This window comes from Arvicola amphibius, chromosome 9 (assembly GCF_903992535.2).
Source record: "Arvicola amphibius chromosome 9, mArvAmp1.2, whole genome shotgun sequence".
Taxonomy (NCBI): domain Eukaryota; kingdom Metazoa; phylum Chordata; class Mammalia; order Rodentia; family Cricetidae; genus Arvicola; species Arvicola amphibius.
The window spans coordinates 19,986,816-20,273,760 of record NC_052055.2 but is presented as its reverse complement, the minus strand read 5'-3'; the positions used below and the strand labels follow the sequence as shown (position 1 = coordinate 20,273,760).

The 286,945-nt window shown below is 46.4% G+C and overlaps 5 protein-coding genes and 1 non-coding gene across 25 annotated transcripts; 3 read left to right on the top strand and 3 right to left on the bottom strand.

Annotated features, from left to right (window-relative positions):
- The first annotated feature begins 61,096 nt into the window (after positions 1 to 61,096).
- On the top strand, positions 61,097 to 199,261 carry Mtss1 (MTSS I-BAR domain containing 1). 14 transcript variants are annotated; one of them, XM_038342140.2, is made up of 16 exons: positions 61,100 to 61,539; positions 83,993 to 84,054; positions 87,664 to 87,737; positions 165,210 to 165,294; positions 166,690 to 166,781; positions 170,133 to 170,207; positions 174,729 to 174,740; positions 184,620 to 184,777; positions 186,085 to 186,192; positions 187,213 to 187,310; positions 189,193 to 189,403; positions 193,191 to 193,385; positions 194,472 to 194,645; positions 194,963 to 195,170; positions 196,416 to 196,769; positions 196,878 to 199,261. In XM_038342140.2, the coding sequence occupies exons 1-16, from the start codon at positions 61,468 to 61,470 to the stop codon at positions 197,114 to 197,116; spliced, it is 2,217 nt and encodes a 738-aa protein (XP_038198068.1). In that variant the 5' UTR covers positions 61,100 to 61,467; the 3' UTR covers positions 197,117 to 199,261. The 14 variants fall into 14 exon arrangements, with proteins under 14 accessions (XP_038198073.1, XP_038198075.1, XP_038198071.1 ...); XM_038342145.2 differs by lacking the exon at positions 193,191 to 193,385 and adding an exon at positions 192,284 to 192,403 and having other exon boundaries at positions 61,097 to 61,539; positions 189,196 to 189,403; positions 194,963 to 195,125; positions 196,416 to 199,261; XM_038342134.2 differs by having other exon boundaries at positions 61,098 to 61,539; positions 189,196 to 189,403; positions 196,416 to 199,261.
- Positions 199,262 to 200,620: 1,359 nt separating this feature from the next.
- On the bottom strand, positions 200,621 to 206,858 carry Ndufb9 (NADH:ubiquinone oxidoreductase subunit B9). Its single transcript, XM_038343289.2, has 4 exons — positions 206,699 to 206,858; positions 203,310 to 203,502; positions 202,311 to 202,424; positions 200,621 to 200,837 (listed from the first exon to the last, which is right to left on the bottom strand). The coding sequence occupies exons 1-4, from the start codon at positions 206,797 to 206,799 to the stop codon at positions 200,706 to 200,708; spliced, it is 540 nt and encodes a 179-aa protein (XP_038199217.1). The 5' UTR covers positions 206,800 to 206,858; the 3' UTR covers positions 200,621 to 200,705.
- A 44-nt stretch (positions 206,859 to 206,902) lies between these two features.
- Positions 206,903 to 240,076, top strand: Tatdn1 (TatD DNase domain containing 1). Of its 7 annotated transcripts, XM_038343285.1 has the most exons (13): positions 206,903 to 206,977; positions 214,553 to 214,618; positions 217,637 to 217,686; positions 220,888 to 220,951; positions 222,913 to 223,056; positions 223,147 to 223,189; positions 228,159 to 228,244; positions 228,333 to 228,373; positions 230,919 to 230,995; positions 234,773 to 234,843; positions 236,108 to 236,234; positions 236,483 to 236,602; positions 236,693 to 239,908. In XM_038343285.1, exons 1-13 carry the CDS (start codon positions 206,956 to 206,958, stop codon positions 236,715 to 236,717), a joined length of 936 nt encoding a protein of 311 aa, XP_038199213.1. In that variant the 5' UTR covers positions 206,903 to 206,955; the 3' UTR covers positions 236,718 to 239,908. The 7 variants fall into 7 exon arrangements, 5 of the variants coding, with proteins under 5 accessions (XP_038199213.1, XP_038199214.1, XP_038199211.1 ...); XR_005286934.1 differs by having other exon boundaries at positions 236,108 to 236,602; positions 236,693 to 236,721; XR_006020886.1 differs by lacking the exon at positions 236,693 to 239,908 and having other exon boundaries at positions 236,108 to 236,452; positions 236,513 to 236,651.
- LOC119824171 lies at positions 222,487 to 222,595 on the top strand. The gene has a single exon (XR_005287091.1). It is a non-coding gene; the product is annotated as a U6 spliceosomal RNA (small nuclear RNA).
- A 712-nt stretch (positions 240,077 to 240,788) lies between the features above and the next one.
- Rnf139 (ring finger protein 139) lies at positions 240,789 to 253,754 on the bottom strand. Its single transcript, XM_038343282.2, has 2 exons — positions 253,525 to 253,754; positions 240,789 to 242,782 (listed from the first exon to the last, which is right to left on the bottom strand). Exons 1-2 carry the CDS (start codon positions 253,703 to 253,705, stop codon positions 240,960 to 240,962), a joined length of 2,004 nt encoding a protein of 667 aa, XP_038199210.1. The 5' UTR covers positions 253,706 to 253,754; the 3' UTR covers positions 240,789 to 240,959.
- Positions 253,755 to 263,803: 10,049 nt separating this feature from the next.
- On the bottom strand, positions 263,804 to 265,546 carry Trmt12 (tRNA methyltransferase 12 homolog). The gene has a single exon (XM_038343094.1). It carries the CDS (start codon positions 265,444 to 265,446, stop codon positions 264,130 to 264,132), a length of 1,317 nt encoding a protein of 438 aa, XP_038199022.1. The 5' UTR covers positions 265,447 to 265,546; the 3' UTR covers positions 263,804 to 264,129.
- Between the last annotated feature and the right edge of the window lie 21,399 nt (positions 265,547 to 286,945).

Here is a 286,945-nt window from a genome sequence, read left to right as displayed (position 1 = left end):
CTATGTAGGTATTGGGAATTGAACCTGGGTCCTCTGGAAGAGCAGCCAGTGCTCTTAATCCACTGAGCCATCTCTCCAGTCCCCAAGAATGCAAACTCTTTATTCATTAAACTGAAAAGATACAGTTTCCAGCCTCTAACGCTAATCCCTCAAGGGACCAACTGTTGGCATTAAGGGCTGATCTCCAGAGTGGCCCTGTTTGGAGGTAGGGGAAACCTCCTAGATGTGAGACCTTTTAGGCAGTTCTTAGGTCATTGATGGGGTGGGGGGCACATGAGTTGTTCTCATACGACCTTCTGCTTATTATCATGTGACCCCCCCTCAGGAGAAGGCTATTATTAAAAAGTAAACCTGGCCTAACACGGGCCATTTCTTTTAACTCTGGTTCCAGAGAGACCTGCTTGCTACTGCATGCGTTCTGGCCGTGATGTGCCATCGCATGAGACTAGCAGGGCTAGTCTCACCAGATGCCACACCCATGGTGCTGACACCTGGGTTTTGAACCTGTAAACCAAGGAGATATTTCTCTTCACAGAGTTATCTGCCTCAGTACAGGGATGAAGTACCCACAAAGCTACCTGCACAAGGTACCGTAGAACAAGCAGCACACAGACAGTAGGATGTGGTTGTCCTCATCACATGCAGACCAAGAAACTCGGCACAGAGGGGTGGATGTTGTTTGTCCAAAATTATATAAAATGAATAAGGAGAAAGACAACACTTCCGGCCCCAGCACTCTTACCCTCGTTCAGATCTTCTTAGGAAGTGGAATAGCCAGTACAGAAACAGCATCATCTCCACTGTCTCCATTTGCCTCTCTCTCTCTCTCTCTCTCTCTCTCTCTCTCTCCACAGCATAGTTTAGCTCCTGTTCCCCCAAGGCTTCCTTGCTTTCCCTCTTTCTGCTTTGGTTTTGCTCACTTCCACCTCATAGTTCCCAAATTTACATGTCCTCAATGTAAGGACTTGCCCGGGCTGATAGAATGCCTGTGTTCCAGAGAGCGCCAGCTTCCCAGGAGATAGCATCTGCCTGGAACAGCTTGGGTTACTCAGCTGCTCTGGCTCAATGAACAAGTCCAGCAAGGTTGCTAGGCAGGTGCCCATGGGGACAAGACATGCGCTGAGGGTGTGTGGACTGCAATGCTCTGAATGGGCCTTCCTATTGGGCACCTTGCCTGTGGGACCCTGGGGTACAAGTACAGAATTAACCACTCCCTGGGTCTCAGAATGAACACCACATATAGTTACTCACTGAACAGAGTAACACTTCAAAGCACATTTCATCATCATCATCATCATCATCATCACCTTCCTTTACTGAGAGAGATCCAAGGCACAGAGAGGTTTAGAGACTTACCAATGATCAGCCGTCATTCCTCAGCATCCAGGGAGGATGAGTTCCAGTTCATCCTGAGATACCCAACCCCTGGATACTCAGGATCCTTGCACGAAATGCCATGATGCTTGCATATGACCTATGCCCGTCCACTAACCGTCTCCGAATTAGTTATCCTATTGGTTTGAATGCTGTGCAAATGGCCATCGTTCCATATTGTTTAGGGGATAATGACAAGGGGGGAAGAAAGTCTGTATAAGTTTAGCCCATACTTATTTTTCTCCAAATATTTTTGATCCACCGTTGATTGGGTCTTAGGTTTCTGAGGTCAAAGATAATACAGGGCAGACTGCATTTAGCAAGTGGCGTGGCCTGAAGTCCAGCCTTAGCTGGCTATCATCCATGTGGACATAGTCCACTCTGCTCTCTACCTGTGCCTGACCATCCAGATGAGGAGCTGCTATAAGGACCAAATCAGAGCTCTATAAACTCCTCTTAAAAATGAGTGTGTTCCATGTGTTTCTGTGTCGTCTTTTACGATGGAATTGGCACTGCACCTGCGTATAGAAGCAAACTGGAGACAGGCTGTAGGTCACCTTGCTGTTCTTGCCTTCTCCAATGTTCCTCCTGAGAGAGTCGCCAGTGGCCTTACACTGTCTTCCCAGGATCACCGTGTCATCTAGAAGAGGCAATCTTGGTTTTGGTTTTTTTTTTTTTTTTTTTTTTTTTTTTTGTTCTTGTTTATGCACATACCCACACAGACACACACACATAAACATAAAATAAAACTTCTCGCTGCTAGGATTGTAAATTCAAGGCCAGCCTGGGCTACACAGTGAGATTCCGTCTCACAAAAGCAACAAAACAAGCCAACAAAACCCCAGTCTCCTTCAAAGTCAAATGCAAGCATTTTTTTTGACAGTGCACACTAGGCTCTAACAGACCCGCATTGTTCTTTCAGCTTCAGAATACCAGCTCCCTGTGGGCCTCAGCCCATCACCTCACATCCTCACCCTCAGCCCCCTCTCTAGGGGCAAACCGTCCTGTCCCTTCTGTAAGCTCAGTCCAACTGTCATCCTGAAGCAGCATGCTGAGAGCTCATCTCCTCCCTGCTTCCGGATTTCCTCCATCCCTTCTTCATCTTTCCCTGAGGATTAAATCCTGCCCCCACGTATTTGCCTAACTCGAGCATCTGGGACAAAGTCCGGCACAGAGATCCTCATTGGAAGTTTGCTGAACTAATACATACACACTCACGCACACATATATACATATGTGTATATGTATACATATATATGTGTGTATATATACTATATATATATAATTTTGTGTGTGTGAGTGTGTCACACGTATGCCACAGTGAGCATATGGAGGTCAGAGGGCAACTTTCAGGAAGGCCAACTCTCTGCCTATCATGTGAGTCCAAGGGATCAAACCTAGGTCAACAGGTTTGGTAACATGCATTTTTAGCCATGAGCCACCTCATCAGCCTGTGAGTTTTATTTTCAATCACTAGTTATTTTTATTAAAACACCTCCTTGTAATAATTTTTAGAAACAAATTAATAAAACCAGAAAAATCTTAAGACGGCAAAAAAAGAAATCAAATTCTTCAAAACACATACATGTAGGTTTCTTCCCTGTTTTTCTATATACAAAAGCATATTAGGACTGTGGGGATGCAGTGTGCATGTGTTTATGTGTGTGTGTGTGGTGTGTGTGTATGTGTGTGTGGTGTGTATGTGTGGTGTGTGTGTGGTGTGGTGTGTGTGTGTGTGTGTGTGGTGTGTGTATGTGTTTGGTGTGCTTGTGTGTGTGGTGTGTGTGTGTTTATGTGTGTGTGTGGTGTGGTGTGTGTGTGTGTGTGGTGTGTGTGTATGTGTTTGGTGTGCTTGTGTGTGTGTGGTGTGTGTGTTTATGTGTGTGTGGTGTGTGTGGTGTGTGTGGTGTGTTTGTGTGTGTGGTGTGTGTGGTGTGTTTGTGTGTGTGGTGTGTGTGGTGTGTTTGTGTGTGTGGTGTGTGTGTGGTGTATGTGTGTATGTGTATGTGGTGTGTGTGTATGTGTGTGTGTGGTGTGTGTGGTGTGTGTGTATGTGTGTGTGTGGTATGTGTGGTGTGTGTGTTTGGTGTGTGTGGGGGTGTGGGTGTATGTGTGTGTGTGTGTGTGTGTCCCACTTCTCCACAACTCTGCTGGCTGGACGACCTACTGGATCTCACCTTTTTAATGCCAACAGCAGCACTCAATAGTGAAGCCCCCTCGTGCTCTCAAAATTAATTCTCTTACCCCTACCCCATTCTCTCGTTCACAGGAACATCAGCGCAGGGCTTCATACACATGTCAGGGAGCCTGCATTTAAGACCAACAAAAAGCTGACAATCTCCAATAAGCCTCCAGCAAAGGGTGTGCAGCGCCCTTCTTGGAAAAGGAAGTTCCCTTTTTCTTTTCTGGGGCAGTATTTAAGGAAGGCCCCCACAGCAGGGCGTTTACTGGTGACTGAGCCCAGCTATGAGTCAGGTGGAGCTGAGCCTAAGCAAGAACAGGGAACGTGCAGTGGGGTGCAGACTACCCTTCCAGCCAGACAACTGCCATCTTGGAAGGTTAACTGTGCCCACTTGCAACAGCTCAACCCATTTGGGTTTGTTTACTGTGTGCACCCACGGAGAGGGGTAGGGAGGGTCACAAGAGAATCCAGCCACTCCCTACCCCTTGTAGGCAGCTCTGCTCTAACTACACGCGGCCTAAGGAAGGGTTAGGTAGAGTGTACGGCCCTGGAAGACGAGGAGGAAAGAGCACAGGGACAAACAGCTAATGCTGGAGCCAAGCTTTTAAAACTACAGGTTTGTCTGACTCTGCCTCCCTCTTTTCACATCAGTGCTGTGCTCTCCCACGGGCCCTCATGAATCCATGCATTTATAACTGTGTCTCAGACCCCTGCTAACAAAAGCACGCGGCCAGTTCAGGAGTACTGACCATAAGCATAGTAAAATTTACACATGTGCCCTCTCTTCTCTCTCTTTCTTATGTGCGTACACACACACACACACACACACACACACACACACACACACACTGTTAAAAGAACAGGGGGATAATAGCTCTGCTTCCTACGTTCAAGCAGTTACAGGGTTTCCTTTTTTTTTTCTTTGATACAGGGTTTCTCTGTAGTTTTGGAGCCTGTTCTTGAACTAGCTCTTGTAGACCAGGCTGACCCCAAACTCACAGAGATTCACCTGTCTCTGCCTCCCGAGTGCTGGGATTAAAGGCGTGCGCCACCACCGCCCCACTTAATTTTTTTTTTTTTTTTTTTTTTTTTTTTTGACATACGATTTCTTTACGATGGCCTTTGAAGCCTCAGTTTGCTCTTTGGTTTCACCCTCTGTAGCTTCCCACATCCTGTGGACCACTTTCTCTTTCCCAAACATGTCATGGTTTCCCCAAACATGGGTCATGTCTCTTTGCTTCACCCTTCTCTGCGCTTCTTCTGTCTGGGACGTCCCTTCCTCCACTATGTCTCCAGAACCCAGAACAGCCTCAACTCAGATTAGAGGACGAATACGTATTTGCTGAACAGATAAATCCAAGTTTTTTGATTTTAGAATAAGATCTCTCTCACCCCCTCCTTCTCTCCACTCTCTTAGCTTGACCTCATAGCCCAGGCAGAAGAATGATTTGTCTCATTAAATTGCAAAAGTCTCATGTGGAGGCATGTGGAGGACAAGATCATGAGGTCAGTAAACAGTAGTAAAAGTGAGAAGCAAGCTGATCTGGGTTGGTATTACTGTCTTTGTTTTAATAATGCGTCTAAGACTCTAACAATTCCCGGAGGCCTTTCTGAGCCAGGCAAGAAGATTGAGCAACCTGGGGCTCAACTGCCCTAGGCCCAAGGCAGCCTCAATTCCTGCCCTGCACCCGATCTGGCAAACCAGAGCTCTCCTCGGCATTTCCAAACAGCATCTGTCCCACAGAGTCTAAATGCGTATTTTGAACATGTCGGAAAGTGGAGTACATTTTTCTTTCTTTGATGGCACAAAAAAAGCAATGTGACATATTTTATAACCACTATATCCTTAGATTTGAAGGAACACATCATCAGCCATAACTAGGAAAATAAACAAAAACACAAGTGGTCAAGTTCACCCTCGTTAATCATCAAAGGGATGCAAATCAGAGCTGTGAGGGAGAGAACGTGGGCTCCCGTGACATGCGACAGAGCAGATGATGAAATGAGATGTGATCAGAGACCCAAGGAAGGGGATGGAGGCTTCCTTACGAGATGAATGAGACACCGCTGTACACGTGGGGGGGGGGGGGAGAGGGAGGTGTTGGGAAACTTTGGACACATCAAATGGCCAAAAAAATTCTTGCCCTTTAACCTAATATTCCACTTCTAGGAATTTATCCTGGAACAAATTCCTGGGTGTACTTAGGTGTCCCTTAGCGAGCGTATTCTCAGAAGCCTGACGGATACTAACGGGAGTGCGAGCAGACCGCATTTGGCAGCTATTGATCAAACACATGAAGGTGACTAAAGAATACACAATACTGTTAATAGTTACAAGTCATGGTAAGTGTGCATCTGTGTGTGTGTGTGTGTGCAAGAATGGCCATTTGCAACACTTCACCTTAATGGCAAAACTCAGTCTCATCTGATTCCATTTTCATTTTAAAAACAATTCCAGGTTGAAAAGCACGTGGCGTTAATGAGGAAGACTGAGGTTAATACCGTTGCAGGTGTTCTGTTTTCACAGCTGAGTTAGCTTCTAAAAACAGGCCATCCCGATGTTATTGCTTCGTTCTTTAAATGAGATTAGTTTGAAATAATTTCTAATTATCTTAAGTTCTAAGTTTCAAAGGCAATCCAAACAACTCCGCATGTTCCCCAGATCTCCGAATCTCACTGCGTTTATCTGTTTACTTGTGGGTCTCGTGTGCACCACAGCGTGGTGTGGAGATCAGGGGACAATTTGGGGGTGGGTTCTCCACACGCACACACACCTGTGGGTCCTGAGACTGGACCCGGGCCGTCCAGCTTAGCAGCAAGCACATGCATCCACTGGACTGCCTCACTGGCCCTCGGTTCCTAGCTTTGTTTGTCATTCCTGTCTGCTGCACAGTCCTGACTCCTCTCTTTATCCCTCTGTGCCTGCCCGGCTTAGCTTCTGCGGCTATGCTATAACACTCTGACAGAAGCAACGTGCAGGAGAAAGGGCTTATTCCGGGTCACAGGTCAAGGAGGCCATTCATCAGTGAGAGGCAGCCAGGCAGCAGAAGCTTGAAGCAGCTGCTTTTATGTGACACCTACAATCAGGAACAGAGAATGACAAATGCCAGCCCTCAGCTCACCTTCTCCATGTCCAGGATCTCCAGCCTAGGGGATCAGTTAACGTAATCAAGATGCTCAGAGGCTCACCTTCCAGGCAATTCTAGATTCTGTCCAGTTAACTAACAATAGCAATTGCACAGTTATGTTCCTGAACCATTTGAGATTAAGTTACATAAAGCATGTCCTTTTAATCTTTATTGTTTCAAATGCACTTCCTTTTTTTAACTACTTTTTGCATGCACATGTGTGTGTGTGCGTGTGTGTATGTGTGTGTGTGTGAGAGAGAGAGAGAGAGAGAAAGAGAGAGAGAGAGAGAGAGAGAGAGAGAGAGAGAGAATGTGGGAGGTGGTCAGAGGACAGAGTATATAGTGAAATAGAAATTAAGTTTTATAGTAAAATATGATGTTAAGTAAGAGTAGAGTTGGTTCTCTCCTGCTGTGTGTCCCAAGGATCTCTTTATACCCTGAGTCATCGTGACAGCCCGGTATGCATTTCTTGCCTCTCTCTCTTTCTCCTCTCTCTCTCTCTCTCTCCTCTCTCTCTCTCTCTCTCTCTCTCTCTCTCTCTCTCTCTCTCTCTCTCTCTCTCTCTCTCTCTCTCTCTCTCTAACTAGCAGGCAGGCCTGGAACTCAGAGATCCGCCTGCCTCTGCCTCCCGAGTGCTGAGATTTAAAGGCGTCCAGCTCCAACACGCGTTTCTTAAGCACCACTAGCAAATCTGAGAATGTTAACGTTGATACACTACTCTCATCTAAGCCAAGATCCCTATTCTGAGGTGACTGTCCCGACGGAGCACGACATTCACCTGTCAGGTCCTTTGCTGTCTTACTCTGCGAAGTCAGCCTCTCTCGGCTATCGACTATCGATATCGATACGACTATCAAGGGTGAGGCCCGTTGTCCACAGACCACCTTCAGCTCTGACGGTGTGACGCTTTCTTCCCCGTCCATGTTAGCGCCTACATTTGGAGCTAATATCACCTAGGTAACCATGTGCCCTCCCCAGGGCATCACATTCAGAGCCACACAATGCCCGTTTGCTCCTCAGCAGCAACACTCTTAACTGGATACTCATTCGTGCTGCGCCTGTGTGTCTATGTGGGAAGCTCCTGCTAGAAGTCAACAATGAATCCAGCTTAGATCCAGTTGCACTATTTAACATAATGTATATTTACTACATAGTCTAATTTTTTGTTGTTTTTTGTTTGTTTGTTTTTGTTTGTTTGTTTTGTTTTTCGAGACAGGGTTTCTCGTGTGTAACAGCTCTCGCTGGCCTGAAGCTCACTTTGTAGACCAGGCTGGCCTCGAACTCACAGAGATCAGCCTGCTGGCATTAATTAAAGGCGTGCACCACCATTGCAAGCAGTAGTCTTATTTCTAATGGAATAATCTTTTCATTCCTTCTATGTTTATTAGTTGTAAGAAAAACCTCCACACATCTTGGTTTATTTCTAAAACAGACTCCAGAATTTTATTGTCACACAACAGGCCATAATTCATTGTCGTCTAAATTTATCTCCATGCTCAAAGTTGTTCTAGGCTTGGCTGTGGGGTTCCGCTCAAGCTGGCTTCTGTGCCCTTTCTGAAATGCCCCATCATCTTTCACCCTTCTGCTTCTCACATTTCTTTGGCATAGCTAGACATTCCAGACTTATCAACCATTTCTCCAAGGGGCCTGGTTGTCTTTACCGGATGAGGGCACTCAGAAGCTGAGCTCTGGGCCGCACGGGTATTTCATTTTTCTTCTCAGTTATCTGTGTCTTCTTTTTCAAAATAATCAAACATGCATGCCTTCACGATACACAAGGGTTCTTTTTGCCTTAGTCTTCAAGAGAAGAAAAACAGCTCGGGGAGGGTGAGCTGTCACAAATCCCCCAAGGAGCCAAAATTCCTTGGCCCTGGAAGAAAAAAAAATTCTTTTGCCAACTTTTGAAATGCCAGAGGAAGTGGCTCCCAAACAGAGGCTAGCCCAGGAAGTTCCTGAGGGGAGATGGGTAGGGGCAGGAGGGCGGGCTGTCCTTCATCCTCAGAGGGCAAGGAGGACTAAACAGCACCCATTTGCTGAGTAGGAACATCAGGCCCAGAGAGATAGCTTCATAGGGACGACAACAGGGCATGAACCCACTGCCAACCGGACAAGAGAGGGCAGGGGCCCCGGCCCACCCTGACTTTCTACTAAAACCTGACAAGCAGCTTGGCAACCCCCTTTCATCTTCCTGTCCTCCCAGAGTGTCCATCGAGCCGAGAACCAAGCTGACCTACAAGAAAGAAGGACTTATTGTCCAGGGCTGCAGACGCTCACGTCTCCTGAACTATTCTGATTAATTCTGATATTCCACTCACATGACCAACAAGAGCAACTGCTGGGGCCTTTGCCTTCGCTCCCCCAGGAGCCCTGCTTGACCTGTAGTGACCTCTCCACCAGGAGCCTCACTGGGGACCTGGGTGATGCTCCCCTTCAAAAGAGTCTGAGGCTGAAACCATGGGAGAACTGGGGGTGGGGGGAGGACTGCAGCATCTGTAGTCGCTGAGGAAGCCTGCCCTCCCCGCACCTTGCGGTAGCTGTCTTAAAATGAACAGTCAATTCCACACATCCTCATTGTCTTCCCCGCATCAGACTGTTTCTCAAGGGTTAGTGATTTAGCTCAGTGGTAGAATGCTAGCCTAGCAAGTACAAGGCCCTGGGTTCAGTCCTCAGCAAGGCAGCAGGAGCGGGGGAGGGGGTGTTTTCCTTATAGAAGCCTTATCCAAGGTGAAACCCATCTCTCTTCTTCTGAAAACTTCCACAGCAGAGCTCTGCAGGGGCTCCTCATGGGATCTGGTGTCCTAGTCCTGTCCCTTTGTTTCTGTGTGTGCTGAGGAAGAGACTCCTGTTGCTAAAACAGCCTTTCATGATGAAGGAGGAGGGAGGCAGAGGTGGGAGGGGAGGAGGGAATGGGTCAGGCAGATAGCTCAGTCAGTGTTTGCTGCAGAAGCATGAGGTCGAACCCTCAGTGAGCGAGTCCACCTGATAGCTCCAGCAAGTGAGAGACTGTCCGGGGTAGGGAGAGACGGACAGTCTCTGAGAAATGGCACTTGAGGTTGACCTCTGACCTCCACATGCACGTGTGCATATGAGCACTCTCTCCCTCTCTCTGTCTCTCTCTGTCTCTGTCTCTCTCCCCTCCTCCCACCACAGCTGTAACTGAGACTAAGGTCAGTGTCGGTAAAGAGGATCTTGAGACCCAGGGATTTGTTCTGAGGCAGAGCTCGGTCAATGGGGTGGAGCTCAGTGATAGACTGCTCCCTAGCATGACAGAAGGCCCTAGGCTCAATCCGAGACCTTTAGGAACTATCACACAGCCCAAGGGACCTCCTCAACGGCTGGCGCTCTGCCCACAGGCACTGCCAGCTGCCTTGTGTTTTCACTGTCTAGATGGCATGTATTTCTATACTTGCCTTCATTTTGGGTCTTCGACCTTGTTGCTTTGTTTCAGCTATCCCATAATAACACAGAGGAGCCCGTCTTCCTGCTTACAGCTGGACACAAGACCTAGTAGCATGAGACACAGAGTAGGCCCTGGCTGGGTCAGAGGAAGGGATGGAAGGAGGGGGGGAAGGATTCTTTTTCCTTCCTTGTTCATCATGAAGGCCTTGCTTTCAACCACCTTGTAGCTTGCATATTAGATTAAGGGCACCCCTCCCCCACCCCCACCTTAGGAGACTCTTGAAGAGAGTGACAACTTCCAGAGCATTCTCTCTTCCTCTTCTCTCAGCTGCTTGTCCATTGCTGTCCTTTTCCCACCTCACACAGAATGGTGAGTGTGCTCTAGATGGCATACGTCATTGTGGGCACTTGGGTACGGGGTTCCGATAACCCCCAAAGGAGAATCATGATTCAGCAAAGAGCTTCTCTCCATCTAAGCCCCTTCTGGCTTGACCGGGCATTGGGAAGCATGTCTACAAGAACACTTAGGAGCTAAGCACTATGTATGTGGTAGAATTATGTGACGGTTTCTAATCTAGAATGTTCTACTTGATATAGATATAACCGTAAATCATTGTAACAAAGACACTAAAGCTATGTTAGGTAAAAGAATGACATCTGCTACTCTGCCTATGAGATGTGAAAATGGATGGAAGGGAGGATCCCTCCTCTTCTGCAAGATGAAGTGTAAAACTACTGGGGGGAGAGGGGTCCAGGGGAGGGCGGAGGACAGGAAAAGACCGGTATTTCTCAGTTGGCACACTACAAGGATTTTTCTTCATAATTAAAAATGTTTCTCATAAGTGATGAATTAATTTTTCGGAATTATTCATAGTCTGATTCAAGGGAAAAACCACCAGACTAATAATGTGAGCTTTCTATGAACACATGGAAACATCTTTGTATGGATCTGCATAGACCGATTACAAGCAAAGTAGCCAGGAATTGGGTTAGGGGCGGAACTCAGGGTTAGAGTGCTTGTCTAACATGTCAGGGGCCTGGGTTTGATTACCAGACTTGCACACAAAACATAATGGGCTATCTCTGGGAAAACAGAAAAGAACATGACTGACATGGGAGAACAGTAAGGACGGCAGTGCTCAGAGAGGAGTTCTTAAGTATGAAGTCAGCGGTTGAACTTGATTTTAAGATTTAAACTTTATGAGCCAGGCAGTGGTGGCACACGCCTTTAATCCCAGCACTCAGGAGGCAGAGGCAGGTGGATCTCTGTGAGTTCGAGGCCAGCCTGGTCTACAAGAGCTAGTTCCAGAACAGGCTCCAAAGCTACAGAGAAACCCTATCTCAAAAAAAAAAAAAAAAAGAGAAAGATTTAAACTTTACTAAATTATAATTAGATATTCCTTAATATTACACCATTTGACCAATACCAATTTTCTCATCCTTACCTGCAGTGGGTAGAATCAATTTTTTTCCAAACTTGTAACTGGTCTAAATAATTCTGTAGTGATCTTCTCTACTACAAATCTCTGTGCTGGTCTTCGGTGATTTCTTCTAGTGGATTCCAACAGTTCTTGGACATCGTTCATCAGTTAACTCTCCTCTGAGCACTACTGCTTAGTGTCTGGGCTGCCCCACCCACACAGCCACCAGCTCCACCAGCTCTGCAAGTCACTTGATACAGAAACACTTAGTTTTAACGAGTATCTCTCTGTTATCAGCAGAGTTAAATTTATTCAATTGTGTGTATGTGCGCTTGCATGTGCGCACACACTTATGCATGTATGTGTACAAGCATGTCATGGAGGGCACTGTGGAGGTCAGAGGACAACTTACTGAAATGGATTCTCTCCTTCTGCCATGTGGGTCACAGAGATGGAACTTAGACAGTCAAGCTTGGTGACAGGTACCGTCCCTGGGTCATTTAAAGGAAGAAGTTCTTACAGAAGGAAGAACTAGAAAGACATGTTGAAAGTGGATCTCCCTCCCGCCCCCGCGCACACACCCGCCTTGAGGTTTTCTTTCTCCCACTGCTCAGGGCAAAAGGACACTTAGAAAAAAAAACTGGGGCCAGCAAGAAGCAGGCTGTATATGCAAACTGTTCCTGAGTCAACCCAAAGCTCAGAAAGTCATTCTTCCTTCCATGCAGGGCTTGCCACAGCACATGCATGCCCCACGCTCATACCGTCTGTCTCCCGTCAACTGTAAGACGGTTCTCTGCCATGGACACCTACCCCACCTTTGCAAGAATACCCCTACATCTTCTGTGCTCATCTCGTCTTCTACCCAACAGATTCTCTGTCACTCTGCAAACAGAGCTGAGTCCCGCCTCGGTCCCACCATTTCCATGCCCCTCTCTCTTCTTAATGATTTCATCTTCAGATACACAAGTGTGAGCTGCCAGAGCTGCCAGATGGAGGTGCTGAGGACCAAACTCTTGTCCTCTGGAAGAGGAGCAAGTGATTTTAACCACTAAGCCATCTCTCTAGCCCTAAATACATATATCTTTTTTTTTTTTTGCAATGGGGACTGAGCTCAGTGCCTTGGCACCTTTTAATACACTTCCTCATATTATGGTGACCCCCCCTCTACCATAAAACTGTTCTTGTTGTTACTTCATAGATGTAATTTTACTACTGTTATGAATCATAATGTAAATCTCTGATACGCAGGATATCTGATAGATGGCACCCAACGGGGTCCAGACCCACAGGTTTAGAACCACTGCTCGCTTGACCTAGTAGAATGTTAAAAACTGTTTCTTCTTCATTTTACTTTGCCTTATATTGTAGTGTGTATCCAATGTTCATCCAAAGTTCCAATCTGGACTACCTAAAGTCTTTTCTACTCTAGAAATTCCTGACTAGATGCTGGGAAGATAGCTTAGTTGGTAAAGCACTTACCTTACAACCACGAGGCCCTGAGCTCAAGCCCCAGAACAAAAATGCCAGACATAGTGGCACATGCTTGTAATCCCAGCACTGGGGAGGTAGAGGCAGGTAAATCCTAAGGGCTCACTACCCAACCAGTCTATCCTAGCTGTGAGTGTCAGCCCACTGAGCAGATAATGTCTTAAAAAGCAAGATAAACCTCTGACTGCCACTCATATGCACCTCCACATACATCTGCACCACTCCATACACACACACATACGCATATGCAAATAAAGAAAGTCCTAAAAGAAAGGACTCCAGTCTTTGCATACTATGCCTTCTACAATATTATATCTTGCACAGTGCTTTCCATATAATCAATATTTAATAAATATGCATTTGATTTGGATGAATTCAAAGGCAAAGCATTGAGAATTTACTCTTGACCTAAATTCAGTGAGTGAACGTACATAGGACTGAAGAGATGGTGCAGTGGTTAAGGGCACTTACTGCTCTTGCAGAGGACCCTGGTTCAGTCCCCAGCACCCACCTAGTGGCTCCCAACCACCTGCAACTATAGTACCCGGAGATCAATACCCTCTCCTGACCTCTGCAGGCACCAGGCACACATGTGTGCAACATACATGCATAGCACACATTCATACACATAAATACATCTAAAAAGAAAAGCCCCAGTTTCTGTCATAAACTAATGAAGGCCATAAAGAGAAATGATTGAGTGTGAGCTGAGACCGGATCTTCCATTCTCTGACTAGAAGGTTCTGAAAGAGACATTTGCTTCATGTCAAAACCTTGGGTCCTGTGTCATTGAGGGGAGCTATTAATAGATCTTACTTCAGAGTCCCTGGGGAAGAACAAATGAGCTCGTACAAGGCGTGGACAAGCCTTCATCATAACGATTTATCATTTTTGTGGTTGCAAGAGAAGACAATGATGATATAGTGTGAGAATTAAAGTTACCTAGGAAAGACCCAATGTGTGTCTAACTAGATCATATTTTTTATATTCCCTAAGAACGCGCTTTAATCATAGCATTTGTATAAGATATGGTTGTTTAATTGAAAGAGAAATGTTTTTAATGTAATAAATAGGACGAGAGATGCTGGGCTTTCTTTGAGCATCAGAATGCCTCATCTTAAGTTTTATAGCGAGTAATATCCTGCAGCTAGGATGCCAAGACTGGCCAAATCACTGTGTCGTCATTCAATTACTAAGTGTCTAGTATGCACCGCTTCACACAGCTCATGCCAAGTACAAGGCCATTTCTGAGGACCTCATAGCTATGATTTTGTGCCCTCAAAGTACAAATATAATAGATGAAAGAGATTCTAAATGATTTCTTTTTTGTATTAAAACTATAAAGCCAGGAAAAAAGACATGCATGCAGGTTTTTCTATTAGTCTGGTGATGGAAAACAGAGCATCAATTCTGGCACACCCTCGCTGGGAGCCGCAAGAAGAAAATCTGGATAGAAATAGTTCGAAAGCATTAGAAAAATGCAAAGCAGTGTTTTCACTTAATCGGTCTAGCAGTGAGCAGAGTTTGAATAAATGAGGTCCCAGACAGCTAGATTTTAATGGGCCTGGACTCAGGAATCAGAGGCATGTAAAGAAGGTTCGAGGCATTGAGCTTGACCCACCCGTGACTTGGACAAAAGGCCAAGAGCAATAATAAGGCCGTGTGGGGAACAAGAGGCTCCTGTGGATCTCCCCCTAATACTCTTATGTGTGTCTAGCCCCCTGGCAGCACTTGACTCTGGGAGGGAGGATTCCGGATTAAACAGTCTCTGCAGAACATCTGTTCGGGGCTGCAAATCCTCCTGGGTAGCGTAGCCCATCACAACAAGCTCTTGAGGCAGAGGAGCCAGGAAACTATCCTCATCTGGACTGAACTGTCTCTTGGTCCTGCCTGTGCACAAAAGGTGACTGTGCACCCTTTGCTGATCTGTGGGGTTTCCCAGTAGCTCACCACCCAGCCTACATTCTGATTCACCCAAGCTATCCCATGCCCGGTGGGGAGGGGAGAGTATAGGGAGGTGTGGGGGTGGTGGCAATAATCCATCGCTGTCAAGGGGCTGGGCAGCAAGAAAGGGCTCTGGCAGAAGGGTCTGCACCCCACATGTTCTCTCTTCCCTTTGGTCTTTATTTTGGTGGGATACATGCTTATTATTGAAAAAGCAAACTATGCAGATAAAATGGTACTATACTCCTCCCCTGTCTTCACCATCCAGAAACAATAGCCTGAATGTCGTGGTTTATTCCTCCTTTGGGAAGGAATAGTATGTGGAGAACAGGACAGGGAGGAGAGGGAGGTGAAGGCTAAGAATCCCAAGGGCCTTGTGGTTTCTGAGAGGGTTAAGGCTGTTTTATATGAAATTGTACTGTATATCTTTTAAATTTTGTGTGCATGAATGTGCGCTGTGTATATGGGCACACTCCTGCCATGGCCACATGTGTGGAAGACAGGGGACAATGTTCAAGCTGGTTCTCTCCTTCTACCCTGTGGGCCCCAGGAATCAAAATCAGGTCCTTAGGTTTGGAGGCAAGCACCTTTACCACTAAGCTATCTCACCAGCCTGGAAGTGTGCTCTATATTCAGAGTAATAAGGGGCTGGAGAGATACTTGCTGCTCCCGCAGAAGACCCGGTTTCAGTTACCAGCACCCACAGGGTGGCCCACATCTGTAATTCCAGCTCCAAGGGGATCCAACTATCTTCCCTGGCCTCCTCCAACCAGGTACGCACATGGGTACACACAGACATGCCATACGCAAAATGCTTATGTCCATAAAATAAATAAACAAAATCTTAAAAAAAAAGAGTAATAGGCCTTACATATGTATACCTATAAGGTAACTGCAGAAAACGTGGCTTAAAAGCAGCACCTATAACTACACACGGCGGGAAGACCGCTGAGTAAAGAAGAGCAAGTATTTACTAGAAGGCTCTAGGGCTCAGAAAATGGACGTACTGTGGCTCTCATGCTGGTTAGGGTTTCTGTTGCTGTGATGAAACTCCATGACCAAAGCAATGTGGAGAGGAAAGGTTTTATTTGGTTTGGCCCTTCAAATCACAGTTCATCATTGAAGGAAGTCAGGACAGGAACCCAGTCATGGAAAGAAGCTAGAGACAGGAGCTGATGCAAAGGCTGTGGAGGGGAGCTGCTTACTGGCTTGCTCCTCACGGTTTCCTCAGTCTGCTTTCTTATAGAACCCAGGATCACCAGCCCGGGGTGGCACCACCTACAATGGTCCGGGTCCTCCCCCCATCAGTCACTAATTAAGAAAATGCCCTACAGGCTTGACTACAACCCAGTCTTATGGAGGATGCCCTCGTTAGGCTTCTATTGCTGCGATTCAAAGCACCATGACCAAAAAACAAGAAGGGGAGGAAAGGGTTTATTCGACTGACACTTCCACAGTGCTGTTCATCACTGAAGGAAATCAGGATGGGAAGTCAAACAGGGCAGGAACCTGGAGGCAGTACTTGATCCAGAGACCATAAAGGTAAATGCGTACCGGCTTGCTTCCCCTGGCTTGCTCAACCTGCTTTCTTAGAGAATCCAGGACCACCAGCCCAGGGATGGCACCACGCACCACAGATCACTAAATGAGAAAATGCCTTACAGCTGGATGTAAGAGAGTGGCATGTTTCCTCAACTGAGTCTCCTCTGATGACTCAAGCTTGTGTCTAGTTGACGCACAAAACCAGCCAGTACAGACCAGCCAGTACAGAGGCTTTTTCTCAATTAAGGTTCCCGCCTCTCAGATGACGTCAGCCTGTGTCAGCTGACCTCAAAGTAGCTGGCACAACCATTTTGAATTCATAGGCTTTTTGGCCTGAAATTACTTCCCAATCTCTAACATCCATACAAGGCTTCTAAGTCGCTTAGATAACCTGCAGGGCTTGTGACTTAAATAATCAAAGACTAGAGTTCAGATAACCATAGCTTATGTACAGAGAAGGCTCCAAATAGCCCAGCTCCAATTAAAAGAAAGCTGAGCTGCTGCTGAGCACCTGGAGGACAGTTTTCAGGTAAGTCCAGCAGTCAAATGCCTGCTGTAAGGCGTTGGTTTCTATAGTACACTGTTCAAAATGCCCAGCCCACCAGCTGTAAACCTAAAGGCATTGATGGGGAAGATAGTCTACGAAGAGAGAACAATGCTGAAGTTAGCAGACAAAGATTTTTAAGGAAACTGTATCCAAAGACAAGAGAAACATATTTGCTAAGAATGAAGAGATAGGAGTTCTCAGATGAGAAATAAAAATATCAACAAGGACCAATTCTGCAAAAATAAAATATCCAACATTTAAAACGAATTGGATCGCTTGGAAATAGGTTGATAAAATTATCCAATCTAAAGAAGAGAAAAACTGCTGAAGAAATACAAAGAAGGGACAGAGATCTCTAACAGCCTCGTGTGTGTGTGTGTATGTGTGTGTGTGCGCGCATGCGCGGAGTGGATGTCCCAGAGAGAGGAACTAAGAGAGAAAAATAATACCTTACCTGAGGCCAGTACTCTGCAGTTTGCTAGAAGATGAATTTACAGATTCAAGGAGCTCTACAAACACCACCAAAGAAAACTGCGAAACAGTGGAAGCTGCCAGACTGCTGAAAACTTAAAACAAAAATCTTAAATTTTTATGGAAAATTTTCTAGTTAAAAAAACTGATAACTAAGCAACATTAATTTGAATAACTCCTGTGTTTTATTAAAAATAATAATAATAAAGTGTAAAGTAAAATAACATCGTGAAAGAGCTGAAAGGGGAGAAAGGAAATCCTGCCAATCCAGGATTCCACGTCCTGTCGAAAATTCCTTTGAAGTGAATTTGTTGTCAACAGACCCACATTACAATAAATAAAAGGTACGAAACAGGGGCTGGACAGATGGCTCAGTGGATTAAGAGCACTAACTGGCCGGGCAGTGGTGGCGCACGCCTTTAATCCCAGCACTCGGGAGGCAGAGGCAGACGGATCTCTGTGAGTTCCAGGCCAGCCTGGTCTACAAGAGCTAGTTCCAGGACAGGCTCCAAAGCCACAGAGAAACTCTGTCTCGAAAAACCAAAAAAAAAAAAAAAAAAAAAAAAAAAAAAGCACTAACTGTTCTTCCAGAGGACCTGGGTTCAATTCCCAGCAGCCACATTGCAGCTCACAACTGTCTGTAACTCCAGTTCCAGGGGATATGATACCTTCATACCAATGCACATAAAATAAAGTTAAATAAATTATTTTTAAAAAACGGAAAAAAATAGGTCCAGAAATTATAAATTGGTAAGTAAATAAAAATGGTTACAAGTGCTCACTTAATAAAATTTAATATTATAGACTTATCACTTGATACACTGTGAATGGCAGCAAAGAATGCATGAGTGGATGGGCTTTGTGTGAACAGGAAGTTCCTGCACTGTACATGAACGGCATGATTGCTGAATGCATCAGAACAAATCAAGGATGTCTGTTTTATCCTTAGGGCATCCACCAAGGCTCCAGGGAGAGGCAAGCTAAAATGCCCATATATAGATTTAAACTATGCTCTTGCAAAAGGATTTGAAAATAATCTGAATCCTTTCTCTCTTTTGAATGGTATTAGACTCTGAATGTGGTACATTCCCAGTGCTTCCTTTCTTTTCTTTTTTCTTTAATTTTGAGACGGTCTCTCAAAGTGGCTTACCTTGCCCTTGAACCCGCTGTGTGGTCCAAGCAGACTTGAACTTGCAATCCTCCATCCTTAGCCCCCTGCCCAGAAAACAGGACAGGACCGTCAGCTCCACTTCATGACAACTCCATGTATGAAGCACAGATTATACACAGTGTACAGACACATGTTCAGTATACCTGTCGCATGTCGCGGAAAACCTGCCACGAGTGTCGCGGTAACCCGCCAGGTGAAGCGGTGAACGGACGCTTAAAAGAAATCCCACACTGGCTCAGAATTGAGAAATAGATAGTTATTTATTTAGGGGTAAACGCACAAATCAGAATCCTCCATTTGACCGGTTGAATCACGAGATCCAAAAAGAGCAGCCAAGGGAAAGGAGCAAGGGGAAGGAGAAAAGGGACGGACCCAGATTTTTCATCCGTGTATATAGTATAAGAGGCCACGACCCAGTAGGTGGGTGCTCACAAGCTGCAGGTCTTCCTACAGCACCTCCCCCTTTTGTTTAAATAAGAGAGTTCTAAGCCTAATACAAAATTATATACAATAAGAACAAATATCCTATTCTAACTAGCTTAAGTCTTATATAATAAATAACTTGGCCAAGTCATGAGAGGAAAGTAACTACAATTATCTAGTCTTCAACCCCATTGAAGATCTGGAAAGGGAAACAATATTACTTGAGTAAGCAGGAAGTGCAATGAAGCAACTTCCAAAACGTGCAACAAATCACAGAGACAACTGAGCAATCACCCAAAGTCTCATTTGCAGCGTTGAAGCAACCAACTTTGGCTAAGGCCTAGAAAAACTGACAGACCATTTTCAAACGCAAGAAATTTTTCAAAACCGTCTTACCCTGTCTTGGCAAGATTTGACAGTCCTGCTTATCCATTTCCGGATACTATGTATCTTGTCAGTGGTTGAGGCATGGGCATTTCTTTGCCCGAAGGCCAGTTTTTGCCAAGAAAAAAACAAGCTCCAAGTGGAGTGTCTTGGGTGCTCAACATTCTCTCGGGTGCTTACAAGCTGCAGGTCTTCCCACAACAGTCACATTGAGACTTTAGATTGGGGGGAAATATCTAAATACCTCATTAGGAGGGATAATTGGTCATATTTTAGCTTTTGTATAAGATCAAGGGCAGGAGGTGGTAATGGGGTGGAGATGAGGAACATTGAATTTAGCCAAAAGAAAACAAAATAACAAGACCTAGAAACAATAAATTAATTAATTTAAAGAGGAAGAAGTACAGAAGACAATCACGCGTTGCTAAGTAACAGAGACATTCTGAGAAATGTGTGGTTAGGACATGTCTGAGCAACACGTCATCAGGCAATTTCACTGATACCTAAACATCAGAGTGCTTACACAAACTTGGACAGCTGTAGCATCGCTAGGCAACAGAATGTTATGGGACCATTTTGGTATATGTGGTCGGCCTTTGATCAACCCATCATTATGTATGATTGTGTTAAAACAGTAGGTCTCACTCCAAGCCTATCAACAATTATACTGCAGATTAATGGGCTGACTATAATGCTAAAAGAATCAACCTAGGACTGGGTAGACAGCTCCCAGAGTATTGTGCTCTGCACAAGTATGGCTCTCCAGAGCCCACAGAGAGCTGAACGCAACAAGGTGCACCTGAAATCCCAGGGTTCTTAAAGAGAGGTGGGAGGCAGAGACAAGAGAATCCTTGAATGTTCACAGGTCAGCCAGGCTGGTGTAAGCAGAGGCAAACAACAGCAGAAGAGCCCTGTCTCAAGGTAGAAGGCAGAGACCAACACCCAAGGTTGTCCCCCGGACTCCATACACATGCTGTGGCATAAGCATGTCTGCACTACACACATACATGCACACAGGCGTGTGTGCACACGTGCACATGCACACACACATGTTTTACCAACACACATGAAATAAAAGCAAATAAAGGTCTACTTACTTATGACAGAATGTGAAGTGGAGAGAGTTTGGGATTTAACATTAAGTCCAGCCTACCCTTGGTTGCCAGCTTGGTCATAAATGTTTTCTCAAGTGTACGGCAGAGATTTGGCAAATCCTTCCTTCACGGGACTAAATAATATTGCATGTGGAGTCCACAGGCAGCCTTGCATCTAGGCAGTACCTGATACGCGCTAATCCCTTCTCCTACAATCTAACTGAACACAGAGGAAACAGTGGGCAATTTCTTTATCACATACCAGTATTGGGAAATCGGGTTCATCTCGAACAGGGCCTGGAAAATTACAATCACCGGCCATACCTAAACTGCCATTAGTTTCCACGGATGTCTTCCTGGAACACAACCACACAGCTCTCTTATGGTCTTATATCAGAGAAGACTAGGTTTATGGGATTGAACAGTCACCTTCTGCCCGTCCCCCGCAAAGTGATGTTTGATCAGTTCTGACCCAGAACACAGTTATGAAATTTTATTTCCAAAAGTCCCACCTAGCTTGTTTTGTTTTGCTATGGATACTTGTACCTCCATTTACTTGGCACTAGATGAATCAACTTACAGCAGAAATACTACGAACTACTTAGCTGTCTGTTGGAAGTGATAATCTATGCTTTCTGTGTAATGGCGCAGGGCCAAGCCCTCTGCCTTCCTGAAGGAGCCTTTCATTGTGTCTCTAAAAATGCACTGAGAGAGCTAAGTCACTAAAATCTACGTTATTGCTCCATTCTTAGAAACCACAATCCCCTTTCTGTGTGTTAATGTTAAGACTCCCACTGGCGTGTCTCATTTAACTTTTCTTCCCATTTCTCAGATGAGAAAACTGAGGTTGAAAGAGGTGTGGCCACTGACTTAGTTACTTTTCTATTGCGGTGATAAGATGCCACAAGGTCAATTTATAGAAGAGTTTATTTGGGGATTATAATTTCAGAGGATTAGAGTATATGACTATCATGGTGTCATGGCAGCAGGCATGGTGTTGAAGCAGTAGCTGAGAGCTCATATCTTGGGACACTACCACAAGGCAGAGAGAGCTAACTGGGATTGGTGTGGGCTTTTGAGACCCCAGTGATGCCTCTCCTCCAGCAAGGCCACACCTCCTAATCCTTCCCAAAAGGTCAGCCAATTGGGGATCAAGTATTCAAATACATGAACCTATGGGAGGCATTCTCAATCAAACCACTGCGGTCATCTGTCAATCAGTGGGTAGCGGGAGAAAATCTACCAGTCATTCTCTGATAGTTCTAGTTTGTTGGAGGGAGACCCAAAACACTCCCGAGTGTAATGTCAGCCCAAACTCTTTACTTTTGTAGGTAAACGAAGCTGTAAGACGTAAAAACCCTGGAGCCTTTACAAGGAAGCCTTGAAGCCTTTAGTTAAGTAATTAAGGCGATTAGCTCTGGCTTGCTTGCTGTAAAACTTTACAAGAGCAGGGAGCATGTGATGTACCCTATCAAGTTAGCGCAATAAAAAACGCTTGAACAAACCTCCCTTGTCCACAGAAAATCCCCTGTGTAATGCTGGTGCTTTGCAAATGCAAACAGTCATTCTGTTGACTTGCGCAGTGCTGGGCTCGGCCCTCACAGGGTACGCAGTGCTGGGCTCAGGGTACCGGTGGAGGAGGGGGAGGCTAGCTGCTGGAGGTGATGGTGAGCACCCTGTCATCCAGCAGGGAGGTAGACAGTCATACAGATACTCAAACAGCCAGTAGAAAGGGGGACCGGAAGGAAATTTCTAGCGACTAGAGAGAACTCAAAATGTTTTATTCTGCCAGGCACCTTTAATCCCGGGAGGCACAGATAGGCAGATCATTGCGAGTTCCAGGCCAGCCAGGGCTACAAGGGAGACCCTGTGAAGAACGCTTTACTCAGAAAAGCAGTCTCCAGAGAAACGAAGCTTGAGCTCACCGCTCCGCTGGGCGTTGCCTGTTTGTACCTCGGGCGTCTTGTGCTGTCGTCTTGGTTTCATTTCTGGCCGCTGTGATAAAAGAGCTGGACCAAGGCAACTTAAGGGAGAAAGGGCTTATTTTGGTTCATGGCTCAAGGGACAGGCCGTCGTGATGGAGAGGTCCTAGCTGAAGAAGACCGAGGCGTCTGGCCGTGTGACGTGCACAGTCAGGAAGCAGAGAATGGTGAATGTCGGTGCCCCACTTGTTTTCTCCTTTCCATTCCTTTCAGAACATAAGCCCGCCAGAGTGCTGCCCACAGGGCAGGTACGAATGCCCGTTTGAGCTAAGCCTCTCTGGAAACACCCTCACAGACACGACACACCCAGGGGTGTCTCTAAGGCAATTCCAAATCCCATCAAAATGGCGATCAAGAGTAGCTGACATAGTCACGTAGGCAAAAAAAAAAAAAAAAAAGAGGAAGAGGAGCCGCACAGGAGAAGGTGGCACTCATTCTGGCTCCTGCAGGGAAGCAGAGGGGGCTGGCAGCACACAGAGGGCTGGCAGCACACCGCCCTGGTTTTAATTTGTCTCCTGTCTTACATTTGTTTTCTTTTCTGGCAGCTGAAATTGGCCTTTATTCCAACCACGGATTTATGGCCTATGTTCATGTGTCTATTCATTGGTCCATCCGTTCGCATTCATTATTTGCTCTTTCATTTTTCTTTCTAGCCATACATTTATTGATCCATTCTATTACCCACTCATGGTTCACCAACCTATTCAAGGATCCATCCATCTACTCATGAATGCATTCCTTCATTGAAATAGCATTCACGGAGTCTCTTCTCACCAGCGCAGGTCAGGTGCCGACCACCGCATCAGTCAGGTGCCGACCAGCTCCTATACGCACTCTGGCAGCAGCTCCATACCTAGAAAGGTAAGTAGGTTTTACCCAGGTGCAAACGAGGAATCAATAAGGAGGGAGCGTGATTTGAAAACGCAGCCTCATGCTTCTGTGGGCACCAGGTCGCCAACTCAATTTTCATCAGAACAGTTTTTGTTTTGTTTTCAGAAATGTGACCCTTCCCCAAAATGAGAGGCAAGGCTGGGAGACCAGAGGAAAGGTTCAGGCTGAACCACGGAGTGTTTGGGGAGTATTTCCGGGGAAGCTCTGTTAAACCATGTCTCTAAATCCCATCTCAATAAAAGGCGTTTTGCTAGAGAAACGGGTGTACCACGTGTGTTCCCTTCTCAGAGAGGGTGGAGGCCATTATCCACCCCGAGCAGCAGCTACTGCTCGTTCCCTCTGGCAGCGCGGACTAGCACGACTCCCTTGGGCCACAGCAGGGCCTCATCTGCAGCCCTGAGAGTAATGAAGCCCTGAGCTTGAAAAGCGCTCTCTCTCTTCAATCCTGATAGAATCTTTGAGACGCTCTCGTTTTACAAACAAGGATTGCTAAGTGAAACAAACCTCTTATGGTAAAGCCATTGTTCAAGGCCGCACAGCCTGGATGAGACAGAGCTGGGTACTGAGCCGGTGCCCACTGCCCTTAAGAGACCAGCGTCTCTGCAGCGTCATTAAATGTATGTTGGCAACTGTATACACAATAAAACCACACATGAGATACCAGTTGAAGATAGGGTATGCAAAGATTATTGCCATGTAAAAGCCATCTCTAGATAACATTCCTTTTATATTTTTAAGGTTTATTTAAGGACCTCAAACCAGAATACACACACACTTGGGGGGAGCACAAAAGAAGGTAATGTAAAATCCTTCCTGGTTAGGGGTGAGGGTATCTCATATAACTAAAACTATGTTTTTGGGTTTTTTTTCGACACAGGGTTTTCCTGTGAAACAGTCCCGACTGTCCTGGAACTCACTCTGTAGACCAGGCTGGCCTCAAACTCACAGAGATCCACCTGCCTCTGTCTCCTGAGTGCACCACGACCACCTAGCAATAGCATTTCTTATTCTGTGTGTTCGTCTCATTCTCTGGCTAATTTTGTGACAGCTTGACACTGCCTAGAGCCATCTGAGAGATGGGAACCCCAACTGAGAAAATGCCTTCATTATATCTAATATAATGATATTAGACAGCAGGCAGGCCGGTGTGGTATGGTCCTAATCAGTGATTGATGAGGGAGGCCTCAGTCCATTGTGGGCGGGGCCAGCTCTGGGCTCTTGGTCCTGGGTTTTCATTCTGGCTTCTATTAAAAAGCCGCCCGAGCAAGTCAGGAAGCCAGATCTGTGTCTTCTGCATCAGCTCCTACCTCCAGGGTCCTGTCCTAACTTCCTTCAATGATGAACTACAATGTGGAAGTATAAGTCAAATAAACCCTTTCCTCCCGACTTACTTGTGGTCATGGTATTTCATCACAGCTAGTAAGACTAATTAGTTCTTAACTAGTCCTTTCCAAGGCTTCCCAGGAGCCGACCCCTCAGACACCAGGAAGAAGAGTCCAAACTGGACCATACAACCCACATCATGATGTTTGCCCTGCATCCTAGTTCAGAAATTTTGAATTAATTTTCATCATTTAAAACCTAGAAAAGTGGGGACTGGAGAGATGTCTCAGTGGCTAAGGATGCTCATGACTCTTCCAGAGAATCTGAATTTGATCCTGGCGTCCATATCAGGTGGCTCACAAGCACCTGTAACTCCAGCCCCAGGGCTCTGACACTGATGGCCTCCTTGGGCACGTGCACTCAAATGCACACATGCACACACAGGTACAAAGGCCTGCGCATAATTAAAAATTAAAATAAGACCGGGCGGTGGTGGCGTACGCCTTTAATCCCAGCACTCAGGAGACAGAAGCAGGCAGATCTCTGTGAGTTTCGAGGCCAGCCTGGTCTACAGAGCAGATTCCAGGACAGGCTCCAAAGCTACACAGAGAAATCCTATCTCTCGAAAAACAAAAATAAATAAATAAAAATAAGAAAATTAAAAATGTCTTTAAATTTCTGGCTTCTCTTGAACATGGGAGGTTTGGCCAAGGAGGCCTGCAAGGCAAAGGCAGTAACGGGCCAGGGAATGCGCAGTTAGTTGACTGCAGCGCTCACTCCTGTCTTCACTCCCTCACATGCAACTTACCTGGGCCTGAGGCTCTGGGTTTGCAACCTTGAGACACCAGCTCTGCCCAAATCGGAGCAGCTGGAGCCCTCAGCATTCATCGGGAGCCAGACAGCTCACTGTGTGCACCTTTTCTTTTATGACTTGGCTGAAACACAAGTGAATCTGACTGATATTGACTGATAGCCATCCCTAAGTCATATTCTGTCTTAACGTTCCAGTATCCAGGGGCTGTGTTGTTTTCTGCTTTATGGGGCATAATTGACAGTAAAAGTGTCTAGCATGAGGTTTTGACTTGTGATTTCGTTGTGAAATGATTATTATAGTCAGCTTAATGAACGTGACATGTGGGTGGGAATTCTGCTAGCCAAATGGAGAACGTCCCCTTCAGGAGCCTTATGGGTGTCGTAGATGAGTAACAGCTGCAGTGTTGTGCTCCTGCTCAGTTAACGTGGTGTGAACACATGCAGGGTCTAGCCTTGACTCTCAGTTAACATGGTGTGAACACATGCAGGTTCTAGCCTTGGTTCTCAGTTAACGTGGTGTGAACACATGCAGGGTCTAGCCTTGGTTCTCATGTAACGTGGTGTGAACACATGCAGGGTCTAGCCTTGGTTCTCATGTAACGTGGTGTGAACACATGCAGGGTCTAGCCTTGGTTCTCATGTAATGTGGTGTGAGCACATGCAGGTTCTAGCCTTGGTTCTCATGTAATGTGGTGTGAGCACATGCAGGTTCTAGCCTTGGTTCTCAGTTAACGTGGTGTGAACACATGCAGGTTCTAGCCTTGGTTCAAAACAGTTGAAGAAATAGCAAATCAAGGAGCTATGTTTAGCTACAGGCTAAGATTGTATTTGTGGAAAAGGTCACCAGTGTTACAAGGCAGTGTACAAGTCACTCAGAGAACCCCAGGTTATAGTTAGCAGGAGACAAGGACAGAGTGGAAGACAGTCGGCCTGACTTAGATCATGGCGAGAGACTTCATTTGGCTTTAAGCATCCCCACTTGGGCAAGATACGGCCAAGCTGGAAAGTACTGGGAGAGCAGGGCTGATCCTAATCCTGCCCTGTGTATGACTACTGGTGGACCAAGAGTGACTGGTCCTAGAAAGGAGGCTGAGGGATTCGGTATGACTACAATGATCTTACTATACGGTTATCTGTGGACATAATTTGGTGATTCCCAAACTCTGAATAGACACAATGATGAAAACCACAGGTCAGATTTCAACCGCGTCTAAGAGAGAATTGCCCAGTGGTCAGAGCTCTTCATAAATGAGATAGAAGTTTCTCCAGCTATCTGAGAAGCATAGGGCAGTGGGAGTTGGGTCAGGGAGATTCACCATGGGAAATTACCCTTGAGTGTCATTTGGAGATATTTTTAAGCCACAAGTGTAAATTCCTTCTATTATGGAGGAACAAAACCAACTGGAATTGATGGGGTAAGATTTGGTGGCATCCCTGGTTAGTACAGAGAACAAATCATGGAGGATTTGTACAGAAGCATGTGGTTTTTCTCAGAACCGAAGAGAGGTTGAGCAAGGCCACAGGGGTCCCTGAACTGCCTGGTGGCCTAATCTGTTTTGCTACAACTTGGCTCTGCCTTTCCTATTCTGGGTCACTTGGCTCTCGATGTAGGTCCCCAAGAGACACAGACTAATTGAACAAATTTGGGATCATATCTAATTTTCTCACTGAAACAGGGACAGATGGATCCCCCAAGAAAACTTAGAATGCTGCTACCTAAAGAAAGAAGGACATTGGTCAGGCAAAATCTAGGTGTTTACACTTGTTCATAGTAAATGTCATAAGCCGTCTCAAATATACCTTACCTGTATGCCAGGGCAGGTGGGCACCTGGCGATGAGACAGTAAGGGGATTATTTATACCGTGTCAGGATCCCTCCCAGCCCTGACAGTTTATGGCTCTAGGGGGAAATGCCACCTTTTAGACAGGACAGTCCTGCTTCAGCAAGGACCACACTTTTATAAACAACACACTCTCCAATTCTCTATGTCCAGGACCAACAAAGACAAAATTACCTTCTCCCTAAGCTCTTGCTTCCCAATTTTTCTTTCTCCCCTGTGGTTCATTTTTTTTTTTTTTTTTTGCACTTCTGACCCTTCTCATTGGATGGATTTGAAGATCCAAAACAGAATAAATGGGCCTCCTCCTAGGTCAATCTCCAGGCCGGCACTAGCGTCAGCCTGGATCAGCAGCTTGACCCTGAGAAAAATTACTTTACCTCTCTGGACCTGTATTTTTGCATCCTGACATGGAGATGATAGTCCTCTGTGAGGTTGTGGAGGAATTAGATGATTCATCTAAAATGATCACTAGAGGACCTGCTGTGGAGAAAGGGCTTCCAAAGTTCATCTCCTCTCCGTCTCCTCAAACTCCCTTTCCATTCCAAAGCAGGGTTATCATTACTAAAGCAACAGCTTTGGAAATACCTGCCAAAAGCAACAGGGAAAGTATGCTCCGTGCTTCCCAAGGAGAGGACCCACATTCCAAGCGATTTTCCGTGTCCTAGTCCCCAGCAGAGACTGAAGAACGCGGGGTGACTCTGTTCTGGGGTTCTGACAAGGAAGGGAACCCCCAAGAGTATGGATGAAAACAACTGTTAGTCGGCGAGTGGCTCCTACACAGAAGAGGATGGTGGACAAGACCTTCTGCTCCTTGGTGGGGGAAACTTTGGGGACCAGCCAGTGGGGTGGCCCCTGAGGACTGTTTAGCCCTGATTTGGGCTGGAAGGGCATGATGGAAGTTTCTCGAGTGAGACGCTGAGGTGATCTATTTTGGAGAACTCTCTGGAGAAAACGAAATGAGAACTGCCGGGCACCTTTGCTTGTTCCTGTTATTCAGGGACGAGGTGATTCCGGGACAGCCTTCTAGCCTAGTTCTACAGGCCCTGTGCACGACAGGGTTGGTCCAAATGAATGTGGCAAGGTTAACAGTGTGTGTTACCCTGAGATAGACCAGCAATGGACAGGAGGCATTGCTAGCAAGCAGTCCACAGTCTCTGTTGGAGAGGACTTCTTAAAGGAACTTAAAATATAATAAATGTGCACTCAAGACTGAGGCAGGAGATTACTGTAAGTGTGAAGTCAGTCTGGGATAAACAGTGAGTTCAAGCCTAAGATATCCCAAATGAACAAATACATGAATCATAGAAAAAGAAATGCATGACTGGATTTTGAAAGGGCAAATACATCCCTTTAGCATTAGTCCCTAGACAGGGAAGTGAGTTGAGGTTTTTTGTTTTGTTTTGTTTGAGACAGAGTCTCCTGCTATAGTCCAAGCTGACCTCAAATCACGATCCTCTTGCCCTAGTCTCCTGAGTACTGGGATTACAGGAGTGCTCCATCAGATCCAGTTTAGAAGTGGGTTTTAAATGTGAGTATGCAGGACTGGGAGGGGGCTCAGTGGTTAAGAACACTTGCCGCTCTTGCAGAGGGTCCAACTTGAGTTCCCAGTACCCAGATGGTGTTTATAACCATGTGTAACTTTAGTTCTAAGGGATGTGATACCCTCCTCTGGTCTTCACAGGCAGCAGGCATGCATGTGGTACACATACTTACATGCAGGCAAACATTCATATGTGTAAAATAAATAAGTAAATCTTATTTTGTAATTGAGTATATTTAAGAGGTCCTGGGGCACCGAACAAAGGAGTATATTTCTGGTCTCAAAGTCAGAAATTCTGATTTAACAGATTTAATAATCTGCACCTTCTTATCGCATCCCCTGGTTCCAATGCAGGGCCTTCATGGACCACATTTGTGATGAGAATAAGCATCCATGGTGTATAGACATGGACTTGGATTCCTTCCTCCTTCTTATTCATTTGTGTGTGTGTGTGTGTGTGTGTGTGTGAGAGAGAGAGAGAGAGAGAGAGAGAGAGAGAGAGAGAGAGAGAGAGAGAGAGAGTGTGTGTTGCCTGTGCACATATGGATGTGTGATGTATGTGCCACATATGCATGGAGGCCAGGGGAGGAAGTCAAATTGCCCCCACTCTCTTGTTCTCCCCTTCGTTTCCTTCACTCCTGGAGCTAACCAGGTGGACCCTACTCTGCCTCTCAGAATGCCAGTGTTACGGCACCTGGGCCACGGCACCCAGCACTCTTTACACAGGTTCTAGGGATCCGAACTCAGGTCCTCATACCTGTACAGCAGACACTCAGCCACTGAGCCATCTCCCCAGACCTGCATCCCTAGCCTCTGGGATTTGGCCTTCTCTCAAAAACATTGAGACAAAGGGTTGACTTCCTCATGGGTTGATCTGAGGATGCAATGAGAAAACACATGAAAATCTAGGTAAACTCCAGAGCAAGGCGACCATGCAAAACCCTGCTCAAAAAATGTATGCTGTAGGTGCTCAGTAAATGCAGAAAAGCAAACACGAACCCGCAGAGACTTTCCACCCAGTGTGTGAAGAGTTCTTGCTCCGGCAACAATCGGCAAGCCTGTCCCATGAGATGTGTCTGTGCCTGAGCGCTCACTCTGACCGAATTATTTTGTTTATTTCTCTGAACCACCTTAGAAGGTGGGCATGGCGTGCATACATCATTCCTGGGGGTGCAAGAACAAGTTGTCTGTTGCCCTTACCCCTGAAAGGACACCAGCGACAAGCCAACCTCACTATCCAACCCGTCTAGCTTAGGGAACCAATGAACTTATTTGTCTTACCTATAGGAGTATGGGTGACTGCAAAGTGGGTGCATCCCCCCAAAAGCCTCAGCTCAGTATGGATGACAACCCCCAGAGCTGCACACGTCGCATCATCCCCTTTACCCCTTGAGTTTCTACTCTCTACATCAGTGGCTCTCAACCTTCCCAATGCTGTACCCTTTAATACAGTTCCTCATGTTCCAATCGTGGTTCCAATTGTATGGTTCCTCAACCATACAATTATTTCATCGCTACTTCCTAACTGCAATTTAGTTACTGTTGTGAATTGTTATGTAAACATAGGATATACAGAATATCTGATATGTGACCTCCAGAGGGGTCATGACCCACAGGTTGAGAACCAGTGCTCTAGGTGCTTTGGCACCACTGGGACTGTGTGTAGCTGGTGCAGAATTATAAACATCTGGGAGAGAAGTCTAGGAAATAGTTGATAGAACCTCAGGTGAAGGTCCACTGTCCTTCCACGCCCCTCCTTCTATGAGGAAATATCAATAAGCCATATCTAGAGCGTCTTCTGGGGGAGTCAGACGTTCTGATTAAGGTGCTGATGACTTTCCATGCTTAGAGGGCAGTGTTCCACATTAGTGGGGAATCATGTGACTTCCATTTTACAGAGGAGGAATTGGAGGTTTAGAGAGGTAAATCATTTGTTCAGGTCATGCCTAGTAGGGAAACTACAATTCAGATACTTGAAACCCTTTGTCCTCTGTGAGGATGCAAACACGATTGGACTGAAAAATGAGATCTGGGCTTAATGAAGCATACTGTAATCCTAGCACAGTACCCAAGGTGGAGTCAGGAAGATCAAGAGTTCAAGGCTGCCCTTGTCTACACAGCGAGTTCAAGGCCAGCCAGAGCTGTGTGAAACACTCTCAAAACAACAATTAGACAACAATTAGAGTCTCCCTAAATGTAAGACTACATTAATGGAAATTAAAGATACTAGATTTGCTCTGTGCCCTTGTTATCTAGGGAGAAAAATGGTTGCCAGACAAGCTATTGAAAGAGGAGCAACATGGCTGCTGATACACACGTGAGGAAAATCCTAAAGGAGACAATAGGGCTCTGATATCCAATGGAGAAAGCAAAAAGGTGTCCCTGGAAGGTGACATATACCTCGCTAATATTTAATATTATTTTGTTTTGCAGTGGGTCGTGAGGGAGCCTTCCAGCATGTTGTAACACACCTGCCCCCTGGGTCCCAGCTTGGAGCTCTGACTGTCACCGACCCAAGCCCAGGTCCGGCCTCTGGCTTTGGCTATGTGACAAGGAGATGCTCCTCTTTCCATGAGCACGTGACCTACACTGGCCTCGCCGCAGTGAAGGCCAGGGCTCCGGTGCAGTGGTTTCTGATTATCGTCCCTTGTGCCGCCTGTCCACGGGGCCTGAACTAAAGCAATGGGGACAGTGTGTCCAGAAGAGCTGCAGGGAGATAGGGCCAGAGCCTGGGCTTCAGGCCAAGAGACTTTGAGACATTCTCAAGAACAGCTGATGACCTTCCTCAACCCCTTTGCCATCTAGGAATGGATTTTCTGTTGTCATCTAAAGTCTCTCATAACCTAAAGTCCTTTTAAGAGTATATGTATATACTAATATTGTGTGTATATATAGATATACGTATATGTACTAATATAGTGTATATATTATATAATTATAATTGTATACATACTATATTGTGTATATATAGTATACTAGTATATGTGTGTATGCACTATATTAATATATATGTATATGACATGTCTATACTATATTAGTATGTAATATATATATGTTTATGTAGTATTTGATGTGTATGGGTTGCTTTTGCCTACATTTATGTTTGTTCATCACATGTGTGCAGTGCCCAGGAAGCTTTAGATACCCTAGAACTGGGGTTACAGATGATTGTGGGCCACTATGTGGTCAAACCTGGTTCCTCGGCAAGAGCAGCCAGCGCTCTTAAATGCCGAGCTAGCTCTCAAGCCCTTGTTTTGTTTTTTTTTTTTTTAATTTTTAATGTGTATTTAGTAGGGGTAGGAATTGCATGTCACATCATGCAAATGCAGGCCAGAAGACAACTCGTGGGAGTGGGGTCTGTTTTTCAACTGTGTGTGGGTCCTGCGGCTCCAGCTCAGGCCGTGAAGCTTGCCAGAAGTGCCTTTACCCAGTGAGTCATCTCACGGTCTCCCCAAGTCCGTTTCTAAAAGTCCATGAAGAGGGCCAGGGAGAAGGCTCAGAGAGAAAAGCGCTTTGCTGTGCCACACGGAGGCCTGAGTTGGGATCCCGAGAATGCACATAAAGCTACACAGGGAGACACGGCATCATGTAGCCCAGTTGACCTGGAAGCTGGCTATGTGACGGGGTATAGCTACAAATTCTTGATACTCTTGCTCTGTCTGCCAGGGATTGGGATTATAGGAATACTCCACTGTACTTAGCCAAGTATTTGACTCTTGATATAATTAGGATCAGGTGTATGGATTAGAGAGTGGTGGATGTTAGGGGTTTTTTTTAAAGCAAGCCTCTCCGCCGATGCAAATAATTCCAATCAGTCCAAATCAGACCGAATAAAAGATGTCCATGTTTAATGAAATGCTCCAGGGTGGCATCGGGAAAGCATAGTGAGAAAAGAGAGAAAAGGGGAAACCACCCAAACCCAGAGACCGTGTGTTCACTCTCTGAGGGGTAGTTTAAGTAGCCTGTGGGAGTGGTCTTGACCCTCCCTGGGGTAGGATCACTGTTTGGCAGGCTTTCACGAAGGTGGAGTTTGGACTAAGGCAACACCCAGGCAGGGGGGCTTGAAATGGAGTTTCCTGCCCAGTATTCCAAAGATGGATGCCTGGGGGCTGGGATGAGGCCCCCAACTATATTATTCCAGACACTTTATATAAAGGGGTGTTAGGGAGCTGGGGTGATGCTTTCAACCAAACAGTAGAATCTTCTGGTTTTGTAAAACAGAAAATCTAGGCCATACCCCACACTATGTAAGCAAGCAATGGTATTTATCATCTTAAAAACGGGATTAGTTGGAGACTAGGTTGAGCTTCAAGCCATAGCTGAAGGTCAGAGAAACCGTCAGAGTTCTCTTTCTATCTGGGCTCAGCTCTGTGGTCCATCCCACGCGGGCCTTATTCTCAGATCTGACCTCTCCTCTCAGCCCCATCTTATGACTTCTCACATTCAAATCTATAGGGATCAACAACTTCATCATGACATTAACCAAAGACAACCCGGAGTGGGGATTCTGGGTAGGCTCTGGCTCACGCCCTGTTGCCATTCCCTAGCTAGCCAGTGTCACCAGACACAAGGACTTCCCCGAGGTGACTCGGACCTTACACTTGGGATTCACCAGCAGAACTGACACAGAGGTCAGCACTGGGTGAAACACATGAGTGGAAGTAGGGTAGACAATTCCTCCAGAGCTAAATCGGGCACCAGGAAGTGGGCAACAAAACAACAGATGTCCCCCCACAGCTTGCTTGAGAATGCCCCAACCGACATTCCTAGCATTGCATGCATTCACAACAGGTGGGGACCCCAGAAGAGGTTGTTTATAGAGACTAAAAATTCCTTTGCTGTGTTTGCCAGGCTAAAACAGAAATAGTTTCCGCAAGGTCTTGTTCTTCTTCAAGGAGTCTACACACTCTTTCAGAGCATGAAGAAGATAGCGACAGTAATTACCACACTCACTAAACACTAGTGTGACAAGCATGGCACTTGCTTCATCTTTACCACTAACCAGCTCCTTGGTTCTTAAACAGAGGTGACTCGGTTCTCCATGAAACACGAAAAATTGTCAAGCCCTGGCGGTGCTGCTGGCATCTTCCAAGTAGAGGCCTCCGAGTCTGAATGCCCTGTGGTGCACAGAGGAGCCACCCCCACCCCAGAAAAAACATCACCCAGCCTGAAATGTTGATCCTTGAAAGATGTAAAACCCCTGACCAGGCAGGCTGGCGATGCTCTTCTCATTTTGATAAGGGACACCAAGAGAGCTCGCCAAAGAGATGCAATGTGACCAGGCTTCTGAGAGACAGGAAGGGGTGGGTGGGTTGGGGTGTTCATCCAAAGCCCCTGCTGGTATCTGTTGATGTAAAGCCTGGAATTAGACCTCAGTGCCATGCTACCCCGCTCCACCCACTCCATATCCTGCTTCTGTGGGCTGAGGGTCTCAGGAGTGGGTTTATCGGGAACACAGTTGGTGCTGATAGAAGCAGATAAGTCACGGCTGTTTGGACAGCCGACAGTCTTGAGACAAAGCTCCCACTCCCTCATTAGAGTGGGGTTTGAGCGAAGCCAAAGTGCCCCATCTTTGAGGGACACTCCTGGGTGACTGTGACATCAGGTGGATGAACACATAATAAACTCAAGTTTTGTTTTTTGTTGTTGTTTGTTTTGTTTCTTTCTTTTATTTTGCTTTTTTGGAGACAGACCTATTCTGCAGCGCAGCCTAGCCTGGCACCCCCTATGTAGCCCAGGCTGGCTTCAAGCATACAGCATTCGTCCCGTCTCAGTCTCTCAAATGCTATGAATACAGGGGTGAGGCTTCTCAGCCTTTAAGCTCATCTGGAAATTTCTCTCTCCACAGTCCGCCTATGTGATCTCATAGAACCATGAAGACCATACTCAGATCCTACTCATCACACAGTATGATAATTAGCAACTGCTTGACTGGCGGGTCCCCTGGACTATAGGCTGCTTGAGAACGGACTCACACTCAGAGCCCTGGTGTTAAGCTCAATTCCTGGTGGTAGGCTAGGCACACGAAGTATAATCAGCTGCTCATCTATTCCAGCCATGAGTATACCTTTGCTGTGTCAGATAATAAGTAAGCCGTTCAGGTTTCCTAGACCAAATGTCATTTGTTATAACAAAAAAAAAACAAAGTTCATAGAAGATATATAAATGAATGAGCTTAGCTTTATACCAACAAAACTTTCTTGACAAACCATCTAGCAGACCACATTTGGCCTACGGATCATAGTTTACTATTAGAATAATCATTCTTCCGTTAGTAGCCCCCATTTTTTAGGTGTACATTTTTAGATGTTTGCTGCCGGCAATCTCCTAAACACAGCTTTATTTCTTAACGTATTCGATCCTTTTGTGTTGTTGCGAGGAAATGCCGTGACCAAAAGCAACTTATAAAGGAAGAGTTCGTCTGGGATTATGGTTCCAGGAGAAGAATCTGTACTCTTGAGAGAGGCGTGGCCACAGGTGTCCAGAGCAGGAAGCTGAGTGATCGCATCCCCACCCACACACGAGAAGCCAAATGAAATGGAGGTGGGAGGAGGCTAGAAATCAATAGCCCCACAGTGAAGTATCCACATCCTAAACATTCCATAACCTCCCCCAAACAGTGCCAACAACTGGGGACCAAGTGCTCAAATATGTGCATCTATAGAGGGACGTTTCTTATTCAAACCACCCTTCCAGGAACCTCTGTAGCCCAATATGGATATAAGAATGAATGATAGCAAACCAAAAGCAGGTGGTAGAGCTAGCCAGGATACCTTAGAAGTTTGCATGAAAGAAGCAGCTGGGAAAGGCCCCTTTCCTCCTTCCAAGGCCTTTGGTAGTCATCCTAGACCACGAAGGACTTAAAGAAAACAAGCCAAGGCTAGAAGGAAGCAATCAGGAATCGGAGCGCCCGACGGCACCATGGAGCCAATATTCATCTCCCACATGTCCACCTATAAACCTTTACGTAAGAGAAAAGTGAAATTTTGTCTTTGCCCACGCGGTGTGTTTACATCATTCTGTGTGGATGAGCCTAATCTTAACTATCCATCTGCCCATGGAAACACCCAGCAAATATTTCAAAGGAATGCCCAGAGTATACAGTACCACAGAGGAAATGAACACTACCGGTGGGCGAGGAGCCATGGAAACAAACAAACACCAGGGCCTCCTCGGGCACTTGGTGGTTAAGCACCCAGGATGACTCATGTCTCCTGTCCCCTTTCTTCCTCACAGTGTGCCCACGGTCTGCTCTTCTTTCTTCTGAGGCTTTCTCCCTCATCAAGATCTACCATGGATTCTCCATATTTCCAGGGTGGATGCTACCTTGTCATTGGGAAGGGTTTTTAGGGACTAGGCACCAAGAGGTGGGAACTGAGAAAAATCCCAAAAGCCGCAAGCAACAGCAGCAGGCCAGGCAAATAGATGATGAAATGTAAGGGGTCTCCATTGCTTTGGTCACTGACCTGCATGCCTTGTCAACTCTCCGCAGGTAGATAGACCAAGAGGCCTGGCTCTCTGGCTAATAATCCTGGAACTGAATAATGCCACTTCGTGTGCCATTGGCCAAGTCATCTGGGTTCATGGGGTGTTGCTACAAATGTACAAAGTAAATCCGTAATAACTTTCTGTAGCCACATTCTGGACCACTGCTGTGGAACACTCTTCTCCGGGCTGACACAGCTGGTACCATCTTGAAGTGGAAAAGCCACGATTACACGTGTGAGACCCTCACAAGATCAGGCTTATTAACATTCCCTTGTAGAACGAACAGGGGAAAGATCCCTGCTCCTCAACCCCAAAATTTCAGCCACTCTCTCTTTCTTGCCCCAACTCAATTACACAGGATCCTAGGAGGTGTGGAGTCAGGGACTCTAGAAAGTAACCATCCATGAGCTTTTGGTGGGTCTGCTCTCAAGTCCCTCACAATCCTCCTAAGTAGCCCCCAACTTACTGGTTCAGCAAAGTTGATTTGAGTGGAAATTTTTTTGGTCTATTAATTGTTTCCCATCTGGGGTGTCCTGGTTAGTTTTTTGCCAGCTGGACACAATCCGCAGTTATCTGGGTAAAGAGAACTTCAGATGAAAAAATGCCTCTGTCAGATTTGTCTGTACGCAAGCCCATTGGGCATTTTCTTAATTAATGATTAGTGTGGAAGGACCCAGCCCACTGTCGACAGGGCCACCCCTGAGTGGGTGATCCCAGGTTGTATAAAAATAAAATTAGGTTGACTGGGCAGTGGTGGCGCAAACCTTTAATCCCAGCACTTGGGAGGCAGAGGCAAGTGGATCTCTGAGTTTGAGGCTAGTCTGGTTTATAGAGTGAATTCCAGGACAACCAGGGCTATACAGAGAAGCCCTCTCTTGAAAGACAAAAACACACACACACACACACACACACACACACAGAGAGAGAGAGAGAGAGAGAGAGAGAGAGAGAGAGAGAGAGAGAGAGAGAATCAGGTTAAACAAGCAGTGGAGAGCAGGACAGTAATCTGTGTTCTTCTATATTCTCTGCTTCAGTTTCTGTCTCCAGGTTCCTGCCCTGACTTCCATTAGTGATGAACTTTGACCTGGCACCTGTAAACTAAATAAACCCTTTCCTCCCTAGGTTGCTTTGGTCATGGTGGTTTGATTACAGCAATAGGAAGCAAGCTAGGACATAGGGTATAGAGAAATAAAGAGAAATAAACTCCCCAGAAAAAGAGTCTTGAGACAGAGATAAACAGCGGAAGAGTACCTGTTACAGAGTAGGAGCTCCAGTTATTCTTCTAGAAACTTCTCTCTGCCTGCATATACCGCCAATCAGGACCATGATGTGGCAGAATGACCACCTGGGTTTGGGTGGATGCCAGGCTTCTCCCCTTTAACCTAAACACTTCCTTTTCTCTTTTCTTAGTCTGTTGCCCTGCACGATTACATTTCCTTCTTATTAGTCCATCCTACTATATAATGATAGCAGACCAGTCCCTGGAATCAGTCCACACCGCGCCCCCCATATCATTTCGTAGTCAGTCCTGTGTGAATTTCCTGAGTCACAAGGACATTCTTAAGGTCACACACTTGGTCACACTATTGGTCACACTTTCCAACCTAGACCTAGACCTGGTCAGTTGTCTTAACAGGACAAGTGGTCACAGGGCACTTGGAACTTGATGGTCTTTTCTGGGAATATGGCTCACAAATACAAAATAGTCCGCATCCCAGGAGAGGTCTGCAAAAGCTATTAGTGCCAAGCAGGAGAATGAACGACCCAAAAAAACAACCGCCAGCAGTTAAGCCGGATCTCACAGCAGTCAGCATGTGAACTGGGTTCCCGAGAGCTGCTGTGTTGGGGGACCTTCCTGAAAAGCATGTCAGGGAGGCCAAAAGAAGGCCCAAACATGATGGCTGTTGGGAAGCCTTCATGGGGAGGAACTATCATGGGGGGATAATCAGTAACAGCAGCCCAAATGAAGTACAAGAAGAGCCCATCACACTTCTAAATCTGGGGGGGGGGGAGAAGCGAATAAGTCCTCTCTCTCTCTCTCTCTCTCTCTCTCTCTCTCTCTCTCTCTCTCTCTCTCTCTCTCTCTCTCTCTCTCTCTCTCCCAGTGAAACAAAAGCTTCCTTTTCACCCAACAGCACATCTAAACCCAATAAAAAGCCCTACTAGGCATGAGGCAAAAATGAACAAAAGCCAGGTGGAGCAGAGCAAACAATAGCCCTGGTGTTACATGTAGCCTTTCTAGACCATGACCCTGGATGAAAGCAGCCAGGGAGACTAAATGGAAGTAGCTTCTGAGGTGCTTGGGAGTTGAAAGCAGAGCCTGCGTGGGTTGGCAGACACTTCTCAGTTCACTCAGAGGATGGTGGCTGTGGAGCCTGTTGGCTGGTACTGTAACATAAGCCTCTAGGCAAGCTACAGGACTCACTGTGGCGAGGTGCCCATGCCTGTGTCCCCACACAAATGACACCATTGGCCCGAACCTGCAGCAGGTTCTCAAGCGAAAGGGCTGCTGGAGAGTCCTGAATCCATCACACGGTGATGAGGTTGGACAAGTGACTCACTATTTCAGGTCTCTCATCTACAGAAAATGGGGACTGATGGCATCTAACCTTGTGGGTGAGACCGAGGCACACAAGAACTACAGGGACACCCCATGACAGAGGTCAGCTGCTGAGTTTTGGTTATCACGATGGTGGTTTTGTTCTTAGTGTAGGCCAGCCTACACTATGACAAGAGCCCAGGGAACTGGGAAGGGAAGGACAGAGCTGCTAATGGAAACACTATGAAGGCCAGAGGTGCAGGCTTTGTCAAGACCCACACTCAGACCCAGGCTCCTAGGTTCTGATCTAGCCTCTTTCTGCACACCCGTTGGAATCTACCTGAAACAGTGCCGCTGGGGGCACAAACTCAGGTATGAAGCAAGGTGCCACTCAAACATATCAGCACCCTTTACTCAGTCAAGCAGAGCAGGGCTGGTAGAGCATCAGGCCACCAAGGTTTCCAGTGGGACACACAGGTTCTGCACCTCCCTCTGCCTTCACAGCTTCCTCACCTCCAGCAAATGACTTGGTGTCTCTTAACTTGTCAAGAGGAATTGAATAATAAAGACCCATTTTGGGCTTCATATGAAGACTGGATGTTCAAAAACATAGCCACTCTTGGGGTTATTCTTGCTTAAACCCATGCCCAACTTACTGTGGGCATTTACCAACTGTTATGGGTTAGGTATAAAGCATCCCTCGAAAAGGCTCCCATGTTAAGAGTTCCCAATGTCATGTTCAGAGATGGGATTTTGGGGGGACTGTTTTGATCATGAGGACTCTGACATCGATGGGTTATGCCATTGATAGGGTCACAATCTGATGGCATTGTTGGGAGGCAGCAGAAAGCTGGAGGCAGAACTTGTGACACATCCCAGACCTTAGCACAACTGACTCCATGATGGAGGTACCATTCAGGCCAGAAAACTCAGCAAGTAGACAGCACCACCTCCAAAACGATCTAATTTATCAAAGTCCATAGTTTTAAGAAAGCCTCTATATGTACTGACCTTTCTTTTTGACTTCTATAGCTCCACTTTTGCCTAGCTGTTCTTGCTAACTGAAGTATGTCAACCTAGGATATGGTTTTTGTGTTTAAAAGCTCACCCTGAGAAACATTTGGAGATACACTGGGATCCCAAACACCCATTGTAATCACCGGCCAGCTAATAAAGACTTTCTATTGACTTAAACCTGTGTCTGACTAGTCTTCTCTGGTGGGTACCCCACAACAACCTCGCTGGAGGCTGCACACCAGCGGTGTATAGTACTCTGAGGGCTGTGCTCAGTTCCTGGCTCCTCCCCTTGCGACACCATGAGATGATCAGTTCTCCTTTGACAGGCCCTTCTGCCATGACACAGTCCTACAGGAAATAGACTGAGATCTCTATGCCAAAGTCAATCTCTTTTCCTCTTCTTTTTTAATTTATTTTTATTTTGTGTGCATTGGTGTGAAGGCGTTGGATCTCCTGGAACTGGATTTACAGGCAGTTATGAGCCACCATATGGGTGCTGGGAATTGAACCCAGGTCCTCTGGAAGAGCAGCCAGGGCTCTTAACTGCTGAACCATCTCTCCAACCTTCAGTCTTTTTCCTTTTAAGTTGCTGCTTCAGCTGTACTGTGGTCAAAAATCTAACTCATATATCAATTCCTCAGTTCCAATTGTTTACTTTCTCATGGGCCTGGTCAGGGTTGATTGACTGAAGTAAGGCAAGGTTCACTGTGCTCTTACAGTCTGGCTCAGGTGAGGTGGCTGGGGTCCCCTTTCTTTTTCTGTGTCTCTTGTTTGCACCAATAATCTCCTCAGACACTTCTTAAAGTAAACTGAAGGCAGGGTGCTGCCTTCAAGGAACCAGACATGACCCCTCAACAAAAGGGCGGACCTCTTATAAAAGAAAACATTAATCACACATTTTATTTACAAAAGCAACATGACAACAGCATTAGGTAATGTTTAATAACCGCTTTACTGCCATGTAATTTACCACCATGAAATTCGCCCTTCTACAGGGGACAATTCAGGAGGTTGTAGTCACGACATCCTGCAACCATCTCCTTCAAACTTAGTATTTTCGTACTTCCCCAACAGTGCCCATCAGCGGCCATCCCTCCCCCTACTCTCCTGCGCCCAGCAATTACAAAGTTACTTTCTGTTTCTAGATTTGCTTTTTCTGGGCAATTTGTATAAAGGGAATGATAACCTACCTGGCATTTTGTGTTTGGCTCCTTTTCTGTAATAGATTATTTCCAAGGTTGATCTAGGTAGTAGCATGGACTAATACTTAGTCCTTTTAATGGCTGAATTATATCCTATTGTAGGCAACTATTTGTCAATATATGAACTTTTTGGCTATTTCAAATAACCCTGATTTAAACATTCATGTATGATTTTCTATGTGTCCAGTTCTTTTGGGGCAGAGATGAAACACTGGGTCTTCATATGCTGACTCTTGGAATAACCATCAGCGGTAATTGATTTTGTGAATTCTTCTGAATGATTTGATGCATATCTCACATTAATGGTGATGCGCTAGCTAATTCCACAACGAGCTGAGCCCAGACCACTTCCGTTTATCACGTAGTCATTCTGTGCTCAGCCCTTTGAGAAACTGCCAAGCTGTGTCCCAAAGACTGTGACGTTTTTGTTCCTACCTCCAACCCATGAGCGTTCAGGCTTTTAGATCCTTGGCAATATTTATTATTGCCTGTTTGGTTATAGTTATCCTGGTGGGTAGCCAGCAGGGCTTTAGAAAGAAAAACTAAGGCTGGGCGGTGGTGGCGCACGCCTTTAATCCCAGTCAGTACTCGGGAGGCAGAGGCAGGCAGATCTCTGTGAGTTCGAGGCCAGCCTGGTCTACAGAGTGAGTTCCAGGACAGCCAAAACTGTTACACAGGGAAACCCTGTCTTGAAAAAAAAAAATAAAATGAAACAAAAACCAAACCAAAACTAATCTCACTATTGTATCTTCACAGTGATCAGAACTGGGCTTGGCACACAGTAGGCATTCAGTTTGCCACTGTCACATAAACGAGCAAGCACTTTTATCTCATCTGTGTAGAGTCACCTTTAGCGCCCACGTTGCACCCAGTTAGAGCTGTGTTTACATAGACAGCCCCTCTCTCCATCATTAAAATTTAAAATACCCCAATGTTTCCACACAGCCTTCATAATTATTATTGACTTGGCTCACCTCATAAGCCCCAGAGTGGAAGCAGAATAATGTACCAAACTATCGGATGGTTGGCTTCCTCTACCATTGAATGTTGAATCTATATTTAGCAAGTTAGGGGGATGGAATGCTTATTTGGCAAGGTTTCTCAGAATCCCAGATGGAGACATGATTGGGTAGAGGGCAGACAGAAAAAAAAAATACCTATATTGAAATTATCCAGGGAAATGAAACCAATGGGATTTATTTCCTGAAAGGAATTGGTGCATGTAATTCTAGAAGCTAGAGGCTCCCATGTCTAAACCTGGTGTGTGGGAGGCAGGCTAGAGACCCAGGAGACTCGCCATCATGGACATGGTCATTTTGCTTCTCACCCAACAAACCATTAGTTTTTGTTCTAGTCAAGCCTTCCAAGGATCAGGTGAGGTCAACCCAGACTCTGGAGGAAAACCATTACCCAACATCAACATAACCCTTCAACTCTCTCTATAAAATCAACTATCCCAATACCTGAATGAATCCCAGGGTCTTGCTTTGGTTCATATCTATGGATAATAGATTTCCCCCGAGAGGCTGGCCTGCTTCTGAACAACACTTTCGATGCCTCGTTGCTTACAAACTAAAAGTGAAGAGGAAAAAGGGAGCTGTTCAACAAAGACCGCTACGTCCATCGATTTCACACGGTCAGGATTTGAGTGTCTGTGTTCCTCAGTGTCCACCATTACCTTTTCCAGAAGTTCCCACCTCAAGTCTAGATGCCCTTTGAGAGCAACGACTGGACCTGAGACTCTTGCAGCAACTGGACTCATGATTTGAGTGCCCAACAATCGGGTCCATAGTGTTTCTAAAGTCCCCACTGTCTATCTGCAGGAGCTTTTATGCACGACTTAGTATCTTACTGAAAACAGTAAGTATGTTCTCGTGTGTATAGCTGAGCAAGCCTAAGGACATGGGATTAAAAGAAATATTTAGCATGCCATTTAGGAATTCCCGGCTGCTTCTCTGTGTCAGCAGGAGGGGAGGGGAAGCAGGGAACAACTGTCCAAATATCATCTCTCTCCCTGGCAAGGCTCGCTTGAGGAACACATCCTCGCAGAGAAATGCAAGGCAGTGGGAATGGAATGAGGGGAGTGGAAGCCAGTGTGACAGCCTCTTATCTCCTGTGAGGTCTGCTTCTCAGAACTCCCGAGGACACAGGCTGAGGGGACTGGAGGGGCCGTAGAGATAAGAGAGGGAATGTTCTAGACAAAATGGAGCCTGTGTCCAGTTCCCTTGAAGAGCTGTTTTCGATCCATCATTCTCTGACATTTCTAGCTCAATTCCAACCAGATAGCCCCTTTTCTACAAATACCTTAGCCTGATTGACAGAATTCCTATCACCCAGACTGCCCTTTGCAATTTAACACTAGCAGTGCTCGCTGTGCTTTGAATATGGAAGGGCTCTTTCCCCACTTAAATTTTGTTTATCTGATATAACACTAACATAAACTTGTATAAATAATTGAATTAAGGTATGAATGTGTCACAGAGAAGGTGGCTTTTGTGAGGTCTCCTGGGTTGGTCTTTGTATATACGATAACGGTGGCTTCCCCAGTGTTAGCATCATTTAAGCCGTTTGCTTTCTTTATCGTATTATCTAATGTAATCAACACAGCAATCATGAGTAGGTTCTTAGATTCCTTTTGACAGCAGAGGAAACTGAGGCTCGATGAGCACTAGAGCAAACTTGCTCAAGATCCAAATCAACAGCAAGTGGTGGGACAGAGTTCAAATCTCAGCAGATGGTCCCCAGAGCTTACTTTCTCTGCCACCCCAATACTTACTATTATATCTGAAACCTGGCGGTAGTAATAAGCACACTGCTTTGCAGCTAGCTTTTAAATTCCATGTTTCCTTAAACTATCGCTTATGGGTGCACTTTGTGAAGGAGGTGGGGTTATTATTGCACACACGGCAAGAGAACCAAAAGTCCCACATAATGGGTATAGTACATTCTTTAATGTGTGTGTGTGTGTGCATTCATATGGCTGCAGGTGCATGTGTGTGCCCAGATATGTATGCATGTATGTGTGTACTCATGGGAATAGGAGCCAGAGGACAACCTCAGATGTTATTGCTCATATACTGTGTGTGTGTGTGTGTGTGTGTGTGTGTACTGTTAGGCATGTGCATGTGTGCAGGAGGGTTCATGTGCATTTGTGTGCACACATGGATGAGGCCAGCAACAGACTTCCAGTCTTTGCTCAGTTTGGCTTTTGTGGCAGGATCTCCTGAACCTGAAGCTCATAGATTTGACTAGGTTGGCTGGCCGAGGAGCTTCAGGGATCCACATAGTACTTGGGTGCTAGGTACATGCCATCATCCTCAGCTCTCTGGAGATAGGAACTCAGGTCCTCGTGTTTGCCCATCACAATAGTAGCTACCAATACTGAAAAGAGTAGTCAGTGTATAAATGACCTATAGGGTTTCTCTGATTTGTACCATAGAAATAAAGACCATCCAAATGAGAAAAAGGCAAAACCACTTTATTTTTTTTCCTTTGCCAGACCAAGAGAGTTGGCCGCCAATACTTGTCCTCTGGCAGAGTCTTAAATGAAGGCCAAGGAGAGGTTCATCATGACTAGAGAGGCCCCGGGGGTTCCCTAATTGGGAGCTGCTGGCTTTGGGAATTAGGTGGAAACCAAGCAGCTGGACACCAGCTTCTGACTGGGTACCTATCAGATTGGTAACGGTGTCTTTCTGGCTTTGTCTGTTTCGTGTTATATTGGAAGTGAGAACAAAAGCTAGAGGCTGTCAGTTATATTTTTTAATTTGCATGGTATTTTTTTCTGGAATGCATGTGCAAGGGTGTCAGATCTTGTAATTACAGACAGTTGTTAAGTGCCTTGTGGGTGCTGGGAATTGAACCCGGGTCCTCTGCATGAGCAACTAGTGCTCTTAACAACTGAGTGGCATTTCTCCAGCCTCGAGACCATCAGTTATTAAGTCCTGGCCACATGGGGCTGTTATTACAAATGCTATTGTTTCATTTCAGGGATTGTAATGAGAGAAGTCATTGGGCTCTCTGAAGGTGTGAATGACAGCAGACTGAATCTCCCAAAATGACAATTGTAGATAATGGCATGATGTCCCTGGGCTGGTTGCTGCAGGGGAGGGTGAAAAATCTATTTTACATGTGATCTGGCCATCATTATTTTTATACTGAATATAGAAAGGATCTTAAGCCATTTTTGTTGCCACGGGTGAACAAATATTTTAGGCTGGGTAATTTATAAAGAATAAAGGTTCATTCAGTGCACAGTTCTGGAGCTCCAAGGTCAGGGGGCTGCATCTGGCAAGTTTTTTTTTTTTTTTTTTTTTTTTTTTTTTTGGTTTTTTGAGACAGGGTTTCCCTGTGGTTTCTAGAGCCTGTCCTGGAACTAGCTCTTGTAGACCAGGCTGGCCTCGAACTCAGAGATCCGCCTGCCTCTGCCTCCCGAGTGCTGGGATTAAAGGCGTGCGCCACCACCGCCCGGCCTGGCGAGTCTTTCTTACCAATGAAGATGCTGCAGAGTCGCAGGTCCCAACGCGATACAGGACATCACACGCAAAAACAGGATGTCCTTGCTCAGATCTCTCCTCTTCCAAGAAACCCACAATTTCTCGAATCATGGCTCCCCTTTATGTCTACAATACATTGAACCCCAACTACTGCCAGAAGGTCCCACCATAAATAAATCCATAAATAATTGGATTAAGTGGCCATCTTCCTAAAGCCTCGTAGTGGGAAGAACGTTTCACAGGGCTTTGGTGACGTCACATAATTTTTCCTGAAGAGTCTGTTTTTATTCACCCCAGATATAGAAGGCAATAACAGACCCCACGCCACAAACGATTCCATCCTTGTATAGCTTGGTAAGGCAGTAAGTTTACTGGGGTCACTTCCAGCAGAGAGTGGCCCTTATAGCTGCTTCTTTGAAAAGTGTGGATAAGCCATGAAGTCTTCATTACTGGAATTCTCTATAACATGGTGGCATTGCCACCATACCTCCTGTCCTGAACCTGGAGATTTAGGTGTCTTTTGTAGTAGCAGTCCGTGTTGAAGTTGTTTGACCTTAATTTCACATATTTTGCCAAGTGGGAAAGAGTCCTCAGTTGGCGTACGCTTCTGTTTTGGGTAAAATGAAAGAGTCATAAAAGTGGCTTCAGTGTAGTGTTCTGGGGAGCTGGCATGGGTACTGTTAAGGAAGAGATTTGGGATTGGAGCTGTCACTCAGTTGGCAGAGTGCTTGCCTAATATGTACAAAACCCTGGGCTCCAGTCTGGGATGCGATATGCAGGTGTGTAGTTCTAGCGTTTGGAAGGGAGAGACAGGGCGATACCAAGTTCAAGCTCATCCTCTTCAGCTACAGAGTAAGTCTGGAACTAGCTAGGGCTACAGAAAAGAGGGAGAGAAAGAGAACAGAGTGGGGAGGGAAAGAGGGGGAAGAGACTTGAAACTAGAAGTCTAAAAGACGTGAGTTGGGATACTATTTCTGTCTCTGGCTCCCTGCTCTTGTGAGGGCAGCTGCTCTCCTGGAACACGAATCCAAGACAGCTCTTTCCCAGTCAACCTCACAGGTCACCATGGGACCTGCAGCAGCCTCTGTGAAAATTTTACTTCAGAAATGGCCCAGCATTATGCAAACGAGGGTGTTATCAGGAGTACAGACCTGTTATTGCCTGGAGTCCAGCATTTTTAGGACTTTAATTTAACCCCCTGCTGGCATTGTTCTCAGCCGGGCTACAGCAGGGGAGTCTTCCTGGATCAGCTACCAAGACTATAAAGAGGCACACGGTTTTCAAGTTATTCAATTAATCATCTCTGTCATAAGGACAATGTCCCTTTTGGATTGCACACTCATTGAAAGCCATCACCTGGAGAGGTTGCCCTGGGCACCCCCGTCACACACACACACAAACACACACACACACACACACACACAAACACACACACACACACAAACACACACACACACACACACACACACACACAGAGATCAAACAGCCTCAGGGCAGAGTGCAGAGTGTGATTAATGGTAAAATGAATTAGTAGCAAGTCAGGAGATGAGATTGCCAAATGGTTATCCAGCTACCCACCACTGCTCCCTCCCCTTACACAGGGAGGTGGGCCGGTCACACGGCTACATGGGCCTCCCACAAATTGAATCAAAACCGGGAGATGGCTTTTTAAAAGACCCTGGGGGAAATTACTTGATAAAAGATCTTTCCATTTTCATGAATGGGTCCCCTGATAGAGCTGCTCTTTCAAAATTTTAATTTTTTTTATAATTGAGTGTTTAACTTATTTTAAGGATAGCTTCTATGACACCAGCCATACAGACCCAGAAACCAAAAAGTCGTCTTACCTTGCTGTCTGGATGTGGATTCCTCAACAACCCTAAGGTTGTTCAAGCCTGCTGTAAAAAGAGCCCACTGTTTGCACGTAACCTACACACATGTTTCTGTAGACTTAAAGCACATATGGGCGGCTTACAATGTAAGTGCTATGGAAATAGGTAATCTGCTGTAATTAACTGAGGCGTAATGACAAGGGAAATATGGGCCGACTGGTTGGTTGTTGTTGATGTTTTATATGTATAGACATTTTTAGCCCAGGGTTGCATAGTGTAGGTCTGTCATAAAATTCACTTTAGCAAAGGAAGGAAGATTTCAACTCTGGATAGAGAGTGAACTTCAAGTATTCATCTCTGGCCAGGGAGGCCAATAAAGCCGTTGCCATGTGGAGTAATAGGCTCCCTTTCAGAATAATTTAGATTAGGAGCATACTTGTAGAAATACAATTTTATTCTCAAATCAGGTATGAGTTTATTCTAAAATACCCATCTGTCTATACGTGGTATGAACTCGGAGGAGACCTCTCCCCCTTCAAGAGGGCTAGGCTAAATTAGCTTTAGGAGTAAAATACATGTAACAAGTTTGGGGCTCAGAGAGGAAGTGTCCAGTAGGAACTGATGTTGGAAAAGATGAATGGATCAAGGTCGTTGTGATTTGTCCTGTGTTGGGGTATTCTAGGTTCTTTGTGTTTGCACAGACATCAAGGTCGGGTCTAGAACAGATGCTGTGCTGGGTGTCGTCTGAGAAGACGAGCTTGCTGCCTGGAGCAAGCAGCCTTATGCCTTCCCTAACTTCCATTCCCAGGTGCCTCTGGAACTCAGTTAATAAATACATACATACATATACACAGAGAGAGAGACAGAGAGAGAGACAGAGACAGACAGAGAGAGAGAGAGAGGGAGGAAGAAGGAGAGACAGACAGACAGACAGAGGCACAGAGACGCACAGAGAGAGACTGAGATAGACAGATGTGTACATCTGCATATCTGGCATAGACAGTGCAGAGAACCTGAAAACCTCCTGGAAGCCAGCAAAGTATAGAAGCTAATTGTGGCATCACCTGGAAGGGGCGGATCCTGTCACTGTCTCCCTTGTCACTACAGTGGGTGGCTCACTACTTCACCCAGGAGATAACTGGTTACCAGCGTTCCCTCCTGCTTTGGAGCCAGGGAGCCAGGGCCTAGTGTTCCCCTTAGTTGAGCCATGGTTGCCACTGCCTCTGAAGCTGCTGGGTAGAATTGCAGGCAGACATCATTACCCTCTGCAGATGAAATGGGTCCCACCCACACCTGTTTGCATTTGTTGCCCATAGCCAAGGGACGGTGCAAAGATTATTCAGCTCATAAGCATTAATTTGCACCCCCACCCCCACGCCCGGACCAAATTAGGAGAGCAGATCTGGTTCTACTTATTAAAAGCAAACAAGCCCATTATTAAAAGCAAACAGGGCGGGGTTGCTTTGAAACAATTAACAATCTCCCCTGGCCCAAAGTCCTAAATTTACCCTGCTATCCCAAACAACCGCACCACCCTAGATAAGAGATGCCTTCCCCCAGTAACCAAGCAGCGGCTTACTTCCCAATGACGTCATGGGGTGGGGGCAAGTCATTTACTCAGGGCCTGGGGTAAAACATTTACTCACCAGAATTTGAACTCAAGTCCATGTGACTGACTCCTAAGCCCATACTCATTCCACTCCGGCATGCGGCTGCCATTAACACTGGTCTCATGTGCCCTTATTTCTATTGTTAATTTCAAAGAAAAACTAAAGAGCTAAGGGAAAAAAAAAACCTGCCCATAGCCTTGGTAAAAACCTCTTGAAAGAGCAGTCATTTCGCTAGGGTTTAGGGCGTTAAGAAAAAGACCCCAAGCCACTCTGTTAACTTAAACGTGTAAAGAAGTTTACAACCAGAGACTGATGGGTTGTTGTAGCGTGAATGATTACAGCCAGACTTCTGAGTGATAAACAGTCAGTGCATAAACAACTACAGTCAGACTTCCGAGTGACAAACAGCCAGAGCATGGATGACCGTAGTCAGACTTCTAAGAGACTGATAAACAGTCAGAGCTGAACGACTACAGTCAGAGCATAAATGACTCCTGTAGAATTCTATTCATCTGGGAGTCTTAAAGCTAGAAATACCTTTCAGTGGCACATTCTAAATGAATTAAACCAATTTTTTTTTTTAAATGATGATGTGTACTGGGCCTTGTGGCATCTCTCTGTAGTCCAAGCTACACGGGAAGCTGAGGCCAGCTTCAGTGGCTGTGTGAGTTCAAGGCCAAACTGGTCAACTTAATGAGACTCTGTCCATAAATAAAAAGAAAACAAAAGTTAAAAGGAAGGCTTGGGATATAGCTAGTCCAGTGGCTAGCCTGGCACGTAAGAGGCCTCAGGTTCTTTCCCTACTACCAACCACCACAACAAAAATGCCAGGTTGTTGAATCGATTAACAATTTGATATGGGTGGAAGGCAACAGAATAGAGAGGTTACTGGCCTCCAATGACTAGCTGGGGCTCGCAGAGCAGAGAGATCTTTCGATAAGGTTGGTGTCAACTGCCACAAGTTGTTTGACAATGTCTCCCATAGTAATTTCATGGTGCCAAAGCCTTGTGAATTATGTGCAATAAAAAAAATTAGTAAAAAATAGCCTGGCCATTCTCCAAAAAGTTCCACATAGATTTTCTGTGTGACTCAACAACACCACTGCAGACATACATCCAGGAGAACTGAAAATACACATCCAAGTCCTGAGGAGATGGCTCAGCTGGTAAGGTGCCTGCCGTGCACCTTACCATGCAGGATCTGAGTTCATATACCAGCACTCACAGAAAAGTATAGGTGACTCTGTCTGTGTAATCTTAGCTCTGGGGTAGGCAGAGACTGCTAGGTTCTTAGCACTTGCTGGTCAGCCAGTCTAGCCAATTTGTGAGCACTGGGTTCAAAGAAGAAACTTAAAAACATAAGGTGGAAAGTCATTAAGAATGTCACCCAACATCAAACTGTGGCCTCCATATGTACATGCATGCATGTGTACACACACTCAAGTGCACATATATACTCTACACACACACACACTCATACGCAAAGTACATCTACACAAAAACTATGTGTGAGGGACCGGATTGATGACTGTGATTATGAGCACCTGCTGCTCATGCAGCGGACCCAGGGTTGGATTCTCAGCACACACATCATTACAGCTTCCGTTCTAGGGGTGCCAACATCCTCTTCTGGCCTCTGTGGGCACTTGCATGCATGTTGTACACAAACAGACAAGCAGGCAAACATACATACATACAAATAGGAATAAAGTATATATTCCTTACTATAACATGAACGAACTCCGGAAACATCACGCTAAGCGGAAGCAGCCACACGGTATGATTCATCGATACAGTGTCTGAATGGGAAATTAGAGTGACAGAAAGTAGGCTCATGGTTGCCTAGGTCTAGGGTCTGGGAGGTTGGCTGGGGTGTAATTACTAGTAGGCAGAGGATCAGGAGGAAAAATGACAGAAATAGTCTAAAGTTGGTTATGGTGTGGCTATTCAATGCTGTACATATGAAAAAGTAATTGAATTGTGGGACTTAAAGGGGTGAACTTTATAGGAGGTGAATTAAAAAGCTTATACAGGGCTGGAGAGATAGCTCAGTGGTTAAGAGTACTGCCTGCTTTTCTAAAAGTCCTGAATTCAATTCTCAGCAACCACATGATGGTTTACAACCATCTGTATTGAAATCTGGTGCTCCCTTCTTGCCTGTAAGCAAGCATGCAGGCAGAATACTATCTACACAATAAGTAAATCTTAAAAAAAAAAAGCTTATACAAAAGAAAAAAAATTTACCACAAAACAGGAGCTGCTCAGTGTGTTGTGTTGCTTTCCCAGCCCCCAGCTTACATTCTGTTTTCTTTGCATAACTTTACTTCTTAGGAAGTTCTTCCTTATGGACCACAGCATCAGATGCCCAAGTGGTTAAGCCATTTATTATCCAAACTGGAGTGTATTTGGGAGGGAGCGGTGGGGAGAAAGGTTGGGCAAATACCATAGGGGTGGCTGCTGTAGGACTTCGGGGTCAGTGGCATGGGGCTATGAAGGACTGCCCCCAGGTAGCTACCTTGGGGTTCCAAGCTTCCTGCCTCCTTGCTTCTCAGATCCAGCATGTGTTGGCTTATTATCCCAGATGGCCCCTGGGACAGCGTGGTCCCTTGGCTTCCTTAAACCTACTCATATTCTGCTAAGTAGTCTCTTCCTTAAGCTTCCTCCATGACCCTCTTTGAGTCAGCCATCTGTTTCCTGTTAGTAGCGTACTGACACCAGCTTCAAATAGCCCAAGAGATGCATTGGAAGAGAGGGTGCAGCCATGTAGTGTCTCAGGTAGATCGCTTCCAAAGAGCCATTGCACCAGCTCATCCTGGTGTCAGTTACACCAAGTCCTGACAACAAGGTACTCCACTGAGTCTCAGGGGACGTCTTTGCCGTAACCTCACGCCAAGAGCAAGACTGCTGAGCCCCGGTAGCACACACTTCCACCTTGCCATCGTAAGCGTTCTTTCTGGTCCTACTTTGAGCATGTAGAGCAATTTATAACTTTCAGTATGGGGAAATGTATTCGTTTGGTTTCCTTGTTTAGAATCTGCTGTGCTCCCAGAAACTGAACAGCCCTGTACTTCATCATCTCTGCAAAATTCTCAGTCACACTTTATTTTCCGAGACAGGGTTTCCCAGTAGGTATGGAGCTAGTCCTGGAACTCACTCTGTAGACCAGGCTGGCCTTGAACTTAGAGAGATCTGCCTGCCTCTGCCTCCCAAAGCTGGGATTAAAGGTATGTGCCTCCACGGCTCGGTCTCAGTCAAATTTTATTAGAATATTCACTCCCATGATGTCTGAAGGACTCTTAGGAGGACTTGAACAAGTGTGAATGCCTTTTGTCTTAGTTAGGGTTTCTATTGCTGGGAAGAGACACCATGACCATGGTAGGTAGCTCTTGTAAAGGAAAACATTTATTTGGGGCGGCTTACATCTCCAGAGGTTTAGTCCATTATCATCATGGTGCCACATGGTGGTGTGCAGGCAGACGTGGTGCTGAAGAAGTGTCCTACATCTTGACTTGATGGCAACAGGAAGTGGTCTGCTTCACTGGGTATAGTGTGAACATAGGAGACCTCAAAGCCCACCCCCACACTTCCTCCAACAGGCCACACCTCCCATTAGTGTCACTCTCTTTGGGGCCCATTTCTTTCAGATCACCACACCTTTCAAGTAGGTTTTTGTTGTTGTTGTTGTTGTTATTTTTTTCATTTTGTCTGGTTTTTTTCCTCTTATTTTTGGTGATAGAGTCTCAAGTATCTCCAGCTGGCCTTGATCCCACAATGTAGGTAAAGATGACCTTGAACTTTTGATCTTTCTGCCTTCCCGTTATGCCCAGTCTAGTGGCTCTTGAGGACTGAACCAAGGACCCTGTACTGCTAGGCAATCATTCTACCCACTGAGCTTTAGCCCAAGCCCCAGAGCTGTTTCTCATTTGTTTTTACAGCTGGCTGGAGCCTGGCAAACACGTCACTGACAGATTTTGCCTTTTACCCTTCTCCCTATTTCCTACCTTGCTAAAATTACTTTCCTAAAGCCACCAGGTCTATTCCCTTATTTGGCCACTTCCTCCTCCCAGGCTGACCACCAAGGTCCAGTAATCAAAGTACTGAAGTCCTGCAATCAAAAGTCCCCCTCTCCCCCCCCTCCCCACCCCCTCTTGGCTACCCTAATTAGCATGCCCAATTAAAATTAACCAACTAGTCTTACCGGGTTTTTCCCTTTCCTTTTATAAACAGCTATTTGCCTCTGTGCCACTTCTGCCTCCTTTGTCCTGAGGCAGTCCTTTGTCCCTGAGGGGAAACGTTCCTTCCTCCTCTCCCTCCCTCCTTTCCCCCTTCTCCCTCATCCCTTTTCTTCTGTCTTGTCTCTTATTCCCTGACCTCTGTCCCTCTGGAACAAATACATCTTAGTGCTGGGAACTTAGTCGTCGGGTGTCTTGTACTGACTCTGATCCTTTTAGTTTGCCTACAGTTACTTTAGGCCAGTAACACATTTTCACATTCATTTAAATCTTGGTTATTTTGGGTCCCTGCAAGATGAGGCAAGTTTAGAACTCAAACACAGCTGGAGTGAGGCTTCTGGCTACAGATTCTCATTCAGTGCTTTGTGTCTTGACTCATCAAACCATCAGGTGTCTGCATCAGCTTCCTGCTTTGGAGCCGCAGACTGGTGTGGTCCCCTGTCCTTGAAACTGTGTGGTTGTGGGGCTCTGGGTCAACGGCATGTCCCTACCTCTCATGGGAGCAAGATTCCTTTTCTGGTTCTTGGGTGGGTGAGCACCCAGACCATGGACTCTTTCCTGGGGCCCAGCTCTCATGGGGACATGTGCCTTAATCTACTTGTGGCGGTCAGGGAAACATTTTGTGGGGGTTGGTTCTCTCCTTCCATCATGTGGGCCCACAGGCTCACACTCCCAGCCTTGATGGCAGGTTTACTTGCTGAGCCTTCTGGCCCTGCGTGATTTTCCACTTTAAAATGAATGGAGTTACCGCTGATAGATTTGAAATAATTGCATGTTTCTCAGTATGTAAATATAATATTCCCAAAAGAATGTGCATGTCATGCCTTGTGGTCACTACTCTAGCAAGCTCCATGTCTCCCTCACAGTCATTACTTCTCAAGGAGCTAGTAGGGAGCATACAAGAGCCACACCCTGGAAGACTGCCAGTGAGAAGGGGTCAGTCTCCCTTCCTTATTTTGTAGCAGGAGTCTAGGCTCATTGAGAATGCCATTCTCAACCCCCAAGCAAGCAGCTAGATCAATAGTTATCATGAGAATATTCGGGTATGTCTAGACCAAAGGATAGCTATGAATGTGACCTATCACAAAATCAGAAATGTAGCTGGGCAGTGGTGGCGCACGCCTTTAATCCCAGCACTCCGGAGGCAGAGGCAGGCGGATCTCTGTGAGTTCGAGGCCAGCCTGGTCTACAAGAGCTAGCTAGTTCCAGGACAGGCACCAAAGCTACAGAGAAACCCTGTCTCAAAAAAAAAAAAAAAAAAAAAAAAAAAAAAACGGAAAAAAAAGACCCATCAGAAATGTACTTAAACATTATGAGGGTTTTTTTTTCTTTGTGTGTGTATGAGTCTTTTTTATAACTGGAGTGTAAGGTTCTCTTTCATGAACGCTGTATATAACAACATCATATTGCAGTGTCAAAGGGTTGGTCACGCCTGAAAGCAAACGAAGCTGATGCCCCCATGGGGGAAGATGTGGCTTGGCACACAGTAGGTGCTCAAGAAATATGAGAGGATACAAAGGGGATCTCTTCTCACCCCACCACAGCGGAGATGCACGTCCTAGGTACTGAGAACCTTCCAACGCTGCCTCTTTTCTTTGTCAAGTCCCAGAAAAGAGCCGATTCTTCCCATAGCTCCCTGTGAGCCAGCCCCACCCACTTTGCTCCCATGATGAGAACAAGCAAACTGGCTCGTAAGGGATGATCGTTTTCAAGTTGAGAAAGCTAAAAGAGATTCACGAATTGGAAAACGGGACACCAAGGTGCTAAGTTTTAGCCACTGTAAAATGACATTGGGAGCTCACATTTCTGCCTGTGTTTGGCTCTGGGGAGCTGACTCCAGAAACAGGCCTCCGCCCAATGCCTAAGCATGGGCTTGCGGGCCTGTGGATGTCCCAACGTTATTTCAGCCTGCCACTAATCTATCAGCCCCTTTCAGTTAGCTTCCCGCCTCAATGACACATGCTGCACTCATGTCTTAGACTGGGGCATTTCCTAGGCCGCCATCCCCAAAATACATGCAAAACATCTCTTAGGGTGAGTCATTATGGAAGATATTTTGAACAGGTTTTTGCTAATTTCATTTTCAACATGGGTCTGTTTCTAACTCAAACCTTTCATATACTGGGAACTCCCCTGTTATCTAAGGGATTTAGTGACTGCTGGCTCATAAAGAACTCTGTGTATAGGTCATCAGGGTAAGCTTAAACCAACTTATACGTGAGCTACAGTGACAATGTAATCTTTGGTTTTATTTATTTAGTGTATATGGATATGACATTGTCTAGGACTTGGTTCTCTCCCTCCACTGTGCTGGACCCCGGGATCAAACTCAGATCACCAGGCTTGGCAGCAAGTGACCTTATCCACTGAAACATTTTACCAGCCCAACAATCTAATCATTAGAGTGTAGCCAGTGTGCCAAGTACTAGTCTAAGGCATTCCATTCAATGCTGACCCAATATGTCTATTATCTCTATTTTATTTTTTACTTATTTTTTGTTGAGTCAGAGCTTTACTATATAGATAGGGCTGTCCTGGAACCCACTATGTAGACCAGGCTGGCTTCAAACTCACAGAGATCTGTCTGCCCCTCCCGATTGCTGGGACTAAAGGCGTGCACCACTCTGCCCAACCTATTATATTGATTTTAAAGATGTGGAAATGGAGTCACTGAAGGCTGAGAAGATAGCTTAGTAGGTAAAGTGCTTGCTTTGCAAGCCCGAGTGTGATTGTCAGAGTCCATGAGGAAAATCTCATGTGGCACATGCTTGTAACCCCAGCACTAGGAAGGCAGATACAGGTGGATGCCCGGGGCTTACTGGCCAGCTAGATGAGCCTACTTGGTGAGTATCAGGGCAGTGAAAGGCCCTGAGTCAAAAACAAGGCATGGGACTGAAGAGAGGGCTCAGTAGCTAAGAGCTCTTGCAGAGGACCCAAGTTTGGTTACCAGCACCCACATGGCAGTACGCAATTTCTGTAACTCCAGCTCCAGAAAGCCCCATGGCCTCTTCCTGCTATCAGGGGTACCTGGCATGCGCATGTGCCTGTGTCTGTGTGTGTGCACGCCTGCACACACACAGGGGCATCAGCATACACATACACAGAGGGGCGGTGCGCGCGCGCGCGCACGCACGCGCGCACACACACACACACACACACACACACACACTGCTGCTGTGTAACAGTTTCAGAGATTGAAACATTCCATCCTGAAGGGGGGGCTCCTTAAAATAGGTAGATAAATAAAATAACTCCAGGAAGTCCCTGAAACTGACTAGATTCACTAGGCCAGTTCTGCCAGAGGAAGCTGAGAGTAGTCTCAGGCCAAAAGAGCTAAGCTGTAAAGAAAACTCTCAGACTAGAGCAGCTGCCAGGAAGAAGCAGAAACCGGCCGAGCTGCCTGGAAGAGGCTCAGACCAACTGAGGCACGCAAGAAGACTCTCCAACCTGCTGAGCTGCCTGCAGGCTGTGCATCGTGCTCCAGTTTCCCAGCTTTGTGAGTTAGCACCCGTGCTGGAGTGGACTTTGGTGAGACAGCTGTCTTTGAGTCATTTCTGCTGTAAATAACCCTTCACCTATACTGTTATATGTAACCCCAATAAAACTCATTGGCTGACCAAACTGAACTTTAGTGGTATCTGTACTTTGGTTGTCGTGGGATCCTTATTTGGGGTGAGTAGACATGTGTGTACTCTGTCTCCCCTGGAAAAGTTTTGTCACACAGGCATGTATGCAGGCACTCATACTCTTAAAACAAAGCAATGTAAAACAAACAGAACAACTGAAGATGGATGGCACCTGAGGAAGCTCACCTGAGGTTACCTGTAGGCCTCCACAAGAATCTGCACAGATTGGCACCTACATACACACCACACATGTGAGGGGGTGGCGGCTGGCTAGTGCAAGAGCCAGCACAAGGGAGTGAGCTGTGAGGTGACAGGGCCCAAATCTAACCCAACTGTGTCACTTTCTGCCCACTTTCTTAACCAGCTTGCACACCTGCCTCTCATACAAAAACCCTTCACAGTGGTCAGGGCCTTGAGTCTCAATGCAACCTAAGAGGCCTCAAAAGACAGCAACTGGCAGAAGTTTAACCTTACTCTTGGGCTTTTCAAACCTCCCCAGGCATGAAGTAAGGTTCATAGAAGAGTAAGTAGCCTTAGGCAAATCTAATCAAGTGTAAACGAAATATCTTTTCACCATTTTTGAAGCATTTGTGTAAGCCTGAAATTAAGTCAAAATGAAAAATTAAAAGGACTGAGGATGGATCCCCAGCACAAGAAACAGCGCAGCAAAAAATAGATTAGAATATCAGTTGACCTACAAGGATTTCTGCAGAAATTAAACGTTAGTAGCAAGATTCAGAAAAAATGTGTTTAATGCTATCCTATTTTTGTGAAATAAACAAAGACAAAATCCAACCCCCTCTTGTATATCATAAGGAGGACAGAATGAAATGTTCATGGTGAGTTTAAAAAAAATCCGCAGGGCAGTGGTGGCGCACGCCTTTAATCCCAGCACTAGGGAGGAAGAGATAGGCAGATCTCTGAGTTAGAGGCCAGCCTGGTCTACAAGACCTAGTTCCAGGTCAGGCTCCAAAGCCACAGAGAAACCCTGTCTCAAAAAACCAAAAAAAAAAAAAAAAAATTCCAGAGCCTACTTCCTGAATTCCTAAGAAGTCATGGGTATCCGTACCTCCTTCTAAAGTCGTCCCCCCTCCCCTGGTCCCAAATCAGGTTTCTTAACTTTACCACATATTAAAATAGCCTGGGCTGGGCAATGTTGGCACAAGCCTTTAATCTCAACACTCTGGAGGCAAAGGCTGTCTGATCCCTGTGAGTTCAAGGACAGCCTGGTCTGTAGCGTGAGACCCAGGACAGCCAAAGCTGCCCAGCTGAACAGGGAAACCCTATCTCGGGGTGGGTGTGGGGTGGGTGGTGGGAGGGTGGTTGTGGCAGGGGAAGAATAGCTTTGGGGGTTTTGAAAAGTCCTAAGGGTCAGATCACAGCTCAGACCAATTAAATCAGAATTCTGTCTCGGGTGGCTTAAAATTCCCTCAGTAGCTTTCAGTATACAGTACAGTTTGAGGACCAGCTGGGTAGACCCTCCTGGAGGGCCAGTTCTGAGGGTCAAGGCTGGGATGCAAACTCTCATGTGTAGCAGTATTAAATATTAGTTATAGATGCCCATGCCAGTCCTTGGAATTGCCAGTGATTGGAGAACTCTGGGGAAACAGGCTGACTCCACAGATCAAATAGCCTATCGGCCAGAGGTCAAGAGTTAGAACAGAGAGTGCACATTCTGAGCCGTGTTTACTCTTGACCAGAAGGGTTGAAATTCCTCAGATTAGTTCCTTCTCTTACAGGTCATTACAAACTGTTACACCCTACAAGGGCCTGGGTTCAATTCCTAACACTGGGGGAAAAAAAGTGAGAGAAAGATAACAAAGAATTGTGCCTGGGAGACAGCTGTCAGGAAGGCCCTGCCCCTGTAGGCCAGGGGACCTGAGTTAGGTCCCAAGAACACACAGGAAAAGTGCTGAGTGTTATCTGATGCCTTTGGAATTCCAGCACGGAGGAGGGAGAGACAGGCAGATCTCTGGGGCTCACTGGCCTGGACAGCCTTGCTTACTTGGAGAATTTGAGGCCTATGAGACAGCATGTCTCAAGAAAAGAATATAGCCTGAAGAATACTTGAGGTTGCCCTCTGCTGACCATGTCTTTCCTATTCTCCAAATTCGCTTGTACACGCACCTGTGCACAGGCACACACACACACACACACACACACACACACACACTGCTAAGCTTAGCTTGGACCAAGGTGGGTGGGGGGCAGTTGAGGGGTATTTGGGTTAAGACAGGGACCCTTAATCACTGGGTTTTGGCAGAAAACTAGGTCAGACTTCTTCCATCAGTGAACTAAGGACCTTGAGTGAGAGGTATTGCCTATAACGCAGAATGCACAGGGCAGGCCTTCTGCAGTCACTGGGACAGCATGCCAACACTTTAGGCTTTCAATAGGTACTCCCGAGCCAGATTATATGTGAGCCTTGGCTGGGCTTCTACTTTTATTGAGGATTTCCTGAGTGTTCACTTCCCATATATCAGCTACTACTCTAAGTGTTTTCATTTATTAGCCCCTACAGTGCTTTGAACAGCTAATCAGGTAAGTGTCTGTCCAGTCACTTCAAACTGAGGCCCCAAGGGCTTAGGTAACACATTCAAGGCCACGGGACCCAGGTAGTTGGGCATTCCAGTCCTTGGGATCATTATAATACCGGTAACATTAACATCAAAATAATAATTCAGGAGAACAAACCACGTGTCAAGCACTAATACGGTGAGGATGAGACATTTGCAATTGAATGTCCTGGGGGTGGGGTGGGGGACCGGGAGCAGCAGGGTTGCCTAAGACTCCTGTGACTTTACAGAAGGTTAGGCCTCTCCTTCTGAATCAGGGAGATTGGGTAGGGCAGCTGAGTTGAGCAGCGTGACCTGACGGAAAACGAGAACATGAGTGTTTTTTGGTTGAGCTAGAGTGCTAAACCGAGTCAATGGAACTGCAGCATTTGATTCAAGATTCTTTCGGTCAAGCTCGACACGGGCTCCATTTACTCCTGTTCTTTCGGTCAAGCTCGACACGGGCTCCATTTACTCCTGTTCTTCAAACGCTTAAGGGTCAAAGTTCAGGTAGGTGCTTTAAGTTAGCTTACAAGTTGATCCCCTATATCAGACACTGGGGACGGCAGAATGTGTGCCCCTGAAGTGGATCTGGGGACACAATCGCCAGGCCCCAAGTCCACCTCAGTCTTTGGTGCCCCGTGGTAAACCTCTCAAGGTGCTTTCTGCAGTTATGGCAACATTGGCTTGAAAACCATCAACATTCAAGTCACACGCAGCCAGCGATCTCTACAGACAGATGAGGGGGCGACAGGAACACCCTGATGCACTTTACATTTACTCCGCTACAGCAGATCAATCCAGCATCCTGCAACTTTATCGAACTCAGCATCCCACTGCAGGATACTCTCCCCAACCCTCCTTAATCTCGTTGCTGGCTCTCTGCAATCGTGACTCGGCGTTGCAGTCCTGACATCACCGAAGAGGCCTCTCCTCCTCAGGCTGCAGCAGCAACAGCAGCAGCAGATTTCCCGCCCTACCGGGCGCTCACCAGGTGCGGGGCACTAGACTTGTCGTGCAGACCTTGCAGGTCTTCCGAGGGGCGGGGCCAGCTTCACCGCACGTTAGCGGCCATTGTGGGCGGCTGGGCGCAGAGTCGCCTTGCCTACGCTGAGACCCCCAAACACCAGGCGCTCGGAGCTTCCGGGAGACGCACACCGGGCTCGCCTACCCTCCCACCAGCTCCTCCCAGCAGCAGGCGCCCCACACCGCTCCCCGCTGGCGCGCGCTTCCAGCCCCGCCCTCGGGCGGCGCATGCACAGGCCGCGAGCGCGCGCCTCCCCCGCGCTCCCGCGCTAGACGCACGGCCGCGAGCGCGCGTGCGCCCCGCGAACGTCCCCGGGAGCTTCTCCAGAGCGAGCGCGGGGCCGGGCGCGCACGAGTGAAAAGGAGGCGGCGGCCGCGTCTGCGAGCAACAGATCCGGGCGCCGCGAGCTGACCTCGTCTGCCGCTGGCCCATTTCGTTCTCTCTTTATTTTTGAATTTCAGAAAAAAAATTACATTTGAAAAAAAAAACCCCAACAAACCTTTCTTTCTTTCTTTTCTTTTTTTTCTTTTTTTAAATGGCGCTGGCCCCGGGTCAGCGGGCGGATTTCTTTGCACCAAGATGGGCTTTGCGGTTTCCGTCGTGGGCACCCGTGGTGGCTTGATTGTCAGTCCTCTCCGGGCATTTTTGAGGCCAGGAACCGAGCGCTGCACGTAAGCGACTCGCCCTCCGGAGCGGCTGGGCGTTTCGGATTGTGACTTGGGGGGCAGAGCGCAGTGGATCGCGAGCACCGCGTGCTCTCTGCAAAACCGGCGGCGAGCCGGAGGCGGGTCGCTCCCAGGGTGAAACCGCTCCCGGACTGAGCGAGCCCGGCCCCGTGCGCAGTGCAGCGGCCCCGAGAGCTGGTCCTGTCCCCGCCGCGCCGGGAAAATGGAGGCGGTGATCGAGAAGGAATGCAGCGCGCTTGGAGGCCTCTTCCAGACCATCATCAGCGACATGAAGGTAGGACGCCGGGGGCGCGGCTGCCCTGACCTCCCCGCGGGGCTTCCCCTCCACCTCGGCCCGCCTGGCCTCTGCCTGCACCGTGGCTGCCGGCCACCTGCGGGAGCTCCGGCGGCCCGGGTGTCACCTGCTCACCCGCCGCGCTGCTCCGGCTATGCTGGGTCACCGGGCAGGCGACTTCCCGGGGTTGTGTGTGTTGGGGGGAGAGTCTGATGCCCCTTGCCAACCCCTGCGTTCCTTATCCCAGGGGGCGACACCATCTTGTTCCTTTGGGGGCTTAGGGCCCTAGTTCTAAGTTTTCCATTGTCTGTCCCTGGACTGAGTGTCTGCGACCCGTGGAAGCTGGACGCCCGGGCGGACACCTGACTCCCTGGGTTCGGGGTGGGGTGCTTGGCGCGGTGGTAGATCGGGAGTGGGGGCTCTGCCTGGCTGCGAGAAGGACTCTCTCGGCCTAGAAGATTGGGTGGCAGGCTTGTTGTAGGCTTGGCTTTCAGGTCTACCTGAAGTAGGGGAATCTGAACAAATTAGTTATTAATTAGTCTGTTCCAGAGCTGCTGAGGGTGTGCCGTGCCTTCCCCGCACCCTCCCCCGGGCCACGGTGCTTGAAGTTCCCAGGGTAGTCTTTGAGGGACCCCAAAGCTGAGAGTCTCACAGCGGGAAGACAAGGTTGAGGTTTCCCAAACAACTATACCCAGCTCCCTCAAACACACACCCATACCCCACTCTTCTCTCGGAAGAATTGTGTGTGCGTGTGTGTGTGCGTGCGTGTGTGTTGGGGGCGGGGAACAACACCCTGGCTTTTTCCTGCAAAGGGTGGGACTGGAGATAACCCGATCCTCGAATGTGGGTTTTCTGGTGCACCGAGCTACATACACCAGGACTTCTGTTACTCACACTAATAAAATAGAACCTGCTTAAGGAGCTGGCTGGAGGTGGGAATTGGGGGCGACAGGGGGATTTTTTTTTCCCAAGTGTATTTAGGGAGCTTCTCTTTGGCTCGAAGCCAGGCCCAGTCTGCCTCAACAGATCCGGGGAGGTGGTGTTTAATTAAAAGCTGGGCTTCCAAAAGAGTGGGCAGGTTTGGAAAGCTGTGTTGGAGAGTGGGTGTGGACAGCCCCTCTTCAGCCGCTGCCTGGCGCCTGGGCAAGCTTTTGTCTGCTGAACTGTAAGGTTCGGAGAGCCCTTGGGCCTCCAACATGGACTTTGGGGAGGAATGCTCAGCTCTCAAGCCTGCCTCCTCCTTTTAGAACCAACTGCCACCTCGCCCAGGGTGAACTTTGCCAAGGTGCCTCGTCCTGCTCACAGTCTGTTTGGCAGTCCTATCAAACTCGTGCCTTTTGTCAGAAATCCGTGTAGCCTAATCTGTAGCCAGAGCCTGCTCGTTTAGGAATGCCTCTAATCCAGTCGCTTGGAATTAGATGGATTAGTCTCTTCAAAGACAGCCCTTTCATTCCTTTGCCCTCGATCCACATTGAATTATCGAAGTGTTCTTTTGAACAAAGGTTGATGTCCACTCTTTGGACTCTGGTATTTATTGTTAACTTAAATTTCACCCACCTTAATACAGTCAAAACAGGATTTGGTTTGAGGCACACACTGTATGTTGTGTGCAGAAGAGGCCTTTGAGATGGGTCGGTAAAATCAGCCTATGTTTTGTTGGCGAAGATAATGATGTTTCCAGTCCCTGAATAGGAACAAGGAATCCAGGGATCTAAACTGATTACTGACTTCAGGCCCTGAGTAATCACACCTGGAGTTTTCTCTTTGTTTTTGTTTGTTTGTTTTTTGTTTTTTTAAAATCCAGAACCAGGGTTCAGTTCTTTTCAGGAGGTGGTTTGAACCTCAAGCCCTTCCTGCTCCAATGACTCTGCACCTTCCACCTGCCATCTGGCTGCCTTGTGTGGGCTCTGCCTAGACATTTGTAGGTGCTTAAGGTGGCTTCCCCAAGACCAGTTGTTGGAAAACCTCTTATGTACTGCTTGCTTCCTTGGTGTTGACTCTAGTTCCTTTCTCTCTGTCTTTGATAGGTTTGCTCACTATCCTGTGGGTAAACATTTTTCCCCCACAATATTTTCACATCAAGGTACGGTGGAAAATTATGTTGTGCTTTGGATTCTGAACAATTTGTAGACTTTGGGGAAGTAGAGGGGGTCAGTAATTATCCAAGGTTGTCTGATTTCTTCTTAAGATTGTTTATGCGTAGGGAACTGCCATATATTTTCATTGGGTTTTCTTTAGAAGATGTCTTTATGGGTTGGTCAGCAGTGACACTTCAAGAGTAACAAGATGAAACTGGACTCTGTTGGCTCAGCCGCGTAGGATATGTGGGCATGTGGCGTCAGCAAGAAAGTCAGCTTTTAATGTCAGCTGTCATTCTGATGACCTTGTCCTTCTTGTCTTTGAACTTATGACCAGCTCATTGTGTTTTTGGTCCCCTGTTTGTTTGCTTTGAGGGAGAAGACAGTTGGATTATCATCTTGGTACCGTTTTTAGACTTTTTTTTTAAAAAAAGTAATATTGAACTGGGGTGAGCAAAAGGCTAAGACTGTGGGTTTTTTTTTTAGTAACATTTGAGACTTCATAATGTACAGCAACGCAGGAAGGGCGTCAGTTTCCTTTTGGAGAAAATAAAAAGATAACGGAACGTGGAATAATTCTTATTCCACTGGCCTGGTGCCACCCATCTAAAAGTAAAGACCCTTAAGACACCAGAAAACTTGGGTGAATTCTTTGTTTTCTGCAAAGTCTCCATTGGGCTGAGTCCTGGGCTGTTGGGGCTGGGTGTTTATCCTTTTCAGAGGTGGGGGGGAGAAGAAATCCTCACTTCGCTTCCATTGGGGTAGAGCTCCAAGAAAAGCAGGCAGCAGCTGCTCAAAAACTTATTGATTCCTTGATGAGAGGAAATCTCTGTTTCTCCCCTTCCTTCCACCCTGCCATGGCGGTGGTCACTAATGAATGGCGGTGTGCGAAATCACTTACGGGCTGTCTTCCCTGAGATACACGTAAATCACCCTTGGAGCTGCCTGGTGGGAATTAGCCTGGAAAGGAAAGGGAACTCAGCTTTTTGTGTTGCTTCTTGGAGGGGCTGTGGTTGGTTTATCTTTGGGACAGTGGTCTGGAGGTGACTGCTGTCTTCAAGGAGGTCCTAGAATATCTTTTTATTTTTATTTATTTTTTTATTTCTACTCAAGTTCTGGGTAGAATTGGCCCTTGGTAAGGTAAACAGATTGGTGTTGTTTGTTTGAATCATTGAACAGAATTTGATCGTGTTCCGGTAGTTGCTAAGTCCCTAGTTGCTAAGTTGCTAGCCAAATTTGAGAGTATCTCATCTTCCGGGAATAAATAGCGGTCTTCTTTTAATAATTAACTTTTTTTTAAGTTGGATGCTAGAATCAAATATTTCCTTGTCCTTACTGCCCAAGCACCAGGATGCTAGGAGCCTAGTTGGACCCGCTGCAGGGGAGAACTTTGCCCTGGGTTCAGGTTTATATAATATGGCTAGGCTGAAAAATACCCAACTGCACCTGAATGCGCCCTTCCATGTGTCGCTTAAGACCCGGGTGTCCTGTTACAGGCACCTGTGCTGAGCAGAATAGGGGCCTTGTTCAATTTCTCCCGGCTGCCCCCACCTCTGCCTGCCACCAGGATTCTCTGTCTGAGGCTCTGTCTAAGATTAGAGATGCTCAAGGGACATCTTGAATTCCATGGGAATCTTCTGTGGTTCAGAGGCATGTGGGGACTATTTCCCCTCACTTACCATGAGGTGACAATGGGGTCTACTGCTGTGTGGTGACTTCAGGGCTGCCCCTTAAGCTGTTGTGGATTCCTGTAGGAAGAGGGATTGCTTCTTAGGTCTTGGTTGAGGCCTCCTGGGTAGAGGGGCTTTTGCTAGGCCCTGCCTTTGCTCCTTGTGCAGATAATAATATGGCTGAGATGGAAGGATGGGTTGCAGTTTGGTCAGGGGAAGGGCGTCTGTCTTTTTGGACTTCTTTTTTTACAATGCTTCAGAATGAAAGTTTTTCTGTAGTAAGATAATGAAAAAACACCCAGTCAAGCGACCAGGTCCTGGGAGGGAAGTGGGACACTCTGGGTAGAGGCTGGCAGCCACACAAAGGCAAGATGAGCAGAGCCCTGGGAAGGACAGATGGGCCCCATGTTGGCTTTCTCTTGGCAAATGGTGGTGTTTGGCCAGGGTTTTACAGCTTCCTCATTTTGGGCCTGTGGGAGAAGAAGGTAAAGATGTCATAAAATTGGCAGAAGGAGCTGTCTAGGGAGGGTGCCTCCTTCGGTCTCTTCTATGGGAGCAGTCCTTTAGGGGTTTGGGGGTGTGACTCTAGTCTTGATGTATTTTGGAAATATGTCATTTTGGGGCTTACCTTAGCATCGCTGTGGGAAAAACCCTTACATATTCTAGTAGATAAAATTGTTTAGAACTTGTTGCTTGAGTTCCTGAAACCTCGCTGCTTGGAATTCTATAATTCATAAAGGGCCCCAGTAGAGGAGGAGGCTGTTTGCAGGTCATAGCTCACATGGGAGGAAAGCTGAGTTGAGCTCTGCTCTAGTTCAGCCATCACCCGTCCAGAGTCGTGTGTTCTTTTCTGCGGTGTTTTATCATCAGCCGTATTGGAACACCATACTCTGCTACGGTGTCAGCCATACGCCATACGATGTCAGCAAGCCAGCTGCAGCCTCTCTAGCTCCATCCGCATCCCGCGTAAACAGTGAACACTCAATATAAGCATGGCCTGCCTTCCACAGGCCCTGTCTTCCCAGGCCTGCCTGCCTGCTTGTCCTTTGACCTCTTCTATCTTATCTTGGGTGGTAAGGAAATAAAGGAAAAAGGAAAAAAATAATACCCATCAGTTTGGCCAGCTCACTTGAGGTTTCTAAAATGCTCGGAGGGTGAAAAGGTTGAAACTATTGATCCATTAGCTGCTTTATCGTCTATATCTAAGCTGTTTGCATCTTCGCAAGGACGGGTGAGAGCTGGCAGGGTTCCTTCTGTGATGAGACCATTTAGAGGTTCCCACAGGGAAATGGAAAAATGAGATCATTTTGAGTTCCCCATTACTTTTTGAAATCGCCTTCAGGACACTTTCCCACCAAACCCACACACCTCGGCGAAAATAAAGAAACTCCTTACCCCAGACCGAACGGAAGCCAAAGGACAGATTTTGGATTTTGCCATTCAGAAGACTAGGAGGACATATTTGGGGCTCTTAACTGGAACTGGCTGCTGTCTTCAGCAGTTTAATTCAGATTTGCAGATTGTATGGCCGATACGGCCTTATTAAATAGTAGATGGAGAGACAAACAGTAAATTAATTGGCAGAGCGTTCAGGAAGCCTATTGTATTCGATTGCTGATGCTCTCCCTTAAATTAGATGCAGGCTGCAGCTTTCATCTGAGTGTCTGTCACAAAAGCAAAACAAGCCCCACGGTCCCCAGCCAGACCCAGTACAGAATCTGCCCTGAAGCTGTGTCCCCCACCTCTCAGCCCCCTTGGAAGACCTTGGGGTGACTCGTTCTCCCCCTCAGCCCAGTGTGATTAGACAAGGCTGTGTTTTCCCTGTTGTGCAGCTATGAGGTTTTTGATTGTATGTGATGCTGTGCCATGCCACCTGGCGCATAGTAGGTGCTCATGATTCATTGCATATGGTACATAGTGGGCAGGAGAAGGACAACAATGTGCCAGACTTGTACTAAGCGTCAGGTATGCATGAGTTTACGTTCATCCTCACACTTGCTGCACACACTCTGCAGATGAGGAAACCGAGGCTTGGGGAGCCCACAGTGAGATGGAATTAGTATTCAGATCTTGTCCTCTTGGGCCCAGAGCGGAGCTCTTTAAGAACTTTGGTATGGGGAGGGGCGTGGATATATTTCTAGAAGATAGCGCTTCATTTGCCGAAACCCACAGGAGGATCACAGACAGAACTAGGACCTTCTCTGAACTGGAGGAGTGGACTTGGACCAGGAGGCTGTGGGGTGGGTGTCTCTCACGCCACTGTTACCTTTGGGGTTTAGTTTATGGATCATGAGGAGATAGTGGCTGGCATCTTACTCTTGGGTGCCTCCCTGGGCACTTGTCCTTGTCCAGGCTCAGAGCTCCTGGGATCTCCACACTGGCCTGGGTCTGGAGTCAAGGTGTCTGAGGCTGGACTACACTCGTATAATCATATGGATTAGTCAGGTTCACCCAAAGTTCATATGACTCCTCGGAGCGAACGCCTTACTTCAAACTCATTTTGTGTCCAGCCCTGGAACACGCCTGTAAAAGAGCTTTCTGTGTTTAATTACGTCCTGGTAGCCCTCCAGTTTGGGCTATGTTGGTAGAGAGCCCTTGGAAACATGTTTTGATGGGGTCCCCAGAAAACCACCTTCCTGCTCTAATTCTTGGCATACATGGCCTTGGTCAGAGTCCTTAAGAGGCCTTTTCTTTTCCTGTCTTGTTTAAGTGGGAAAAAAAAAAAACAAAAAACAGTTGAGTACCTTTTGAGCTGTGTGTCTTTTTATTTGATTTCTTTGCCTCAAAGAACAGCCAGGAGTGGAAACACTGACTTACTTGCTCAGTGCTAAGAGCTCCTGGAAGCTGGAGGTCTGGAGCAGATACTGTCTGTGACTCTCTCCCTGCCAACCTGCCACATGACAGGGCTCTGCAGGGGCTGGAGAGTGGGTCTGACCAGAGTAGGAGGTCTGGGCATGTGTGCCCTTTGGGTTTGGGCTTGGTTACAGGAAAGGCCCCCTGAGTGCTCTGGGAGACTCAGTGCCCCAGCCCTGCTCCCCGAGTTTCTGAGTCAGGATTTAGGGCAGCACCTTAGCTGTTAGGATGTTGGAGGCACCAGGTAACCGGGTTTGAGCATCATTGAGCTGTTGGGCTTCCCCTCACAGTGCATTCTTGATCTCACCCGAGTGTAAGAAGAGCCCATTTAGATGCTTGCACTAGGATGTGAATAATCTTGATATCACCTAATTTAGTTCTCAAGATAGTCAAAATGGAGCTGGGCAGTGGTGGTGTATGCCTTTAATCCCAGCAATCAGGAGGCAGGCAGATCTGTGTGAATTTGAGGACAGCCTTGTAGACAGAGCTTGTTCTAGGACAGCTAGGGTTGTTGTACAAATAAACCCTGTCTTGAAAAGCAAAAACAAAAAAATTAAAAATACAGCGAAATGCTAAATAATTCCAATGAAAGTCAACAAGAGTATATCTTGAATTCTTGGCAGACTTTTACTGATCTGTAATATGCTTATCTAATATGCTCTGCTGCAGTATGAAAATTATTATATATTAGCTACCGGACACGTGTTTTTAGTGTGGCCAAGGAACTGAGTTTTTAATTTAGCCAAGTGGGGTGGCCCAGTACTGTTATCCTGGTATTTGAGAAATGGAGGAGGAGGACTGGAAGTTCAGGATGGGTCTCGACTACTTTGTGGTCTGTTTGAGTGGTTTGGGACTCAGTCTCCCAAAACAAAAACAAACCCCCACACCTAAAAGTAACAGTAACAAATGTATTCTTTTAGTTATTCAAATGGCAGTGGGTGCCTGGTGGGTGCCTTGCCTTACATACAGGGCGGCTTCCTGCCTGCCTTCTACCCCTTGCTGGTCAGCATATGACCCTTGTAGATGACATTCTGCAGATGGGGCACATGGGGAGCTGAAGGAAACCCTGCTGCCAAGCTTCCCTGTCTCTAGGAGTCTCTGTTTTCTTTTCTATAAAGTGGATATGGTAAGATGCCTGCCTTGGAGGTTCCTCATGCAGATTCTAAAATGAGGTGTTTCCCTGTGGAAGGCTCCCCTCTTGCCTGGTGCACTGGGCCCAGGTGGTAGGCGCTGTGTCCTGTAGATTGGGAAGGGAATTAAGATCTAGGAGTCATTGACTCTGCTGCTTCAGACAAACCCTGTCTCACCCTTTCAGGAGCCATGGTAGAGCCTGTGATGGAGCTTCTGGAAGTGAAGAAGGTCGGGGTTTTTGGGTTTTCGTTCTTTCCAAGTGAAGTAGCCCCGAGTTCATTCTAGCCCTCTGGTCTGCTTGTGTTCTGTTTTTCCACATAAGTGGAGGGTGGGCTGGGAGGAGAGAAGTCTTTCAAGAGATACTGGGGAGGGAAGGAAAGGGGAGGGGAAGGAGAACCTGTGTTGCTGGGCTATCTTTTGTGGCCCTCTCAGTTTTCTGAGGGAACACCACCTGTCTCTCATGGCCTCTGGCCCTGCCTGTGTCCAGTATTGAGTACACATGGAGCTTCCGCCCCCTCCCAAGACCTGGTCCTATTGGGCTTCTCCCTGCCTGTCTTCCCAAAGCTGCGCTCTGGCCTGAGCTTGGTTGACAACTAGGCTCACTACACTCGGCTCCAGCTGATTGGCCCGTGTGTGTCCTGGGCGCCTCACACCATGGCTCCTCACTTTCCTGCCCCATCCCTACCTGTTGAAATCATTCTCACACTTCTAGGTACCCCAGGGAAGGGTCCTCTTCTCAGGCCACTCCTCCTAAGAGGGGTTCTATAAGGATATCCTTTATAGTCTACCAAATAGTTACAATTTATATCATCAAAATCTTTGAACTTTAAAGCCAGGTTCTGCCATTTCTTAGCCTCATTATTTTGGGCAAATTATTTTACTTTTCCTGGGCCTTGATTTGTTTTTTTAATTTAATTTAGTTTTTTACTCTGTATAGTGGGGTGAGGGGACAATACTTTCCTCAAGGATTAAAAGAGGAAGTAGATGTAAATGGTTTGGTGTGAAATACCTGGCCAATGAATGCCCTTCTGTCTGTCCGAGCTCCCTTTGGCCATTTCAAGCATCTGCAGTCTCCAAGTCTAAAATCTGAAACTTTATTGGGCATCAGTGTAATGACACTCCCCAAATTCCAGATTTCAGGACAGTTTAGACTCGAGACTTTTAGATTTGGGAAGTCTATGCAAATTTAAATTAAAACTCTGACATTTGGAATCAAGCCTGGTCTCAAGCATGTGTATGTGCGTGCACACACACATACACACACACACACGCACACGCACATGCACACACGCACGCATGCACGCATGCATCAGAATTCCTTGCTGTTAGTAGTAGCACTCGTGTTTTGGAAAAGTAAAAGATTCACTCTTGATTTTGACGCTGCATGCCATGTTTGCTTGTCCACTTTCCACATACAAGTAACTTTCAAGAGCAGTATGTGTCTTCTGCAATCTGATGATGTGCGTGGGGCATGCTGGGGGCATGGCTGGCTGGGAGAGATGGACCGTGGCCGCCCTGGTCCGGGAGTTCTTTACAGGAGGCGCAGGTAAGACATCAGTCTTCACTGTTGCCACACTTCCAGAAGTCAACACAAGAGTTGGTGGGGGTGTCGAGGAGTGCCTCTGATTTCCACTCGGGGTGGGAAGACATTCCCAGAATGCCTTTGGTCTTGGTGACACCCAACTGACAACTGAGTTTCTCTTTACTTGTGCAGTAAATGTTTCTGTGGTCAGAACTACCGGGCAGTAAGTGTTTGACACTTGAAAACTGATTTAATTTCCCAACAACCCAGTTGGGTAGACACTGCTGTCATTCCCATTTTATAGATGGGGGAGCAGAGGCGCTCAGAGGCTTAGCCATCTGTGTAGCAGGTGAGAAGTGGAGCCCAGGCCGTGTGACATCAGCTCCAGGACTGTGCTCTGTGAGCCACTCTAGGTTGTCCCTCACAGTGTGACATTTCAGAATTTTCCATCATATTCTGTGGTGGGTGCATTTCATCCATCCCTTCGATGGTTTCAACTGTGCCCTCCGGATTCTGAATATATCACATGCAGAATCTAGATTTACCCCTGGGCTGCTTCAAGGGCCTTTATGGGGTAGGGTGTGGGGTGAGGAGATGGCTCATTAGGTCAGAGTGCTGGCTGTGCAAACATGAGGACCAGAGTTCAAATCCTAACACTTTACATAAGACACTGGGCGTGTCTGTGCACTCCTATAACCCCAGACTGTTGGAGGCAGAGAGAGCCCGGACACCCAGCACCCATCTCTGGCATGTTTGTGTTCATGAGCTTGTGTGCACACATGCATACATGCTTATCAGCCTACACACACTAGAAACTTCGAGGGGGTCTCAAGGGAGGGACAGGACCCAGTATTGGCCTGAAACTGGTGAAGTTGACCCATCTGTTGAGAGGTGTAGGTGGAGAGTGATGGCCACCTCAGGACACATCTCTGCTTGAACCTGCTCCAGAAGACTTGAGTGCCAGCCAGGAGTGGGGAGCCCCTTGCTGTTAGGGGCTGGCAATGTGGCGGATTAGTTTCCAGGGAGACCACGGTTGCATTTTGAAGCCAGGCTCCTTGCAGCTGAGCATGTGCCATTAAGGAAGTCTTTGAGTTGGGTTTAATGGTCCTCTTTTGTTTTGAAGTGACTGTTTACTGAACCTTCAAAGCCAATGCCACAGCAGGATGTGATATGGGGCCTGAATAATTGCATCAGACACCCCCCCCCACCACCATAGGAAGCAGGTAGTGAGGAGCCTAGCCAGGAGTAGCCCTGAGCCCCAGCCATTGCTGGAAAGGACTGTGGTCATTCGGCAACCAGAAAGAGACCTACGGTCCCATGGAACCTGGTTCCTGGGGAACTTGGCCGTTTGATGTTGTGCTGGCCCTAATTAGGGATACCCTAATTAAGTCAGAGGAGGCAGGTTTTTTTTTTTCCTTAAGAAAAAAAAAGGGAAATGTTTTGAGAACATTTCATGAGGGATTACTTCTGAAAGATTATATAAGTTATATAAAATTAGTGGAAGAAAACCTAGAAACTTCAATTAAGTGAAGTCACCCATAAACACCAATTACAAAGTGGGTTATATACTCGGGCTCACAAAAGCCCAGACAATTAAAGGACTGTGAAATTTCCTTTTCGTCCAGTCTTCCCTTCCCTGTGCGTGAAGTTATATAAGCTACGCCAGTTTCCGTGATGGCCATGGGACTCTGTTTTGTATGTCTATAGTAAATCCCACTGGGGACACGTATTTGAGGACCTACTATGTGCCAGGTCCAGTCTGAAGTGCTGGGGCTATAGAGTAGCAAACAAAATGGCACAAATTTCTGCCTTTGGAACCTAAGAGAATGATGACAGATAAGGGACAGATAAGTGGCGTCAATCAAGTCTTAAAACAAAACCTTTTTATTTTTTATTATTATTTATTTTTATTATTATTTATTTTATATATGTGGGTGTTTTGCATGCCTGGTGTCCTGCGCAGGTGCTGGAAATTGAAAATGGATCTTCTGTAAGGGTGGCGACAGTGCTTTTAACCATTAGACCACCTCTCTAGCCTCAATTCTCCTATATGCGAAAAGGGATCCATGCAGTGGCACAGTCAGTACAGTATGTCTTCAAGGGTGGTGAGGGAGAGTCTCATGGAAGGGGACCTTGAGTAACAGTGTGGAAGAATGGCTCAGTTTGTGCAGAGACCCTGAGGTGGGCAGCTAGTCTCCTACCTGTGTTTGGGCTAGGCCAGTTTCGCACTAGCTGAAGCAACACTGCAGTTAGTACAGTCTTGCAGCTTTATCCTTGAAGGATTTATCTGTGGCCTAAAGGAATGCATTTCTCAAAGCTTCTGGAACCTGAACGTCTCGCAGGGCACGTCTCTGCTTACATTCCTGTGTGTGAGCGCTCATCTTCTGGATTATTTCGAAAGATGTTGGATGTGGACATTAGTATCGAGAGGTTGCTGAGTTCCCAGTTTCCAAGGGCTTAGGGGGAGTCTTATCTCTTCCTGTGGTCCTCCAGTCTTGCTGTCCGCGTGGTTTTGAGAAAGCAAGAGTGTCTTCTCATGCAGATTCCTAGGCTCACCCTTAAATTCTTTGTTGATCTGGGTGGGGCTCAGGAATTTGCCCTCTTAGCAAACCCTTGCTTATTCTCTCTAGGTTTTGCCGGGATTGCAGTAGAGGTCAGTGTGTGTGGGGGGTGGGGTGGGGGGGGTATGTGCTTAGGCCACCATGAGCTGCCAGAGACTTCCTCTGTAGTTCATGAAACAAGAGGCTCCCTCTTTTTTATGTGTGTGTTTGTTTCATCCCACCATGGATATATCTGGAATATATTCCAGGTGGATGTATTGAGTCATGCTAACCATGACTTTGGGGAAATGCTTCTCATCTTACTGCTTTCTCTTCCTTCTTACTGGGGAAAGAAAAATTCTGTTTCCTCTTTGAGAGCCAGGTGAGGCATTACCCCATTTGGGGGACTCCCACCAGCTGCCTTTCAGTTTTTCCCAGTTGGAGAACGCTGCCCTCTGAGGCTTTGTGGCAATGGTTTCCACTTCAGCCTTCTTCCAAGACTGAGCTTTGTAGCACATTGAGCGCTTCTCTTCAAGGCTGTCCGCTCATGAAGTGCCTGTGCATGGCAGGCACTCATTTAGTGTCCTGTCCAGGAAGGGTGCCTTTGTATGCTGACTCACTAAAGCAGAGCCGAGCTCTTGTGCTGCTCACCCCCTCAAGCACTCCCTCTTTCATGTAGCTTCATAATCATCCTCTGGGGCAGGGACTAGCCATTAGCATCTTTTACTGATGGAGACGGAGTGGCACCAGGTGATGAAGTCACTTGGCCTCTCAGGTCACTCCGTGAATGGATCCGAGGTTGGGCCAGCTGACTCTAGTCATGCTCTGACCCTTGAATGTGTTTGTCCGTCAAGGCCCTCTGCCCCTGCGTGGTTGATTGCCAGTGGAAACACACACATCCATGAGTGCACCCACACATACACAAGCATTGTAGAAAGAAGCATAGCACCTTTTGTAGTCCATCAGGGCATCTTTCCTGGAAGGTTGGGGTGATGGAAATGGGGTGATGGATGAGTTGCTGTCTGTCCAAAATGGAAGCTGATTCAACACACAGTGTGGCCATGGCTAGGCCCTGGGGCAGGTTCATGAACCCGTGTCTGCCTCTGGGAGGGTTGGGTGAACATAAATGCTAGCTAGCGAGAGGAGCAGGATCTCAAAGGTCAAAGTCATTTTGGAGTTGGTAGGTGCACGCAGGAAAGAGCATGCATGGACGGTTGTGAAGTCGTGAACTTAGACTTTGAACCTTGTGGGGTACAAGAGTTGTGTGTTTTGCTTGTCATCTCATGGCTATTAACAAAGACAGGAACAAATTAATGGAGCAACAGCTCTGGACTCTGCACGGGGAAGGTTCCATGAGGCAGGCATTAGCCCGGGAAGGCTTAACGGTACACAAACATTTCCTAGGTAAGAACATTGGAGCCCTGTGTTAGGTGCTTAAATAATGAGTTCTCATGTTTCCTGAATTGGAGAGTCAGCCAGGTGAACTGATGGACTAATTTCACTGTGGAGGAACTGGGCAAATTAAGCAGCAATTCGTATCATAAAGTGGGAGTGAGGGCAGCCCCTCTGCCTTTGCACAAGTCATTTGCCCTTTCTGTGTCTTATTTACTCGCTCAGGCATAGGCCTCTGTACGGTTGCTGTGAAGTCCTTTGTACTCTCTTTAGTACTATCCACACATACCGGGTTGTTCTAATGTTGCTCGTGGGTCCCTTTGGAGTCCTAGGTGGCTAGTTGGGTGACCCCTTTGAAAACTTTCTCAGGCAGTGAAATGTGCACAGGCACCACTTACCTGTCCTCTGGTGGGAGGTAGTGTCTTAAATAGTCATTGAAAAAATAGCAGAGCAGTGAAAATCTAGGGCTGTGTGTGCGTGTGTGTGTGTGTGTGTGTGTGTGCGCGCGCGTGCATGTGTACAGACAGGTGAATTTGGAGAATGGGAAAGGGGTGGAAGAGGAGTTTCGTTTGCAGAGAAATCTGGAGTGTGGAAACGCATGCGCTACAAAAGGTGGGAAAGAAAAGACCCACAGTGCAGACCACTGTGATCCCATCCCTCAGGAGGCCAAGGAGCCTCACAGGCTCGCCCAGCCTAGTCTTGCAAACAAGTCCCAGGCCAGCCTGGGCTACACAGTGGAACCCTGTCTCCAAAGGAAAACAGACAAACAGTGAGGTCCCGGACGCTGTTGGCAGATGTGAAGCCCACACAGCTCAGATGCCCTGATCTGGCCTAGGCTGCCCAACGTACGTTTCCACAGTGAAAGCAGTTCTAGATCTGTCTACTCTGTAGACACTGTACCTTTTATTTCCTTGTCATTTAAATTTAAATAATGTGCAGTCCCTAGTGGCAGCCCTGTTGGATAGCTCATTGGATGGACAGACAGACAGACCTAAAGACAGATGGCTTATTTGCTTGGTTTCTGGTAAAGGACCTAAAAAGACAAAGCAAGTTTGAAGATATAATTGATGTATTTGTTTATTTTTATTTTTTTTAATTAAGTGGAGATGTAGCCATATGCTCTGAAAACATCCTGAGCATCCGCCCTGGCAATGTGGGTAAAAGGGAAGCTCAGTGCCCTTGCTTTGATTAAAGTAGAAGAGCTTGAGGTGGAGCAGTCTTTCTGCGCGGGGGCAGCTGGATGGGGACCACCTTTTGTGGGTGTGCCTTCCTTTTCCCCGGCGTCTTTATTGCTGGTGTACTTGGGCAAGTGTGTGAGGGTGGGCGGGCAAGGAAGCAACAACCATTGATTATCCCCAGACTGTCATCCACCTGATGGACAGGGATAATTAGTGGATTAAGCAAGTCCCAATCAGAAAATAAAAGCCCGGGACTGGTATTTATGATGGATGGGTTCACCCAGTGCCTTTCATCTGAGGCTCCTAGGAGACCTGTATCTTGCATGTAGGCTGGGGTGGGGAAGTTTAGTTTGGGGGACAGAACTCTGGCAGGCATTCCTGGGCCCTGACCCTAATTATGCACGCCCACTTCTGGAAGCTGAATGCATTCCTGAATCCAGAGATGCTCGGCTTGGGTCAGAAGGGCCAGTTGCCTCTCCATGCTTCTTTGCTTTTTATCTCCCTGGAGGCTAAGCACTTGGGAAGGGAGCCTGATTCTGTGAGAGAGGACCGACCTGGAGGCAGTACAGTGATGCTTCCCAGTGCCACAGAAAACCCGAAGATGAGAAAAAGCTCACTCCCATTCATACAAGTGACAGCCACTGCGTGCTCCAGTGTGATTAGGGCTATACAAGGGATTTTCTTTGTGTCATGCCTGCTCTTTTCCCCATGGCTGACCTGACCACTTTCAGAGTGACTGCACGGTTCTGTGAGGTGTCGCTGTGTTTCTGGAGCATTGCCTCTGTTCTGCCTTGGCTCCTGCAGGACACGCATCTAAAGCAGGACCTAATGGCTGGCTGAGTCACTTTGTCACACTGGACTCGATCCTGAAGACTGCATCTGTCCCTCAGGCTGCTTTGACTCCCCAGAATCAGGGTCACTTCTGCAGTAAGAAAGATCTGGCGTCAGGTAGTTTTTACCTTTCTCTGGGATTCTGGGCCTGTTTCCTTCTATACAAAGTCATAGTATCACAGGCTTTGTTTCAGACATGTCGTGCGAATGTGCTATAGGCTGGACTCCTCAGGAAGTGTTCCATGGCAGTCAGCAGTGTTGAGCTCAGGTTATACATGCCACTGCCCAGGCCACCGCCCTCCCCACTGCCATAGCAAGGAAAGCAAAGTCTGCATTTTTGCCAAATCTCCAGGGTCAGGTACACCAGTTAATACTTGAGAAGTACAGGTACAGATAGAGCCTGGTGCCTAGCAACTGTTTAGAAAGTGCTGATGTTGGATGCAACTGTCGCCAGTGATCTCCTCCACAGGGATACAGGACCAGTCTGGTCCTACCTGCCTTGTATGTCTGAGCTGTGCTGGCTTGTCAGCCAGCCTCTGTCTGGCCCCTTCTGGGCAGGACTGAGGTCTTTGAGCAGAACCCAGTTCCCTCTAGCCTGCCTCTGCTAATCCCGATTTTCTTCCAGGTTCAACCCTCCCTAGTTCTCCTGGCTCCTCCAATGTTGTGGGTTTTCTAGCCAAGGTCCCTACCCTTCTGGGTCCCTTGAGTGGTGATGAAGGAATGCTATCGAATTCCTTCAGCTGTCCCTTGACCTCGCTGTCGCAGAGGGGACGGTGTGGGAGAAGCAGTTGGTACATTATTTATGGAGCACGAGTAACCAGCCGTGCTGAGGAGTTCCACAGTTTGTCCCACACTGAGTGTGGGATGCCATCATTTGTCTAATATAGAACACAATCAAGCAAGACCACCCTAAACCTGAGTGTCTGTTGGCTGTCATCTTTGTCCTGCTCTTGCATTGGGTTAGGGTTAGAACTTGACTCCTGGCTTGGGACAAATGGAGGCTGGGGAGGGGAGGGAAGGGGGACTCCGCCTTAAGGATGGATATGAAGAAGGTGGTTTACAGACTGGCTAGGGGCCACCAAATTCTTGAAGGGGAAGGAGATTTAGGAAGCCCTGTCCTAGAGAAAGAAAAGGACTTTATTCTTCTCTTCTTTCCCTAAGGGACCAGGCTGCTGCCCAGGTATGTGATCCACAAGCCAGGTTTGTATATCACCTGGCCAGCTTGGAATTGATGTCCCCTGTCTTCAGCATGAAGGCTGCCCTGGCTCCCTCTGCTGTCTTGTTTGTGGTTCAGCTCTGAACTTTGCCCTTGAAGGCTGGCCTCGGCTGCCTTGTCCACCCTGCCCAGTTTTGCTCCTATTCAGCAAAATTGTGCCACCTCAGTGTCCCCTGGGTGCTTTGTCCCCTGCCAGTCCTGTCTTCCACTTCCTTGTCATTGTACCAGCGAAACCTCTATCTAACATGACAGACATTTCCTTCCACGAGCCTATCCTCTGTCCTTGTCTCATGGTTTCGAAGGAAGAGACCCTGGCTCGCAACTCATACATGAATCATGTCATGTACAAAGTCGAGGGAATGGGCGCAGCTAATCCGGGAGGGTAGGTGAGGAGGATGTATGGCACAGAATGTTCTGGAAGAAGCAACGTTTGTGGTTGGGCAGTGAATGAAGCTTGCAGAATTATTGAGCCCCACCTTCCACCTTGAGTTTTGAAGAGAAGACAGTCATTGGATGGTGTTTGGAGCATGATGGGAACCCCACTAGGTGGCTGCATGAAGTCATGTGATCAGGAAAGACCCTCTCTTCTGTCTGGTGTACTTTGATGAATAACCAGGCTTTTTGATAAGCAGGGTGCTTTTCTCTTTCTCAGCTCTGGCGTCATCTGGGTTCAGTGTTCAAGGCTTTTAAGACCTCCCTTCCACTTCCGCAAGGCCTCAGATGGCTCCTGGGGAAGAGGGTCTGGGTTTTGCCTGTGACTCTGGATGAAGCAGACTCGGTGCTGGGTGGAGTCTTGCTTTCTTTGATTGTGGTGTGTCTGTAAAGTTCTGAAACCTACAGGTGTTGTCTGATGACCCCATAGTGTGTGGGTGGGCATGTGTCCTTCAGAGTTTTCCACTGCGCCCAGGACACCAGCGAGAACACACAGAACCCAGAATCACCTTCTCTCACTTCCTGGTGGAGACTCGGAAGTGCAGGCCTGGGTTGGTGTTGCTCTCCTAAGGGTTCTGAGTGCATCCAGGGTCTTCAGTAGTTAACACCCCCGGGGACTTTTAAAAATTGCCCTTCAGTCTTTCCACAGTTAATCCTGCCCACACCCTCCAAGCCTTTGGCTTTTTGTAGTAAGATTCCTTTCCACTGGGTAGAAACTTTTCCGTGACAGAAACATTAAAAAAACAACAAAAACCCTGGTACATACAAATAGTGTCACCTTGTTTTCAAGTTTTAAAATATTTACATCTTATTTTTTCATTTTTCAACAATCAGGGTTTTGTTTTCTGTCCTTAGAAGTTTTCCTTCTTCCTTCTTCCCTCTTCCCTCCCTCCTCCCTCCCCCTTCCTTCCTCCATTAAAGAGCAGACTCCCTAAAACAGGTGGGTTTGACACTGATAGATCCTCAAATAGCATTCAGTCAGGAGACAGGAGAGTGCTGCTTTTGGCATCTTTCTTATGGCTGGGTGGGCGTTCGTGGGTGGGAAACTGTGTGGTGTATCCCTTGACAAGAAAGGGGACCCTCCTTTTCCTTTCTTTCTTCTAATTTAGGAACCATTGAAGTGAGGCTCCAGGTAGGGGCAGATAAAAAGTTGTTTTTTTTTTCCCCTGGCAGCCCCGGGAATTGAACTTAGGGCCTCACACACACTAGGTGTACTCTCTACCACTGGGCTATCCCCCTCCCCGCACACACACACCAGGTTTGAGCTATAGTGGTTCTCAGACACGCTGCTCTGGTTTGGGGTTAAGTACCTCATTGTTTAGGATCTGTGGACAGTCTGCTGACTCTGTAGTCCTGGTTGCCTTGATCTGTTCTTCTCAAGCAAGGTATCTTGAGTCACCTTTTGCCTCCCACCTTGGCTGATTCTGCAACTGGGACCAGGGATGAGGGATCCCAGCCAGCACAGCCTGTTTGCAGTGTGGCTCCCAGTGAGCATCCTGAGGGGTGGGGGATCTCTCCGAACCTGCAAATGCCAAGATCCACCGCCTCAAACATGGCCTTTCTGCCAGTCACTGCATTGATCCCCTTGAGGCATGGCCTGATTTATTTATTTATACAGCTTTTCTGAGATATCATGCATGTATCAATGTGCCCGTTTGTAGTATGTTCTTAGAGTCACACAACCTTACCGTGGTATTTTTGAGGACTTTCTTCGTCCAAGAGAGAAGCTTCCTGTTAGCTGTCATTCCCAATTTCTCCCCCAGTGCAGCATTCCCCGCAGCTCCAGCAATCCCTTAACTGTCTTTTAGCTCCTTTCCCTCCTGTCTAAGTATAATTAAATGTCCTTGACCAGCTCCACCCGCACCCTCGTTCCTCCCACCACAGGATCAGGTGTTCTAGGTTCCCTACTGGTAAGAGCGTGTGGGGTTTGTCTTTCTGGGTCAGCTGTTTTGTTTAGTATTACACTCTTAGCTTCATGTGGGTTGCTGCAGTGCCAGGATGAGCCGTATTCCAAGGTGCAGATAAACATGGTCTGTAGCCCACCGTCAGCTGATGGACACATGGTTGATGCCTTGTGTTAGTTCTTATGCGCAGTGCCGCAGGAAACCCATGAGTGTGGGTGTCTCCTTGTCGCATCTATTCCCTAAACCAACCCTGTGAGTTAGTTAACGGTGTCTCCCTGCAGAGGTCCGTGACTGACTGACGTCACCAGCAAATGGGAGAACTAGTCGGCTCCACCTAGGCGGTTCCCAGGTTTCTCTTCTCTATTCTTCTCCTGCATGCTTTCCGTGTCAATGGGTGCTGCTGTTCCTAAGGGCGGGGGACTTGTCCTATTCCTGATCTTAGCCAAAAGGCAGTGATGTGACTGAATTGTTTTAATTATTGTCATTATAGGGAAATGGGCCCTAAAGGGTCCAGCAATTTCCCCTAGTAAATTGTGGGCCTGGCCGTGCATGGAGCTTAGGTGATTAGCCTCTGGCTAACCCAGCATGTTGTCACTTAGTCGGCTTCAATTTTTTTCTTTTTCTTTTTCTTTTTCTTTTTCTTTTTCTTTTTCTTTTTCTTTTCTCTCTCTCTCTCCCTCCCTCCCTCCCTCCCTCCCTCCCTCTCTCTCTCTCTCTCTCTCTCTCTCTCCCTCCCTTTCTCTCTCTCCCTCTCCCTCTCTCTAGATAGCATTCATGGTGACCTCGGAGTCACAGTGTGACCCAGTACTCCTAGACTGTTTTCCAAGTGCTGGGGTTATAGGCATAAAACCGCACCTGATCCAACATGATAAATCTTTGGTGGAGAAGGGCTGTTTTCACAGTGTGTTCCATTTTGTAGATGACAGTGGCACCTCCAGCTAGAAGCAGGCTGGCACTTTTCTAAATGTCTGGACAGGTCTCTAGAGGTCAGGACTCTGAGTTACCCTGGACTCTTTAGTTTCTGGAAAGAGTAATTTCTATATAGATTTGATAGAGAAATAGTGGCAAAGAGGAGTCAAAATAGATCTTTGTAGTGTCTTGATGGGATCACAGTGCTGGTCTGAGTACCCTCAAGGTCGATTGGTCTCAGTCAATCTCCCTTCCTTCTCTCCCTCCCACCCTCCCTCTCTCCTTCTCTCTCCCTCCCACCCTCCCTCTCTCCTTCTCTCTCCTTCTCTCTCCTTCTCTCTCCTTTCTTCCCTCTCTTGCTGGCGTGCGTGCGTGCGTGCGTGCGTGTGTGTGTGTGGTGTGTGTGTGTGTGTGTATGTGTGTGTGTAGGTGGACCAGAGGACATCCTTAGGCAGCGGGTCTCAACTTTCCTGAGGCTATGACCCCTCAGTTTGTGGTGACCCCCCAAACCATAAAATTATTTTGTTGCTACTTCATGGCTGCAGTTTTGCCACTGTTACGAATAGTAATGCAAGCATCTGATATGCACCCCTAGGAAAGGGTTGTTCTACCCCAAAGGGATGGAAACCCACAAGTTGAAAACTGTCCTAAGTTATCATCCTCTGACGGCTCTCTGCCTTGTTAGAGACAAGGTATCTCATTGGCTGGGCACTCACCCATTAGGTCAGACTTGCTGGCCAACAAGCCCTGGGGTCAGTCTGTTTCTGCCTCTTCAGTATTACAAGCATATACCACCGTACCCTGAATTTTTATGTGAGTTCCGGGGATCTAGCTCAGGCCCTCATGCTTGCTTGCTGTCTTTCCAGTCCCCTTGGCCCTTGTTTTTTGTTTTTTTTTTGTTTGTTTTTTTTCTTTGACATCATCTTTTATAGTGCAGTGCAGGCTAGCCTTGAACTTGGTAAGTAACCAAACCAGGGCTGGCCTTTAACTCCCAAGTGCTAGGATTATAAATGTACACTAGCACGACAAGCTCACTTGTTAATATTTCAGTTCTGTTGTTGGGCTGAAGACGTCCCCAGGGGATAAACACAGGATAAGGACCTTGTGTCAAAAACCATGTCTAGACATAGGTTGGCCCGACTCTGATGTAGCTGCCGAAGGGCCTCTACCAAGACCCCTGGTGCAGCTTAGGGTCCATGGGAGCAAGTGGCTGCGATGAGACCAAGCAGGACCCAGATGCACCGTTGCAGAGCAGCTGGGGGTGAGCTGGCAGCATATGCAAAACAGACTGCAGGACTTGGCCTGGTAGGAAATTCACGGTGTAATTGTTGCCAGAACCTCTAATTTGGTCTTAAATTTTTTTTAGTGTAATGACTTTATTGTTTTCATTAAAATGATACATGACCCTTACAAAAACAAAACAAAACAGCATGCCTTAGAGGAAAGCACAGAGAAGAAAGCAATGTATTGGTCCAAGTCTTAGCTCCCAGAAGTCGCCCATTTTAATCATAAGACAGCTTTCCATGTAACCCTTGTGCACATTTTCAGAGAGAATTGGTGGCTAGAGGAATATATAAAAAGGGAGGCAGAGGCAGGTGGATCTCTGTGAGTTCAAGGCCAGCCTGATCTACAAGAGCTAGTTCCAGGACAGCTAGAACTGTTACACAGAGAAACCCTGTCTCGAAAAGCCAAAAAAAAGTAAATAAATAGTAAAATAAATAAAAAAATTAATTCTTGTTATTCCTTTCTCCTCTTAGCAACAAAACTAAGAGGCGGCATGATAGTATTTTTACCCTGTCAGGATGCCCAGCATTTGTAATCTGTCAGGATGCCCAGCATTTGTAATCTGTTCTGTGCCTGTGACCCGGGGTGGATGATTCTGTGATATACAGTACCCCCACCCATGGTTCTTCCTTTAGTGGGTTTAATTGGTTTAATTGGGGCAAAGGCAAATCACCCTCTTGGTGGACGGCTGCTTCATCTCGATATGTATGTCCTGTGTATGGGAAGGGAGGTGGCAGGCTGCACTCCGGTTTGCCCTGGCCACAACTGCACCTGCTCATTTGCCTTTGTGTCTCAGTCCTGTCCTCAGAAGGAGCGGAAGAGCTCTTGTGCTGACTTCAGGACACGGCGGGGAATGTGCTGAGGGGTCCCTTAGAGGAGTGGGATTGGACTTCAGAGCTCAGTACAGAGGGAAGATGATCAGTGCTGATTCTAAGGGCCATGCGAACAAGAAGGACAGACGGCTTGACCTAGGTAGCCCAGGAACGGGAGGAGTCCTATGCTGGCTGAGGTTCGCCGGAGAACCACCTGGTGCTATAGTGTACATAGATGTTGGAGTTAAATATCAGCTATATTTAGGTTATTTTCCAGCTTTGGGAGTCTGATAGGCTGATACTACTTCCCGATAGCTACCTGTCCTAGGGAGAGGTTTCAGTCACCCAGCTCCCTCCTCCTGGGACAAAGGTGAGAATAGACAGAGCCATGTTGCATGCGCAGGTGACCCAGGAGAGAGCCTTGAATGTTCTGTATTTTTAAAATTTGGACCTGCCATGTACATGTATTGACCCCAAGGTGTAGGCGTCAGAGTCAGCAAAACTAGTTCCTGTTGGTGTCTGTGTTCACTTACAAGATTTTTGGGATAGGGTACATCTGAAACAGCTCCTGAGCCATGGCCTGTGTGTGTCGCGTGTATTCTACAAAGGAGGGTCACATCTGCAGAGTGTTCCTTGCGAGGTTGGAAATGCTTGTTTGGATCCTCACACTGTGACTGATTGCTGGCTTTGTTCTGTTGTAGGGGAGCTATCCAGTTTGGGAAGATTTCATAAACAAAGCCGGAAAGCTGCAGTCACAGCTGCGGTAAGTAGACACGTGTATTGTACAGGAGAAGGTGACATCCTTAAGACAGGAAGATGGGTCAGCACACATCTGGGTTAAACTGAGAAGTGTCGCAGACAGAGAGGCATGGAGCGGGCTCTGCTCAGAGTAGTATCAGTTCATATTACCCTCTGCCCCATCCCCTGCAGCCCCATGTATAAAATGGGCCTTATTTCTGCTCTGCCTCCTGCCACAGGAATTTTCAGAGCTGATTACATGAAGTAATAGTGGATACTCTTTATGTGGCGCCCACTGTGTGCCAAGCATATGCGACTTTGTCAAAAGTCTCAACCCCATAAGGTACAGCTCTCAGCCGAGTTTGACTGGTGAAGTCGAGGCACAAGTGTGTGTTCATAGAGATGCCACCAGTAAGTGACAGAATGGAGAATTACATACGATCTGTCTGCCTCCAGAGTCCAAGTACTTTCTCGTCCACCTGTATTTTTCTTCCAGATGCAGAGTTTAAGTCTCAGTGTCGACTGGTACCCAGTTCCGGTCACATGACATTATCTAGGACAAGGTCATCTATAGAGATAAGTCTTAGCAGTGGTCGGCCAGGCTAGGGGTTTCAGAGGAGACCAACTACAGATGGGTGAGAGGGATCCTTATGAGCTGATGGGGATGGTTTGAAGTTGGAGTGTGGCTCGCTGCAGAGTTCTACATTTTTAACAAAGACCAGGGAGAGCAGCCCTTAGACACTGAGAAGTACATTTATGGCGTGAAAGTTGTGCCTTGCTGGGCAGTAGCAGCGCACGCCTTTTGATCCCAGCACTTGGGAAGCAGAGGCGGGAGGATCTCTTTGAGTTTGAGGCCAGCCTTGGCTAAAGAGTGGGTTCCAGGGCAGCCAGGGCTACCTGGTCTTGAAAAAACAAAGCCTCAAAAAGCTTCTTGAACACTATCAGCTGCTGAGTCTCACTGAGAGCCCGCATTTCCTACGCATTTCCTAGTGTGCCTGTTCGTTTTCCTTTGCTGTGATAGATAAAGCACCCACCTGTTGCAGCTCCGCCCTTGGAAGTCAGTGTGGGAAGAGGTAAGGCAGTGTGCTCAGGGGGTACTCCAAGGAGCACGGGACGCTTGAAAACTTGTAAAGTTCGGGGATTGATTGGTTTGGTCTGAGATGGGTGAGGATGGAAGAGAGGGCAGAGCAATAGATAGGGGTGTTCTAGGAAAAAGAGCCACAGGGGTGATAGGCAGATGAGGGACCTTTCTGAGTCTCTCTGCCAGTGCATACCAGAGGCTACTGCTCAGAGCTGCTGCCATGGGACTAAGAGGCACATGATTCCCCTCTGGCTTAGAACTGGGCAGTAGTGCATGGGTTTCTTCCAGCTTCCGTGTGGTGATCTTTGCTGCCTTGTGTGTGACCCCCCAAGTAGGCACTGAACTCTTAAGTGTGTGTGCCTTCTCCGGTTGTTTGGCCCTTGACCATCTCCCTGCTTTCTGGCTTGCTGGGTCATGTCTGGGTCTTCATCTGAGGTCCTCACCAGCCAGTCCTCGTGGAGCTACCCTGGCCTTCTGGCCCTATCCCATCCACCGCTTCTCCCTCTTTGGGGGGGGGGAGGAGTCTCCTGAACCACAGCATTTAAATTTCCCCTTCGTTTTTCTCGTTCACTCTCTGCCGCTCAGATGGGCTTTTGGTGTAGGGCCTGGAGAAAAATCGCTCCCTTTCCCCCTTTTGTTGGTGAGGGTGGTAGACCTTGAAGTATGAGCTCACTGCCTGTCTTTCACAGAAAGTAAAGCTCAGGGAAGACTTCTCCACTTGCCTTCTACACTCCCTCCTGTCCCCCCCATTTAGGTCTTCTGAGGTCAGGGACTTTTTTTTTTTTTTTATCAGTTTATCAAACAGCTAGCACCTTCATGAGAGTAACTTTTGTGTCCTGGAGAAAGGCTGCAGTTACCGCTGCAGGAGCTGCGCTTCTGTCCTGGGGTGTGTAAGCTGAATCTCTCCTTTAGCTTTGCTGGTTTCGTATTTGCTCTGTGCACACAGACAGGGCCGGAATGTCCTGCGATGATGTCAGAAAGCACGGTGTGGCTGTCATTAGAGAGCTCTTAATTCCTTAATATTGACCGGCATCCTGATTTGCAGCGGACTCCAGTGACTATAAAGGACAAGGCTTGTCTGCAGCCGGCTCATCAAATATGGGTGACTGGCATTGAGTTGAATGAGAATAAATCAAGCTGGCTTGTCAGATAGTAATCGTAAGTCAGAATGAGCTATTTATAAGTCTCAGAATGTTTGATCAAGATAACTTTTTCAGTATTTGCATTTGGTGTCAACACTTTAAAAATATGCTTTGGAGTATGTGTGCACGTGTGTGTATGTGTGCGGGTGTAGTATGTGTGTATTGTGTGTGGAGGATGGCTATTTTTAGAATTGAGCAGATACAGTCTATTTTTGGTTTTTCGAGGCAGGGTTTTTCTGTGTATCTCTGACTGTCCTAAAATTCACTGTAGACTAGGCTGGCCTTGAACTCAGAAGCCTGCCTGACTCTGCCTCCCAAGTGCTGGGATTAAAGCCACCCCAGCTGGCTTGAGCAGATGTATTCTTGATCTACTAGGCCTCCCCATTTTGAAATCTGGTCTTAGGGACTGTACCCAGAACCTTTGAGAAACTGTTGCTGCATTTAAGAGAGACCATTCCTTTTCTGCACTCTGAGCTCATTTTCTAGTTCTTATTCTTCTTTTAGTGACTTTCTTAGGAAAGCTCAGTGGAGACTAAGAATCATGAAACAAACACAAACAAAAAAGACTCCATCAGTCTTTGAGTTGATTTTAAGTCCTTGGATGTCGAGGGCGGGGCTTATGGTTTGTCACAGAGCAGCCTGGGATACTGGTTATTCCTCAGCTTACGATGTTGTAGGTCAGAGTGCTAGGAACCAGCAGGCTACCAAGTGCCCAGTCCAGCCATCTGGTAGCGCTTAAGGGAATGGGTAAGCATTCAGAAATTCTTAGGACATGAAACGAGTCTTAATTCTTCCCATGGTTGTTTTGAGGACTTCACAAAGATGTAGTTGAGAGAGCATCCTGAGGCTGAACAAAACAACAATGAATGGAACCAGAAAACAGTATCTGAGTCTCCTGATAGTTGGGATTTAGGGAGAAAAGCTGTACCGTTAGCAGCCCGGGCTGTAATGGCTGAGTCAGTGCTGCGCATCAGGCACTCTGCTATGAACTGGTGATCTCTAAAACGTCCTTTGACTTGTGTTCTCAGTTTCCCTTTTTCGGCAGTGAGTTGTTGAACTTTCTGCTCTCCAAGATTTGGTTCCCTGCCAGTTCGTGTGTGCATATATTACTTTCCCGTGCCAAAGCTGATGTCACCTGTTCTGTCTATACTCTGAAGGATACTTTCTTCTTCTCTGGGGTAGAAACACCTCCCTTTTATTTCTTTGCAAAAATGTTCTTGGTAGTTTACACAGTGAGGCCATTATTAGGGTTGGGGGCTAGGGGATAAAAACAACACAACACCATTTACTGCTGGATTGTTTTCTCTGGAAGGTTCTGTTCACTCTGTAGCAGAGGTTTGAGCCCAAGAGCTGTGATGAATTTGCCAGTGTGAGACATTCCTCATGCTTTTGTTATCTGTTTGCATTTTAGGACAACAGTAGTAGCAGCAGCTGCCTTCTTGGACGCCTTTCAGAAAGTGGCTGACATGGCCACCAACACACGTGGTGAGCAGATGGAAGGCTGCCTTCCAGCACTAACTGAATCCAGCACGTGGGCTCTCCCTCTGGGTGGCTTCTCCAGAAGATACGGCTTGAGTTATCAGAGCTTGGCTGACTTGCAGTTTTCGTCTATTTTTAACGCTGTGGGGTTGCACACAGGAGAAGTTGTAACTGGTTCCCCAGATAGTGCAGCACAGTAAAGACTAGATGAGAAAGGAAAGGAGCCACTGTTCCCTGGGCGGGGGTGGGGGTGGGGGTGGGGGTGCCTGCTGTGGGCGTGGTTGCTTGAGTGACATCACCCTTGGTCTTGTCCTCTCCAGCACACGTTACCCTGTGATCCTCCTTGTTCCCTTGTGGAATGAGAAGTCCTGGAGGTGACTGTATGACTACTGTCTTGGGTTCTCAATGAATAAGGACTCCTTTTCTAATAGGCACAGCATCCCCTATGCCGTATCCATCTCTCTGCCTCTAGTTTAGGCTGCAGACCCCATGAATGAGAGACTGACATAGTCCTTATGGCATTCCACGAGACAAGTGTCCAGAGCCTAGCTGATATTTAAAATAATACGTTGATGAAAGTAGTGATTAAATGACTGAAAGGTGACGTCTTTTGAAAAGATTGAATGGTTGCAGAGAATACCAACGATATTCATAACATGCCGGAGGCACTAGGAGGAAGGGGATACTCTTAGGCCTCCCTTTGTGCAAGGGCGTTCCCTCCATTCCCTTGCAGTCACTCTCTTCTGCTTCTTCCTTGCCTGGTGGTTCTGGGCTCCCTCGTTGCGTGCATAGCTGCTTGCTCATTGTCATTGTGACATCGGGAACCTTGGGTGTTGAGGGCATTGCGAGGGGAGGAGGGAACTGTTCCCAGTACCCCTAGTGGTCCATAGTCATTGACCATAGGCATTTAATTAAATAATAGAATGAAACTCCATACCCTTTTATTGCAGAACTATCAGGAGACTACACGGATCAATATGTTCCTCCTTGTCCCTAACGAGCACACAGTTTGAGTAGGGAGACAGATGTGTAAATAAAGATGCCATTGCAGAAATGTGTGGATAATATGTGTGGTGCAGTAATAGCTGAAGCACGGAGTGCCAGGGGAATATAGGAAAGTGAGCAATCAGGGACATCTTCCCAGGGGAGGTATTGTTTTCCTCCTTTCTGAGATGCCAACAATATCGCAAAAAAGTTCCCACGGAACTGTGACAGTGACATCAGCATCTGGTTTGTCTGTGTGGTGAGGGGTCTTAACCTGTATCGTTTTAAATCCCTTTAAAATTATGACCCAACTTATGTGTACCTCTTGTAGAAACTTCAGAATCTGCTACTCTAAAGAACTCACTGTGCAAACCAGTGTTTGGTACTGTAAACCGTGACCATTCATCTGCGGTGTATTTCCTTCTCATCTCAGCCATGTCTGGAATTGTCAGTCTTTGGGGTACTTTCTGTAACTGTCAATCAACATACATTATTTTGGGTATGTGCCATGGGATGTGTGTTCAGGTCAGAAGACAGCTGGCGGGAGTTGGTTCTCTGTTTCTAGCGTGTGGTTTCAGGGATCTAACTCAGGTCTCCAGTCTTGGCAGCAAGCGTTATTACCCGCTGAGCCCTCTTTTCCTGAGACATGGTGTTATGTGGTCAAGGTTATGTAGCTGAGAATAACCTTGAACTCCTCCTCCTGCTTCTACCTCCCCAGTGCTGGGATTACTGGTGCAAGCCATTATGCCGGGCATGGGAGTGCATTTCCGAGGCTCTAGGATTCAGAGGATGTTTTTGGATGTTACTGTCAAATTTCTGGATGGATAAAGGGGCAACTGGAAAGGTGACCCCGATTGTCTGTGATTTCCTGCAGTAAGAACTTGAGTTTTTGAAGAGACTGCTCCCAGGGTGCTTTCTGGTAGGAAATTGGAGGGCCTGGGAAGTCTCATGCTTCTAGGGGAGGGAAAATAACCAGCAATTGTTTGTTAGAAAAAACACAGGAAGAAGCTCTTTGTAGAGCTGGGCTTTGGGGGCCGTTCCTGTGGCTGCAGACCTGTTTGTCACAGTGAACAGACCCCTATATGACGTATCTTTGCCGTTTGGTTTCAGGTTGTTTTGGCAGCAGGTTTGTGTAGAACCCAAATGCACGGGCGCTTTCTTTCATTGGATGTGGATACCCATGCTCCTTAAAGAATTTATGGCTGACAGCTGTTTCCATGGTAATGAAAAGAGTAACTTGGAAGTTTTTCTCTAATGTCAGCAAATTAATTTTTAGTCATAAAAAGGAAAAGTTACAGAACATACTCTTTACCCCCCCATCCCCCCAAAAGTCTAAAAGCCAAATTTAGCCTTTCCCCTCATAGAGATTAGATTTAGTCTCCTTTATAAACATTTTTTTCACCGCCCTCTCCGGGGAGAAGGAAAGCTAGCTGCAGATTGGTATGTAGTCCTGATGGCTGCTCCCAGGAAGCGTTGATCCCATGCTTTTGCTCTGAACTACAGTACCATTGTCTTTCCTTGCCAGCACCTGTAGATCCGCCATGTTCTTCCTGTTAGACGAATGGAATTCCAGTACCAGGATAGAATGAGGATCTAATTATTATTCTGTTGATGGAATTGTATCATGCCCAGGTATTTGCCATGCTAGGCTGTGCTGCAGTTAGTGCCTGTACGTCTATGAATGTCTGTTGGTTTTTTGTGTGTTGTGTATGTATTTATGTGCATGTAGGTATGTGGAAGCCAGAGGTTGGTGCTGGGAGTCTTCCTCCGTCACTCTCCATCTTATTTTTGTGTGTGCATAGGATGCATGTACTTAGTCATGTATGTTGGTGTACCTGTGGGTGTACAGGCACGCGGCGGTCAGAGGTTGATGCAGGATGTCTTCCTTTACCCCTCTCTACCTCGTGTTTCAAGGATCTCTCACTGAATCTGATCTTATCATTGCAGCCCAGCCTTCTGGCCCATGGCGTCAGGGTGCTGCCTGTCTCTGCCTGTGTTCCAGCTCTGGGGTTCCAGGTGCCCACCGCGGCACTCAGCTTTTATGTGGTGACCCTCAGCTTTTATTTGGTGGCCGGGGATCCAAACTCAGGCCACCCTCTAACACTGGGTCCTCTCTCCAGCATAGTGGCCTATTCTTAGCGGTGTCTGCATCACCAAGGAAGGGATGACCCTGTAAAAGATTGTTTACACGTGGGCTTCAGGGTGGTTCAGTGCTGTTTACTCCGCGGGAAAGAGTCTCCTCCTCCGTCTTTTGCTTAGGAACCTTAAAGGTAGTATTTCAACATCTCTCTGGTTAGTAAAAGAGAAGTATTACTGCTCCCCTCCCTTCCTGTTTCCCTTTCTGTTCACCCTTCCTCTCTCCTTCTCCACCCCTTCCTCTTCCCTCCTCCTCTGCCCTCTTCTCTCCTCCTCCCTATGCCTTCCTCTTGCTCCCTCTTTTCCTCTTTTTTAGCTTTTTGAGGTACAGAGTCTGTGCCATCTACTGCCACCATGTTAGGAAGGTGCATATCAGAGCGTCTCGTTCCTGTCTGTCACTTAGTGCCCTCAGCCCATCTTCCTTCCTTGCTACCCTCCCCAGCCTCCGGTAACCACTACGGTGTGTTCAGTTTCTCCAAGACCAACTTTTAGATTCCACAGGAGTAAGATCATAGGCTACTTCTGCTCCTGCTGATTTCACTCACATAGGATTTCCAGTTCCATCCATATTGTGGTCAAAACCAGAGCTTCCTCCTTCCCAGTCGATAGGGGTTCCACTGATTGTCTGTCCTGCCTTTAGTCTTCTGTTGGTGGTCTCCATTCCTCGGCTGTGGAGTACAGTCCTGCTGTAAACAGAGCTGCGGATGTGTCTTCCTCGTGCCATTTCTTTCCTTGAAATATCACTCAGAAGCTGCCTCGCTGGATCATATGCTAGCTCTATTTTTAATTTTTGGGGAAGCTCTAAGGTCCTGCAAGAGACTGTACTAATTTATGTTTCTACAGCAGCGCACAGGGAGGAGTTTCCTTTCCCCACGTCTCTGTCAGCACTTGTCCATCCGTCTTTCCTTTCCTTTTTGTTTTTTGAGACAAGGTTTCTCCTCGTATCCCTGACTGTTCGGGCGTTCTCACTGCAGACCAGGCTGCCCTCAAACTCATAGAGATGCCCCTGCCTCTGCCTCCTGAGTGCCTCCTGAGCACGGGGACTAAAGGGATGTGCCAGCACTGCCTGTCCTGCCCCTTGTCTCTTCAGTAGTGGGCATTCCGCTGAGCTGAGCCACACCATCTCCTTGTGCTTTGCTTTTCCAGGCTGTGTCTCCCTCTCCTCACACACCTGTGGCCATTTCCAGCCTGTCCTGTCCATGGGAGCTCATTTCTGTCGGGCCGGTGTCCAGAATTTCACAATAATTTTAACTAGTCTTCTGGTTGTGTTATTTCACAAAGGAAACAGCTTGGAAAGATTTTTGTCATTTTCACAAAATCTTTGGCCTGAGTTATTAAGAAAATTGATTTAAGAACAACAACTAGTTACTGTAAGAATAGATCAATTTGTAATACATTTATTTTTTATAGAATATTGAAATCCGAGCTATTTTGATCTTGTTTTTCTAAATAAAATCATATAACCTGACTATTTTCCTGTCTATATTGATTAATAATGAAATGATAATAGAATTTTGAGTTTCTTAGTATGAGGCGCAAGTCTGTATGTTTAGTTTATACTCTGGAATTAACATAGGATGTGTGTTAAATATGAAGACATACTCTCTCCGGATTTACTGGCCATAGAAAAATTAGTTTGTAGGCATTAACTATGCGGACCACCTCAGAGTTTGTGGCTGCTTCTGGAGTTGAGAAATCTTTGAGTCGATGGGTGTGCATGTATCTGGGTCAGTTAGTTAAAAACTAAGGGATGAAAAGTAAAGGAAGTGGCTACAGAGACTTCTAGGCATGCTGCAGCAGAGGGCCATGTGCTGGGGAGAGCATCTTTACCCCTGTAAGCTCATCTGACCCGGGGGCCTACTGCATGCAACCTTTCAGTCAGTACTGGCCCTTTGTGGCCACAACAGTGTTTGCCTAGGTCAGCAGGGCCTTTGGAGAGCACAGTGCTGCATGACGTTCAGCTTGGTGTGGTTTTGTTTGCCTCTGTAATTACGTTTAAATCTTTGAAAACCCATCTTGGGGGATGTGCAAAGGTGATATACCAAGTCCATTAGAAGGCGTTTGAGGTTCGCAAGAGGAAAAAGTGGGTTCCAGGTGGACAAGATCCTGTTTAAAAGTGAGCATGGCTTTAATATTGGGAATCATGATTGTAATAGCTTTTGACTGCGTCCCGTGGGCTGGACCCTGTTACGAAAGGTTTGCACATAGTGTTGGTCCCTCTCTTGATGTTGAGGATCCATTCTCAGACCCACATTGGATGATGACTGGGGTGTATGCTTTCTCATATACCTACAGACGTACGTACATACATACAAACACAATACATCCATGCAAAACTGGGACAGGGTTTATTGTGTAAATCAGGCACAGTGAGGTTATCATCTAATAATCAGAACAGTTACAATGATTCTCCAATAAAAGCTATTTAAAACTTAGGAATTGTTTATTTCTAGAATTTTCTGTTTAATGTTTTTGGGCCATGGTAGACTGGAAATAAGTAAAGATGGTGAAGAGGCCCCAGTTGTTCTCACAACACTCTGTGAGGCAGATTTCACGGGATGGAGGCAGACAAGGGAGTGTGCGGACACTGACACGGGTCGTGTGGCCAGTGAACTGGAGCACCTCCTGGAGCCTGGACCTGACCCAGTAAGTTAGGTTCCTTATGTAAGAGCCTTCTGGCCTTAGTGGTTGCTTATATTTGGCCTTAAAATGACTTCATCCCAAAAGCATTTAAAACCCCAATCCCTACAAAAGCAGGTAACACCCTGGTTGGGAGCTGGGATGTCTGGGTTGGTTGTTCTGACTGTCTTGTGTGACCCTAAGTTTTAATTTCCTCGCTGTAAAGAGAACTGGGGGCGGGGCACCCCAAGATAAGACCAGCGGGCCTTCTTTCCTTTTGAACACTACATAAGTCTTGCTAAGCTGGTTAAATATGGATGAGGTTGGATGGTGTACATTTCCTTTTCCTATTTATCTTTGTAACTTCTGCTTTCACTCGGGAAAAAATGGAACAGAGGAAGCAACATTAATGAGAAGAAAATGGAGGGCTAGGGCAAGAAGAGAAGAGCGGGTGCTGGAGATGGGCCTTTGGTCTGTTTTGAGTTGTGGGAATCATCTTGCAGTTGGTTTTGTGTGAGGGTGGGGCAGGCAAAGCTGGGACCAAGTGTGGAAGTTCATGAGTGAACCTGGACCTCCAAGGTGGACGAGGAAGATCTTTGTGTCTGAGGTTTGGTAGAGCAAGCTTGCTCCTCTCGGAAGTGCCCTGTGACTTCTTCAGCGCACGATGCGTATTTTAGGATTTTTTTTGTTAAATGCCACCCTCTGTACTTTATGGACTTGCTTCGTCATCACTGAAGATGTCTGCGTTCAGGCGAAAGCAGTCTTCGGGGCTGTGGCAGGACAATCAGATGGGACTCTGCTACCCAGGAGACGTGGCTTCCTGGTGAGGTTCATTTATGCTCCCACGCGAGGCAGCTTACCACCTGCCCACAGCCCTCCCATGGCATCTCCACCCACAGAGAACAGCTCCCTTTTCCGAGACCATCACGGCCCTCGGTCCCTCTGCCTGGCCACTCCTCCAGGCTTCCCTGGGCCTCTGTATGTGCTGAGGGGCTGCTAGTCTTCCGTACTTTGAGCCCCACTGCCCACGAGTCCTTCATCTCTCAGACAGGTCCTCAAGGGCACATGTTGCTGTTGGAGCCTCGCTGTCATCATTGTCCCCAGAGACTGTAAAAGCTGCGGCTTGAGGCCTGTGTTGTCCTTTTGGGGGAACCCAGAGTCCCAAATGATCACTTATGAGCCACTAAGTGAGTGACTGTACACAGCGCTCGCCCACCCACGGGCCTTGGTGGATCCTGATGAGGAGGCTGGATCCTTCCGGGCACTGGAGCCTGCTGGGATGGACATCTGGACAGAGTGCACTGGAGAGTTCAGAATTTGAATTTTAGTGACCCCTCTCGAAGGGTTCCAACATGTCTTCATATTTCACTGTAGCTGGATATCCCCTTCCCCCATGAGGAGGTCATGGTGCGGGGAAGATGGGCCACCTGAACTTGGCTGGCTGCGGGGAGGGAAGGAGTCCTCCCTTGCTGGGCAGATGGTGCCAGGAAATTTCCAAGCTCCAGCCAGGCTGCTCTTATTTGCCCCGGAGTTTTATTTTAACTGGACGGTTAGATTGCGATTTCAGTAGCCTTTAACTTGTGAATTGACGTGAGTGTTCGACTCTAGAACCTTCTTTTATGTAATTAGAGCCCTTTGACTGCTGCGTACAAAGCACTTTAACCTGAAACTGAAAAAAAAATTTTTAATTAAAAAATAAAAAGGTCTTTCTTGCAGGCCCAGAGCTGAATTAAAAAAAATGAACAAACAAAATATTAACTTAAAGGAATGTGATTAGATTGAACACAAGAGGTTCAAAACGGCCTTCTGTTAACTTTTGGCCAGTGTTGGGAACTGGCTTTGTTCTTTTGGGACCACTTCTGTGTCCTTAGTTATTTTCAGTTTTCCACGAGTATTTGAGGAACGGGTTCAATTGTAATTTCTCTTGAGGAGTCAAACTTAGCAAGACAGCAGACTTGAGGTTGGCATGTTGGTTTTCCTGATGGTCGTTATGTCAGCCAGGGCTTAAGACACGACTTGAAAGTACAAGAGGGGGCATTTAATGTGAAACACGTCTGAACTGAGGAAGGACAATGGTTTGTTTCCCTTGCAGTCTTTAATGTGTCTGTTGTGGGCTCGGGACTCTGGTTTTTTAGAATGTGCGACATCACGGGCGCCTAGGGAATGATTGTTGATTTGCTGAAACATTTATGACATAACATTTAATCAGTTTGCTCACAGAGGGATGGTCAGCTTGCTGCTGCAGTCTCTAATGAGAGGGAGGGGAGGGCGTGTGTGTGTGTGTGTGTGTGTGTGTGTCTGTGTGGTATGTGTATTTGTATGAGGGATATGTGTATGTGTGGTGTCTGCATGTGGTATGTGTGTATGTATGTGGCGGTGTGTGGGTATATGTGTATATGTGGGGTGTGTATGTGTGTATATGTGCTATGTGTATGTGGCGGTGTGTGGGTATATGTGTATATGTGGGGTGTGTATGTGTGTATATGTGCTATGTGTATGTGACGGTGTGTGGGTATATGTGTATATGTGGGGTGTGTATGTGTGTTTATGTGCTATGTGTATGTGGGGTGTATGCATGTGGTATGTGTGGGTGTGTGGGTATATGTGTATATGTGGGGTGTTGTGTGTGTGTGTGTGTATGTGCTATATGTGTATGTAGGTGTGTGTGTAGGAACACTAGACTGAAGATGTTTTGGAAAACACCATTGAGTTTAGTTTTGCTATTTTTAAGTTGACCTCAATGTTAATTCACTTGAATCACCCTCAGGAAGCCTTGTGCATGCCTTGCTCCCCGGCAGTTTTGCTTTGAAACGTTTCATTGCTGTATTGTATGTGGGTGTGAGGCAGAAGAACAAAGCTATAAAAAATAAGAATTTTCATGCAGTATGAGAAAGGAAATGGGTTGGGCGAAGTCAAAACAGTTATTTTTCTCTTGTTCTCTTTGTTGTTTGACTTTGCTTTAAACTGCTGTCCCCTGTGTTAGGACTTGATTGATGGATCTATGTCACAGTAGTAGCTGACATAGCTAGGCTGGCTCATTCTGTGCAGGATGATTTCTTTCATGGTAGAAACAGTCAGTGTGTGTGTGTGTGTGTGTGTGTGAGAGAGAGAGAGAGAGAGAGAGAGAGAGAGAGAGAGAGAGAGAGAGAGAGAGACACTGTTCGATATGGTATCACTGACTGCATGTAGTCAGCATGTCTGAAGAACTAGCTTGTTTGTTTTTTTTATCTTCCTCCTCCCCCTTTGAGACAGGGTCTCACTGTGTAGCCCTGGCTGTCTTGGAACCCACTCTGTAGACCAGGCTGGCCTCGAACTCAGAGATTTGCCTACCTCTGGCTCCTGAGGATTTTTAATTCTGGCTGGGATTAAAGCACCATACCTGGTATTTTGCCTTTGACCTTGAGATAGTTTCCTAATCCATGATGGCTTTAACCTCACGATTTTCCTGCCTCAGCTTCCCCAGAGTTGGGATTAAAGGCCCATGTCACCACATCTGACTGAGTAATTGAAGTTGTAGCTTAAAAAAATTTCAATGAAGGCAGGCAAGGAGGCTCAGTGGGCAAGGGCACTAGCTACCAAGGCTGACGTTCTGAGGTCAGTTCCTCTAATTCACAGGGTGGAAGGAGAGAACGGATGATTTCAGGTTGTTCCCTGGCTCTGCACTTGTGTCCAGCGTCTGCACCCCCAGTAAACAAACAAAAAAAATGTACAAAAATTTAGTGAACTTACGAAGCCGTGTGAACTGTGCCCACAGGAGAGGCCTGCCTGGTTTTCACAGTACCTTTCTGTGTCACGAGCTTTCTAATGGATGCTGTTTTCAACAGGTTTGTTGGGAGTTTACTATGCAGCCCGAGCTGCTGGAATGCTAAGGTCCCTTACAGTCTTTGTCTCTCAGGCATTGGGTGAGTTAGTGCCTGATAGATTTTGACAAGTGTGTGGGCAGTCGGGAGCTAGGGAGAGGTTCTTGTAAACAGTGATTCCTAATGTACCTATCCTCTTTGTCTTTTTGTTTCTCTTTCTGTCTCTCTGGCTTTATGAGACAAGATCTTACTACGTAGTCTAACTCCAGCTAGCCAAGCCAAGAACTAACTATGGAGACCAGGCTTGCTTTGACTTTCCTGCCTCTGCTTCCTAAATGCTGGTGTGCACCACGACACCTGGCTTCCCCCTTCTTTTTACAGTCTGGCCATTGTGTGTTTAAGGATATGGTTTTACTTTGTTAAAATATAGGCCAAGCATCTCTGCTTTGTGAATGTGAAATCCAAAATGTTCTAAAACCTTTTTGAGTGAATATGATACAGCAGTGGCAAATTCCACTCAAAAATTTGTTTCATGTTAAGGTTATTAAAAATAAGGTATACAGTTACCTTCAGACCATACACACACACACACACATATATATATATACACACACGTACACACAGACCCATATGTGGGTGTGGGTGTATGTGAAACAGGGATTTAGGGTTTAGACTTGGGGTCCCATCTCTAAGATGCCTTGTTGGCGGAGGCTACTCGTTCCTTTCCTAGCCGCCCAGACCTGAATAATAGCACAGAAACTATATTAATTACAACACTGCTTGGCCTATTAGCTCAGGCTTCTTATTAATTAACTCTTACATCTTAAATTAACTTATTCCTATTATTTTGTATTTTACCATGAGGCTCGTGGTTTACCGGTGTAAGGTTTCAACTGGCGGTTCATGTCTTTCTCCTTCAGTGGTGTTTCTTTGACTCCACCTACTTTATATTTCTTCCATCCTGGCTACGTTCTGCCCTGCTATAGGCCAAAACAGCTTTATTAACCAATGGTAATAAATATATTCATAGCATCCAAAGGGGAATCCCACATCATTACTTCACTGTGTACATGCAGATATTCTAAAAGCCTGGGGAAGAAATCCGCAACCCAAACACTTCTGGCCCCAAGTATTGCATTCAGTCATTGTAAACCGGGGGCAAGCATACGATGCTGACAAACACATACATATCTCTACAATTAAACCTTCATGAGAGGGCAGTGTTTAGGGAAAGATGTGTCCCGGACTTCTTGCAGATGCAGTAAGGGAGGCAGGCTCAGCTTTCGAGCCAGGTCAGCTGTGACTTATCCCTTGAAGAGAGTGTCCATGACCCTGAGGAGAACGTTTTCCGTGAGATGTTTTATCTAGAGTAAGGAAGTTGGCAGTGTGCATCCATATTACTGAGCTCTGTCGAAATGCCCTGCAGCTACCTTTGCATGGTAACTGGATGAGAGGCAGGCACGCCTTCACATCTATATGTATCGGCCATTCACAACTACTGCTGAGTCACATGAACGTGAGTGACTTCAGCGTCGGGTCACACCAAACAAACAGCCCTTTGTCGATTGGACTTTATTGCTATAATCCCTTTAATGTGATTTGTTGTTGCTTGCTAGATGGAAAAACCAAAGCTTTGATCTTGGACTTTAGAGTCTTGTCTAAGATGCCGAACCCAGATTGCTTCCAGGATGACCAGTTTTTATTCCCAGCCAGTCCTTCCTGTGCCGACAGCTTTGCTGAGGGCTGTGATTCTGTCACTACCTGGGAAAGAGTTACAGTGGCTTCATGAACACCTTCCTTGCTTTATGCATGTGTATCCAACACATGTATGTGCACATATATTTATATTAGTCTCATTTTCATGTAAAGGGTGAATAAAGAGTGTCTCTATTTAAAGGCTGTATAAAAATCTTGTACAAGTAGTTGCTATTTATAACAGTAGCTAAAACCTATGGCCATTAATAAGCAAACACAGATTTAATATAAACTCCCCAGCTCCTGAGTCTTTCCACTCAACTTTATAGCTGATACTGCAGGAGTCTGCCATGGTACCAGGCTCAGTGTCATCCCTACAGGTGTGTTCTGTTTTGTAGTCCATGGCTTTGGGGCTTTTCTGTGGTTCCTGGAGCCACTTTGATTCATGAGCACACTACATTGAGTCATGCACGTTTGACTTCAGACCCACAAGTTTTCAAAAGTGGCCTGTGACAGGAAAGCTGTCCTTTTTAGGGTCTGTGGAATTCAGAGTTGGTGTTGAGTCTGGACAACAGGAGATAACATGTGAGTTTTGTGATTCTTATAAATCACACTATGCACAAAGACTAGAGATATCAAAATTATGTATTAATGCTTTTTCTATAAACACATACAGAATTTTAGTTTTTGTTCAGCTGTTTGTGGTTGAGTTCGGAGGTGGCTATTTATGTGTTTAGATTATTCAAATGTGTGTCTTCTAGAAAGCAGTGACTTCTGGCAGTCAGGTGCCCTCCCTCTATCCCTTCCATCTGATCTTTTCCCTATACTAAACCCGTGGCTGAGCACAACACCTGGTCTTGTTCCACACGTGGCCTTTGTTATTGATCCTTGGTTGGAAAGTCACAGTTGCCAGAGACACAGTGTTCAGTGTGGTTAACCCGTGTCTCTGCTTGGTTGGTGTTTGGCTCTGAGCTGTGTCTTTCTGAAGTAACGCTCGAGTGAGCAGTGGTTTGTTATACTGGGAGGAACTCACCTACAATCTTCCTCTCAGTCCACCAAAGCATAGGATGGATGGCAGCCAAGTTTGTGTTCTGGTCCTGCCGAGGACAGACAGCATCAGCACTAACCAGTAGGAACATTTGACCTTCTCAGTTTAGTGCCGTTTCCCGACTTCGTAGTGTTTATCCAGGTGACATTTGTTAGGGTGTTTGCTGTTCTCTGACTTTGGTCATTGTCGGGTTGGTGAATTATGGGCGTTAGTCCCAGCTGTAGGAGGAGGGCGGAGGAAGGTCTGAACAGGGAAAGGGTGTGCATCTTTCTGGGTGACTGATTCAGTCTGTGCAGCGTGGTTATCTCTGCTAGGCAGTTTACATAACAAAATAGTTTACTCAACTGGTGACCTCTTCCAGATTGCGTGGCTCTGGCTGCCACCAGCTCAGTTCTCCACAGAGACCACTGCCTTGCCTTCTGCCCCTTCTCTCCAGCCCAGTTCACTAACTCGCTTGTCTTCTGAACTACCTACCACACGTTTGAACCTCTGTAGCCACTGTTGGTGAGACACTGGTTAACGCTCTTGGAGGAATGTGCTCCCTGTTCATACAGATAAGGCTAGGTATTTTCTGTGGGGCAGTTTCTCTTGGGAAAAGTCATTTGTCACAGAGGCTTGAGCTTGACTTGGTCTACCCTGAGATAAGTCCTACCGTGTTTATCTCAGATAAATGTGACCTTGAAGAGAATTGGTGTCCCAGATGTCACAGTGCACAGATGCCCCTTCTTGCCCTACCCTCTAAGTTCCAGCCCAAAGAAATGTGTAGATGTGAAAACCACTTATGTCATTTTTACTTAACGCTTGCATGTTCATTTACTGCAGGAGAAAAGTATTGGGAACTAATTCATGAAATAGATAACAAATATTCAAAGCTCCTCTGTCTAAGAACCTGAGTAAATTCTTCAGGTCCATATTGAAGAAATTTGATAAATTAAAATTTATTATTCTTACTGTGTGTGTGTGTGTGTGTGTGTGTGTGTGTGTGTGTGTATGTGTGTGTGTGTGTGTGTGTGGTATGGGGTAGGGAACATGCCACAGTACACAAGTGGAGTTCAGTGGACAGTTTGTGGGCATTCATTGGTTTTTCTCCTTAACACCGTGTGGGTCCCAGGGAACAGCTGAAGGTGGTCAGGCTCGTCAAGAAGCTCCTTTAGCCACTGAGCCATCTCACCAGCCCATCATTTAAAAAAAAAAAAAAATTCTTAAAAAAGGTGTGTGCACCACATGCATGCCCAGTGCCTATGGAGGGCAGGAGAGGGCCTTTCTTGGGTACACTGGAACAGGAGTTAGAATCCTTGGGAGCCACTGAGTGGGTGCTGGGAATCAAACCAAGTCCTCTGCAAGAGCAGCAAGTCGTTTTAAATGCTGAGACTTATCTCCCACCTCCCATGATTTTTAATTTAACTGAACCTAGGGCCTTATAATACTCTTTTGTTCTTTAGTAGAAATTTGATTTTTTTTTGTGTGTGTACTAAGTTTTGGTAGCTTAAAATTTAGCTGTAGAAGTTGCTTTTGTTTGCTTGTTTATAGCCTGTCTCTTTCATTTTAAAGAAGGTACAGTGTTACCTGCACACACACACATACCCACACACACCCGTCTTTCCTTGCTTTATTGCCTCTTCCCTTCCCCTCTCCCTCTCTCCCACCCGAGATAGGGTCTTAGGTAGATCCCAGGCTGTCCTCAGACTCTCCACACAGCCAAGGATGACCTTGAACTCCTAATCCTCCTTCTATCCTCTGAGTATTGGGGTTACGGGTTACATGTATCTAATTTATCCATTGCCAGGGAGTGGAACCCAGAGCCTCATGCGTGCTAAGCAAGCACTCTACCAAGGCAGCTACATCCCTGCCCCTTCCTTCCAAACTCTCTACCTTGTGTAGTATCCAGTGCATGCTTTATAGGGCAAACCCAGTCTCAGCAGTGACATTACTTGCCTGGGCCAAGGAAAGCGTGTCACACTTGAGTTTAAATCATACCATCCAAATGAAGTGGCGCCCTCATAATTAGCATCCGCCTCTCCACGGCACAGATGGCGATCACGTGATGAAATCACAAACCAAGGGAGGGCTGAGACCCTGGTACTCAGATCCTGGTACAACAGCCTGAGCTCTTGATCTGGTTTTGAGCGGTTGGGGGTAGGGGGCAGGAAACCTGGGTTGGCCACATCTTTTGTCTGTCACCAAGCCATTCTGGCACAGAGCGTGGCAGAACCAGCTGGAGTCAGCGGGTCAATGCAGGGTGTCAGTCCTCCTGTCTGTCAGAGAGCAGTCCAGGAAAAGGGATCATTATGGTCCCCTCCACAATTCTTTGTACTAGATTAGGTACCTCTGGGGAACTGTCCCACCCCACTTCAAAGGACAGCAATAACAGGGTGTGTGTTAAGGGTTTCTTCTAGCCTTAGTAGGCTTGTGGGTTTTGGTTTGTCGTCGTTCCCACCCCCCCCACCGCCCCATATTTTTTGTAACCTCCACCTTCCCCCTTCCCTTGTTTAAAAGGGAGGAAGAAGCACTATTGTACTCAACTGTGAAATGCACTCCAATGCAGCTCTAATGGGAAGTACCATCCAGTAGCTGGATACTGGTTTCCATGGTAACCTAGGTCCCTAGCTTTGGCACACACAGCAGGAAATGCTGCAGATTTCTAGGACTGTGTCTTTTACTAGAATGAGGAGTTTCAGGGTAAGTGTAAACATTTGGGAATATCTCCCTCTCCCTCTCTCCTTCTCCCTCTCCCTCTCTCTCTCTCTTCATTCTACTAAGACAATGCAAACTTAAAAGCCAAGCTATCCTCACCATTAATAAGCTTGTGTCAAATATAATTACTGAATAAAAGATAAGCAAAAAATAGTCTTTCCCTCCTCCAAAAAAGCTACAAGAAAATAAAGTTTCTGGAGAAAAAGAAAAAGATTAGAATGGAAACAGAAAACTGCTCTGCAACCCCAGATGACCAAGAATTCCCTATAAACAACATGGGGGAGGCCCTAAGTGACAGCAGTGGAAAACACAGAGCAGATCTCCTGCCCCTTCCTCCTTGTACACCCTCACCGTGAACCCAACCAGGCTAACCAGACAACTACTTAGTGAGCACAGCAGTGACAAGAAAGCCCAGAACTGCAATCTCTACTTGTGCTAAGAGTCCAGTACAGCCTATGCTTTGAGTGTTTACCATGGGTCTTGAGCCTGGGAGTTTCTTAGCCAGCTCAGGCGACAAGAGCCCCAGTTTATAGATGGGGAAACTGGCTTGGTGGTGGCCAAAACAACCTGGCCACATAGATGTGAAGTTGCACAGCTTGGACTGTCTGGGTCTGTGGGCTGTCATGGCCCTGTGTTCTTTCCACCTGTGCGGGGAGTCAGACAGAACCACTTAAGTAGAGTTTAGATCTGGGTTTCTCGACTTCAGCACTGATGACTTCAGGGGAGATCACCCTGTACTTCACAGGATGTTCCACAATGGCTCTAATTCTTCCTTCAGGCTGATAAATAAGAAAAGGTCTCTACCTGTGTCAAGTGTTTCTTGAGAGTGAAAATGCCCACAGTTGAAAACTAAAGCAAACCTTTTAAGGGTTGTTACTGGGCACTTGCAGGTAGGTTGAATCATAATGCTAGGCCTGTTTGGGATTTGTTCTTTACATTTTATTCATTCAAATTTTTTTGAGGGGGAGATGGCACAGAGTACACGTTTGGGTCAGAGAGCAACTTAGGGGAGTTGGTTCTCTCTCCTTCCATCAGGTGGGTCCTGGGGAATCAAACTCAGGTTGTTTGGCTGGGTGAGAGGTGTCTTTGCCTGCTGAGCGCTCTTGCTGGCTGACTGGGTAGGAGGTGTCTGCCTGCTGAGCCATCCTACTGGCATTTTAAGCTGGGGTTTTAGTTATGCATATCTAAGCTAGGAGTTTAGAAAGTTGACCATCTAGGCAGTATTTCATCTGAGAAACCACCACTGTCAAAATCCCATTTCAGGGAAGCTGGAGAGATGGCTCAGCAGTTAACAGCACTGACTGCTCTTCCGGAGGACCGGGGTCAATTACCAGCATCCACATGGCAGCTCATAACTGTCTATAACTCCAGGATCCCTCACCCTCTATGTATGTGCAGGCAACCCCCTGCCCCAAGGTTTTCTTTCTTTCTTTTTTTTTTTTTGTAAAAACGAAACAAAGTGCCAAGCTACACACTAACCTGGCAGTCTAAATATGAACAAGAAATGCCACCAAGAGACATGCTAGAGAAGAGAAAATGCTCATGAGACCTCAATCAGCACCTTCATACAGACAGACATGCAAGTAAAACACCAATTAAAAAAACTCCACATCTTACTAAAAACAACCACTTGTTCTAGAACATAAAGGGTTGAGGACTGACAGAGTCTGAAGAGAGTACTTGGTGGTTTGAGTGGGAATGGCCCCCATTGGCTCATTTGAATATTTGGTCCCTAGTTGGTGGAACTGTTTGGGAAGGATTAGGAGGTGTGGCCTTGGAGGTGTGTCACTGGTGGTGGGCCAAACTCAAAAGATTCCAAAAGGCTTCTCAGTATGCCTTCTCCTGGCTTCAAAAGGTTGTTGAACAAGGCACCGTTCTCTCAGCTGTTCCTGCCATGGTCCCACCCCCACCATGTCCTTGCTCTGTCATCAGGAACTTTGAAATCACAAGCCCACTTAGCACTTTGTTTTCTAATTGCCTTGGTCATGTGTTTGGTCACAGATGATAGATATTTACTCGGCCAGAGGGCTTGGCGCCCTAAGGCTATGGAGCTGCCTCCCTGACAGCTCCAGGCCTCTCCTCTCAGAGTCCAGAGTCCTGTCTTGGTCTCACACACCTAAGCTTCACTGTCCCTGAGATGACTTGTCTGGTTGGCCAAGCCTGCTTGTCAAGGTGACCATGGAGCTCAGATAAGGTCCTGCCTGTGAAAGGGTTTCATAACTGGTCAGGCTTGAACAGCTCTGACTAGAGATTGGTGCCCTCTTGTCACATGACTTCTGGCCTCTTGTCACATGATTTCTGGGATCACTGCCCACTGTCAGACCATAGGCGTCTTCAGGTCTCTTAGAGATGCCTCTCTCTCTCTCTCTCTCTCTCTCTCTCTCTCTCTGTGTGTGTGTGTGTGTGTGTGTGTGTGTGTGTGTGTGTGTGTTTGATCCCATCCTGTCCTGCTTGCCCTGGCTCTTCTCCAGCTTCTTTGTACATTGTAGTTCTTACTTTAAGTTCCCCAAGCCCTGACCGACTTGGACATTGGTAAATTCCCTTCAGTTCAGTGGGCTAGAGTGCTGTTGTGCTTATGATCATCCCAGTTTGTAATACAAAGTCTATAGTGATCATAAATAAATAAATAATATTAAATGAATATTTACATATTGTAAGTGTGATAGCTATCTAGTTAATGGTACTCGTGGCCAGATCTAGTTACCGCATGGCCATGTGAGTGAATTCAGGGTTTGTGTCTGTCTCCCCTCAAGTACTGACGGTGTTCCAATCCCCTGCCGTGCATCAGCATATACCTAGTTTTCTTCTCTTGTGCCCTCAGGCTCCTGCAGGTTTTCCTCAGGCATTCTCTCCCCTGGGATCCCAATTCCCAATAAAGGGTCTAGGAGTCTCCCGCCTTCTCCACCACCACCTAGGCTTTCCTGTCATGTCACTGGTCCTAACGTCACTGGTTCTGTCCCTTACCCAAGAGCCACTTCAAGGTGAGAACTCATCCATTAAAGAGCAGTGTCACAGCTGTTTTTCCTTCTGTTTTTAAGTAGGGGTGAATTAATACGACATAAAACTAACCATTTTAAGGTGAAGATCTCAGTAGGACTTAACAAATACCCATGACTGGGGCATAGTACTGTGCCCTCTGGTCATGAAACTTCACCTTCGTAAACAAAACCCTGAACCCAAGAAGAGAGAAGGCTCTGGGGCTGGACTGCAGCAGTGTTTGTACAACCTTGAATGTGCTGCAGACCTCAGACTGGTACCCTTCAGAATGTTGAAAGGTCAGTTTGTTAGGTGTATTTTCTCACAAACAAAAGCTCATACCCTGAAGCAGCCATTTCTGTTCAGCCATTTCCCTGGCCTCTAGCACACTTTGGTGTTTTAGCCATCATCTTGCCCGATTCTTACCGTAGTTGTTGAATAAAACTTGATTTCTTAATCAGCACATGGAATGCTAGGTTTCATTTTGGTATTTTGAATCTGTACTTTTAATTTAGACTTCGTTGAGCAAGTGAAATGGGTTTTGCCTTTACATTTATTCTTGATGCCCATTTGAAAGCTGTGTTTATATTTATTTAAGAGATGGTTTGGGTTTTGGTTTTTGGCTTTTTATTGTTTTCTAGACAGTGTTTTTCTATGTAGTCATGGAACTCACTGTGTAGACCAGACTGGCCTTGAATTCAGAGATCTGCCTGCCTCTGCCTCCCGAGTGCTGGGATTAAAGGCATTTGACACCATGCCTGGCCTACTTAGAAATTTGTTTCCAAAAGCTCCATACAAATAACTTTGAAATCAAAGAGTATTTTTAAAAAAATTATTGTTATTATTTTGTGTATGAGTGTTTTGCCTGTTTGAATGTCTGTGTGACTGGTGCCTGAGCTGCCACATAGATGCTGGAAATGAAACCTGGGTCCTCTGGAAGAGCAGCCGGTGTCCAGTGCTCTTAACTGCTGAGCCATCTTCTCAGCCCCACTTCTGCTTTTTAATTAAACAAACAAACAAACAAACAAACTGATTTTATCCGTACCAATATTTTGCTTGTGTGTGTGTCTGTTCACCACATTTATTACCTGGTGCCTTGGGGATCAGAGAGAGTGTTGGATTCCCTAGAAGTGGAGTTACAGATCATTGGGAGCCACAGCGTGGCTGGTGGGAATCGAACTAGGATCCTCTGCTTCTGTCTGGCACACTTAAGCATAAAGAATCGAATCTTTGAGGTACTGCCGTGGTGGTCACACATACCCTTTAGGGTGACAGTTTTTTTTTTTTTTTTATTAATGTTTATTTCATGGGAAGAATGAAAGTCCAGTGTTATATCTTTCCAGAAATTAATGTTTCTAGCCCAGTTTTGTTCTTGAAACATGGCTGCTTTGTTTATCTATTTTTTTTTGTCTCTTTGTCTCGTTCACAGCTGACAAGATGCTGTTCTTTTCCCCTGCTCTATAATTTATAAAATTGTATTGCAGTTGGCTTGAGGAGAATTTACTTAAGCATAGTTGAGCCTTTAAGTTTTCCTTCTGGCATGGACAAAAGCATCATTAATGATGAATATGAATTCCTTTTGGAAGTGACAAGATTGAGCATTTCCTCCTGCCAGCAACCAGCTGTCTCATTCTGATGCTTAACAAAAGCGGTTTAGAGATTAGTTTTCATGGCCATGGTATCAGATTCTAAAAAAATAAGATGCTAACGAGAATGCAGATAGTTTACTGTTGGTTTCTATAGAGAAAAAAAAAAAAACAACAACAACAAAAGATTTTTTTTTTTTTGCCTCCCTCCCCCTCTGTTTCCATTCATGAGGTGCATTTGTGGTCTTCTGGTTTGGGGCGGGCTACAAACCAGTGTCTGGCTGTACCCTGCACAAGTACGGCTATTCAGATGATCGGATCACCTTCTGGCTCTCCAGAGGACCTTGAGCTCACTCGTGATTGGTGAGGGGGTGGGAGTAATGCCAGCCACCACTGTGTGCTGAGCATTGCCGTGTGTGGTCACACTCCGTGCACATAGCACAGTCTGTTGTTACCACCAGGGGCTGCTGTGCTGGGCACCGGTTCCAGAGCCCACTCAGCTCTCATCTGACTTTAAGGTGGTGTCTGGTATTCCTATTCCCCTGTACCCTGCAGGCTTTGCTGACAGAGAAGGCAACTCAGATACGACATAGTGGTTTTTCTCATACTGCAAGACCATGCTGTTCTAGGGTGTCCTGCCTGTGGGCTATAGCTGGGATTTGGTAGGCTACAGATGGACGTGCCTTGTTATATTACCAGGGTGCCAGAAGACAGCACTTGAGAACTCCCCACGGAGTTTAGAGCTCAAGGCTCATACGTGTGTGGATGTGTATACAGATGCACAGGACACATGTGTGTGTATGCTTCTGTGTACAGGTTGACTATAATTGTGTTCATGTGATGAAGGTTTATGGTGGGTTTTTGTTTTTTTCACTTAGGTCAGGTTACAGATAGAAGGGTTTTGTACTTGAAGCACTCTTGTGTTTTTGATTTCTGATTACGAGTGCTGTCTCTGTGTGTGACATGCCGCAGGCTGTTGAAGGCTTTGTTTCTGTGTATAATTCCTTGAGTGAGGAGTTTAGTTTTGCTCTTTGCTTTTTATTGTCAGATTTATTTATATTTATTTTTTGAATTGTGGAAGTTCCCTGTGAGTGGAGTGCATTTGTATGTAATCCCGTGGGAGTAGTGTGAAGCCAGAACATTCACACTGTGCTCTCTCTCCTTTAGAGAACAGTGAGAGCAGCAGCAGCACTGGCTGCAGAGCCCTGCATCGGGAGACAGTGCAGTGACAGGGTCAGTGTTCCAGTAACAAAACAAGTTGTCCCTGTTTACACCCCTTTACAGTTGGTTTTCTTGTGGAATGTGAGGAGGGGGATGATTTGGCTTGAAATGCTATTCAGATTCCAGTGCCTAGCATATGCACCTTGTCTGTGTGTGTGTGTGTGTGTGTGTGCGCTTACACATGCATGTGGTCATATGATCATAGATCTGCTTTAAGGAGAATGTCCCCTCAAGTCATTTCCCATACCCCTTGCTCCACATAGGAACTGCTGTGTCAGTCCAGCTGTCCCAAGCTGGCCTTGGCTTCTGTGTTCCACCCAGTGACTGGACCTCTGCCGCCCAACTGCAGCTCGTTTTGTATCTCTGGGCTGAAGTGTTCGCTGGGATCTGTGTTTTCACTTCATACAGTTAGGCTTCGGCTAAAGGATTTCTGTGGTTGGTTTTAAGTAGAATAAAGCAGGGCAGGGGCAGTTTATCAGCACCTGTGCCCTTCAGCATCCTCAGCAACCTCCCTTGGACTGTACCCCCACTGTCTCCCAGCTGAACAGTAACTCTCTTATGTGACAGTAACTCCATCTTATGAGAGTGTGGCTCAGAGCTGGATGGTGGCGGTACCTTTAGTCCCAGCACTCAGAAGACAGAGACAGGCAGACCTCTGAGTTTGAGACCAGCCTGGTCTACAGAGTGAGTTTCAGGACTCCAAAGCCACACAGAGAAACCCAATCTCAAGACACCCCCCCACCCCCAATGTGGATCAGAGATAAATCAGTCAAGGTCCTGGTGTGAGGGATATCGTTGTCCAAATCTCTCATAGCCACGCCACAGCTGCTAGAGCTCTTGGAAGCCTTCAGGGCTCAAAACCTTTGTGGGACACGCAACATGGCCAGCAGTAAACACACGAGATGTCTAGAGGATACCCACTGACCACATTGCACTGGTAACTTTCAGCATCACGCCAGCCTGTCTTCAAACTTGTGGTCCGCTGGGAAGAGGCGATCAAAGGGGTCTTCGTCCTACAGAGCGTGGCTCTTGGTCTGTTGTTTTGCCCTCACCTGGTTCTCTTTTGGTTTATGCAAATCTCTAAATTTCCTTCCCCCCATAAAAAAAGAGGAACCCTAGGTAAACTGTGCCCTAAAACATTGAAAGCGAGGCAGTAAAGACTGCACCCCACAAAATCAGCTTGCTGCCTGCCCACGAGTTGAGAAAGGTCTCCAAATAGGAGGAATGAAGACGGTGGTACTCTGTGACGGGCCAAAATGACATGGAATTTAAGTTGAAATGTGTGCCCCTTGTGAGAATGTACCTGGCTGGTTCGCCTAGGGCTTGTCTGTGGTCCCCACTGTACCCTGACAGAGCCGAGTTGTTCTGGCAGAAGCTGAATGACCTTTTCTGGAAAAATTCTCCTGATTGCATTTAAAGCACAGTGCCTTGGGAGGAAGGGTGGAGGTGGAAGCGGAGCTGAGCTGGAAAAGAAGTCATTTCTTTCCTTGTGTTCGATAAATCTGGAATGAATCTTGTCTTTTAGGTAGCCCCCCCCCCCCCTGTTTGTTTATTCCTAAATTGAGAGCCTTGATTGGAGAAAACAAAAGAACAAAATTGACAACAGATGTTCACGGTGACTCTAAGGGACAAGACTTCCATGTTGTTCCTGAGAGCCACGGTGTGCTCTCTTCATACCCCTTGTATCTTTACAGTTTCCAAGAGTCTGGTTTTGCCTGTGCACCCCACGGGGAGCACAGTATGGGAATGTTCATCTGCCCTACTCTATTATGTACACAGTGAAGAGTATTTGAAGTGACATGTGGCGGCCTGGTTCTTTAATCAGCGTGTATTTGGCACTGTGCTGGCCGACGCCCAGGAGCTGAGACCCCAAAGGCTTGTTTCCCGAGTGAGGCTGCATTTTGCCCCATGGACACACCCGTTGTGATTAAATTCGCGTTATACCAAATCCAAAACCCAGACTTTAAACGGGAAAGGGATCTGAGGGAGCTGGGACATTTTTCATGATGACCTAAGACTGTGTGTACAGAGGATAGGTTCATTCTCTTTGTTTTGATGAAGAACGGTCTTGGAAGCCAAACATTGATGATGTTAATGATAATATCAGCCTTTTCAATGGACAGGGGTTTGATATTGAGGGTATTGTTCTTCAGACCTTTACTAAGATGGTTAGGACTGTAACAGAGGTTTACTGGATGTCTGCACGTGTGATTTTGAACCAAGCATAATCTCTGGGTGGTGGTGGTGGAATGAATGTTGGCCTTGATGCAAGAGCAGCCAGGGTCCTGTGAGGTCACCGACTTAGGCAGCAGTGAAGGGGAGTGACAGAGATGAGCACTTTGTCCCGCCCCTCTGTGTCGTTCACCACCACCTCCACATTCCTGCAGTGTCTTTATTTTTTTTAAATTTAACCTTTTATGCCATCTTTGCATGTTCCATGCATATCTGGAATAAGGTCCAGCTTCATAGGAGCCCTGCCACACATTCTCAGTTATGAGTAATTTTTAAAAGTCCAATAATTGGCAGTCACCTTTTCATTCCTTTGTGTCTGGATCTGACATGGAAATTCTCTGCCATTTTTTTTCTTATAAAAGGGGTGGAAGGGCTGGAACCCCAAATACCATCTGTAGCACCAGGGTTTATATAAATGTTAGTATTAAATGTAAGTGTAAAAGTGACGTCCCGAGCGCTCCCAGCAGTGCTGCGCATAACAGCCAGAAGATGGAAGCCAGCCAACCTGCTGTCATTGGTTGAATTCAGGAGCTGATGCTGATATCAGGATAAGAGACTATTATCCAAGCTTATAAAGAACGAGGTGCCTGCGTACATTGCAACTTAAGTGAATGTCAAAACCCCCCTGAAAGTCAGCACACTCATCATACAGTTCCCTTTAGTGAAGTAGCCCGAATCACAAGTCTCCCTAAGTGATGACCGGTTCACTTGAAGGGTTCATTTGATGTCAGATCCGTTTCACTGTAATTAAACTGTCTTGTGTACTTGGAGTCTGCCTCGGCCACCCCGTAAACCTGCTGCACTTCAGGACTTGTCAGTCAGTGACATAGGTGGTCTCTAACCCCCGGAAAGGAGGGACAGCCAAACCCAGGAGAACACAGCAGGGCCTGGAGCAGGGCTGAGAGGGATGGAATTGCCCCAGGTGAAGCTGTTTGGAGCTCGGTCCTGGCCTGGTTCCTGGGCTGTCTTCTCTGATTCCTTCATTCTTTCCTCAGGATGCTTGCTAATGGTGTGTCAAGTGGACCGGTGGGGACTCTATAAGCCCCATCCATACCTTCCCTTCAGTGAAGGGCATGGCACTCACTCTGTCACCTGTAATGGAGGAAGGCTAGCGCCTTATCAGCAGTGTCTCTCAGCATGGCTGTTGTCCCAGCTCTCTGACTTGCCTCACTCTGGGGGAATAGAAACAATAGAACTCTTACATCATAGGATGGTTGGGAGTTTTTAATACGATTGGGAAGTGCCTGGGAGAGGCTTACATACATACATACATACATACATAGTCCATTCTCTTACCTGTCGCTTGGACTGCTGAGTTCTCCGAATTCTTGGAAGGATAGCAGGAGGCCCGTGCCTACCTGTGCTCCCCTGTGCCCCCGCCTCCGTGCCCCACAGTGACTTGCCTGGTAACCTGCGGTACAGGAACCTCAGTCTACCCGCTCTGCTCACATCCTTAGCCTTCTCTCTTCTGCCCTTTGCTGAGGATGAGTTTCTGTTAGGAGAGGAAGAGAGAGCATGGCTGGGTGGTGCTGATCACAGCAGAAAGGCTTTCTGGTGCCATCGTCTGGGTAGTTGGTCTGTCTGGTGGCTGCTTCTGTGAACTATGCTACTTGTCACCTACCCTTAGGTTAGGGGACAGGGTGTGTGGGGAAGACAAGAAATAAAAGAGACGGTGCTTCCTGCCCCAATGCCAGGGCCCCAGCTTCAGGATGCCCTAACATAAGGCAGGACAAATGTGTGGCTTCCAGTCTGGGTCTCCCTCCCCTGTAGTGACATGAATTGATGGGGCCCATCTGTCAGCCTCAGCAAACAGGATGAAGTCATGGCGCTTAAAATAGCACAGGGACTGGAGCAGTCCTCGCTCCCTCGTCCCCTCGGGGACTTTCACATAGGATTTTGGCATCCTGGCCTGGGTGTTGGGTTTCCTTGGTGGGTCCACATCTGGGTCACGCGTGTGCCCGGCTTTGCTTGAGAATGATTCCTTTCAAGAAGGGTCATTTTTGGATACACGTGTGGTCTCCTCATTTCATTTCATGTGGTTTTCCGGTCTCTGTCTCTCCCACACAGTCATTATGCCTCTCGGTGTCACTTACACACAGGCTCAGCTCACCAAGGCCAGACCGAGGGTCAGATTCACAGGCACTGCCTTTCCAAGCTCGAGGTAACCCTGGAGAGATCCTGGCTTGCTTGGCCCAGAGCCAAGCACTCCAGTTTGGGTCTAAGCAGAAGTCAGCCCCAGTCTCTTTTCCTGGCAATAAATGGAAGACAAAGTCCTTTTGTCAGGCTTCTCTTCCTGCTTTGTATTTACAGGTAGAGAAGGATGGATTAGTGTCTGTTAAAATAATATTTATTTATTTATTATGTATACAATATTCTGTCTGTGTATATGCCTGCAGGCCAGAAGAGGGCACCAGACCCCATTACAGATGGTTGTGAGCCACTATGTGGTTGCTGGGAATTGAACTCAGGACCTTTGGAAGAGCAGGCAATGCTCTTAACCTCTGAGCCATCTCTCTAGCCCCAGGAGTCTCTCAGGTTGCAGCCATTTTACCAGTTCTAAGTACCGAAGAGTAAGCATTAACTTTGCTTAGTCATGTGGAGTCAGGAGATTTTAGCGCATGATCTATGAAGGTCACTGCTTGCTTTGTCTTGCGAGTCTTTGACTATGCCTTTGACTCTGCCATTGACAAAGACGCTGAGCCTTACTGGAAACCAACCAAAACACGTAGCTCATTGTTTTTGGATCTGCATAAGGCAAATAAGTGAAAAACAAAGCAAAACTACCTTGACTGTGTTCCAGAGCCAGCCCTTAAAAACGTGCATTTTAGGTTTGGAGTCCATGGTCTTCTGCATGGTAGGCTGTGTGGACCTTGCGGTTTATGCGCGTTTTATGCAGACAAGCTGTCCAGCACCCTGTAGTCACCCCTCACTTGGCATCATTTCCCATAATACTTTTCTTAGCAAAAGGATGGCACCTACGCAGTTTCTCAGACTGTGCTTTCTACTAATTGTTTGTTTAATTAGAAAACGAATAAGTATTTATAGAGAAAGTAGAACCCAAAGCAGTAGGGATGAAACCTCCTCTAATTGTGTGGCGCAATCGCGATATGCGGAGGACTGTACTTTTGGGGTGTGGGGGTGGCAGGTCTTCATTTTCCTGCTGCTGTTTACTGAGAGGCCCCCTCCCCCAAGCTAACATTTCAGGCAGAACAAAAGGAAATCCACTGGTGGGAAACTCTCTTGGCAGCAAGTGTTCCAAAGCCAGACACAATCAAATTATCTATCTAAATCCAGAGCTCGGTGTTCATTCATCATGGAAGGCACGTAGATGTGTGGGAAAGGGCCCATGTGTCAAAAACGTGGTCCCTTTCGCATCTCAGGAATGGAGTGACGCAAACCTTGAGAGATAAGCTTTGTGAGATTTGCTTGTGTTGGGTGAGACCCTGCAGAAATAGCTAAGAACGGAGGAGAAGGTTATTTCGGAATGGCAGTCCTCTTTGACTGGTGCCAGACACGCTGAGTCTTCCCTTTTAGCATGCCTGCTTATACTCTTTCATTTGTTTTCTGGTCACGGCCAGTGGTATTGATTTTTCCATTCTCCAGTCATCAAGCCTGGCATGCCATTATACAGTGTCAGGATGTGTGTGGTGTTAACCTTATGGGTCTGTTTGCCATTTTTAAACAAAATGGCCGCTTTGTATGTTTTTAGTTGGCTCTGGTCATAAGAGTGAGAACCCATCTGCAAATTCACCATCGGGGCATGAAAGAGAAAGGGCAGTTTAAAAACAGAGACAGCGAGGCAGTACGGGGGCAGTTCCTACAGTGGCTGTCAACTACGAGGAAGCTGGAAGGCCAGCTTGTGTCTCCTGGATCCAGCTGATCTGGCCACACCCCCTGCCTTGGGCAGCATCCCTGATCATGAAGCCATTTGTAGGTTGTGGGCTGTTAGGAAGCATGTCCGACAAGATGGAGCACGCCGAGTTTGTTGTGCCTGTGAGAAAACAAAAGTGGAAAGAAACACTGCCTTCCTGTTTGGCGGAAACGCATGTGGCCAGTTTCCTGAGGCGTCTCAGACGCTGCAGAGTACCATCACCATCTTGGAGTTAGAGGCTAGGGGTGGAGGCAAATCCTCGCTTAGTGCTTTGCAGCCGCAGCCTCGCTGATTATGGACACTTCGGCTTCTCTCCTCGTTTGTATATCACCTTTTTATTATAGTAAAATATAAGAACATGAAATTTACTGTTTGAACAGTTTCTGAGGGATGACTGACTGGCATTATAGTCATTCAGGGGGATGGAGCGATGTGGGTGAGAGGCTTACTGGCCTTCCAGAGGACCTGAGTTTGGCTCCTCGCACCCAATTCAGGGCCTCTGGCTCCCTCATTTACCTCTGTGGGCACACGCATACTCACACACACAAATGCATACCTATTGTTACGTAACCATCCCCACCAGAACCCTTTCGTCTCCCAGAGTGAAACTCTGCAGCCAAAGAACAGTAGTAGTTCTCCCTGTCTTCAGCCCATAGAGAGCTGATGTTTAAACCCTGGATTTTGGTTCAGTGTTCATCTTATCTCAAGGACCTGCTGTCTCAAATACTTAGAAACCTCCTGTCAAATCTATTGCGTTAACTGCTGCTGTCTACAAAATGCGTTTTCTAGATGAACCAAGGCTCATCCCTGCTCTCACTGAGATTAAGCGTGAACTCGAAGGTGTGTTACTTGGAGGTGTGTTGCACAGTTCAGCTGAATCCTCCCTGATGAGTTTGCTCACCTCTTGTTGCTACCCCTCTTCCTGTGTTGGGTGGCAGCGTTTGACCCCACCTGAGTGTCTCTTATTCAAATTTGCTTCAAGCTTCTCAGGGTCCTAGTTTGTGCCCTGTCTCTGTTCCTGCCTTAGTCTCTTACTGGGTTTTCCCTTTTGTTCTCCTTATTGGTATTCTTATGCAATACTTCAACTGTTGTCCTCGGGGAACCCCAGAAGCAGCTCACATCTCTGGCCCTCATCCCTCCACAGGCCTCTGTCCCAGAGGACTGTGTGGAGGCTGCATCTTTACCCCAACCCGCACCCTAAAGCTGGATTCGAGGAGAGGAGAGGGTGCAGGAGTTACCTTCTTCCCGAATCCCAACGTGCTTCTAAAATTTGTTCTTTCCCTTTATTCGATGCAGCAAGACTAGGCTTCTGTCTTGAGTTCCCTTGAATTTTCCCCTCCTGGGCAAGTCTGAGTTCTGGTCTCACTCCCACCGCCTTCTTTCTTTGATTCTCCTGGACTCCATGGTGGCCCCTAACTTGTCTCCATGGTGGCTCCTAACTGGTCTCCATGGTGGCTCCTAACTGGTCTGGATTTTTTTCTACAGTCTAGATCTGGTCGCCTTCTTTGCTTCCTCTCCAGCTCTGCCAGCTGGGCCTCAGCATTGACTAGCCTCTGCCTTTGCCCTTCTCCCCTGCTTCTTTCACCCCCTTCAGACAGCCTTCTGGATGGGGCTCTTCACCTCTTTAATTTTTAGAACCCTTGAAGGACCTGACTAGAGATGTCCTCCAGTCTCTTCCCTGGGAAAGGTGTGAGGTTATGCAGTTTTCCACTTGGTTCCTAGGGGTCTGTGGGTCTCAGAATTCTCCCTGACAATTATGCTAGAGAATACTTAGACATGCTAGACCACTCTCCCATGGCAGACCATTTCTGCTCATGCTAGCTTATTCTTCTTGTGCACGACCATTCCTTCCCAGCTAAGGTATGCCTTAAACCATTCTTCCCATTCTAGATGATTCCTTCCAGTCTAGACCATCCCCTATAGTGATATTTTATTTGGCTTAATAAATAAAGAAGGGCAAAGCTAAGCCCTAGAGGTCAGGCAGTGATGGCACACACCTTTAATTCCAGGATTTTGGAGGTACAGGCAGGTGAACAGCTGTGAGTTCATGGCCACCCTGGGCTACACAAGGTCAGTGGTGAAACAAATCCAGGTGATGATGGCTCACACCTTTAATCCCAGTACCAGAGAGTCACTCCGTCATTCCAAGCACTAGAGGGAATATAAAATGGTAGGAGAGAGAGGCTCAGGCTGCTTAGTCTGCTTAAAGACTTCTCTAGTGGCTTGGCTGCTTTGCTTTTCTGACCTTCAGGTTGATCCCCAATATCTCCCTGGGTTTTTATTAATCGTGCTACAATCCCCACACTAGACTATTCTTCCATGTTGGACCATTCCTCTTCGTGTTAGACCACTTGTCCTATGGAAACCAACCCGGGGACAGCCGTTTAATCCCTCTTGGTTTTGCTTGTTCCAATTTCTTGCCTTTGTTCTTGTGTTTCTTCCATTTGTAGCTTTCTTAAGTGCCCTTTCCTGCCAGAATTCATTTTCCTCTGGTTGTGCTTGTACAGCACATTACGAGGACGTCTATTTAGCATTTGTAATGGAGTTGCAGTGCGACACACAGTTCCCTGTGTGATGAACACGGCTACATTCGCTTATCTACTCATCCCGCATCATCACCATCCTTATTATTTGAGTCCTGATGAGGTGGCCGTAGTGCTTGGCTCAGATGACATCCCAGGGCCCCAGCTGAGCAGGTTGTTGAAATGTTGTGGGAACGTACTAGTAACTTATGTTTATTGAACATTGATCGTGCGCTGGGTGCTAATGAACACGTTAAGCGGGTCATCTCTAACGTCTCACAGACGGTCCTGAAGTAGGGACTTACGTTTGACAGGTGAAATCCCGGAAGCCCACAGAGGCTCAGTGACTCTCCTTCAATTCGCAAGACTGACTTGTGGTCGAGTAGGGCAGACTGCACCTCTGCCGTGGCTCTGCGCAGCCTGCATTTTCACTGCCATACTTCAGAACAACAGCCTGGCAGAGCTGGGGCCCTATGGGAGACGGAGGGAGACAAGCGGGAGAAACAGCAGCCAGCAGGAAAGCACAGGCGGCTTCCTGGAGGAGGGTGGAAAACGGGAGTGGAGATAACAGGCCAAGGTGTGATGGAGTAAAGGAGCTCTACCTAAGAGTGTGTGCACCCATGTCTGTAGCGATGGAAAAAGGGAGAAGGCAAGGTTAATTAAATTGACTTGGGGTGGGGCGGGGCTAACATTAGCCACTGCAGAGGTTGTTGAATCGAGCAGAGAAATCCTTGGATAATCCCAGAGGCAGAAACGTCTCAGACACTCCAGGTCTGATTTTTGCTCAGGATGATGGAAGCCATCTCTGCTGCCTAGACACAATTAAGACACATAAAAGCCAATTCCCCAGGTGTCATCATTGGCATTAAAGATAAGTGTCCCTGTCTATGAGGTGGGGCTGTCAAAATACTAGTAAGTTTCCTCAAATCTTTATGCGGCACCAAGAAAAGTAAGATCCTGTCACGTAAATTGTGATGTCGCTGTGATATAGTGTATGCGACAGAAAAGGGGTGACCAGACTTCATTCTAGGATTTGTGAAGGGCTTGTAGGTTCTCGGGGATGACTGCTTCCCAGGGTGATGGTGAGCGGCACCAGGCATGTGGGACACACGAGGGCGTGGGGGGTTAGGGGTGGTGTTTACTTAGGGAAGGAAGCAGGCCTCAGAGTTAGCTCAGTGACTTATGGCTTTCAAGTTGAAAGGGCACTCAGTCTAGATTCTGCAGATTTCCGATGCGAGGAGTCTCCCAACAAGCCAAGGTCCCCGGTGGTCTGTAATTCCTTGGAGCCCCGGGGCTTGTGAGTTTGGACGCTTCCAGTTAGAGCACAACCCAGTGGTCATAGGCCTTTTCCAAACCTGAGGGGAAATGAAGGGCTCATTTGTAGAGTGTAGCCTCTAATCCTGTGTGCTCCTCAGTCCTGATCTGTGTATTCCCAACGATTAGAGAGTGGTTTGGCAGTCTTAAATGGCTGGGTTCAGATGAGACTGTCCGGGTACCCACCAAATTAAAGGCCAGCGGAGAGCTACTTGGAGAGCCCAGCCCCTGGTGTTTGTGGTAGAGAAACCTTTATCTAGAGGCAGGCCTTGCTGGAAGGAGGTGGACACGCCTGTGTCTCAGGCAGCCTTAATTAGGGCCAGTGACTTGGTGGCCGGGTGATGATAGGTTGAGCCTGTGCTTGTGGCTCTAAGTCATGAAACCATTCCTGGGAAAAGCCTGGTAGGGCTGTGGGTGGCACCACCCCGGACTCCAGAGGGCGTGGCCCCACAGGTGCTCCCCTTTGCTTTCCAGTTCCTCTGGCCTCGCTGGAGGCCCCCACCTGCCCCACACCTGCTCATGGCAGTGAAGTATGCAATTCTCTCCTGCCACACCAGCTCCTGGTTACTTGTGGGCCCTACTTAGCTGCACTTCTCAGCTGATACCTAAGGCATCTGCATACATAGCAACAGACGCAGCGTTGACTCTTCCTTAGCTTTGGAAACAGTAGGTCTGGGGCCCCAGCTCATATGAAGGGCTCCCAGGCTCTTTCTTCTTACCCCTGTTCCCAGGATACCCTAGCGCTGCCGCTGTGTTTTTCAAATTAACTTTCTGTGGGTGCCTTTGTCCTTCTTGAGAAACAGGACAATCTCTTACCATCTCTGCATCTGTTGAGCCCTGCATGTCCCTGCCCATGTCTAAGAGGGCACTGGAATGACGAGGGGACAAAGGGCCCAAAGGAAATATCCCCAAAGCCTTTGCATGGAGGAGGATGTGAAGCCACACGTGCAGGGAAGCAAAGAAAGGGTGAAGCGTTTGTAGCATTTGCTGGGTTGAGTATAGGAAGGCTAGGGGTGGTGGCACATACCTGTAATTAATAGTCAGAAGGCTGAAGCAGGGGAACTACTGCTTCAAGACATTCAAGGCCTACCAGGGTGACATAGCGCACACCAGGCCAGTCAAGTTTACAACAGACAGAGTGTGGGGAAAAAATGGGGTTACCACCTTGACCTTGATGATAACATGGCCTAAGCAGGTGGCTGATTCTGGCTGATGGTGTACAGATGCCATGGGGTTCCTAACTCACCCCCTGAGTTCCCCACGTGGTTCTCAGAAACTTTTAACACCGAGAGAAGAGACCTGGAAGGGCTTACTTAGCAAGCACGGAGCCTTGGGATTTCCCTCAGCTCCGGAGCCACGGTGGCTTTTACGTCACTTGTATGCTTTTGTCAAGGCCTCTGAGGGAGCACAGGGCTTGAGGCTGTGGACTTTGTCAGTGAGGCTTGGCAGGCAACTCAAGTAGAAACTTATCCCACGCTAATCTTCAAGGAGAGGCTTCCTGGCCACTCTGCGTGGATCCCTCTTCTAAAGAGACATCTGTGCAGGCTTTAGATGCAGGTGGAACACGGGCTGCCTGTTTTGTGTCAGACAGCGTATCACTGAGGGGGTGCGGAGGTGAGGAGGAATCCGGTTCTGATATCCAGGGTCGTGTCATTGTGTAGCTGCAGAGAGCAGCCGGCTCTTGGCTTCTCGGATGAAATGTTAAGAAATGGCTCTTGGTTACACATCTCGGTCACTTGGACTGCTAGGTGTTGCCTGAGACTTTGACCTGCATTTTCCTCACTGGAGTGCACTGTTCAGCTCAGGAAAGCTGAGGTGGGAAGGGAGCATCAATGCTCATGAATAAAAAGCATCCCGTACCCTGTCCCCCCCCCCCAATATTTAAATATACAGCAGCTTTAATAACTGTCTGAGGCTTTTCCACTCAGGAGGAGAGTGTCGATAGACCCAGGAGGGGGCCTTCCCTTTCTGCCTATTTAACAGGAGAACAGGTTTAATAGCAGAAAGTGAAGGTTGTCTTTTCCTCGTCATGCAAAGGTTAGCCCATTCGTTTGGCCAACATTTATTGAGCGCCTGCTGTATGCTAAGGCAGGCACAAAGCTGAATGAACAGGGCCTCCCGTTACAGATCGGGATGTCTGAGTGGAGTCAGAGGTCAGCAGCTGTGAAGCAAAGCAAGTCAGGTTTGGATGTGGCTGTGTGTTGGGCAGCATGTGAAGGGCTCCCTGCGGAGTAGGCTTGGGCGGGTTTTGGTGAGTAGGGGGATGAATCCCTCATGCAGCATGGCTGACTCTACTTCCGGGTTTCTCCTTAGCCTGGCCTTCCAAAGGGTCTGTGTGTAGGGGTCATTTGGTCTAGGAAAATGGCCTAACTGACCCTCACTGAGGCTGAGGGGGCCCTGACCCCCTCCCTGTTAGCAGTGCTTGCCCTGGCTTTGCTAGGACCCCGGTTCCTGACATTCTGGTCCATCCAGTTCCCAGCCGTGGTTTCTGTTCAAGTTAGCCGAAGCCAATGGCAGCTTCTCTTTCTCAGAGCAAGTGCCTTGATGGGAAGCGTAGATCATGACGCTTGCCTCTTGTCCAGAGCAGTGGTTCTCAGTCTGTGGATCATGACCTGGGACCATCTCCAGATCAGGTGTTTACATTATGATGTATAACAGTAGCAAATTTACAGAGATAAAGTAGCAACAAAAATAATTTCTCCCAACGTACGGAACTGTGTTGCAGCTTTAGGAAGGTCGAGAACCACGGGTCCAGATGCTGGCACTACTGGGGCGAGCAGACATGGAGTGTTTGTGAGAAGCCATCTATTTAGAGGAAGAAAAAAATCCCTGTGGGAAATAAACTGCCATTTTTGATGGTGTTTCTGGAGAGCGGGCTTTTATAGCTGTTGGTTTCCTGGGCTTCTTACTTTTCTGAGTGGCACTTGTATTTTAGGAAAAGATGATCTTTTACATTTTTTTCTTTGAGACTTAAAATGTTGCCACGTTTCTCATACTGAACCTTAAAGGATGAAGGTTCTGAGAGGTAAACTCCTGAAGCAGGGCCAGACACTTCGTGATGCCCTGTGGCATCTTGCTGCCAGCTGGGTATGGGCTGTGCGTGTACTGGATAGTCTGTTTGTCTCTGTAGAATTGAAAACAGCCTCGGGTCCAGAGGTCTGAGAGTGATCCAGATGTGGGGTTTGTGATGGGGGGAGGGAGGAGAGAGTGTACTATTCCATTCCTTCAGGAAATCAGTGCCCCTCCCCCGTGCTCTTGCTTCAGTGAGCAGACAGCATCAGGAAGCCCCTAAATGCAGAGGGGAACCAGCCCACCACAGGAGATACCCAACAGAAAGCAGGGATGGGAAGGGAGGAGGGGGAGCTGAGCGAGTACAGAGCCATCCTACATTCAGAATCTTAGAACATCCATATCGTAGGCTTTTTGTACATGCTTCATAGGCTTGTTGTGGCTGCGTTGATTCCTTCACTAAGCTAGAGACTCAAATTTAGCACAGGATGGGAGGCAAGTGGGAGGAAGAGTTTTAGCTACAACCCAACAACTTCCTTTTCGGCTTCCCTTTGGAGCCGTGGGTGAGTGATCTGTGCTATTGTGGGGGAAGGCTTGGCTGATGTATTGCTTTGGTTTTGCTTTTACCCTGCCCACCGGAGGGTGTGTGTGTGTGTGTGTGTGTGTGTGTGTTGTCTACATATCTTTCTCAATACCCAAATAAATATACATTATGCCATGTGTCAGTGATTTCCTGTCTGCTCTCTCCTTGTTTACTTTTTTGAGGGATAAAATGCTGCCTTTTCTGGACTCCTTTCTGTGGCCCAGCTGATGCCAAGTCACTCAGTGTAGTTCAGAAACCTAACTCTAGGCTGCAGGATGCCCATCACCCACAGCTGAGCTCAGAGCCAGGGGTGGCCTTGTGTGTGTGTGTGTGTGTGTGTGTGTGTGTGTATTGTCCTGAAGCCTGAAGATGTTTTGGGGGCAGTTGTGTGACTTTGCAACCACCTCATTAGAATACCCCTCCAGCGGCCATGATTTGGGGGCGGTGCTTTGGAGTGTGTGCAGATAGAGACCTCTGGTCCTCTGGCTCTTGTTTGGATTCCTGGGAAGTGAATCACAGGGACTGCTTTAAAGCAGGGGACAGGGAAAGGGATTTTTCTTACAGTTGGGTCTGTGTGTCTGTATTCCTGACTAGTTGATTTGGGTGACCTCTGTTTTATTACAATCAGGGCAACTCTCCTGGTTGACTCCAAGGTTGACTTTGTTGCTGGTCATAGTGATACCATTTCTTTCATTAGAGTATTCATGTTACCTGGATTGGAATAGAACAGCCCAGGTAGAGAAAGGGAATCCAGGATGAAGATGAGGCAATGGATAGTATAACAATCTAACTTAGACTCTTCCCTCCCAAGAATTCCCTTGGAATTTAAGCAACGGAGCTGATGCAGTCGAAGTAGACGAGCTGACCAAGCCCTGTTGTAGCTGTCAGCCCTTCATCACTAGGCAGAAAATGGCACCTTGGGAGAGGTAGCCTGTGGCGTGGGTTTATAGCTGGGGATTCAACAAAGGAAGGGACAGCATTGGGTGGATGGGTGCTGATCGGCTTCTCCATTTCTGGGGATCAGGTGGCAGCTCAGGTGTAATCCGAACCACTAGATCCCCATCTTAGGCTCACTCCTTTCCAGTCTTAGGGATTGTTTCTGAGGAAGGGGCGGGGTTTCCTGCTGATAGTCGGTTGGGCTGTGTGACCCGCAGGAACTGATGCTGCCCAGATGACTGCTCTTCTCCCACAGTCCTTATCTGCCTTGCTCGTGGTTTGGGGGAGGGTTCTCTGAGTTCTGGAATGGTCTACTGTCTTTATTTAAGTGACAAGACTCCAGGGATAAGGTTTAAATATAACACATTCCCAGTTTCAGAAGTCTGTGCCCAAAAGTGGCCACATGAACTGTACTTGGTGGCTGGAGGGAGGGAGAGCCGGCTGGCGCTGTCTCTGAATGGGAAAGAGCCACTCTCCCGAGTGAGCATGCTATGCTCACGGTTTCCTGTTAGACTTCTACATGTGACGGCTGTCAGCTTCCTCTGGCATATTATCAGCTGAAGCCAGATGCCCTTTAGAAAAAGGCTGTTTGTTCCTAGCCTAGGCCTCCATGCTGACTTCCTAGGAGGTGGCTTTTCTTAGGTCATAATTTGTAAAAACTGCTGCCATCTGTGTTTGTGAGTTGACTATGTGGCTGAGCAGGATAAAGATGGTCCAAAGACTGGGTGTGGAAGTCAGGTAGCTCCAATCCACGCAGAGCAGAAACTAACATTTGATGAACAGCTGCTTTGTGCAAGCAAGCGCTGTTCTAAGAACTCAGAATCTCTTTGTCATTTAGCCTTCGTGACATTCCTGCCAGGGAGGTCGCTGTTGTTTCCATTTTATTGGTGGTTAAATTTGGGCAGGAAGGGAATCCCTGTTGGGTCAGCAGCCCCTAAGTGGAGGAGTTGAGCCCAGGTTTCTGCAGTTTTAACTTGTACCTATATTAACGGTGGAGTTCTCACTGGCCCTCAGGCATAGGTACGGACCTATGGGTACGTCTGTGTTGCCTTTCTGAGCCTTGGTTTCATCTACCATGGAAAGGGCATCAAACCCTGCCTTGCCTGCCCTGAAATTTGCTTTTCAGGATCAGCTGCCTTGAAAATGTACTGTGAAGACCAGGAAAGCTCCTCCTGACTTTGGTTTACAAATGTCAGGGAAGGAGGAGTAGGGTGGGGGAACCAGAGAGGAGGTGAGGTGGCAGGGCTAGTATATTCTTAGATAGGTAATTGACTCACAGTGCGATGGCAAAAGGTACCCAGGGGCTTTTAAACAAAGCCCCTGAAGCCTAGAGCAGTAGGTGTTGACCTCTTGGCATGAAGAGGACAAAATTAAACAAACCAAAAAACAAAACCCTTAATTGCCTTCTCCCCCTCCCCTTCCTTGCCTCCCCCTCTATCCCTCCCTATCCCTCCCTTCCTTCCTTCCATCTACCCCCTCTTCTATGGTGTTAGTAATTAAACTGAAGACCTTGCTTATGCTAGGCAAATGGTGCCTGTCTGTTTGCATGTTTGTCTGTGTATCTGTGTGTCTTTCTCTGTATTTTTACACAGTGCTCTAGACAGAGCCCTGGAACTCATTCTGTAGTCCAGATAGACCTCAGAACTCCCTGTTTTGGTCTAGACGCTGAAACCTGTGGTTTGGGCCCATTAACCTGGGCCAACATTCATTTCCCCCGTGAGCTCTTAGGACCACCACTGCCAAGTTCATATAGTAAGTCTCCATTATGTTTATGGTTCGATGATGTCCAGATGTGGGGAATGTCAAACAAGCCTCATATTTCTGCATCCTCTTGGAAATGATCTACTAATTACCTACCGATTCAAACAGAGCTCATGATGTAGCACCAGGCTGCCTAGAATCTGCTGTGCCAGGCTAGCCTCAGAGTCACATAGATCTGCCTGCCATCATGTCTGACCTGTTTATTTCTTTTTAAATGTATTGTATGTGTATGGGCATATGTGCTGGTTGTGTGTGTGTGTGTGTGTGTGTGTGTGTGTAGGTCAGTGGACAAAAACGTTGTAGAGTTAGTTTTCTGCTTCTACCTTTCCGTGAGTTTTGGGGTTCAGACTTGGGTCACCAGGCCTAAATAGCAGGCCCCTTTGCCTGTCCCTGTCTATTGATTTGTTTCTATTCAGTCCATAGCACTCAGGCATCAAGTGTTGGCCCTGGAAGGTTGTTTTGTGGCTTGATGTTCACCCATTACAATTAGGGTTTGTGTGTCCCCATCCCCACCTGCTGTTCAAGGGACCTGAGGATTGAAAGAGCAGGTGAATATTTAGACGCTGATGCTAGTTAGCAAAAATAGCAATATAATTTCCCTTTGCTGTAATGAAAAAGTTAGTTATGTTTATATGATGCTAAAGTTAAGGTTTGGGAAATGAAAACCTAACAGTTGAGAGCTTCCGTGGCAAACGCGTTGGGGTGCTGCTCTCTACGCTGCTGTGGCACCAAGTTGGCGTGAGCAAATGAACTAGAACTCATTTCTCAGTAAGCAGGCTTTCTGCCTGGGACTGCTCCTCTTTAGCTGCTTGTTGATTTCAGGGACATTGGAACACCTAGACTCTTTCATCTGGGGCTGAGATGAAAGAAGGCAGCGATAAGGTTGCCAGGGAAACGGAAAATGCTAGAGGATCCCATGCTGTTCTCGAATTTAAATGTGGTTTGAGCTTTGGGCGGCCTTTTTCATGCAAATGTTGGGACATGAAAATGAACAGTGCCCTGGTGCCCAGGTTTTAAGGAAATGGCTGCAGGCTTAATATAATGCCAGCCGTGGGCCTAAGGGCACTATATTCTGCCCTTCCTGTGTGTGGCGGAGTCTGCTGGTGGAAGGGGAGCTTCCTGGTAGGTTCCGTGGGGATAGATTTGTGAGCCTCTGTGTCCTCCTCCGTCCCCATCTCCACTCATGCTCACCCCCTGAGCGTTTCTTCTGTGGTATTGGAGAGTGAGCCTATGGCTTCAGTCACGCCAGGCTGTACCCGAGGCCCCCTCCTCTCCTTTTTAAATACGACCCTGCCCAGTTGTCCAGGCTGGCCTCAAACTTGGCCTACAACCCAGTTGGTCTTGAACTCAGCTCTCCTTCTGCTTCAGCCTTTCCAATAGCTGCACCATGGGGGCTAGCCAAACTTCTCAATTTGTAACATTTTCTCTGGTTTCATTGTAAACAGATCTGCACCATGGGGGCTAGCCAAACTTCTCAATTTGTAGCATTTTCTCTGGTTTCATTGTAAACAGATTCATCATTCCAAATTCCAAAAGTACAAAAATTACTCCTGTATCATTTAAAAAAAAATTTAGTACACAACCTATCGCTTCACTATCTGGAAGTACCAACCATAGCTTGTTACATTTTCCCTTGTGTTTGTATATGAGCATGTACAATTCAGCTGTTGAGTGTGTACTATTTTAAGACTATTGCCGACAACCTGTAAACCATAGTTTAGGGCGAAAATTTAAGTCATTTGGAACATGGCCATGTGGAAGTAGGCGGCTCTGGCCTTCAGCTCATAGTTTTCCTGCCTCAGCCTCCCAGTGCTGGGCTTGAAACGATCATGTTGTAGCTGGTTTCCTGTGGCTGCAGACACATCAACTCACACAGATGTGCTTACTGCTTAACCGTCTCCCCCGCTGGCGGTGACTTCTTGTTTCTAGAGTCACGGGGTGGTCACTGACGGAGGCATTTCCGTGCCCCTGTTTGCACCGCTCAGTTCCTAGGCAGAACGAGCTCCTCAGGTGCCATTTAAATAGGGAGACAAGACTTACTGTCTAGGGCCCAGTTTTCCCGGAAAGATCTGGCCACGCACCATCCTGCCAAGTGGAGGAGGTATCTCATTAACACTAGGTGTTAAAAAAATTGGTTTTCACTCTGCCAATTTTATAACTCAAAGATGCATGCCCCCCCCCTTTTTTTCTCATACAGAAGAATGGAAAGAGCAGCTACTATGGTTGAAGGGTTACCATATGGAGGGTGTATAAATATATTAAGTATCTTTAGTCCTCATAACCCTCTGAAACTGGATCTCATGCTCCCATTTCACAGAAAACAAAACTGACTCTTTGAGAAAGCAAAGGTCACTGACTGTTTTTACATTTTTTTTTAAAGAGCTCTGAGGATCCCAGTGTTGAGGCTGAGGTTTGGAGGATCGGTAGTTTAAGTCCAGCCTTGGCTACACAGTGAGTTCAAGGCCACCTGGACTTCTTGTGACCCTGTCTCAAACAAAGAAACCAAAAAAAAACAGGAGAGAAATGAGGCTGTCTTAAATGATGTATGTTTTCAAATTGTCAGGGCGGGAGGGTATGGCAGCAGACTAGGGCAGAGTGGAGGCTCGACCCTTTGAAGGATTGGGCTGAAGTGGGCTTTGAGGAGGAGGATGGGCAGTAAGGGAGGCCTAACTGGGTCGTCTAGCTCCTCTGGTTAAAAATGATAATTTTTCTTTGTGGAGTATTGTCTGCTCCTTTGGACCTGGGTGTGTGTTCTCAGTACCTCGTAGCTTTTGTAATCAGAGATGTTCAGATAGTGAAAACAGTCTGCTGACCAGCCTGCTCAGCTCCATCTCTCTCTCTCTCTCTCTCACACACACACACACACACACACACGCACGCACGCACGCACGCACACACGCACGCGCTCTCTGCACCGGCCTCAGTTCAAAATGTATGGCCGCCAGTCCAGAGGGGTTTTCCTTTTACCTCTCTGTGCCTTGTGTATTGAAAACTGAAGGTAGCGATTTCATCTTCCTGCAGTTCCTGGTTTCCTCTGTGTCTTAACAAAGAATCCACACGGGAGTCTTCATTTGCAGTGAGCACAGTTGGAAGGGGATTGTGGAAAGGATTTCTCTACAGAGGAGGAGCCAGTGTTTCTGCTTGACACCTGGGGCTGCCACTCTCAGGTCCCTTCTGCTTGCTCTGCCATTTTGTCTTCACTCTGGTCTCTCTGTGCTCAGGGGAGGAAACTTGACTAGAGGTACAGACACTTGACATTTTTTCTGGAGGCCACTGAAGGATTCCTCTCGGGTGCATCATTCGTCTTCCGTCCGCCCACATACATACCCGCGTGAGCTTTCTACATGTCCCAAAGGTTCCAGTGGAGAGGTAACAACAATGTTCCCAGCTGAGACCTCGTAGTCCCCGACCGAATGGGCTCCACATTGGAAGGCCTGGGTTTATACGTTGTGATCTAATTCTTGGGCTATTTTAGCTTAATATAATGTGCAAAAGAATTGGCATCTTGGAACTTGAGAGGGCTTTGGCGATTTTCGTCATATTTGTCTTATCTCAGCCCTTGTGCCCTGTTTAATTCTGCTTTGCTCTGGGTGGTCGAGCCAAACCTACTGTTTGCCCCAAAGTGCCTGCAGGTGTGTGTTGGTGGCGGCGCAGGAGGATGAATTGCTTTTAGTTGCCTCTACTAGAGCTACTGACTAACTGCCTCTATCCAAGAGGTCCACAGAGGCTAAAGGGACTGTGATTCTCTGTCCCATTCCCCTGCTGCTTCTGTTCCCATAGATGAATTCCGGAGCCTCTTGGCCAGCTGTAGTCTTTCTGTTAGTTTCGATGCCTGAGCTTCCCAGGGTGATTGTGTTATATGAAACATTGAATGAGCTGGTAAGAGCCGTTGAAGGTGGAGATGTTTTCTGAAAGCTCAGTCACATGGTTTGTAGAGACTTGAAAACAACCCGTTCTAAAAAGTCTGTTGTTTTAGGTGTGGCTTGGTCTAAACAGCCGGGGAGGGTGGGTCACCACCTGGAAAAACCTTCCCAGAAAGAACTTGAAGTTGGCCTTGTGGGGTGTGGTTTTGCCCAGAAAGATCACAAAACTTGAGCCGGAAGAAGACCTAAACTCTAGAGAAAGTCCTTGCCTTCTAGTTTCCACGACTGAGGAATGGGGGTTTGTGCTGAGGGAAATTGTAAAGATTTAAGTAAATTGTTGAGGGTACACTGATACCGTCTTTGAGTTCTTCTAGATATGGGTTTAAAATAATCGTACAGGCGCTGGTTCATTTTCTGTTGAGCTAGAGTTGGGACCCAGTCCCAAGTCAGCTGTTAGTTAGCAGGAAGTAGGTGACAGGGTGACTGGAGAATGAGTCTGAGGATCAAGCTGGGGTCCTGCCTGCACTTGAATGCCCTCGCAGCTGTGGGACCCAGGGGAACTGCTGCTTCCACCCAGTGCCGCTACTCCAGAGAGTAAACCAGTGTGCACACAAACGGACTTAAAAAACAAAACAAAACAGAAAGCAAGACAACCATTATTTGAGCTGAAGAAGTGGTTCAGCTGTTAAGAGCACTGGCTGCTCCTGCTCCATTTCCAGCATTCACATAGTGGCTAACAGTCTCCAGTCTCGGGGGTCCCGGCACCCTTTCTAGCTTCTGCAGCCTCTGCAGGCAGCGCATAGACAGACACACATGCAGGCAAAACTACTCATATACATTAAATAAAGATCCCAAAAGGTTTTAAAATTACATTTGCATGTGTAATGGTGCACCTGTGTGCGGACACACATTCGGGTGTTTGTGTGGGTGGGGAGACCTGGTCAGTGTCAGGTGTTCTGCCTCAAGAGTTGTCCAGCAGGCTTTTTGGAGACAGTATGTCTCCGAGACCTGGGGTTCAGGTTCAGCTAAGCTGGTTGGCCAGGGAGCTCCAGGCACCCCCCGTCACTGCTTCCCCAGCACTGATAATGCAAGTGCCTTTAAAAAAAATGGCGGCATGGGGATCAAACTTGGGTCCCCATGCGTGCGTGGCGAGCACGTTGAGTCATCTCCCCAGTCCAGGAAGCATCCTTTTGTGTAGTTGTATGCCCAGTAAAGGTCAGCCTGTTGTCATTGACTTGTTAAATTGGCCTGTTGTTACCTTGTTTACCTTAGACACTATTATATGTTTTTGTTTTGGGAACAAAAATAAGAGCATAAGTAAGCAAAAATATAAATAAGCTAGCTCAAATCAGGTCAGTGGGATGGCTCAGGGTGCTTGCCATCAAGACTGATAAGCTAAATTGCTGACACACACACACACACACGTGGGAGAGAACACACTATCTCAAGGTGCTTTCAGACTTTCACACATGTACAAATGCATTTGAATGTGCGCACATGCACACATTTGTACACACATGCACACTTGTGTACACACACAAATACATTGGGTTTAGACTTTTGAGAGCCGAGGGGGTGAACAGGCACTAACACGTGTGACAGTGTATGCAAAAAAGGAATGTAATAAAGTTGATCTTGGAGAGTATTTGACAGCATGTGTTTCTAGAGCACTTCCCAGGAGCCTGCTGATGCCTAGCTTCTTAGTATTTATGCATTTAAAAAATAGAAGTATATGTATGTGCGCGTGTGTGTGATTGTGAGACTAAAAACTATAGTAAATGCTTGAGTTTGGCCTTTTGATCAATTCAGATTTGCTTTCCTGGTTAATTAAGCTTCTTTACCTAATGGGACCGAATCCTGTGCATCGCCAAACTGACATTTCCCATTTGTTTACTTTGTGATGTCGGAGTGATAATGACTAGTGATAAGGAAAAGCTGCCTGCCCTCTGTGATTCCTGGTGGCCTCTGGGTTCTGACCCCCTCCTGTGACAGGGCCATCAACTGGGATGGGCGGTCCTCAAAGGACCAGCAGGTTATTAACTGGGCTACTTGGAAGAATCCATTGGCTTCACGCTTGGATGGTGGTAATGAGCTCTGTGGCCCCTGCCTGTTCTTTTGGAGCTCTGGGGAACAGAGGGGCCAGGAGCTGGGATGGAAGTAGGTGTCTGCTCATCCATCCCAGTCCCTTCTATTCCCCCCGCACCACACACACACACACACACACACACACACACACACACACACACACACACACTGGGGCACCCAAGTGTATAGATCTGCTCTGTGGCAGGAGATTGGGAAACAGAACCCTCTTCCTGTTTCAAATAGCACTTTTCTCATTTTAAGCTTATTTTATGATGATTTGAGATTCCCTTGAAACTCCACTCAGTATTATTAATTCAGAGGTAGGGTGATGGTGGCATCTTCTTGGTAGAAGAGAGGGCTCCTTGGGTCACAACCCAAAACCTTTTGCCATAAAGAAATTTGGGGTGTTCTTGACTCTCTGTGGCATGGTGACTCCCAAACATGTTTATTAGCCCAGCCGCCTGATGCCCCTTTCTCCACTTCAGGACATCGTCAGCAAAGTCATGCTCTTCTGGTCTGAAAATAGCAGGAACTGCAGAACCTTATGGTGTACTGGAGCTTGTGGAGCTCTCCTCACGTCCCCTCTCCCAACTGGACTGTGTCTGTCTTCCCTAACTGTGACACCACAGACACTTCCTTCATTTACCTGTAGAGGACACACCCAAGAGAACGTGTAGTTTCAGGTTAGATCCAAGTTCAGCCTGGGCTTATAGACTGCACAGAATGAAAGACTAGGAAATGTGTGTCCATTCCAAATGGACCTCTGCAAAGCAGCTGACTAGCTCTGGGGAGCAGACCACTCCTGTGTACTTAAGAGACCCCATAGAAGCATGCTGCCCTGCCTGAGACACCAGTGTGACATAAATTTCATCCCTTTCAGGGTGTGAAGGGAGGGGACTGGCCACCTGTTTCCCATGGCAGCTGGGCCAAAGGCCAAGACTGTGCAAGTGTTTCAAACCCCACCCTCCTGCATTTCTGCAAGGGTTTACTGTTCTGATGACAGATGCCAAGCCCACAACACCGGCTGCTCTCAGGGTCCGCTGTGCTAAACTTCCTTCCTCCTCTGCTGGAGAAGGGCTTCTCAGGGCTCATCCCCACCCCCATCCTAGTCAGCCTCTCACTCCTTCCTCACTCCATGGGTGGTGAGGGCATGGTCTTTATGGCTACCGTGGAAGCGTCCCTCGATTCCATCTCAGTTTCTAGGCACCATCCCATCTCCCTTTCACAGAGTGGAGTTACACAACACACAAGTTAACTGATGGTACTGTCTTGGCCTGACCTCCATTTTGCAGGCAAGTACGTCTCTTTGGAAGAGAGCCAAACCCAGCTGGCCCCAGCCCACTGACTGCTTCCTTCCCCTTCCTAGGCAGGGCCCAGTTTCCTGATGCTTCAACTCCCTGGGTGGTTGGGATGTGAATCATGAGCATGGAAGGTGCAGACAAACAGCAAAAGACTGAAGTTAGTTCTTCCTCTGCTGTTTCCTTGGATGCCGAGCAAGTCCCTGCTTAGTTCAGCGGTTCATTTCATTGCATTCTAAATGACAGAAGCTTATCCACAGAGTCAGTTGCTGTTGGCTTCTGCCCACGGCACGTGCCAACCTTCAGTTCCTTTGCAGAGATTTAAGGTCATTATGCAAGGTTATAGTGAGAAAATAGCTCCTGCTTCAGCCCTGGCCAATGGCAGTAGGCCTTTCCTTGGGTGTTATCTCAAGTTTGTAAAGGACTGTGTCTGTGGAGGCAAGAGAATCAGGAGTTCAAGGCCATCCTCCTCCATATAGTGACTATGAAGTCAGCCCTGCTGAGGTTCCTACTAGGCGATTGGTTCTCAGTGGAATCATGAGTCCACAGTGACCACAGCTAGGGGACAAGCCAGGCTTCCAGGCAAATACAACTTCGTTTGTTCCAGCTGTCAGAAAGTTCCTGTCATGTTCTGTGTGCTTTGAAGACGTTTGCAGGTAAGCTCCCCACATGAATCAACATTGCTATAGCATCCTGCTGTATATATTCACAAGGCATAGCTAAGGGGGTAAGAAAGATTGCTCGGCTGCTTAGAGCGCGTGCAGCGCTTCCAGACGACCTGGGTTCACTGCCCAGGCCCCCGTGGACAACTCATAACCACCTGTAACTATAGTTTCATAGAATCTGACCTCCTTGGGGACCACATATACACTGATACACACTCGTACCCAGGTGTGTGTGCACACACACAAACGTACCTCCTGCCCCTGTGTTAGATGGTAAGCTTTCTTTTTGCCTCTTCCTCGTGGAACGCTAGTAAATGCTAGAGACCATCCCAACTTGGTATTTGTTTCTGCGCACTCTCTTTGGCCCAGGCCAGACCCCTGAGAAAGGTAACCTTTCTCACTGTTTTGTCTAGCAGCGGGCTAGAAAGCAAGGTAGCAGCCTAATGAAATTAGAAGCCAGGACCATAAAAGAAGGTGATTCCTTCTTTTGTGTAGAAGCAGATCCTTTGCATCAGAGACAATAACAGCTGAGGACTCTCTGGCAGAGGTGTCATAGAAGAGTTATTCCGAGAAGACACAAGCCACCCTCCTTAGCCTCCAGCCACTTGGTGTGACGTAGGGAGATAGCCGCTCTAATTAGAATAGACTGCTGTCAAGACTTTCAGTGCCCTAGGTGAGTGGGTAGGGACTTAGAGGAACAGAACCATTCAGGCAAGTGGCTGGGCTGCCTTAAGCATTATAACCCCTTCTCCCCCATTTACACACAGTTTATAGTCAAGGTTGGTGACAAAGAAATCCAGGTCTGTAAAGTCTGCATGTGGACATGCCCATAGTTCTGTGTACAAATGTTGATGTGTCCCCTGGAAGGTGTGTCACACCAGCAGGCTGTACAGTGACGTAGGAGCTAACAGGTCAGCAACATAAGAAGTTTATTTATTCTCTTGTATTTTCCATCCTTGGTGTTGAAGTAAATGGGAGATGAACCCAGGTTTCTGAAATGGTTTGACCATCAAGAGGAACACGGAGACACTGATTACCAAGTCTAGAGAAATCATTTGGTAGGGGAAGTCTACAGTGTGAGAGTATCCAGATAGTTGACTAGACTCAAGGAATTTCCAGTTTGTAGCAAGGTTTTCTCATGTTCTACTAAACGTCATTTATTTGTTTGTTTGTTTGTTTGTTTGTTTATTATGTATACATTATTCTGTCTGCTTATGCCTGAAGGCCAGAAGAGGGCACCAGACCTCATTACAGATGGTTGTGAGCCACCATGTGGTTGCTGGGAATTGAACTCAGGACCTTTGGAAGAGCAGGCAGTGCTCTTAACCGCTGAGCCATCTCTCCAGCCCCTACTAAATGTCTTTTGGGAGTGTCCCCGAGTGCTCCCTTCTCTCCCAGGAGTTAGAGGTTGATGCCACCAGGTCTGTGAGGGCGGCAGGACTCAGTTGCCCTCCTTTTCCAAATGAAGCTGTTTTACTTACAAAACACCAAAAACGAAGGAAGGAGGGAGGGAGGGAGGGAGGGGCTGGAGAGATGGCTCAGTGGTTAAGAGCGCTGGCTGCTCTTCCAGAGGACTTAGGTTCAGTTTCCAGCACCCATGTGGCAGCTCACAACTGCCTGTAACTCCAGTTCTGGGGGATTCAGGGCCCTCACACACACATACATGAGAGACAGCTCAGTAATTACACAGTTTGCCCTTTTAGAGAACCTGGTTCTGTTGCCAGCACCTGTAGCTTCAGTCCAGTGCTCCCTGCCCTCTGAGGATACCAGGTACGCACATAGTACGGTGCATATACACACACGTAGGCATACACAAACACACAGTAAACAGATCCTCTTTGACAAGCTGACATTAGGAGATTCGCTCATTGCCTCTCTTCTCTGGTTGTTTTTCATTAGAAGCAAAGCAGAAGCCACAGCCACTGTCATGTTCCAGAACTCAGCCCTGATGTCCCAGTAGCTACAGCTGGAGCTCTGACCTCACGGCTGGGCCATGAGGAGATAGGGTCCCTGGGGAAAGCTGGCAAACGAAGGACACGTGCTGGAAATGGCTCTAGTCGTGGACAGGTGGGATCCAGGAGGCCGAGTCATGACAAGAGCCTGAATTGAATGGTGACATTGGAGTAAAGAGAAGTCAAGACATCTTGATAGATACACTCAGCTTTGGGGTGCGGTACAGGGGAGAGCTAGTTGATCACAACTTGAGGTCAGGTGTGCAGTGTGACTGTCAGCCACGTCTGGGAACCTAGAGAGACAGCAGGGTCAGTAGAAGGGTAATGCTGTACCAGCAGGGCCTGATGCAGCCTGTGCATGGGAACCAGGGCTCTGCACGCCTGGCCCACTAGATACACACTCTTCAGGTCTGGCAGAGCCCTTTTATGAAAACAGCTTGCTATGTTTACTGACTCTGGAAGTAAAGGGCATTTTGTGTCACTGGAGAGGCCGTCTGGTCAAGGGAGTAACCTTTGGTCTTAGTTGTCCTCGGGGACACCAAGCCTGCCTGGAATCTAGGTCCAGAAGCCCTTTCCTGGCAACTCTGGCAACTCTGGCAACTCTCTTTTTGCCTCTGACTTCAGTGCGGTGTGCACTTGTGGAGTGTGGGCTGAGACCCTGGTGCATCTGCTGATGAAATATTTACACGGTACTCTGAGTCATTTTTTTTCTCTTACTTAAGTGTGCTCTTGGCTCTAGGCATGGATTTAGGAGGTTTACTTCGGTGGTTCTGCTTGGTTTAGGGACACGTTGGTGGGCAGCTGAGCATTTCAACATACCAAGCAAGTTCTAGAACACCAGAGGCCAAAGGTTTCCAGGATTGTGAAAGAAATGGGAGGTGGAAATTGGCGATTTGAGTCTGGCTTTGAGTGCTGACATCCAGGTCTCCTGCTCTAGTCTTTCCTATCAGATTTCACGCTGGGCACGTGTTGTCTTATGCCCTACACCTTGTAAACAAGACCGCACAGGTCAGGGGCTCCCTGGCTCCCCGGGCACATCCATCGCTAGTACACTGTGTCCTCGCTAGGTCTGGGCCGAGTGTTCTTGGTTCTGCAGCCGTCACATTTCAGGTGCCTGCCTGTGAGTGCCTGGCTTCTGTTAAAACTCAGGCCCCAGTGCATAGGTCCGAGGCACTTTCTCGCCTTGCTGTAGGCCTGGTTTCCCTGACATGCGGGTGTTTGCTCCTTCTGGTAGATGGTTTTCTTCCTCTGGCTCTCTCTTTCCAGGTTCCCAAACCAAGGACCACACCCTTTCCTTCCTTAGAGTTGCTGTGGGAAGGTTGATGGGAATGGAGAGAAAACACCAGTGGTCTTTCCTTTCCTTCCCTTCCTGCGCTTCCTCCGGGAATTCCAGTTTTTCCCCCAGCCCCACCTCAACATTGATTGTCACCAGTGGTTAATAGCCTGAGGAGGTGGCCCAGGCCCAAAGTCATCTCTTGATGACTGTGCTGACAGATGGTTTATCAAGAGGACAGTGGCCCTCATTTAACTCTACTGCCTCAGGTGGATTAGATTGGAATCTGCAGGGTCCACAGCCCTTTTGGAACCAGTGGCCTCTCGGGGGAGGTGCAAAGTGACTTCCTCCTTTTGGTTATTATTTCTGAGACAATTATTGATGTATGTGAGAAGTTCGGGACAATTTTAAAGGAGGGTTCTTATTCTAGGACACAAATGAAGCCCTTAAGGGAGCCCCAGGCAGAACTGACTGAGCAGGGCCTTGGTGCACTTAGCTGGGCCTTCCCACATCTGTCCTTACTGACTCCTTGCTCTGAAGGCTGAGTCAGCAGCCCCTGGGCAATAGGCTCTGTTTAGAACTTCATAATGTGCATTTAAAAGATCTCAAACAAAATGATCAGTATTAATTAATAAGGTGATTTCCTTTAGAAAGACTCCTTGCTTTTCCAGAGTTCAAAGGGAAACCTTGCTGTGTGGTTTCGGGGAAGGAAAACAACAGCATATTTTCTAGTCAGGTGAAGTTAGGGCCATGCTTTCTATGCCTTGAATACCTGCCCAGTCAGCCTCCCACAGGCCCTGAAGCCACTTACTTGGGGGCACTTGCCTGCCTCCACAGTTGATGACTTGGCTCTGGTGGAGGTGGGAGGCATCTACTAAATCCAGCTACTGTTAATGGCCAGATCATGGGCTGCGATGTCAGATACATAGAGGTCAGTATCTAGCTCTGATTTCATAGCTGTGAATTCTAAGTGCCGTAATCGTGAGTCAAGGTTTGCATTTGTATATAATGGACATCCCACTAGGACCTCCCCACGTGGCTGTTAAAGGAATGAAAGCGAATGACCACGCATGCAGTATTCCAGTCTGGGCCTGGCTTTTTGAGTGCTCTTTATTGCATGCGTTGCTTCATGATGGGTGTACACTCAGAGGAAGGTGTTGTTACTGGGTGTCATTGTGTGAACATTAGAGCACACCCACACAAACTATGATGCCTGTAGGGTCTCTGGGTGATAACATTTATGAGACTACTATCAGAGTTTTGGTCTGTCATTGACCAAAACCTCACCATAAGGTATAGGATTGTATATGTGAGCTCACATTATTAGCGTATGACCTTCTTGGTGAATAAAACAAGACCCTTCTTCCTATTCACACCGAGTCATGCCAAGACCCATAGAAACCATGGAAACGTAGTGAACTGTGTGTTGTTTCCTATACATGCACACCTATGATAAAGTTTAATTAGCAAATTAAGCATAGTTAATAGTTCTACGACTAATAATACAATAGAATAATTATCACACAATACACTGTAATGAAAGTTCTGTGAACTGTTCCTCCCTCCCTCCCTCCCTCCCTCCCTCCCTCCCTCCCTCCCTCCCTCCCTCCACCTCTTTCCCTCCCTCCGCCTCTTTCCCTCCCTCCACCTCTTTCCCTCCCTCCACCTCTTTCCCTCCCTCCACCTCTTTCCCTCCCTCCACCTCTTTCCCTCCCTCCACCTCTCCCTCCCTGTTTTCCTCCCTCTGTCCCTGTACTAGAACAATGCGTTGGGGCCACTGTTGGCCTCCATAACTGAAACCACTTATAAGGAAGGGAGGAAATGCTGCTCACTGTAGATAATTTAGGATTATGAAAAGTGTCTGTCAAGTCCAGACTGTGTTGTGGAATAGCAAGAGAGTTGCCGGGACCAAGGAGTCTGCTGTTTGCATTTACAGTGTGGCCTCTCCTCCTCAGTATTATAAACAAGGAGTGGGTAGCATCAGCTCTCACCTAGGTTTGCTGTGAAGATTAAATGAGATTTCACACAGTGCTTCTTGCAGGGCGTGGCTCGTCACATGCCCGTGGTGGTCAGCAGCCACTGTTACTTAGCTGATAAAATGGCTGTGCTGCTGGTAACTCGGTAAATGCTGTCTTCCATGGTCCTGTTGACTTTGGCATCCAGCACAGTGGGCTTGAAGGTGAGTTTTCCACACCCTGGTCTCTACAGGCTCTGCTGATCTTTACCTTCCTGCCTTTTCCCAGAGTACCCATCGCAGGGACCTGCAGGGAGCCTGTGGGCCCCACATCCACAGGTGAGCCGTGGGGAGGGAGCGGGAGACAAGCCTTTGTACTAATAAGGCCGCAAATGTCAACTGTGGCTAGGAAGCCTCCCGCTGCTGCTGTATGCCATCAGATTTAGCATCCTGTGGTGGTGGCTTAATTAGAAGAGATAATTAGTGCTGTTTCCCGGGGACTGATCTGGAGAGAGAATTCCAGGGATGGTAGATAGCCTGGAACTTGAGTCTCTCGGGATGGCTGGAAAGCAACACCGTACCGCTGGATTCCAGCTTCTGCACCCTTTGGTAACCTGTTCTACACAGCCCTCTCTCCCCATGGCTCCTTCTCTGTCAATCTCCCAGGAAAGAGCAGTAGCTTTTTTCCTCCCCTGGAATGAGGTTTTGCTGTGCTCCCAGTGGTCTGTGGAGGTTCAGACACTGGCACCCAAGGCTCCTGCTCTTGAGCCACCTCACTCAGTAACCCCAAGGATATGATAACCCCAACTCCAATGAGCTGCTTATCTCACCCCCCTTCACTCTTTAGACGCCCCCTCCACACTCAGTGACTACCTCCTGGTGGCCTCATCTGCTTCCCTGGGTCACCTCCTTCCTTGTGGCTCTGTGTTAAGGAGTTGGGATCTGACTGTCTTGATTTGAGCCCTGACCACGACACATTCTCCTTCTGTGACCTGTGCATTGATGACCTGCCCTCCGTAAGCCAGTTGTCATGGAAAACAGGTGTCTCTCAGCCAACTCTCACCCTGTAAGTGCTGTATAGTTGAGCCGTTTTAAACAGCAAGCTGTGATTCTGGGTCTTCAGAGTGCTGGGCTCTGGAGATACCCGTGTCAGCCCCTCATGTTCAGTGTCATAGGAAGGAACAAGATGGCTTGGGAGCCTCTGCCGGTCCTGGAGATGTGTCTGTATGTATGAGTCTCGGCACGGGCCACACGGATGCTTCTCGGTAGATGGCAACGTGCGAAGGACCCCGAAGTGAAGCAATATCATGCCACATCTCTAACGCTCCTCATAGGCAGGCTGTGCTGGCCAGGACCAAGCCACTGACTCAGGAGTTGCGGTGCCCTGCCACCTCTAGAGACCTTGATTTGAGCTGGGTCAGCATGCCTCAGCCTAGGACTGTCACCATGGAGACGTGATCCTTCTGTCTTGCCCTCCTGTCTGCTGCCATAGAGGCTAGGGCGACACTCAGCCTGTGAAGTCTCCAGCCAGGAAGGAGTCCCTGCAGGGGATTAATCACACAAGCCTCTCCAATGGATAGGCTATCTCTCTGACTCCTCCCATAGGCTAGGTGAATGCCTCCTGCCAAACTGCCCGTTAGTGGAGTGTTGCTAGGGTCCATTTCCACCTGCTGCCCGGTGGCTCAGAATGTTCATTTCCAGACTTCATGTTTTACAAGATGCTTTGGACCGGGGCCACTTCAACTGTGGGGTCATTCTTTAGCTCACCATTGGGGCAGAATCTTACCAGTATTCTATAGCAAACCAGTAGAACTTCCCAATAAGAGTTAATGAGCCCTTAGAATGGTTTGGTATAGTGAGAAATAGTTTTAATCTAGAATAAGCACAATATCTAGGGGCTGGTGAGGGGCTAGTTCAGGAATTCAAGGCGCTTGCTGCCAAGCCTGACTACCTGGGTTCGAATCTTGAAACTTATTGTGTGTGAAAGGAGAAAACCTGTTCCAGTTGTTTTCTGATCTCCACACTCACACCGTTGCCCCCCCCCTCGTAAAAATAAGGACTCCCATACCTGACCCCCAACCCTCTGTATTGCTGTGGTCTCTCTTTTGCCCTGTCCTTTCGTTTATTATTATTTTGTAAAGATTTATTTATTTTATGTATATGAGTGCTCTTTCTGCATGTTTGCCTGCACATCAGAAGAGGGAATCTGATCTCACTACAGATGGTTGTGAGCCACCATGTGGGTGCTGGGAATTGAACTCAGGACCTATGGAAGAGCATCCAGTGCTCTTAACCTCCGAGCCATCTCTCCGGTCCCTCATTTTTATTATCACCCTTTTCAATATGGGGCTTTGGTTAAGTGGCCTGGCCCTGGCACGTTCCTTTTCTGAATCACATCCTCACCTTCGTTGCTTTCCACAGACTCTGGTTTCCTCCTGCATACAGTACATGCTCAGCACATTTAAGCTGAAGCCATAGACTGCTTTGGAACTTAATTGGCCCTAGAGCCAATCAGGATGTGAGGTAGGAGGTGTCACCATGAAAGCAGTTCTGTTGACTTGCAGGATTTTCCTAAGGACTGCTCACTTTCCCTCGTAGGAGGAGGAGCTGGGGAGTGTTCCTTGGATTCCTCATCTGAAATTCCAGCATCTCTCTCCTCTGCCTCCCAACCACTGTGTGTGGTTCTGCAGTCGATACACCTGGCCATGGAGGGTCTATAGTATATGGAAGGCTAATGGAAATTGGGGTACTTTATGCAGCTCTAGAGGAGCAGCCTTGGGCTCACCTACACCTCTGTAAGTCACCTCTCACCTATGCTTCTTGAGTAAGCCCAGGAAACGACATTGGAATTTAGTGGGACTGTATTTTGTTTTGTTGGTGGTGCTCTATAAGGAGGTGGTAGACATTAGCTCCTGTCTCACCAGAGGAAGAGATCCCCACAACAGGAGGCAAGGTCACCTGCATGCTAATTCTGATGTCTTGATTTTCTGGGCGGAGACATGGCCGCGTGAAGGTGAGGTTGCAGTTCTGAAGGCGGATGTGTGGCTCTGCTGCTTTGCATCTGGGCCTGGGTGGGAGTTGCTCCTAAGGAAATGAGGGTAATTTGATGCGTGTGAAGATGGAGCAGCAGCTGGGCCCAGGACTGGAGCATCAGGGCTCTTTCACGGCTGCCCTCAATGCTATGAGTTTGTGCATGGCTGTCTTTGCTGGCCATTTCTGTCAGCGCCTAAACTCTCTGGTGACGGGTGGTGTGGGTAGAGATGATGGCATGTGCGAGGTGATGGCATGCACCATTTGGACTTTGCCAGAAAAAACCACGCCACATCAGAGAACTGGAAGTCAGTTTTCAGAACCCTGGTCCATCTAAAGTTTTATAATCCTTACACTCTCAACTATGCACTCATTTCTCCAGGCTAATTTTGCCTTCCAGAGTAAGCCTGGGTCGTTTGGGTGCGTTCAGAACATGGGTGAGAAGGGTTCAGCTCTCCGCCTTCAGCACTTACTCTTGGGCCCCTTGCACCTGTGACAGAGCTCATCTCTCCTTCCTTGTTGCATTCAAAGGGTGAGAATTCCTTTACAGACGAGCCCACTGAGGCACAGACCGAGCTGTTCCTTCCCAGGATTGTGCGGGGCGATCGTGCAGCGAATCCAGCACAGGAGCGATGTCAGTAGCCGCAGATGAGGGCTCTTTGCACGATGTCTCCTCTCTCCCTCCTTTGAGGTTCTGAAGCTCAGAACCCTGCCTAGAAAGCCTGAAAAGGGTAGACTGGCATTTTTAGATCAGAAATCCAGGCATCTAGGCCCTTGACAGACGCAGGGACATGTTGTTGCTGCAGTTGCCAAAGATTGTCTGTCGCTGGGAAAATACAGGCATGGGGTGTGGAGCGTCTATCTGTAGCGATAGCTACAGTGAGTGTCAGGAGATTTTTCAGGTGCCTGCCAGACTTCTGCCGTTTGAATGTGGAGGAACAGCTTTATAGAGAGACCTGATTCATTGCTGCCCATACTCCTTGCTCTGGGCAGATCCCCCTCTTCACACTAGTCCAGTCTTCTGTTTCCAGTGCTTTCTGGTTGCTCTCCATTCATCCGAACAGACGTTTATGTCAGTGCTGTCCATGTGACTGGCACAGTTTGGGGCATATTTGGCTGTCCTCATGGCACCTGAGATGTAGCCAACCCAAACTGCCGCCTCCAGATTTTTGCATCTCTTGGGGGAGGGGGAAAACGGGACTCCCTGGTGGAAGTTATGTGGGCTCCAAGTGGCCTCTCTCTCTCTCTCTCTCTCTCTCTCTCTCTCTCTCTCTCTCTCTCTCTCTCTCTCTCCCCCCCCCTCTTTCTCTCTCTCCCTCCCTCCCTCCCTCCCTCCCTCCTTCTCTCTCTCTCTCCTCTCTCTTCCGTCAGGCTCCAGCTACCACACTGCCTAAGATGACTAACTATTCCCAAGGTGTCTCCTAAGCCAACTCTTCCATTTCTTAGCTCTGTCAGTTTACCTGGATCCAGACCCCCTCTAGTCTCACCTGTTCTCTTTTTTAGCCAATCCACGCCTTCCCCAAGTTTTGCTTTCACAGTCGGGTCTGAGAATCTTCCGGAAAGCCCATGCCCTGCTCAGAAAGAAGCACGGCATTCTTCTGCCCTCCTTATGTTGTATTAGGTTTAGAGCCTTTGCCAGTAGAAGGCGAATAGTGTGTGTGTGTGTGTGTGTGTGTGTGTGTGTGTGTGTGCGTGCCTCCACCTCACCCCCTCTGCTCCGGTTACTGAGAGCAGGGACCATCTTTTTCTTTAGCCTAATGCAAGTCCTGAATGTAGAAGGAACGGCGGGCTGTGTCCCGCCACCCTGCTAGCTTTACCCAAAATAATTATACGGAAACTGTATTCATTTAAATACTGCCTGGCCCCTGGCCCGTTATCTGTAGCTTCTTATTGGTTGATTCTCATATCTTGCTTTAACCCATATTTAGTAATTTATATAGCACCACGAAGGGTAGCTTACCAGGAGAGATCTTAACCTGAGCCCATTTCAGAGAGGAGAAGCATGGCGACTGCATATGGCGACTGCCTGAATTGTCTGTCCCATTGCCTGCTACCCAGCATTCTGTTCTGTCTACTCTACCTACCTAATTTTCTGTTTTCTTAAAGAGCCAAGGCAGTTTTTTTTATTAATAAAAGTAACATATAGACACTCCTCCATCACCTGCATGATGACAGTGCCAGGCCTCCTTGAATGTGTGCATGAGTAAATGCACTTGCAGGTAAACTTTAGTTTTCAGCTGGCATAAGCAGCTCATCCCTATGTGCCCACAGGAACCAATGATTGACACCGTAGTTATACAGACAACAGGTGACCCTTTCCATTTTTGCCCAATGACCATGTGTTTAGGGTGCTGTTCGTTTTGCTTTGTTTGTTTTTAAGACAAATGTGATTGGTCGAGTCTGTTAAATGTCATCCTTTGGGCCCATTTGTGGATTCAGCAAATGTCCAGTATGCAGTCGAGAGGTTTTGGGGGAAGATCAGGGCACCAAACTAAAATGTGGCATTTTCCAGTCCCGTCAGCCTTTCCGTGCGGCTGCTTGCAAAGGTGATTGATCAGTACGTTAATGGGAAACATCTGGGAAAGTGGGGCAGGTTTAATGCATGTGCACGGATGTGAACACACGCTGTTGCCTTGCATGGGGTCTTTGTAAGAAGATGAACGTTTGTGGGAGTTCCCATGACAACAAATAAAGTTAGAGTTAAGCATTTGCAGCAGGGTGAGCATATTTTGAAACAGCCACGTTAAGAAGTATGGGGATTCTTCTGTTATTATCACAGTCCTTCAGAGGGTTTTGAATAATCTAATTTTGGGAATTAGCTCTCACTTGAATGCTTCATTTAAGCCTCCTGGAAGGACTGATAAAGGCCAAGAAAGTCAAATTATTCCTACTTCTATGTAGAGGAGGATTCTCAGTCCTCTGACCTTGCCATAGGCCTCCCTCCCTCCCTCCCTCCCTCCCTCCCTCCCTCCCTCTCTCTCTCTGTTTCTCTCTCTCTCTCCGTCTCTCTCCGTCTCTCTCTCTGTCTCTCTCTCTCTCTGTCTCTCTCTCTGTCTCTCTCTCTCTCTCTCTCTCTCTCTCTCTCTCTCCTCTCTCTGCTCAGTTGAGAAGTATTGTCTTTTGAAAGAGGAAGGAAGGAACCATGCCTAACAATCTTATCACTGGGGCAGTTGAGTTAAGAAGGTTGCAGCACATTGAAGACCAGCTTTAGCTACAGTGTGAGACACTGTCTCAGCAAAACAAATATAATTATGAACACACACAGACACACCCCTAAAGTGTACAGCAGAAAGCTTCCCTAGATATGAGATGGTTACTATAGCTATGCCAGCTGACCTATCCAGCATCTCCCATAGTTACATGTGTGCGTAGGTTCCACTGTTGCCTCACCACTGGTCCAGGAGGGTTGTCTTAGCTGAGAGAGGAGAGCCAGCACCCGTGACATGCTATCTGAGAGGACCCGGCCATTCCAGGCCTGATGCCCGCTGGTCAAATGTACTTGAATCTTTCTGACCCCTCCAAGGTTAGTCAGGACTTTTTGTGGGAAAGTGACCAGAATAGTCCCATGAGGTCAAGGCCTCAGCTTGCAGGTGATTGCAGAGCCACGGCCATCCCCATCAGGCTGGGTGACTTTTAAAGTCCGGTCCTCCCAAAGCTGTTCTTCCCCTCTGAGAGGCGGGAGTCTTCTTTTGCCTTGACTTGAGACCTTGGCAGGGGCTCATCAGGTTGTCTCCATGACACCTCAAACAGGACCTAAGGCATTCAGTAGTTAGTTGACTTGGCTCACTGAGGGGCTGTTATAACCCCATAGAAACTCATCACCTACTTTTTTTTATCCAGCACTTAAGTCTGTCCTTGGTTAAACATTTAAAGGTCAGAGTCCCAGGGGTGGATGGCTATGGCTTTATTGTTTCCCTTGCTTTGTGGGTTTGGGTGGGGAGTGGGAAGGACTTGACTGCTGGAAGTAGCCTGGCTGGTGAGGGTTCCAGGTAATAAGGGGCTCTGCTCCCACCCGCGGACCCTCCAGAGTTTTCGTTCCCCGGAAGGGAGGGCTGGAGTCTGGTTGTACCTTGAACCATTCACCGCGTTAGGCCATTCTAGCTAGAATTCCTTGATCTTTCAGAGCTCTGGGGAGCAATGGAATTTCAGGATTCTGCTTTTATTTATTTGTGTTTGAACTTCAAGGCTTTATGTATTCCACTTTAAGTTTTCATTTTTTCATACAGGAAGAACCAAAGGTCTTTTGAAATGCTGGGTTGCTTTCTTCTTCAGTCTGATGGTGGTGTCAACAGCATAGCCATCCTTACCAACTCTTCTCTTTCCTCAGATGCAGGTGGGGAATCTTGCTCAGTTTCTCCAGGAAGCACATAGATCCTGGCCCTTAGCTCTTTCAGTGACTGGCCCACGCTCCTCTCAGAACCACTGGGTTTGTGTTTCAGGAGGACAGAATTGAGGCCAATAGGTATGCAGACCTAACACAAAAACCTAGTGGGGTTTATGTGGGTCAGAGACTGGGTACGAATCACTGTGCGTCTCCTATACACCATGACCTTAGTCAGCATTGTTGGGATTTACAGTTACTCCACTGCCCTCTTCGAATACCTCAGGTTTTATAGAGGGGAGCAACCTTCCGTTTGTCAAAGACAACAGGGACATGTTGGTAGGGGCCACACCCCCATCCCTAAGTGTCTTTGCATCTGTTGGAGGCAAGGACACACACACACACACACACACACACACACACATACACACACACAACCAAATGGAGGAAGAGTGCTGCTGTCACCTGGGTCCTACTGTCCTTCTGGAAAACAAGCCCCCAAAAAGCTTACGGCTCTTCAAGGGGAAGTGACCCCCGGAGACAGAGTGGTAGCATGTGTATGACTCCTCCTGGACCAGATAGGTCTTTCCTGCGTGGTTTGGCTGTGAGGCCACATGTCCTAGGGCCTTCCATTCTGGAAGTCAGAATCAGTGACTATCAGCCAGTCAGCACATGATGTTAAAAGCTACTAAACAGCAGAAAGAAGTCTTAAAACACAAGACGACTCTATTTTGTGTAAATCTGTGGCATTCCCTTGGCCTCAGGCTTCCTCCCCCCATCTTTCCTAGTGATTTGTTCCTTCTTTTTTCCCAACACTCAGCAAATATTTTCTGAGCGCTGTTCAGTGCCAGGCACTGTACAAAGAATGGGAGCCCCGCCCGCCTGAAGCTTGGTCCTAGCAGCAGAGAAAAGAGATAGAGGCAGCAGGCAGCCCTCGGGTGACATGGAGCCCAGAGGTCTGGCTCAGATGGAGTAAGGCCTCTACAGGAAGAGTTCAGGGGTGCTGCTCAGTCTGGGTGGCACCCCACAAGCCCTTTGCAAGCCAGCAAAAGAGACAACGTCCTCTCCAGCGGAGCGGTGCATTCCAGTCGTCTAGAGGAGGACAAAAGAGACAGCATTCAGGAAACTGACGTGCAGGGTGTTGCGGCATGCGTTGACAGTTTATGATAACTTTGTTTCCTGCAAAGTCTCAGGTGCCAGCTTAGAAGAGCATTTCGCAGCTCCGCCCTGTTGTCTGTCAACTTCAGTAGATGCCTACCCCATGAAATTGGGGTGAAGTCTACCCTGCACTAATATTACCCCCGTTAAGCACGTACAGAGAAAATGAGAAAAGCAAACTTAGCAAACATCTGTCTACATCATTTGGAGCGAAGCCCTTCAGATCGCGCAGCCGTCGTACCCTAAACTGCCACATACCGTTACTGTAGAGTGCCTCTGAGGGTGTGCGCACGTCATTAAGGCTGACTGGTGCGGCATCTGCTCCCTTTGTTCCTTCGAACCCATACATCAGTGAGCTCGTTAGTGGATGATCTTACTGTTTGTCTTCTCCTTTCTTGTCTCGTGTGTCTGGAATGGCTCTTCTTGTGTTTGCCTCGCTGAGTACAAGCAGGCAGCTTTGTTAACAGAGTGCGGCCCCCGTCGGGGAGGCTCATGTGAAGAACTCCAGGCTTGGCATCGTTTTTTAGGTGGAAAGAAACAGCTTTGGATTCCTAGACCTCTTTAATCATCATTGCTCAGCCATGGTGCAGGAAAGGCAAGTGTGACTCGGAAGCAACTCCCCACACCTCCTCTGCCACCTGCCCAAGCCTCAGTTTGGTCAATGGTCGATCACGCAAACAGTGTGGACAGTGGAAATCGGTTGTGTGATATAGTGTTGAGCCATGTGGCCAGTGTTCACGCACGGCATGAATGTATGCCAGAAGTCACGTGAGAAGAGAATGCATTAGGAGCGCTTTGCTGTGTGCGTAGCAGGTTCACGGAGGGTGATGGCTGCCATAGAGGCCAACAACAGCTGCTCCAACTTAAGTTAGCCAGCAGGAGGTCTGACCCATGGGCTTTGGAAATAAAGGCTCCCATTGAAAAACCCATCTCTTTGCCAGGGTAACTGTGTGACGAGGGTGGGTGGCTAAGACTGTTGAGAATTCTGTTTTAGGGAGAGTTCAAGTCCGGTCTGTACAGAAGGGGTATCTTGTCAGAAGGCTTTCCACCAGACCGAGAAACGATTCAGGACCACGGGAAGGACCACACTACTGTCTCTCTTCCTGGTTGTCTTCCTTGTAAAGGGGAATGTTCGTCCCCCACAGGATTTATCATATACCTCGAACTAGTGTGTTCAGATCGCTTGGTGTCAGGAGGGTGACGCAGACTAAAGTTTGCCATCTCTTTTACATGTCTGCTATCTTTATACCACTTTCCTGATCTGATCTGTCTGCCTGTCAGGCTCTAAGTCCTAGTCTCTTATTCCCCAGTTGCCACATGGCTTCTCAGGCCTTTGAGATCTCTAAACTTTTGGCCAACTGAGGCATTTAGAGGCTTTGCCGGGTATGTCTGTCTAGGGATCTTGGGTAGCCCCCAGGGCCTTGGGGTGGGGGATCACAGGCTGTGCGGAGCCTCTCCCTTCCCCTCAGTTCAAAACCTGTTTAAAGAATTACTCTCTTGAACATTTCTGGTTTAGATGAGATCCCTTCTGCAATACCCAGATGACTATTCCAGAACTTTCCAAGCCAGCATAGGTCTCCATAAGAAAGGGGAGAGTTGTGCATTGTATTTCTTTTGTAATTGGCTGGCTGGGATAATTGAGGTTAATGCATTTAGTGAATGATTATCGACTTGCCAAGGATTTGAACGCAGAACCCCTGGGACCTAGGGGCTCGTTGGTGGGGTCTTGATCTGGGGGATGGAAGAGCAGATGCGGCGAGACCCCACCCCTTGAAACTGCTCCTGGCTGTTTCCTTTACTGGCTGCCAGACTGCCTGAAGATCACTTTCCTGTCCCTGGTATTTTGGGAATGACTGTGGGAAGAGCTTCACTGTGCTCATGGAGCCTGACTTGCCCTGTGGGGCAGAGGCAGCCATCCTGCCTACACTCTGACCAGACAGTCTTTCCAGCTGTTGCTTAGCTGCGTGCTTACATAATCCCGATTGGGAAATGTTAGGATTTGCTTTGCACCAGAGGTCAGCAGAAATGTGCGTCCTTAGGCGTAGATTTCTGCTGGTTCATCTGATTGTTTGCTAACCGATCCCTGTTCTCACAAAGGATTTCAGAATTTGAAGTGACAAAGCAATCAAGATTTCTTTTCAGAGGCTAAGTGTATCCTTGCTCAAGGAGTGCATTGAGAAGGGCTTACTTCTAGCCCCATCCTATCCTTCTCAGTTGGAACGGCAGAAATCCCTTCAGACTCAGAAAGGGACGTCGTGGAAGGATGGCAGGGCACTCAGCCTGTCCTGTTCCACTCTCTGTGCCTGTGTTCCCCTTCCGTCTCAATGTCTGTGATATTATAGGATGCTCCTTTGTACCTGGACTTCTGACGGATGGCAGTGGTGGCCACATTGCCCCTGTCCATTCCATGCCTGGCACTGACATGCTGAGATCTAGTCACATCATCCTGCTAAGGGCAGGATGTCGGAAGGAATCGAAACATAATGGAGGGCTGGGCTTAGGCAGTGAAAAGCGAAGCAGATGGGATGTTTTTACTGCCAGGAGCAGGAGACTGACAACAGCCACAGAAGCACCACCAACAAGAAACACAGCCATCAGATACCTGAGCCGGTGTCTCTCCTCCAGCATCCACAGCAGAGCAGCAGACCATCGCAGGCTCTGTCACAGGGATCTCACAGTGACCAAGGAGCTGCATGATGGGGGCAGGTGTGACACTGGGCCCTGAAGACCTTGGTGCTATGACTTCTGTTGGTGGCAGAGGGGAGTAAGAGTCCACGGAGTATAGAAAGGCCCAAGGTTGAGGCCCTGGGCTCAGCCGGCCTAAGCATCTGGAACACTGGAAGGGCCACTGTCAGTAGATCCTTCTCCTGTCAATGGAGACTGCACTTTGGTCCCGGCCACCCAGACTCGAATAATCACACAGAAACTATATTAATTACCACGTTTGGCCAATGGCTCAGGCTTATTCCTAGCTAGCTGTAACATCTTAAATGAACCCATTTCTGTTATTTTGTATTCTACCAGGACACTCATGGTTTATTACCTCACATCTTGCTTCTTGGGTGGCTACATGGCGCCTGCCTAACTCCACCTTTCTTTCTCCCAGCATTCAGTTTAGTTTCCCCCACCTAGCTATATTCTGCCCTGCCATAGGCCAAAACAGATTGTTACCCAGTGGTAATAAAGCATATTCAAAGTACATAGAGGGGAGTCCCACATCATCCCACAACTCTGAATATTAGGTTCCAGGGCTGACCAGGCTGGGAGGGAGGCCCCTTCTTGTTCTGTACTCAGCTTCTACTCCCCCAGAGTAGAAACCAAATCTATGTTGGCATCACTGGGATTATTTAAGGTTTCAACATTTAATTTTTAATTGCAGGTGTACATACGGTTAAATTTACATGTCTGCCCTTCCCCACCATCCAGTCAGAAGTGTTTGATGGATTCATGGTGGTGAGCCACATACTTCCAGAACTTTCCTTCTCACAGAACCAAAACTCTGCTCCCAGTATGCCTCATCCCCCTCCCCCAGGCCCTGGTAGCCACTGGTCTCCTTTCTGATTCCGTGGATCTGACGATTCTGCATGGCTCACATACGCAGAACACACACAGTATAGCATGTGTCCCTTCGTGGGCAGCTTATCCCACTCAGAGAATGTCCTCATCTTCAAGGCTTCATCAGAAACCTCTGTCTACCTCCTTAAGGCTGAATGGTTGTCACAGATGCCACCTCTGAGACTCTGCAGAAGTGACAGTCATGCCATAGGCTCTGTGCTGCTGGGTCTCTGGAGCTGTGTGTGTGCACATATTGTGTGCTCTGTCACATGTAGATAAAAGGGACACAATCACATTGTTTTCCCATCTATCATTCTTTTCGGTTCACAGAATACCGCAAGTGACTTGGGGCCGTTTCTCTTCCGAGTAGCCGTGACAGCGGTGAAGTCCTTCGTCTGCGTGGATAGTTAGAACCCAGTGGGTTGCTGTGGAAACTAGGCCTTCTGTGTGTGTGTGTGTGTGTGTACATGTGCACAGGTGCACTTACCTGTGCGTGTGGAAGCCAGAAGTTCATGTGCAGTGCCCTTCTCTACCGCTTACCACCTTATTTTCCTGAGAAGGGTTCTCCCTCCGAATCTGGAGCCCAATCTGGGCTAGTCTGGAGCTCACATCTGGGCTAGTCTGGCTCGCTAGCGAGTCCTGGAGCTCCACCTACCTCTCCATCTCCTGACATCTCCCTTTCGTCCTCAGTTGCCATGCCTGGGAATAAGCCCGCAGCTGGTGATGTTTCATCTCAGCCAAGGATGCTGAAGAAGAAATTCTGATGTCATACTCTAGCAGCCTCACCCAGCTGTTGGCTACCATTATACTCTAGATACTGAAGGTTCTTTCCAGAGTGGCTGCAAGAAATTGCAGGCTCGTTGTTGAGAATACCATTTGGTAGGTCCCTTGTCCGTCCTTATCCTCAGGCAAGCAGTTGTTGTCATGGCAACCGATCTGCTCCGGGGCAGCCTTTCTAATAGCATGGAAGGAGACTTGACACTTCTTCCCGAGGTTGTTGGTAATTATCTTCTCAAAAAAAAAGTTCTGCTTATTGGGAACATTTTAATGGGCCTGGTTCTATCCTTTGGGGGGCACTTTGAAGTCTCTGTCAGCTTCATGTCTTCAAAAGACTGGATTCTCTGTCCCCAAATTTCTCTGGTGCATGCTCTTTTAGGAAGAACTGTTATTCTCTTGTTATTACTTTGCTCTTCATGGGTGTGTAAATCCTTAACTTTATTTGAAAGGCAGGCCGAATAGCCTGTATCAAGTGTCTATAATTAGATCAGCTGTCAGGCGCGCACATTTTCCATGACCTTGACTTTGACTCTCAGAGGCAGAGCTTGCAACATTGGGGTCTGGAAATCCTTTCTCCCCTGGTCTGCCCACAAGCAGACAGAAGGACCTCTTGGATGAGCCTAACCTGTTTTTGTTGCTCTCTCCAGTAGCTCACATTTATTCAAGCTGCCAAAATGTTGGGGACACCTGTTTTCCATGGAGCTAATTTCCCCACCCCCTTTCACTCCTTCATTTGCAAATACCCTATTGAGGCTTCATCCCAGATCATGCATCTTGCTTGACTCTCAGAATTCAAGGATGGCGTGGAAGTAGTTGCTCTCCATAGGAGGGCACGGGCCCAGGGCAACATGGGAAGTAAGTACACACCTACTCAAGAGGAAGGAGGAGGCAGACCAGCAACCGTCCTCGTCTCGGGAATCCACCCTTTCCTTTCAGGCTGACAGTATTGTCAGCCTGATGGGACCTGGAATCACCTGGGAGATGAGTCTCTGGTCATGACTATGAGGATTTTCTTGACTAGCTGAATTTCAGTGAGAAGATTCCCCCTAACTGTCAGAAGGAAAGAAGAAGAGTGAGTTGAACACTGGCTTTCATCCTTTGCCTCTGTTGTTCCACGTGAGCAGCTGTCTCAAGCTTCTGTTGCCACCACGTCCTTGCCTCGACGGACGTGAACCAAATCAAGTCCTTCCTCTCTTATACTGCATCTTTGAGATACTTGTTGATTGTAGCGACAAGAAAAGTTACATTGCCCTTGCCCTCCATCTTCCCACATAATGTGGAAGTGCCAGTGGCCTTGCTGGCTACCCCAATCCTCTGCTAGGCAGGAGAGAAAAGCCCCTTCGTCATCACTTTAAAGACCACTGAAGGCCAGCAGAACTTTCCTGTTCAGTGCCTGTCTTCCATTGGACCACTTTGCCACCAGGCATATCTGGTACCTCAAACTTGTTTTCTCTAGACCAGTTGTAATTTTACCCATTGGTAGGAGGACACCGGCTCAGAGGAAGAGTCTTGTTTGGAAGGGGACCCTAAAGTGGGGAAGCGGGGCTAAGGGAGGAGCCCCATCCCAGCAGCCAACCTGTTGTCTTATGGATCACAGCCTGGTGATGAGTCACGTTTGCTGTGTTTCTATGGCATATCTGGGACATCAGATCCACCAGCGTTCACCTGGAGGGTCTTCAGTGTTCTCAGGACGGGCAAGGCGCATTGACCGATGAAATGCTCTGTCCTCTTCCCATCACAATGCAGGTGTGGTCTAGGGGCAAGTTGCCATCTTTTGGGGAGCTGGTTAGAAATGCTGACCCTCGTGCCCTCTCCAGGCTGACCTCCGAGGAATGGCAATCTTTATGAATATTGAAGACTTTAATACTGTTCTGTAACTTTAGGGATAGAGTCGAAAGCCCAGGGGCGCAGCCTTACACTGTTCCTGTATTTGTGCTGGCCCTGCCAACCACCTAAACTTCTCTTTTTCATTGGGCCCAGATGCAGCCATTACTACCTCATGATAATTAACCCAAGACATGAAACTCATTTGTCAACCCTACTTTTGTCTGGGTTTAACTTAAACAGTCAATCCAGGTAAGCTGATTTTTTTTTTTTTTTTTTTGTCTAGGTCCTAATCTTTCCCCAGGGTTTAGACAGGAAGCAGTCAGACTCCCTGACAGCTCAGCTCTTGGCAGCTGCTCCATATACCACTCAGGGGCCGTAAATCAGACCCAACTGGTCCCTGGGGATCAGGCCATGACCTTGACAGAGCAGCAGGCCATTTGTGTTAGCAGCCTGGTTGGTGTGCTTCCCCTCAGGACGCCAGGCCAGCCCGTATCCCCCTCAGTTCCCGTGCCTCTGGCAGCTTCCTGTCCTGTAATTGATGGCAGAGCAGTGAATGGCTTCAGATCACTCTGGCTAGTTGTTGTCTTTGTGTCCTGTTAGGAGAGCAGGTTGTTGAGTGGGTGTGAGGGGAAGGATGCAGAGGAAGGAGAGGCAGAAGAGGAAGGGCAGATGTGGGTCATTAAAAAAGCACCAGCCTCTGACTGTGCTCCCCATAACTGTGCTCCATGGTTGTGGGAACCAGGTCGGGTGAGAGACATTTTAGGAACTGAAGATTGGATTTTTCTAGCCTCTCTGGTGGACCCACCTTAAACTTTTGTAAGCTCTTACCAAAAACATTTTAAAGGATTTTCATTTTTATCATTTTTCTTCACATGTGCATGTATGTCCAGGTCTGCTACTGTTCTAAAGCAAAATGTATTAGTTAGCATGAGCATCAGGGAGACTTTTCGGAATCCCTAGGCTCCTTTTCGGATTTCCTCTTGACCTGGAGACTCATCTTGGGAACAGGAAACTGAAACTGGTTTTCAGCCCTGGCATTGGAAGAGGGAAGAGGGGAGGCGAGATCTCGGGACACTCGATGTTACTTTCTCCTGCCCGTGCATCCCGCGTGTTTCCTGTGCTGCATGGTGAGAGCCAGGTCCTCTGATGAGCCAGAGTTGGAGTTAGTTCTCCTTCAGCCTCTTCACACCTTTGTCAGCCTCGGCAACGTGAGACCAATGTCAGCTGCAGCTGGTGGTGGCCACAAGGAGTACAGTCGGGTTTTTATTTGTGTTAATATTACTTTAGGTTTGCGTGTGCTTGTGCTGGGAATAGCCGAGGTGTGCCAGAGTGGCTTTGCGAGCACTCAGGAAACAGTGATTCTAGTAAGTTAGAAGAGGCGTGACAAAAGCTCACACTCCCAGCCTGGTTCATGGATGTGCAGAGGCCCCTTAAGCGAGGAGAGTTGCTTTTAGCTAGGAGCACATGAATGGGATCTGATGTTGGTGGGCTCTAGGGCCCATGTTGTCGCAGGATGTGGGTGTGTGAGCTCTTCACTGATCCGCACTCCCATCTTGATCACACATCTTCCAGCTCCCTTCTCAGTGATTCATCTGACCTGACTTGCCATGAAGCCTGCCTGGGAAGTAAACCCAGAGCTGGCTACTGTGAGCCTCCCCGACAGTTACATTTTGGCAGCTAAGAAAATGACATGTGGTTCATGGATCAGGCCACGTCGGCTTCACTGGCTGAGGTGGTGTCCTCCAATCTCCCTCGCATGGCTCCATGCCCATGTGGCAGAGGCTGGCCACAGCAGTGGGGGTTCATGGTTGCACATGTCGGGGAGCCTGCAGTACTTCCTGGGTGACATCCTCACAGGGGTTGTACACTGGGAAGGCAGATCCACGGGACCATGCTTGTTCCTATCCTGGTTTTCCACACTGTGAATGTGTCCATGGTTCATGTTTCCGTAATACCATCCTCGCTTTGCCTTTAAACAGCGACAAAGTGGAATATCGGTCTTTGTGGCTGCCAGTACCACGCATGCCAAAATCTCGTGCATATTGGTCTGAAGGCACCAGATGGTGGTGGGACTGTGTGGTTTTGTTTTCTGAAAAGTTGTGAAGTGGGAGACACCGAGAAGTGGGGGGACCAGCTGAATAATCGTCATTGGATAACAGCTTGCACGATCTTCCAGCCTGTGTGTGGGCACCACGGTGTCTTCAAAAAAGGGGACACTGACCCTCCCTGGTGATTGTAACCGTCACTCCAGCCCCTGGCATTCATTCTTGGGGTGCCAGTGAAGCAGAAAGCTCCATCTCAAGACCCCTTTCTCTGGGAGTTGCCATGGTATGAACTCAGATTCCACCTCTGGAAAAGCCCACCAAGCGCTGACCCCTCCCCAGGGTCTCTCTCTCCCTCTCTCTCCCTCGCCATGCTTCCGACAACCTAAGAGAGCTGCATTTATTAAACGTGGTCTAATTTGGTCTGAATGGAATTATTTGCATCAGCGGAGAGGCTCGTCCTAAGATTATACCTAACACGTAGCATTTGCTGAACGCACAGTATTAGCTGTCCCCTAAACACCAGCTGGGTTCCCCATCCACACCCAGCTATGTACAGTTGCTGAATAACAGTTTTAAAATAAAAAAAGGGAAATTCCACATGTGTCTTTCTTCCTTGAAGTTAAAACGACTCCCTGGAATCACCATTGTGGTCAACAGGAAGTGGCGGTTCCTTTGTGAGGGGCTGTCATGGTTTATTTTTGAAAACCTGTTTTAAGATTTAGTTTTGACCTAAGGAGCCTTCCTCTGTAAGTTAAAGACACACTCTTGGGTCTTATATGCTCATTTCCTTGAATGGGTTGCAGGAACATCCTAGGCTATAGCAGTGCATAGGGAATAGTTTGGATGGCTTCTAACCCATTGTCAGGGCTGACATGGGCACTGGGTACTCTGCAGTGACTCCTGTCTGGCTGCTGCTCCTGAGGGCAGCCTAGTCTAGGGTACAGGATCTGTATGATAATCTGGACCACTAGAAACTGGCGCTCTTTCTCCTCCCTTGAGTCAAGGATGTCAGCGGACCCGTCTTCTCCCAGATTTGTACCTGACCATTCCCAGGCTAAAAAGCAAAGTGCAGATGAATCCAGAAGAAACATGGCTTGTTACTCTGAGTGCACACCTTGACCCTAGATGAAAAGACTCCTCCTCTCACAGGAAGCCAGGCAAGGGCCTCTGGAGAACACACAGCAGTTTCCCTGAGTGAGAGAAACTGCAGCAAGGAGGACTCCTTCTGGACACCAGGAGCTGAGCTGCCCCGCAATCTCAGGCAAGAGTGTGGTGCTGGGGTGGCAAGCAGCTGCTGTCTGTAAGGTGCCCCCCCACCACGCTTTCAAAGTCACTGTGAAATTCCATCTTATCTGTAGGAGTGGGGTCTTTGTTGTTAGCGTAGGGGCTGTTTCACATCAAAGCACAGTAATTGGTCTTAGGTACATTTCCTAAACAGTGACTGAGTGTAGGGATGATGCTTCATGGTCACACTGACATCTGCTTGGGAGAGGGGTCACCTAGCCTGGTTTGGAGGCCATCAGAGGTGCAGGTATGCCTACCACCAGCCGAGGTCTGGCTGGGCTCTTTGCCTGGAGTACTGAAGTATCCCTTAGAGAGCCATTGATCTGTGTCTAGTCATTCTCCTACTGCCTTTAGATTTTGTTCTTTGTGCTCAGCCTGTAGGCAAAGCATGCTCTTTGCTTGCTGGAGTGTCGCCTTTACACCTCTGCAGGCATGAGAACGGAAACTGGACTCTTTCTGCTGTTAGAATTCAGACTCACTCTTAGGATGCTGTTCTGCGGTACCATTGGCTCTCTCTACCAGAAACCTTTCCTTGTTGGTGAAAGACACCCGAAAGAGATGAGGGGACTGGGAGGAGGAGAACACACCCAGCTTCATGGTCAAGTCTGATGGATGCTTCACTCTTTGCATGAGTTTGTGTACACATGCGTGTGAGAGCGCACACGTGTGTGCTCACACCTGCTTCAGCCAAGGCGAGGGCTGGCCTCCAGGCATCCCCTCCGGTGGCAGATGGTATAGCCAGCCATGCTCTGCCTGCCCAGCCAGAGCGGCAGCTGGTGCACACTGAGGCAACTTCTGCGGTGCAGCACTGGGCAAGCCTCCAGCCACTGCCAAGGTGAAAAGACACCTGACGTTTTGAGTCTTCGATGCTCCCTGAGAAGAGGCGTTTGTGTGTGAGAGAGATCAAAATATTCCAGCCAGCCAGGCCGTTGCAGAATTGGGCCTGAACAGCCTGTGCATCCCATGACAGCCCCAGCATTCATTTCAGTAGGAGCTTTCCTCTCCCTTCTTGGCTGCATGGAAGCTGGTGATGTAATGGTGTGGAGATCTGCGATACAAATGAACAGCCAAGGAGATCCAGAGGTTCTTGCAAAGCTGGATAGCCGAGGGCCGCTGCCTGCCTGCTTAGAGGGCGGGGCAGCAGGATCAGGGTGGTCTAGAGTCGGCTGCCCTTGCTTTGGGTGCTGCCAGTCTCTCTCTGGGTGCTTGGGTGTCACTGGGTGCTCAAGGCGTCTTTCCCAGCAGGTGCTGCAGGTAGGACTGTTGGAGGTGAAGGGCTGAAGGCACGATTCTGGCGTTCATGGAAACCACCCCTGTGCTGTTCGTTTCCTTCCTTGCCCGGGTTTACCAATTCCCTGGAGAAGAATAATATTCCATGCAGGAGGAGAGAGGCTGCTTCCGCGTCGGCTAGTGCCTTATAATGGCTATGCAGCATCCTGACCAGAGCTAATTGCCCTGTCTTCCTCCTTCGGAGGACCTGGCTGTTATTGTTTCAGCGGCGCTCTGGATGTAGCCGGTGTGCCTTGTTTTCTCTGTAAAACACACCGTCGCTGCCTTCTGTGCCCTCGGAGTTGGGATCTTCGCTAGTGTGTCCCCCCCCTGAGTTTCAGGCTTAACCAAGAGTCCTAAACTCTCAAACCTGTACAGACTGGTTGAATGGCTGTTGTAGATACGAGGTAGATAAGTCTTGGGAATATGGTGTAAAGATCAAGATTTGTTTCTTCTACAAAATGAGTGGAGTGTTTAAAAAGATGTGATTAAAGCAAGTTCCTTTCAGAAACAGCCATCACCAAAGTATGGATGAGGCAGTGGATAAAGGGGGCTGAAAGGGTTAAGGGTGGGGCTCACTGGCGGAGGGCCCTGTGCCAGGGCCCTGGGTTCAGTTGTGCACGCATGCACGAAAAAAAAAAAAACTATATAAAAATTTAGATTACTCAGGATGTTTTATAAGAGACACAAATTAGAAATGATAGCTGATGTTAGGGTGTGAGAGAGTCAAAATAACACTGAATCGGTAGTAGGCCGCATACTGCTTTTTGTTTTTTAAATACAATGTCAGCATCTGCGTTGAAATAAGTCAGACCCTTACCAATGCCGTGTGACCGCCTAATGGGAGGGAAGCCCTTGCTCTGAAGCTGTATTGTTGACAGACTTCAGAGCTCCTCATCCTCCCCTGGTTTATCCCCCAGCTTAGCTCAGGAGATGGCAGGGAATTAGTGGGGTTCGAACTTTGAGAGTATGGAAGTCCTGGGGCCAAAGGCCCTGTAGATCACCCAAGGATTTTTGCAAGGATGGGAGAGCGGCTAAAAAACTGTCTCGTCCTGTGCTCTGCTCCTGGGAGGTTCCAGAGACTATTCTACTGTCTAGCGGTAACCCCAGACTCCATGAGCTTTCCAGCGTGAGCCTTTGGCAGGCCAGTCAAAACACACAGTAACTCACTCCACCCTCGCGCTGCGGCCAGAGCAGTCCCTGAATCTATTCTTCAGCTCTTCCCTGCCCTACTGTAGAATCCAGCCTGACAAAACAGCTTTCGGTCCTTGCCTGCCACCTGCCCACACACGGCAGGCCCAGGCCACCTGCCCATGCAGCCCCTGCTGTGCTGGGGGATGGAGGCGCCTGCAAATGAGGCAGTTTGGCGGGGTGTGACAATGCCACTTGATAGACACCGCCTTCCCAGTGGCAGTGGGAGGATTTGTCCACGCTGGCTACTGTTTGAAGGAAGGAACAGTGGCTCCCTGGCCTTTGCCTCTCAGTTTCCTTCCCACCCTTGGAGAAGCAGTCGTGAAACAATTTGTATTCTGTTTGTGGCGTGAAATACTCCTCTTTGTCCTCAGCTGGGGATGTCTGCAGCTTGTCTTAGCTGGAGGAAGTCTTCCAGAGAGCAGTCAGACAAAGCAGGGTTGAGGTATTGCCTGTTCCATGTAGCTGCTGTGTGGCCTGTTAGCAAGCCCCGCTGGGGTGCGAGGAAGGTGCCTTTCTCCTAGGTTGCTGTGAAGCGTGAGTGCGTGTGTGTGCGCGCACGCATACATCTGTGCCGTGCATGTGTATAGGTGCACAGCATGTAAAGCTATGTGGGGACCAGAGATCAATGTTGGGTTTCTTTCTCAGTTGCTTCTCTACTCATTATTAATTAATTAATTGGAGATCGGGTTTCTTACTGAGCCGGGTGTTCATTGGTTGCCTCAGCTGGCTAGCCACCGAGCTCTAGAGTCCTCTCTCTGCCTTCCTAGCCCTGAGGTCACAGGCATGCGCCACTTTTGACATGGATTCTGGGGATCAAACTCAGGTCCTTATGCCATGCAGCAGTCCCTTTCTGACCGAGCCAATGCCCACCCCAGTTGCAGTTTTTGGTTTGCTTGTATTCCCTGCACAGTGATGGGTGTCACTAGGGCTTCTGCATCTTGCCTTGGATGCATTTTGCTCAGACCTCATCTGGTGCTCGCTCTTACCATGGCTCCTGCTCCCCCACCCCCAGTCTATGTCCCTAGTAAGTCTCAGCTGCTTCTTTCATGTCCCTCTTCCCACTTGGTACCATTTAATACATATCCCCAGTGTGAGCTCTCAAGGGCTGAGCCTTGTCTCCAGTAGCCTTGGCATCTCTTCATCCCTTTGTCTAGGGTAGATCTTGTTCAGAGTTGTTTTGGGTCATCCCCTCTCCCCAAATATGCTGAGGTTCCTGATCATCACTGCGCACAACCGGGACTCTGGATATTGAGTCATTGCAGCTAGAATCAAGGCAGCATCAGGGCATCAGGGTGAGCTCTCCCTCATCTACTAAACTGGCATCATTAAAGGGAGAGAGAAATTCAGAGTTGCACAGAGAAGGGTTGCAATCTTTGCATATGCCTCATAGGGTTGAGAGGCTGAAGAGCAGGGCTGTATCCATGGAGGCGAGACTTAGGTGATGCTGCTGTTTCCCGGGGCTGACCAGAGCCACCAGAAACAAGAGACATTAGAAGAGGCTTTCCTTACAGGTCGCTGGGCTGTCGAGAGAGCTTGGCCTCGCTAATACCTTGAAATCAGACTTTTTACCCCCATCACTGTAAGGATTGCCTTTTGGCTGTTGGAAGCCAGCAGACTCAGTGCCCTGTAGCACGCAGGGAGGAAGCTAATACCATGCTCAGGAGCACTGTGGAATGTGTCTTCCCAGTCCGGGGATGTTTGTGTTCTTCATTTCTTTGCCTGTCGCCCGTCATCATCGGGTGGCTTGTGCCCTTTGGGTGTATATTTGCCGGTTACGGGAGAAGGCTCAGTGGGCCACATCGAAAAGAACTGAGATTTGGGCCATAACGTATTTTACAGGACTTGGTTCCGTTCTGTCGTTTCCAAGTCATGGAACCAAGTCAAAGTGGCTTTACAAATAAAGATGTATGTATGCCCTTGTAGAATAGGAGCCCCACCAGAGAGGGGCAGGCTCAGCATGGAGCCCATTGTGACCTCTGTAGGCAGGATGAGCCTCACCAAAAGACAAGCAGCCCCATAGCCATGGTGGTGTACTGCAGTGGCTGAGCAGTCTGTGTCCTTGTTCTCCTCGTAGAGGTCTCTCTGATGACATCTCCTGACAGCCTTCCCAGTATCCTTTGAACCAGCCACTGCCAAGAAGAAAGTACTTACATCATTTATTTAAGTGTGGATGCTACATCATTTAAGAGAATCCCCTCTGGGGACTCTTACATGTACCCTTCACATGCTCCAAGTCCACAGCTCTTGCCCATCTTTGATAGATGTAATGACACACTCTAACAATATCAGTGCCTGAATCCAGACTGTGAAGATGGTCCAAGCTGCATTGGAAAATGTCTGCCTGCACGTGTGATTTCATTAAGGCTTTAGGACAGGGAACTTGTCCTAGATTCAGGCTCAGCACAATGACAAGGCTTCTTATAGGAAAGGTAGGGGAAGTAGAGTCAGAGAGAAAAGACAGAAGGACAGAAGCAGAGTTTCGCGGGTGACCTTGTCTTCTATCTGCCTCTGAAGATGGGGGTGGGGGGCTTGGTGAGTCGAGGGACACGGGCAGCCTTGAGAAGGTGGGAACTTCAGGAAATGGGTCTCCGGAGGGAACACAACTCTGCTAGTACCCGAGGTTAGCCCAGTGACAACCACTGCAAGCATCTAACCCCCAGAACTGGAGGATGATACATCTTTGTTAGAAGACACTGGTTTTATTCTGTTACAGCAAACTTCTACGTCCAGTTTGATTCCAAACTCTGTCTAGGCCTTTTCTAAGATTATCTTACATTTATTTTTCAACGCTTGGTAACAAAAGTGTATTCATTAAGTCAGTGAAGTGCTTGCCATGCAGGCTGGGACCTGAGTTCAGTCCCCCAAACCCATGTAAAAATGCTGGGTATGGTGGCACATGCCTGTAATCTTGAGACGATGTGAACATCCCTGGCGATCCCTGGCCAGCCAGCCTAGCCCAGTTGGTGAGCTGCTTCAGCAAGAGACCATATCTCAAAGAGTAATTTAAAAAATAATGCAGAGAACAAATTGTGGAAGATTCTTAATGTCAGCCTCACACACGTAAAGAAAAAACAAATTGATTGTTGGTCCAGCCTTCAAATGATAAATACTCGCTCATTCAGGGAGGAAGCGGCTCATCCACCCTGCAGGAGGCCAGGTGCCTAAACCAGCCATTTGTGGTTCCATAAATACTCCCATTGTCATGTTGGACCACTTCCAGATGTCCTCTCTTTCTTTGTAGCTCTAGCCAGTTTCCTCCAATTCAAACCTGCTGAGTGTTTTTCTTTCTCTCTCTCTCTTTTTTTTTTAAGTCCTAGTGGAGGTCAGAAAAGCATCAGCTGTTGCTAAGCTCTTCCACAGATAGATCTATTTTTAGGGTGATCCATAATGCTAGGATCAGCAAGTTCCAGCCCTGGGTTCCAGGGTCCATGGGGAGTGTCGTCTGCCTCCTGCCCCTGTGCCCAGGTACAGAGATGCTGCCGGTAGGAAGTCTTCATTAGGTTCCTTCATTTCCTGTCCTCTCTGGGGCTTCCTGTGCAGGGGCACGGTGGTGGGGCACAGGCAGTATGTTCAGGAACTGCTTGGTATCAGTCAGCCCAGAACTCGGCTGCCCCCAGAAGGTCCTGGGGATGAAATAAATATGGAAAATATTGGGAAGGCATTGAAATAATAGGACAGAAAAAAATGGAATGAGGTGGAAGGACTGGACTTGGTCATGATGTTTTTCAACCTCTAATTCTTCAAGGAGATGGAAGTGTGGGTCCAGAGTAGATCCCCAACCCTTGGCTGTCTGTACTGGCTTTGCCAGGACATATTCTAGCCATTCAGACACCCATTACAGTTCTAGACACAAGAAGCAAACTTTGAGAGCTGGCTGAACAAAACCTTTCCACCCTTGATCGTGGGTAAATGAAGAAGCTGGGCTCCCCCTGGGCTCTGCCCCTTCCTATCTTTTTTGTCTATATGAAGTGTCACGTAGTTGAGTGTGGCTGAACACACAAACCCAGAAGATTCAGCTTGGTTTGAGTGTCGTTTATTAGTCCTCTAACCTTGGACAGACGCTTACAGCACTTCTGTCACTTGCCCGTGGAAAGGGCATGGCGACATTATCAGCACATCTCGGAATATTGTGAGGACTGAATGATTTAATATGCGAAAAGTACCTAAGCCAATACCTAAACATCCCAAGCAGCGCCGAGTGATACATGATTCTGTTTTTAAACAGCTGTGTCCTATTCAGTTGGGTGTCTATGCCTTATGGTTCATTTAACTAGATCATTGTACGGGGATTTTTTGATGTAAACATTTTAATCATTGTCCTCATAGGTGAGGATTTGCCATTTTTCTTAATTATTTCCTCAGGTTAAATTCTTAGGATTAGAGTTGCTGGGTCAAAGGATGTTATTTTTAGGTTCCTTCTTGATCACTGCTACTGATTTCCCTCCAGGAAGGCCTAGTCTACCTTCCTAGCAGCAATGAATAAGTGGGCCAATATCCTTGTGTGGCCACGTTATTAACTTTTAATCAGATGAAGGCACAGGAAGAAGAAACCTTTTCCTGGGGATAAAGTGTTCTCATTCCTCACCTTTGTTCATGCGCAATAAAACCCCTAAAGCCTCCAGCTGAGGATGGAATGGGAAGACAAATGGAGGGCGTGAGAATTGCACCCTCTACTGGTGGTCCCTGGGAAGGCACAAACACTTTCTCAGATGTACTTGCTGGAAATGAGTTTTTGGGGTGGTGATCATGGTGGATGGTGGGGACAGGACGCAGAGTCTCATATACCCTGCACTGGTCTTGAATTTGCTATATCATTGAAAATCGCTTTGAATTTTTTTAACCTACCCCCATCTCTGGAGTGCTAGGATTACAGGTGTGTGCCACCATGGATGCTTCATGGAGCCCAAAGGCTTCCCTACATGCTAGGCAAGCACTCTTCCTACCAACCCCAGCCCCCAGAGGCATCATTTAAATGCCAAACCAGCCCTGGGATGACATTTGCTTCTTGCTCAAGGTGTTTACAGCACTGTTTAGCGGTAAAGTGTGAGTTTTATTCGTCAGGGAAATCATGTAACTGGCTGGAGATATTTTCAGATACTCAAGTCTAAGGATGTAGTAGGGGATCCTGCAGTTGGTCCCGAGTGAGACCGGACCAAGATGTTGCTAACTGACAATACGCAGGACAGCCCCACAACAAGTGTCAATAGTACATATTGTCAGAAGTTCTAACTGAGAGGACTGGGCAAGCTCCCTGGAAAAGCAGTTTTTTGGGTGCTGTAAAGTGTTGTTGTGGATGAGAAAGGGTCTCACTGTGTAGCCCTGGCAGGTCTGGAGTTTGCTGTGTACACCAGGCTGGCCTGTGGATTAAAGGATCTGCTGGCCTCTAAGTAACAAGAACTTGCTTGTTTATTTACATAGTTTTGAGACAGGATTAGCCCCAGCTGGCCTTGAACTCCTGGTGGACCACTCACTCCGGCTTCCCAGGAGCTGGGGCCAAACGCCACGCGCCCAGCTGAGCCATTGCTAATTGGTAGCCACTTTTTTGTTGTTGTTGTTATTTGCTTGTAGAGAGCTCTTAGCTTGTGGAATAAAATGGAAAATGAGGGGAATTGAACCAAAAGACAAACATCTCTGTGGAGAGGATGAAACAAAATGTAACCCATATAATGTCATGCGTTTTAATAAGAGGGATTTGTTTATTTGTTTTTTTCTTGGTGACTTTGTTAAACCTGCCATAAATTCCTGTGGCTTTCGTCTGAATGTTTTGTTGGTTAGAAAACTGTTTTAGTTGACACTTCCCCCAGTTTCACAAGTTACATGTTTGTGTTTTCCTAATGTTTGTGACTGTGCCTTCCAGGGTCCTTATGGAGTTATGATCTGAAGTGACAATTTGTTCTCTACACGTCCCAGCAAATACTGATTCAATAATTTTTCCCAAAAGGGGGAGGAACAGAAGAACTTCAAAACTAATAATTAGAAAGGGTGTGGCTGAAGGGAAGGAACAAGAAGAATCTTGGGAAAAAAATCAAACCATGCGTTAGCTTCCTTTCCACATTCGCTGAACTCAAAGATCTCGGTCACCAGTGTCCAATTAAAAAATATTCCATGACTTCGCTTTGCTGTAGCTTTATTGTAGAATTGTAGGCATCCTGAAATAATGAGCCAGAGGCCCTTAATTATTCCAAAACAACCTTGAGGGTTATTTGGGCAGATAGAGTCAGGGTGGGGGAATCTTTAATCTTTCCCTGTCAGATGATTTTATATATATATATATATATATATATATATATATATATATATATATATAAAATATAATATATATATTAGATATTTTCATAGGAAATTTTTTGTTTTGTTTTCTGAGACAGAGTTTCTCTTTGTGTAGTTGTGGCTGTCTGAAACTCACTCTGTAGACCAGGCTGTCTTCTAATTCACAAAGATTCCCCTGCCTCTGCCTCCCAAATGCTGGGATTAAGGGTGTGCGGCACCATTGCTGGGCAAGAGAAATAATATTTCATTGTGTGAGTGTGTGTCAGGCAGCAATCTCCAGGATTTCTCTCTCTACTATCTGTTGAATTCTGGTCTCTGGCTTTGTCACTAGGGCTTTAACCCTTGCTGTCTCAGCCTGGAGACGGACGTACCTGCCAAACTACAGGTCCCAGTAAGGATTTTGTAAGTTTGATTTCTGACTCACGATCAACAGTACAAAATGAACAAGAAAACTAAGAATAGAAAACAGTACAGTAAGAGTAACCTTAGTCTTGGTGCTATGCAAACGAGCCGCATTACATAGACTCACATATGTGTGTTTGTACGTACAAAGAGAAGTTCTGAGGGTAGCGGCCTAGGTTCTACGGCAGTGTGATGAGACCTGGCTCGTGTTTAATATCGAATTCCTGCTCCTCCCCTGTCCTTCAACTGAGCTGCCTCTGCTTTTCCAGGTGGTACCCGGGAGATTGGCTCGGCGCTCACCCGGATGTGCATGCGGCACAGAAGCATCGAGGCCAAGCTGAGGCAGTTCTCCAGGTGAGGAGGAGCATCTGTCTTTATTCCAGTGGGCAGGGTGAGGGGTGCAGTGGCATGGTGTCCTTTCTCCTGGTAGTGTTTAAGGCCCTATACCCCATTCTGCTGCTTGGTCACTGAGTGAGCTGGGCATCTGCTCTGTGCTGGGATAAGGCCATGCTGGGCTTGCATCAGACCCTTAGTCCAGCCCCTGCCCCCCCCCTCTGACCCCCCCTCCCCCGCCCTGCCTCCCACAGTTCTCCTATTGCCCCCTAGCTGTGGAGATGATGTATACTGCTCCCCACAGGAGCCTCTGGAAGGAGTGAGACACGCCTGCCCTCCTGCCCTGTACCCCAGGCCCATGTGCTGGTGACAGACCCACCAAGAGGAGTGGCACCTCAGTTATTAGGCACCAGGGGTAGGGTGAAAGGGCGATGGCTGGCTCAGGGATTTGGGGTCACCTGTCAAATACAGATGACCCTTGAGTCCCAAGCAGATCATCATAATCCAGCATTGTCCTGTCTTTTTTTGAGGTGATGCACGGGTACAAGAGTATACCCAGACTTCTCTGCCGTTGACTAGAAACTGGCACTTGCTAATTGAGAATGTTCTGGGTCACTCCGGTCTGTCTCCTTGTGCAGTTACTGTGTCTTTAGGATTTTAGGTCCCGAGTGCCTGTAGCACCTGAGGTCTTAAAAAAATTGCTTTTTCCATTCCCTGAGTTTTAGAAGACATGAAGTTAAGCTCAGGTGTTTCTGCCTCATTGGTGGCTCTCACCGTGTGGCCAGAGGAGAAGCCCCAGTGCCTTTTATTGTGGGCTGGAAGATCGCAGAGGTCTCTCTAGGTACAAGTGTTTTCTATGTAGTTGTTTTTATATCTTTCTTATTTATTTATTTATTTATTTATTTATTTATTTATTTATTTATTTATTTATTTATTTGCGGCAAGGGCTCACAAGATATCTCTGACTGGCCTAGAACGCAGAGTGGACCAGGTTAGCCTTGAACGCACAGAGATCCACCTGCCTCTGCTTCTTGGTTGTTGGGATTAATGGTGTGAAGGCATTCATCATCACCCCAGCTTACATATTTACAAAACTTGTTAGTCATAAAAAGTGTCCTGAAGGCCATGGGCTGTTCTGAAGGTGGAACCTTTGAGGCAATAGTGGTTCATTACTCTGCCTTTTACTTGCTTCAAGGAAATGATTTAAGTGTGTTTTGACCACTAAATGCAAATCCTTTGGAGCATCCTGCTGGCCCAGGCTGGCCTCCAAACTGGTGATCCTCCTGTCTCACTCCTGAAGTGCTGGAATTGATGACAGGCAAGCCTACCACACCCACCACCAGGTGGGCATCTCGACAACAGGAAGTACCCGCTTAATCGCTTAATCTCTCCTTTTCTTTATTTTTTTGACAAAAGTGCGTTGATTGATTGCCTGATAAACCCGCTTCAAGAACAGATGGAAGAATGGAAGAAAGTGGCCAACCAGCTGGACAAGGACCATGCAAAAGGTACAGAAAGAGGCCTGGAGCGTGGAAGCTGTGGTGTTGCTGTGGCTGGTACCACTGGTTTACTCGGGTTCTTTTGTCACCAAAATGGCTCAGAACCCTCTCCAACTCTTCCTCCTGTAGGCATTTCAGCTTTGGGGATGAGGGGTCCAAAGCGTCACCACTGTGACTGACTGTTGTTTGCCTGGCATGGAACATTGCTAGGCACCCGATCCTCTTGTCTTACTGCTCTGTGGTTTTGTGGTCACTGAATTTTAACATGAAGCGTAGTTGTCTTCGCCAGGGTTATCAGTGCTGTGAAGAGGCACCGTGACCATGGCAACCCTTAGAAAGAAAACATTTAATCGGGGTGGCAGCTTACAGTTCAGAGGTTCAGTCCATTATCGTCATGACAGGAACATGGCGGTGCGCAGGCAGATGTGGCGCTGGACCTGAGAGTGCTACCTGCATCTTCCAGGCAACAGGAAATCATTTTAGTCAGAGGTGTCCTGAACATAGGAACCCTCAAAGCCCGCCCCCACAGTGACACACTTCCTCCAACAAGGCCACACCCACTCCAACAAAGCCACACCTCCGAATAGTGCCACTCCCTATAAGGTTATGGGCCTGACTACATTCAGTCTCCCACATTCCACTCCCGTAAGCTTGTAGCATTGTCATAGCGCACAGTGCATTTAGTCCAACTTCAGAAGTCCCCATAGTCTGTCACAGTCTCAGCTGTGTTTTCAAGTCCAAAGTTCAAAGTCTCTTCTGCGAGTCATACAATCTCTTAACCATAATCACCTGTGAAAATCAGAATCAAAAAGCAGACCACATACTTAAAACATATAAGGGCACAGGACACACATTACCATTCTGAAACACAGGGACGGGAGCACAGCGAGGACTTGCTGTGCCAAAACAAGACTGGAAACCAGCTGGGCAAACTCCAGACTCTGCACGTCAGTGTCTGACGTCAAAGTGCCCTTCAGATCAACTGGGGAGTGTGGGTGCCCCATGTCAGGTAGTTCTGAGACGGGCCACTTTCTGGTCTTACGGATGGTTGACTGTGCTTGCATAGACTAGACAGTGAAGAGTACTCCACATGCCCAGAAGCTGTCTGTAACCACCGGGGACTTCGCATCCATTCAGATCATCCATCCTCTGTGTTCAGGCACCGAGTGATTGGGTTTCCCTGGGTTCCGTGTCTGTGTACTCGTTGGTGCCACAAAATACATAGATTGATTTCGTTGTTTTTTTGGGTGTGTGTGTATATGTGCATGTGTGCATGTGTGCATGTTCCTCTAAAGTTGACGGGCAGCTCTGGCGGTCATGTGTTCCTTTTTACTAGGAGCCATATTACTGAAAACCTTGATAAAAGAATGTTGTAAAATAATGAAGGCTTGTGTGCACCGAGGAACTAGACAACTACATGTGAGCCGCCATGTAGGTGCTGGGAATTCAATCTGGGTCCTTTGGAAGAGCAGCTAATGCTTTTAGTTGCTGAACCATATCTCCAGCCCTCTTTCCCATTTTATTTAAAAAAAAAAGTTATACTTTACCTTCAATAGGAAAAATGGTACCTTGAATCTGTGTCTCTTCTTGATGCTTATTTTATTTTTTACTTTTTTAAAAAAGATTTACTTATTTATTATGTATACAACATTCTGCCTCCATGTATGCCCGCATGCCAGAGCTCATTACAGATGATTGTGAGCCACCAGTGGTTGCTGAGAATTGAACTCAAGACCTCTGGAAGAGCAGCTAGTGCTCTTAACCACGGAGCCATCTCTCCAGCCCACTTGATGCTTATTTTAAAAGTAATTTTCTTCTTTAAGAGCCACGCCTTGGTGGTGTTTCTCCTCTTGAGATCTAGCTCCTGTGTATGAAACAGTATTTAAATCTTCAGCCTTTCTGTGCCATCAAGGAGGTGGGCAAATTTACAGGATTTATTTTCCCACTGTGTGCTAATCAGGTCCTTGGTTGTCATCTCTTGAGCTTCTCATGTGTCCATTTGTTTCATTATGTATAAAAAGAAGATAGAAATACGTGAATATTATTTTCAGATGGAGAAAGAATTGATAGTTTAAATTGATTTGTGTATTAAATGCGCAGCAAAGCTAGCTATAAAAGAGATTCGAAGACCAATGAGTAACGCTTGTCTGTGGACGATTTTCCTGAGCCACATCATGGGAAGAAAGTATCGAAGAGCTGTGCTTGACCTGTGCTTGGGCAGTAAGGCAGTGTCCCTTGGTTGGCCTCAGTATTCCCCTTCCTGCCCATCCCAAGAGCGTACAGAGAACACTGATCAGCTCCTTTTGTCCATAATGTTCCCAATGAAACAGAGACAGCCTGGGGCCCCGAACACAGAGTTAGACCCTTTGTCAGTCTCTGCATATCGGTGCTACCCACTCCCAGCATCTCAAGATGTGCCGAGGTGCCCTTTAAAGGGTGTCCTGTCTCGTGGCAGTGAGGGCGGGGCCATAGGAGGTGAACTAGATGGAGAGAAAGCCACTCAGAGGGGCAGGGAAGGTGGGAGAAACTCAGAGAAGAACAGAAAGCCACCAGAAGTAGACCCTCCCCCTCCTCATGGGCTTCCTGCTCCACCAAGAGGACTGCAGGGATAGGTGTGTGTGTGTGTGTGTGTGTGTGTGTGTGATATGTGCTCGTCCATGTAGGGGTGAATACCCGTGGATGCACACATGGAGACAGAGCTCAATGCCAAGTGTCTTCCTTAGAAGCCCTTTGTTTATTTTTGGAGAAAGGTTCCTTTCCCTGTAACGGTATGTGCCGTTTCAGTGAGGCTGGCGGTTATGGAGCTCCAGGGATCATCCTGCTTCCTCCCAGCTGCCCTGGGTTGCAGGTGCTTATAGTCACACCTGGCTCTTTACTCTGTGTGGGGGCTGAGGATCCAAACTCAGGTCCTTATGCTTCCACGGCAAGCAGTTTACCCAGGGAGCCATCTCCTCAGCCCCACGTGTGTGTGCTTGAATGTGAAAGGGACAGAGACAGAATTGGGCTGTAGGAAAACTGTTTTCTGCCTTAGCTTGTTTATGCCTTCAGCAAATGCATCTCAGGATCCTAAGGGCCTTGGGAAAGTAGGTAAGGCTGGCGATCTTCCCTGAATTCTAACTGGCATATTGTGACTTTTTAAACAGTCCCCAGTGACATCTTTTCTTGGTGTGGTCAGGACAAGGAAAGACTGTAGTACGTCTCTTTGTTTTTCATGTAAACAGCTCCTTTGTGGTGAAATGTCACCGCGATTTTTATCATTGTGTATTTGGAGATAGCTGTTGGCTGTGTGTTGAGATTATGCTTTCTGGGATGGAGGTTGAGCAGAGCGGTAACACTGTTGAATGTTCTGCTTTCTCTTAGAGTATAAGAAAGCTCGCCAGGAGATAAAAAAGAAGTCCTCTGACACGCTGAAACTGCAGAAGAAGGCGAAGAAAGGTAACCAAAAAGTCTACAACAGTCCTAGGACTCTGAGAGGAACTGAAAGTGTGCTCGTGTGTGAGCCAGAAGCTGTGCAGTTCATAGGCCTCCTTAGACGGGGCGGGCTGGAGAAGGGGCAGGAGCCAGCCCCACCCACCTGGCTTCATGTTCTTCTTTTATTATTATTTTATGAGTACTGGTGTTTTGCCTTCATGCACATCTGTGCACCACGTGTGCAAGTAGCACCCGTGCAGACCAGAAGAGCATCAGATCACCTGCAACTGGACTTACAGACAGTTGTGAGCTGCTGTGTGGGTGCCAGGAACTGAATCCAGGTCCTCTGGAAGAGCAGCCGGTGCTTTTAACCACTGAGCCAACTCTTCAGTCCATGCATTAAGGTTCTTAAAGTGTAGGGCATGGATGAGTGAGAAGCCCTTGCCAGGTAGTCTTTATCATTCCCCTGCCTCTGTCTTCAAATAGGGCAGCTCTTTGCCTGCTGTGCTCTGTAGTAAAGTCCTTGGAAGCCCTAGGATGGTGCAGAGGAGCCTTTATGCAAATGTTCTATAGTAATTATCACGGAAACGATGTCCTCCTCCTCTGTCTTCCACGGCCCATATTCTCTGAAATCCCCATTTGAGTCTTTCAAATTTATGCTCAGTGGCTGCACTGGGAGCCTAGAGACTTAGTCTTTGCTGTCTAGGGGATTTTAAAAATATGTTTCTGAGGGCAGAGACCTGGGATTCAGCACCAATGGAAGCCAGGCAGATGTAAGCTGTCTCTTTGCACCCTGCACCAGTGAACTGTCACATCCAGGAGCCGTCCTTGTCTCTCCAGATCGGATGGGGTTTGAAGAGAAAAGGCCTGGTGGTGTCTACTTTGCAAAGATTTGTAACATTTCCTAGAGCCCGGAAATTGCTCTTGAGTAGGAGAAAGCAGCAATTCTTTTTTACCTTTTTTTTTTAATTTGTTGAATCTCCACTGATAGGATGGGTTCTTCCTGCAGGCTGCTTTATGGGAGATAGTGCCAAAGGCTGTTCAAAACAACCTTTTTAGGGAGAAACCCCAACCCCTCCATTTTCTCTTTCCTCGACAAACAGTGATTTTTCATAATGAAAACACATTTCAAGAGGTGAGGTGGTGGGGGCAGCTTGGGAGGAAGGGTTGGCTCCATAAAACCGACATTTTTCACAGGTCCCTTCCCTTCAGTTCTGACAGATACCCTATGCCCGTTTCAGGATGCGTGCAGTGCGTTTTCAGAGACACTCACGTTTTCTGTCCTTCTTGGCTGCTGTAGTTTCTCTGGGATGTGAGTTACGGGGTTTATGTATCTTATTCATTCTCATGAGGGTACCTGGCAGCTGGCATTTGACAAGTCACAGGACTTATTAACAGCCTGTGTTGTTCTGGCAAGTCTACAGGGCAGTGGTGTACAGGAAGATGCCATTACAGCCTGTGTTGTTCTGGCGAGTCTGCAGGGCAGTGGTGTGCAGGAAGATGCCATTACGGCCTGTGTTCTGGCGAGTCTATAGGGCAGGGGTGTGCAGGAAGATGCCATTACAGCCTGTGTTGTTTTGGCAAGTCTGCAGGGCAGTGGTGTGCAGGAAGATGCCACTGTAGCCCATCCGTCTGAGGCCCGTGGAAGAGCAGACTGTCCGCCTGGTTCGCAGCTTGGCAGTCCTGAGCCCTGAAATAGGAGTGATAGTGGTCCCGACGAGGTGGTCCAGGGGTGATGCTTACACTTAGAGAAGGTTCGGGAGCCTGTTGAAAAGGATAACGGAGAAGTAGCTCTTCCCCTCAGCCTTCTCAGGGTTCTCTTGTCAGAGGCCTCAAGTTCCTGGATGCAGAGATAATCCGTTTTATCTAAGCCCTACCTAGAGCTGAGAGGGTTTTCCACTGCCACTCAAAGTCACTGGTCCTGTCCAATTAGCAGAATTTGGACCTCTGGGTGCAGCCTGATGGCGCGGTCACAGTGGACTGTTAGAGGAAGTTGTGGCAAATAGACCTGCCCAGTGTTGGTGCAGGCTGTCTGGGCACTAATGAGCTGTACATCCAGGCTAGAGAGGATGATTCAAGACCCAGGACGCTGGGCTGTGTCAAACAGAAATGCGCCTGGCCTTGGGACTCGGAATAATTGGCATTGAATTGAATCGTGAAGTTTCTTGAGGCATTTGGGCCTAAAGCTGGGAGAGTGGAGGCTGTGATCAGGTGGTTATGAAGTACTGCCTTTAAAGTCCTAACAAGGTCTCCTCCCCAGATCCTGTGATCCTGTGCTGGATCAGTGGCCCAGCTGCTTGCAGCATTAAGGGTGATTTCCTAGTTACTTCAAGTTTTATTTCTTTATCATCCCTGCCCTGCCCAAATATCTAAGTCTATTTTTATAGACTTACAGTTGTATGATTGTGGGTAACCTTCCCGAAGACTCTAGGGTCATGATTCTGTCAGGATCTTGAGGAGGGGGTGTTCTCCCAGCAGGTGTCTGAGATGAGCATAGGCTGGAAAAGCCATTGTTTAAGGGTAGGAGGAATTCTGAGGCTAGTTTGGGGTTCTGGTTAGAAGGTTAGAAACCCATTCTGATGGAAAACCCGTTGAGTTGAGATTGCTTACATCCTTCAAGTGATAGATAACACATCCTTCAAGTGCCAGGTGCTTGGACTCTGCTCATTAAATGCTCAGACCATGTTAGTGGTCTGGGCTAGATGAAAGTCACAGCTCTGTGGTTCTCCGTGTCCCTATGGAGCTGAACCTGACTCCTGCAGCCAGGGTGTCTTTGGTGTTCTCAGATGCCGTGAGGCAGCCTTCCAGTGCATGTTTTTCAGAGACTGATCTGTGATATGGTAATTCTTCTCACATTCCATTTGGAGATTTCAAATGCATCCGTGCAGACCAGCCTGGCATTAGCCTTGTCTTTGACAGTGGTAGACACGAATACAGGACGGGGCTCGTAAACGACTCGTGTCTGCTACTTCTTACTCCGCAAATGTAATCATTCACATTTTTTATTCAGCTCTCTTTTAACTGTAGAGCTTGGTGATTAGTAATCTAACAGGGTTTCAATATTTCTGTCGCAAACACTCTTAAGTGGTATGTCTTCTGTTAGGTGACATTTTAGAGGGATTTGGGATCTGCTCCATCTAGGGATAAGTGTACAAGGCTTCCTCATTCTCCAAGGCAGGCTTGTCAGGTGCTCACAAAGCCAAGAGCAAGGGACCAGAGAGAGGTGACTTGACCCTCAGAGAAGTTCTGGTCTGAGGCACTGGGTCAAGGGCAGAGCCAGCATTAGTAGACCGTGAAGGAGACGGGGCCACAGGAAGCTGAAGAAGTGATGTGGAGCCGGCCCGGGGCCTTGACCTCTGAGTGGGGTAACTTGACGTACTTCCTACTCAAGTCTTTGGGATCCCAACAGTGAAGTAGCAGGATTCAAAACGGGGTGCTTTAAGTTGCCTGTCTGCTTCTGATTGACGTGTTACTGTGCACAACCAGCATCCTTACTTCTCAGCATCTAACGTTCGTTCGTGTTATTGTTTATGTGTGTGCGCGTGAGTGGGGGGTGTTTCTGAGTCAAACCCACCCACAGGCAGATTTTCTGCTGCTGAGCCACATCCACAGTATGTGGGTTATTAGTTTAAATTTAAAAATTGGTTTGAGAATGTAGCTCAGTTAGGAGACTTGTTGGCTAGTACGTACAAGGCCCTGTGTTCCAGCCCTCAGCACTGCAAAACAGTAAAAGTAGAAATTGAGTTAATGATGAGTCTTCTGTTCCCGCCTGTAACCACTAATGGTTTGTTTTGTCGGGGTCTTGATTTGAGAAAGAAAGCTAGAATGTTGGTGTTAGATGCCTCCCCCTGTTTGTTTTTTGAATCAGGGTCTCCCTGTATATTCATGGCTGTCCTGGAACTCACTCTGTAGACCAGGCTGGCCTTGAACTCACTGAGATCTGCCTGCCTCTGTCTCCCAAGTGCTGGTATTGAAGGTGTTTATCACCACTGCACGGCTGATGTTAGCCATTTAAGTAGGCAGATTCTCCCCCCACCCTCCCCCACCCCAGTATCTAGAAATCTAAGGTCATAAATACTGGGAATACTGGTGGGGGGGGGGTGCCCACAGAGTTCTTCACCAATAGAATGTTTACTGTTGTGTTAAAAATTTAGATTCCTTAATATTTTTCATTTTTATCCCACTGTAATGTTAGAACTACAGTTTTCTTTTTCTCTCCCTAAGGTTTTCCTATTCGGCATCTAACTGGACTCTTCTGGACATATATTCTTTTTCTCTCTCTTGTTAGCAAACCCTTATCCTCTTGTGGAAATTACCAAGTAGGGAGGCGAGGAGGACTTAAGTAGGAATGGCTGAGAAGGAAGGATATTGGCCAGGCAGGAGAGGCTGTGGGTCTGATCACTGGAGCGTAAGTGAGCCAGCCAGCGGCTGTAGGACGCGAAGGGAAGGTTAGGAAGACGCTGCTCGGATACCAGTTTGACGTTATTGTTTTCCTTTCCGTGTCAAATGTGTATCCTGCACTTCCTCACCGTGTGCCCCTGCCAGTGGATACTCAGGGTAAGTCTACACTCCAAATCTCTGGTGGCTGGTTCCGGTGTGGTCCTTGCTGTGCGTTGTTCAGACCTATGCTAGCTATCCACGTTTTCCTGCTGGCTCAGAATAATCACTTGTGCTTATTTAATTTCTTATAAATTTAAGGAAATCGTGTGTGTGTGTGTGTGTGTGTGTATGTGTGTTAATCATTTTCTTGCTTAGGCATTTGCCCGTTGATGCTGTCAGCACTATATAAAGAATTGTGTCCTCATAAGTCAGTATTAGATTATTGGAAGAAAGAATCTACCAAGTTCTTTAAATGTACCCTTGCATAGGAAGTCAATATATTTTTATATCCATGCATACATACCTAAGTAGATATATATATCATATTTGTTGATTCCCCATGCAAACAAATATGACCCTAAATACCACTTCCAAAGAGTTTTCGAGTCAGATGTGATATTTTTAAGCCTGTAGAGTGTCTGCCCTTGTCCACCCAGGACCAATCATCGTCCAATAACAAGAGCAGAACTAGTTCTTACTTTGGCAGTTTGGTAAATGCTTCATTTCTAAGGCTTCATATCTTTCGATTCAAGTCTCTTAAGTGATTTTCTTGGTCAGATGTGAACCTCACTCTGGTGATCATGATGCTAAACTGTCATTGGCTCTGGAGTCTCACTACTCACACCCTGTCTTGGGAAAGTGTCTGTGAGGTGTCCGTGAAGTGTCCGTGTGGCTCTCGTGCCTGAGTGGCCCATTGTTCTCTGAGCTCCCAAGAAGCATTTGCATTGGGTCCTGTCACCTACAAACTCCATTTACATGTTTTGTGGTGCCACTGGCCTAGTCATTTCCCAGTTTAGAAAGGGTAAATCCCCTCCGGGTCTCAGTATTGGAGCTATGAAACCATATGAGAAAGAGAGCTCTCAAGTGGCGTGTATGTATTTACAGTGTTGTGCAGCCAACTCCACTATCTAGTTTCAGGACGGTCTTATTGTTCCCACAGACACCTCATGCCTTTCCATTGCCGCTCCTCTGCCACCCTCTCCCCCGCTTTCCAGTTCCCAACACCCACTCCCCTGCATTCAGTCTGTGTTCACCTCTTCTGGGTATTTCAGATAAGCTGAATCATAACACATGCACCTCGAGTCCTGGAACTCTCTCTGTGGATCAGGCTGGCCTTGAACTCACAGAGATCTGCCTACCTCTGCCTCTGGAGTGCTGGAATTAAAGGCATGTGCTACCAGTGCCCAGATGGATTATCAAGTTTTCTAAGACCCTTTACAGCCAGGTATAATCAGCCCGTGGGGTAAACAGCATTGTGTTTGTTTGAATTGCTAAGAGGTAAGATTGGAGTGAAGAAACCACACAAAAGATTCTGCTCACTTCCAGGATGTCTCTGCAGCCCTGGCTGGTTCCCTGTCTTATGCACACAGGTCCCTAGGGCAAAGGGAGCTCTGTGGATCAGTCACAGTGTCTGTGGGCAGAGAGGCAAGGAAAGACCAAATGAGTTTTAAGGCATGCTGGAAGGTATGGATCTTCCGTTTAGCAGTTTTGTGATAATTCTTGGGGTTTGTCAGTGTTGTTCAGTGTAAAGCATTTGCTTAGCGTACACTAGGCCCTAGGTGTGTTCCCTTAACCTCTTTGCAACACTCCATAAACAAAGGAAAAAAAAAGGGAAAATCTTTTTAATTGAAAATTGTTAATTCCCTCAAGTAACAGCTTTGGCTATCCTGGAACTCACTTTGTAGACCAGGCTGACCTCGAATTTGCAGAGATCCACCTGCCTCTGCCTCTTGAGTCCTGGAATTAAGAGCTTGTGCCACCACTGCCTGGTTGCATCTCTTTCTTTCTCTCTCATTAAAAAACAACCAGGCACCTAAAAATAAAATAAAAACAGACAAACGTTAGGAAAACACACAAAATAGCTGAAGAAGAAGCACAGGACACACATAGATGTAGAAACACACATATTCACACACCCGCAAAAATACCTAGAAACACACAACTAGAAACCACAACAGAGGGACATATATTTTCTGTACATATGTTCTATATGCATATATGGAGTTCAGAGGAGGGTTGGCTTGAATTGGTGTGTGTGTGTGTGTGTGTGTGTGTGTGTGTGTGTATTAGTGTGTGGGTGTGTTGAACCTCAGGTTCCTGCATAATGACAGCTCTAGGAACCTCCATATTGGAAGGGATTCATAAGTCATCACAGATGAGTTTGTCCTGGGAGGAAGGACACTATTTCTTTAAGGAACTCAAGCTCTCCCTCAAGCCAGCCCATTGGAGCCATGTGCTCAGTGCTGTGATGAATGTCAACAAGAGATACAATGGGCCAAAGGGGAAGGGAGCAAGAGAGGCATTTTTAGACATAGGGGACCAAATAGATGGAGACAAAGCTGTGACCTTGTAGTCAGAGGCTTGGGAGACAGGTGCAGGGTAGACATGTTTTTTTTTTAAAGATTTATTTATTATGTACACAGTGTTCTGCCTACATGTATGCCTGCAGGCCAGAAGATGGCACCAGATCTCATTACAGATGGTTGTGAGCCACCATGTGGTTGCTGGGAATTGAACTCAGGATCTCTGGAAGACCATCCAGTGCAAGAGTTAAGAAACCACTGAGCCATCTGCAGCCCTAGTTTTTATTTTCTAAAAATTAATTAATGAGAATGCACGATGTGGATTTTCTTTTAAGGGGAGGGTGGTAGTGCCCATGTGTGCACCTGTCACAGGTCAATGCCAGTTTTTTTTTTTTCCCCTATCTCCACCTTATTTTTGGAGATAGTCTCTCACTGAATTGGTTTCAGCCGGATTGATTGTCCAGCCAGTCTGGGGGATCCACCGGTTTCTGTCCCTCCTCTCCCCAGCACTGAGATTTTAGATGTGTGCCTCTGGGACCAACTCACGTCCTCAGACTGGCGGAGCAAGCTCTTACCCACAGAGAAACACACTTTGGGCAGTTTACTACGGAGAGACAAACGAACAGCCTTGGTGATGTAATTAACACTGGGACGGGGTAGATGGGACACTGTGGACTCAGAGCTTTGGTGTCTTCTCCCAGCTTATTAATACAGTCATATGCTAAGAGGACCCCCAAGGGTTTTGTGGAGGTTTGAGGAGAAGCTTGAGCATTGTTGGCCGAAGTCTTTCTCTAGTCCCTTCCTTTCCTGAGGTCAGGGGTTGGAGCTGAGCGCGCCGACCTTGTAATGAAATGGCTGTTTTTCTGGCAATCAGCCCCTCACTCTGAGCTATGTGGGCCCTGTCTCCCACCACCTCACTGCGTCACCTGTCATTCAGGAAACTCCAAGGGTTTTCGAAGCTGAATACCAAGTTGAGTGTGTGTCATTTTCTAAGAAACCGCAGTATTGTAACGTCGTATGAACTGTGATATCCGTGTTCCAGCTTGCTGTGGAGGAAGCGTTCTGTGTGTGTGCTGATAAAGAATTGTCTGGGCTTCCAGGAGGAGACAACACTGGAGGATGAAACTGTGAGGAGGAAGGGTGGGTGGGTGGGCAGTAAGGTGGGCAGTCATTCCAGAAGGATGAGGTAATGGAGAGGGCACCGGGGAGTCTGTGGCTGGAAGCTGGCATTCGTTTATACCTGACGGGTGGCCGGTAGGTGTCAGCCACCATGGCTGATGCCTAGCCATGTCCTGAAAGGTGGCATGGTGTTACACCCTTGTGATTCCATTACTTGGGAGATGGTGTGGGTGGATCAGCTACTAAGGTAGCTGGCCAGTTGGTGCCCTATGACACAAATACAGGTTAAGAAGCAAAAAGCAACTGTTAGTCTTAGATGACCCAGAAACCTCCAGTGTGAAAAACACAAAGACACGGGAGAGATTGACTGTGTTGTTGATCTTTTATTACATAGAAGGCTGTGGGCTGGCAGGGGCCCCATTAGAGTCTGTTAGGGTTCTCTGTGGGCTCTCTAGGTAGCGTTCCTTTTTATTTTTAGACATGTTTTCTTTTGTGGATCATCAAACCTGTTATGAGGAGATGATGGTTTGTGTGGGACGGCAAGGGCTGGTCTCTCTAGAAAAGGGGATTCTTTCTTGAAATGTAAATCCCAGTGTCACCTTGAATGTCAGCTTCAATCTTTGTATCCTCCATCCTGTCCTGTGTGTCTTGTATGTGCCAGTGTTTACATTCCGTAGTTCATGGGCTGTAAGATGGTACCAGTTGTTAGAGGTACCAGTAATTTTTTTGGACCACTGAAAAAGAGAAGGAGCGTCGTTAGCCATTATTGGTTGTAAGCTGGATTCTGTGTGGGGGGGTAGCAACGTGGGAGAGTAGACATTAGGATGGAGTTCAGCGATAACGTGTGTTGGGCAGATGGGGAAGGTATTTTGTGGAGTTCTGGAGGCTCCTTCAGTGTCTGTCCAGGAAGAAGAAAGGCCTTGGGCCATTTTGCTAGCAAATGGCCCGGGATTTTTCTTCAAGGCCCCTTGCAACTCCTTACTTTGTGGGCTGCAGCATGGGGGATGGGCAGTCCCAGGTAACCACCTGGCGCTCTGGTCCAGCTGCTTAGGTGAAGGGTGTGCAGCTTTGGACATCACCAGGAGCTGTGATCAGGAGGCACAGGGGGTGTGGGTCCTGACCGAGAAGGCCCCAGGCGAGAGTACAGCTGTGCCCATTATTGTAACGTGGTAGCCCGGAAGAATTTTCTGCAGAGAGTAACCATGACTCCTCTCTCACGGGGACTCCAAAGGGCCTCCTGACTGGTGTTCAGGATTCCCCAGCATGAATAGAATCAAGCCCTGGGCACTAGAGGAGTTGGGGGCTGGGGCGGGGGTTGTCTGGAGGCTACAGATGACTTATTTTACAGAAAAGGCCAGGTGGCAGTTCTTTGCTCAGGAATTTTGTCTGGAAAGCCATCCAAGGCATCTAGGCTCTCCATGTTGGCTACTTCTTGGTCCTAGAAGGTTTGGCTCTTGGGTCATTTAGGAGATGATGGTTGAGCTCCCTGAGTCCACACTCAGTGTTGTTCTGTTGGCGTCTCGTTCCTTTGGAGAGATCTGAGCACCTGCTGACTTCAGGCAAGTATGCCCAATGAGCATATTCTCAGTGTATGAGAAGCTACAGCAAGAACAACAAGATACGGGTTTTACCCCAGTATGGTCCTTCCACCGGCAGCATGGACTGATCTTAAGTTAATAAATAGGTTAACAGAAGTAACACAGGAAATCTGAAGGAGAGCCCCATGGTGGAGGACCAGAGTAAAGAACTTCCAAGGGTCAAGGAGCTTCCCGAAGACTGGAGAATTAACTAGGGGCACAGGATGAAGAGCTGTCAAGCAGGCGGGGAAGAGGAAATGCACACATGGAGATGAACAGTGCCCAGCCCTGGGAAAGGATAGAGTAGCAAAAGAAGGCCTAGCTTGTGAATGGACGGGGATTGATGCTCGCAAGTCCTCCAGGGGGCAGGCTTTGTTAAGGATCTTGGGTTTGTGATGTTGGACTCTTCTTGAGAGCAGTGGAAGCTGCCGAGGAAGAGTGTATTTGTTGTCAGGCTTTTCTGGGCAGGCTGAAGAGACACTTCAGAAGCCAGGGTGGAGAGAGCAGAGGTGAGACACGGGGATGGAGCTTGTGTGGGAGGAAGCATGCTCAGAGCCTCAGGACTGGAGACATGACTGGGGAGCTCTTCCAGAGGACTCAGACTCAGGCCACATGGCGGCTCACAGCCTTCACTAACTCCAGTGTCAGGAGTTCTGACGTCCTCTCTGGCCTCTGCAGGCACTGCTTGAGGTGGCAGTGAGGACTCTTACCATGCCGCCTGGAGGGCAATGATGGGCTGTTGCAGATCGGCCCTGAGCTCGTAGAGTCCAGGCCAGCGCACAGTGAAACGCTCTTAAGATCCGCAGCTCTGCCAAGCACCTGCAGGCATTTTCATATCACTGTTTCTTAATATAGTAATGATTGATACAACATATACTTTGAATCAGGTATGATATGCAATCTAGAGACGGTTTAAAGTGTATGGGAGGCTCATTTAAATTATTGACTTCAGGGCTTAGGCATATAAGGGGAGATGCTACAACCCTGGAGAGACCAAGAGGCAGGTGTACTAAAATCAGCACAACTAAAATCAGACAGCTTAAAATCAGTATATCCAACAGAATTTCTTAAGTAATTACATATGTGTGCTTATAATATATATAATATAGTATAATAATATAAATGCTTAATATACTGTGTATATGTAAAAAATATAATAATGTGGTGTGTCCAAATTTTTAAGAAATAATCATTATGTTTTGGTTTGATATATCCTAAATAGAAATGTTCCCACTATAACCATAATTAGAGCAATCTTTACAGCTTATACTTATTTTAGAATGCTATAATTTAAAATCCTTTAATTATAACATAATACATATTTAAAATAACTTTGCTGTAATTGTAGAGTAATTTAGATATCTATTTACCAGATTCGATCATACACTCATTTTGCTTTCCTAGGTAAGGCCTATTTTTTATTTTCATTATTTTCTTCTGAGACAAGGTCTCAGTATATAGCCCAGGCTGATCCTCCTGCTTTAGCTGCCTGAGTGCTAAAATTACAGGCCCTCACCTTCACACCTGTCGCTGTTACTAGTGGCAGCTAGATACATGCATTACAACTGTGACAGGAAGTAAAGATGCAGTCTTATTTTAGAATTATAGACTACTTTTCATGTGCATATGGGTATGTGTGTGCATATTTGTGTGCATGTGTGTAGAGGCTAAAGGTTGATTTCAGGAGTCTTTCTGATTGCTCTTCCACTTTTTTAAAAAAGTACATTTTCACAAAATCCACTGTATTCATTTGAAGTTGGGCCCTTCAGTCAGAGCTAGAGCTAAATAGTTTCTCTACACAGTTAGCTCAGGATCCTGTCTCTGCTGTGCCCACCCAGCATTGAAGTAGCTTATTGGGGATTTGAACTCTGATCTTGCTGTGTGACAAGCACTTTAATCACTGAGCCATCTCCCCAACCCTAGTCCATCATTTTAAAGTTTTTCTTCTTCAGAAGCTGGAGAGATAAATCAGCAGAGGGCCTGGGTTTGGTTCTCAGTACCCACAGCACCAACAGTAACTCCAGTTCTAGGGGTTCTGAAGCCCTCTTCTGGCCAAAATGGGTACTGCATGTGTATGGTGCACACATTAAAAGTAGGCAAAATTCCCATACATGTACAATTAAAATAAATAAATTATCCCAGCCCTTAGGAGGCAGGGGCAGGCAGATCTCTGGGTCCGAGGCCAGCCTGGTCTACAGAGTGGGTTCCTCCAGGACAGGCAGCTCTTTTACACAGAGAAACTCAAAAAAATTTTAAAAATAAAATTAAAATAAATCTTTAGAAAATTAAAAGTAGAATTTTTCCTGAAATCAAAATATATCAAAGTATATTTGGTCAAAAATCACACAGAGCAAAAAATCACAACAACCAAAAGGTACATGGTGGTGCACACCTTTAATCCCAGCACTCAGGAGGCAGAGGCAGGGACAGGTGGATCTTGGTGAGTTTGACCAGCCTGGTCTATAGAGTGAGTTCCAGGATAATCAAGACTACACGGGGAAATCCTGTCTCAAAAAAAAAATCAAATCAAATCATTACAGAGATCTGCTCGCTCTCTCGGCATGCTCCAGCTCTTCCCAATCCCCATCCCCACTTCCCCACCAAGTTAAGAACATTCTGGTCTGATGTTTTGCTATTCAGATAGCATAGAAGAGACTGAGCAACTAAGGAAGGGCCCCACCTGCCCTGTGCTGGGCCACGTTGCCCTACAGCCTAGCAAGAAAGAGCAGGTGTTCACACGCTCCAGGGCTTTGCTGTCAGTCACTTGTATGGTGGACATACTCAGCACGCATGGGTTTGTTTGCACGAGTCAGCTCTTCCCCTTGAGACAGGCCACGGCAGGTAGACGTCTATGAGACAGAGTTGATTGTAGCTGAACGTCCCAGAATTCGCATGGCTTCATTGTTTTCTGTCTGCTAAGTGCACTCGAAACCAGTTAAATACAGATGGCCAGGTCGTACGCATGGCTGGTGCCCTGCTGTGCTGGATGAGGAAATTAAAGACACGGCAGAGGATTGTCTGGAGGGCTAGGTAGTGGCTAAGTGGAAGACTAGGAGAGTGGGTCACCCAAGAATGTTGGAAATTCCCCACAAAGCAGTTTTCATGCATACAGTAACCATTGGATGATAGCCTTGTATGTTCTTAGATACTGTGTATTACACACATGTTATTTTACATACTTTGTTGAACTAACAAGGGTTGTTTATGTACAATATTGTGTATTCTGAGCTTACTAAACCCATCCAAAGCATTTTTAAGGGTGGGCTTTGATTGCGTATGGTTTTCCCGTTATACACTAATTTAGGACTTCTCTGGAACTTTTATAACATCTAGAGTTTTATTAAGTTCTATTGAGCTTGTTGATCCAAATTAGGCATTCTCATCTGCTTGTGGGAGAAAAATACAGAATTTATCCCTACATCCGAGACATTCTTCCCTGACCATGTGTCTTTACATCGGATGATATGGTCCAGTTACTGTTCTGTGTGTTGTTTGTAAGGAGGCGGGTACGTTAACTGGTCCAGCAGTTTCCTCTGCAGCAGTTGAACTCACCGTTCAACCCAAGACGGTGGGCAGGGAGCCTAGCCTGAGTGCCCGGGGAGTCAGGCTGTGTTGGCTCTGTCTCTGACCTCTGCCTTGGAGAATCCTTTGACCTCTGAGTTTTGACTTCCTCTTCAACATGAGCAGCTAATAACCCCGAAAAGAAACAAGCACTTATGGAGCGCTTGCTGTATACACAAGTAGATATCCTGAGGGACAGCAGGAGAAGGCCAAAACCTTGCCCTGAAGGAGTTCAGAAATCTTCCTCTGACTCGGGTGTGGGTAAAGTTCGTTTGCCGAAAGTCCAGCATGGAAGCTAAAGAGCTGGTTTCTTGTGCGTGACCCCGGTGTGTCCCCATCAACAGGTCACGTCGACACTGGTTGTTCCTCTGGACTTAGTGCTGTCTGCTCACATTTACCTTCTCGTGCAGCAGTCGACTTCTGTCAAAGGCCGACTATTTTTGGTCTCTGGGCCACATAGGCAGCTAGAGAAGTTGCAGACAGCATGGATATGGCTGTGTCCTAATAAAACTTTATTTACACAGACAGCTATTTTTGTTCCAGAGTTGTTTAATTGCTTAATATCTGTCTGAAACTGTAAGATGCTGTCTGGATAACTAGGGTCTGAAGGTGTGGCCAGATTGGTAAATGATACAGGTTTTTCTCTATAGCTTTGTGCTTCATTTTGTCACCAGCAAAGACCTAACTATCAAAGTCTGGCTACCAGGCTCCTTCCACCGGAAAGCCTTTGGAGCTCTATACTAGGGAGTTAGAGGAACAGCCAAGGATTCCTAGACCCCAGGGCCAAGAGCTGAAGAACCCACTATTGTCTTCAGGGACTAAAACTTCTGCCCAAACAGAGGCTTTCTGATTGGGTTGGGCCTGACAAAGCCAACTTGTGTCCATTTTTGGAAATACTCCTAGCTGCTCACCTAGCTCCCATCCCTAGCCTCTTCCAGATACTCTGAAGAAAAGAATGTTCTTGCTGTGTTTCCTGAGGGTGTGCTGGCACAGGGCTCTGCAGGGTTGCACAAGGCAGGGAGGCAAGCCAGGAGGTCATCCCAGGAGATGCCCCTCGTCACAGATAAGCCAGATGAATATGCCCTACAGACATTAGAAATTGGAAATAAATGCTCCCAAAAGCAACCATTTTCAGTCTTATGGGAGCCACAAATAAGTCATGTTTTTAAGTCCTGGAAAAGGGTTGGCTTCACCTCAGTAAGGACGTGAGGAAAGGGAATGTTTTTCTAGAAGCTGGCATTTGGCAGGCTGACCTTGTGGCTTTGTTTTGCTCCCAGGGAGAGGTGACATCCAGCCTCAGTTGGACAGTGCCCTCCAGGATGTCAACGATAAGTATCTCCTGTTGGAAGAGACGGAAAAGCAGGCTGTGCGGAAAGCGCTGATCGAAGAACGCGGCCGGTTCTGCACTTTCATCTCCATGCTGCGGCCTGTGATCGTAAGTTGACGGAAGCCTCTAGAAGGCTTGAACTGTGCAGTGCAGAGGGGCTTTTCTTCTTGGTGTGTGCATCGACCAGCCTGTTAGTGACCACCCGCCGCTGTCAGGAATCACAGCAGAGATTCCCATCAAGGTGCTGGTGTCCATGTGACCCTCTCCTGGATCACAGTTCTTAGCAACACACATCCTACTTGTTTTTGTTTAACTGAGTTGAGATCTCACATTTCTGTTCATGGTTGCCCAACCACCATGTAATCCTAGCACTTTGGAGGCTGATACAAGAGGATTGTTGTGAAGTTTAGACAAGCCTGGGCTACCTAAGGCTAGAGTGAGACTTGGTCTTAACACTCCTTCCCACCTCTCCCCATCTCAAAACAGAAAGCCCGTTTAAAGAGTCAGCAGCAGCACCTGCCAACTAGATAGGAAAAGTCTGTGGCCCACTCTAGACTCACTGTCTCTAAAACTCTTAAGTCTGGGGCCCATGCTTCTGTCTTAAGTGCCAGGAAGCACCTAAGTGGATCAACCTTCCCTCCCTCCTTCCCTCCCTCCCTCCCTCCCTCCCTCCCTCCTTCCTTCCCTTTTCTTTCTGTATTTTTGAAAGAGGGTTTCTCTGTGTTTCTTGGCTGTGTAGACCAGACTGGCCTCAAACTCACAGAGATCCACCTGCTCTGACTCCCGAGTGTAGGCTGAAAGGTGTGGGCCACCACCGCCAATGACGTCCCACTTTAAATCATGTAAATCACGTGCATGCCACAGCTGAGTTTGCAGTAGTCATTCTTGGAGGCCGCCTAAGGCCCTCGTGTACCTCTTTGCTCAGATTTGAGGTGCACCTGGGCCCACAGTTCCTGCTGGCACTCGGGAAGGTGACCGAAATGTTTGCTGTCCTTGCTTCATTCCCACTTGCTGGTTGCTAAGATGGGGCAGTGGACAAGAAACAGGGACAGTTAATACTCTCGAACACTTGTACTGTCATAAAGATCTGGACCTAAATTTCCCTAAGACATGTTAGCCATTGAGGGCTCCCTACGCCCGTGGAAGAATCCCCTGAAAACACATGGGTAGGCCATTCGAGGCACTGTGAGGATGCTCCCCGTCCCTCCATGGTCCCCAGCACACAGCTCACTCTCACTGCCTTTTCCTTTTCTCTTTCCAAAAAGAAGATAAACGCGTCCCCGTCAGCTTAGATTCCTATCTCAGGCGCCTTTCCTGTAAGGTTGACAAGGTCATGCTGTGACCCAGGCAGAAGTGGTTGGAATAAAACAATGAGGGAAACCACACGATGATGTGCACAAATCTCTTCCCTGTAGGAGGAAGAGATCTCCATGTTAGGAGAAATCACTCACCTTCAGACCATATCAGAAGACCTGAAGAGCCTGACCATGGACCCTCACAAACTGCCCTCCTCGAGTGAACAGGTAGGGACTGTGGGCCAAGCGCTTGGGGAGGAGTCAAAGCGGTGGAATCTGGGACTCTGGTCCCGGTTCTGTATGTTAGGTTTACATCCTTTGTGTGAGCCACCTTAGCATACCTTCACTCTGACTCCCATTTTGTAGGGAGAGGTGCTGAGATTCTGAGAGATGAAGGCACTTAACCGGGGCCTCCACTCTTAATATGTGATGGGACTAAGGTTTGAGTCAAGTAATTGATGACCAGATCCTGTGCTGAGCCACCCTGCGGGCATGAGCTGTCCTAGGAACCTGACCTCATGTGATTCTGAATCATTGCGATCCTCTCTGGGGCTAGTCAGGTCAGCCATGGGACCCTCTGACGGAGAAAAGATAGCACATTTTAAATGCTTTATTCCTTTGATGTGTGTGACATTAGCATGCTATCGAGTGGGAAGAGATGTCCCGGGGGACAGAGGATGAGTCATAGGCTTGGACAGTCAGCTCAGAAAGACAAATTTGGAAGCTTTTTGATTTTCTGTCTATGAAATTTTTCTGTTAAACTAGAGCATGCATTGACTCGGGGAGTAGACATGAGCAGAGTACCTCTTAAGTGAGCAGGACACTCAATAGCTCTTTGTCACTGGGATAGGATTGGCTTCCTCTTGATTCTGTGAGGGTTCCATGTTTCTAGCCCTAGCCAAATAGGGCGCAAGTGACTACTGAGCGTCAAGAGGTTGAAGTGCTGTCCACAGGCCCCTAAACCACTATTGTCTCAAGGGAGCTGCAGGATGGAGATGCTGCTGATTTTAGCCTACGGTAAAAATAGCTTTTAGGGTTGTTAGTCCATTGCTGCAATGACCTTTTTCTCCTGATATTTCAGGATTTTCCCCTTCTAACTCCTTGTTAACTCTGTAGTTTTTTGCTTGTCGTAGAAGGACTGTGACCTCGAAGGATAGGTAGTGTGGCTCTTCGGTTAAAACATAACCCCTGTGAGGGTCGCGTTCTCATCCTGTGTGTGCATGAAGCCCCTCTCCTCTGCCCCTTCAGGTGATTTTGGACTTGAAAGGTTCTGATTACAGCTGGTCCTATCAGACACCACCCTCCTCGCCCAGCACTACCATGTCCAGAAAGTCAAGTGTCTGCAGGTGAGTCAAGTCCTGGGTCTCCTCGTGCTTTGCAAGACATCTTTGCAATGTGACCAGGAGCCTGGCCTTTCCCCCAGGAGGCGTCCGTTTGAAACAGGATGTAGTCAAGTGGAGAATGCTCTCTGGTTTTAGTCTGTTTCGCCTCCCCCAGGTGACTTTTTCTTTCTGTTTTGAAGAAGTCGACCCAACAGTAGCTGGAACAGAAGCCACAGTGGCTTCTGGCCCATGTCTCACCCACATTTCTGTAGTTTTAAAGTCCGTCCAGTTTTTGTGTCCCCTCTTTCACCTCGTGCTGAGTCACAATGTTACTCATGGAAATGGACAATCATTTGTAATAGACCTGGGGTCTGTAGGACCATTGCCTAGTTCCAGGAGGCAGCTGCTCTTGGCCTGCTGAGGGACAAAGTTTATTTTGTTCTTGAATGGTGAGAGCGTCTTCAGACATCACTTCCTGCCCTGGTGCAGTAGAGCACTTGCTGCCAGTCATTTGACTTGACTTTACAAAACCAAATGGGTATAAGGTAGCCTGAAGAGGGGGCGGGGATCTGCCCAAGTCTGTGGGAGATGTCGCTAAACACCCTGCTGCTATGTTTTATTTCTTCCTGGGGAGGGAGGGAGAGAGGGAGGGAGGGTGGGAGTAGAGGGGGGCAGGCAGGTCTGGTCAAGAGGCTTTGTCCTGCCGTCTTCCCCAAAGGTGTTGCCTGGTTTTTCTGGTCACCTTTCACAGGCTCTGTATTTCTGTGAGACAGGAAAATTGTTTTTTCTTTCAGTAGCTCAGTAAGGTTCATCTCATAGGATAGAACAAGCTGCACCCTGCCTTCTCTTCCTCATAGCCTTACTTGGTTGCACTGACAAGAGCTGTCCGGAGTCAGTCATGCTCCCCTGTGTCTGACCGGTCACTGCGAGTCATCCTAGCACAGGATAAACACACAGTGTGTTCCCCTAACGCATCATCTTTAGATTAGAAACCACAAACCCCTGTTTGCAAACCTCGAGGCTTGCTTCTTACCTCAGGTGCTTCTGTAATTGCCCTTGACATTTTTGCTCTGCCTGCCTGCAATAGGGACTCGACTCTTCTTTCTGGTTTCTGTAGGAGCATATATGCTCTTACTAGGGAACGAAGTGCAGGCGGAGCTCCTCAAGGGTGGGAGCCATTGTTCTACTTCCTGCTGATTGGTTTACCTTAAACACGAGCAGCTTAGCATTGAAAGCTGCCTATGCCGTTAGACAGATAGTTAGACAGACAGAGAAACACCCACAGAAGAGTCAAGGCAGTGGCCAGCTCATCAGCTGTTAATAAAATAAAGTTAAATGCTTGCACTCAGTCATGCCAAGTTGATTTGCTGATGTGTTTGGCAGGGTGAATGGAATTCACCTTAGGGTAGAACCAGCTTAGGGTGTCAGCCAGTGCTGTTTAGCCGTGTGGCCTCTGGTCATCTGGAGCCAGATAGTCCATCCCAGGATGTGAGACCATGTCACATGCTGTGGATTTAGTGCGTTCTGCTCCAGGGTCATGGTCACCACGGGCAGATGAGATCATCCCCACTTTTTCTTTATATCACAAGTGTTAGTCCCACAGCTTTGTTGGTAAGTGGCGTAATAGTTGGGCTTTGTTGGCTTTTTAAAAGAAAAACTTCCAGGCTTATATTCTGAGCCTGTCGCATTGTATCCTCAGAAACCCAAGACCCAGCTCTCTTATTGTCTACCTGAAAAAGCCTTTTATTTACCAGCTTGATTTGGTCGTTGGCAACATGTTCTGGGGTTTATACTCCTTCTCCAGGGCAGGGGGCTAATACTGTTTTATTTTGTGTATGTGTGTGTGTGCTTTTTCATCACCCTGCCCCCTTTCCTCCATGCCTGCCCCTCTGCTTGTCCCTTATAGCAGTCTGAACAGTGTCAACAGCAGTGACTCCCGGTCCAGCGGCTCCCATTCCCATTCCCCCAGCTCGCATTACCGCTACCGCAGCTCCCACCTGGCACAGCAGGCACCCGTGAGGCTGTCCAGCGTGTCCTCCCATGACTCAGGATTCATATCCCAGGACGCCTTCCAGTCCAAGTCTCCGTCCCCCATGCCACCTGAAGCTGCCAACCAGGTAAGGATGTCCTTGACCCAATGAACAACAGGCACACAGGGTACCCTGGCCACTGTTGAGGGATGGAGCCAAATCCTAGTCTTTTAAGATAATGTCCCAAAGGGAGAGATGCTCTAAGTTGGGCTGGAAGCCTATCTCAACATACAGTAATGGTTAAAATGCCATGTTGGTTTGGCAGGCTATCACATGTAAGTAGATAGCCCCAAAGAGCTGGGCTCTCTCCTATATCCCTGTAAGTGCCCAGTCTGGTATGTCATGACCCACAATGGGGACACCCTCTTCATATCACCTCCCCGATGGCAGAGACCCTATCATTGAATAGTTATTCTCTACACTCTTAAGTGTCCCACCGTCAGTTGTGTGGCCACTGAGAAGGTGGCCCAAGCACCCGTGGACAATTCTTTTGGCACTTTGATCCAGGGTGAAGGAAGGCTATGTGATCTCTACCTCTGTTTTAGTTTGGATGGCACCCACCGAGCCCAATGTTCCTGCTGCTGCAGCATGCAGGAACTGGACCAGGCATTGGGTGCCCTTCATGTGTGTTGTTTTGTGTATATCTTCTTCAGGGTGCCTGTTTCTTAGGACCGGTTTGTCACCTCTGGCTCAACACCCATTAATAAGCACAATGTACACAGTGCTGGGAGGGACATGATTGGTGCCACCACCTATTGGATCCCATAGCGCCACCTGCTGGTGGGGGGGGTAGGAGCTGGACCAGAGAACCTTGTTGCTTAGCCAAAGCTAGCAAGTGCAGAGCCTCTGAGGCATAGTGGTGTCCTCCCTTCTCTGTCCCCTTTAGACTCAGCTTCCCACAGGAAGGTTCAGGGCCGAGTGCTGCATTTACTTTCAGTGTGTGTGTCTGAGCCGGGATGCTTTGGCTTGACCCTCTGGGCTTCCGTTCCTCCTCTGTGCTTCACTAAACTGTGCCTGCTGTGCTCCCATGAGTGCATGTGGTCAGAGGAGGGCAGAACCTTTGCCTAAAAGGCCATTCTGTGTACAGTAGAGCCATCTGTGGCTAACATATTGGAAATTAACATATGGTATCCCCATAGCCCTTCCTTTTCATACTTCATTTGGTGGCCCAAGCATGGTTTCTGCCCCAGTAACATTGGGAAAGGCAAAAGGTATTAAATTGGGGGTTTCTGACCTAAAAGCCTGTACTTGCCTGGCTCATACCCAAGACTAGAGGATCTGGAGCTAGGGAGCTGGCTCAGTCAGGTAGAGAGAACCCGTTGCTCAAGCACAAAGTCTCAGATTCGATTTTCGACACCCATTTAAAGTCAGATGAAGTGGCACATGTCTGTCACCGTAGTTAACGTTGGGAGGATGGAGACAGGTAATCCTAGGCATTTGCTGGCCAGTTAATGTAGCCAATCAGTTTCTTGGTTTGGTGAGAGACGTTGTCTCAAAAAAGCAGGGTAGACAGCAGTAGCGGGTATCCATCACCAACCTCTGCCTGGCCTCACACATTGGTAGGGTTTCTCTATCTTTTGTTGGTACTAGATGTGGAACCCATGTGGACATGGACAGACGGATACACACACACACACACACACACACACACACACACACACACACACACGGTAGTTTTTCTGTATATTGGGTATGGAACCCAGGCTCTCTCTGATGCCAGGCAAATGACCAACCATTGTCATACACCCCTAGCCTTAGGGAGCTCACACTAAGCCACAGGGTATTGCAGAACTCAAAAGAGAATTGTTCTTTTTCAACAACACAGCTGCTTGTAATCTACAGTAAAGAGGAACTAGTAAGGCCTCTGACGAATCACACCAGCCAGGGACTTCCACCTCCCCTGTGGTGTAGTTAGGCACTGTTGATCCCCTTCTCAAGGTGAAAACCATTGAGGCTCAGAACTTGAAGCCTCCAGTTCCACAGCTGGGAAATGATAGAGAGGAAGCATTAATGCAAACCTTTACATTTCTGATCATGGGTTGCAAACCAGACACCAAGTTATGGAGTATGTATTTGGTCCTTTGACCTTGCTTTTGAAATTTCAAAAGCACAGTGACACACTTCCTCTTGCAAGGCCACACCTCCTAATCCCTCCCAAATAGTTCCACCCACTGCTGATCAACTATTCAAACACGTGAACCTATGGGACCCATTCTCATTCAGACCTCCACCCCAGGATACAAAGACAAGGCATATCAGTGACCACAAAGGTAGAATCTCTACTGCTTCAGAGCGTCAGAGAGCCAGGCTAGGGACAGGAGACTGGCAGGCACGTGGACTTAGTGCTCTCAGCACTGGGATGTTTCCCCCACCTGTCTAGAGGCTTCAGCCTGCAGTGTGCTGGCCACTGGAAATATACACGGATCACAAGGCTTCCCTATGCAAATTGCTCCCCAGTCAGGGCACCTCCAGTGTGTCCCACCTTATGGAGCAGGCGCTGTGTTGTCGGAATTAGAGCCATTTGTGTCATCATTCAACCACGGCTGCCTAGGGACAGTTTTGTGCAGGGTACGATACAGGGGACAAGGTCCTCCCTGGAGACCCAGGCTTGTGGTATATTACCATATGCCCGAGAGCACAGCCTTGCCGGGAGGTTCAGTGTGTTGAGCCAGTGTTCCTCTACCAGGCACAGGTACCAGTTGATGCCTGCAGGCCCCATAGTCAGCAGGGCCAGAGCTTGACTGGATCTCACATTGCTTTCCAGGGGCTTTCTAAAAACCTGTGTGGGTGAAAAATAAGCCTTAACTTACCCTCTGCTTCTCTCATCCCTCCCTTTTCTGTGTGTCTGTCTGTCTCCCTCCCTCTCTGTACGTGTCCTTCCCACCCTGTCCTTCCTTTAATTTTGATTTCTGGTGGCTCGTGGTTTGATTTGTTGGTCCCCTCGTGTGGCCCCCCCCTCTGCTGCAGAACTCATCCAGCTCGGCCTCCTCGGAAGCATCGGAAACCTGCCAGTCAGTGAGCGAGTGCAGCTCCCCCACCTCAGTCAGCTCAGGCTCCACCATGGGCGCCTGGGTGTCCACAGAGAAGGTGACTGGCCAGGGCTGCAGCCACAGTGGGCTGTTCTCCCTGCATACTGTTCATGCAGCTGTTGCAGCTGTAGGGACCTGGAAATTCAGGATAGAGCTGGACCCTCTGTGGGATAGGACCTGAGCAGGTGGAGGATCCCTGGCTGCCCAGCAATGGGTTTAGTGAGGCAGAGGAAAGGGAGATGGGGAATTCGGAGATGTGAAGACTTCTTCCCGGAGCAGGTGTCTGTGTCCATCTGTTTCCCCCCTCTTCCTCCCTGAACATCCCACAAGACTGTTGGATGTGCCGTCTCCCCGTGTTGGAGGTCGTGTGCTTTCCTGCCTTTTCGTTTGCACCCCGACCCCTCCTCCCCTCGATGTGGAATCTGCTCCCGAGCCGTGTGACGACTGGGAAACCTGGAATGTTCAGATTCATTTTGCAGACACCTCCAGATGTCTGCATAACGCAACGAGCCAATCCCTGGCCTTATGCTTCACTAGTTCAAAGAATTAGACCTCTAAGACCATTGTCAATTAAAGATGATGATCAACTTCTAAACCGTTTTGAAACCCAGCTCCGATATTCCCCTGACCAGTACTTCCTGGGTGCCACGTCAATGCGGTCTCTGCATCCTGGCTCTCATGTTGCATCACGCATCACTCACAGGCAGGAGAGCTCCCGTGTTGTTTTTTTTTGTACATATTCAGGTTTCCCCAGCCCCCAGTGTCAGTGCCATCTTGTATCTCGACGCTCATCTTGGTATATTAATTTTTTTTCCTTTTCTCCTCCCTTTTTTGTTTGTTTCCAGTTGTCTAATGGGTTTTCTCACTTTAGTTTATCAAGTGAGTCCCATGCAGGGCCCGTGGGTGCAGGCCCTTCCCCTCATTGCCTGCCTGCCTCCCGCCTGCTCCCTCGGGTCACCTCTGTCCACCTTCCTGACTACGCTCATTATTACACCATTGGGCCCGGCATGTTCCCGTCATCTCAGATCCCTAGCTGGAAGGTTTGTGTCTCCCTTCCCTTCCCTGTCCCGCCCCCTGCCCCCCCTTCTCCCTCTCTACTTCTCCCCTCCCTCCTACCCCTCATTGCATCTGTGTTCACCCCTCTTCTGTTCTGCCACCCTCCACTAGACTCCACCCTGCCCTCCCCTTTCTTTCACACTCTGCCTTCTTCCCCACCACCCTTCTTCCTCAGGAAGCCCCCGGGGTGGGTGGGGCAACAAAAACCGGCTGGAGGTACTTCCCTCATGGATCAGAAAGCCGAGTCTTCCTTTAGAGACTAGCAGCCCTGGAGATCAAGGGCACTGCCAGGAGGGAGGCCAGACTCCGCATCAGTGTGGGGTCTGCTGGCTTCAGTTCCTCCCGGGCCTCCTACAGTGTGTTTTCATCAGAGCCTATCTGTTCTCCATGGCCATATGCCCACCTTGTCCCCCGAATGACAATCCTGCTGTCCTAACAGAACCGCAGCCCAAAGTATTCTTTGGATCATAGTATATGCTGTAGCTTAGTGGTATATGAAGACTTTAGTTTTGATTGCTTTATATTGAAATGTGTTTGCTTCAATATAAAAACCAAAATTGTAAGTGATCCCCATCAGTGCAGTTGAGGCTCCAGGAGGGTAAGTCGGTCCCTGGGCTGCCAGCATTTTGAGTAGACTGTGACTTCATCTCAAACCAGCAGTAGGTCCTCCTTATGTCAGAGAGGCCAGCTTCCCTGGAGTGGAGGATACAGCTGTAGAGTGGCTGGTGGCATGCTCTAGTGCCCCCTGGTGGCCACTTGGCCAAGTCATTCAGTCTCTCTAGGAGAGTGGTTCCTCCAGGCAGAAGGGCAGCCTGGATCCTTGGGATGGCTGGCTCTCCCCTGGCTGATGCTTTGTATTTAATGACCACCTGTCAGGTGGCCTCTGCCTGCCTGGATGTTGAGAGTTTTTAATCTTTGGGCAGGGATGAGGGTACCTAGAGACTCTCAGTGAGTGTGGGTAGGCAGAAGACCTAGGGGCTAGCCTCTGCTAGAGCTGCCTTGTGTGGGGCTGGCTGCCGCCCTCCGTCTGGGTTGGGAGCCATGGCTTTTGACCACACTCTTCTACTCAGGACTGGGCAAAGCCAGGACCCTACGACCAGCCACTGGTGAACACCCTCCAGCGCCGCAAAGAGAAACGGGAGCCAGACGCCAATGGGGGCGGACCCACTAGTACAGGAGGGCCGCCTGCAGCTGTGGAAGAGGTGCAGAGACCGAGGAGCATGACTGTGTCAGCTGCCAGCAGGGTGATATACCTGTTCTCTGTATCTGGTTAGGTTCACATAGTTGGGCCAAGATGGGGACCACGGCCAGTCCTTGGGGACCTGATAGCCATCAGCTGGAGGAGTGGGGCTCTACTTCCTCTGCCTCACAGTGTGTAAAAGACCCCGGGCTCACCCTTATGTGGGACTAAACCATAGAACATAATAGCCACCTGAGTCTACTGACTGGTGCTCAGAGGAGTCATCTGAGGCCCCACCTACAGCAGTGTGTATGCGGTGGCTCCGGTCTCTGAGTTTTCACATCCCTGGTGGCTTGTGTGTTTCCGTCCTCTGTCCTGCAGCCCGGTGAGGAGATGGAGGCCTGTGAGGAACTGGCGCTTGCCCTGTCCCGGGGCCTCCAGCTAGACACGCAGAGGAGCAGCCGAGACTCACTGCAATGCTCCAGTGGCTACAGCACTCAGACCACCACCCCGTGCTGTTCCGAGGACACCATCCCCTCCCAAGGTACGAGGCGCCCAGCTTGCCGTCCGGCTTTCCGGGCGGCTCCAGGTGAGGAGGCAGCGAGCTGGTGGCTGTTCTACACAGCGTAACTCCTGGCTACCGATGGGCTTTGGAATTGCTCTGTCTCTGAGGGTGCTTTGGGGCAGTGATCTATAGTTGACAGGGAGCTGGCTGCTGTGTAAGAAGTGACCTGAATGGGAGCGATTTGCTTGTTTCTCACCGTCTATGTATAGTGCGCCCCAACCTGAAACAAGGCACCTACAGTTAAGAACAGCCTCATGTTTGCTTTGTTCTGTGTGAAGCACCACTTTTCCCCTTTAATAATCTTTACAGTCGTGCATGGGGGAGATATTTTCTCCCCATTTTACAAATGTGGACACTGAAGCTCAGTAACTTGACCAGATCCACACAACTCCCGGCTGAGAGATGAAGTCTAGCACCTAAGTTCTAAACCTACCCAGTCAAAGCCCTGTCTGCCTGCCTCTCTCCCTCATCCTGCCACACGCACAAGGCAAGCAGAACTGACATCTGACAGCTGGAATCACTGTGATGGTTGGCCAAAAGCCACTTACAACTTGATGAGTCAAAGATCTGAGCCAGTGAATCTCAAGTAAAGGTGCCCCCTACCCAGACATTGGGCAGAATCTAGGCGTATCTTTAGTAGTGCTCTGTTGGGGTGCTGCTGGTATCGAGAAGGTAGAGACCCGGAGCTATGCTAACCCCGTCTAGAACAGCAGCTCTCCAGACCTCACCCAACAAAGAATTATCTAGTCTCAAGCCTCACATTTCAGTTGACTGGTTGTTCAGAAGCTTGACCATGTGATGCTTTCTGTAAGCACCCCTCCCCCCATGGCCCTGAGACACACATGGCGCCATCTTAAAGTGGGTGTGAAGGCATGAGCCTTTGTACTTTGCTTTCAGGAGCTGCTCCATCCTCTAGCCTTGGCGCGAGCAGTTAGTTGTCAGGGAGATGGTCTGTTTTCCTGTGTCTAATTCTGGACCAGAGGATGGGACAGCGTATCTCCTTTCACCCTCTGCATTCCTCTCAGAGTGCTTGGTGGCAGCTTTGTCACCGCCCAGCAGTCTTAGGGCCTTCCCCAGTCACACAGTTCTGCTGTGGGTACCCAGGGTACATTAGTGAGCAGAGCAAAGGGCTCCTGTCGGGAATTGGTACCAAGGCAGAATATGTCAGCATCTGGGCTGGGGAGGGGGAGGCCATGTGTCCTCCTGCTGTGTCCTGGGAAAAGAGTGGTCACCCTGGACCCAGACCTGGCTAACCAATCCTCCCCTCAGTTTCAGATTATGACTACTTCTCCGTGAGCGGCGACCAGGAGGCAGATCAGCAGGAGTTTGACAAGTCCTCCACCATCCCACGGAATAGTGACATCAGCCAGTCTTACAGGCGGATGTTCCAGGCTAAGCGTCCAGCCTCAACTGCTGGCCTTCCCACCACCCTCGGACCCGCTATGGTCACACCAGGGGTGGCGACCATCCGACGGACCCCTTCCACCAAGCCTTCTGTCCGTCGGGGGACCATTGGAGCTGGTCCCATCCCCATCAAGACACCAGTGATCCCTGTCAAGACCCCAACTGTCCCAGACCTCCCTGGGGTTTTGCCATCCCCTCCAGATGGGCCAGAGGAGCGGGGTGAGCATAGCCCTGAGTCTCCCTCTATGGGGGAGGGACCCCAGGGTGTTGCCAACATACCCTCTTCCTTGTGGAGTGGCCAAGCCTCTGTCAACCCTCCACTTCCAGGCCCAAAGCCCTGTATACCTGAGGAGCACAGACAGGCGATTCCAGAGAGCGAGGCTGAAGACCAGGAGAGGGACCCCCCAAGTGCCACTGTCTCCCCAGGCCTGATTCCAGAGAGTGACCCTGCAGACCTGAGCCCGAGAGAAAGCCCTCAGGGAGAAGACATGCTGAATGCCATCCGAAGGGGTGTGAAGCTGAAGAAGACCACCACCAACGATCGCTCAGCCCCTCGCTTCTCTTAGGCTCTCAGAGTTCCCAGGAAGTGCTGCCAGTGGGGAACGAACTCTTTCATTAATAAAACCTAATTTGTCTGATCCATTCCAGTCTATAATCAAGCAAAAGATTTTGTAGGCAATTCGGAATTCTGCTTTTTTCAAAGTATTCATCTTTAGATAAGAATTAAAAAGCAACATGTAATTGACATAATCTTGATCTTTTAATTTGTAAATATTGACAGTTTCTTTCTGCATATTTTAATCTTAGTTTCCCTTTTGATTTTTCTGAAGGTGCCAAATTCCATTTAACTTTTTTACAAGTCTTTGTAAAATTTTAAATGCATAAAGGGGAGGGGGCGGGTTGGGACTGGGAACCTCCGAGTAATTTCACAAAAGGATTACATACTTATTCTTTTTCTTCCCTCAAGCTTTTGTAGATGCATTGTAGTCGTCTAGTTTAGAAGCAAATTCAAGTTATTTTAATGGACAAATACAATGGATAAGGGGTAAAGCCCTCATCCACGTATACTGTGTTCTGGATGAGAAAGGCAGGAATAACAATTGAGCAATATGCAGAGAAGTAAACCCGGACATGGTGGACTGTGTTGGGATTGGGGGGAGGGCTGTGGGAGGGGCACACTGTCAACTTAGCCAATCCTGTTACATTTAAGAGTAGCCTTGTAGGTTGAATTTCCAGTAGCTTCATGGTTAACGCATCCGAATAAGCCATACTAGATTGCAGTGTTTGTTTCTGTAGGGTTTTTAAGGACTTCCTTTCTCCCAGCATTCCTCTTGACCGCACATAGCACCCACATCCAGTCCCGCGCATGCTGCTGCCACAGGTAGACATAGACCCCTATTACTTTCTCGTCTCTTATACTCACTTCCACTAAATCCAATACATCCAAAGGGGTAAGGCAATTCAGAAAACGTGAAAACATTTTAAAATGATAGCAGGGAATTCTTAGATATAGAAAATGCCTTTTACTTAACTGTGCCCAGCAGGCTGGGTACCTTAAAAAGCCCAGATATTTTGAAGAAAAAAAAAAAAAAACTCAAACAGATTTATCAAGGGTAACCAGCTTGGAGTCTAGCAATTTGCCAATGTGCTTACCAATCAGGGGGCTTGTTTTTCTTCCATTCCATAAATAAGGGCAGTTGATTGGCTTCTAAACACCGGAGCGAGGAGGATTTATTTACTGTCAATGGGAGTCTGATCTCTAGTCAGGCAATGTTTTTTTTCTTCTTTTTTAAATGGGTCTTTTATTTTAAAGTGGAAGTTGAATTTGTTACAATGCCCATCCCTAAAGTCAACAGAGATATTTGTAGATGTCAAGGAATCATGTTGAAGACAGCCGTGTTTAAAAGGCCAGGCCCTTGGCAGTCCAGTGGCTGACAGTCCACTTTTGACTTTGTAGGACAAGAAGCTCTGCAGATCTCTGTTGGCTCTGACCTCCGATGACGTAAGCTTATACTTTAATACATAACCACATTGGATGTGCGAGTACCGTTCCTCTAGTCATTGTTCTATATATTAACGTTGAACACTGCTGTGATTGCTCCAAGGACATTTTATGTTATGGCTTTAAAGCAAAGGCATGATTATTAGAAATGACTTAAGCTCTTTTCTTTGAAAAACAAGCTCCTTTTACACACTATAAGCAAACAGTAGTGCCTGTGGTTTAGCCCACCAATCTTGATGACTCAGCGTAGCTGATGCATTGTGCATATGATGCTTGAGAGGGTTTTTGCAGATGCAGAAATCGCTGCAAGGTCATTCTAATAGATACAAGTGGTATTTTAAACCTTTGAAAGGAATGGATGTAACTGTACGTTGGTACAGCTTTCACTTGTTTAGTTTTTAAACGTTAGTATAATCTGAATAAAGCTAATATAAACTGTTGCCAAATTCAATGTAGAAAGAATGTGACAAACACCTTGGGTAGTTCTGTTTGTGTTTTTGCATATTGTAAAGGCAGTGTCACAGCTGAAATGCCCTTTCTAAAGGTAAATTATTGTGGTTTAGTTGCTAGTTTGTATTGAGAGTTGACCTCTCCCTGTGCAGTTTCTGTTCTACACTTGTATAATAACAGTGTGTAAAGTGTCTCCCTTCTACACTGTAACAACTGCTTCAGCCTACCTTAGAAATAAAGAACCACTAAGAAAAAAGTCCTTAAGTCTCATTCACATTGTTTGAGGTCTCCTCAAATGTCAGAACATGGACCTAGTCTCAGACTAAGCTTAGAAACGTTGAAGAAGTTATTTCTGTGGCAGTTGGGAGATTTAATGGTGAGAGTTGTCTAAACTAACTAATGATTTGAAAAGTTCCAATGAGTTAAACCAAAACCTAGAAGTAAGTAGTTTGTACTGAAACTGCAGACCAGGGTAGTCTTGTACTCAACATTGAGATCTACCTGCCTCTGTATCCTGAGTGCTGAGATTACAGGTGTGCACTTCTTAAAAACGCTGGCATCATGGGCAGTGGTGGCGTACACCGTTAATCCCAGCACTCGGGAGGCAGAGGCAGACAGATCTCTGAGTTCAAAGCCAGCCTAGTCTGCAGGGAGTTCCAGGCTAGCTATACAGAGAAACCCGGTCTTGAGAAACAAAAACAAAAATGTGGCTTGAGTGTCCACAGTGTGTGTATGGAGGTCATTGAGTGTCCACGGTGTGTATGGAGGTTACTGGGCAATCTGGACAGTTCTCCCCTTCACATACATGGGTCCTTGGGAAAAACAGGCTTGGCTGCTGGCTGGCCGTCTCTGCTTTACCTTTTTAAAAACTGAAATACTTACTAAAAAAGGTCTGCTCTATCCTTACCTTTGACTGTGAACAATCCATGCTCAGCAGAGGAGACAGCTGGATGCCTGCATCCCACGTTAGACCTTCACCCCAGCCATCAAACCTGCACTCCATCTCCAGAAAGCCCTGAACTCCATGCCTCCTGTGTGCTCCTCACAGGAGAGTTGTTGTTTTTGTAAAACTAAAATCCCATTAATAAAATCTTTAGAAGTAGCTAGGGGTGATAGTGCATGCCTGGAACCCTAGCAAACATGAAGCTGACCGAGAACCCACATAAACCCGGCTCTTCTCCTTTTAGTCCTCTATTTCTCTTCTGGTTACTCCTTCCCTTTACTACTTAAGACTTCATCTTTAAGCCTCAACTCAGTTGGGCTAGAGAGATGGCTCCGTGGATAAAGCACTTACAGGGACCTAGGTTTGGATCCCCAGAACTGCTGGGTACAGCAGTGCATAAGAGACCTCACCTCTAAGGTGGAAGGTGAGGACCACCTCAGTTCTCTGTCCTGCATGTGTGTGCCGACTGCATGCACACAAAGCTAAGCTGTCAGCCCAGGCCTAACAACCCAGCATCTGTTCTCTAAATCTTTTCCTCGCTGAGCACATCTGCTATCAATATGGTTCTACGTGACTTTTTCTTAGCATGATAGATATACGGTAAAAACCAAACCACAATCCAGGAATACTCAGTGCCCCAGTAACCCTGGGAAGAACACCCCCGTCATAGCCGAACACGGTTAGCTGGTTTTATTAGGGCAAGTGTGAACATGTTCTCTAGCTTCTTCCACTCGCAAGCATCAACAGTGAGGGCCTGTATCTACACAGGCCGATCTCGAGGTCTGGTCACAATGTGCCACCACAGTGGGGGCAAGTCACCTTCCTTTCTGGCAGGAGGCAAAGCTTCAGTCATAATACCATCAGGTGATGTCTCCTCCTGCAGCTGCTTAACCTAGAAGGGGACAAGGAAGGAATAATTACCAAAGGAATCGAATGCTAAGACCTGTCTGCCATGCTCACGACAGCTTTCCTGTGACCTGTCTCCTACCCGAGTCTCAGCATCAAGACAAATTTCATATAAACTCTTCCTCACAACAACTCCTCTCTTGGAAGAGTCTTTGTTTGTTGAAGTCAGTGTCTTTTTATGGAGCCGAGTCTACTAGCCTGGAACTTGGCTGTGTAGCCCAGGCTGGCCTCTAACTCCTCAGGCTGCCCTCTTCTTAAGCAGAGTCCCCTTCCTGATTCCTCCTGTCACGGTCCCCACTGGACCCAGGACACATTTCCATCTTAGCTGGGTGCTCCAAAAGCCCTGTGAGGAGGCCCCAGGTCAGTGTATTAGGGGTGCAGACTAAGAAGGTCCTGAGAATGGCCAGGTCACGAATTCAGGTGAATAGCATGAGAAGTGTGCCACCGCTGCCCAGCTACAAAAACATATTTTAAACCTTTTTACAGCATTTCATAGAAAACATGGTGCCCCTTGGCCACAGAGGCCTTTCTATTCCACCGTGGCCAATGACTTCTAATACCAACACCCCGAACTTTCTCTCTTAGAGCCAGTACAACTTCCAACATGGTGAACTGAGATACCCCATCTCTAGCTACTGCTGCCTGCCTGCTATCTTTGTAAATGCCCACTGAGACTCTGGGATTAAAGGCTAAAGGAATGCTCCACCACCGCCTTCCCCAGTGCTGGGATTAAAGGCATGCGCCACCACTGCTCGGTTCATCTTTATGGTTAAATACAAGTGAAGACTCTCAAATACTTATAGACAAGATTCCTATACTTAAAGATGCCAACTGGAATCTATATTTCACATCTGCCAGATTCTCAAACTTCACCCTTCCTAACTGCTTATCCTGGACACAGGAGGCTTCCCCCCACCTTACCCATCTTCCCTATCTCAACCACCACCTCTGACATGTCCCTGCCCTCACCCATCCCCCCACATCACTGAACACCCCTCCAGGGGACATCCTGAATGTCTATTTCCTCCCACACAGATACTGTATGATTTTACTGCAGGCCACACAACCTTTCCACTTAATTACTATACTAACATAAATTGGACTCCTGTTTCCTCATGTCATCTCCAACATATCGTTCATGCTACGGCAAGAGCTGCTAAAATCTAACTCTGAACATCTTAAATTGAATGAAAAATGCCCGCGGCTCTAGAATAGAGAAGGGATAACAACTGGACAGAACAGGCAAAAGAGATGAACTGGGAGAAGGGCAAAGGAAAATAGAGAACAGTGACACCCAAAACACACTAGAGAGAGACAATTATTGGGAAGACGGCCACTGTGAAACACAGTGAGAAACTGAAGTCTAGTTGTCAAGGCTGAACTGTGGACACAGCCACAGAGACAAACTCCTTTCACGGGCTGACAAGCCAAAGGCCATGAAGCACAGCCAAAGACACACCTCCCGGTCCCAGCTTTCCATCCTCAGCTTCTTCCACTGCTCTCTCTTAGAAAAGTAATCAGGGTACACTGCTTTCTCAGAGGGATGCCAGTAATCTAAGCACCATTCCGGAACCTGCCGGGAGAGAAAATCATGTGTTATTCCACAGGCTACCTTTACAAACACCACGGACACAGCCTGCTCAGGAGACTGAAGACAAAACTCAAGGGGCTTATGACCAAGTATGGGCTGGACAGAGGCTTAGTTGGTAAAATACAGTACTTGCCACTCTCGCCTGAGAACCCGAGCTCAGAGTCCCAGTGCCCATGGAAAAACAGGCATGGTGATGAGCACCTGTTATGCTGGTGACGGGCAGGTGAAGACAGAAGGGCCCTTGGAGCTGACTGGCCACCCGGCCTAGCCAAAACAATGGGCTCCAGGTTCAGTGAGAACCGTCTCAAAAATAAAGGGAAGAGCAACTGAGGAAGATGCCCCAAGTTAGCTCTGGCCTCTACAAATACACCCACCAACACATACGTATCACACACATATACCTATACACGTGTGCGTGTGTGTAAAACTGTTACTATCACTGTTTCCAACTCTGACGAGCAATGAGCAAGTGGACATGGGCGGTAAGAGAGGATACCCAGTCAAGGGGCTTGTGGCTCAAACATTACAGTTAGTCCGAGAAAGCTGGCACCATTCCTCTCTGTTGCATTCCCTAAACACCAAGGATGATAGAAGCATTACTTGAGTATCCTGAGCAACGCTCAGCACCAACCCAAACTGGCTAATTCTAAGACCCCAGGTGAGCTGCATACCAAACACTTCAACACTGTGCTTTGCCAAAAGTACACTGCAAAACCTTAGAACTGAATTTATGAGAAGAGGAGAGAAAAAAGTTCCGCTGCCAGGGAAGATGTAGCGCTGCTCAGTGGCACATGGTATACAGAGCTGAGGTCTGGAGCGGGGACAGAGCTGGTCCTTGAGAAGCAGCTGCTGTGTGGCCTCGCTCACCTTGTAGCATTCGTATCTCTCGTAGGAGGTGCCCCCAGGAGACTCAGGGAAGATGTACGGCTGAGGGTGTTGGTTCTGCCAGAATTCTTCTTCCGCCTCCCTCAGCAGCTGGGTAGCCTTCATCATATCCTTCTCATTCCTATGTTCTTCAAACCGGGCTCTCAACAAACAAGCAAAGTACCGGTATTTGTCCCTTAAATCAAAATGATTGCGGACATCAGAAGTTATCTACTTGAGTGGGCAGATCAGCATTCCTACCAACGCATCCCAAATGAGCAACTTTCTTGTACCTCATCGACCTCCCAAGTCACTGGCTACTTCATCTGCAGCCCTTCAAAGAGCAGCAGACACTGTATTAGTCCAGCCTGGCCACTTCCTCTCTCCTCCAAGGAATGAGGATTTTGCCATGAAAGGGAAAGAAAGGCAACAGCTTTTGCAGGTTTGTTCAATATGCATTCAGAGACAACTACTACAGGTCCTCCCATCTTGGGCTAGATGCTGTGCCAATCCTGGAGATGCACAGAAGACTAAGAAGGGAGGTATGACTCAGTGGAAAGAATTCTGCTCAAATCATGTAGGTGGTGCTTAAATGCTGATTTTCACACCTGCTCACAAACTTCAAGTCAGTAACTGTCTGGTGTTGAAGAAACTGTGAGCAGACATCAGGAGCCTTTGACAACAGTTCAGGCCACAAACGGCAAGGGCCTAAATCAGGGAGCTGACAGCAGACAAGACATAGGAAAACAAAACAAATGCCCTTCTAGATGACCAAGTTAAGAGCGCGAGCCTCTCTAGACTACTGCTAAACTAGCTGTAGAGTCTCGTGTAAATTACTTAACATATCTAAAGGCCGACATAAAGACCCCATGAGCTGCTGGGTGGTGGTGGTGGTGGCGCACGCCTTTAATCCCAGCTGTTGAGAGGCAGAGGCAGGTGGATCTCTGTGAGTTTGAGGCCAGCTTGGTCTACAGAGCTAGTTCCAGGACAGCTAGGGCTATTACACAGAGAAACATGTCTCAAACAAACAAACAAACAAAAAAAAAAAACATTTTAAAAAGTCCCACATGTAGTGATATTTTATCTGTATTTTAATAAATAAAACTTGCTTGAAGATCAGAGAGTAAAACTTATCAGCCTTACTGACCAGGCAGTGGTGACACACGCCTTTAATCCCAGCACTGGAGAGGAACATAAAACAGAAGACAGCTCTCACACAGTCTCATTCTGAGATTCCTGGAGGCAGGATTGCTATTCCAGACTGAGGCATAGGTAAGAGCCAGTGGCTGGCTATTTTGCTTTTCTGACCTTCAGGCTGAACCCTAATTTCTGTCTCTGGGTTTTTATTAACTGTGCTACACCCATGAGCACTCTTCTTCACAAAGTGGCTGGCATATTCCAAGTGCTAGGTGACATAACACACATTCTAGGGGACAATGATTTTCGAAAAACAGTGTCTAATAAGGCATGATGCACGAGGACGTGTGCTACTGGCAGAAAGGAAACTTGGGAATCTTATAGGCTATGTCTAAGACTACAGACTAGTGACTAAATGGCCAGTAATGCCCTTAGCTGGAATAGGGAATTTGAGAATACAATCAGTACAAGGAAATGCAAACAACTTAGCTTTAATGAATTTGGATAAACTCAGTCTGAAGCCCAATAGATGGCCTCACAAACTGGAAATGCAACTAACTCAAGCACCGGCACTGAGGATGTCCACAGGGTACACAGCACTACAGAGCCTTAGGATGGAACCACAGAGCATCCTAGGAGGCCAATGAGGGCTGGGGTGCAAGCATTGGGACCCGACTATGGAGTCCCAGAACCTTGCAAGCGTTGGGGCCCGACTATGGAGGCCCAGAACAGTGCACGTGTTGGGGCCCGACTATGGAGGCCCAGAATCCAGGTAAAGTTAGACATGGGAGCACACATCAGTAGTTCAAGTCCTCCTCAAGATGAGAGGTGATAACAGGAGACTTCCAGAAGGTTGTGGCCAACTAGCGCTGAACAACAAAAGACCCTGTCCCAAAGAAGGGGGAGGGGCGAGGACTGACACCGAGGTTGTCCTCCACTTCCACACATGTGACAGCTATATTTGTAGTTGGTTTTTGTTTGTTTTTTAAAAGAAGTGATTCGGGCGAGGACTGAGAAAGGGTGTCAGATTTAAAATGCGTTGGGCCAGCGTTGTCATAGTAACCATAGTGTGATCACTCCCTCCATGATCGTGACCTCCAGGATGTCCAGGTGCACCACAGCACGACCTGAACTCTCGAAAGCTTAACTTCCTCTGTAAGATGGGACAGTTCTCTCATCTATGCGTTTACCTGCCACTTTCCCCACTAATCCATGCGGGGCGTTGCAGTTTAAAAAAGGATTAGCTGTCATTTACTCGCCCTACCGAATAGAAGCTGGCAAATGCTGTCAAACAAATAAGAAAGCCTGAGGAAAGAAGCTAACAGCTGTACAACGGTGCACACGGCGTGGGCCTGCTTAACAAAGGGGTCGAGTCACAGACTTGAATCCTAGGATTCGGAGACACCCTCTGCAGGCCTTCCAGGGCCGCTCAGTTTTCCAGCATTTTCTTGGACGTCCTTCATGTGAGACTAGGCGTTAGGATAAGAGTGTGGAGGTCGAACATTACACATCTTGGGCTGTTACCCACCTTGCATTTCTTTTAGGTCATGAAATTCTACACGTCTTAACACTGTATTGTTGTTTGATTGTAAAAAAAAAAAAAAAAAGCATAGCCTGGCCCCTCAAATTCATTATGCAACCGAGGATTTCTCCGCCTCCCCCAGTATATGCCACCGTACGAGGCTCTTAATAGGAAGAGTCACGGTTGGTTGAAGAGATTTATGTAGGAGGGGAAAACCACGCATCGGTAATGAGAAGGAGCGATCAGATAAAGCTAAACAGAGGAAAGATGATGGACAGGAGAGAGAGACTGATGATGTTTTTGCGTCAGAAACCTAAATTTTAATCCTAACTTGGCCACGCTGAAGTTGAAGCTGGAAAGTCGTGAGCAAGTCAATTCCTGAGGCTGCTCATCTGTAAAACAACCAACTTCCGAGTTACTCTGCAAACTTAAACATCATGCACGTTTTAACGTTGCTATTAGAAACGACAGAGTCGCGAAAAGGTTAGCGCTGGACCGCTGATAATGACAGCCCGAGGTATTTTCTGCTTATTCTCTTCATGCAACTTTCTGCGCTGGACCCCGGTCCCACCCCCACACAATCGTCTCCACTAGAACGAGAAGCAGACAGGGCTGCAACAGGATCCAGGTTCAAGGGCGGGCTCCCGTCACTGTGGTCCCAAGTCCTTGAGCAGCCCCGGCCCACAGGGCTTCTTAGCCTCCGCCCCCCGAGTCCCCGGTCCCCTCTTCCCACCTGTGGATACACCACGACTCGAGGTGGCGCAGCGCGCGCTTGTAGAGCCGCAGCACCTTCTGCTGGTGCGTCAGGTAGGCCGGAGCAGCGCAGAACGCCATAGCGCCCGGCTCACCTTCAGCGGCCGCCGCGGGGGCTGCCGGGTACCCGGAAGAGGGCGGTCGCGAGGCGGAGCCGGAGCCGGAGCCGGAGCCGGAAGGTTGAGCGAGCTCCCGGGACACTTCCGCTTCTGCCGGGGAGGAGCCTGCCGCGCTGTCATGAGTCGCTTCAAGTTCGTGGGTAAGGGCGGGTTTTCTCTCGGGTCCCCTCTTCGCGGCTTGGCCTTTCGAGGGTGCAGAGGATTCAGGGACGCCTCGCGTGCCGGCAATGAGTGATCTGGTTCCTGATCAGGGATGGTTTCCTGAGTGTGTATTCATTTGTGAGAACGCACGAGTTGTGTATGATTGTGATTGTGCCCCTTTTTTTGTATTTTATTCAATTGAAAATAGAACAGTAAGAGTCGGAGTGTCTGTCAGCGGTAGGCTGCTTGCTAGCATGGGCTAGCCCCTGAGTCCCCCATCCCCACAAAAGAAAAAGAAAGCACCGCCCCCGAGTTTGTCACTATATTCTCTTGCTTTTCGGGAACCGTCAAATCCTCTTCACGGCCTGCCGGACAATGCTTCCAAGGTACCGGTTCACTCAGCATCCATTCATATCACAGATGACTGGTAGACTTGTCATTGGGTCCTAGGAACGTGGCAGAGTCCACAGCCAGGTGGAAAAGAAACAAATTGTGTTACGTGGCAAAAACCACGATCCATTTCAACAGCTGGAGAGTGCGACAGGGATTCAAAATGACACTTGGGAAAACTTTGGGGACATTGTAAAAGGTAGGGTTGGAAGGATAACTTGGAACCCAAAAGCCTTGATTACTTAAGTGTCGCTCTGTATATAAATGCCAGTTATATGAAAAGAATCATGCCCTCTGGGATGCAGTTGTGGGTCATTTCATCATGAGCCTTGTCTTTGTGGAATTTCCGGCTACTTAAGGGTGAGAAGAGGCAGTGATGGGGTTACCCAGATAGTCACTCCGTAATGTAGTGGCAGAGAAGGAGAGGTGTGGAAGTATTTCAGATTTTGAATCAGAGCGATGAAAGGACAGAAGAGGGAAGCGGGGCTTGACATGAGGTGCTAGGAAGTGGTGTGTCCTGGAGAGGGCGCAAGAGCCCCTCACTCCTTTGCCTCTGCCGTCTCTATACCTGCTTCTGGTTGTTTAGAGTCTAGGCTGAGGGTGTCCAGGTTCTTGATCCAAAGAACTAAAAAGAAGGGCTCACACAGATTTACAGAAGAAACAAGGAAACTTTATTTTGTGAAGTGATAATACAGATTACAAAGAGTGCGTCAAGTTTTTTTTACTTACAATGTTTTTATAATAATGTTTAAAATATATTTAATGTGGATTGTGAATATATCAGAGAAAAGACTGTGTTTTTCTTATCGTGCACCTTGTTATCCAAAAACAATCCTGGTATATAAAGAAGTTAGTGTATCCATGCTGCAATAAAATTTTAGACATTAAATCTTGAACTTAAAATTAATTTTATCAAATTAAAATCAATTAAATTAATTGATTTATTTTTTCCATGCAGGAGTGAGTACATGTGTATAAATACTTACGAAGGCCAAAAGAGGGAACCTTTCCCTGAAGCTAGAGACACAGGCAGTTGTGAGCCATCTGATGTGTGTGCTGGGAACCCAACTTGGACCCTCCTGGCAGAGCGGCAGCAACTCTTAACTGCTGAGCCATCTTTCTACCACCTGAATCTTGTTCTTTTAAATATTTTTCATAGGTATCAAAGTAGTCTGTTGATTTTTTTAAGAACAATTTAAAATGTACAACCGTTATTAGTATAGGGACAAACCACATAGGTAATAAAGCCAGGTATTGTGATGCATACCTTTAACTTCAACACTTTGGGATGGAAGCAGAAGCTGGTCTTGCGTGGAGAGGCCTATCTAACAGTGGCTGCAGGGAGGGTTTTGGATCCCCCCCCCCTAGCATCCTTCTGTTCATTTATGTATCTTTTGTCACTCACTTGCTGAGGAAACTGGGCTGGGTATCCCCCCTTTTGGATTTGTCTGTTTGCTAAACAGTGGTGCAAGTCACTTGTTCTCTGTTTCTCTGCAGTTCCTGATCTTGAAATTATATCTCGAGGCTGACAAAATCCAAAACCATTTTAAATCCCTTGTTTGCTGTCTCTCTGTGTCCCTAAATCTATCAACATCCCTTGACATGATCAGTAAGCCCAGCTGGCGAGGCTTTGGCTTGCAGATCCGGCTTTCTCTGAGGACCAACTGCGCCAGCACGATCCCACTTTGCTCTGAAAAATAAACTCATCACCACTTAGAGTTTTTATTGACGACAGCCCTCTTTTTCTTTCTTTTTCTGTTTTTTCTTTTTTGAGACAGGATTTTTCTGTGTATCCCTGGGTGTCCAGGAACTCACTCGCTCTAAGACAGCTATTTTTAAAAGCTAACAAAATGGAGACATCACTGTCCTATATAGCAAAGGAATTCCGGTGTATGACTCCTTCAGTCAGAAGAAAGCAGTGACTGCTCATGTTACCGTGTCTTCCATTCCTTCTCACTTGGTCTCCTACTTTTCAAACTATTCACATCTTTGGCCCAACTGGCTAGAAGTTGTTGTTGTTTTAACATACTATTTTTTTTGTTGTTGTTTTTCAAGGCAGGGTTTCTGTTCTCTGTGTAGCTCTGCTTATCCTGGAACTAACTCTGTAGTCCAGGCTGGCCTGGAACTCAGAAATCCATTTGCCTCTGCCTCCCAAGTGCTGGGATTAAAGTCAGGCACCACCACTGCCCAGCGGTATTTGTTTACTTTTGAGTTAATTGCCAATAAGCATACTTCTGATAAAAATGCTTTTAAGATAGTATCCCTTATCATAGATCCGCACATTCTGAACAAGCAAAATAATAGGATTTTAGCTGCTTTTGTTTTTGAAGTCCCATCAAAACAGACAAAATAGATAGTTCAATGGTTAAAGTGAGAACCAGAATTCAGATCCCCCAAACAAACCCAGGTGGGCGTGGTAGCCTGTCTGTAATTTTGGACCTTGGGAGGCAGAGGATCTCTAGGCTAGCCAGATACCAGCTGTAGGGGCAAGTTCTGGGTTCAATTGAGAAACCCTGCCTCAATGAATGAAATGAAAAGTAAATGGAGAAAGACTCCCAACATCAGTGTCAGGGCTACACACCTGTACCCGTTTACATACATGCATGTGAATACTAATACACACTCATGCACACATTACACATGGGGGTGTCAAACAGCTAGACTCAGTTGACTCTTGGATAACAAATTTTTGCATTGGAGCACTGAGTACTGAAAATCCTAGAACAGTACCGCTAACAAAATAGCTCAAATCCCATATGGTGGTGACATGTTCCAGTTTTTGTTCTATACTTGGTAATGATAATAATTACCTGTTATAGGGCTTTTAATGTGCAAAATACTGCCATCTTTATTCTTGGATCTGAGTCATTTTCTGTTGCCCAGAGGATATTCTGCTCATCCACCAAGAAGATAATGGAGGCTCAGCCGGGACCAAGATTATCCAGCTAATAACTGGCAGTGGCAAGAGTTCTGACTGCAAGCTCTCTTTCCACCACTGTAATTGTAGTCATTTCATTTTATTGGACTTCATGGATCTTGCTCATGGATCGAATTCTTTCTAATTAGTTTGTCTGAACCTTTCTTTGGTTCCTCTGTATCGAAGTTCTAAATTACTGTAGACTTTCCACAGAAGTTTCTGGTGGGCGGGTAAGCAAGCAAATGGCTTCTGTCTGAGAGCATTTTGTGTGGGAGACTGGAGAAGGCCATAGATGAAGCCAGTGTGATTCAGAGTGGAAGAACAGAAGTCCTCTGCCATTCAGCTTGGTGAGGACATGAAGAGGCTGTCCTCAGTCTGCAAGGAATTAGTGGCTCTAATAACTGACAGGGATAAAAGGACTAAGTACTGTGAGCCACGAAGACGCCTGTAAGAAAGGGAAGAAGCAGGCGGCTGAGCACTAGCACTGTAGGTAGACCTGAGTCAGGACTGAACCAGCAGGTTTAAATACACCGTGGCTCAGAACCAGAAGTCTGAGAGTTTAGAGAACAACTCTTAAGCGGTAGCATATCCCCTGGAGTTGGCCTTCTGCCATCTGCCTCAATATCTGAGATCTGCACTGTCTAGGATTGGGGCAAGGGTGAAAATGGCTTCCTAAACTGAGCCTCCAATAAATCTTCAGTTCTCTTTGCACTAGAGTTGGGATGTGTCTTAGGGTTTTTCTGTTGCTTTAGCAAAGCACAAAACAGCAGGTTGGGGAGGAAAGGGTTTATTATACTTACACTTCTACATTGCTGTCCATCACTGAAAGACTGGAACTCAAACAGCAGGATCCTGGAGGCAGGAGCTGCTGCAGAAGCCGTGGAGGAGTGCTGCTCACTGGCTTGCTCCCCCCTCTGCCTTGCTCAGCCTGCTTTTTTACGGTTTCCAGAACCATTAGTTTAGGAATGGTACCACCCACAGGGGCTGGATCTCATGGAGGCATTTCCTCAGCTGTTTCCTCTCTGATGACTCTAGCTTGTGTCAGCTTGACACACAAACACATCATGATTAAGCCACAACCTTTCCTTTCTTATTCATCCCCAAGAGCTCACAATTAGAACATGACTTTAAAAGTCCCATGATCTTTACAAATTCAAACACATTAAAATTTCAGTCCCTTTAAAATAGTCTCTTAAAATCCAAAGTCTCTCAACTATGGGCGCCAGTAAAATACTTTCTTACTCGAAGAGGGAAAAATCAGGGCATAGTTACAATCAAATCAAAGCAAACCCAAATTCCAGCCTTTCAAGGTCTGGGATCCACTCATGATCTCCAGCCCCACCCTCTGCAGCACACATAGCTTGTCTTCTAGACTCTGGCGGGCTCCACTCTCCTGCTGCTGCTGTCCTTGGTGGTCATCCCATGGTACTGGCATCTCCAAAGTGCTGGGGTCTCTGCTGCAACTGGGCTGCACTTTAACCCATAGCCTCTCATAGGACTCCTCATGATGCCAAGCCTCAACTTCTTTGCATGACCCCTTCAGTCCTCGGTCTTCAACTGAAACTCAGCCTCGGGCTGCACCTTCACCAATGATCTCTGTGGCCTCTCACAGTACCAAGCCTCCGCTATGCTCCATGACCCCTTCATGCCTTCAAAACCAGTACCACCTGGGTGACTTTTACACATTACCAAGCCTGGCTGCCAGCACAAAGCATAGCTTCTCTGTGGAGGAAACACTTCCTAGAAGATTTCACCTCAGTGATGTTGCTCTCTTCTCAATCACCGCTGGTTCAGTCCCACTCCGGTTCCGGTGGAGATTGCAGACTCTAAGTCAGGTCATTGGCTCAATCCTGGTCTGCCAGTGTCCCAGGACTGGGTTGGCTCCCAGGACTGGATTTGCTCCTGACTTCTGCTCCCGGTGGAACTTGTTTCCTCAGGCCCTCTCTGTCCTAGGTGTCTCGTTCAATCTCACTGCTAATTTCTTAGCTCCAGCCGAGCAGCATCGAGTATCCCAGGAGAGCACAGGTTTCGCTTCAGCAGTTCTGGTGTCTTGTTAACCACAGCTGATTCTTCAGCCCCTGCTAACCAGAACCACAGAATCTTAATTCAGTATAACGAACAGCCCCAATAAAGTCTTCCAACTTCCTTCTGAAAGTTCACAAGGCAGGCCTCTACACTGTTCTCAACAGTCTTCTTCCAAGCTCCCACAGAACATCCCACAGCTCTTAATATTCAATGACTCTTGTAGCCCAGAGTTCAAGGCCTTTTCCCAATCCTCCCAACAACCCAGTGTGTCACAGCAATACCACACTGGTACCAGTTTGTCTCAGGGTTTCTATTGCTGAGACAAAACAACATGACCAAAAAGTGTTTGTTGGGGAGGAAAGGGTTTATTTGGCTTACACTTCCACATTGCTGTTCATCACTGAAGGAAGTCAGGACAGGAACTCAATAGGGCAAGAACCTGGAGGCAGAAGCCATGGAGGGATGCTGCTTACTGACTTGCTTCCATGGCTTGCTCAGCCGGCTTTCTTATAGAACCCAGGATTTCCAGCCAAAGGATGGCACCACCCACCATGGGCTGGATATTTATGTGTTTAATTGCTTTGGGTTCCATTATGTTTAGGAAAGTTCTGGTCACTTTGTTGATGACAAAGGCTTCCTTGGAGAAACTGGAGTCTGGCTGCCCTTGAATTGGCTTCTTGACCCAGCCCCAACACTGAGCTCTTGGTTAGTGAAAACCCTCACCCTGGTGTATGTCACTTTCAGTTCCTCACCTCCTATCCTCAGTACTCCTGTCGCTGGGGTCCACCCTCAGCAAGGATGTGTCAAGTTGAGTTTGGTATACCTGCTGGGCCTTTAGAAACTTACCTACTGATCCCTACCTTCTCTTGACTCTAAATCTCCATTCAGCCTCGTTTTGGGGTTTGAGCCTGATCTCTCTGCTCTACTGCAGAACCCTCATCACAGCCAAATGTTGTGGCCATGTCTCTGGCCAAGCCTTGGTACACACAGGCAGAAGGATCCTTACAAGTGTGAGGCTACCCTGGTCGGAGTAGTTAGTTCAATTTAAAAAACCAAATCTAAACAAAGCAAAACCCTCATTGCTATAGTCCCTCTGCAGTAAAGGCTCCCTTGCTTTCATTAAGGGGTGTCACAAATAAATACCTTACTGAATATATCTTAATTAATTTTTAAAACATTAAAAAGTGAAATGAGCTAGAAAAGGCTAAAAGCAATAAAGGCTATTTTTGTTTTTGTAGTCGTTGATGTTGGGTGGTGACTAGTAACTACAGACCAAACCCCGGGCAGGATTATTTAGACAGAAAGGAGCCTTTCTTCTCTGCTTCTTCTTTCTCAGCTTGTCTCCTTTAGCTAATTTTCTTTCTGTATTTGAAAACTAGAAAGTGATTTCTTGTGAGCTCCGACATTCCATAAACCTATTGTATTTGTGGTACGGATTTGTGTGTTAGATGGTCTTTGTACCATAGTAGCCCTCCTACGAGATACTGCTATCATAGTATCATATTTATATTATAGTGTTTGTATCATAGTAGCCCTCCTATGAGAGACTGCAGGGAGCATGGCAGCCAACAGGCAGGAATGTCTCTAGATCAGTAGCTGAGAGCTTACATCTTGATCCACAAGCAAGAAGCAGAGAAAGAAAGCTAACTGGGAGTGGCATGGGCTGAACGCCCATCCCCAGTGACACACCTCCTCCTTCCAGACCACACCTTCTAGTCCTTCCCAAACAGTTCTACCAACTGAGCCTATGGAGCCCTTCTCATTCAGATCACTACACCAACTCATAACTCATCCTGTAACATTCAGTTCAGGATTATTTCTTTCTGGGACCTCTTATGAACCAGCCACCAAACTCTGATAGAAATTCCTTGTCTGTGTCCCATAAGAACTGTTTTAATAGTTTGTTTTTAATATTTTGAAAATTTTATTGACAATTTCATATGTGTATATGATGTATTTTGATTCTATTCCTAGTGAACTTTCCTATCCCCCTCAGTGTTCATTAGAATGCTCCATAATTTCCTGTGAATAGGTCTGCCTTGGTCACTTCTGCCATAAGTCTTTAGAGAGCAGAGATCAAATCTTAGTCATCTTTGTATCCCACAGATTTATCATAGTAGTGATGACAAGTGGCTGGCCCACTGATATTGTTCAAATAAACAAAGGTGTGAATGAAAAGCTTATTTAGAGATATTTCAAGGTAATTTTTTTAATGATTATGTTTTGCTTTTGCTTTCTACAGATATTGGTATCAACCTGACAGATCCTATGTTCAGAGGAATTTATAGGGGGGTGCAGAAGCATCAAGGTAAATGTTTCTTTTACTAAGGCAACTTCTATGAAGACAAACTTTCTGCCTCAAGATAGATCTTGAAAAGCATAATCCACTCTTAAAATTGAAACATTAAAGAACTTGATGTAGCTGAATAAAGTCTAAAAGTACAGCACTCAGAAGGTAGAGGAAAGAGGATAGCAAGTTTGAGGCCAGCCCGAGCTGTGTAGTAAGAACTTGTTTTAAAACAAGACCCCTCACATTATATGTCAGATAAAACAATAAACCACATCAAACAAGCCATGTTGGTAAGCCATTGTTTTGAACAGCAGGGCATGCAACCTAACAATTACTTCCTGTCCGCATCAGTTTATCAAGTTCTTTTTCTCTGTGAATGAGTCTTGGCTGTCCTGAAATTCACTCTGTAGACCAGGCTGGCCTCAAACTCACAGAGATACACCTGGCTCTGTTTCCCAAGTGCTGGGATTAAAGGCATGTGCCACTACTGCCCTATTTATCAAGTTCTTAAAAAACATTTTCAGGGGCTATAGTTGGCTCAGTAGTTAAAAGAGAGCACTTACTACTCTTGTGAAGGACCCAAGTCCAGTTCCCAGCACCCACACTGACACTGGCAGCTCACAACTGCTTATAAGCCCAGCTTTCAAACCTCTGAAGCCCTTTTCTGGCTTCCAACAGCATGCACATTCATGTGCACATATCCACGTACAGACACATACCCACGTAATAAAAAGTAAATCTTTTAGAAAGGAAGAAGCATTTTTCAGCCAAGGACAAAGTGCAGTGTCATTGAAGAAAAGTGTATGGCTGTTTTTTCCCCCTATTTTCCCCTTCTCCCCTTCCTGTTTGTGTCTCTACTTAGAGACCTTTTAACATAATTAATAAAAACCTAGAGACAGATATTGGGGTTCAAGCTGAAGATCAGAAAAGCAAAGCAGCCAAGCCACTAGAGAGTTCTCACCTCTACAATACTCAGTCTAAATGGGCGATCCATCGAACCTCAGACTGAGACTGAGCCCCTGAACTCCTGTCTCCTCCCATCTTATATTCCTCTCTAGTACTGGGATTAAAGGCATGCACCACCACCACTCAGCCTCTATGGCTTACTAGTGTGGCTGCTGGGATTAAAGGTGTGTGTTACCACTGCCTGGCCGGTATGGCTGACTAATATGTCTACTGGGATTAAAGGTGTGTGGCACCACTGCCTGGCCTGTATGTGCTGACTAGTGTGGCTAACTTTGCACTCTGATCTTTGGGCAAGCTTTATTTATTTATTTATTTATTTATTTATTTATCTATTTTTTAAATATTTATTTATTTATTATGTATACAATATTCTGTCTGTGTGTATGCCTGCACGCCAGAAGAGGGCACCAGACCCCATTAGAGATGGTTGTGAGCCACCATGTGGTTGCTGGGAATCGAACTCAGGACCTTTGGAAGAGCAGGCAATGCTCTTAACCTCTGAGCCATCTCTCCAGCCCCCAAGCTTTATTTATTAAACACAAATAATATACCATTATAAGACCTAGTATATAGGTGGGACCAGAGAGTTATATCTTAAAGATTAAGTGTAGGCTTCAGCAGAAGCAAGTGGTTTGTATTATCATGTAAGCTCATTTTCCTCCCAAGTCCTAAGACTGCAAGCCAGCGACTGATACAAGCTCTGCAAGTGCTGTATCACTAGGCCATGTCTCCTACGTGCAAGGTCACTGATGAGGCTGTGAGGTGACTAAGCAGGAAGTGGTGGTGACAACACATTTTAAAGGCAGCGAGTCTACAACAGACGTGTCTCCTCACACTGCCTGTGCTCACTATGTATGTGTGAATAGAAACATTGATTTTGCAGTTGAGGATGAGAGAGTTCGGTCCAGCAGTAAGCCAAGTCAGAAACTGCGCTTCTCTAGAGGTGGTGGGTAGCTTTTCTAAATACAGGCAATGTCCCTGTCACTCGAGACAACAAAAATGCTTTCTCAGGTCTCACCACAAAACTTAACTCTCCTACTTCATTTGGACATTTGGATGATATGTTTATATGTTATTTATATAATAAAATTAACTGTTGAGTAAATTACATTCTGCTTTCCTTGCCCATGTAGCATTTAGATTTCATGCTTTGCTGTTGCATGTATATATGCATGTGTCTTTGTGTGTGTTTCTGACATAAATTATGTAGTGTCAATTGTCACTACTACAGTTGTGCAGTTTACAATCTAGCCAGCCTAGCTGCTGTACTCAGGATAAGATTAACTAAGGTAACCTTTGTCTCAAAGTTGATAGCTACTTTAGAAGTAACAATAATTGAATCCTATTTACATTTACTAGGATGATTAAATATGAAATTAATAATCAAGTTTTTATATTTTATTTGCTGCCCATTTGTTTCTGGCTGTAACACTTGGCTGGGGAGCTGGCTCAGTGTATAAATACAGTGCTTGCTGTGCAAAGCATGAAGTCCTGAGTTCAGACCCCAGCACCCACGTTAAAGCTGAGAGCAGCAGAACGCATCTGTAATCCTGGAGTGTGGCAGGGAGACAGGCGGATCCTGGGGCTTGCTGGCCAGGTGGTCCATCGGAAACAGTGAGCTGCAGGTTCAGTGAGAGTCTCAAAATATATGCTAGACAGTGCTAGAGGAAGACACACAGTGATGCCCTCTAGCCTACACGCGCGCATATGCATGGAGACACCCACGCGCACACCCTCTCATATACACGGAAATGCAAACTTAGATACACAGCACATCAGTTGATTGTAGTCATTGAGTTCATCTTTAATTTGGACCTCCTGACTTCTGCCATCGTCTCCTTTTTGATCAAAAAATAAAAGTATAATTAAGTTATTCATTATTCAATTTCTTGTTTTATACTTTTTTAAGGTTTTGCAACTCGAGTTTTACTATATTATAGCGAAATAGCACTGACTTGGCTGTGTTTTAGTACATGATTAATTTTTAATTTTTATTTTGAGAGAAAAAATTATAGATAATATCTATATATTTTCTAGGTGTTCTTAATATGTGATTTTTTTCTTACACAGATGACTTACAGGATGTAATAGAGAGAGCTATCCAGATTGGTGTCAAAAAGGTAACATCTGAATTTGGTTATTATTAAATTTCTTTGTCTCTAAAATTTGGTTAAAATGCTGCAAAGTAAAAGAGAAAGAGCTGGTAGCACACACTTAGGAAATATTTCTGCATGTAAAATAGCAGGTAAATAGAAATACTTACTCTGGGGCTGGAGAGATGGCTCAGTGGTTAAGAGCATTGCCTGCTCTTCCAAAGGTCCTGAGTTCAATTCCCGGCAACCACATGGTGGCTCACAACCATCTGTAATGAGATATGGTGCCCTCTTCTGGCCTGCAGGCATACATGCAGACAGAATATTGTATACATAATAAGTAAATAAATAAATATTTTTTTAAAAAAGAAATACTCTGTTCACAGCTGTTTATAGTGCACAATCCTCAGATTTGTGATGAGAAATGTGACAGTGTCTGTGATAGAAAAAATAAACCTAAAACAAGTACTGGATGCAAAGACAACTCTGAGTAGATGCCATCCTTGGCATGTGTTAGAAACAGTCATCAAAACACATGCATACACTGCCACACGTGGTTAGCTATGGCCATGCCATTAGACATGCTTTAATTTTAACAATATAAAATTCCTAAAGTTTTTAGAGTTTATTGTTATTATTAATTAATATATTTATTTATTTTATATCCCAACCAAAGTTTTCCCTCCTTCCTCTCCTCCCACTCCCTCCTCCTACCTTCCCCATTCCCATCCACTCCTCCTCTAATAAGAAAGTGAATATTAACTAGCTTACATCAAATTCTTCAAGTAGTTCTTTACCACCAGACTAGCCCACACCTACAAGAAACAGACTCATATTCCAAAGCATAGTGTCAATTCACTTTGTAACTATTCTAAGTTAAGCACTCTCAGTTCTAAAACCTGACACGACTAGATAACTTCTGCAGTCTCCGACCACAAGATTATATTGATTATCCAGAAGTAGCGAGAAAGGACCAAAGGCATGTGAGCTCTCCATCATATGCTCACTCCCTCGTGATAAATCATTTGTGTCTGGTGTTTTTCTGCAAATGCTGAAGGGTCCCCATGTCAGCAGGAGCACTGCACTCACTTCTGGTTGAGCACACACACACACACACTCACACACACACACACACGTGTAGATGGTAGTGGAAACAGGAGCAGAGGCAGACTCACTGGGACTTACACTGAGTTCCTTCCCAGCAGCTGTGTAGTGGTGATTAGAAATGTGGTTTTGGCATCACAGACTTGGCTTCCAGTCCCAGCTTCCTCCTTCCTAGCTTTGACACTTGGACTAGTCCAGACTTCAGTTTTCTCTTCCATAAAAGAGGAAAGTTTTAAAAGTATTTAAGATAAGTGTCCTGTGGGTTAAAGAAAATCCTGAGTATGAACAAGTCATCATGATGTGTGTGGTGACATCACCACTGCCAGGTCAGGAGCATTGTATCCTGGGAGAGGAGACCATGGCCTAGGCTTGCCCTTCCTTTCAGAGGTTATTTGGAGAAGGTATATGTAATGTATGTAAATTTGGTTAGAAACTATTCTACACAATTGGAATTTTGTATGTGGACAGTTGTAGACAGAAGTTTCTGTTTACAGTCCCACAACTATTCAGCCCCAAATAAACACACAGAGGCATATATTAATTATAAACTGGCCTATTGCTCAGGCTTATTACTAATTAGCTCTTATGACTTAAATTCACCCATAATTCTGTCTCTGTTTAGCCACGTGGCCTGGTACCTTTTCTCAGTAAAGCATTCTCATCTTGCTTCCTCTGCTTCTGGCTGGTGACTGCCTCTCTGCCTTTCCTCATCCCAGAATTCTCCTAGTCTGGTCACTCTGCCTATATTACTGGCTGGGTACTTGGCCAATCAGTGTCTTATTAAACCAATATAAATGACAAATCTTTACAGTGTACAAGAGCCCCACAGCAGGCATCTGGTCTAGTTTTAAAGAATTAGTGAAGAATAGTTTTCCTGATATCTTAAAATTTTCTTAAATCCTATGTTTTATGGGCATTTGAAATTTTAATTAGGACTGTATATCCCCTGTATAGATGCTCAGTGGCTGGTCATACTGGAGGTTTAAGTTGCTGTATGACACCATCTATTTTTCATATGCAATTCCACCTTTGTTTTGTGTGCATTCTCTTTGATGTACACCTACAATGAATTCTTTAGCTTAGAGAGACTTTGCAATATGTTTTAAATAACTAAGTAATCAGTGTCATTAATTCAAACTTTAGGAAACTGTACATTAAACAGCACTGCCTTGGTAGTCACCTTTGACACAGGGTTCTTTAATTTTGTCTGACAGATTAGCAGAGATGGGCAGCCTAACTATCAAGTGACTGTAATGGCTGTCTGAAGTATGCTGATTTCTCAAGAGCCATGAATTCGTTTTACAAAGAATTGTCACTTCATTAATGTATCAGTTTTTGGTCTTAGAACCCCTCTACTTTCTTTAGTATTATGGCGGAGCCTCTAAAAAGCTTTTAGGTGGGTTGTATGTATTATATATGTTATATTAGGAATTAAAGCAAAAATAATTATCAACTCATCTTAGAATATGATAAACTATCACATACAGTATATTTTAATGACAAATACCTATTTTCTAAACAAACCTTAGCAGCAGGGGATTGTGCTACATTGTCTCTGAAATGGCTAAGTTAGACAACCGCTGCTTTGCATGTCATTTCTGGGGTCAGTTGGCTGTGATACTCTGTCAGGTGGCATCTGAGTGACCTTCCTGTACGTTTGAGATGGAATGAGACTGAAGAAAATAAGAAACATTTTATATTCTTAAAGAAGCAGTTTTGACTTCCTGGGAGTTCCCAGCCCATACTGGAGACTTGTTAAATTAACCAACACTGTTCAGTTACTGATTTCAGTGAACAGAATTTTGAATTTGCAGGTCTCTAGCTAGTCTGTCTTCTGTAACATATAAATCGTGTCCTCAGGAGACTTGGGGGTCTAGTAGAGACAAACATGTGAATACACGTTACTGTTTAATGCAGGAATCCTGTGGGAGGGGAGGGTGTGTGGAGAGGAGTCAGGTAGCACTGTGTGTCGAGATGATCTTCCCCCTGAATGGTAAAGGAAGGGGAGGTGTAGAGGAATGGGGGGAGCAAGTGAAGCGGCCCCAGTGAGCCGGTGGGGGGTGTTTGGGGAACAGTTGCTGATGGCCCTGGAGAAGTCAGCTTCTTTACTTCTTGCCATTTCAGTTTATGATCACAGGTGGAAGTCTACAAGACAGTAAAGATGCACTGCAGTTGGCACACACAAATGGTACCCTCTCCTTACTTTTACCTAAACAAAATGTGAATTAATTGATTGTGAAGAAGTCTTTCTGAGAACTGCTGAAGGTTGAAATACAGAGAATGCTGACTATAGAAATGGCAGGAAAATAGATTGATTTTCGTGGATCATGACTATGACGACAGAGTTTAGACTACTCTGTGGTATATCAGATGTCTGGAAAAACATTGTAGTACTTAACAGAGATTAGGATTTCAGTAAATAATGGTAAAGTTACCCACATACATAATTTATCTTCAAGTAATTCTGATATAAAATTTTATGTGCGTATTTTAATGTTTGATATGAATTGTTTTATTTAAAATATTTAACTAAAATTGTAGAGGATTATTGTTACTGAACATTTATTTTGTGAGTCAGACTTTGTGTAAGGCCCCGGGGTTTAAGTAATAATATAATATATTACTCTTAGGGCTAGAGAGATGACTTGGCGTTTAAGAGTATTTGCTGCTCTTGGAGAGGATTCAAGTTCAGTTCCCAGCAAGGGGCAGCTGCCCACAAGATGCAGCACAGGGGATGAGGCATCTCTTCTGGTCTCCACGGGCACTCCTCAACACACACACCACTAAAATGAAAATGCGCTGCTCTCTGGGTGCTCATACATTCCATGCTTATTTCAAATCTTAACAGCTTATTTGACATTCATATAACTGTTTTATATGCATACTTTGCTAGAAATCTAGAGATTAGGCAGTCCACACATTTTTTTAAAGTACAGCTGTGTTTCTTTTATGTATGAAATCTTATCAAAAACTGTTTTTTTATAGAAATCTTTTAAATGCATGCTTTTCTTTCGGCTGCATTTACTCTCAGTCTTAAAAACATGAAAACAATCGTCTTCCAAGGACCTTTTGAAGTATGGGGGAAGATTTTCTTCCATGCTTTGCATTCTCTAACAGTTTTGGTTTTGAAATTCTTCTCCCATCTTTATTACTATTCTTGCTCCCACTAAAGAGACGTCTGCTGGTCCTGTTACCTGTGGGAGAGCCTGAGGAAAGCTCAGTACCCTTCTTTGAGTTCGGCTGCGAGTTCCTGTTGAATTCCTAAAACAAACAGAACTGGGTTTCTCAGTTTAGAGACCCAACCCAGGGCACTGTGCATGGTGCATGTGATATCCAAGCACTCTACCGTTGAGCCATTCTCCCAGCCCTGATACACCAGACTTCTGGTTTGTGTTTCTTACTATTGAAGCTACTAAAGGTTTGGCCTCCAGGTAGGAGCTTTGTTTTTTATTGTAAAAGAAGTCTCCCTTTCCCACTCCCTAAGTCAGTCCTGCAAGTGCCCATGGAGACCAGAGGTGTCAGATCCCTGTGGAGCTGGAGGGACAGCAGGTGTGAGCTTGTCTGGCACAGGGACCAAGCTCTGGTCCTCTCCAAGAGCAGCAGGCACCTTTAAACACCTCCCGTCTCTACTGCTAACCTTTTAAAGGGAGGTACATGGTGGTTGTCTATTAAATACTTGAGTCGTGATGGCATGTAAACAGTAAATATAAAAGACAAAATTGGGTGCTGTTTGGCAGGACATGGAGCACATTTGCTGAAATTGGAACCAAAGAAGATTAGCACGGCTCCTGTACAAGATGATATGCAAATCTGTGAAGCGTTCCATATTTAAATAAGAAAAGATAAAATTAGATGATGATATTTTAATAAATCATTTCACTTTCCATTCTCAGATGCTTGATATATGATCAGCTTTGGAAAGAATTCATTGACTATTTTATTAATACATGAAGTTAGTTTTTATATGCACATCCCACTTTTTAACATATTTAGAAATTCTTGTTTGTTTAATGTACATATTTCTGGAATTTGAATTGTTTATAGCTATCAAAGATAAGTTGAAATTGCCCTTTTCACTCATTTTAATGTGTTAGCTACTAATATGAACAATATTCTGAAAAATAACCCTAAGATGTGGTTTTCTGTTAGACATGTTTTTCAGTACAGTTGGGTGTCATCCCACAAGATGTGATGAATTTGAAAAGAATAGCCCTGATGGTTACTTAGCAGGATTGCTGGACCTTGCTAGGAACAACAAGGACAAAGTTGTAGCAATAGGGGAATGTGGTCTCGGTAAGTGCAAACCTCCACACTTAGCATTCTTTTGAAAATAACTGCTTGTTATGTTCAAATCCTGAATAATGATTATTCTTTCTTTTAAAGATTTTGACCGCCTGCAGTTTTGTCCCAAAGATACTCAGCTCAAGTAAGGAAATTTGTTGACTTGAGAAACGGTTGTAAACTCCTAAGAATGATTTTTATTTGGCACATGTGGTGTTAGATATCAAGGTGTGGTTGCTTCCTCTGGCATATATCAAGAGTTAAGTGAAACAAAGACCACACATCTTGGCATGAAACTAATAATCCCCAGCTAATTAATCATTGGATCTGATCCGAATGATAGAACAAAGGGATATGTTCTGTATCATAGACATTTTGGTAGTGGTGGCAAGAGATATATTTATGCACAAACCATCTACCGTTTGTCCACTGTTTGTAGTTTCTTATATATGAAGAAGAATCTGGATCAGATTACCTCTTAATAAATTTTGTAATTTGATTGGGGGGGAGCATCCATGACACCTGATGTGATGACTTGAGAGACTTTTCACATTATACTGCCAGGGGTGTTAGAGACACTATGAGACCTATCCCTTGAACACCATGTAAGCAGTTCACCTAACCTGAAAAGTTCACAGATTCACACTGGGACAGAAGCTTCTCAGGCCATTCCTCTGCTCTAGTGTCTGTCTGGTTCAGGATGAGCTTCCTGGGCCAGAGACCGGATCATGAGAAGCTATGTTGCAGAGTCACGCAGGATACCTTGCCCATATGGCCTTTCTTCTGCAATGAGTTTAAAGTGATTCTCAAGTGCCACCTAAATACTGCAGACCAGATTTTGGCTCCATGAAAGTATTGATAGTGTACACAGGTTCTGTTTCCTTCTCTGAGGATAGCTCCCATCATGAGTGTTAGAACGCAGTATGTGTAGCAGAGTATGATTAAGCTGTAACATACATCCAAGTGTCTGTAATAGAGTGGAGCCCGGTCTATTCTGTAAATGATTGCTGTGTGCCTCTTCAGTGTGATAAGAGTAAGCTTGGCTCTTCGGCTTTTATAGCCAAGAGAGTCTATAAATAATTGTTGTAGGCTAGTATGTGCTGTCAGGAAAGTGTATACGCTCGAGGACTTGCGTTCAATTCCTACCACCACCACCACTAAAAATAGAAAGTGTATGTCTAGAAGATGGATGAACAGGGGAATCTGGAATGTCTTGGCTAAGGTGACAGCATGATATTGGTCTCTTCAAAAAAGGATAAGCTAAAAACAAACTACAGCAAAAATATTGATAAAATTGCTTGGCAGTTTTTAACTTGAGATTCTAAAATGTCTATAGAAGTAATAATCTCATTTGGATTGTTGTCAAGAAGACAGATATCCAGGACCCCCCTCCACCCCATCCCACCTTGCCCCCCCCCCGCCCCCGTATAGGCTAATCTCTCCTGTGTCCATCAATTTCAGTATATCTACCTAAGTATATTGAAAATACACAGTAGGGGCTGGAGAGATGGCTCAGCGGTTAAGAGCACTGCCTGCTTTTCCAAAGGTCCTGAGTTCAATTCCCAGCAACCACATGGTGGCTCACAACCATCTGTAATGAGATCTGGTGTCCTCTTCTGGCCTGCAGACATACATGCAGACAGAATACTGAGAATACTGTATACATAATAAATAAACAAATCTTAAAAAAAAGAAAAAGAAAATACACAGCAGACTGGTGTCTTCCAGTGTGTTGAAAGCATACACCAGGTCTGCTCGTGTAGTTCCCTTGGTGTCTAGTTAAGGAAGGTGGTGCTCTCTGTTTCCTGTATGGATAAAAGGGCTGTAATTTGATTTTTACTGTATAACTTATTGTTTGTGGAAGAATTTAGATCTTGACCTACACTTTGTGTATGCATACGTGTGCACAGATACACATGCATGTGGTTGCATATGGAGGTCAGATGTCAGTAAGGAGTTGCCCGTTTTGAGGCAGGGTTCATAACTGGGACCTGGGACTCTTCTTTTACGTGGATATCAAATTCAGGATCACATGAATGACCGGAAAACACTTTATTTACCAAGCCACCTCCCCAGGCCAGCTATGCTTTCTTTTAGTTTGTTTGTTTGTTTGTTTGTTTGTTTGTTTCTTTCTTTCTTTCTTTCTTTCTTCTCCTCTTTCTCCTCCTCCTCCTCCTCCTCTGTCTTCATCTTATTCGTCTTCTTTTTTTTTTTTTTTTTTTTTTTTTTTTTTTTTGAGACAGGGTCTCCCTGTAGTCCTAGTTGACCTGGAATTCATTATGTAGACTTACTGAACTCCTCCTGCTTCTGCCTCCTGAAGGATTAAAGGCATGCACCACCACACTTGACTTTTTTATAGCATGTGAAATATTAATCTAGTATATGTTTTGTTGGTTTTATAAAAAACATTTTCCCCTTTATAAAAGTATAATAGTTATTGCGTGTGAGAAATATAAGTAGATACACCTGTAATGGGTAAAGTATACTGTCTTCAGAGAGTAGGCCAGAGGTGGGACACAGTCTTGCTGTTCCCTGGTTGTCTATTCTTTTGTACGTTTCAGTGTTCTCATTGTTAGGATGAGGATGCCTCTGTTCCTCTTTTTTCAGTATATGATGGGTAAAGTCCATAGTGCATACCTGGACAGATTGAGATTGACTACTCAATAATTACTGCTTCTAAAGGAAAATGCCAGCTGTGGCTTTCATTGAGGGTTTTTGAGGAGGGCTTTAAAAAAAAATACATCACATCACTGTGTCCATGCATATGCACGTGGAAGTCGGGAGAGGCTGTCAGATCCCCTGTACCTGCAGTTACAGGCGCTGTGAATCAGCCGTCCTGTGGGCGCTGGGAACAGAACATGGCTCCCTGTGACAGCAGCAAGTGCTGTTAACCAGGGAACCATCCACCTCTCCAGCCCTGAGAAGCGCTCTTTTAGAGAACAAGAAGGTGAAGCAAGGAATGGGAACAAGAAAAAGGCCTGCTTTGGTTATGAAAGTTTATCTTTTGAGTCATAGCAGTGTTTCTAACTTAGATGCCCTGTTCCACTTGCCCTGGACACTTTTTTTTCTTGGGGCTTTACAGTGTTAATATTATGTAGGTCTTTTTTTTTTTTTTTTTTTTTTTTTTTTTTTTTTTTTTTTTTAGCAGGCATCAGACAAGATTTGAAAATATTACCATGAGGATACTTAGGTGACCCATCCAGGCTGTCAGCCAGCTGGGAGAGGATTACTGCCAGTGTCACACGCTGGGCTTTTCCACCCAGTCCTAACCAGGAGCAGCTGTGCTACGCAGCTGCCCTTGGCAAGTTGTCCTCAGCATTGACCCAAGCTATCCGAAGTAGGACTCAACCCGAGTAAGTCAAAGCTGTGACGGGATGGGCAGCTGCGAACCACGAATGATTGCCGTTTATGAGCCGGAAGGAGTTATAAGTCAAATAAATACAGGAAGCTTTTGACTCTGGTCAGTTCCTGCTCCATAACTTAATGCCATTTGCTGGTTGGCTTTGTTTTTCCACTTTGACAGGCAGTTATTTGATGTTACATACCGGCTGTCCTCAGTGTGTACTGGTAGTGTGTTTTTGTTTTGTTTAGCCATGTGGAACTTTTCTTTTCAAGATTCTTATTTTATTTTTGTGAGGGAGCAGGCCTGCCATGTCATGCAAGTGGAGGTCAGAGGCCAACTGTGGTGTGGACTTCGTCCTACTTCGGTGTGTGCTGAGGATTGAACATAGGCGGCAGCTTTTATCCTCATCATGCAGCAGATCTTTTACCTGCTGAATCATCTCACCAGCCCCTGCTTGACTTTGTTGTTTTGTTTTGTTTTGTTTTGTTTTGTTTTGTTTTGTTTTGAGACAGGGTTTCTCTGTAGCTTTGGGCCTGTCCTGGAACTTGTTCTGTAGATCAGGCTGGCCACGAGCTCACAGAGATCCGCCTGTCTCTGGCTCTCTAGTGCTGGGATTAAAGGTGTGTGCCACCACTGCCCGCCAGCACTTGACTTTTTAAACATTTATTTTATGTATATGAATGGTCTGCCTGCATATGTGTGTGCAGTACCAGCAAAGACCAAAAGAGGGCATCAGAGCCCCTGGGACTGCAGTTACACATGGTGCTGGGAAGTGAACCTGTGCCCTGGAAAAGCAGCCAGTGCTCTTAACCATCAAACCATGTCTCCAGAGCCCTCCACACATACACCACATACTCTTCATGGGACCTGTTTAGCTTAAACTCACGGATCTTTCTTCCTCTTGAATTATGTAGAATTCTCTGGGCACATTATAGGCTTTTGTTATTTTAATGAACTATATATACATTTACCTAGTCTGTGACAGAAAGCTACTTTCTAAACTGTTTAGTTCTATAAAACAGTGACTTGGTCATGTGGCTGAGCCATGGGGTGAGGTGTGGTGAGCACCTTGGGGAGATCATTGCCCGTGGTGTATAGCTGCATGGTCACATTTACACAGCAACAGAGCACACTAAATGTTGGCACATGTACTACTTTAGTAGCTGTGGAAGATGTGGGTGGTAGTAATTCTTGGGGTTTTTTTGAAACAGGTTTCATGTGGCCCAGGTTGGCTTCAAACTAATTAGGTAGTTGCAGATCAGCTTAAACGTCTGATCATGTCTCCACCTCGCAAATGCTGAAAATGCAGTCCTGATCTACCACGCCTGCTTTCAAGTGGTGCCGGGGATTGAACCCAGGCTTTGTGCATGCCAGACAAGGACTCTTGGCTCTGTCCCCAGCCCTCCACTAGTAATCTTAATCTTTTCTTCCAAGTTTTTATATTTCCTAGCCTGCAAAATGTCTTCACTTTAACTGAAACAAAATCACTTTTGCTTACTCTAGCTCAGCAGGATTAGTTAATAAAGACATAGGTCACCAATTTAAATGGAGACACCGATGGACATAGTGGAAATCGATTTGTAATCCTAGTAAATGAAGCATCCCGTTCCAGAAGCTAAGTGGCAGGAAAGAGCCTAATGGTTTTTAGTATCTATTTTTCACTTCCATATTCCCATTTCTAGATAATAAAATTCCTTTAGTTAAAACTTATTTGATATATGTCTAATAGTAAAATAAAATTTTAATGTGGAAATTTTCTTGCATTGTGCAGATATTTTGAAAAACAATTTGAACTGTCAGAACAGACACGGTTACCAATGTTTCTTCACTGTCGAAACTCACATGCCGACTTTTTGGGTGAGTTAAAAGTGAAAACCATGACAGTTTAAGAGCTGTGTGGCAGTTAGGCTGAAGAAGCTGAAAGCTGTTGTTGTTTAATTCACAGACATAATGAGAAGAAATAGAGACCGGTGTGTGGGTGGAGTGGTAAGTATCAATGGCTGTGTTAAGTGTGGGATACATAGATATGTCTGTGTTATTAAGGTTGGCTTCGGCTCACTCAGATACCAAAAGTAAAGTTATTGAGTCTGTTAGCTGAAAGACATGAAAGTTTACTGTTGGGTTTACGGGCAGATGGTGTATAAACAGTTAACAATTTTAGTCACACTTGTGTCAAAGTACAGGAATGAGTGCCGAATTCTCCCAGGAAACAGTGTGAGTGAACACAGCTATTAGTGTGCACTCTTTCCCACCGCCCCTCCGGCGTGCTCTTCTGTTTAAATGTGACACAGACCAGTGCTTAGAGCATCTGAGAATAGTCCGCCGTTTGTTCACGTTTGCTTTCCTCGTTTGCTAGCTGGTAGTCGTTCTTTTTACTCTGATTTCTCTGATTTGAGCTCGTCCACTATGATGCATATTCTGTTCTTAATGTTCCTCGTGTGGTGATTTTAGTCATTACTCTTGAGACATTTCCCATAAATATTTTCTACTATCCCTTGGCTGTTGCATCTCTGATAGTGATCTAGTCATTTTGGATCATAGGCTTCAGTAAATAATCTGCCTTAAAAAATTACAAGCTGGGTGGTGGTGGTGCACACCTTTAATCCCAGCACTTGGGAGGCAGACGCAGGCAGATCTCTGTGAGTTTGAGGCCAGACTGGTCTACAGAGCAAGTTCCAGGACAGTTAGAGCTGTTACACAGAGAAACCTTGTCTCAAAAAAAAAATGCTCACATACATAAAATTTCAAATGCAATTTCAGGAGATTCAATGACCATCTCTTGGGGTAAATGTTGTTACTTAGGTCTTTAAGTCACAGTCCCATTGTGCCGATCAAGGAGATAGGACCTAACCCTGAGCATTTTTGTGACTTTGCTCGGAATACACTTGTAATTTGATTACATTTAGTGTGTATGTGAATGTGTACAGATCTGTGCCATGCTGTGTGTGTAGTTCAGAGGTCAGCTTGCTGAAGTTGGTTCTCCCCTTCCATCATGTGTGTCTCAGGAATTGAACTCTGGTCAGTTGGTACCTTCACCCAAGGAGCCATCTCTCTGACCCTCATCTGTTTCCAGGGCTTCCCCTGCTCGGTGTTTCATGCCCCTAGCAAGAGGCATATGTCACTCCCTTGCTGCTCTCATGCTAATGGTGCCTCACACATCTCCTCTGTAGTTTACTAAGTCTGTGCTCTGTAATTTCCCCTTTAGGAGCTATACTTAGGAATTGAGAAAGGTTTTAATTAATGACCTGGGCATTACTGATGGTATTTATTGTCATTTCTAGACTTCCCACTCACTCATTTTCTTTATTTCTAAGAAAAACTTTAATCAGATGAGTCTATAACTTCAAAAAGTTAATACCAGGAACAGCAAAGCCAACTGAAATATCTGACTTTAATAAAAGAAATTGCCCAGCCGGGCGGTGGTGGCGCACGCCTTTAATCCCAGCACTCGGGAGGCAGAGGCAGGCGGATCTCTGAGTTCGAGGCCAGCCTGGTCTACAAGAGCTAGTTCCAGGACAGGCTCTAGAAACTACAGGGAAACCCTGTCTCGAAAAACCAAAAAAAAAAAAAAAAAAAAAAAAAAGATTGCCCAATAAAGCATTAACAAGTGCTCTGAACTGGCTTATAAGAAATCGCATTTTAAATTATCTTTATATTACTGGAAGAATTTTTTTTCAGTTCACTGGAAGTGCTGAGGCAGCTGTATAACGTAGCTGAGAACATGCTGTCCTCGGACAGTGCTGACCTCATTTGTAAAGCTGTGTCACTGCTAGCCATTGCTTCTTATTAGATGCGGACACCTAAAGCAAGAAAAAAAGATCTCAGCCCTTTCTGCCTTGTGGCTATGTGGATAATGTAACAATTGTCATTTTTATTTTAATTTACCTTTGTGTTTTGTGCACACACACACACACACACACACACACACACACACAAAGGTACTCACTGAGACCAGAAGAGGGCATCAGATCCCCTGGAGCTGGAGTTACTCAGTGTGAGTGCTGGGAACTGAACTTAGATCCTCTGCAAAAGCATAAGCACTCTAACTGTGGAGGCCCAAAAGTGACATTTTAAAAGCAACATTCTCACCACTTTATAGAGCTTCTTAAAACTTACCTCTTAATGATTAATCACTCTCCTCTAAAAGAAAAGTATCCTCTGGCAGAGAAATGCAGTGGGATTTTCAGAATTTTATATCTTAAATGAGTGTTTCAGACCCTTCCTCCTCCTGTCTAAGAATGTGGCTCCCTTTCCTGTGTCCTTTGCAGAGAGTCTGTAGAGAGGGTGACTGCAGCAACACTCTCGGGCAGCTGCAGAAATCTTAGGCAGCTAACTCCTTGCTTTGTGTCACCAGAAATGATAGGTTGTGATTACCAACCTGGTTTGAAAGAAAAACATTGATTGCATTGCTACCACATTAACAAACCCTGTGAATCAGATCCTTACAGTTATTTCTGGTTTTGTTTAGAAAGTACATCAATGCTATTGTGGATTTTCAGATTACTATACTTATGTACATATATATCCCTAGGTGCATTCATTTGATGGGACGAAGGAAGCAGCGGCTGCTTTGATTGACTTGGACTTTTACATAGGATTTAATGGTTGGTACGTTCTTGGGCTGTGTTTTGTTTTCACTGATTTTTATATTAGCAGATTTATTAAAGTTTGTATGCTCTGCATTGATCCTTGTCCAAGAAGTTTACTAACCACTTACGTAAGAAATTAAGTAGCAGATTGTTATTACGGGCCAGTGCTCAAAAGTTACATGCTGTTAGGCTGCATTCTGATACTGCAGACAATTGTGTTGAGGTCAGCAGCTGACTTTCTTTAGCAATCCAGTCTGTTCTCGGGTTTTTCCACACTTTTCACAGATAAACGTTCACAGCATTTTATGTAAGGCTCACATATTGGCCATTGGAAGAGTATTTTATGACAGTCATCTGTGTATTTCTGTAGGCCACAGGAGTTAGGAAACAGGTGTAAAATTACCCCCAGTGTGAGAACCTGTCCTCTGGGCTCATGCCCAGTGACCTTTCCTCTGTAACTCCATACTAAACTTCAAACAGCCTCGCAAGTCAGCTGGCACAGCAAGGGCCTGGCCTTGTTTTCTGTCAGATATGCCAGCGTTTTCTACAGGTTGTCTTCTTAAGAGTCAGTGAAGATAAGTTACAGAATACAGTACGACCCGCTTGTCCTCTTTCGGAGTTGCCCTTACAGTGCTCACTGGTGACATTAGGTGTAAATTCTTAGGGAAGCGGAGTGGTGGCAATGATTATTCCTATAGAGCTCAGGGCGATTCTTTCCTAAGAAATGGTACATTTATAAATTGGTAGTCAAACAAACATAGGTATTAAGAAGTCAAGCATTCTAAAAGACGTAGAAACAGCTGTTGCTTCCTCCCCCAGCATGCCTTCACCCCAGTCAGTTTATAAGCACTTAGCTATCTGCCACGGTACAGCTATGTAATATTACCTGTTACCAGCTCTGACCCCTACTTCCGTTGTTCCCTATCTTCCTTCCCGTGTTGTTTCAGGATTCTGGGTTTCTGTGATGTCATTGTTTGTATAGTCCCTGTTGCCCGTGTGGTGGACTATGCCCACTTTTCTCTTCATGTGCCACTTTGTGTTTTCTTGGAGTAACTGACCTCACATTTTTATTTCCTTGGTTTCAAAACTTAAAAGCCCAGCCAAGCATAATGAATGGCACAGGCTTGTAATCTTAATTCCCAGGAAGCCAAATCAGGAGGATCATGAGGCTGGGCCTGGGCTACACAGTGAGTCACTATTTCACAGAACAAGATAAGTTGAGGCTTTCTGGTACTTTCTATAGCTCCATACAAAAGTCTTATTTGGTGTTCTCCATGAGGGATCCTATTCAGATAGTTCCAGGCCCGTTCATTTATTTGGACTCCTGTCTCTTCTGTGATAGAACCCCATATTTTTACTTCTCAGGATCTCATGTATTCTGGTATGGGTTTTGCTTTGCTTTGAGATGAACTCTCATGTGAACTGTGTGGCTGAGGACAGCTGGCTGCTCCTCAGTGCCCCAGTCCTTTCCGTGACCTCTGCTTTCCTTGAGTAGGGGTTAGTTTGTGTGGTGTCACGGGTATGTCTTGGTATTTGAGTAGGGTTAGTTTGTGTGGTGTCACGGGTATGTCTTGGTATTTGGGGACTATGTTGTTTTTGTCACTCATCCTGCTGCTCTCACACTGACCCCTGCAGATGGAGCCTCTTCCTCCTTCTCTTCCTCCTCCTCCTCCTCCTCCTTCTCCTCCTCCTATCACTTCTGGGAATATCCTTTCTTTTTGGGGGACGTCTCAGAATTGGGAACTGGTATCTTTTCTATAATTTCCATTTCTACTTTAACATCTTCTAAAATTTGCTTTATTTTTCAACTTTTAAAAATGGACTATATTTCAGCTTTCATTCCTAGCTCTAAAGTTCCCTCATATACCACAGTCTTGACAGACAGAGTGCCTTCTGTCTGAAGATACTCTAGCTGGGATCGCTCTCTTACTGTTCTGCTGCTTTTATCTTAGTGCTGTTTCCCTAATGTGGTTGTCTCTTCTATGATAGGGACTCTCTTCAGATGCCAGACAGTCCTTTGATGTTTAGGGAAGAAAAAAATGCTGGGCATGGTGGCACATGCCTGCCCCTGAAGCCAGCTTGGGCTACATGACATCTTGTCACAAACAACTTTTTGGAGGCTCTAGGTGAGTCAGTCAACTGGCAGGCTCAGGTGGCAGCTGGACTTTCCCAGAGTGGATTCCACGTGTCCTTTAGTGGAGACCTTTACGGGGTTGATTTTCTCTAGAAGGATGGCCTGTGATCTTTGTAGAGAAGTAGGGTGGGGTTATAAATGTACACGGCGATGTTCTGGTGCAGAGTGAGACAAGAGAGGGGACTCCCGGTTCCTGCTGGCTGTCCGCAAGCCCTTCTACTTGTGTTTTCTTCACCCATCCCTGAGTCGCAGGGATCCGTGTACCTCATCATTTCTCTGCCCAGACTCGAAACCATTTCAGTTCCCATTCCCTGTCCTAGCTCAGCATTCTAGGTACTGTGTTCTGGGGCATTGCTCAGGTGACTCTGTTTGCCAGTTTCTTTCTCTAGTCTGTAACATTCAAGTCAGTTAACACTTAGAGGTTATTGTTTTTCCTTCTGTGTTTTGCTTTATGACTATGAGTTGGGTAACAGGTGTCTTCTAGTCTAACCAAAAAGTGTTGTTGTTGTTGGGTGATGTGATTATCAAGGTACAGTAAAACGACCATTGGTTGCCAGGGTCAAGAAAGTAGGAATGAACGCATGAAGCGCATAGGACTTGTAGACACCAGAGTACTGACTCACTGGCAAGTTAAAGGCGTCTGCATTCCCATTCAGGTCTCGGTGAGCAGGGTGTGGCTGCCAGGTTTTCTTTCTGGATACCTGGTGGAAAAGGTCACTGTCGGCGACCCTGCTGAGACACTGCCCCATCCTGCTCTAACCACAGAAGGTGCGCTGCTATGGCCACGCTCGCAGTATCCCAGAGCAAGTCCTGAGGCCCAGGACACGTTCAAGATTGGAGTTTGGCCACACGCAGTGAGGGTGCAAATACATGTCTTATAGGACAGGGAGGACTTGGAAGCAGGAAGTCTGCTCCAGTGGCTGAAACAAGTTTAAATGGTAAAAGTAACAGCCTTAGGATTATTCTAAGTTATACAAATACTTTTTTAATTTAAATTTTACTCAGGCTAATATATAAAGTTTATCAAAAGTTCAACTGGAGCCTGGTGGTGGTGGCACAAGCCTTTAATCCCAGCACATGGGGGACATAGGCAGGTGAATCTCTGAGTTCCAAGACAGCCAGCACTGTTACCTAGAGAAACTTTATCTAGAACTCCCCCCCCCAAAAAAAAAAAACCCATTCAACTATAAGTATGAGAAACGACCCATTTAATGTGAGTACTGAGGCAGGAATACTCACTATGCCCCATTCTAGCTCCAGTACTGCATCACACCCTGCATTGAAGGATCTGGGCCCGGACAGCTGGCTCAGTGGTTAGTGCGCCTGCTGCTTTCCAAAGGACCTGAGTTCGGTTTCTAGCACCCACGTTGTGTGACTTGCAAGGAATCTGCTGGCCTCTGGGGTTATCCATACACATGACATTCACATAGCGTGCATGCATACCTATACAGATACAAGTAAAAATCATATTGTTTAAATGTTACAAAAGGGGCAAAAGTCCAGGTAGATTTGAAGTTGACTATAATCTAGACTCTGTGTAGGGTAAGAATGTATACTTCCTAAAGTATACTGACAACAAAATTCTTTGTGGTTTTATAACCTTTAAAAGTATCTTAGTAAAAAATTATTCACTAAATATCATTTTTAAATATTGTTTTCAAGCTCACTGAAAACAGAAGCTAACTTGGAAGTTCTGAAGTCAATACCTAGTGAAAAACTAATGATTGAAACAGGTAAGTTGATGTTACCAGAAATTCAAGTTTTATATTAAACCCTAATGTCCCCTCCTCCCAAAAGGTAGGGGAAACGACTTGTAGTGAGGACACAAGCAGGCCTGCCTGCCGCTCATCACTACAGAATGGCGCCCCATTTTGGGCCATTCTGTAGTGTGGGGCTGCAGGCAGGTCTGCTTTGAAGCTCCGGCCCAAGATGGACGTATGCTAGAATCTTCCTGGTAAGGCACCACTTCGTGGTGCTACACAGATTATTAGATATGGGTTAATCAAGATGTGAGTAAGAGGCTGGAACTAATGGGCTAGGCAGTGTTTAAATGAATGCAGTTTGTGTGTTGTTATTTCGGGGCATAACCTAGCCAGGTGGCTGGAAGCCGGACGGGATGAGAAGCAAGCCTGCCCGCAGCCCCACACTACATTGACTTCTAGTTTTAATCTCAATATATGGTTGTTTGGTTTTTAGGTTTTTGGAGGTGATTACTAATGGAAAAGTAGTTATATAGATTTTTATTTTCCATTTGGCTAAACCTCAAAACTTAAAAAAAGATGACAGAATCTGTGATAACTAGAGTCTGTATTTATGAATATTTATGAAATGTCTCCTTGATGCAGTTTTTATTAGCGTTCGAGATACTCTTACCTCTTTTATAGTGGCTTACTTCCATAGCCCTTTCAAATAAACTGAATGTTGTCTCTTAAAACAAGTTCAAAAGCTGGACTCTGACCTAACCCCGTAGCTCAGGGGTTGCTGGTTTATTAAAGTCTATAGACTGAGCCACTCTAGGAAATAAGTTTATTTCTTTAGACAGTTATGAAAACAATTTTACTGGAAGTACAATGCCTGTATGATGTGCAAGCCATTTGAAAAATAACAGGCCACTAGCTCAGTGGCAGAGTGTTTGCTGGCATTCCTGATACTGGGGGACAAGCAGGGTTCACAGCCACGCTTCCACATGCAGTAGAAGCAACACAGAGCAGTCTTACAATGCTGACACATTTCAGTGATATTTCTTGTTCTTTTTCTTCCCCCAAAGCATGTCGTACACTAGCCACATTAGTAAGGAAATAAAATAAAAATCAGTCTTTTTTCCAAGGTGCAGCTTGGAACTTTATATTGCATTTTTCTTGGAACTGTTTTCTGGTGCATTAATTTGCCATTTTGAAAGTTAGTGCCTTGTAATTTTAGGTTATATACCAGTGTTCATGAAAAGGATTTAGAAAAGTAAATCCCTTAATGCCTTCTTTCCCCTTCCCCGAACTCTAGATGCGCCTTGGTGTGGAGTTAAAAGCACACATGCTGGATCAAAATACATAAAAACTTCATTTCCTACCAAAAAGAAATGGGAAAACGGGTGCTGTTTAAAAGACAGAAACGAGCCCTGCCATATAATGTAAGTTGTTTTCTTGAATGGTCTTCACAGATGTCAGAGATGACCAACGACTGTCACGTAATGAATAGGGACAGAGTCCCTGGCATTCCAGTCAGGTTCAGGTTAGTTCAAACAAACGAGTTGTGCAATGTGGTTAGTGATAAGCCATCCACTGGCACTTGACCCAAAGTCAAGTTTAAGTTCAGGTCTAAGACCATTTGAATAGTGGTTTGGAAATAGTGCACCTGCATTGCTGTGTCATCTCCCAGGTTCACCTGCATTGCTGTGTCATCTCCCAGGTTCACCTGCATTGCTGTGTCATCTCCTAGGTTCACCTGCATTGCTGTGTCACCTCCCAGGTTCACCTGCATTGCTGTGTCATCTCCTAGGTTCACCTGCATTGCTGTGTCATCTCCTAGGTTCACCTGCATTGCTGTGTCATCTCCCAGGTTCACCTGCATTGCTGTGTCATCTCCTAGGTTCACATCTTTTCCATCCAAATGAGTTTACTGCCTTAGTGGCTTTGGTCATTTCTTACTTTGTAGGAAAAGAGACCTTAAAGCGTGCCATAGAGTCAGTCCAATGTACCTGCCCTGCTACTGTTTATCACCTGTTGGGTGACCTTTAGTTAATGGTTATCTAAATGTTAAATATGGACAAGACAGCTCCGGGGAGGTACCAGTTCTCGGAGCCTCACGATGGAATGGCATGACAGGATGCCCTTTCCTCAACCTCCCCTGAAAAACAGAAGGCAGAATTCCAGAATAGGATATGTGTAGAGAGCTGTGAAGAATCTCCTGGCAAACAGGAAAAGTTGGTCATATCATTTTATGGACTCCTATCCAGAGTAAGTCTAGACTTTATTGGTCTAGTGTGGTTTGCCACTGTAGGCTTAGCTCCAACATTTATAAAGATTAGTTATCAGATTGTTTCTGGTAGACAGTAATGTCTTGAAAATATGACTTAAAGTAATTTGTAATAATAGAGTATAAGCCAGATCTAAAATTCAGCAGGCAGCAAAACCAATGGAAGTGTCCTTCTACACTGCATATGGGTCTTTTGTCTTTAACACACTGGTTTTGGCAGAGTTTGAACTGATGCTTAAAACCTCTCACGTGAGGGATCTTTGTGCTCTGCTTGTAAAATACCACTTTCAGGCATTTTTGTTTGTTTTTTGGCTGGAGGTGGTGGAGGAATTTGCAGATTCAATTAGAAGACATTTTTTCTCAAAATTCGACAGTCTAAGGGGACACTAGAGATCCCAGGACAATAAAGAAGCTGTTATTTCACTACGGCCACTTGGCAAATACACACACTACTTGGAGGATATAGTGCCAGTGTATGTTTTCCATACTTAATGCCTTGTAAAATCATAGCTGTTGGCCGTAGCTGTAAACTTGCAAGGCAAATTTCATGGAGTTTTTAATGCAGACTTAAGAACTGAAAGCAGTGCATCAGCCCGTCCTGCAGTTAGCTAAGTGGCAGAGCTTGGGGAAATTGGCATTTGCAAGCGGAAAATGTCAACATTTCAGATGGCTGTGCCTCTGCTACTTAGAATCTGTTAGCTTCCACTCCACTGAGTTTTCCATTTAACTCTTTATATACAGGTCTTCCTTTCCTTTAGGCTATAAATTTCTTGAAACATATTTTGGTCAGGAAATGGGCAAGTTACTGAGGCTACCTAGAAGAACCAATAGTTCTTATGATCACACACCCACTGAATGAGTAGGGTCAATGTGGCAGCAGTTTTGGAGAGGAGACCTCTGCTCCCTGGAGCAAACAAGCAGATACAGTAAGCTGCTTGAGAGGACCCTGGAGCTAACAACTGTCTGCCCTAAGAGGTTCTAGGAGCATGCTTTACTAAGGTGGAATTTAGCTGTTTACTAAGCAGGCCTGCAGTCAGGTCGGATAAAGACAAATGTTGAGCAAAGGCAGGCTGCAGAAGAGTCTGGCAGTGTCAGGGAGACAATGTACTTAGTGTGGCAGAAAATAGGGTGAGGTGAGTGGAAGAAGAGAAATCTGGGACAGCAGTGAGACCAGATCCTTGGGGCTTTTGTCTGGCAGCAGTGTAGATTTCATCATGACCCAGAGACTACAACAGGAGAATGGTGATTTTTACTCGAGTCAGGGTCTCAGGTAGCCCAGGTGGCTTAGAAGTTGCTCTACAGCAGTGGGTGACCTTGAATCCTTAATCCCCTTACTTCTGTCTCCCATCTATTGGGGTTAGTCCTGAGTCACCATGTGTACATCCACTATGTTGTTCAAGAGTTAATTGTTTGTCATTGTGGGGAATACTGAAAGGTGATTGATGGGTTGATACTGCAAGACTTCAATGCCTGTGCCTTGCGTAAGGGTGTCCCAGTAGCGGCTGGAAAGATGGCTCAGAGATTAAGCGCACTTGAGAACTGAGATGTTCCCAGAGCCACATATTAGGCAGCTCACAACTCCAGCTCCAGGCAAATCTGATTCCTCTGGTCCGTGCACTCATGTTTGTACACACACCCACACACAACCACTGCCACACACACTTAGGATTGAAAAATAATTTAAAGTGTCACAGTAATGCTATACTTAAAAAATAACTGCAGCTTTATGCCTCTGAAGCTACAGAGAAATAAATACACTGGATACAAGGACTGGCTTCCTAAACAGAATGCTTTCCTAAGCACGGCGACTGTAGCACACGTCTGAATAGTAGGGTGACCCTGCGGCACAGTCTCAGCAGAGCAGCTGTGCTCTGGGCCCTCTCCGTCAGCGGCAGCACCCCTTACCAATGTAGTCTGCGCACATAAACGTCCTCAAGCTCACTGCGGAAAACTGCATTTTGACTGCTTCAGTGTCACAGAGTTCCTTGTCGGTGTCTGTGTCAAGCAAGGCTTCTGTGTCATACTGAGACCAGGTTTTAAAATTCCAGCTAATCTTAAATTCCCTATCCTACTAATTTGGGGTGTTCAAGTAGGGTACTCATAAAGGGAACAAAAAGCTCATGACAAGGAATATTTAAATGTTTAATTTGGACTACAACTTTCTAATCCGTGTTTAAAAACTACTTACAGATAATACTGCTTGGAAACCACCACTGTTGATCATTATTTTCTGCAAAGAAACAGAAAGAGGCCTCTAGGCTCTTCTCTCTGCTCTGACACAGGACCGCAACCCTCCCACTGCTACACCTTCTGTACCTGCCATCATGTGTTTACTGTGCACACGACCATCCCTTGCTGTCTGTTAAAAGACTAGTTCAGTAAGCAGTGCCTTTCAAGTTTTTGGCCCTGCTCTCCTCAACACCATCATTATATATACACATAGACACACACACACACACGCAGACACACACACATATATATGTGTGTGTGTGTATATATATATATATATAAATAAAATGAAACCCAAAAGTAGAAAGGAACTTAACCTGTATTATGTGAACATATATTTCGTTTTTAAGATGATCATGATCCAGTAACAAATGTGTTGTGACCTACAGTCTTAAAGGACTCACACCCCTGCGGCCTTAGCGCTGCACTTACATGACCCTGGTTTCTGTTTTCTTTATATGCATGTTAGCTCCAGAACTTTGATTGTCAGCAACTGGTAATGTTTTCCTACTGATATTACTGACAACTTTAATAACTCTTAAAACTTCCTTAGGAAGGGTACAAGCTCTTACACAGGAAAAGGTGATTATATATAATTTATATAATCACCTTTAATTTAAAACAATATATTCTTAGAAAGTTGATTCTTTTGTGTTTTGTTTTAGCCAAATATTGGAGATAATGGCAGCAGTAAGAGAAGAAGATCCACTGGAATTAGCCAACACACTATATAACAACACCATTAAAGTATTTTTTTCCTGACGCTTATTTGTACGTGTTTTCTTTTTATGATGTGGAATTTCATGGTAAAACTAAGTGTCATTAAGGAGATCTCTAAAGCAGTAACACTGTACATTATACCCTCAGTCTGACCCACAGTCAGAGCAGTACTCGCTAGGCTGTTGATATCCTGGTTAACCATGATATCCATTTTATTGTGTAATTTCACCAAAAGTCTGAAAGGACAGTGATGTTTTTACCTAAAACTTGCACAGCACATCCTGGTTTATATCAAAGCTTACTTGATAACAAGCCTATTTCTCAATTTTCAGTCCCTGACTCATGACTTTTGAACCCAGCTCTATTACAGCTCGGATTTCAAGTTTCTCAGTTGCTTCTTGCAGGTTATTATTCCTTCATTTAAAGAAGAAAAATTAGTAGCCTTTCTAATCCAAATCATTTTATCTCATCTTTAATTTTATACTAAAGTTCCTTTATTTTGAATTTTCATTTTCCCCTTATTTTAAAGAAAAACCTAGGGTCCAGCGTTAGATATGTTCTGACTTCATGGAGGACTCTGGGTCCAGCGTTAGATATGTTCTAACTTCACGGAGGACTCTTTGGCACAGCTGACGCACCGTATCATCACAATCTCTATTAAGAAGTTATTTGTTCAGATTTTGTCATAGAAACGTGAAAACATTTTATTCTATGTACAATAATGTACACAAATTTAAATAGGTCACCAAAGAGACCAGAAGTAATTAAAGAGGTATATTTACAGGAGCACATCACAGTAAACGGAAAATCATTCACAGTTTCAACAGCGATACTGTTTTTGTGCTTGGTTACACAATGACGTGAAGCATAGTACTCCATTTTGGATGAACTGAATTTTAAACAAATACCTCAATGATTAGTAAATGCTACTTTAATCAGTGTCATCATTAAATTCTGCTGCTGCTGCTGCGCCGGTACGCTGAGTCCCTCCATCCCTTTCTCTCTGAACATCATCGTCGCAGTCTGTACCGTCATCCTCATTCAAGTCTCGGTCAGATCCAGCAGCATCTTCTCTTAAAGCTTCCTCTGGATTCTGATTTTCGTTGGGTGCAATAAATCCATTGTTGTTAGATATATTTGAATTGTCCTTGATGTCATCTTCGATGTACACTTTTTGATGGCACATTGGACAAGTATCTTGAATGTACAGCCATTTTCGAAGGCACAGTGCATGGAAGTAATGATTACATGGTGTGATTCGAGCGGATGTTGTAAACTCATGATAGCAGATTGCACATACATCATCGATTTCTTGCAAGTGGCTCCCTTTTATTTCAGGAAGTGAATTGATTTTCTTAACAGCAGTTCTACGATTCATGAATGTCTTCCAGCCATTTTTTACTTGTAAGTAGATGTTAAAATATGCATGTAGGCACATCATACAAGCCCGAATTTTACTTCCTGACTCAAACATCATGGTATAGGCCCCATTCCCAAACATTACCACTCCAAATATAAATTCGATAATATTGCCTGTCGAGCGAACAAAGTAGACATAATCATCAAGCTTTTCCCAGAGGACGTTATAGTAGCCATCAATCATGAACAGCGTATAAACGGTGAGAGAGACTATCACTTTCAAGCAGAGCTCCACACAGAAGGCTGTGACCGCAAACAGCCATGTGTTCAGTGCATAGTGATGCCAGAGGACATAACTGAGTAAAACAGGAAGAAGAAACAGGCAAGCAGAGACGAACAGCACAGGAAAGTGTCTATGGAATGATGATACGTGGGAGGCACTCAGAGACATTAATACGGGGTCTGTCATTCCATGGATGAAATGCAGGACTGCAGTTAATAAAAGGCACATGTTTCTACTCAAGCGAATAAGTCTCTCTTCAGGCCTCAGCCCACTTAACCCAGTCTGAAGAGCCAAAATGAAAAACAAGACAGGTGCAACGAAGCCGAGCCGCCTGTCGTCTTCTTCAGTTGATCCAATAAAGGCCAAGATTCCAAGGCCCAAATAATGGGCTATTGAAGAAATTACAGCACTCATGCCTAGTACAGTTAGTGTAGAATCACACCCACTAATTATTAGATTGCAAATGAGGTCCCAGAAATCATCCCAAGAAATAAAGAAGGACTCAGTTTCATTTGCCATCCTTAAAATGTACATTAATACTGCAGCCTGAGCTGTAATTCTTGTTAGCCAGAAGACCCGGAGTATATCTGGGAAACGAATCCTCTTCCATGTGTCCTCCATCAACAACTGCAATCCATAAATTCGGTACATATGCCTCACTAACAGGTAAACATACCGTGTGGAATAATAAAACCACTTGAGTTTCACTGCCAAGACAAGCACTGTATTTACTACGAGAATCAAAGAAGAGGTGAAAACTAAAGTCTCTCTGATGTGTAATGGTAGCTCTGTGATTAAGCCGATTACAGGAACCAAGATATTCAAAATAATTAACTGTGAATAGATGGACTGAATCTGGAGCAGAGTGACGTATCCAATTCCAAAGGTCAGCTGCAGAACGATGATCGCCATCCACAGCGAGGGCCCTTTCCGGGGAAGCAGCTCAATGCCAAAAGCTGATGTGTTGTAGGCACCATAGAAGTCAATGTGCAGAGCAGCATAGTAATTCACCAACACTGAAGTTGCAGCGAGGAGGAAGGCTGAGCTGTACGTGTAGAACTTGAAGAGCGATCGCTGTGACAGGATCAGCACAGTGCTGGACACGATTACACCTACAGACAGAGACAACGTTACTCAGAGGAAACCGTCTGAGGCATGTCTTCATACTAGCAATTAAACTTTCTTCCTTTATTATGATATTTTCATAACTGTTAAAGACAACTCAAGACAACTTAAGAGTTCTAAAGGCCAAACCAACTAAACACATCATTTTAAAAAACCCGGCCCTTATTTTCTGGTTTCTAAAGTAATTCTGTTTGTCATGGTATATACCCAGGCACACGACTACTAAATTATCTTCAAGACAAATATGTAATGATATGTACCTTTTGGTACGTTTTATTTTTTTTAACTTATTTATTATGTGTACAGCATTCCCTCCATGCCAGGTCTCATTATAGATGGTTGTGAGCCACCATGTAGTTGCTGGGAATTGAACTCAGAACCTCTGGCAGAGCAGTCAGTGCTCTTAACCACTGAGCCATCTCTCCAGCCCCCTTTTGGTACGTTTTAAAACTCAAAATGACACTGCCTATATAATTTCATAATTATTACAAAGTTTAATGTAATATCACAAAAATAAGACGACTAAGAATTAGAAAGACTGGAATGTTCCTACTTGGTTTCAGAATTCTTTCCTAAAGTGTTCTTCAGGCAATCAGGTGAAGTGTTCTGCTTCTACTCAGTTCCCTCCCTTTCCAACTGAACTCAAAAGGCTCTTGCTTCTCAGACGTGTATTCTCTAGGGGTCCAAACTAGGTCCCCAGGACTTTTCTTCACATTTTGGAAATGCTCTTCCAAGTTCCCTTTCCTACAAATTACCGAATCACTTCATATAGCAAAATAACACTCAGAAAAATCAAACCACGTTTTAAAAGACAGCTCTAAACGTGACTCCCATTATTCCATGTCTAACTACTATAAATGGTCGGATGTTCCACATCAAGTGCCATCACTGTACACTGCCTAAAGAGATTAATTTTTACGTGGAAGCACCATAACTACATTACTAGACTAGGTTTAAAGTAGGGGAATGAAATAAAACAGCTCACCTAATTCTCCTAAACTCTTAACTGCTAACCTCACCTGCTTTTCCAGAACTTAATTTCAATAACGGTACTATTGATGCTCTGGGCTCCATACCCTCAAACTTTGCTTCCCAACACACACTACTGTGCCAACTGCTCCTTCCTCTGCCATAATTACATCTGTACTTTAGAATATAGCTACATCTCATCTCTGACTTTTCAAATCCTACCTACCCTAGAGATCTTTTGATAGTTACTGTTTGCTCAGCATACCCACAGAACTTTTGACATATACCTAGTGTATATACTACCTGATACTGAAATTTGTAATTATCCATGTAGGTATCACCCTATTACACAGTTATTGGAGCCCACAATGCTTATACAAAAGAAAGGTTTGTTTATTGGGACAATGTTTCAGTACCATAGGCATTATGCTCTTAAAGATGACCACAAAATAGAGCCTGACTAGCCGGGCGGTGGTGGTGCACGCCTTTAATCCCAGCACTCGGGAGGCAGAGGCAGGCGGATCTCTGTGAGTTCGAGACCAGCCTGGTCTACAAGAGCTAGTTCCAGGACAGGCTCTAAAGCTGCAGAGAAACCCTGTCTCAAAAAAAAAAAAAAAAAAAAAATAGAGCCTGACTGAAAAACTGAAACCTAGGGAAGGGGACAGACAAAGCTAAGAAGCCAAGAACACTCAGCAGCTTTCCCTCCAGTGTGCCATCAAGAAGAATGCTGCATTTCACAGCCTATGCGTATAAAAAAGGGCTGCGGTGATGGTTAGTTCCTTTAAGGGATTATCCTGTGCCTAAATGTCAGGTCCTTTGTGAAAACACACACACACACACACACACACACACACACACCTGAAAATATGTAAATCTGAGTAAGATCTGCCTGTTCCCCCAGAAGATGGGGACTGTATGGAGCATCAGCAACTTTTCTCCTAGAACGGAAGCAACACGACTTCAGTCTGCAAGAGACCATCTGCTGCTGCCTTTGTCTACATGGAAAATCCCAAGCCTAACTGATTCTCTAAGTTGAGTCAAAATCAAAATAACCTAAGTTCTATTTTATGCCACTTAAAGAGAGAAAGTAAAACAGGTACTAAAATGCTTGGTGTCAACTTGCTGTTCATAGTAGTACATTAGCCCCCACCCTACCTCTTCATGACCTTAGCTAAACTCTTATAGTCCTTCTTTAAACCTAATAATTTCTCTGAATCTTATTTATACACACAAATAGAGGAATGGCTTGGCTATTAGGAATTTCTGTACAAAGCAAGTGCCATTGGTACATGTGTCTAACAAACTGGGAAATGGTAGAAGAGGACAAGAACTGTAGTGCCATTATGACCTCCAAGTCTGGATATGGCCTAACAAGTAATCTGATCCCTCCCTTCCCCACTATATACTCAAGGCTGGCCTCAAACCTGTACCTGTATCAGCCTTCTAGATGTTGGGATTGGAGGCACATGCCACCATCCCTAGGCTTGCTACTACTCTTCCCTGAGGAAAATGCCGCCTTCAGTGTGTAACTAACAAGCACTCCATAAGTAGCACACACTTGTTATAATTCCTCCCCAAAGTCTACAGACAAGATTTTTTTTTATATGGGGAGAACCGACACTCACTTTACAGAAAAAATACCAACTCCCCAAATACTAAGTCTCCAAAGTAAATGTTTCTCTTGGTGATCTTTGGGGAGCACAGTTAAGGTTTCTTTACACTGCAGTTTCAGACATGAGGTCCCTTCTTAGGGTTCATTTAAAATGGCTAAGGAAGCCCAGGGGGAGTCTTCATTAGGGCTCATAAGGGACCCACTTTCTTTTAAAACACCACCTGGAGATGCAGAAAGAGAATCGATTATATCACAACTTGGGAATTTCAGTCCTAGACTCTAGTAATTAGTGTGTTTATAAAGTTCTCAAGGTAGAAAAATCCAATTAGGTGCTTTGAATTAATATTTGAACTGAATTCACCAAAGAGTTCAGGGCTTTTTCCAATTAGATTTCCAAAGCCAAGAAATAAAATCAGGAGAGGAGGGGTAACTGCATGCATTTCACACAGCACAGCATGGGCTCTTTGTGTGTTTCTGAGACAGGGACTTGCTATGTATGTAGTCCAAACTAGCCTTCAACTTGTGCCCTCCCACCCCAGTCTCTAAAGTGCTGAGACTAAGGGTGTGCCTTGCCAAAGGACGAATCCTTTACAGTGAATTCATTCTAACCCGCTTCTGCAAACTCCTGGCTGCAACTGAGCAGGAAATAAATTACTATCTACCCCTCTCCAGATGCCTGGGTGCCTTGAAAGCAGACTAGAGGGTGTGAAATACAGCAAGGCAGTGCAGTAGCAAATACACTTCTTCCTGCTTCAAACAGGGTCCTCAATAACCAAGTCCAGGAAGAAAGTGTGTGTGGTGATGGCAATCTATTAGCATACTTGGCAAGTAAATTATACCACAGAGAACATTTTTCTAAACTCGGCATTGTGGCACCTACCTTTAATCCAAGCCCTGAGGAATTGTGGCAGAAGGCCCATGCTAAGCTGCATGAGAGCCTACCTTAAAACAAAAAAAAATTATCAAACTTTCTTTCATTTTACGTAAAACAACAAGAATGGTATCATAGATTGTTCTATTCATAAAATTAAATTTTTAACATCTATGAGTTTAGTAACATATGGAACATTGATTTTAAAAAGCCAAACCCTAAAGAGGTGGTGGCTTTGGTTTTAGGAGACAGAGTCTCTCTACAGAGCCCTAGCTGTCCTTGAACTCACAGAGATCTGCCTGCCTCTGCTTCCAGAGTGCTGGGACCAAAGGTGTTCTCCTCAATACCCTTCTCTGAAGAGGTGTTCACCATCTATACTATGAAATATCTGGTCCTCACCCAGGTTCCAAACTTTCAACTTCTAAAACCTGTGGAATCCACATGATTAATACTATCTTGTATAGGAATGCAGTGAATGCCAGTTTGGAACTTTTGGATATTTTCAAGATGGAGACTGACTGTTATAGAAGGTTTTGGTCCCATTCCTACCTGATGTGGGATTCCCCTCTGTATGCTGTGAATACCACTGGTTAATAAAGCAGCTGTTTTGGACCTGGGATAGGGCAGTGTAGAGCTAGGCGGGGAAAACTAAACTGAATGCTGGAAGAAAAAAGGCAGAGTCATAGAGAAGCCATGTAGCCCCGCCTGAGACAGACGCCGGAACTTTACCCAGTAAGCCTCAGCTTCGTGGTGATACACAGATTACTAGAAATGGGTTAATTTGAGATATGAGTTAGCCAGAAATACGCTTAAGCTATTGGCCAAACAGTATTGCAAATAATAGGGTTTCTTCTGAGCAGCCGGGAGCTAACAAGCGGCCTCCTTACAACACCTACCCCTACTTCTGAAGCTGGAGAGGGACAGAGCTGAATACCTAAGTCACAGGCTGATGATTTAACCGACATGCCTACACAATGAAGCAACAAAAATCCCAGCAAGACTGAATTCTGAGGGCTCCAGATAACTCAACTTGAAGTTCCTGAGGCTGGAAACCTGTCAGGGCACAGGCTCTGTACAGTCCCTCCCGTCCCCTCCTCACCTCCCCGTGTTCTGGACATCTACCTATTCCACCCGTGCCCTTTGTAATAGATGGACAAATATAGGCATTTCTCATACTCTGTCTGCCTTAATTCTAGCAATTAAGGGAACATAAAGAGTGGGCCAGGGAAACCCTGGATGATAGATAGCATATGTTAGAAGCACAGGCCACACAACTTAAGTGAGGGGCGGACTTGTGCAACTGAGGGACCTCTCATCCTAGAAAATCAGTTATCAGCACTGAACTATTGCAGGACAAGCTGTGGTACTCATGAAGAATTCACCACAAAACTGGCTGTTGGTGGGGAAAAATCTACATGCATTCTGTTGACCAGAGGGGAAGCGCTCTGGACTGGATGTGGAAAAGAAAGGAAAATGCCCTCTTGTCCCTCTGTCATCACCCTGCCTCACTGGCACCACAGAGGCAGGACAAGTTTAACTCCTCACACACCGCGACAAGTCTAAACATGTGCTCATACAGACATACGAGGGTTAGATGTTTAATACTGAACCTACCAATATTTTATATTTCTGAGGATATTTCCTCTAAGTTCTACATTTAATATTTATTATTAAAGTTTATTTAGAACTGATTTCATGAACATGAGGTAGGTGTCCAGCAATTCCCCCCTCTTTTTTTTTTTTGAGACAGGGTTTCTCTGTGTATTCCTGGCTGTTCTAGAACTCACTCTATGGACCAGGCTGGCCTCAAACACACAGAGATCCACCTGCCTCTGCTTCCCAAGTGCTGGGATTAAAGCTGTGCACTACCACCACCTGGCCCCATATTATTTTTAATTGACACATATTAGTACTTATGATAAGGGTTCCTATGAACAATGAACCCATTTGTAATCAGGGTAATTATCCCCTCAAATAATAACTTATACTTAAATTGGTTTCTCACTACTGATTAAATCTTCCATTTTAATTGACTATTCAGGGTTTTTCTGTGACTGCCACTTTATCTTTTGTCTGTTTATTAGTTTGGACAAGTGTCCTCTCAAAGGGCTAGGTTGAAGACAGTCCCTGGCAGGTGGTTAGAGTGGAGACTGCATCATGAGAGCTCTAATTCCAACAATGAGTTAATCCAAGGATGAATTCATAGCTGAAGGGAGTGGATGGGGCCTATGGAGGCAGCAGGTCCCTTGCAGGGGTGGGGTAGGGGTGGCGGATCTTGGAAGGGATGCTTCTAAAGGTATAGCTCATCTTGGCTCCTTCCTGTCTCTCTGTGCTTCCTGTCTGCCACAAGATAAGCAACTCTCTCTGTCCTGGCCTTTAGTCATATGCTCTGCTTCACCACAGGCCCCAAGTCAATTCAAGCATCCAGGAACTGAGCCCTCTGAACCTAGAGTCAGAATCGCTCTTTCCTATGAGTCCATCTTCAGTATCTGTCACAGCAAAAAGACTAACACAATATGGTGCCAGGAGCTTTTCCTGTTTGTGTGCAATTAAAAATATTCTGAACATATATATATATATATATATATATATATATATATATATATATATATATTTGTTGGTCATAAGTGATGCTCAGGTCTCCATCCAGTCCTTTATATTTTAGATGCTGCTTTATTATAAAAGGTTTTTAATTTTAAAAATTCATTTTAGAATCTTTTAGTTTTTACAAATTGACTATTCACACAGATAAGAAAAAAGAACCATCAACTTTTCCATATTAAGCAAATCATTACTAAATACTTCATAGTTACTTCCATGAACTTCAATTCAATTCTACCTCCAAAACCCATCAAGTTTCTATTATACTGCTGTCCGTTTCTGAGCAACGTACTTTATATTCCTAGTCTATTTGTTCATTTCTCAACCAGGATTAGATTCCTCTCTCCTTGGGGGCATCTGGCAGAATCTAGGGACAGATTTGGCTGTGATAGCCAAGGTCAGGTAGAAGACAAAGAATGCTAAGATTGCACACTGTAGAGGATAAGGACCCATCCCCATATTTTTTCTGTCCAAAATGTCAATAGAGCTACCGCTGAGATATCTCGGTCTAGTCTTCTGTCAGTCACAATCACTTTTGCTTCATTTTGCTTTCTCACATCATATGTCTTTCTACTGAAGCAATGATCTCTTTCTTTACACTGAACAGATTGCTGACTAATACACATTTAGAGTAAGTCTGAAGTTTGTCGTTGTTTCCTTCAGTAATGCTGTAATAAATGTCCTTGCTCATAGTGTAGTATAACTCAAATCTGTACAACTGGAGCTGTGAGTCCAAAGGGATACGGTAAATGTCACCCAAAGGATAGAGACATAGCTCAGGTGGCAAGAACACCTGCTACCTCGCACGCTTGGCAGCCTGGGTTCAATCCTGGCATCTTGTAAAGCGAGCAACGGTGTGGGACGTGCTTGTGATCTCATCAGTAGAGGCAAGAAAACCAAAAGCTCAAGGTCATCTTCAATCGGCGGCCAGCCTAGGCTAATGAGACCCTGCCTCATCAGTCGATATCAACTGGTATCAGAGGCTTATCAAATTATATCAATTTACCCATTTCAAATAGGTAAACATGTCTGCCAAATACTTTTAAGTCATACTTCAATTCTTCACCAATCTAACAGATAAACTGTATTTCTATTGTTATAAGTAAGACTAGGAACTATTTATTCATTTATATTTTATGTATGAGTGCTCTGTATGTAAACCTACAGGCCAGAAGAGGACATCAGATCCTTTTATAGATGGTTGTAAGTCACCAGGTGGGTGTGGGAATTGAACTCAGGACCTCTGGTTAAGCCAGTGTACTTAACCTCTGAGCCATCTCTCTAGCCTCTAGAAACTATTTCTTTACTGGCCACTTGAAATTTATTTATTGTAAAGTTCCCACTTTACTATGGAAGAATATTTTTTTTACTAAAAAACTTACCATACATGATATCCTCTGTCATTTTAAAAGATTTGCAATAAAAAAGTTTTTCATTTTTAAGCACTCATACTTATTGTCCCTTGTAATTTCTGACTTTTCTTTTATGTTTAGAAAATCCTTTGCCACTTCAGTGAGTTACCACCGCATGAGTAATACCATTAGAACAAGCTCTCATGCTTGCATCTTCCCTAGTATATTTAAATTTGCTAGCTCAGCATCATGTTGCTGTGGAATGAGTTTCATTTAACATTCTAATACTTCCTAAGAAATAGTTTTATGTTCCAAAACATTGTACTTATTGTTAAGGTTTTCTTTGTATCTCTAAAATGAAAGGCTTTGCTTTCTGAGCTTTTGAAATCTCAAATTGGTTTGATACCAAATGCAAGTGCAGTTGCTGAACCAGAGGGTGTGACCGTGCAGACACTGGCACATACAGCTAGGAACGTTTGGAAAAGGTGTGCTGGGCACTACTGAGCAGCTCGTGTCCACTCCGACCTTGCACACACATACACATCACTACTTTATTTAAGGTCATTTATTTTCAAACACAAAAACTCACTTTTTCATTTCTGTTTTATTTATTTTAGTTTTTTGAGACAGGGTTTCTCTGTGTAGCCCTTGGCTGTCCTGAGACTCACTCTGTTGAGCAAGCTGGCCTCAAACTCACAGAGATCCACCTGCCTCTGCCGCTGCTCCTGAGTGCTGGGATTAAAGATGTGTGCCATCACCACCCAGCACATTTTTTATTCTTACAAACAAAATATTAGCACAACTATTCTGCTATACTTTAGGGAATAGTTAGATGACAAATTCTGAAGTCAATTTTTAATTGCTCATAAAATCTGACTCAATATTCTGGAATAAAAATTTTCAAATAAATATTTGGTGATTTCAAAAGGATGAAGTATCTGTAACAAAGTACAGTCTTAATGGAAGCATTAATTTTTTTGAAAAATTATCATACAAACAGCTAACACATGAACAGCCAAATGATGTTTTAAAGGGTTAATTATCCTAACTCATTTACTGTCCTAACTCCATGATGAAGCTACTGTGAACAGAAGTTCCCAAAAAGAAGCTGCACCTTCAAAACGAGCCTTCTGCAAGCCTGAGTGATGGCAGCTTCACTGCCTGTGGAGAGTTGGAATGCTGCAGGTCCAGAGCCTAATTACAGTTTATCTTAGGCTATCTTTAGCCCTTAGAGTCGCTCCTTGCCCAAGTCAGAGTGAGACCTAGCTAGCACCCAGTGACTAAGATAAAAACTGTCTAGAATATCTTAACTCACAGCCTTCATTTGCTACAACCATATCCTGGGCCTATAGCAGACAGAGTCGTCTCGGCTTTGCTTGGCCCAACTACTTACTGTTTCCACTAATTTTTTAAAGTGATTTATGACACTTTGTTTTGTTATAAAAGCTTCAGCAAACTGTTACCACGCTGGAACACAGAATTTGGGATAACCTCAATCAATGTTCCTGGGCCACAGCAACTCATATTTGGTTCCAAACTCGGCTACGTCCTACCCCATTTGAGGTGAGAGCTGTGTTGTATTGACAAGACATTATTGTCCATCTTTCCAAAGGTGACGATAACGAGACCAAAGCACAGGGCAGTTAAATGGATGACCAGTGGCTCTTATTTAAATCCCCAAATACAAAGCTTCCGTGAAGATAAAAAGTAGGTGTGCAGATTGGGCAAGGGGAACAGCTGCTTGCTCAACGTCCTCACTATACACGACTTCACCAAGGAAGCCGCCTTTCCTTGGACCTACCTAGTGTTGGGTACTCAACAGGGCACTGCATTAAATCACCAGGTCCCCAGAGAGTTCCCAGAACCTGCAGTTATTACGCCACGAAGACCTTCAAGGCGGCAGCTATCCTGTCTCTGAAATGAATATGCAGACTCCTCTCACCAACAGCACTAATTTCACAAACCACAGAGGATGGTGCCAGTAACTTTCACAGAGGAAGCGGAGGACTGCTCACAGTCTGTGCTCACACACCACCACTTCCATCTCTCCCTTTCCAATGAGCAGATGAACACTGAAGGGCAGCACCCTGCTCTCCGCTCTAGAGAAAATGCGCGCCACCCGATGTCAGAGGACTTTCTGAGGCTCTGGCAAGCGCTTACCAGCTGGGCACCAAATCTCAAACACCTAACTTCTCCAACCTCATTTCTTCGCTTGTAGTGAGGACAACACTATCTTTGAGGGGTGACTGACAGATTAGGGAACGCCTGGGAAAATGCTCTGCAAAAGTGAGCTGGCAGACAAACGTAAACACTGTTACTAAGAACAAAATTCTCTCTTTTCTGCCACCCCTTTTCTGTGGGAATAGCCAACAGATGCTTGTACTCCGGACAGTCTTGGGGAGGACCTCACTTCAGTTCCTCCCCAACACTTCAAACGCAAGAACCCACTGAGAACTTAACAGTCACCGCACCAACAAACTCACCTTCACAGTCACCGCACCAACAAACTCACCTTCACAGTCACCGCACCAACAAACTCACCTTCACAGTCACCGCACCAACAAACTGTCACAACTGTAATCAGAAAAATCCCTGTACACACAATGTTTCTCACCCTGTTAGAGCAGTGCGGAAATAGAAAGTGAAATACAAAATGCTCTTAGTACTTAACCCATATGAAGACTGATTTTTCCTAAGTCTCTTGCAAGTGTCTCATCACCCTGGGGGCAAGTCAAAGTCACACACTCAACACCTTATTATTTACTCATAGGAAGATTTTAGGGCTCCCTATAAGTATAACCTTCCTCGCGGTGACTTTTGGAAATGGTTTCAAGGTCTGACATTCAACCCCGTCTCCTGTCTGTCCATTCACCTCAAACACTTCGCGAGCCTGTGGACTCCAGGACACTGAAGTGACAACAGACTCTACCTCGCGAAAAGGACAGACGGGCTCAAGCTTTGGCTCAAATCCAAGGTCACACACGGCGAGACCGGGACAGTTGTTTTTCCAGGGCTGTCGCATAGGACGCGCTAAGCCAGCAGTCAGTCATTCCCCAGGAGAAACAGCAGGCCGAGAGCCGCATGCTCACACAGCCCTGCTTTCTCCTCACCTCCTCCAAGTGCCAATGGAACACTGACGCGCCACAACCACTCCGCTGTCAACGCTGGCACGAGCGTCTCGGGTCGCCGCACCCCGCCAAGAGGCCCTTCTGGGCAATCGAACCGTGTGGTTCCCCGAGCCGCGTACCACCAGGTGCCCTGCCGCCCCCGTCCGACCCGGGCAGGGCACGCCCTGGCCCCGCGGGCTATCCCCGCTGTCCTTACCAAGGAGCCGGAGAAAGATCTGGAGCCCGATGCACAACCGGCTTTGGCTGGAATCGTAGTAGGAGTTGAAGATGGCGTCGATGATGTAGAGGCAGGGCACCCGGAGCGCCACTTCGAGCGCCGCCCAGACCTGCTGCTGGGCCATCCGCACCTGCTGCTGCGGGGGCCCCACCGCCGCCATGAGCCGCTGCCACACCGGGGCTGGGCGGGCCGGGCAGGGCGGCGCGGGGGAGGCCCGGGGCCGCGGCCGGGGCGGGCGCAGAGGAGAGTGGCTCCGCCCCCGCCCGCCTCCTGTCCTGGGTCCCGGCCCGCCCCACCGCCGGCTCGAACGCTCGCTCGCGTCCCTCGATGGAGCCGGGGGAGGGGGGGGGGACGGCGGCGGCAGCGGCTCCCGGGAGGCCTCGGGGCGTCGGTGTTTCCGGCCGGCTAGGGTCTGGCTCCTCCTCCCTTCAGCGCCTCCCCCGCCAGCGGAGCCACCATCTTGACCCCGCCTGCCTCGGCCGTTGCTGCCGTTGCGAGGGCCCCGAGGCTGAGCCCGCGGTCACTCGAGAACGCGGAACCCGGCCTGCGTCACAATCGGGCGCGCCGCGCAGCGTCAGCACGCGCGGCACGGCGCGGCGCGGCCAGCCTCGTGCGTTGCCATGGTGCCCGCCGGCTTCGGCGGACCGCGCCGCCCGGTGGCGCTCGCGTTGTCGGGGCTGTCGCTCGGCGTGGCCGTGCACCTAGCGAGGGCTCCTGTGCTGGACCGGTAGTTATTAGATGTTTATGGAGTAGCCCAGGAACTCGCTTCCCACGGCTTGGGAGATGAAAAGGCGCACGACGACGCCCTGCCAACCAGCCTCTCCCCACCAGGGGCCCGGGGTTGAGGATGGCAGGGGAAATACCTGCGCGAGCTCAGGACCATCCCAGCCAGACTTAGCACTGGCCTTTGGGTGGTAGGCGCTACCAAGAAAAACACCATTCCCCTGTGTTTACACATCTCCCTTCCTGTCCGTGTGGACAGAACTGAGGACAGTCGTGAGCACATTTTATTAGCGGCTTAGGAGCCTAAAACTTAAGAGCAAGGGCCTCGGCCTCTCTAGGTTCTTCGATTTACCCTCGTCCTTGGGGTAAGCGCTTCTGCTTAATCCTTAATCAGAACAGATGAGACCTTTTTTTTTTTTTTTTTTTCTGGCACTTCCTTGCTTGATCAGTGGAGTTGGTATGGGGCCCGGCTGTCGTCACTCTGTTCCTTCTCCCGCAAGTGAAGAGTGTGAGGTCAGAACTGAGCGGTAGACTTAGCTGTTTTTGTTTAAGGTATGTAAAATAGCAAACAAGGGGCGTGGTTGGCTTCCGCTCCCAGCGCAAAGTGGCTAAGTGTGTTCTTCTGGTTTACAGCTGGACTCCAGGAGTAGAACCTCCCTCCCTCCCGTCCCGCCCCGCCCCGCCCCGCTCCGGGAGGAGGTCTCTACGTAAAATTATCAGCCTTTAACAGAACCCCTTTGGGTGAATGTATTTGGAGTGAAAAAAACTGCACTAGGGTCCTTATTGCAGCCTTGTGTTCTTGTTTTCGTTTTATCACCCTCCCCAGTCCCATCTATGTACTCCTTACTGCATACGAGGCACTGTGGCCACGGTTTTACCTTTTACCGAAGCCTCTACATCAGCTATTATGATGGGTATTAGTCTCCCTGTTTTATAGAGGATGAAAATTTTGAGGATTACATTGGATGAATTGCAAGATCACAAAGGTACTAAGAGGTGGACTGTGTACGGCCCAGACTAGTAAAAATCAGAAAAGAATTTGAATCCAGTGCTACCTAAAGCTCAAAACTGGTTTGTTTCTTTTCGCCCTCGGCCAGTTCGGCAACCGAATCATATCTGTATTGCCTTTACAGTGTTTTGCCCCTATCTCCTTCCTGATGCCACTGTCACCATCTCAACTCGAGACCCCCTTGTTTCCCTGGCTTGCTGTGATACCCTCATACGGTTGCCACCGTTTCAGAACCGGTCTCTTTACCAACGCTGGTGCATAACTGGGGAATAACCTTGTGGCTGTGACAGCGTTCCCAAAGGAAAGCAAACTTAGAGAATGACACAACCTTACATATGGAGCTTCAGGGATTAAATTAGCTGCTCCGCCCTCTCTCAGTCTGCTTTTAAGTGTAATTAAAGTCAAAAGAGTGAAGCTATTATGGAGAAAAGGGTCCAGAAACACTAAAGTAAAAATATGGTAGGAGAGAAAGGTAGAATTACATTGTGGTTATATAAAAATAGAGAATAAAGTATAACCTTGAAGTACAAACTCTAATACACACCTAGTTAGCTGGCTAAGAACAGTGGTGCCTGTGTGCACGCTGACACAAACAATATACATAGAATTCCTGTTTTCAAAGATAACACTCTGCCATTAATGATTCAGAAGCCTTTTTATCTGTCATTAGTGATTCAAATGTTTTTTAATAGCTTGCTTTTTCTTTTTTTTCTTTTGGCCAAAGTTTCATTGTGTAGCTCGAGCTAGTCTGGAACTGGCTGTGTAGACCAGGCTGGACCCACACTTTCTGTATAAAGATCTGCCTGTGTCTGCCTCCCAAGTCCTAAAATTAAAGGTACTTTAAAAGTAGGATATGTAAAACTTATGTTAACTTTTCTCTGGATAGCTGTCAGTAGAGCCTTGTCAAGGAAAGAAAAAAAGATTCTTGTGTGGCCAAAGGAAATTTACTAGAGGCCCCTGGCTTCCTTAGCTGAAGGGAACAATGAGAAACACTTGAGCTTCCTTCCCCCGACCCACACCCCTTTCAACAAGGTATTGCGTATTTCCTTTCAATGGAAGATGCTAATGCCAGTAAAAGGAGTGGGAATTGATAGTTAAAATACTATAACTTCACATCCTTGAGAAATGCTTCAAAATAATAGTCTCTAACTCTGTACTGGCTGGTTTTGTGTGTCAACTTGACACAAGCTTGAGTCATCAGAGAGGAAGGAGCCTCAGTTGAGAAACTGCCTCCAGGAGATGCAGCTGTAAGGCATTTTCTCAATTACTGATCAGTGTGGGAGGGCCCAGTCCTTGGTGGGTGGTTCCATCCCTGGACTGGTGGTAGTGGCTTCTTTGAGAAAGCACTGAGAAAGCCAGGGGAAGCAAGCCAGTAAGCAGCTCCTCTCCGCAGTCTCTGCATCAGCTCCTGCCCAGGCTCCTGCCTTGTTTGAGTTCCTGTTCTGACTTCCTTCACTGATGAACTGTAATGTGGAAGTGGAAGCTGAATAAAATAAACTCTTTCCTCCCCAACTTGCTTGCTTTCGGGTCATGGTGTTTTGTTGCAGCAATAGAAAATCTAACTAAGACAAACCCTAAATTGTTTTTTAGTTTTTCTTTTTTTTAAAAAGTAGAATCCAGATGTGCCCATCAAAATACAACTATTCACATTTTCCGGTTTCGTAAAGCCAAACAGACTTTTTTTTTTTTAATTAACAAAGGGAACAGCAGGGTTTATAGTGGTGTTTGGAGTATACGTTGAGTATCCACTGCCTGACATTTGGCTATTCCTTCAGTAAGCATTTCCATATCTTCTTTATTCATTCTCTGATAGAGGGGCATTTAGGTTGTTTCCGGGTTCTAGCTATGACAAACAATGCTGCAATGAACATAGTTGAGCACATGTTGGACAGCATTTTAATGTGGTTTTATGAAGGTATTTCTGCCATTGGGTAGGAAAGGCTCATGAGGCCGCTGATACATGTGGTAGGTGTGCCACACATCCTTGCTGTTTACCAGTAGCCTCTTTCCTCCTGATCAAATTAGTCACCACAGCTAGGCTGTGGTTTCTTCTTGCCTGTGGTCTCTTGGCACAAGGAACCCTAGCAGGTTTAAAGTGTTTTGGGGAATTTTTTTTTTGTATTATGTCTTTTGATGAACTAGTTCCTATGTTAGGAACCAACACCTCTAGACCCACGGAGTTGGAATGAGACTCACAAGCTCCCGTCATGACTTACTAGGAGATGTGGATGTGTTAATTTCCTATTGCTTCTGTTTCCTGTTGTTGCTTCTGTACCCTGGGTGTCTTAATTACTTTTCCATCGCTGTAAAGAGACACTGTGACCAAGGCATTTTATAAAAGAAAATGTTTATTGGGACTCATGGTTCCAGAGAATTAGTCCAGGCCCACTGTGGTTGTCATGGTGTTGGAGCAGCAGCTGAGAGTTTACATCTGATCCACAGCACGAGGCAGAGAGGAAGAAGCTGCGTGGAAATCACATGGATTTTGAAACTTAGACTCCCGTCTCCAGTGTTACAGCTTCTTCAAGGCCACAGTTTCTAATCCTTCACAAACAGTTCCATCAAACATATGGTCAATGGGAGCCATTCTCACTCAAATTACCCTTGCTTCTCTTTCATAAGTGTACTGACCACCCAGCATAATTTCCTAATCTTGACATTACTTTATCATAAATTCCAGATATTAGGATATAAACTTACTCAGAGTCACTAATCAACCTATCATTGCGGGAATTCTGTATCTACTTGCCATCCCCAGATGCACAGTAGCCTGTCTTTATGGAACATTTAATGCTGGGTTTAGAGTGGCTACAGTCCTCCAAATGGCTGTAATTGTGAACGGAGATTTACAGATAGGACACAGGCGTTTGAACATCTTGTACCTCTTGTTTCCTCTGGCCACGGCCATCATCAATTCTGAGATGGATTTATTTGGTGGGTCTGACAAAACCCTACGCATCATGAGAAGCTGGGTCACTAATATAGCCACTAATAACCCACACGATGCACTGTTCCCACTATCATGCATACAACACTGTCTGTCTTGTTTGTGTGGCTGTCTCCTGCAGAGATGCCTTGCTGTAGGGACACCAGTGATCCACTTACGATTCTATTAGAGCTTGCCATGAACCTCCGTGGATTCTTTTTTTTTTTTTTCTCAAGGCAGGGTTTCTCTGTAGCTTTGGAGCCTGTCCTGGAACTAGCTCTTGTAGACCAGGCTGGCCTCGAACTCACAGAGATCTGCCTACCTCTGCCTCCCGAGTGCTGGGATTAAAGGCGTGCGCCACCACCGCCCGACTACCTCCGTGGATTCTTATCACAAACTCTTTACCACAGAATCTTCTGGGTAAATCACACTAAATCACACTGCAGCCTGGGCAGCCAGTGAGCCTTCATATCCCCTGGATTCCACTGAGAACTGTCTCCTTGTCATCCAGTCTATGGATCAGAACCACGATTTCCAAGTTACAGCTTACCAGAGACCCACAGAGCTCGGGATACTTCTTTGGTGGTGGAATAATTTTGGTGAAATGACTGGATAGTGTGCAGTAGTTGGTTTTTTATGATGAAGGAGATACTTCTGGAGCCAAAAAAAATCTCTGACTGAAATAACAGGCTGCTGGGCTTATTGGGGGTTACCTCCTTTGTTCTGACATACAACATGCCACTTACTGTTATCTGACCCAGTCAGGACAATACCATCACATAACTCAGACAAATGACCTAGACCTCTTCAGACTTCGTTGGTTAGAGGGTGGGAGCGTTCACATAATTCTATGACAAAACTAGATACATATGCGGATGTCTCTTCAACAGAAAATCACACTTGGGGTCCCGCAGCCTCAGGACTCAGTTTTACACATGCCCTCACGGCTTCTGCTGACATACATAGATGTATACATATAGTCTTACAGTCTCCTTTGGGATGCAGATTCATCTGAAATTGTAAGGCTGAGAGCTGCTTCATCATAGCATGAGGTTGCTGGGGGTTTTTCTTTTTCATAATTGCCTTCGTTACCTGTACTTGTTAAATTATGTGAACCCAGATCTTAAAAATCACCAAAAGGCACAAATTATGGCAACCTATCCATCTTTTTCTATTTTTTTACCTAATGCTAGAGAGCGGGAGTGCCAAGTTCAGTGTTGGCCTCATATTCATCCACTGTTATCTGTTTGCCTCTGTCTTGAAGGCGACCTGACCTTTAAAAACCCAGGGACATCGATTTTGTCTCTGAATTGTATGAACAATGCTAAAGCAAACTTGCAGATTTTATTTAACCAGGAAAAATGCCATCACATTGTTAATATTGCACTATTTACTTTATAAACATTCTCAATATTTACAGCATGGAATTAAATGCCTTTTTTTTTTAATGGTTGAGAAGGGTTTTGTTGTAGATATGAGAGAACAACCAGAGGCATCTGAAAGGGTCCAGACTAAACAAGGCCATGAGGAGAAAGGGGGAAAGGAAGAGGCAAGCAGATCAAGAGAGGAGCCTTGAACCAAGAGGCCAAGAAGTGAGCCAAGAGAGCATATGGCCCAAAATGGCTGGTTTATCTAGTAAAGAGAAACTGGGGGAAGGGAAGTCCCTGGGCTGGAGAGGTTTAGGGTAGGGGTCAAGGTAAGGAGCATGGGATTCTTATGTGCTCCATGTTCAGATTTTTGTTTCAACCAAAGTATATATATATATGCATTATTGAAAATTTCCCCAGTCATAGTTATTAAAGCTAGAAACTTTATGTACCTAAGTTACTGTAAGCTATAAATAGCATATTAAAAAACTAGACACAAATGGTTGTTAAGGCACTAGTCATAGACAGTGAGGGACAGTAATCTATAAAATGTGGATAGCCAAGCCAGATGTGTCAAAACTACTCCAGGTCACTACTGCCTGGAGAAACTGTCCAGTTCTGGCCTGGGGCTAGAGAATCCAGGTTGACAAGGCTGGGATCCCAAGGCAACTCTAGTTCACAAGGTAGACGATTAGAGTGTGGAGAATGTGAATTCCACTCAAACTTGTCTAGAAAATGGAAGAAAGAATACATCCAAACTGTTGGCCTCGTCATCCATGAGCTCAGCACTGCTTGCCTAACGTTAACACAGAAGTCCATTATATGCAGTAGAGGCTGGTTCCCTTACAGTACCGTCTTACCAGCTGTGGGAAACGTGGCCAGATGGGAAGGATCACGGTCATGGGGGTGAGGATAGTGTATTTGTGTGTGTGGTGTGTTTGTGTGAATGCAGGCACGTGTGAGGGTCAGAGGACAAGTTAGGATGTCGCCCTCGCGTGAGATGGTTCTCAATGTCTCAAGTAGGCCAGGCTAGCCCACCTGCGGTCTGTCTCCACCTCCCATTGCACCACAGGAGCACGGGGGTCACAGATGTGCATACCCAACCTTATGTGGTTTCTAGAGATCTGAACTTAACAACTGTGTGGCTGGAGCTTTAACCACTGAAGCATCTCCCCAGCCTCCGCTTAAGTCTTAAAACCCTGGAAGGCCAGGTATGTGGTGGTGCATACCTAAAACCCCAGAACTATCCAAGGCGTGTGTCTTTAATCGCTGGTGAAAACAAGACCCTCTCCTCCCAGGATCTGCTAGAATGAGAGTTCTATGGAAGGCTACATGAGGGTGTCGTGTGGCTATCTGATTCCTATTTGGCCCCTCGCTAGTGTATAAAGTTCACGGGGTCTGGGTTTGGTCTGCTTTTGTTCACTGTTGGGAGTCCAATGTCCAGTATTTGCTAGGTCTCAAGATGTTTGTGGAAGGCCTTCCAGTCACAGTGTAAGATGGACCTTTTATTCCTGTGACTTCTCCATTAGGTGGCAGCGTGAAGAGCAAATGGAAAAAAAGGTGATTTCTAAGAGCCCAACGTTGCGTGTGAGCATTGCCATGCTGCTGTTTATTGGTTTACTATCTGTCATTTATTATCTGCTATGATTATTGCCATGCTGCCACTTTCTGTTATCTATATTTTTATATATTGTTATCAATCATGCATAGTGATACTCAGTCCATTATTCAGAATATGAGAAACATTTCTTGCCTATAAGGAAAAAAAATCCCGCTGGGTGGTGGTGGCGCATGCCTTTAATTCCAGCCCGCGGGAGGCAGAGGCTGGCAGATCTCTGTGAGTTCAAGACCAGCCTGGTCTATGAGAACTAATTCCAGGACAGGCTGTCTCGGGAAAAAAAAAAAAAATCCTAACTTTGCCATAAACAAATTGGGCAGCTGGGGGAGTCGGGTTTGCAGATTTTTTTTTTTTAATGACAAAGTTGAAATTAGAAAGACTTTGCTGGGCTGGTGTAGCTGCTCAAGGATTTCCTTAATAAACGGAAGGTCCTGTAATCCCACCTTAGCATACCTGGATGTTACGTTTTCGGGGTACAAACTCAGCGGCCTCCTGGGACATCTCTGGCCCTGCTACATCTCTGTGCCAACACTGGCTTTCCTGGCCACTGCGGGTGCAAGTGAAGTTGTGGGAATCCACGTGCTTTGCCTTGCCAGCTGCCCTTACTCCCTTGTCTTGTTACATAATCCAGGCCGGTCTGGAACTCAGGGATTGATCAACCTGTAGAATGAATCCCATCAGCTATACCTGACACCAACCACCTGTTCACAGCTTACAACCAGTCAGTTCCTCATTCCCCAAATGCTGCTGACTCATATCCCTCCTCCTCATTCAAGCCCCAGGTTGACATCGTTGGCATTTTGGTTCCAATGCGGCAAGCTGCTGGCAGACAGTGAAAAGGAACTGAGCAAGTGGAGAGAAAATATAATCCGGGTAAACACCAGGAAGCCACTCCGAGAAAGGAACGTTAACCAGGCCTCGGCAGTGGGGTCCTAGGCTAGCTAACATTTCCTTGGGAGTTCTCTGCGCACAAGACACTGCCCAGAGTCCTCATCTCCAATATTATATCACCATGGCCTCTGTTACAAACTAACAGCAGTGGCTCACTTCTTAAGCGTTGAAACTCTGGGTCCTGGCTCTGCCTCCTCCCCATCCATCAAGAGCCAATTCAAATACCACTTCCACGTGGACTTCCTATTTATTTCTCAGAACTTTTCTTCCCTTCTTCTGCACATTTCCAGCAAGTTACCTGTCCTGTGGCACTGCCTCTACTCCATCACTGAGGACTGTGTAAATTCTGCTGCTAAGTTGGCCTTGCTCCTTGGTGAGAGGCTTTTGTTTTTTAACCTAATGGATCTTTATATTTTCCGTGGCTCTTACACGCAGAAGGCACTTAATGTTTGTGCTTAGTGAGAAAGGCACCAACCCAGGCCTCACTGCTCTACTGCAAGTGAAAGAGTAGCAGTCACACACAAGGCAGGTAAGCTTCGGGTTAAATAAAAAGACAAGGAAGGTAGCAGGCACCCTGCTGCCTGTTTCCTTCACCAAGCAAACTAGCCTACAGGGCTTCAAAGTGCATCGAAACAGCTCTGCAAGATCCCCAGCTATTAGTTACCCCAGTGGCAAATGGCAGTGAAGAGCAGAAACTACCTAATTTTATAAGCAGATGGTTTGGAAACTGCAGAATGTTTCCTGCCTACAGTATAATAGTAACAGCTGCTACTGCTGCTTCTAGACCTGTGTGGGGGTGGGGGATGGAGGGGATGGCGAGGAACCCAGTAAGTACTCTACACTGAATTTTTATTCCAGTTCTTCCTACACCTTCTTTCCAGGGAAAGAAGATAAATCTAAGTTTAAGGTCTATAAAAATCTTGGGATTTTAACCAAATGGCAGCTATCACACAGTCCAAGGCTAGACTTTAGATTCCCTAAAATTCGTAGAAGTGACTCTTGGGACAGTGTCTGTCTCACTATGCAGTGTGACATGAGTTATCCTTGATCTTACTGCAATCTTACAGACATGAGTTACTACTCTGGGACAAAGAAGCAATTCTTAACCCTCCTTAACATAAAATAAAAAGACAATATATAAGACCCTCTCACCTCAACAAATAGACACTCCACCAAGGAATGCTAGATTGGAGTGATCTCCATTAATTGTCCCCCTCCTCTGTAATTTAGTCACAAAAACAAAGTACCATCATGTTACTGCTTCAATTTGGAGTTCATTATTTGGTCCCATTGATTTTTATTTTTCAAACCTATTTATATTTATTTTTCAAATCCCCATGGCTGCCACCCTGGTGCAAACCACTATCTGCTGTGGCTGAACAACTTCTGTAGAACTGGACTGCTTCCTCACTGGTCTCTATTTTGATCTTGGCTTCCAGTCGGTTTCTCATGCTGTAGCTAGTGATCTCTGGGAACAGCACCAACAGTGAATTAGTCTTTCATTCTAATAACGTCTGTATACGACTTGCTAGAAAAAAGCCACACGATCCAATTCAAGGAAACCTTATGTGCAAATAAATCCAAGACCAAATGAATATTAAGAGCGTAGGCCAACTGAAAACAAAGGTAGAAATGCAGAATTCCTGACTGCCCAAATGAGTCCTATTTTTTTTTTTTTTTTTTTTTTTTTTTTGGTTTTTCGAGACAGGGTTTCTCTGTAGCTTTGGAGCCTGTCCTGGAACTAGCTCTTGTAGACCAGGCTGGTCTCGAACTCACAGAGATCCGCCTGCCTCTGCCTCCCGAGTGCTGGGATTAAAGGCGTGCGCCACCACCGCCCGGCATGAGTCCTATTTTTAATGGGCCATCCTGATTTCCTCTGACACTTTAACATATTCTCAGTGTGGTCAACAGGATCTAGAGTTCATTTTCAGGCCACAAATCATTAAAAAAAAGAGATGACCACCAGACAACAAGAGGGTGGGAACTCGGCCCTAGCTGAAGCACCAAGGGCCACTCACTCGGCTCTGCTGTGTCACTCAGTCTACGTCTCCTAGGCAACTAGAGGACAGGGGCGGCACTCCAGATCTAGGACTATGTGATCCACGTGGGGGGCGTAAGATTTCACTGGGTGGACACGCAGGACCTGTGTCCTCCACACTCTCCCATGCACCTGATGAAGAAGAGAGGCCATCTGAGCTGCTGCAGATTCTGCCCAGCTGTGCCACTCTGGTTTGCTGGCTGATGGCGGCATTCCCCCCCTGACATTCCCAGGAGCTCCATTTCCCCGTTTATCAGTGATAATTTTCTGGGGATGAGGCCCATGCTCTTTTCCCGTGTTACTGCTGCCAAGAGCCTGGGCTTTCCTGCCTGAGAAAGACTCCACATTTTGGTGGATATGCATAACACCCCCGACATCCTTCCGAAGCACTTGGCAGGCAACGGGCCAGCCTTCTTCAGAGCTGGGGATCAGCCCCAGGTTCACCCTATCTGCAGCGTTGGAGAGCCGCAGCTTTCTGTTGTCTCCAAAGTGTATCTGGCACCGGTCTGCCACGCCGTTGATCTCCAAATTGTTTCTGAGAGCAGCAGCGGCATGGGGATTCCATTCGCAGGCATGGACGAAGGCAGCACCGGCATGAACTAGGAAGGGCAATGTGAAATACCCGATCCCCGCGTAGAGATCCACCAGCACCTCTCCAGCACAGGACAGCGATGCCACCCGAAGTTTCTCAGTGATGTTCCCGAAGGAGAACATGCACTGGGTCACGTCAAATGTATACCGGATGCCATTGTCCATATGCTCTACCCAGCCATGGTCACCCAGCAGCAGAGTCACCGATGGCGTTCGAGTACCATCAGGCAACACCCGCCCTCGTTTTGCCAAACGTTGAACTCCAAGGGCCGAGGCGACAGTATCCCAGAGTTCTGGTTCCAGACTCTGCCATTGCTCGGCTTGGAAACAGTCTTCACTAAGCAGCATTAGGTCACCATGCCGTTGCCATGACCGGGGCAAATCCGCCTCCAGCTCGGCGCACCACGTCACTCCGCGGTCCTCTACCCAGCGCCTCACCTCAAGGCACAGTCTTTGCGCAGGAGAACAAACCCGGGCCTTTTTGGAAGGAAGAGGATCGAGGAGCTGCGTCAGCCTGCAGGAGCTGCCCGGGGCCACGCGATTCCTCAGCTCCTGCAGGTGCCGCTCAGGGAGGGTTTCAGCAAGCACCGGGAGCGCCACCATGCCATCCCGCAGCTTCTGCACACGGTGCTGTCTATCCAGGAGTTTCTGCTTCTCGAGGTAGTCTCTGTATCGCTGGGTAAACCGAGGCTCAGTCACAACGGCGACAACTACAGACGTCTCACCTTCTCTCTCCATGCTGCTCGCGTTTGCATCCCTTCCGTGTCTGGCGACGAGCACATCCTAATGCTGTTTTCTCTGCAGGTCCGCCGCTACAACCGGAAGAGCTATGCGCTCGCCTCCATGGCGCGCCGGGAGTGACGTCAAACGAATGGGCCGGATCTTGAGGTGTTACTGCAATCAGCGAATGGAATCTCGGTTGCTTTCTGAAGCCGCGACCGGCATGTTTGTTATGGTTATAATCAGCCTGTATTTGCTTCCACTTAGGAAAGTTAGTTAGTAACGCTATGGACCAAAAGTCATGAGATGAGTCGATATCCTCCAGAACCTTTATACACTTTCTTCAGTGATGCTCATAAAAAAAAAAAAAGTGAATTAGCAATGATAGGTTGATTTACAGAAAGGCTTCCAATAATTTAGTTAGCACCAGCGGCCACCTTATTCTTGAAGGTGAAATGTGTTATAGCGCCCTCATTCCTCTTTCTTTCTTTCTTTCTTTCTTTCTTTCTTTCTTTCTTTCTTTCTTTCTTTCTTTCTTTTTTTCTTTTTTGCAAAAATGCTGATTGCCCGAATCATCTTCAGAGAATTGCTACTGTGAGTTGAGATGATTCGGAGGATAGGTGAGCGCTGCGAACCAAGCCGGATGACCAGAGATTCCCAGAACCCACATAGTGGAAGAAGGGAACCAAACCCAGGTCTTCTGAAAAACATGAAGCGATCTTAATCGTTGAACCTCTTTTCTTTTTCTTTCTTTTCTTGTTTTCTTTTTTTCTCTCCCCCCCCCCTTCTTTTATAACATATGGTATGGCAGGTGCACTCATGCTGTAGTGCAGGTGTAGAGGTCAGAAGACAACGTCCAGGGACTGTCTCTCTTCTATTTCCATCATACGGATACTGAGGAAGAGGCTCGGGTTGTCAGACTCAGTTGCAAGCTCCTTGACCTGTGGAATCGTCTTGCCAGCCCATACTTTTTATTTTTATGTTCTTCATGGCTAACCTTTACCTCAAGAATAACTTTTAGGCAGCAGTTAAATTCTTTTTTGTTTGTTTTATGGATTTTTATTGAGCTCTCCATTTTCCTCTGCTCACCTCCCTGCCTCTCCCCACCCCTTCAGCCCTCTCCCAAGGTCCCCATGCACCCAATTTACTCAGGAGATCTTGTCTTTTTATACTTTCTACTTCCCATGTAGATTAGATCTATGTAAGACTCTCTTAGTGTCATCATTGTTGTCTAAATTCTCTGGGATTGTGGTTTGTAGTCTGGCTTTATTTGCTTTATGTTTAAAAACCACCTATGAGTGAGTACATGTGATAATTCTCTTTCTGGGTCTGAGTTGCCTCACTCAAAATAATGTTTTCTAGCTCCATCCATTTGCCTGCAAAATTCAAGATGTCGTTATTTTTTTCTGCTGTGTAGTGCTCCATTGTGTAAATGTACACATTTTCCTTATCTATTCTTCAGTCGAGGGGCATTTAGGTTGTTTTCAGGTTCTGGCTATGACAAACAATGCTACTATGAACATGGTTGAGCACATGTCCTAGTGGTATGGTTGAGCATCCTTTGGATATATACCCAAAAGTGGTATTTCTGGGTCTTGGTTGTTTCCTAATTTTCTGAGATATCACCACACTGACATCCAAAGGGGCTGTACCAGTTTGTACTTCCACCAGCAATGCAGAAGTGTTCCCTTTCCCCCACCACCTCTCCAGCATAAGTTGTCATCAGTGTTTTGATCTTGGCCATTCTTACAGGTGTAAGATGGAATCTCAGAGTTGTTTTGATTTGCATTTCTCTGATGACTAAGGATGTTGAACATTTCCTTAAGTGTCTTCTAGCCATTTTAGATTTCTCTGTTGAGAGTTCTCTGTTTAGGTCTGTCCTCTTTTTTTTTTTTCGAGACAGGGTTTCCCTGTAGTTTCTAGAGCCTGTCCTGGAACTAGCTCTTGTAGACCAGGCTGGCCTCGAACTCAGAGATCAGCCTGCCTCTGCCTCCCGAGTGTCCTCCATTTTTTATTGGATTATGTGTCCTTTTGGTGTCCAATTTCTTGATTTAGTTGCATATTTTGGAGATCAGACATCTGTCTGATGTGGGGTTGGTGAAGATCTTTTCCCATTCTGTAGGCTGTCATTTTTCTTGTTGACTGTGTCCTTTGCTTTATAGAAGCTTTTCAGTTTCAGGAGCTCCCATTTATTAATTGTTTCTCTCAGTGTCTGTGATTACCTTATTGCCCAGAAAACTGCATGTCTACCCTGTTATTCCTTTAGATCCCTCAGACATGAGACAGTGGGTGTCTCCACCAAGCTGCTTTCTTCCCTTTCCAGTAAGACAAATTTATACTCCAAATCACTGTGTAGAATTTTTACAGTCAAAGCCTTTTCATTTAATTCTGGCTATTTTTCCCCAAAGAAGGTGGGGTTTGTTTCCAAGAGTTAGGGAGTGGAACTGGATTTTTTTCTCTTACTATTGTATTTTATTATTATTTCACAAAACTGCCAAACATAATTGGTCATAAAGTATTTATAAAAAAAGGACGCATAAGTGGACAGATGAATGAATGACTGGATGGATAGAAGAAAGATCGGAAAGAAAATTATTTCATAGTGTTTTAGTTTCAAAATATTGCCGCTAGAGGGAAGCAATCGGCAGCACAGACGCAGTCAATACTCGGACTAGAGTCTTGGATAATTTGAACGTCTAAGGTTCCTCAAGGATCACACCTTTTCCCCGGGTCTTTACTCAGAACCATTTACTGACACGGACTACCCAGGTGAGTAAATGCAGCTTTCCTGGAATGCATTAATAAAAATAAGTACGTAGATTTCTCTGTGTGAGTGGGGTGCCAAACCCATATGGGACAGTTGTAGTACCAAATAGTTCCACTAGGGGGCAGGCATGCACTGAGCTCCTCACCCTATCCAGGAACTGTCCATGAAGGACTTCTCAGAGTGGGCTATTTTGCTTTCAGGAACTCTAACAGTCTTCCCTGGATGAAATAGATGTAAGGGTTTGCCTTACAAAAATCTCCGGGGCTGTATCTTCTAGTGAGTTTCTTCTTGTTCTTAGAGCCTAGGTTTCAGAGTTCATCTGCAGGGATCCACCCAATTGTGTGTGTATGCATACATGCATGTGGGTGACCAGGAAGGCCAAAAGAAGATGTCAGACCTTTTGTACTTAGAGTTACAGGATGCTAGGAACTTCTTGATATGGGGGTTAGGATTTGAAGTGTGGTCCTCTGCAAGAGCAGGATGTGCTTTTAACCACTGAGGCATCTTTCCAGCTCCCAGCATGTAGATTTTGAAGCAGGACCTGAAGGTGCTGTCGGCTGTGCTGAGCGTGTGTGCCCTGAGGATGCTGGGCCCTGAGGATGCTGGGCCCTGAAGATGCTGGGCCCTGAGGATGCTGGGCGATGGTCTGAGCTCACATTACCCTCTTCTCTACTAACTCAGGGGTTCTCACCAGCAGTGTCTTCAATGTTCTGTAGAGTTCCTTCCTTTTGGCCATAAGTGGTCCCAAACACTCAGCCACACCATTCTCAATGAGCACTGACTGCTTTACTTTTGTCGACGTAATTCCAACCTCATGGTTCTCTTTCTCCTAGCTGATGGGAAATTGACTTCCTTTCTGGGGGCCCTCCCTGCTCACGATTGAGCCATGACTTTGCAGACTCTCTCCCGTGTCCTGTACTTGCGATTTTCCAGTGATTTTAGGAGACTCGTGGCACTGAAGTGTGTGTGGGGGGGTATACCCGGTGGACAGTGGTCACTACTGTCTGATTTGGCCTCTTGGGGGCTCCCAGCGTTGTAGTCCCATCTTTCCAGGGATTAGGAGGTGTGCGCGTATGCGCCTGATTCCCCTTTCACTCAGGGCCTAATTTTCTTTCTGTCTGTTTCTTCTGTCCCCAATCCTGAGTCCCCAACGCCAGCAGTCCTTCTTTCTTAATTTTGTCCCCGGGCTTCTTGCTGTGACTTTTCATTTGTTCCTCAGTTCTTCCCTGATCCCAAGGATTAGGTAGGCTTTGCAGGAAAGCACTTAGGAAATCAGGCAGCTTACTTCCCCCTTCCCCCCAGCCCTGCACAGCGTGATGGAGAGTGAACAGATTGTAATTATGACTGAATACAAAGGAAAAGATGGGAGGGACACAAACACTTGAATTAATACTTCAAACTATAGCCTAAGGCATACATTCAGTGTGAGAACTGTGTCAGGCCTGGTCCTCTGGAAATGTTACGTGCTTTGTTACTTGGTCTGCAAGGCAGCCCTGAGCTGAGTTTTATTCTTGGCCTATTGGTGAGACCAAGGCCTAGAGGGACTTAGCAACTTGCACAAGGCCGTCCTCACAGGGTTGTACTGCACATCAGCGGGAGGGCACGGTGATAGGGCTTGTCATTATGGGATCTAAGGCAAGTCTGATCTCAGAGAAAGATGCGGCTGGCAGCTCTGCCAGTTAATTACTTTGCAGCTCCGGGCATGTCTTTTAATTATCTGGGCATGGATTTCTGCATCAGCAAATTGATAATGTTGAGCTAGCATCTCAGGTTTCAGATTCTGCATGAGAAAATCAGCAGTGCAGACCCAAATGGCTTCAAGTATTCTTCCTAGTCCAGAATGTTGGCTTTCAGGCGTTATGCCCATCTGTCCCGTGGGTACCTGGCAGGATGCATCCTCCCTGCTCTCATGAGCTCTTGCCAGTACTCAGGCAGTACTCTGGCCTGCTCAGGGTCCTGACAACATCATTCGCTACATCATTACAGCCCATGCTTTATGTCCCCTCAAAAAGACACCGAGGCACCTACCACCTATCATTGGCATCCTATCATCTCCCTGTCCCGGCCAGAGGCTGATCTCTCTCTCTCTCTCTCTCTCTCTCTCTCTCTCTTTCTCTCTCTCTCTCTCTCTCGATACAAAGGACAACTCAGTTAATTGCTTTAACACTTTGAGACATCAACTCATTAGCATTCTGTTGTTTAGACAGTGAAGCCCCAATAGACCAAGTATCCTGAAGGCAGCCACATCCCAGGTAACCTCATATTACCAAAGAAGGAGCAGAAGTACGTTTGCATATCCTGACCTGTCTGTCAGGATGGAATGGATCTACTTGTATAAACTATCTTAATGTCAAAGGAACCAAGTAATCACACATCCTGAGTCGGAATGGGCAGCTATGCTTGTCAACCATTTTGAGCAGCCTCCAAACTCTCTGACTAGCAGACAAGGTGGCAATAGGCTCACATTTTTGGGCCTCCACGCCACTACAAATGTTTAGTTGCAGGTAGAGGGAAGCGGTGCCTGACTTGCACCTGGGGGAGCGCATCCAGGTGTTTTGATGGACCAATTTCCATGGGCAGCCTGAGGAGAAGCAGCAGGAGAGGTAACAAGGTGGAAGACTGGCCCAAGATGGGGTGGCTGTTCACAGAAAGACCATTTGGCCACTCCCAAGTCCTAACACGGAGTCTTTATGTCTCTGCTGCTTTTGTTAAAGGTAGCAGGGTGTGTCTAAGGGACTCTACTGGGCTCCTACAGAGTGGCAAAGCTTCGCGGGCCTCTTGTTTCCCTATCAAATGAGAGTTAAATAAAGTCTACGATTGCCCAAGCTCTTCTTTCTTACAGGGGACCATTTTAACAAAACCATAGCCCCGCCCCCTGCTTCCCCAACAGCCTGATGAATAAGTGAACATTCAGCACAGAGCCAGACAAGCTGTTGAATTACTCCCCCACACACATACTTCATGGACCCCAAGCTGCTAACCACATACAAAGTGAGTCCATTCTGGCCCTTAACAGACATCTTATACAAATATTAACTGCCTGGACTCCGCCACCACCACCACCCCCTTCCTGGGAGGAGAGAGCCATTGGTGCTGGTGTTCTGGTGGGAATAGCTAAGCAGCCAGGTCACAGCCATTCACACAGCTCAGGCAGACAACATCAGTTTCTGGGTTTCATCCGCTTCCTCATTCATCTTTTGCGGTCGCTGCTCTCCACATTCCTAAGATGCCATGATTGATATTGGCTACTTAACCACATCCCCAATTTTTTGGTTCCCCAGGTTATACTTCATTTATTATACATGCCGTTTTATAATTCGTATGGTTTTGTGTATCCTTTGAGGTTTGGTTGGCAATAACGTTACATTACAATTCATATGAATAGTTGGGCATATGCGAGCGGAAACGACTCCAGAGGCATTCTGAAGAATGCCGTGCAAACAGATGGAGTGGGTTGAATAGCGGTTTCCTCTCCTGGTGTTTGCCTGGGAGATCACATGACCTTGCATGGTCATTGCAGAGGTAATCAGGATGAAGTTATACCGGATTAAGATGGACTATGAAATCTGATGGCTGGTGGCCTTACGCGAAGAGCCGGGGACCCACAAAGACACTTGAGGAAGGCAATGTGACTTTGAGATCAGACATAGGAGTGATGGCTCTACAAGCCAAAGGCTCACCAGAGCCACCTGCAGCTGGACAAATCAGGGAGAAGTTTCCTCTTGACCCCTCAGAGAGAGCACATCTTAACCTTAGACTTGCTGCCTGGGGGACGATGAGGGCCTAGACTCTCATCCGTTAAGCACTTAGTTTGTGCCAAATCGTGGCTGCCACCTTAGGGAATGGCACCCAGTCTTAGGGGGAACGTTTTCCACGACTTGTCTGTTCATACATTCACTCATCCACCATCTTCTCTATTCCAGGAGCAGAGGGACGGCGACTGCACCTTGGGAACATGTGGGTCACTGCTGTGACTTCTGCCCTCAGTGGTTTAGCTGATAACATCAGCATCAGCACTGGGTTCAAGGTTGTGTGGCCTCTGCAGTTGTGCATGGTTCAAAGTTCAGAAGCACTTGATCCTGTGTTTGGCCCTCTGCTGTTGCTGTCTTGAAAAAAGAACTCCTAATTTTTGAATAAGTGACTCCACTTTTATTTTGCACTGAACCCCACTAGTTATTATGATGTGTCTTGTCCTCACTGGGGGAATTATGTCATTACTGATGGTATCAAGAGGGCACACAGGAGGACCCAGTAAGGTAATATGGTATGGTTCCTTTAAGGGGATGTTCACAGAGTGAATTAGAAAAGCAGGCGTCTACAAAGCTGAATGGCTGTGGCCATGTAAGCAACTGCCGAGAAACAGATCTTTAACAAATATGTGAAGTCACTTTTTTTAAAAGTTGTGTTTTTCTGTGTGCTTACCATGTGCAACAATAGTAGTACAATAACTCGTGCGCATATAATCTTAAATTATGTCATGTACGTTGGGGTCCTCTTTCACTAGTGTATATTAGTGGTACAGAGTAAGGGATTTCCATGTGATGTTCCTGCATACATGGAAGGCACATGATATTCTTCACGCCTTGAATAAACCTTCTCATTTCCCCGCCTATACTACCTTTCCTTCTCTGCATCCCAAATAGTTCTTCTTTGCTTTCGTGTCCTTTCCGGATGTCCTAGATCCCACAAGTAAGAGCGAACATGCAGGACTTGTCCTTCTGAACCTGGCTTGGTGTGTGTGTGTGTGTGTGTGTGCGCGCGCGCGCGTGCGAAGGTCGTGTGTATCTCTCGTTTTATTTCTCTCTCCATTCATTGATAGGCTCTAGGCTGATGCCACAATTTGGCTATTGTGGTCAGTGCAGTGATCATGATGGGTGTGTAGATATCGTGACAGTAAACACTTTGTGTTATTGTCAGAAGTGGCATAGCTGGATTATATGGAAGTTCTTTTTTAAATTTTTGAGGAAACTTCACACTGATTTGTGTAACAGCTGTGCTCATTTACATCCCTAGTACCAATTGGTCAGGACTCTCTCATCCTGGCCAACATTTGATGTTTTTTTTTCTTTCCTTAATGGTGGCCGTTCTGGCTGGGGTGGGAAGGAATTTCAATGTAGTTTTTAATTTGCATTTCCCTGATGGTGAAACATATTGATTATTAAGGTCTTTTCTGACTCTTGGAATCAGCAAGAAACCTTCAAGGGCCATAATGGCTTACAGGAAGGAGACTCAGCAAAATACGAGAAAACTACCTGGAAAATTCTTATTTTTTATGTGACAGCTTCAGAGAACAAGATGGATACTTTAGAATAATAGTATATAAGTACATAAGCAAGTGAGATCCCAAGCCCGGGGCCTCGCTCGACTGCGTTACCAAATGACTGTAAGCTCCACGTGGGCAGGGTAAGCGGTCTGTCTAACAGGAAGCTGCAGCCACTGCTTCAACAGGCTTTACCTGGGCCGTCCCAGTATTTACAGAAAAGCTAAAGTTCTTGGCGTTGTGTTAAAGGTTGGGTAGATTTTTTTTTTTAGGTCTGGGTCTTATTCTTCCCTCTCGCCCAAGTGCCCCAGGGGAAGCTATTGGTCTCTGCATCAAGACATGCTCTTCTGCCTCTTTATCACATACCTGCTGCTTCCTCCGTAAGGCAGCAGTAGCAGCCGTATCCCGCTCCACCCCTGCCCCCACCCCCACCCTGCTTTAAATCTGACTCTTAACGACGCGACCTTTTCTGTGGTAACTTGAATGAGAGAGACGTCCTCCATGGTCTTGGGCACTCGAACACTTCATCTCCATCTGCTGCGCTGTTTACGGATGTTTAGGTGGTGCCTTCTTCCTGAAAAAGGATGTCGCTAGGGGCAGGCCTTGAGAATGAAATTCTCTCGCCAGCACTTGAGTTCGTGCTTTCCCCTTGGGACTAGCATCTGGAGATGTGCGCACTCGGCACCCTGTTCCTACCACCGTACCTGCTGCTTTGCCTCCGGACCGTGATGGACTCGTACCAAAATAAACTGTCTTCCACAAGTTCCCCTGGTGTAAAGATGTATTACTATTTTACCTTGCATGCCTAAGGCCCTGATTGGTTTAATAAAGAGCTGAATGGCCAATAGCTAGGTAGGAGAAAATAGGCAGGACTTCTGAGGGGAGAGAGGAACTCTGGGAAGAAGAGAGGTGAGAGATGCCAGAAAGATATGGAGGGAGTCAGACTTACAGAATGAAGGAGAGGTAAAAAGTCATGTGGCTGAACATAGACTAATAGAAGCTGGTTGATTTAGGTTATAAGAGCTAGTTGGGAACAAGCCTACGCTAAAGGCCAAGCTTTCATACTTCATAATAAACCTCCATGTCATTATTTGTGAGCTGGGGGCCCTGACAAGAAAGCACTACTACGTGATATAATACATTGAATTTTTCTTGCTTCTTTTTTTTTTTTTTTTTTTTTTTTTTTTTTTTGCTTTGGTTTATATGAGACAGTCTCATGTAGCCTAGGCTGGCCTCATACTTGCTTATAGCCAAAGCTAGACAAGAAGACCTGCTCCTCTTGCCTCTGTCTTCTAAGCCCTGGGATAAAAGGCATGTACACCACACCTAGCTATTGAATTATTTTAAAATCTGGATTAAAGACAAGAGCACAATACCTATTTTGAATTATACATCTTAATTTTCTGGATCCATGTTTGATAAAACCTTTGGTTATATCATGGGGATTAATACATCTTGCTTGGGGATTCCGTTAGTGGTTTTGAATCAGAAGTTCATTTCACAGGGAAGCTGGGTTTTGTGGCAAAATAGAGGAGTTTTTTTCTCATATGTAATGGTGTTCAGTGGTGGTTGTTTTACTCATTGAGGGCTCAACTAGAGTTTGTAGACCAGTTGAGAATCATAATATATCATATATTTAATATATCTTACAATTTTGTATAGTATATGCTATCTTTATCATTTAATTTATATAATTATTTTTAAAATATGTCTATATATTTTTAATAAACTTTTTATTGGTTCTTTGTGGACCACACATCCTGATCCCATTCATTTCTCTGTCCCTTTGTATCTGCAACCTCCCCTGCAAAATAAAATAAAATTTAAAAGAAAAAAATATCTCATCATGGAAGCTGTAGTGACACAGTGAGTCACACAGTTTACCTTTAATGCATCTATCTTTACTTGCAATGTTCATTGCAATGAGTTATTAGTCTGCTTTGAGGCCTCTGGTTTCTGCCACACTATCGATACTGGGCCCTCACTGGACTCCTCTTGCATATCCTGTTGTTGCTCTGTATCATGGAGATCCTGCAGCTTTGGATCTGCAGGGCTGGGCCCTTCATGGGTGCTTCAGAGTTTATACATAGATGGGGTGGTTGTTGAGGTGGGCCGACTCATAGCCCTGGTTCTGGGCCTGGGTGGTAGCTGGTTTGGCCAGCCCACCAGCTCTCCCTCATCACCACGAGGGGGAGCTCTCCAGCACTGCCCTACCTAGCTCAACCAAAGCAGCAAACAGCAATGGACAGGGGTCTCCTGCTCTCACTCATCCGGATCACTCTCATTCACTGCAGAGCCGGCTTTGCTGTGTCGCCCAGGCCAGGGGGAGTACACGGTCTCCCAGTGCTGGCAGGACCAGTTCTTATGACCTCAGGGCCAACTCTCCCACCTGCCGCAGGTAGCGATGGACAAGGAATGAGGGGAGACCATCTCTCCCTTGCCCACCACACAACAGGCAGGTAATGGGGCCAGCTCTTCCATGCTCACATCCTAGATCTGATTGACCGGCACCCCAGGCAACAGTCTAAACCAGGGACATCCACATGGACTTTGGTGGTGACATGGGTCATGAACATTGACATAGATCCCTGTTGCTTCATGGCCATGGACTCAGACGTGACCCTCAGCGGCAGCATGGGCTGGGACTTCGCCATGGTCTCAGGTGGCTAGGCAGGCTACTCACACATCTGGCTGTTCCTTTCCACCTTTGTGTCTTAGATCCGCCTCTCTTTATAGTGCTCAAACCGTTCTGCTTCTATTTCTCTCCCATCTCTCCACTCCAAAGTCGAACACCATAGTGGTCTGTTCTGCAGGGCCCAAGAATTGGGTGGGGTCTCTAAGTGTCTTCTTCCTGCCCATTCTGTGTGGTGGTGGGCAGGGCCTCTTGGAGCCTTCAAGTGTTTGTACAATCCTAGGCATCCAAAGTTAGACACAGTAAACAGTAGTTCAGCATAGAGTTGCGGTCTCATGGTTGAACGTCCACCACAACCAACTAGACAAGTCAGCAGATGGGCCAAGGATGAGAAGTAAATGTAACAGGACACATCCAGTCAATTGTGGGGTCTCCATTCTGCAGGTACTGCTCTTCTTTCCTGGGCTAGAACTGCAGCTCTGGGAGTCACAGGACTCATGCATGGTCTGTTTTCTTAAAGGAAGAAGGCATAGGCCCATAGCACTTGTGTTTGTTACCGGCTCTGTTGACGGGCAGTGTAAGTCACCCTTTCCCAAGGAGCAAGCACAGCAACCAACCACCTTCACCTCCCCAGTTCTGCCTCACTTCATCATGAGCAAAGCATTTCTCCACAACCTATTTGCTCGCCCTTTTCTCTTCCATCACTCCATCACCTACTTGGTCCCCACCCGGGCACCCAGCATTGTTGTCTCTGTGCTTCCAGGAGTGCCCAGCTAGCACCTGCAGAGTTGTCTATCTCTAAACAAGCGCAAACGTGTTTTGTATAGAAACTGATGTTGAGAAATGGGAGATCTTTGACAAAGAAAAGCTTGTTTGTGGTTCTGGGCTTTCCTAAATCGTGCCTTTAACTTGAATAGTTTGGTTCTTAGAGGTCTCCTAAAGACATCCAAAGTGCTAAAGGCATGGTCCCCAGGGCATTTGGCTACTCAGAGGCAGAGCCTTTAAGAGGTAAGGCCTATGGGGATGCCTTTAAGTCACTGGGATGTGCCCTTGAAGGGGACTGTGGGGCATCAACCCCTACCCCTTTGTCTCTTTTGCTTTTGGCCGTGAGTTTTGCTCCCTCACACGCTGCTACTGTGATATGCTGTGTTGCTCAAAGTAATGTGGCTAATCATAGACTAGTGCCTCTTAAACTGTGACTTACAAGAAGCTTTTTGTTGCAAATTGATTACCTCATGCATTTGTTAAAGTAACAAAAATCGGTTTAACATAAGATCCTTGAAGACAGTCATTAATATGTCCAGATATAGGGTGGGAGGAAAGGCTCAGTGGTTAAAAGAGAGAATACTGCCCTTGTATAGGAACTGATTTCAGGTCCAGCAACCATGCCAAGTGTCACACGAGTGCTTGTGAACTGCTGCGTCAAGAGATATGAGGTGATGACCCCTTCTGGCCTCTACAGGTACTGCACCCATATGTGCATATTCCAACACAGACACACACATACATATTCACATAATTTAAAAAATTAAAAATCTTCAACATGTTCAGATAATTGTGATTCTCAGAATTAATGCATAGTTCTTGCCCTGAAGGAATTTGTAGTCATGTAGGACTTTAAGGACTTATAGATTTTTAGTGCACTGATCTTTGGAACCTGGATCAGCCAGTTCCTCATTATGTCACACCTTCTGGTATCAAAAAGATACCCAAAGGGTAATGGTTTCAAAGGTTGTTCTGCTTAACCTGGGGATACTTCAGATTTTGGCAGGATATTGTTCATTAAGTACATTGGGTTTATTAATCATTAAGAATTATTGTGCATGATTTCTTGTTGATGAGATACCACGGTCTGCTTTATTCATGTTAATCTCCTCAATTACGAATTGCATTTGAACACATGCACTGAAGGCTACTCACAGGGAGAGAAGCCACGTTTTAAGTAGCAACAGTAAATTGCTTAGCCAAAGCTGTTTAGTGAGTGTTAGTCAAGAACGCAAGTAAGTTTCCAAACACAGTAAGTATTGGAATATGTCAAGGTCAAAGTCAGAATAAGCAAGGGGTCTTAGATATTTTTAGAAGTAGCTATAATTAAGATTCAGCAACTCTTCTTATGTCTGGAAAATGTTATGTCATGCACTTGTTACCGTGTTGACATTTGTTGAGGAGCCCATAATCACAGGATGTGGAGAGGCCGGCAGAGAATGCTTTGTGACTGCCAGCTATGAAGAGGGTGCTCTGTGTCTTCTCTGACAAATGATATCACCGAATCCTAAGGACACTCCTGTGATGTGGTTTTTTTAAGCCCCATTTTGCAGACAGGGAAACAATTTTCTCTAGGTTATGGAGTTAGTAAATTGAAGAGATAAAAAATTGTAAACCCATAAAATGAAATACGAGAGTTATCCAGGAAGCCAGGTACAGTGGATGTTGTATTGGAATGTACTGGGTAGCAGTAAAATGTACTAGAATATAAATAAATACAATAGTGTATCCATCTGAGCTTGTCCTGCTGATTGGAAAAGATTGGTTATTTGAATACCTGGTGAGTAGAATCTCTTTTAAGAGATGTAATTGCAAGCCCCAATTTATTCCTTTCAGAGAGTTTTGTTTGATATATCCATTTCAGTACCTGGCATTGAACCCAGGGTCTCATGTATACTAGGCAAGCCCCTCACCACTATGTTATATCTCAAGCCCCCTAAAGACTCCAATTTTTATTTTTCTTTTATTGCAGTGATGGCAGTTGATGGGTAGAGTGAAGGCTCTACCCAGAGCCTTGTGTGTGCTAAGCAAGCCCTGTACCACTGAGTTCTACCCTACCTCAGATGGGTGAAACTAAATTGACTTCTTGTATTCTTTAATCTTTCCAAAACTGTTTTTGTATCTAGTAAACTACACTCTTGTTTTTTTTTTTTTGGGGGGGGGGAGATGCAAAGAGAACTTCTGAACTTGTCAGAAGTTTTTATTTATTTATTTATTGAGAATCTGCTTTGTTGCCGGGTCTAGCTAGGTACTGGGGCTGTAACCGGATATTGGGGGGATGAAGTTCTCACTATCAGGTAATCATGCGTTCTAGTACCAATCTGTCGGATGAGAAGATATCACATAATTGCACAAGGTAGCATTCGATCATGACAAACACAATGGAGAAAATAAAGATGAAGTGACAGAGTGGTGTGTGTGTGTGTGTGTGTGTGTGTGTGTGTGTGTGTGTGGAGTGTGTCTACTGTCTACTCCCGGAATATGCAGAGATGCCCATGATACTCACCTCCATTGAGCTTATCAGAAAACTGTAGGAGAAAGCAAAATAGTCAAAAGTTTTCACATCCAATTTGGATTAGCATTAAATAGCCAGAAACCAAAAAGAAAAAAAAAAAGCCACAGCTGTAGCCACTGTGCTGGCTCTTACCAACTCTATTGTTCTAATTATACAGTGAAAAAGTAAAATTTGCGATTTTTACCGTATTTTTATGATTTCTAATAAGCTTAGTCTTTATGTAGTATAGGTATAGCTGCAGCTAGATTGACAAAAACTCTCTCTTCTTCTCTCTCTCCCCCTCTCTCTTCTCTCTCCCTCTTTCTCTCCATTCTCTCTGCCTCTTTCCCTATCTCTGTCTCCACGTATGACCTCATGGGAGTTTTACTCCTGCCTGAGGGAGGAGAATGTCACGGAAATTTTTCAAAGAGGCAATACTATTCAGTTGAGACCATGTAGGAGCAAACCCAGTAGATGGAGCAGAAATGAGGAGGGGAGAGAGGCTTCAAGACAGTGTCTGATGGAGGAGGAAGCTTGCACGGGGTTCCAGGAAGCACGGCCTACCAGTGTGTCAAGAGCTGGAACATGTGAAGCTGGCAGTGTAAGGTTGTGTGGGGTGTGGCAACGCTGTATCAAGACAGCAATTGGAAGTCACCAAGGAGTTTGAAGACAGTGAATGACATTCTTTTTACAAAAAATTAGCATATATTCATTGTACAAAGTGATATTCAAATAAAAATTTCATTCAGGAGTGTCATGCGATTTCCCAGTGAGTGACATTCTTCAGAGTGCATTTTGCAGATAACTGGCAGCTGCAAACAATAGACGCAGGTGCCGGTGCAGCACAGTGGGAGAGGACCCCTCGGTCTGGAGAAATGGCCGTGAGGTGGACAGAAGCGGGCCTGGGTAAGGGCTGGTCTGGCTGCAAGGAAGGAGGATCGTTCTTATGTTTCTCCAGTTTCAGGATACAAGTCCCAAGTCCTGGCTTGGGCAGCTTGGGGAGCAGGGATTGAAGTTCAGTGAGAGAAAAGGCTGACGGAGGGGGTGAGAAAGGACCAGGCCCCAAGGAGGGTGCCCTTTGCCTGCACGCGAGGGGACCTGTCCGACCTTGAGAGTGAATGTGAAGATTATTTTAATTCAGTACGTTTGAGAATCCGTCAGTGGCAGCAGAAACCTCAGTTTCTCTCATTGCCCCAGAAGCAGAAAGTCTGGGAGTGTGGCCGCTGTAAATCCTCTCTTCGGGGATCTATACAATCACGAACACACACACACACACACACACACACACACACAACCACCACTGCCACAAGTACCCGCGGGGACTACTTATACATACATAATTAAGCACAAGCACCCACTTCCTTTTCTAACCTCCGATCTAGAACTCACTTGCTGAGTTCCCTCGCCCTAGTCTGTTCATCCTGGAAACCCCTGTTTCATTTTCGAGAGGGCCACTCCTTCCGTGCCCTCCCTACCCGCATTACATATCCAAAGGCTGTGGGGTTTTTCTTTTTCTTTTATTAACATGCCTTTGTCGGTTTCACTTGTAAATACTTAAGCCTGAGAGAGGATCGCCTTGCTAACACAACTAAACTGTGGAAGATATTCCTTTGCAGACTTCAAAGAGAAACCTAGGAACTAGGGTCCTGCTTGAAGTCACACTCCATAGTTGGGATTTGAACCTTTGTCATCGTTGTTTGTTTCTTAGGCCACATCTCGGGTTTCTCTTGTTTCACGTTCTGGCTTAATGCTCAGTTGTCTGAATTCCTCTGTGGTAGAGAGTGGGGGTTTCAAGATGAACGCTTCGGGGAGAGATGCATACGTTGTGCAATGATATCTGAGAGACAGCACCTATTGGTCTGGGTTTGTGCAAAGAGATGGGTCCAAACAGAAGGGACTTTTCTCCAAGTTTCAAAGGTCCTGCCTGTGCTGCCAGCGGCAAGCGCTGAACTTTCCTGTGCTGTGACTAGGATCTGAAAGCGAAAGAGACAAGAATGAGGACCGTGTGCTGTGGAGAACTGGAAATGGTGTGGAAATTTGCAGGAATGCCCAGCAAAGTCACAGCTGCCCAAGCATCTCAGCAGAGGTCAGCAAAGGTCACGAACACCTGCAGAACTCAGGATATTTTGAGATAATCATTTTGATAGGCGTGGTAATCCCAGCACTCCAGGCCAGCCTGGGCAAAAGTGATTTCCAGGCCAACATGAGCTACACAGAACATTCCTATCTTAAAGCATACTCCATCCTGGAAAAAAATGTTTTCTTAAAGGAATATTGATTTGAAGGAGGTTTGAGTGGAATTGGGGCGGTTGGTTAGGGTGTGGTATAGGCTACAGCAATGGTCGTGGATGAAGGCAGTGGCAATAAGAGAGCTCAGACTTGAGACATGTCTCAGAGAAGAGTTAAAAAAAGTATCCTAGCAGGTTTGATAAAGAGTATGCTGAAAGTTAACTCCTAGGGTTACAGTATAACATTTTCATTGACATATAAATTATATATTTTAAAACCTCACTTATTTGGTGTTAATTCAATGTTTTATTAGCATATCTACAGAGTTGTGCAACTATCTGCATAATCCAATTTTAACTTGCTACATCATCAAAAGAGAAGCATGTAAATGTTAGCTCGATTTGTGAAATAACCAGGCCAGCTTGAACAATTATATTTTTACTTATTATAAGGGGAAACTCATGCCACAAGAATGGGAAGTCCAAGCTCCGCTGTGTCCTGCGGGAACCACCCAGAGAGAGCGAGCACCTGGTCTGTCCCATTTTTTCTTCCTGGGCTCCAGGTAGCCACGCCTTAATTAGGTTCCACTTCTTAGAGGTGATTGGTTAACAAAGCTTCCCCCATCGCCTCCCCCTTTTGTCTAAACAATATCGATCCAAACCCAATACAACTATATACAATAGGAACAGATACCAAATATAAAATTACAGACAATATAAGCAATATTAAGCAAGGAACACATAAGAAAAGTTTTAATAAACATTTTATTGCATTGGAAATAAGGTTGGCTAAATCTTGAGGAGGGTAACTACACTGTCTAACCTTCAACCCCATTGAAGATCTGAGAAGGGAAACAATATTACTTGAGTACAGGAAGTGCAATCAAGCAACCTCCAAAATGTGTAACAAATGACAGAGACAACTGGCTACCTGGGCAATCACCCAAAGTCTCCTTTGCAACATTGAAGCAACCAACTTTGGCTAAGGCCTAAAATGACTGACAGACCATTTTCAAAGGCAAGAAACTTTTAAAAACTATCTTATCTTGTCTTGGCAGGATTTGACAGTCCTGTTTTATCCATTTACGGATACTATGTATCTTGTCAGTGGTTGAGGTATGGGCATTTCTTTTCCCAAAGGCCAAACAAGCTCCAGGTGGAGTGTCTTTGGTGCTCAACATTCTCTCGGGAAAAGATTGGTGCTGCCAGAAGCAATTATGTCTCACTTCAACAGAACTCTAAGTTATTTAAATGCCATTTTCTACAGCTCTTTGAAGCGGCTGAAGATTATCTACCTATGTATAATATAATCTCTATGTATCTAAAGAACCTGATTTGTCTAACAATAAGTATGACAAACATAGATGACTATTGATCTATAATTCTTAATACCTATATAACTTAAAGAATTAAACAACTGTGCAATATGCAATAAATGAGAATAATGACCTCCAAATGTAAACAATGTATAAGTATCTTGATCAGAGGTAGAAATATACACTGCAATATTGTAAATATATATCAATATATAAAAATGTTTTAAGCCGGGCGGTGGTGGCGCACGCCTTTAATCCCAGCACTCGGGAGGCAGAGGCAGGCTGATCTCTGAGTTCGAGGCCAGCCTGGTCTACAAGAGCTAGTTCCAGGACAGCCTCTAGAAACTACAGAGAAACCCTGTCTCGAAAAACAAAAAAAAAAAAAAAAAAAAAAAAAAAAAAAGATTTGATTAAAAAAAAAAAAAGCCGGGCGGCGGTGGCGCACGCCTTTAATCCCAGCACTCGGGAGGCAGAGGCAGGCGGATCTCTGTGAGTTCGAGACCAGCCTGGTCTACAGAGCTAGCTCCAGGATAGGCTCCAAAGCTACAGAGAAACCCTGTCTCGAAAAACCAAAAAAAAAAAATGTTTTAAACAGGTAGAAGCATGCATGCATACAATATTCAATATAATTTAACTTTATATCAATATACAAGAATCTATACCAACGTAATTGTCTATAAATAATAACTCACAAGTATTCACTCTATTACTCACTATTACTATTAGTGTGAGTAAGCTCATACCAATCTATTATCCCATCCAATTTTCCCCTTTTTTTGTTCAAAGAGATCCCTGAGTTTACAAAATTCCTCCCCCAACCCTCAACCGTATACCAATTATAATTAACCCCTAAATGAAGTCCCTAACCCTGAACCTGGTGTCTAGTGTCAACAGTGCCTTCCTTGGAAGACTGCTGGGGGATGCCTTCTTTGCCTCTTCAGATTCTGGCTTGTAGTTGTCTAACTCTAGCATCTGTCCTCATTTGTATGTTCTCTCCTCTTACCCTGTCCATTCCCTTTGTGTGTGCCAGGCAAGGACACCTGCCGTTGAATTTAAGGCCCTCCTAGATACTCTGGGATGATTTCATGTTGAAATTCCTAATTGTGGCTCTGAGGATCCTTTCCCTAATAAAATCACATCCATGGTCTTCTGGACTTAAAACAGGGCTTTCTATTGTTGTGAAGAGGCGCCACCAGCATAGCAACTCTTGTAAAAGAAAATATTTAATTGGGACTGACTTACAGTTTCATATGTTTAGTTCATTCGTGGTGGCATGCAGGCAGACATGGTACTGGAAAAGGAGCTGATAGTTCTTTGTCTTGATCCGCAGGTAACAGAAGCAACTATGTGTCACATTGGGTGTAGCTTAAGCATATAAAACCCCAAAGCTCACCTCCATAGTGACACATTTCCTCCAACAAGGACACACTTACTCCAACAAGGCCACACCTACTAATAGTGCCACTCTGATGTGGGATTCCCTTCTGTATGATGTGAATATGTTTTATTACCATTGGTTAATAAAGAAGCTGTTTCGGCCAATGGTTTAGCAGAGTAAAGCCAGGAGGGAAATCTGAACAGAGATATAGAGAGAGTGGGCAAAGTCAGGGAGACTGCCTGTAGCTGCCAAAGGAAAAGAACATGCCAGGACCTTACCCAGTAAGCCACAGCCACGTGGTAATACACAGATGAATAAAAATGGGTCAATTTAAGATGTAAGAGTTAGTTAATAAAAAGCCTGAGCTAATAGACCAAATAGTGTTGCAATTAATATAGTTTCTGTGTGATTATTCCAGTCTGAGCAATTGGGAAATGAAAGAGCAGTCTCAGCCTAGACCACTTCCTATGGGCATTCAAACACACGAGTCTATGGGGCCACACCTACTCAAACCACCACATGGGCGTATCTTTTGTGATGAAAAGCACCATTCAGCCTAGTACAGCTTGGCAATTACTAATTTACTTTCAGACTTCATAGATTTGCCTATTCTAGACACTTCACACATGGGATTTTGACTCGAGGACTTGGGCAGATACTAGTGCTATGTGGTGGTTTGAATGAGATGTCCCTGGAAGTCTTGGATATTTAAATACTTGATCCCTAGTTGGTGAAGATTAAGAGGTGTGGCCTTGCTGGAGGAAGTACATCACATGGGACAGGCTTTGAGGTTTCAAGAGTCTTTCTGTTCTCAATGTGTTCTGTGCCTCCAACTTGTAGTTCAATGTGAGATCTCAGCTATTCTTGTCTCCATGCCTTGGTGTGGCCATCACAGACTCTAACCTTTGAGAAGTGAAAGTCTAACTAAATGCTTTATTTTATAGGTTGCCTTGGTCATGGTGCTTTATCATAGCAATAGAAACCCTAAGATATGTTGCCCACTTAGAGTAGATTGAGGCTAAATAGTCTAGACCGTTAGCCTATGTTGTGTTGGAAATGCCTACTGGAGATCCAAGTCTAGAAGTGAAATGAGCATCTAGACACACAGATCTAGACAGGGTCACCTGGAAGTGAATGTGGGAATCACTGGCATGTAGGACCAGTTACAACTAAGAAGTCACTTGGGGTAAAGAGGAGAGGGAAAGAGACGTATGCTGGGTACTCACAGAGGGATAAGGAGGGATGTTTATAGAAGATGTAGAAGAAGGAATGATCGACGAGAAGGTAGGAAACTCAGCAGAGTGTTGTGGATCGATTAATAAAAACCCAGAGACAGATATTGGGGTTCAACCTGAAGGTCAAAAGAGCAAAACAGCCAGCCACTGACTCTTACCTCTACCTCAGTCTGAAATGGTGATCCTGCCCCCAAGAATCCTCAGAATGAGACTGACTGTGAGCGGTCTCCTTCTGTTTTATATTCCTCTCTAGTGCTGAGATTAAAGGTGTGCACCACTATTGCCTGGTGTCTCTGGCAACTAGTATGGCTACTGGGATTAAAGGTATGTGTCACCACTGCCTGGTCTGTAAGGGTGGCCATGATGGCTGTTTTACTCTCAGATCTTCAGGTATGCTTTATCTATTAAAATACAAATGAAATATCACCAAGGGAACAGCTCATTGTTTCAACTCTTGAGGTTGACGGAAAATCATAAAATACAAGTAAACACTGTGTTTGGCAACTATGTTAATCAGGAATCTCCAGAGGAAAAGAACAAAGGGACAAATGCAAATATTTAAGGACAAGGGACAGGGCTGTAGCTCAGTGGTAGAGTACTTGACTACTACAGATGAGGCTCTAAGTTCAAACCAAGACCCCAGGACTGCTAATAAAATCATTGTAAATATTTAAGAATCTGTGCATTCTGGGAACTGGTAATGATACTGAGGTGCAAAAAAGTCTAAGGACATGCTGTCTGAAAACCGGAGAAGCAGAAAAGCCAGTGGTATCATTTCAGTTAAGCTAACAGATATTAAACATCACAACCATTCCTCTAATAAAAAAACAGCTTGGTGGAGTAGTTGGGGGTGAAAGCTATCTGGTGAGTGTGGGAATAAATATCTTACAAGGAAGTAGAAATTCTGGTCACCACCTTTCCACCCAGACGGTCTTTCCTGAAAGAAAATAGAAAAATCACCTTTTCTGTTACGGATCTGGAGGTTTGTACATCTCTGAAGACTTGGGATAATGGACTATGCTTTTATGCCCGTGAAAGTTCTCAGTGCAGGGACTTAACAAAGCAAGAGAGATTCTGGGAATTGTTTTGTTGAGAAGACAGGGTTGAAAGAACAAATCTCTGATAATAGACTCCGAGATTTGTGTATTAAAGGAAGGGAAGGCCTCGAGAGCTAAAGAAAGTTATGGTAGAGAGACAGAGATTCTTCCGGCCATGTGTTGATGTCTGAAGAACGGTGTGTTTGGTAAGATCTGTGTTCAGCCAGTTCACTTGTGGGATGGAGAGTCAGGTGGGACAGAGTCAGAAGAGAGCAAAGCAAATAGTGATGAGTTAATTTACAAGGAACTTGTAAGGTCTTGGTCTCCAAACTGAGTTCAAAGGGAAGGAAGAACATGGACAATGGGCATGTGGTAGAATCAATAGGTCAGAGGCAAGGAAAGGGT

Coding starts and splice junctions, on each gene's coding strand:
- Tatdn1 (XM_038343283.1), top strand. CDS start 206,956: ATGAGTCGCTTCAAGTTCGTGG. Junction 214,619..217,636: donor GGGGGTGCAGAAGCATCAAG/GTAAATGTTTCT, acceptor TTTCTTACACAG/ATGACTTACAGGATGTAATA. Junction 228,245..228,332: donor CTCACATGCCGACTTTTTGG/GTGAGTTAAAAG, acceptor TTTAATTCACAG/ACATAATGAGAAGAAATAGA.
- Ndufb9 (XM_038343289.2), bottom strand. CDS start 206,799: ATGGCGTTCTGCGCTGCTCCGGCCTACCTGACGCACCAGCAGAAGGTG. Junction 202,425..203,309: donor AGAGATACGAATGCTACAAG/GTGAGCGAGGCC, acceptor CTCTCCCGGCAG/GTTCCGGAATGGTGCTTAGA. Junction 200,838..202,310: donor TGGAAAGCTGGGACCGGGAG/GTGTGTCTTTGG, acceptor GTCCCCTTCTAG/GTTAAGCAGCTGCAGGAGGA.
- Rnf139 (XM_038343282.2), bottom strand. CDS start 253,705: ATGGCGGCGGTGGGGCCCCCGCAGCAGCAGGTGCGGATGGCCCAGCAG. Junction 242,783..253,524: donor GATCTTTCTCCGGCTCCTTG/GTAAGGACAGCG, acceptor CTCTGTCTGTAG/GTGTAATCGTGTCCAGCACT.
- Mtss1 (XM_038342133.2), top strand. CDS start 61,468: ATGGAGGCGGTGATCGAGAAGGAATGCAGCGCGCTTGGAGGCCTCTTC. Junction 87,738..165,209: donor CATGGCCACCAACACACGTG/GTGAGCAGATGG, acceptor CTGCTTTTCCAG/GTGGTACCCGGGAGATTGGC. Junction 194,646..194,962: donor CTGTGTCAGCTGCCAGCAGG/GTGATATACCTG, acceptor TCTGTCCTGCAG/CCCGGTGAGGAGATGGAGGC.
- Trmt12 (XM_038343094.1), bottom strand. CDS start 265,446: ATGGAGAGAGAAGGTGAGACGTCTGTAGTTGTCGCCGTTGTGACTGAG.